At 46.3% G+C, this 243,793-nt stretch overlaps 1 long non-coding RNA gene across 1 annotated transcript; it reads right to left on the reverse strand.

Moving 5' to 3' along the window:
• Window positions 1-128,231: 128,231 nt before the first annotated feature.
• On the reverse strand, window positions 128,232-243,384 carry LOC119828051. Its single transcript, XR_005287744.1, has 5 exons — window positions 243,220-243,384; window positions 138,038-138,099; window positions 136,770-136,928; window positions 130,983-131,198; window positions 128,232-129,612 (listed from the first exon to the last, which is right to left on the reverse strand). It is a non-coding gene; the product is annotated as an uncharacterized LOC119828051 (long non-coding RNA).
• Between the last annotated feature and the right edge of the window lie 409 nt (window positions 243,385-243,793).

The following is a 243,793-nucleotide window of genomic DNA, read 5'->3' on the forward strand; positions in this document are numbered from 1 at the left end:
CTATCATCCCTGAATCTCACCCTAACCCCAGTGCTTCCTTCAGGATCCCAAACATCTGAGCATCTCTACTCTGAATAATGACCGCGTCACCACCGGAAACATTGTTTAGGCTTCGGAGAAACTCCTGTTTGATTCTCTCTATTTATTCTCAGTCCCTGGCCATATCTGTAATTTTTATTCGGTTTGCTGTGGCTTAACATTTTTCTATGTCACTTTGACACATCTTCAGAGAGAGAGCTCGAGGTATCTACAGCTTTTTGAGTTTATGAACTTTCTCCTTCTCTCTCATTGTTGCTGGCAGGTGGGCCCAGGTGACACCAGGACTGACCAAATGGCTACCCCTTCAAACATGACGTGGGGCAGAATGAGCGGGCACGCAATTAAAATGAAAAGTAACAGAGGCTGTAGGAACAACTACCACTCCGTAGTCTGACCTGGTTGCCAGAGTGGCACCTGTGAAGATATATTCCAACAATGCCTGCTTTCTTTTAATATCAAACGTGTTTTAGCACTTCCAGAGTTTGAGACATGCCACCCCCAACTACAGCACCATGGCAGTTACGGAGGCAAAAGCAAGAAGACACTTCACTTTCTCTGGCCTGCTTCCTCTGAATTGGTCCTTAAAATAATTCTCTGACCTTCCTCTAAAGTAATTCACGAGATTCTCACTGCAGAAGAGTCTCCTTTGGACAGAAGAAAGGAACAAAGATGAAGAGACACAGACCAGAAGGGGTGTGTGTGTGTGTGTGTGTGTGTGTGTGTGTGTGTGTGCCTCAGCTTTGTGAGAGAAATATTAAGGAGAGTTTTAAATGGAGGCTGAGCCCTGGGAACCAGAAGGGAAGACTATTTGTATGTGGTCCTTGAGGCAGAAAAGTAAGGAAGAGAGTACAATGTGGGAGGCCGTCCAAAGTCTTATAAAATTAGTATATGAAATAAACAGATTGGCAAAAAGGAGGGCCGGAGATCCCTGACCAAGAGGATCAAAATTAGCCTGCTTCAGTGGTCCGGGCACAGCAGGCACGGGTTGTTGCATGGGGTCTGAAGGTGATCTGTGGCTCGTCATGATACAAAACACACACTTGTAGGTAAAGATCTAAGAGGCTAATGACATTTGAAACACATGGACGTGTGTGCAGACATACGTGTAGCAGGGCATGTGAGGAACAGCTCACTATACAGACAGAAGACCAGGTTATGTGACATAAAAGTCCTACCTTTTTAGGCAATGGACTGTTTGAGCTACTGAGCTTTCTCTTTGATCCTGCCTATTTCCTTCCTGAAAAGTGTATCCATTCTTAATAGATCCTGTGTCTTTGTCCAGCTCCTTATCTGGGGACTCCTGCTGGGTGTCTATGGAGCCAGCACCTTGGTTTTAACTGGAGTTAATAATAACTTAGTGCTTGACTAAAATTGGCCTGTGTTCAAACTAACAGAATGCCTACCTAAATATCTGTTTTTGTGACTTGGCCAATCATAGCACTCAAACCAGAGACCAGTTGATGAGACCACTTAAGTCAAGCAATCTGTGAACAACACTTCGGCCCCCTCATCTCCATTTTCTATCTACAACACCTGCTGACCACTTTGCTGACCAGAGTTCTCTGAACCTGTCCCATTTGGGGGTGGGGTGGGTGCCCCATTTGTGAGTCATATTCTGTGCAATTAAAATGTGTTAAACTTCACTAAGTTTTTAATGTAGCTTTAGAAAGGAAAGACGGAGGTAGAATAGGTTCTCGGGTATCTGGAATTCCTTTCTCTCTGTTGGCAGTGGACTTGGTCTACATTACTAATCCACGCTGAAATATTTTTCTCAAAATATTAAATTAATTCTCCTCTGACTATTGGCATCCAGGGAGGCTGCTGAGAGACCTTGAGAGAGTAGGATTCTTTTCCTGTTAAAGACTGTTTCTTTTTTTTCCACACATTCACTTTTTGGTCTTTTACTCTCAGCATTCTGAAATTTAGTGTGACTAAGTTTGGGCTATTAAAGATTTTATACTAACTATTCAAGCTTTATTGATCCTTTGATACCTGAAACTTGGTTTTCAGTTCCATGAATTTTCTTTTTTTTTCTTTTGTTTTGTTTTGATTTTTGAGACAGGGTTTCTCTGTGTAGCTTTGGAGTCTGTCCTGGAACTGCTCTGTAGACCAGGCTGGCCTCAGACTCACAGAGATCTACCTGCCTCTGCCTCCCAAGTGCTGTGATTAAAGGCGTGCGCCACCACTGCCCAGCTGAATTTTCTTCTGGTACAATCATTTGTAAATTTTCTTCCTTGTGCTCTCTACTTTTCCTTTAAAAATTCTTTTTAGTTCTAGATTGATGTCATCTAAACTTTCCCAAATTTTCTCTTTCCCTAATTGTTCCAGATGTTGGGCTATTTCACCCTATCTTCTGCCCTTCTGTTGATTTTTTTTAAGTTAAATCTTGACAACTGTATTAGTTAGTCCAACGCTGTCTGCAGCTATAATAAGTAAACTTTAAAAAGTCTACATTTTACCACAATATGCATCTCATCTCCTTCATTTGTCTAAACGTGGTACCATGTTCATCTGACAGCTGCTTCCTACAGAGACTGAGAACATCCTTCTTACTTTTGGGCTCTGACATCATCCAAGACTTTACAATGTCTTTGGTTTGGTCAGAAAAAAATGGGGAGGGAGAAGAGGGTGCAATCTGCTCAGAAGCCTTGAATTCATTACCTTTCTCATTGTGCTAGCAAACTATTTAACATGTAACTTAAGGAAGAGTTTATTCTGGCTTACAGTCCAGTAGGCACTGCAGCAAAAGAAACCAACTGGTCCCACTGCCTCTGCAGTAAGGAAACAAAAGTAACAACGGGAAATGAAGCCGGCTACAGCCTCAAGGCCCACCCCGCTGGCACATCTCCCAAAGGTTCAGCAACCTTCTAGAACAGCACCACCAGCTGGGAACCAAGAATTCAAACACAGGATGAGTCACCTGTGGTGGCACTTCCATTCAAACCCCAAGCAACCTGGATTTCAGATGCCATGCCCTCTCAGCTCACATCCTATTCCTAAGAATAGTCAACTACTTCTACCTAGAAGAAAACGGGAGAGGGCAGAAGAACCCTAAAATGGCCTTCTTAGTAGAACAACTGTTTCCCTGTGATTTTTGGAAGAAGTAACACAACGTTCATGCTCAGGTGACAACAGTTAGGGTCTTTGTTGTAGTAATCGTGGTTTTTGTGTGACTTCTGTCATGTCCCCTCATGTTACTGAATGCAAGAAGAACGTTCTGTTTTGTTCACTGACAATCGCTCTTTCCTGGGGTAAGATTTTCTTCCTCTTGGAAACTCTGCTATCCACCCCCCTTTCCTTTGGCAATTTGAAGCCAGTTTTAATTTGAGCTGCCTCCAGTGAACCTTGTTTGTACTCTCATCCCTTCATGCTCTGGGGCCCTCTTCCATGTCCAAAACTGAGAAACTGATTATCTGGAGATGAGCGGGCTTCACTGCTTATGTGTCTGCAGGCCTCCAGAGTTCCTTTCTTAGTAGGAAGGCTAATGTCTTTGGTGCTTGTCTTGTTTAGTGTTATCATTGCTGTGATGAACACCATGACCAAAAGCAGCTTGGGGAGGAAAGGGTTTCTTTGGCTTACACTTCCACATCATAGTCCACCATTGAAGGGAGTCGGGGAAGGAAACCCTGCAGGGCAGGCACTCAAACACAGCAGGAATCTGGTGCTAATGCAGAGGTTATGGAGAGGTGCTGCTCACTGGCTTGCTCCTCGTGGCTTGCTCAGCCTTCTTTCTTACAGAACCCAGGACCACCAGCTTGGGGGAGGTCACAGAAAATGGACTGGACCCTCAAAAATAAGTCACTAAGACAGTGTCTTATAGGCCTGCCTACATCCTGGTCTATAGATGCTTTTTCTCAACTGAGGCACCCTCTCCTCCTGGGACTCTTTGGTTTATGTCCTGTTGACATAAAACTAATCAGCACAGAGGTGGGTGGATTTACCAACAGCGACTCACTCTAGGCTTTATGGAATTGGTAGGAGGCATCAGCAACCTTAGACTGCATGCTCCATGGACGCCAGAATAAGAAAGACTGTCTTCTGGGCCACCACTCCAGGGAGTTCTCAAGAGAAGAATGTCTGAGTGTTTCCCTGGCATCTGCCTGCCACTCTGGGGACAGGACCAGAAGGTAGAGGGTAGGTACAACTGTCAATTTTTTTCCACAGCTTGATCTTGAATGAATCTACTTTCTTCTAGTAGCATTCTCCCTCCTGACTTCCTTACCCTGCAACACCAAGCCGCAAGGATGTCCAGGCTTTCTTAGCAGGCCAGGTTCACATCTACTGCAGCATCACCCGACAACTAACCAAAGCTGGACTGCCCTCCCCCAGTCTTCTCTACCTAAATGTGCTCATCCTGGTTCATGAGTATCTGCTTACCTGCCTCTCTCTCTCTCTCTCTCTCTCTCTCTCTCTCTCTCTCTCGTGCGTGCTCTCTCTCTGTCTCTCTGTCTCTCTCTCTCACACACACACACTGTAACCACTTGGAGAGGCCAATTCTTTGCTCCCAAAGCATCATTTTGATGAGGTCCTGTGAAAGGGAAAGTCACTAGCTGCCATTTGAAGCAAAATTTAAAAATACTTTGGAGAACATCAAGTTTTATGAGAAATGAAAGCTATAAAACAAAAATGCTTTGGCTAATAGCATTCTAAAAGAACCCTGGTCAGCTTCAGAAGAAAATTATGTCTCGGTTTACATAGCCCGACTCTATACATTTATTTATTCATTCATTCTTTCAATAAATACGGAGAACTTATTATATTGCACAGACTGTGCCAGGTAGCAGAGCAATAACCATGAAGGAAATGCTCTTCTAGTCCCTGTCCTCAAGGAACTTAGAATTTATGGGTGAAATTAGCATTTAAAACTTGAAACTTGAATTTATGTTTGTACTGTTAGAAGAAATTCGGGACACTATGGAAGCCCATAAAAAGGCATCAAATGCAGACTTCATATGTCACAGAAGGACACTCAAAGAAGAAACTTGAGTTAAGATTACCTCCCCACTGTGAAGTACAAAATTAGGTGGCAATGAATGTCCCCAACAGAGAAAACAGAATGTCGGTGCTCATAAGTAGCCCCACCAACTATGTGACTAACTTCACCCATGATATTGACTGTGGGTGGATGGCCCTCCCACCTACTGCTCCAACAAGGGTAGCAGAGCCTTGATTCAGGCTTGCGCGTGCACCTGCTTGAGAACTATGGAATTCCCTAGAACTAATCTAATTCTTGCAGTTTCCTGATAATTTTTCATCTGTATAGATAAAATGTGTGCTTAAGCTTCTAAATCTTTATTTGATCACCAGCGTGGAACAAATATGAGAGAAATACACCTAGAAACAGTACCTATTATTACAGTGATCATGTGTTCTAGGTTCCTCGGACACTCCCAGTACGTGGTTCGGCTGCCTCTGTGTCTGCACTGCATAGTAGTCATCCCAGAACCATTTTTCAAAAACAAAACATTAAGATTAACAGATTTTGGTGACTTCTGCTTTATGACTCTAACGTCTGCCAGGTTCCTATTTAACCACACATAATGGACAGAATTCTGATTAACAAGTGATCAGACAGGACAGATGACCAGTGGTAGACCAACCTCTGTCAAGACACATGCAGACCATACCACTGTGAATCCACTGGTTATAAAAAGGGGCTCCAAGTAGATAGTATTGAAGCCTGATATCTCCCCTGGTCTAGGCTTGATGTGTGCTCAGCACTGCTGCCCCTGCTGGTCACTCTGTACACCAGCAGCCAGTGCACTGAGATCAGGACAAGGGAGCGGTGTTCAGCCTCCAGTCACACAACTGTCATGCGATGGACATGCCAGGCTTGATGTATGCAAACCATAAGGGTGTGACTGTCCTGTGCCAATTCCAGAAGATGTATTCTGAACACTACTTCAGGAGTTTATGGTATGAAGCTACAAGCATTGTGTAATATAAATCACAACTGATCTGTATCATGTGTGTGTCCCTCATTGCTCTGTGATGCCTTTTTACTATCCCTGTGAAACACATCACCCAAAAAGCATACCGTGAGATATCAAATATTGAAAGTCTACACCCTAAGAAGCATAGTGGGGGTGATGCCCATGACACACTTTTCTGGTGGGCGCTCAGCTGACACCCACTGTTGCCATCTGCTTCAGACAGTTGTCCTTTGAAGACTGCCCCCCAGTGAGGTGGAGTTAGCAAGTTCAGTTACAGAGGTCTCCTTCACAATGCTAGGAAACCTGACAGTTTGGTTAAACATATGAGTGTGCTTCTAAATTCTACTCCCCAGTCCAAGTTTTTCTAGAATATATGCAAAATATTCAATGATAGCTGTGAAAGTGTCTTAGCCACTTTTCTGTTGCTTTGATAAAACACCGTGACCAAGGCAATGTATAGGAGAAGTTTACTTGGGTTTACAGTATGAGGGAGAGAAGAGTCCATGATGGTGGGGAGGGCACAGAAGTAAGCAACGTGGTGACAGGAGCAGGCACAGAGAACTCACATCTGCTGCAAGTAGGACTCACAGAAAGAGAGCTGGAAACAGAATGAGCTATGTAATCTCAGAGCCCACCCCAGGTGATGTACTTCCTCCAGCAAAGCTGCACCTCCCAGACCTCCCCAAACAGCGCCACCAACTGGGGACCAAGTGTTTAAATGCCAGAGCCTATGGGGGACAAACCTCTTCACATCTTCAAAAGAGCCTTGCCTCAGTTAGCTGCAGAACTCCACTAAGAGTTACATTATGTTACTTTCATTTTCTGTGTCCTGAGAAACAGAAAGCCCATCCATTACAATAATGTCTCTTAAATGCAATTCATAAAAGCAAAGTGAAATTACAAGCTGCACGCTCAAGGTCACTCTGTCTGGGTAAAATAGTTGCTCTTGTGGTAAATGTTACAGATCTGAATAAAAAGTTGAAGTGTGAAAATTGTTACTTGTTCTTACAGTAATGACAGGATATAATTTTAGGTACATTGTATGATGGTGAATTTTGATTGCCAGCTTGATGAGACTTGGTTGGAATCACCATGGAAACAAATCTTTAGTCATGTCTTGAGGAAATCTATACACTGGACTAATCGAGGTGGGAAGATCCACTCTTAATGTGGGTAGGACCATCCCACAAGCTAGGTCCTGGGTTATATAAAAAAAAGATAAAGTCAGTTGAACATCATAATATATCACTATTTACTTCCTGACTGTAGATGCAATGTGGCCAGCTCCCTCACACTCCTGACTAACTGCAACAGACTATACTCTAGAACTGTGAGCCAAAATAAGTCTGTCTGTCTTTCCTTAAGTAGCTTTTGTCAGGTGTCTGGTCACTGCAGAGAAAATTAATACATACTGAAGTAAAAACAATGTACTAATTAATTTAAGACACCTGGGCTGGGGTTATAACTCAGTTGGTGGTATGTTTGCACCAAGACATGGGTTCCCAGAACCATGTGTAAACTGGGTGTGGTAGTATGTACACACCTGTAACCTCAGCTCTCGAGAGGTAAAGACAGGTAGATCAGAACTTCAAGGTCATCCTAGTCTGCACAGAAGTTTGAGGTTAGTCTGAGACACATGAGATCCTCTTTGAAAATAAAGTTAAATAAGACCATCATGTAAATTAAGAAACTAGTGGGAGGGATTAGAGAGATGGCTCAGTGGTTAAGAGCACCAGCTATTCTTTCAGAGGTCCTGAGTTCAATTCCCAGCAACCACATGGTTGCTCACAACCATCTATAACGGGATCTGAAGCCCTCTTCTGGCCTGCAGGCAGACATGCAAGACAGAGCACTCATACAAGAAAGAAAAGGAAGGAAGGAAGGAAGGAAGGAAGGAAGGAAGGAAGGAAGGAAGGAAGGAAGGAAGGAAGAAACCGGTGAGAGCTGGGTGGTGGTGGCACATACCTTTGATCTATGTGGATCTCTGTGAGTTCAAGACCAGCCTGGTCTACAGAGGGAATTCTAGAACAGTCAGGGATACACAAAGAAACTCTCTCTCAAAAAAACAAAAACAAAAAGAAAGGAAGGGAGGGAAGGAGGGAGGGAGGGAAAGAAAGAAAGAAAGAAAGAAAGAAAGAAAGAAAGAAAGAAAGAAAGGAAGGAAGGAAGGAAGGAAGGAAGGAAGGAAGGAAGGAAGGAAGGAAAGAAAAGAAAAGAAAAGAAAAGAAAAGAAAAGAAAAGAAAAGAAAAGAAAAGAAAAGAAGGAAACCAGTGGGGAAAGCATAGTCTTCACCCCTCATCAAGGAAACTTCTCTTAGCAACAGATGGAGAGCATTACAGAAAACCACAATCAACCAAGATGCAGAGTTGTGAAGCCCAGTCCCACTAATTCATCTACAACACAACTCCTGCACGGAAGGCTCAGGGATCATTGTGGAAGATGAGGAGAAAAGACTGCAAGAGCCAGAGGAACAGAGAGTTTTCTGTGTGCCTTGGGAATGTCAGAAGCCACACCTGTGAAGTCTCACTAACAGGACTACCTGAACAAGGACCACAGCAGACATGCTAATGTGGATAGGCAGGGAAAGCCTGAAGGCCTCCGTCCTACGCCGAGGACTACAGGCAACTATGGAATGCTGAGAGTGGGAGAAATCTTCCCCAGGGTTCGGTGATGAACAGGACCAGCATGCAGTGCAGGCTCTCTCTGACCTGTCTGCTGTGGACTGGGTATTTATGTCCCACTGACATCTGAGTTTGGAAATGCCAGCCTTCAGGCTGGTGGCCTTAGATGCTGAGGGTCTGTGGGATGAGAGCAGCAGGGCCCACAAGCTTAGGATCAGATCCCAGTGAAGGAGAGCCCAGAGAGATCCTGGTGTCGTCTGCCACCACATGAGGACATGGCAGAGCGAAAGCTGCCCAGCGGTCTTTGTCTAGAGCTATGAGAAATTAGCACTACTCTTGTAACCCACCCAGCCTGCAGATTAAACTATGGCAGATTCAGCACCACGAAAGGGTTATAATTGCCCTTGTTGTAGATGAATGCAAGCGTCACCCACTATAGTGCGTGGTGCTACTGTTCTCTAAAATGAGATTCGTTTTGTTTGAAAGAAGTCGCGAACCTTTAATCAAACCCCAGTCAACCAGTGTGGCACTGCCTCCAGCTTTTGAAACATAAAGCAAATTGTGAAAATCTTGAAAACAGAAAAATGATGAGATGTAACCCTATAAAAGCAAAGGAAGAACAAAGATGTTGAGAGATAAAATCGGTTTGATTTTGAAAATCTGCAAGTATACCCTAGACCTCTGAGAGCATCTTGCCATGAAGGCATGGAGGTGCCTATTGTTCTTCCAATAAACGTATTGTCTTGTGTTAGAACCACAAGGAGATAGCCTTCAAATTTTGAAGACAACTTGTTTTGATCTGTAAATCGTTGTTTCTCTGAGTCTTTTTTAAAAGAAATTGAGACAAAATATAAGACACGTGAGACTTATTAATCATAAACAATATCTTTGAAGAAGACTGCAATTTTATGGGAAAAATGAATAATAAAGCCATGGTGAAAAAATTCCTTCTTCAGAGAAATGATGGTGTCATAGTGTCTTAGATACTTTTCCACTGCTATAATAAAATACTCTGACAAAAGCAACTTGAGGAGGGAACGATCTACTTTGGTTCACAGTTCTCGGATCTAGTTCACCAAGTTGGGGAGGTATGGCTGCAGGAGAAAGCTGGTCACACGGCGTTCATACTCAAGAAGCAAAGGCAGATAAACTTTCGTGTTTGGTGAGCTTTACCCTTTTTGTGCAATCTAGGATCCTACAGCAGGGTATGATGCCACCCACATTTAGAGAAGGCTCGTCTTCTGAATGAGTCCAGATCCTGTCAAGGTGACAATCAATATAAATCATCACATGTAATGCCCAAGGTTGATACATAAGAAATTAAAGAATAATTGTTCGTTTGTGTCATTTTAAATGCTTACAAAGTCAACATAAAGACATTTTATTTTACTTTAATGTATTTGGTATGTTGCTTTTATCTTCTAGTTTTTAAAATAGTATTTCTTCATATCCTCCCACAGGTAAACTTATCTTAAGTGATTAAATACATCTTCAGAAAGTTAAATCTTGCTTCTTCAGAGCTCCCTCTCAACACAATGATTTTACCTCAGCTTCTGGGCAGGTGTTGTGTCCCATAGCTAAGTGGTGCACATTTCTCCCCAAGGCAACAGGGATGGTCTGTGTGTGCATGTCAGACTCCTGGGTCTGGGGCTGTCTTCTCAATTTGAGGACTGCCCTCAGATGAGAAACAGATTCCAGCAACAGCCTCCCCTTAGCCTGCGATGGGAGCCGTAGAAGCATGCACGCTTGGAGTTGTCACTGCTGCTGCCCCCGAGTGTCTTGGGAACTAGCAGAGAATCTTTCTAGACTAGAGTAAGAATATATTTCTTAGAGACTCTGGGCTTTCACTGCATTAGCAAGAACCCACCTGAAACAGTATGCATTCTAGCATGGTGATTCAGAAGGCTGAGGCAGGGGGATTGCAAATTAGAGGTCAGCCTAGGTTACATGAAACCCTTTCTCAGAACACACATATGTGTATATTCTGCAGCGAGGCTGATTTCTGTAAGGTGGATATATTTTTAAATGCATCCAGTTATAGAACAAAAATATGTTTGTAAGCAACTCTACGTGTGTTTTTTTTCCAATCAAACATATTCATTGTAGAAGTTAGAGTCTGCCACCATATGTACCTTTTATGAAAATCCATGTCCTCTATAGTTGAGTTTATAGGATGACTGGGATGGGTTGGCTCTCGGAAGGAGCTCTCGATTGAGAGGTTGAAAATGCTATCAAAATATTTCTTGAAATCCCTACTTAGAAACAATGACACTTTGAACTTGCTTGTAAGCTTTAGCGGTGAGTATAAAAATAAAGAATTAGCATTTCTAGTTTTTTGGCTCAGTATCTTAAACAGAAAAATCCTGTTATTCAACAGAGGCGTGCTTTGAAACACGCTGTTTTTGGATTGTTCTCACTGAAGCGTATCTTGTCCATGATGTGGGCTTCATATCTGGGCTTGACTGCAAGTTAATAAATGGACAACTACAGTCATATTTTCAGGAGCTATTAGAAAGCAGTTCTCCAATTTTCTGATTAAGGTTGAGTTAGTTGACTGTCTTCTAGTGATAGCAAAGTTCTAAATTTCTTGAAAAACAGTCATTTTCCCATGGTTATCAATACAACCTATTAAAAAAAGAAATACTTGTAAGGAAAAAATACTGCCTGCAAGGCACCAAATGATTTGCCTATTTCATATTACTGACTCCTACTGAAGACACCCATTTTATAAATGGGACTATCTCAGTTTACAACAACCGCATAGCTAGCTCAGACTCTCAGTCTAGATAGAAACAGAGCCAGGACCCCAGGCACACCCTCCTTCACCTCATCATGCTGCTTGTGTCTTCTAGCACACATCTTTGCACATATGAAAACCATTCACATTTCAGCTGGAATGTATGGAGTTAAGCAGAAATGGGTGCTCACGCTTGGTAGCCTTCACAAGACACAGCTGCCTGTCATTATCAGGTTGAAAGCTTGGGGAAAGGCTCTAAGTATTTCCAACAGCAAACTAAGCCCCTCTCACTATGCCTGCATCAATCAGAAGCCAGACATTTAAAATTATTTGTGCAATATTTCTGTTAAATGTTGAATTCATGAGATAAATATTAGCTGATGAGAGGACTGGAGAGAGAGAGACAGTATTTTGATCTTAACTACCACTAGGCTAACATTTTCACTGTTTTCTTAGCTCACTTCTTGTCTAATTGGTTTATTTAATACATAATCATTTTGCTGAGTTCTGGGCACAAGAGCCCTAATGGTGGATGTGTCTCCATTTTCTGAGAATGGAATCTCTCCATCATTCTTGAGTCTCTACAGCTGTTGAGAGTTGGCTGCGGTGGGTGCTGCCTATAACTTTACTGTCTCTTGTATATAATGCAAATGTGTCTGCTCCATTCAGTTCCACCTCATTCAGCACAGCACCACAAAGACAGAAACAGTGGCTGCCTCTCCCCAATATTTGCTTTCATTCTATATTCCCTTCTGTCCCCTGCATACTGTGTTAATTCTCCAACTTCCCCAGTGGCCTGTGGCCACCAGCACCCTCGCCTAATCTCTGTTCATGGCAGAACTTCTGAAGAACTGTCTCTGCAGGGACTGAGCACCTGGGCTTGATATATTATGTCTCATCTTTCCAGCATCCCCAGAGTGCTTTTGGGTATCCTGGACTTACAGATACTAAAACTGTTTCTCAAGAAACATACTAGAGCAGACAGTACAGCCAGTCAAAAGTCAGGTGAGTTCCTGCTACCTCAGGGCTCAGGGCAGGGTTTCCATTGTGACACCTCTCCTTGTTGCCTTTAATCCATTCACAAGTTTGATCCCAGAGTGACCTTGACAAACTGCAGAAAGGCGGGAAGCTGAGTGCGGAACTTGGGCCTCTGGCCTTGTCCCCAGTCTCCTTCCCTGGCCATTCTGGGGTTCTCCCCTCTCTCTGAGCACGTCTCCCCACAACACAGCAGGGCCTTTCATGGCTATTTGTGAAATTACTCCATCTCTGCCCTGTGCCATTTCTCCCTCTAGCAAACACCCGTTCTTTTCAGACCCACTTCAAAGCATTCTTCCTTTGAGTCGCCATCTCTGGCTTCTCCAGAGAGCAGCTCCCTCCTCCAGGCATCTGCGATGCTCTGTATAACTCTGTATAATCACATAGTCACCGGACTTGTCCGCCTGTCATCTAATCTTTGTTTATTCCTCTTCCTGCTCCTGAGGGCAGAGCCGAGTTCTTACTCAGCTGCCTTCTGGGAGCACAGCACTGAGCCTGCATGTAATGTGGTTGGGAAAGCTCTAACTGAATAGTAAATGGCTACTCGCTCTTGCACACTCCCTTCCCATTAACTCATACCCAATGAGGCAGGAAGATCCATCCACCCAGCTGCAGCATGGCAGGAAGGCTCCATTGCAGTGAAAAGCCAGTCACCAAGGTTGCAGTGACCATGGCCAATCCCCAGCAGAAATGCAATTTTCAGATTGTATCCATGTGGCTTGTTAATGCAATAATTAGCTGTCTGTGTAATGGAAGGCAATCTGACTACAAACAGGCCCCTTTTAGGGGTGAAATGAATGAAAGAGTGTCCACACAACTGATACACAAACACAACCAGGGTGTTAAACATCCCCCTTTATTCTTAAAAAGCAGTAATAAGAGCTCCCCCCACAGCAATCGTCTCTCTCTTCTCCCTTTTCCTACACCCCTACCAGTCTCTCTAAGCGCTTTAGAGAAAGGTAACGATGTTGCTCTCACAGATAAATAATAACCAAACCACAATAATGCTGACGTGATTATATCTCGATGACAAAAGGAAATAAAAGGTGGATTCTTTTTATTAGTTTACTGATCCAGGGCACCCGGCTCATAACTGCTCACTGTATCAAGCTGGTTAGTCATTCCCGTCATTATCTTTAATGTCTTATTAGCAGGCTTCATTCATCTGGTTTTTATCTGTCTCATTGGAAGCAGTTTTAATCTAATTTCGGTGGCACTGATAAGCCTGTTAGTTTGCACAAATTGGTTTTGGTGACAATGTGTAGATATCTCTAATGTGTAGTTTCCAAACAGAAAGGGGGAATCTATTTAGGTCCAAACAGACAGGTAGAGAGAGAGGAGCTGAGGCAAGTGAGACAGAGAAACGGAAAAGAGGAGGAAATGAAGCAGGAACAAAAAGCAGATTAACTACTACTGGCCCCCAGTGCCACCCCAGCTACCACTGCTTTCACTACCCACTCCCCCTCAGTAACTTCTCCCTCTACAACCTCCCTGACAACCCCTCTTCTTCCTGCCACCTCTCACTACTATTCCCTATCCCCCCACACACACACACACACACACACACACACACACACACACACACACACACACACACTACCATCTCCCCGCCACCCCCACTCCATGTTAACAACCCCCAGCCCCACAGCTCAGGAATGCCAGTTGTGAGAGGGGAGTCCTAGCACTAGGTGGCGCACCTGAGCCAACAGCATTCTTTACACACCTAGGCACAAGATCACAGAGCAGCAAATAATCTGTCCTGTGTGATTTGCGCCCCAGCCTGAGGAACCCAAGTCTGGGGTTTGTCAGTTCCCTTCCGAAGCTCTCCTGCTCCAGGGACTCACACAAGGACTGTCTCTGTGACCAACCCAGCTAACGCAGACGTGTGGTCCTCTCATGGTTAGATGGGCCTCTTTGCTCTCAGGACAGAGGTATCGAGCACAGATGTTAATGTAAATATATGTTCCTTGCTGCCCAGATTGCGAGTCCTCTTCGAGGAAATCGATACCCACCCGCATACACAGCACAGTGGAAACTGGAAAGGCTCCAAAGCCTTCTTCCTGGTTCTTCTCTGGGGCCGCAGCCAGACAATGAGGTTGTATCTCCCTGCAAGGGTCCCTTTCTCTGGAGCTTTTATCTTGCAACTATTTCAGAAATGATTTAAAACCAAAATCCCACCTCATATGGCCTGATCCCTATCTGATTTACTCTTCACAAAGGAAAATAAAACGTGTTCTTTTCGAAAGAAAGTAAAGACAGCACTTCTGGGGATGTGCGCTTCTGGGGGTCTCAGGGTCAGTTGTTTCAGAGGCAAGCAAACAGCAACTGCACACAGATCATCAGGTTCCCGTGGGGTTGGCGTGGCAGGGCACTAACAACATGCTGAAGTCCCAAGGGAGGAATACTTCACAGTTGGGTTCCCAATCCCCCTCCCTCCCACAAACGTTCCATCTCTGCCTCTGATTCATCTTCCCAACTTCAAGTGTTGCCAGGGAGTTGGCTTGTGGGGGCCTGAGTTAGAATTTTATTCTTTTTCAGAGAACAAGAAAGCTACACGGTCCCTTAAACTTAAGCAAGCGACAGCTACCCCCTATTTTAGAATTGGAAACTCTTCACCAGATAGATATTTCAAGTAAGCTAAGTTGAGAAATTCTCACACTCCCTCTTTAGACCCCACTCTCCTGTCCCAGATTAAAAAGCACACCCACCTTGTAAGTTCTCTGTGACTTGGGGTGAAGTCATTAAACCTCCTGAGAGACATGGAATCAAGCAGAGACATGGGTGTTCAGGTGTCAGTAGAGCAGACTCTATCCTTCTCAACTTAGATGCCATTGGGCAGTTTCTGTCAGTCCATGCCTTGGAGAGCCTCTCACCATCTAGAAATGTGTTGGTTGCTATGTAACTTTAGATTTCTCCTTCAGGTGCACATGAAAGCACAGAACGACTGAGAACTTGCCTCGGGTCCTATGAGTCTGGTCTCTATAATTGCACATCCCAAATGGGGACATGTTGGGTTCTCACACGGTCTGACAAAAACATGGCCTTTGTAAGACAGGTTTGCACTCCATAATCTAGGACCAAACATCACCATGAAAAAACCAAGTGCTAAGGGAGCCTGCTGTGAGACTATTCTGGAAGGTCTGATCGAGACTGAGCTTGTGCATGTGTGTCTGTTTGTGTAGAACCTGCCCCGGCCTTAAAACGTGCTATTAACACCTTGGGACAAAATGGACCTCCCACTGATGAGGTCCCCCATTACAGTCAGTGTGTGCCTTCTGACTTGGATTTCATGGTGTGTGGCTGGATGGATACGAGCTTGCGGTCTTGGTAATTATCCTCCTCTTGCCTTTAGCAGTCAGGGTAAAGACCTCTGACTTATTCTCTGGCTCCCAAATCTACCACAGAATTCCCTGCTAAAAGTCAGTTGATATGTCTGAAGCTCTGTGAGGAATTCATGCCAACAGCCTCAAGACAAAGCCACATCGCTTCAAAAAGACCACAGCCCATATCTGGCTGGTGAACAAAGACCCTTTCTCTACCTATCCTTACAATGGCAGCCCAAAAGCCACACAGATAAACATGCCTGTCTATGCACAGTGTCAGAGACACAGTCAGGTCCACTAATGACTTCATCCAAGTTATCCATGGCTGTTGAAAAACACGAGCCAGGAAAAGCAGGCACGTGGCACACAGTCTATCTGCTGCAGCCTGAATCCAAATGGGAGGACTGGAGAGTCGCTGGTGCAGCTGGGATGGTGCCGACTCCTGCCAACCTTCTTCAAGACTGGGCTGTGCAGCTGACACTTAACTTGTTTCTCTCTCATCTCAGGGAAATGACAGTTTTACCCGAACTGTGTGGAAAGGAAACCCAGAAATAGAATAAACTGTGTTGCCCAAACTTCATCAGCTCACACTCAGAGACTGCCACAAAGCGGTGCTTCTGCTCCTGTCCTCACATGACCGCGAGTGTCTCCCTGGTATCGGTGGCATCTACAGCGCTCTGCCAAGACCTGCATGCCGCAGAGTGCTGTAGGCGCCTGAAAGAGGCCCTGGTGTTGAAGGGCTCTCACCAGAGCTGACCACCTTCCTGCAGAATCCCTGAGTCTGCTTGGGCGACCTGAGCCACCTGCACCCAGATGATCATCCATTGACTTAGCTGTGAGTCTTTCCAGGGAGCCTCTTGTCCCAGCGTGTGTACTTTCCATAGAGGCTAGCTCTGAAAGACAGATATCAAATTCTTCCTTCCTGGATCGTTGGTTGCTGTCCTTGGCCAAACTTGGCTTCAGGTCTGGTCTATCTCTCAGCCAGGGATGTCTGTAGTATCACAAACTGGACACTAGAGGACCCAAATCCCAGAGAGGCTAGCAGGAAATCCTCAGGGTGGCGTAGAAATAGGTCTCTCAGGTCCCACAACGTCCGTGCATTAATGATCCCTGCAGCTGCACAGACACAGCCTCTACCCGCCCTAGGGTTGGGGGACACCGAAGAGAAATCCTTCTACTCCCATCAGATAACATCTACTGAGTCAAATTTAATGTTTGGGGAAAGACGTGTTTTGGTTTTATTTGAGACCATCACTCCCATGGTAACATGTCACATTCAAAGAAATCTAACCTCTGCCATGTTTCAGAGAAGTAAAATTCTCAACGGTCTGGTTCGTAGTCCCCCAGTAAACACGTCACAAAGCTGTCCTCTGTCCCTGTGACTCTCAATACGACTCACATACCCTAAGTGATTGAGATTGTTTTGCCGTGGGTTTTAGCCAGGTTTCCATCCCTATGACAAAACACCTGAGAAAAATGATGGAAAGGCACAAAGGTTTGTTTTATAGTGTCAGTGGTCTCTCTCTGTCCATGCTCAGTCCACTGCGTTGTTTGCAGGCATCCCTGGGTGGTGCGGAAGAAGAGAGAGCAAGACCAAGACGTAAGAGGCTGCGGAAAAAGCAGGGTCCCTTTAAAGCTACGCTCCTCGGTGACCTATTTCATCCAGCTATGTTCCCCCATTAGTAGCCGTTTGTAGCTATGAAGTCATCAGTGAAGCTGTCAATAGATTAAGGCATTGATGAACTTAGGCCCTTAGAATCTAATCACCTCTCATAACTGGGAACCATGCCTGACTTGTGTGAGTCTCAGGGATATTTCAGAGGGTTAGCCACCAGTTTGAACTGGTTTTCCAACCAGTTCTCCCATCCTCTTGCTCTGTGATTATCAGTCCTTTGATAGAGAACCTACATCCTTGCCCCTCTACCACACACTGCCAGAGGTCTACATGTAGAAATCCAACCGGGCCTCAGGGAGACCTAATAGTTTGGCCTGTCAGAGTAGAATTCTCCTGGAAATGAGAGGGGATGAGCTAAGTATGCTGAAGCTGTCTCTTAAGCATGTGGGAAGGGGGAAGAAGACCTTTCCTGTCTCAGGCACTTAGTGGTCAATGTTGAGTTTATAGGAGCAGGGTCTCAGGGAAAAGCATGCTTCAGTGCTGAGAAGCATGGAAGGGAAGAGGACACCTCTGCCTCTTGCCCTTCAAGTGTGGAATTCTCCTTTTAAGGTACAATACAAAAAGGGTACAGAGTCCCGTCTTGACACTTAAAAAGCTTTTGAAAAACCCAAGACTTTCTAAGCCAGGTCATAAATATGGAAATAGGCAGAAAATAATCTGGTATAATTAATAAGTCCCCATCTAGGCTTGCAATGACTCTGTCTAGACATTGGCCTTTCAAAAAGATTGCATTGTCTTTTCTCATTAGAAAGATGTGTGTGTGTGTGTGTGTGTGTGTGTGTGTGTGTGTGTGTGCGCGCGCGCGCGCGTACGCATGTGTACGTGCAAATGAAAATAGGAAGGAAAAGCCTGGAGAGGAATCAGAAAGAAGTCCTGATGCTGATTCTATTACCTACAGCGGGGGTTTTCATGTCAGCACTGACCCCAGAATCCTGAGTCTCACATGACTAATAGTCACAGTAACCAGCCCCCAATAGCCAGCCTGGGCTTAAGACTCTCTCCCCCATATGTAACAAAGAGGGGAGACCTCCTTCATAGGAATTGTCTGTAAATAACAGAGAGTATCCTGATGACCTACAGCGTAGAGCACCCGAATAGCGAAGGGTCTGCTGCGAAAAGCCCTTGAAGCACCAACTACATTGGTTCAAATCTCAGCCCTGTCACTCGGTCTCTGAGTGACCTCAACAATGACCAGTGTCTTCCCTGTAAGCAGGATTATCAATAGCACACGCCTCACACCGTGTAGAGAAACAAATGAGCTATGAATATACAGCGCTCCAATCAGTGTCTGACACACACGGGCTCTGGCGTTGGTGTGCGGATGCTGATGCCGTGGTGTAAAGCCGAGTACAGAAGCAAGCAGGATGTTATGCTGACGTCCCTATTGTTTTATGAACATTTTAAACCATGTGGAAATGCTTATGCTAAATTGTTATATTTAAAAGTGAGAATTAAATTGTTTGTATGCCATTCTGAACTGTGTTTCAAAATGACAACATAGAATTAGAGCAGCAAAGGCCTAATTGGTTCTCTTTGGTAGATTATGAAAGACTTCAATCATTCCTCATGCTTCTGTGTATGCATTTTCTGCCACAGTCTGTGTTTGCTGCAAGGAAATGATGTTCATCTTAATATGTTGAACAATTCTGGTGTCTGCCACGGATGTCTCAGTCAAACCATCTCCAACAGGACGCAGTCCACCAGTTGAGAAGCGGCATGCGTCAATAGAGAATCAGGTCAGTTTGAAGCCAAGTATCCATTTATCAGCAATGAGCTCCTCCCCCACACCTGCACAGGTTCCAAATACTGCCCCACTTTCCAGGTGTGTCTCTGGAACTGCGTTCTAAGGTGTGCTGCTTCTTTGAGGGTGCACCCCCCCCCCGAAAGCCAACGGCCACTTGGAGCATCGCCCACTCCCACAGTCAGTCAATATCCCATTCACCCAAGGTTTTAGTAATTATGATGACAGAATATGCCAAATGCCCAAAAGTACAGCCAGGCCCAGACTTCTGCTTCAGTTCCATCCACCCTCAACATAAAAGATGTTTGGAATACCAAGCCCCGAACTTTCTGACAAGCTTCCCGGTCCAGACCTTGTATTTTCTGGAATGTTTCCAAAGAAAAGGGCTTCCACCTTGATCCTCAGCTTTGAAGGTTATCATGAACTTCAGGGAATTAGAGCATTTCCCAAGATTTATGAGGCTGGATTTCTGTAAGCCAACAATCTTGGCAGCTTTGAGTAACTCGGGGTTCAATCTATAAACTTCAGGGCTCAGTTTCCACACTAAAGGAAAAGCAGCTGCCTGACAGCTATGTTAAGAGAGACGTAGATGTTTGGTCAGAGCGGAGTCATGAAGTCTCTGACAATCTGTACCTAACCAGAACCAAAACTGATGGACACGGTACAACAACCGAGGCCAACAAGCTCTAAATTACCTTGCTTCTCTGCCCTCCCTCACTTCTTTCTCCTTTGGATTATTCCCTTTAGAGCAGTGATTCTCAATCTTACTAATGCCGCAACCTATCGATACAGTTCCTCCTGTTGTGGTGACCCCCAACTATAAAATTATCCATTGCTACTCCAGAACTGTAATTTTACTACTGCTATGAATTGTAATATGAATATCTGGTATGCGGGATATCTGATATGTGAACCCCCAAATGGGTCATGTAGTGGAGAGCTGCGGGCTGCGTTCCCGCTGCCCGGCTTTCAGCCTCCTGGCTAGCTTATACCCCAAAATAACATCACACAAATTGTATTCTTTTAAACACTGCCTGGCCCATTATTTTCAGCCTCTTGCTTACATCTTGACTAACCCATATCTAATAATCTTTGTAACACCACGAATGGTGTCTTACCGGGAAAGATTCAGCACATCTGACCTGGTGGCTGGCTCCATCGCATCTCTCTCCCTGAGGAGAGGCACGGCAGTCTAACTTAGGAGAGGTGTGGCATCTGACTGAGCCATCTACCTCACTTCCTTCTTCCTGTTCTGTCTACTCCACCCACCTAAGGGCTGCCCAAGGCAGTTTATTAGCCAATGAGAATCCTCCATCAGGGTCATGACCCACAGGTTGAGAAACGCTGCCTTAGCTACATCAAATTCACCAAATATTATGGATAGAAGGTTTGTCTGGCCCAAGGAGCCCCATCATACAATCAGTTATAAACAGCAACAGCAGGAAAAGCAGTGAACACGGTCGCATTCCCTATGGCCAAGGACTATGTGAAGCTTTGAACACAGCAACACATTGGAGCTGCACTACTGCCCTATAAGGTAGATTCGTCTCCTCATCCTTGTCTTGTAGCTGAGCAACCGGAGGCTTGGAGAGGGATAATAACTTTCCCAAGTTCACACAGAGGCAGAGCTCAAGTTGGGATAGATAAGGCCAGGGCCTTTGGACTCTTTTTTTTTTTTTTTTTTTTTTTTTTTTTTTTTTTTTTGGTTTTTCAAGGCAGGGTTTCTCTGAGGACTCTTGATTTATCACTCAGTAGCTGTTGTGTTTACTGTTTGTTTTGTTTTGTTTTTCCAAAATATCAAGCTATAACCTAGAACCTAAAACTCAGTGTAAGTAGCCAATGGCCTACAAGCTGAGGTGTAATTAGATGGAATGGGGAAGGGACTGGGAGATGTTCCAATCATTGGCAGTCCCAAGTAGTCTAAGAATATTAAATTCACTTTAAGAAGTTAATCTGTGGGGACCCTGGGGAAGGGCTGAAGGTGGGGAGGGCAGGGAGGAAAGCAGAGAAAAATGTAGAGCTCAATAAAAATCAGTTTAAAAAAAGAAGTTAATCTGACCATACATGGCAGCACACACCTGGAACGGTCTACCCAACATACTAATGCAGGAAAACTGTGAGCCCTGAGTGTGCTCAAGTTTAGTTTCAATAACAGTGAGCTCCCATCTCAAAATGAAAGACAAAAGGGGTCTTGGAAAGGTGCTTCTATGGCAAAATGCATGCCTAGAATCTATAAGACCCTGTATTCAATGGCCTGTCACATGCACATGTGCATACATACACACACACACACACACATATGCATGCATGCACACACACCAAACTTAGAGAGGGACCACAGTTCTGCCCCACCCCCAAAACACATATCCTTCACACACAAGGCCCACGGGTTGACAAATGATGAGGATTTCTAAGTGCTCTGGTACCTCCTCCAGGCCCAGGCTGTCTGCTTTGTCACTCCAGAACAAACACATGTGATCCATGGGCACTTTCTTGCATGCCTCCTGCATGCCCTCTTCCTTGGTAGTGGGAGAGAGAGAGCATGATCAAAGGCAAAGGCGCCTTTTGAAGATAATCCGTACCTCAGCCGATAGACGCAGTCAAGTGACTGGTAACAGCACAAGCTGCCCACATGAAAAGCATCTGCACTTTCCGGACTAATCAGTGCTGTGGGTGGCACCTTGTGGCTGTGTTTTAGGTAGATGGCAGGTGTAGCGTGAACGATACAGAAATAGAAGACTTGGAATTATGGGAGACGCAATATCTCTCTGATAGGCCCCTTAGTTTTTCTCTTCTTCCCTGATTCCTCTCCCTGGAGGATCCCCCCATTACTCTTCTGCTTTCGCTACCCTCTGATGTGCCCTAAAGACAAACACTGAGTATCTCTGCCACCATCTTCTGAAGCGTCCTTTAGTACCCCTCCCCCACCCTCTGATGAGCCCTGCAATCTACCTCTGTCACCTTCTGAAGACCCCTGAGTACTTCTCAGATTATTCCATGACTTGTTGGGGATCTCAGGGAGCCCTTTTCCTAGGGAAATGCCAGCTGCAACTTAGAACCATGTGTGAGCCTGTGCCCGCTCTCAGTGATCTTCTAAGACAACAAAGAGCCAGAGCTGCAGCAGAGAGAAGGTAACAAAGTAAACTTCCCATGTGTGGCTTGCTGTGTGATCTCTAAGCATGCCATGTGCATTTTTCTGATATTGTAGCAGCCCATTGCTGGATGTGACATCATCTTCTTGTGGTGAGATGTATGTTGGGAATGGCTCATCCAATTGTAGAACTGGTTGACTCCAAAGCTAGTGAAAGGAAAAGCTAAAGTATGGGGTGTCTGCCTGGGTCTGTGAGGCTGGACGGGTCTAGCTCTACAGGTGTTACACTGCTCTCAATGGACTAGAGGAGGCTATAGAAAACAGGTTCACATGCAGAAGGTGGAATGTCATGGTGCTGCAAACTGTCAACCCATGAGGAAGTGGTAGAAATTCCTTACCTGGGGAATACCTGACTGTTGGGAGCAGTGAGACCCCACATCCTGAATTTCTTGTAATTCCCCTGATCTGAGTGCCTACAGCTGCTCTGTGCACAAGACCTTCAGGAGTTCCTGATGGCAGGAGAGTGGTTTCTGGTGGGTTTGGTTGGGGCATGGCTATCTCTATATAATCTGCCCCTGAACACAATAAAGGGGCATTCTTGGGGAATTCAAGGATGACCCATGTCGCTGTCTCTCTGTCTGTGTGTGTCTGTGTTTTTTAACCTCTAGCCCCTTGCCCGAAGCTCAGTAACTGTGTAAAAGCGCATCGAATGGGGCGTGGTGCGCGGCAGGCCACATACTAGGTAACAAAACAAACTTCAACAGATACAAAAAATGTAATAATCTCATGTATTTTATCGGATCACCATGGCTTAAAGTTAGAATTCAACAGCAACACTAATTTCAGAAAGCCCACAACACATGGAAATTCAACAATGGTCACCTGAATCACTAATGAGTCAAGGAAGATATAAAGAAAGAAATTAAAGACTTCCTAAAATTAAACGAAAATGACCACACAACATACCCAAACTATAGGACACAATAAAAGCAGTGTTAAGAGCAAAGTTCATAGCACTAAATCCCTACATAAAGAAGTTGGAAAACTCTCACATTAGAAAGTTAACAGAACACCTGAAAGCTCTAGAACAAAAAGAAGCAAATTCATTCAGGAGGACTAGACAACAGAAAATAATAAAACTGAGACTTGAAATCAACAAAATAGAAACAAAGAACAATACAAAGAATCAATGAGACAAAGAGTTGTTTCTTTGAGAAGATCAACAAAATAGACAAACATTTATCCAAACTAATCAAAAGGAAGAGAGAGAATATCCAAATTAACAACATCAGAAATGAAAAACATAACAACAAACACAGAGGAAATCCAGAGAATCACCAGGTCATACTTCAAAAACCTATATTCTGCCTTTAATCCCAGCACTCAGGAGGCAGAGGCAGGCGGATCTCTGTGAGTTCGAGACCAGCCTGATCTACAAGAGCTAGTTCCAGGACAAGCTCCAAAAGCTACAGAGAAACCCTGTCTCGAAAAAAAAAAAAAAAAAAAAAAAAAAAAAAAAAAACCTATGCTCCACAGAACTGGAAAACTTAAAGGAAATGGACAATTTTCTGGATAAATATCACTTACCAAAATTAAATCAAGACCAGATAAGCAAATTAAAAAGACCTATAACCACTAAGGAAATAGAAATAGTCATCAAAAGTCTCCCAACTGGGAAAAAAAAAAAACCAGTACCAGATGGTTTCAGTAAGGAATTCTCCAAGATTTTTGGAAAACAACTAATACCAATACTCCTCAAATTGTTTCAAACAATAGAAACAGAAGGAACATTGTCAGACTCTTTTTACAAGGCTATAGTTACCTTGATACCCAAACCATACAGACATTACTAAGAGACAATTACAGACCAATCTCACTCATGAACATTAATGCAAAAATAATAAGACTGGCAAACTGAATCCAGGAACACATTAGAAAAAACATCTACCATGACCAAGTAAGCTAGAGAACCAACCCTAGAAATTTAGGGTTGGTTCAACATACAAAAATCTGTCAAAGTAATCTATTATATAAATAAACTGAAAGGAAAAAAAAAACACAAGATCATTTCATGAGATGCTGAAAAATTCAATACCCATTTATGATAAAAATTCTTGGAGAGAGCAGGGATACAAGGAACATACCTAAACATAATAAAAGCAATAGCAATATACAGCATGCCAACAACCAACATCAAACTAAATGGAGAGAAACTCAAAGCAACCCCACTGAAATCAGTAACAAGACAAGGTTGTCCACTTTCTCAAATCTATTCAATATAGTTCTTGAAGTTCTAACTAGAGCGATAAGACAACAAAGGAGATCAAGGGAATACAAGTTGAAAAAAAGAAGTCAAACTTTTACTATTTGCTGATGATATAATCGAATACACAAATGACCTTTAAAATTCTACCAGGAAACTCCTACAACAACTTATAAACACCTTCAGTAATGTAGCACGATACAATGTTAACTCAAAGAAATCAGCAGCCCTCCTTTATACAGATGATAAACAGGCTAAGAAAGAAATCAGAGAAACATCACCCTTCACAATAGTCACAAATAACATAAAATACCTTGGGGTAACTCTAACCAAAGAAGTAAAAGACCTAAAATGACAAGAACTTTAAATCTTTGAAGAAAGAAATTGAAGAAGACACCAGAAATTGAAGAAGACACCCTTGGGTAGGTAGAATAAACAGTAAAAATGGCAATCTTACCAAAAGCAATCTACAGATTCAATGCAATGCCCATCAAAATCCCAGCAAAATTCTTCACAGATCTCAAAAGAACAATACTCAACTTCATATGGAAAAACAAAAAACTCAGGATAGACAAAGCAAGCCTGTACAATAAAGAAACTTCTGGAGGCATCGCCATTCCTGACTTCAAACTCTGCTACAGAGCTACAGTACTGAAACAGCCTGGTATTGGCATAAAAACAGACAGGAGGACCAACGGAATTGAATCAAAGACTTAGATATAAGTCCACACACCTATGAACACCTCATTTTTGACAAAGAAGCTAAAATACAAAATGGAAAAAATAAAGATCTTCAACAAATGGTGCTGGCATAACTAGATGTCAACATGTAGAGGAATGCAAATAGATCTTTTTCTATCACCATGCACAAAATTCAAGTCCAAATCCATCAAAGACTTCAACATAAAACCAACCACACTGTACCTGATAGAAGAGAAAGTGGGAAGTACACTTGAACAAATTGGCACAGGAGACCACTTCCTAAATATAACCCTAATATCACAGACATTGAAAGCAACAATTAATAAATGGAACCTCATGAAACTGAAAAGCTTCTGTAAAGCAAATAATACAGTCAACAAGACAAAGCAGCAGCCTAAAGAATGGGAAAAGAACTTCACCAAACCCACATCGGACAGAGGACTGATCTCCCAAATATACAAAGAACTCAAGAAACTTGATATCTAAAGAACAAATAATCCAAAAAAAGTTGAGTACAGACCTAAACAGAGAACTCTCAACAGAGGAATCTAAAATGGCTGAAAGACACTTAAGTAAATGCTCGACATCCTTAGCCATCAGGGAAATGCAAATCAAAATAACTCTGAGCTTCCTTCTTACACCTGTAAGAATGGCCAAGATCAAAAACACTGAGGACAATGTATGCTGGAGAGGTTGTGGGGAAAAGGGAACACTCCTGCATTGCTGGTGGGAGTGCAAGCTGGTACAACCCCTTTGGCTGTCAGTGTGGCGATTTCTCAGAAAATTAGGAAACAACCTTCCTCAAGACCCAGTAATACCACTTTTGGGTATATACCCAAGGGATGCTCAATCGTGCCATAATTACATGTGTTCAACTATGTTCATAGCAGCATTATTTGTAATAACCAGAACCTGGAAACAACCTAAATGCCCCTCAACAGAAGAATGGATAAGGAAACTGTGGTACATTTACAAAATGGAGTACTACTCAGCAGTAAAAAAATAATGACATCTTGAAATTCACAGCCAAATGGATAGATCTAGGGGGTAGAAAACATACTCTGTGAGGTAACCCAGACCCAGAAAGACAAATATCAAATGTACTCACTCATAAGTGGCTTTTAGACATAAAGCAAAATAAAAACAGCATACGGTCCACAACCCCAGAGAGCCTAGACAACAAAGAGGACTCTAAGAGAGACATACATGGATCTAAATAGGAAAGAGAAAACAACAAGACCTCCTGAGTAAATTGGAAGCATGGGGGTCGGGGGAGAGGGTAGAAGGAGAGAGGGGAGGAAGGAAGGAGAGTGGAAAAAAATATATAGTGCAATAAAAACAATTTTTAAAAAAGGAAAGAAAAACTCAGGAAAAAAAGATGTTTGAGAGAAGGTTCCTGTTACCTGTGCACTGGTATAGGCAGTGTGGTTTGAAAAGTGCCACAAACTCTGACCTTCGATTTGATCTGGAAACTGGAGACAATAACCACTAAATCTGAACTATTTGAGGAAAGTGTAAATTAAATGGTGTACGTACAATGCTTGATAAACACTGAAGTGCCCCCACGCATATGGGAACTCACTGTACATAAGACAACTCAGAGACGGAAGGATAGGATGGCATCGCTTCATCACCATAAGTAGATTATTCAAAGCTTGGGAGAGAAGTCCAGCTGCTTCCAGGGATCATTAGCTTTATGGGCTTCAGAAAAGCCTCAGCCTAATATAGAGTTCTGTCCCTCCTCGTCCCCAGAGGAAGGTTTCTGTGACACAGCTCCCTCTCCAGTAGTTTGATGGCCAGACAACAGGTCACAGCCAGCTCCCTGCTGTGGAGGAGGCAGTGAGGAGTGAAGGGGGCTCAGGATGTGGGTCTAGAAGAAGAAATTGTTCTTTTGACTCACAGACCAAAACTGCCATGAGGGTCCAGGGGTCCCTCTCTGAGGCCAGCTTAAGAATACTAAGCTTGTGTCTGTGGTTATTATAACAGATTGGTTACTCCACTCTTCTTCCCACACAGTTAATAGGGTACACACCCAATTGATCTTTTCATCAGTGTTGCCTATAGCTGTGCCCCTTTCATTAAATGAGAGAGATTGCATCAGTTCTTGCATGTGATTGTGTGTGTGTGTCTGTCTGTCTGTCTGTCTGTCTGGGGGGAGGAAGAAAGGAATGGAGGGTATAAAGTGTGTGGATGGAGGCCAGAGGACAAACCTGGGAGTCATTCTCAGTTGTCATCTTGTAGTTGGTGGGGTTTTTTGTTTTTGTTTGTTTGTTTGTTTTTGACCTTTTTACTCTTTACTCGTTTGGGGGGCTACCACCCAGCTCCCAGTAAATCCTCAGAGACACTCGCTATTTCTTATAATGCCTGGCCTTAGCTTGGCTTGTTTTTTTAGCCAGCTTTCCTTAAATTATCCTGTCCATCTTTTGCCTCTAGCCTTCCACCTTTCTCTGTTTCTGTATACCTTTCTTTACTTCTTACTCCATGGCTTACTGTGTAGGTGCATGGCTGGCCCCTGGAGTCCTCTCTCCTTGTCTTGTTCCCCAGTATTCTCTTTCCTGGTTTCTCCTCATATTTTTTTTTCTGTCTGCCAACCCCACCTATCCTTTCTCCCGCCTTGCTATTGACCATTCAGCTCTTTATTAGATGACCATTCAGGTGTTTTAGACAGGCAACGTAACACAGCTTCACAGAGTTAAACAAATGCAATGTGAAAGAATGCAGCACATCTTTGCACCATTAAATAAATACCCCACAGCATAAGCAAATGTAACACACCTTCAACTAATATTCCACAATGTCATCTACCTTGTGTCTCGCTGGCCAGGAGCTCCCCAGACAGACTAGAGTGTTTGGTCAGCAAGCTCCTGGTTCTACCTGTCTCCCTGTCCTCAACACCGGAATGACAAGCATTTGTCACCATGCCTGTTTTTTTTCCCAATGGATTTGGGGTATCAACCTCAGATCCTCATGTTTATAAAGCAAGCACTGTACTGAGACACCTTAGCCCCAGCACCAATGTTTAAGAAGCACATTCACTAATAGTCTCTGTAGCAAAGCCAGTGTGCTTGCTCCTTGTGACTGTAACAAATGCCTGGGGTGATCAGCTTAAAAAAAAATTTACTCTGGAGGTTTCTGTCCCGGATTTGTGCAAGCTCATTGCTTTCAGGTCTCTGCCAGGAAGCAGGAAGAAGAATACATCTCAACGGGGTCATTTGGCAAAGTTACTCAACAAATAGCCTGGAAACAAAATAGAAAAAAATTGGACATGCCCCCAAAATGACCACAATACCCCACTTCTAAAGATTCTAGCGCCTTCTTAAAAGCTCCCAGATAAGATCCAAGCTCTTAACACATGAACGTTTGAGGAACAATTCAGATCCAGAACTTTCTTACAGTGTTGTGAAAGCAGCAGACTGATTAGGCCACCCTGTAATACTGACACTCATTAGAGAAGTTGCCTAAGGCCAGAGCATGGTGCTTGCCAGGTGGGGCACACATCTGCTAGACCATTCATCCCTTCAAATAAGAAGGCAGGGTGCTGCTTCACAGCACAGATGTCACCCACATCTGCCCAACCTCAGTGACGTGTGAGTAGAACAGATCAGCTATGATAATTCAGAGGATGGGAAGTTCATTCAGATGCAGACATGATTCAGGAAGCTCTGAAGAGGCCAAGGAGAACTCACTTGGCCTCTTATGCTCCTTGACATTTTGAGCTGAGAGCAAATGGCCTGTGAACATTTTGATGTTTAAAGGAATTTCCCCATTTGCCCCTTGGACATGCTTACCCCAGACTCAGAAACAGGAAGTTTCAGTGCCTACAAAAGCACGTTGTTGAGTGCAGCCTTGGATTTTGGTCATAAGCATAGCTGTCTAAATGCAATATTGCCGTTCTTCCCATTGTGAAATAATTTCTGCTCTTAACAGAATGTTTCCATGTTGGCTCATCTTCATAACATCAGTTTACTGGAGTAATTTCCATCTGTAATTTATTAACCATGGTTTTCATATAAAGAATTGAGGTCCAGAAGAGCTGTTGAAGACCACACAAGAGTCCTGAACAGAGGCAGGCATGGGACCCCAGGTTTTCCAGACATGCCCAGGCAGGAGATCTATCTATCATGAGCCATGATGTGACATGAAGCTCTGAGGCTATTTGCCAAGTGTCTGTGGGCCTTACAACAGTATAGAATAACTAATTAGAGGTCCCTGGCTGGGGCATCTCCATCAGAGGCTCCTTTAAGAGCTTCTAGAACCTGTAGGGAGTTACACACAGGCAGCTTTCCCACGATACAGAAATTAGAACCACATGGCCATGCATACATCTCCTGCCCTGAACAAAGGCCTAAACATAACAAGGAGCTGCTTTCAAGAGTCAAGTGTGGTTGGCCCAAGTCTGTAATCCTAGAATTGGGCAGGATGAGGCAGGAGAATGATGAGTTCCAGGCTAGCCTGGGCTACATAGACAGTTCCAAACTCGCTCGGGCTATAGAGTAAGACCTTGTCTAAAAACAAAGGAACTCTTTCAACACATAAGACGTTGGGCTATAGGATGAACATTGGCCCTAATAATGTTTCACTGTAAATGTAACCAAGATTTAACTTCAGCTGGTCCACCTGTTAGGTAAGGAAGATAATGTAGAAAGAATTGGTGCTAATGTCCAAGAGGGATGGGTGCAGAAGTGAGCAGCCATGCTGAGTGCTTACAAAGTTCTGAACAGTGATGTGAGCATCTTGACCTTTAATAGTCACTGTCCTCCATGATATGGGGACAGCTTTGCTCTCCCAGTGAGGAGAAGAGTCCTCACGAAAGACACAAAGCACAATCCAAAAGCCCATCTGTCCAAAAGCCCATGCTTTGTGTAGCTTTGTTCTAAGATGCTGTGAGCTGAGATAGGGAAGAACAGTTAAGATTTTTATCAGAATTTACCTCTGACGCTCCGCAGTAGGGCTGACTGTATGATGTGTGGAGCCCAGTGACAATAGAAAATTGTTGAGTGAGTTCTCCTTAGGAGATGTGAACAAACATCTATTCACCCCAGATAGGGCAACGACAACAGATTCGAGAACCAGTCCCACCTAAGTCTGGCCTGATGAACCAGAGAGTTACTGAGCTTACTTTCAGGAGCACGAGTGACTCAAAAGCAGCTGCAGCCCCCACAGTACATGTTAGCATGGGCCACAACCTACAAAAGATGCAGCCCTGGAGCTCCCTCATGAACTTGGAGGTGGTTACAGGACCTGCGAACCTTGTTAGGTTTCAGAAGTTTTCTAAGACGTGGGTGATTCATTCACTTTCTGAGCTTTAGAGGAATGTTCCAACTTGGCCACAATGTATCTACACAAAATGTATCTACACAATGTATCTACACAAAATCCAAGACTTCTTATTGAAGTACCACTAAATGTTTCAAAACAGTGATATAGTCCAGCATTAAAAATAAAAATGGTGCCTCTTACTGCTTTGCTCTGGGAATTTATTCTGCACCAAGTGCTCTGCTACGAAATTGTCACTATGCAAAGAATCCAAGGGAATGAGCACAGATGAGAAGACAAGAGTCTTGAAGTTAGAATCCAGCCTGGAAATACAGATCTAATGGCAAAATCCACATAGTTTATAAGAACCTTAGATCACACCTTGAGCCTGTTCACTGCATATATAGACACAAAGACACGTGTGTGTGTGTGTGTGTGTGTGTGTGTGTGTGTGTGTGTGTGTGTGTGAATATGCACACACTGCCTGGGGGAACTCACAGATCAAGGCTGATAAAAATTACATAGCAAGGCCCTGGGGGCAATTGTAATCCTTTTTCTAATCTCAAGAAGATTCGAAATAGCATCCTGGTGACACAGCGAATGAGAGAACATCACCCCTATTGCAGCTGTCACTTGTATCTGCAATCGGGTGACTTACAAAGATTAGCCACGTCCCAGAATTACTGCTCCCATTTTGCATGGTTCTGTGCGTGGCCTTCTTAAGGGGAAATTGCTCAGGTTTGAGCTCTGCCTCTGCTGGAGGCTTAGGAAGTTCCGTGCTGCCACCTACTGTTCAGAATGCAGCTTCCAGCGCTAAAGGGCTGAACCACACTGCTCCTTGGAAGCTGGTGCTTCCCTTCCCCCTCCATGAAGCTTTCCCAGAATTCGGATCAGCTTGTAGTGGATGTCTATGAGAAAGAAGACTCTTTAGTATGTCCCTACATTAGAAGTATACGGCAAGCTCCTAGACTCTGGGCTCAGTGCTCTTTGGAGGAAGGCAAAACAGAATAAGCACGGAGCAAGAGAAATCACACATGCAGCTGGAGTCTGCTCCCTCTGACCGTCAGTGAGCCAAGTGTCAGTTCCTTTAGGAACGTCCATGTGCTTAATTTGTTTTGAAAAGCTGTAGGAAAACAGGGCCTTAGAATCAAGATTTCATTTTTAAATAACAAACTAAAATCTCCCAGTCCGACCGGCTGCCTGATGCCTTGCTCTGAAGAGTCCCGTTCTACAGCCATGGGCTGTAAATCTACAAACATCCAACACCAAGCTCCATGCCCCTTGTCCCCTGGGTCCCTCCTGGATCTGAAAAGAGGAACTCATAGCCAGTGACTGTTAAGTGCCTGCCACGCTTGTACCACACACCTCAGCAGAGATGCTACCTGAAAACAAAGTCCCTGCTTTTCTCACTGATGTGCCTGTGGTTGCCAGAGATAGCAGCTCCATCCCACCACTAAAGAAAACTAGGAAGGAGAAGTGGCCAACTATGAGAAGAGCCAAATCCAGGCTGGGAGAAATCCCAGAGGGCATTTAGTCCATCCTCTGGCATAAGAGGCAAACCTGTTTGAGCTCCCTTGCTACTTAGGGACCAATTCGTCTGTTCTGCACACTGTTGTCATGTTTTCTGTTGACTTAGAATACAGGAGATCTTTTCCTGCCTACTGGCCTTCCTTTTGCCCCTCTCTTCTATGATATTCCCCTTAGCACTTTAATTTTATCTGTTACTGGCCAGGACTCTACTTCTTCTATGGAGCATTTGTGACCACATTTCACCATAAGCCCCTGTGGTAACAGTTCTAAAAGAGGGATGCCGGGACGGTGCAGTGCAGAGCTGTGGTCCCTTTGTGAGCAGCCCAGCTCCTTGCCAAGCGCTTCTCCTCCTTGCCATGCCTTCAGATTGTTTCCATGCGCACGTCTGAACTCTCTGGGGGCAGCTTACATTCTCTCTGTAACACAGCATACCAACCAGAAAGGTTCTCTTTAAAGCCAGGGCAAGTGTGTAACATACTTGGGCCAGCAGTTGGAGTCCCACACAGCTGTTATGGTTTGAATATGAACTGGCTTCCACGGATGTGTCTGTTGAATGTTTGATCCCCAACTGCTGGTGCTATTTGGGTGGGGGGGGCGCTCTGGCAACTTTAGAAAGTAGGGTCTTGCTGGAGGAAGTAAGTCATTAGGGGTGTGCCCTGTAAGGTTGTGCCCGGTCCCTTCCTCAGTTTGGTTTCTGCTTGCCATGACACATACAGTCTCTTCTTCCACACACTTCTGCCGTGATGATGCCTCCATGCCTCATGGAAAGGCCCAGGAACACACAGACAAATGACTATGAACTGAAGCTTCTAGAAACCTGAGCCATAACAAAGCCACTACCCCACTAGATTGCTACTGTTTGGTGTTTGGTCATGGGGACTATCTGATATATTATGCAGAAAAAGTGCAAACAAAGCCAGCCTATGCTCTCCCCTTCAAAGTCTTCCAGGAATCCCACCCTTGATCAAACAATTATCTAAGGATAGTTGAGCTCAGAAAACACTGGGACAGCTCCTTCTTGCTCAGTCATGTCCTGAGACCCTAAATATCATTTTCGTAGACCACCCAACGGCATGATCAGAGCATGTGGAACTGGGGTCCTCCTGAGGCCCAAACAGGTATCTCCAGCACACCAAGTACCCCACTACCACTTCAGAGCAGGGCCTGTGGAGGCTTTGCACATTGCTTTGTGTGCAAATGCTGACATGCAGAACTGGGCTTCAGTATGAAGGCCAAGCTTGCTTTAAGCTGTGCATGCAGTAAACAGCAAGGAATCAGCCTTGAATCCCTAAAGTCGAGGAAAATTTCCTCGGAGATACATAGAAGCTTCAGGTCTCTAGGACTCTGTCCTTCTTCCATGCAAAGGCCAGGATGATCACACTAGGTCCACTCAGAGAACCCATGTCTTATCTGGGCACCCCTAATTTAACCATGTATATAAAGTCCTTATGTCATGTGACCTAAAATATTCTCAGATTCAAGAAATAGAATGTAGACAGAAACTAAATCCAGTCTGTGTCATTTCTTGGGTTTGTTTAAAAAAAAAAACAAATAATTTGTGCTTATTATAGTAAAAATGGGAAGCACCAAAAAGAATAAGGTACAAAAATTCTGTTTTCTTCTTTAAAATAGAAAACCTAGCTAAATATCCTCTGCTGAGTGCTCCTGACTTTGTGGTTGAAGCTGTTTATTCTTCCTGCACACAGATGCAGCTCAGCATTTGACGACTATGCTGTCATCCATCCTGCTATGGCTGCTGACCTCAGAGTCTCTTTCTAACACATACCAGTACTGCTATTGATATCTTTTTATGCATATTTATATATGTGTCTGTTATTTCCTGAGACTGGTTTCAATTTTGTAATAATCCTCCTGCCTCAGCTTCCTAGTACTGGAATTACAGGCCTGCATCACCATGTCTAGATTTCTGGTTAGGGTGATGAATCCATCTTGACAGTTGGGCTAACATATATGTCAGTGACATTTGATTAAGGCAGCTGTTCAAACGTGAGGATCATCCCATGTGGGGTTGATATCAGGGCTTAAATAGCAATGACTTCATGTGGTCGTGTCCAGAGCATTGGCAGTCGTCTGTCATTGGGGCTGTGAGTCAGGTCCTAATTCACTGGCTTTTTAACAGATGGAGGAGCCTTCAGAACAAGGCTCCTATTCTGTTGAGATGCCAGGACTTGCCTCCTGCTTCTCCTGGCAAAAACAGTTCAATTAAGTTTCCCCTGTCATGTCCCTTGTTCTTTGGAGCTAAGATCTGCTGGGGCATTTTAATGTATTTTAATAAATAAAGCTTGCCTGAGGATCAGAAAAGCAAGACAGCCACACTGACCAGCCTTACAGACTAGGTAGCACCTTTAATCCCAATAGTCACATTAGCTTGCCATAGAAACCAGGCAGTAGTGGTACATACCCCTAATCCCAGAACTAGAGAGGATTATAAACCTCAGAAGGAGAAAGCTCCCAGACTTGGTGTCATTCTGAGATCACCATTTTGGACTGAGGTAGAGTTAAGAGCCAGTAGCTGGATGCTTTGCTTTTCTGGTCTTCAAGTTTAGCCCCAATATTTGTCTCTGAGTTTTTATTAATCATGCTTCAGAGATTCTAGGCGATGGAGGCGGCCAGGCCCAGGGAGGTATTGGCTTAGAGGTTCACAGTAGCCTTATTCTATCCCAGGCAGATCTGGGAGTGAGGGCCAGGAACGTAAAACATAGAGTAGATGTTGACAAAGACCCCTGACACAATGCCTGCTTCCCAGGGAGATGCTGGTCCACTCTGACCCTGCCTTGAGAGGTAACTGTGCACTTGCACAAACAGGGCTGCCTACTGCGTCTGAGCAGGTGTGGGATAGCCAGGCTGCCCAGGAGAGGACTCTGCTTACAAGACAGAACACCTAAAGACTAGAGTTGAAAGTGGCTAAAATTCTGAATCCCATGGCTTTCCCTAGTGTAGAGAAGCCCTATGCTGAACAGCCTCCCTCTCCTCCCTTCAAATACAGGTAGGATGGAGGGACAGGGAGTTTCTCGCAAAAAGACACAGCTCAAGGCAGGAAAGGAGGGCAGCCCTGCCGTTTAGTCCACTGACTGCAGCATTCACTGAGGGTCCTCTGCTGGACTTTCATCTGTCTCCCTGCCCAGGGTTCCCTCCTCTGTACCTGCCTACGAGTGTCAAGTTATCACAGTCCAACTCGGCGTCTCCGTTTGCCCATCTTTCAACTGCCCTGTCTTTCTCTTTCAACTCCAGTCACCTACCAGTTTTCTGCGGCAGCTCTGGGACAAGATGGAACTGAGTTCACACTGATTCTTCTGCCTGATCCTTCTGCACATTGAGTAACTAACTTAACAGCTGTAAGCCCCAGTTCCTCATCTTGAACAGGCAGAGCATGTAAGCTCATGTAGAACACATAAGCATATAAGGGTGTCACTTTTTAAACTAATGAAGATAGCACAGCATGGTGTTAATTAGTTAAGCCTTAACACAGGGCAATATCATGACCATCAAAGGGGGGATATATACAAAGTTCTTCAGCATCCCAGAAAGAGATGGGGCTCTGTCCAACAGAGGTGACAGGGGAAAGGTGGTCAAAGAGCAAGCAGCAAGCCACCTGAGGGAGTAAAGATCCAATGGGTAAAGACGTGTGGAGGACCCATGAGGGGGAGGGAGCACTGAGAGCTGACAGCAAATGAAGGGGAGGTAGCTTGTGTCCAGAGAAGAGAAGAATGGTACACAAAATAGGCCCTTCCTCTTTTTTCACTTTTACAGCTCTTTGAGCATGAACTGTTAACGATAGAATTATCTTTTGAAAGTTCTGCATAAGACTGTGTGCAGTAGAATGACAAGGATGATTATTGACCAGTTAGAAAGGTGAGACAGTTGCCCGTGTTAAAAGAGCACCCTCAATTCTTTGGACAATAAAATGGACACAAGCTTTATGTTGACTGGACATGAGAAAGAAGATGGAAACATTGGAGGATAATCAATCCTCAAGACCTGGAGTGTGGTGCCATTGCCAGGGAAACGGGAAACTTTGGGGGATACTGGATGTAAACTGAAGCTCACAGACTGGGGAAAGCAACTGTACAGAGAGAATTAGAAGAGGACACTGGCGTTAGAAGAACCGTTGGTACCCCAAAACTTTAGAGTCTAGCCACATAACATAAACAGTCATATTATGTGGCTAGGTTAAATTTCCAAAGAGCTAAAGAAGACATCAATAATTAATCCTTAAATGATATCTACAGCTTAAGAGAATGGGAGTGGAAAGTGTGACCATATCTCATGTGCTGTATTCTCTGAGATTTCCATAATCATTGCAGTTAGCATCATTCTACAAGGTCTAACATGAGTCTAGCATGGACAGTTGTAAATGATGTAATGTTGGGTACCATGCTGAGAGCGTTCTGTGTTTTCTCCCTTCTGTATACCTTTGTGGATTGATCATTCCCATTTTACAGATGAGTGTTCCTGGGGAATACATGAACAAACATCTACTTATTCCAGATAAGAAACCAAAGAAATGATACCACCAATGTTTAATTTGCTAAACCAATGAGCTTATTAGGTTATTAGGAGTTTGAGTGAGGGTGCCATTAATTACAGGAGCAGGGAAAACGACAAAGTAGCTAGATGACTGAAACATCTACATGGGTGATGTCTCACCAAAGCGGAAACCCTGGGGTCCTCTAAGTGACTTGTAGGCAGCTTAACAGACTACCTACAAGTCTCAGCCTTCCTTACTGCCTTTGTAATCTTGCGGAAGGAGCCTTGTGCATCTGGTCAGTTTTAGGAACTTCCTGAGACTTAAGAGTTGCTTTGTTTACTTCACAAGTCTTAATGGCTTCCTTTACCCTCTCTCCTTTTCTCCCCATCTCCCTTCTCTTCCCTGCTCTCTCTCCTCCTACTGTCTCCCCTCCCACTCTCTCCATCTCCCTCTTCCCTCTTCCACCTCCTTCTCCTTCCTTTTCTCCCCCTCTCTCTCTTCCCTCTCACTTTGTCCTTATTTTCTCTCTCTCCCTCTTCCTCTCTCTAGAAGGAATAGTTTGTCATTCACATCTAATTGTTACCAAACCTTGACTGCTCAGACACCCTGTTCCTGAGATTTTTATTTTGCTGACAAGTGTACTTTCCATACAATGATTCTGAGGTATTTCCACTGAGATCCATTGATAGTTCTAGAACCTTCTTTACAAATGTGAAAGGAAATCCATGGTGATTTTGCTATTTCATTACTCACTGAATGAAATCTGAAAGTGTTTAATTAATAGATTTATGCCTCAAGATAAGTTCAGTGGTAATTACAGGATGTCTTTCTTTACACTAATTCCAAATAATTAAATCCCAAACACATTGGATCAATTATGATTATAATTCGAATAAAGGTGTCTTATATTTGAAACCTAAGTCTGGCTTCTCATTGAACTTTCTCCACCCCTTACCCAAGGACTATGCTGTAGAAAGAAATATATTTTAATTTTTATAATACTGCTTTAAAGAGAATTTTTTAAAGAAGAAAAAATGTCTGCCAGAAGGCTTTTCTATTGCAGTAATGGCCGAGAGAAGTGAGTCCCCAGCTCCAGGCTTGCTTGAGAATGCCAACGCGTACTGACTTCTCTGTTGTCACTTGCCATCCTGGGATACAGGGAGAACTGAAGAACCAACAAAAAAGGTGAAAGGTAGGACAGGCATGTGGAGAAGTCGGGGAGAAGACTGTGACATCACCCTTTGTCTATCCCGCCATCTGGGAGTGAAGCTGAGTTCCCCTGTACTGAAGGTTAATAATGAAAATGTGCTGGGGCCTCCCCTGAGCTGTGCAGAGAGGAGACAACTGGCACAGCCATAAAATAAGTCCTCTAACCATGGCTTGGAAGGACTTCGTGTTGGGGGGCTGGCAACAGGAATTAATTGAGAGGAAAAGTGCTGTCCTTTCAGTGTGCTGAACGGGCTGTTGGAGGCCCAGCCAGCATGGGTGGCTCCTCACGGCTCCTCATGGAGTGATTTAGCCTGTCCGGTGTCTGATGCCCATCACCCCACTTAGGGATTGGCAAGAGATAATGGTGGAATTTTGAGGTTGCCAGAAGGAATTGCAGGAGATGACACAGAAAGAATGGGAGACACACATCTTAAAATTAATAAATAACCCAAATCCACATGCCTTCCCTGCCCAGTCCACAGAGGATAGCCCTGGCTTATTGAAAAGCCTTTGAAGGTGAGGTTAGTGAGAGTTGAGGAGGAAGGCAGCAGAAAAGCTATAAAGAGAAGGGCAGGGAGCACTCTGGATGCCTGGAGAAATGTCACACATTAGCCTGGCTGCCTGCTGGAGGGAACGGGGATTCAGACAATAGCAGAGAGAACAAGCTGCATCTTGTGTTCATTCCTGTGGTTAAGACAAGTCTGTACAGCCACGGGGAAAATTCCATTCTCTTCAGACCTTAACTCCCTGCTTGCCTGAGCCTCGCAGCCCCTGAAGAGTTGGAACTGCAAAGCACAAAGGCTGGGTCCCTCCTGCTGTAGCCTCTCTCCTGTCTGCATCCTCATGCCTTAAGAATCCCCTCCCTTTCTTTGAGTGGCCTGGTTAGCACTTTGACTGGGGCACACAGAATAAAACAGAGGTCAGGGTGGGGGCGGGAGGGGCAAACCCCTCTGCATCCTGCAACCACAGGCCGCAACCAAGAATGTCATCGAAGACTCTCCCCCTAATCCAGGGACTGCTTATGAAATCCCTGACTTGTCCCAAGCTGTACACTGTATATTTCTGAGGACAGCTATTGTGAAGCCCTCCCAGCCCCAAGGGGAGAAAAACAGAACCTTGCATGTGTTGTATTGTGAGCAAATACGTGGAATGCTATAAGCCATGACCACCAAACATGGACTTTTTCTTTTCTGTAGGTTTTTTTATTTTTCAGAATCCAGCTGATAAGTGGGCAGCAGCTGGAGTTGGTCCAGGCAAGTGTTGTTCCTCCAAACCCATAGTTCCCAGGTCCACTCCTTTCATCCTTCCTAGACAAGCCTTGGGTCACCTGGCTCTGCTGACTCTCCTAGTGGAAGAGGCCAAATGTCAACAATTGTCCTGGGAAGCCAAAAAGCAAGCTCCTTCCCTAACAATTCCTATGACTCCCAATTCAGGCAAGTCTGGGGCTGGGATAGAGTACCTCTGAGCTGTGAGAATAAAAACAGCAGCTGTGCAAGATTACAGACAAGAAACAAGTGTGGAAATCTGTGATACTTGGCCAAGATTATAACTTTACAGGCAAACTGAGACACTCAGAACTGGCATGTACCCTGTGCTCAGGTACAGGGGTTACCAGTCTTAAACCCCATGTGCTCAATCATAAATATTTATAGTCACCCCGAGAGAGTTTGCAACCGTGCATGGCTGCTTTTCTTCTGTTTGTTTTGTTTGTTTGTGGGGAAGGGTCTGGCTTGAGGCAGGGTCTCTGCATATAACTCTAGCTAGATTTGAACTTCACAGTACTTCTGTTTCCACCTCTAGGGAAGGGGACTTGGCTTACAGGTGTGTTTCTCTATGCCCAGCTGTGCCGCTCAGTTTTGAAAATCAGTTCTCCAAAAGAAAACAACTTTGTTACCTTGTTTTCTGGCCTATTCCCCTGGTGTAAATGTTTCTCAATGGCTGGTTTTAAGGAATCCCTGAAAGAAGAGATGGGAAGAAATGCAGTCAGCTATTTCTGGATGAAAACATCTAAGAGATTAGTGGCTGACAAATCTTATCTAATATACCAGTGCAGACAAGTATAAAAACCACAAGCCTAGTCTCTTGTTCAATTGACCTAATGGTAGCAGGCAGAAAACATTAACCAAGACTGAGAAAGGAGTGCAATTTCATGGAGCAGGGAAATCAGCTGCACAGCTAAGTACAGAACCACACCAGGCATCCAGTCCTCCTGCTTGCTCTAGGGAGAGTCTGAAAATACTTTGAAGGTAACCAACATCTATCCTCTATCCTGCCCTGCAGTAAGGAGGAATCTGGGGCAGGCGAGAGTAGAGTAAGATTTGGGTCGTCTTGGCTTCAAGCTGCTACTTTCCATGGGGGAAATTTCTCATGCTGTTAGGCTGAGGTACTAATCAATAATCTTCCAATTATTGTTTTAATGGGGGCTGGAGAGATAGTGCAATCAATAGCTGCTTGTGTGGCAAGCATGAAGACCTGGGTTTGATCCCTAGAGCAAACATGAAAGAGTCAGCCATGGTGTGGGCTTGCAACCTTGACTTAGGGGAGGCAGCGCAGGTGAATAAATTCCTAGAATTTGCTGACTAGCCAGGTTAGCCTAATAGGGGAGCTCCAGGCCAATGAAAGACAGTCCCCAAAACCAAGGTAAAGAACTCCTGAAGAATGACATCCAAGGTTGACCACTAGATCTCTGTCTCTCCTCTCTCTCTCTCTGTCTCTCTCTGTCTCTCTCTCTCTCACACACACAGCACAATCAAGCACCAATAATAATAATAATAATAATAAATAATAAGTAATCAGACTTCCCTAGGGTCCTATCATCACCCATACGGGACATGTGACTTTGGACAGTAGGCAGAGGGGTACAAGCTTATTTTAGTTTACTATTAGGTGATTTACCAGGGATTCAAGATTTCTGCAGAACAAACCACAAGTCTGCAAGACTCCAGCTAGCTCAGCCTTTACTGGCTGGCAGGGTGTAAACTCTATCTGAGAAGGGGAAAAGTACATTCTCATGAGAAGAACCCCCACAGTAATTTTCTGGGCGGAAGGACTATGGATGCATCTCTTCGACAAATGTAATGGGATGGCAAAGACTTCAGAGCCAAGGGAGCTGCAGCTCCTGCCTGCAATTCATGATCCCTGAGACAATTATGAGCACTGAACAGGCATAAGTCGGGAACACCAAGAAGCCAGATTTGGGGAAATAACACATTACATTTAAATATCCATATATATTTAATCTGTGTTTAATAATGCAAGGAACGCATTAGTCAAGGCTTAGGCAGATTACACATTCACGTTAGTTACAGAGCAGCCTGGCCCTCTGAAGTTCCCCAGCCTGGGAGCTATATGAGGAAACTTCTGAAGGAAACTATGAGCATGTCATTGCAAACCCAGGCGCTGCAGAGATGTGAATGGGGGGACTGCAGAGGTCACCACAAAGTCAGCTTGCGGCAGAGAATTGAGCTGAACAGGAGCAAGGGATGCCTCTGCACAGACTCCCTCTCTTGGCCGCTCTGCCAGCTGGAGATGGAGGCAGGAGGTCACTTCAAGTAAAGGGACAGAGGACCAAAATAACCATTCCAGATGCTGCTTCATCTCAGTGCCTCCCCTCTGTCCTTGAGCGCTCTCTAGCTCAACAGATGGAGAATGGCTGCAGAGACCCCTGGGGAGCCTCGGGACACTTCTCCAGGGGGCAATGTCCATGCTCCAAGGCTCTTGCCACCATCCAGAGCCATGAAACAGGTGCATGCAGCTCAGGATGAAGGAGAGTAGAAGGGCCTACTGATACAACTGTGTTGCTCCATGGTTAGGCCCAGCATAGCAAGAGCCAAAGATATCAATGATCTAGAGAGAGGAACAAAAGATAGGACTGTTCGAAAGCCAGAAGAAAATTTCCTGGTTGATATTGTTACCCAATAGAATAATCACAAAACCCATGCACTTTGAGCTCATAATCCCTATACCCCTTCCTTAAATGACTACCACTCTGTGTCTGAGTAACTCCTAGGACTCCACTAGAGCAGTCTCAGGAACATTTATAGCAGGAAGTTATCACAGAAACGATCTAAGCCTGCACAGAAGACTGATGGCTAGAAAAGCTGAGGGGCTTTTTTAGGGTCTTCAGATAGCCTACATGGGAGATCCTCTTGGCTACTCTGTGCATGCAACCTAGCCTTGCCTTGAACCCTCTGTATCAGTTTGGAGACCCATCGTGAGAGGAAGGCAAGCATTTTCAATGCTAGGCTCTGTGCTGAGAGCTTGACTGTGTTATCATCTCCAAATGATGAAATATTAATCAGCTCCATAAACGCTTAGTCATGAAGGAAGTTTGGCCCATTTTTGTACACTCCTGAGCCAACCCTTCTGCTCTATACCAGCAGAGTGTCCCTGCTTCATCTACCCAGTGTGTGCCAATGTAGTTCAAAGTCCACCTGAAGAGGTGAGGAAAAGAACCAGGTAGGGAATGCCGGGATGTGCCTCTCGGCAACTCCTAGAGGTGCTCTGAAGTTCTCCCAGGTGGGACAGATCTGGCGGGACAGATCCAGACTCTTGAGTAGGGCCTGAAGCACACTGTGGGCCCAAGTGGGCTCCTCTCCTATGCAGCTCAACCTGTCAGTCAAATGTCCCGGGCTACTCAAATGAGAATTACAAGAACCATCTCCCCAGCTTGTCTTTCAAGAGCTGACTCCCTTGAGATTCCAATTGTCTGAAATCTCCCAGTCCCACCCAAGGCTCCTTCCTTGAAGGGAAGCTGAGTTACCTCTTGGATCTCCTTCAATAGAGCACACTTTGAGGAGCATGCTCATTCTAGCAGTTGAGTCTTGGGAAAAAAAAAAAAAAACATGAGCTTTGACTCATCCATCATTCTGAGTCAAGTGTTTGAATTTGCTCCAAGCAGCAAAATGGCCAAGAGGTGGGCTGGGAAGGGGGGTGGGGCAGGAGAGTTCACATAGAAGTTGGCATGGAGCTGTCTGACCCTGCTCTGAAAAAACAAGTACAGGAGAGAGACTCTCGAAGTATATGTACCCGTTCTTGCTGTCTCACTGCCAGGAGCCCCTAAATCACTGTGCAACGACTGCGTTCTGCCTGCCTCCATCATGTATTATGGGGCATTAATAAATAATGGGAGGTTGTAGGACCAAAAGGAGGGAAAACCCAAAGGGAAGGTGATGGAAAGACATAATTTAGCAAGTAAATGAAAGAAGCTATTAAATCACAGTTAAATTATGCTGGCACCAGCAAGGGAAAAAAAAGAGAAGGATTTCCTGCTGCAAAACACTTTCAATAAAATACTAAAATTTTTCTCCTGGCTGACAGATGCATCTCCAACTATAAAGACAGGTGTCTGTGGCCCGAGGTACCTTTAGCTATAAGGGGTCTTAAAGATGGGAGGCTACAAGATCCTTCTCAGTAACTAAGCTCATGAGGATGCCTCTACCCTCATGGCAATGCCTGACTATGGTTCAGCAGCTACTGCCACTGGCTACAGTAACCAGTTGACAAATGCCATGCCTGTTTCTCCACTGGCTTCTTATGGTATGTTTAGAGAAGGGAAAAAAGGATTACAATGTATGACTTAAAGATATTCCGTTAGTTATATGTATCTACCTTATGCTTTTAGACATTTTTATCCCATCCATTTACTGTAAACTCTCAGGGAGGTGGTAAACTGTCTAGCAGGGAAAGATGCATCTTGTTCATCTTTGTGTGCACAGAACCTGCAAACCTTCATGCTTAATAAATCTTGAACTGGATGAATGAAGGGTGGATAGATCAATGGATTCTCAGTGGGTAGATGGATGGTGAATAACTAGTAGAAGGATCAATGAATGATGGATAGATGTTGAATGGATAGTTGATGGGCAGATAGATAATAGGTGGATTATTGGTAAATGAATGATAGAGAGATAACATGATGGTGGATGGATGGGTAGATGGATGGGTGGATAGATGGATGATGGATGGGAGGATGGTAGATGGATGGATGATTAATGACTGGGTAGGTGGTAGATGTGTGAATGCTAGGTGGTAGATCAATGAATGATGGATGAATGACAGATAGATAATAAATGATGATATGATGGATGGTAGATGGGCAATGGATGAATGGATGATGTATGACTGATGGATGATGTATTGATGGTGGGTGGGTTGATATATGAATGAATGATGGCTGGATGGATAATGGGTGCACAATGGATAGGTAGTGAATGGATGGACAGTGATGGATGGATGGGTGGGTGGATGGATGGGTGGATGGATGGATGGGTGGATGGATGGATGGGTGGGTGGGTGGATGGGTGGGTGGATGGGTGGGTGGGTGGATGGATGGATGGATGGATGGATGGATGGATAGGTGGGTGGGTGGATGGGTGGGTGGATGGATGGATGGATGGGTGGGTGGATGGATGGATGGATGGGTGGGAGGGTGGGTGGGTGGATGGATGGATGGATGGATGGGTGGATGGATGGATGGGTGGGTGGATGGATGGATGGATGGATGGATGGGTGGGTGGGTGGATGGGTGGGTGGATGGGTGGGTGGGTGGATTGATGGATGGGTGGGTGGGTGGGTGGGTGGGTGGGTGGGTGGATGGATGGATGGATGGATGGGTGGGTGGATGGATGGATGGATGGATGGGTGGATGGGTGGATGGGTGGGTGGGTGGATGGATGGATGGATGGATGGATGGATGATGACAGGTGATAGATGGGTGGATGGTACATGGATGGGTGGATGGAGGGGTCGGTGGGTGGGTGGATGGATGGATGGATGGATGGGTGGATGGATGGATGGATGGGTGGGTGGATGGATGGATGGGTGGGTGGGTGGATGGATGGGTGGGTGGGTGGGTAGATGGATGGATGGATGGATGGATGATGACCGGTGATAGATGGGTGGATGGTACATGGATGGATGATGACAGGTGACAGAAGAATGGGTGGCACATAGATGGTGAATGGATAGATGATGAATAGTTGGGTCAACAATGGATTCAAAGCGGACAAGTGCTGAATTGGTAGATGTATGAATGAGAGATGTATGGATGGAGAGTGACTGAATACTCACAAAGCTCTGAGGAATAAAGTTTGACTTGTTGAAGCACATAGTATTGAACCTGTAACCAGCATTAAAGCTTTCAGAACATGAATCATTTGGTCTTTAGAGGGAGCACGGTGTTTTTCTTCCGAGACCACATTGTAAACTAGATCATACTTAGTACACAGAACCTAGTAAGTACACATAAGCAAAACCCAGGCACTGCTTCTCCCTGGTGGGATTGTGTCTGTCAGTACAGCATGGACTACTGTGCAGCATTTGAAGGGATTTGATCTCTCTGCACTGAAAGGAGTCTCTGAAATCACCTGATAGAAGATCTACACAGAAGCCAGAACACTCTACAGTGAGACTCGCACTGTCCTCATTCCCAGGACTGTTTGTTTTGCTGTGGGTAGAAAAATCTTGCTGCGTTCAATCTCTCCCACATGCTTGGGCCCTGAACTCTGGTGGGGGAGCATGTGTACCAACACGCCAGGGGAGAAAAGTCACATAGAGCTCTGTTTGAACAAGCAGGCTTAGCAGACTGACAGGGTGTGCAAGACATCCACCCTACCTTGCATTGTAAGAAGGAATTACATGGAAAACACGTTGGGTAATTGAGGGATATGTTTATCCATGTCCATGATTAGTCAAGGGTTCAGTTTTCTTGGAACAACTTTTATGGCAGTGACCAAACCTCTGCACTTCTCTCTCAGAAAAGCCTTTAAAGTTAAAGAATAAAACTAAGCTTGCTTCAAGTGTTTACAGAGCAATGTGTCCCTCTGGTAGATCATCAAGGGCTTAGGATCCTTTTGTTCCCTTGTTCCTTCTTCCCCTGCAGTGCACGTAAGCCATAGTCAGAGAAAACTCTGGGCATGTTGTCCCAGTCTTAGAGCCAACACTCAGGCTGACCTCACTCCCACTCCAACCTTTGCTTCCATACTGTACTCAGGAAATCTACATAACCTCTTCTCTTGTATTCTATTGGCCAGATTTTTTTTTTTCTGAATGATTACACTTCTATATAAGGAGAACTAGGAGAATCCCTTCTACTCAGGGCCCATATACCGAGCTGAACCTGTGTGGTTTCATCAAAGTGGGGAGATGCTATTTCAGACAATCAGTCTTCCTTAACTGACTGTAATGGTGGCCATGGTTATGGATGATTTATGCATATCCACCAAGAACACATGTCTTTCGGAAGCTTGGTAATGCCCAGTGCCTGACTTCATCCTGACACCGTAAAATCTATGAAACGTATCACTGGGCTTAAGGCCCAGAAAAGTTCAATAGTGAACTTGGAGAGACCTCAAAGGACAAGAAGTTTCATAATACACTGTAAACTAGGACTCAGGAGAAAGATTGAAGACTCTAGAAAGTGTTCAGTCAGTAGCGAGGTCTCTTCCAAACTGTGAGTATCTATTTATCAATGGTGCCAGTGAGTTGAGCTCTCTTCTACCAAAGGCCAAAAACAAGACAGGAAACAAGAAGGGTGTCCAGTGATATCAGAGCTGCTGAAGAGGTGAAAGAGATATCGGTGCACAGAGGTGCTGTGTCACTGGGATCCATCACCTAGGAGAGATTCAGTGAGTATTTATGGAATGGATTGTTTAAAGCTATCATCTTTCCAGAGAAAGAGAATGCAGACATGAAGACAACTAGCCACAGGTATGTAATTAATCATGGTTTTCCAGAAAAAGTGAAATAATGGGATGAGAGAGGGTGAGGAGGAGGCAGAGAGACATAAGGAACACTGATTCATGGAGTTCTGGCAATTGGCAAATCCAAACTCTTGAGGGTCTATGAGCAGACCATAGACAGGGTGAGCATGATCCAGCCTGCCCTACAGAATTCATCGGGGGGCAAGGTCTGTCTTCTAAAGGTTTTCAGCTAGTTGTTTAAGGCCCATCACACTATAGAGAACAATCTATTTATCTCAAAATGCCTTCCCAACAAACTAAAGACATATTTAACCAACTACCTAGATAAAAAATTAATCTTCAGAATTCTAGAATCACTGAGAAGACATACTCCGGGTATTTCTCTGAGGGATTACCTGGTTCAGGTTAACTGAGGTAAGACGATCCATCCTAAATAATGACAGCACCATTATCTGAGCCGAGGTCCTGGACTGAATATAATGGGGAAAGCAAGGTGGGCATTAGCATTCATCTTTCTCTGCTTCCTGACTGTGATCGCAGTATGCCCAGCCACCCCAGGCTCCTGTTGCCCTGATGGACTATACCCTTCGACTGTGAGCCAAAACAAGCCATCCCTTCCTTTAAGGTGTTTTTTTTTTCAGGCATTTTATCACAGCAACAAGAACCACAACCATCACAAAGCCCTCTGAGTTGTGTCCAGCAATCGTGCCAATGCCCCTGGGACATGCATCTTGCTCAAAATGTCTTTGTGAGTAAAATAATCATGTTATTCTAAGAAGTGTTTTGAAACATGAAAATGCATCAAAGAAGGACTTAGTCTCACAGAGCAAATGATGGATTTCCACTTCAGAATCAAAGGAAATTAAGAAAGAAAAAAAAAGCCAGAGCTGAGGACCTGACCATACAGAACAAAGCAGAAAGAGGGGAACTGATTAAAGCCACTAGAAGTGGTTCATAATGACAATGGCAGATGGGAAATCTGTTACTGGCTGAAGCAGTAGATGGGCATTTGGTTGAAATTGAGTTTTGGCCTTAATTTCACCCTAACAGATCAAAAGAAGCAGGGAGAAGGGCCCAGGCATACATTAAATGTGTAAGTGTGAATGTACACACTTATATTTGAGCATATTTAGATAGAAACATGAATTCAGGCAGGGCAGGGTGAGCTTTAAAAAAATGTAAAATAGGACATCTAATGTTCGCCTTGGGATTCCATGGCCAGCTAGAATCCTATGGGTGGTTTGAGATATGCTCAATTTTTTTCTGGTCCTGTCTCTTAGACGTTCCATCCTGAGTATTTCCTTAAGTCCAGCAGCAATGAGCTTTGAACAACTGCCTCCAAATGTGCCATAATCTTTTCTGAGCACCTGTCCTAGACTCTGGCTTGTTCAGAGCTGATACATTTAGGGAGCAGAGGTTATCCTTGGCTTAGGATCTCCCAGACATCGGACTCAGGAGCAGAGGTGAAGTATAGCTATCTCAGCCCCCACAGACTGGTTAGTGCCTTACACGTGTGACCAGAACCCGAGCAGGGCCTCACTGTCTCCTCTCAAGCATAGCCACGGTGGTGACTTCCTCAGTCAGTACAGAAGCCCGTTCAGGTACTCTAATGTTGCCACCACGTAAACGGACTGGTATTATCTTCATCTTCTAACATCATCGTTTTTCCTTAACTCTCTTGCTAGCTCCACCCACTGTTCTGTCCTTGACCACGTCCAGCAAGTCAGGTCCAGTCTTCTCAATTCCATTTCTCTGAACATTCAAGGCTGGCCAATCTCTATTCTGTGTCCTGTCTTTGGAATTTCTCTCCCTTCCCTTCAACTTGAAGGAACTGATTCATTCCATCCTGGAAGCTGGCAATTCCAAAATCTACAGGTGGATCGGCAGGCTAGAGTCAGAAGGAAGCTGTGCACAGCCACGTGTCTACAGCATTCTGCAGCTGGTTTTCCCATGAATCGTCTCTTTCTTCACTTCCTCCCTCCTCCTCCTCCTCCTCCTCCTCCTCCTCCTCCTCTTCCCTCTTTTCATTCCCCTCCTCTTTTTCCTCCTCCTCCCTCCCCTTCCACTTCTTTTCCTTATTCTATTTTAATTTTGTGAGGACCGAATAATTATAAAAACACTGTTGAACTAGAAAACAGTAAGGGAAAGCTGTCTCTGGTCTTACCTCCCACATGTTTTTGAGAACAGCAAGCACCTCCCAGGTGTTGTCATTGATTTGGTAGGTGCCTACAGCCATCAGATACCCCACTTGGATAACTGGATAGACTTACTCTGGACCACCCAGGCTCTTAGTATTTCTCCATAGCATCCTACCGTGTTCTGCACTGAGCTCTCTAAGCCCAAGATTCTCCTGTCTAAAATGAGATTCACTTACAGGGTGTGTATTTCCCTGTCACAGAGCTTAGGAGAACTGACTCCATATTTGGTTTTGTTCATTTGGCTTTTCTGAGCACTTGTCCTGAGCCCTCTTCAACCAAGGCGAAGGATGCGAAAACAAAACCTGGCCCAACCTGAAAGAAGCCTTAAGTGTAGGCAACTTTTCTCTACCACCCTCAAACAAACACCAAGTTGGCAGAATTCTTAGATGCCAAATACACAGAGACCCTAAATCCTGCGTGGCTGATACACACATGAACTGATATTTATCACAAATACACCTAGAGAAGTCGCAAAACAGCCGTCCACTAGAGGCAACTAAATCTAGGGGAGGGGTAGTATGGCTGGTTTTGAGAGGGTTAATTCTGAGGCCTTTGCAAAGCTCCCAGAGTAGGGTGAGCCCAGGGGTCCTCCAGAGCACCTGGGTGTTATTTATGGTGCATTGAAGGCTGTCAACAGCCTTCTTCTGGAGAATTTCGCCCGCAAGGGGAAGTCATTAAAAGGAGGCCCTGCCACACTGGAGCGGATAAAGCCTGCCAGCTTCTGGTTTAATCCCTCTGACCCTGGAGATGAATCTCATTTTCTGTTGCTTTTCCAGGCCTTCCGTCATCAGCTGTTATTTATCTTTTCGGCCCGTGTAGCATGTAGTGAAGAGGAAGAGACACTGATATCAGACCGGCCAGGATTCAGATGTTGGCTGGGGGTTCATCTGGGGGCTAAGGCAACTAGAAGCCCGTATTTCTCTCCTGAGGAAAACCTTAATGACAAAGGGAGGCTTCTATCGCTTAGGATTGTTGAGAAGGGAATTAATTGCATTTGGAAAAACTAATTTAAAAATTAAATTCGCTCAACAGGTGGCAAGAGTTCAAGGGTAGGAGATAGTGTAGAGTTAAGCTCGCGTGACAATGAGAAGACTAAACCAGCCTCCTTTGCTTAAAGACGACTGTGCTTGAAGGAATCTAACCAGGCAAACCCCTTGCTCCAGCTCAAAAGTGGATTCCATTGTAAGGAGTGGATGGAGAGCACCCCCTTAAGGCCTGACAGGTGCTTTTGGGGCTGGAATGAATGAGCTGGAGGGTGAAGGACCAAAGAATGTTTTTCCATTCAAGAAGGTTGGAGGTACAAGCCAAAATTCATTGTCTTCACTTTTTGCTTTGGTTGATGTTGTTTGTTTTTTGTTAAAGACTAAATAGGTAATAAGAACATTTATGTTTTATTCCAGCTGAAATAGAGATATCTATGCCAAATACAATGTAAGTACAATATCTTATCTCAGTGTGCAATGAGGTAGAGCCTTAGTCCTATGAAAACAGCCTCTGAAGCAATGACCTGAAGTCTTTTGAGAACTAAGCTCAAATCTTTACACAGATTCCCAAACATTTGAACATGCTGAGCAAGAGCTTCCCCCAAAGGAAGGATGAATATGGATGGTTTGCTCCGACTACCCTGGGCCTCACAGAAGCATATTTTCATAACCAAATCTCACTCCTGTCCTGTACACCACAAAGAAACTTCAAGAAGATGGGGTGAAGCTTGGAGCTCTGACTCAGATTCCATCTCAGCAAAAACCTCCATCGTTTCCTGGGGTGGGAACATGGCTAATCTCCATCTTTGAAATCGTCATTTTGGGGTTTTTGGTGGAGAGAACGAAATGAGTTGGATGGGCTGTGGTGTCATTAGAACACTCACCTTCACCACGGTGGGCAGACCTAGATACAACGTCTACACAGAAAAGCAGAGCAGAAAGTGCTTTCTCTCCAGCACACTGACCTCTGTGGGAGATCTGACAAGCAAGATTTATGTGACTTATGGCAGCGCGGTCAACAAGAAACTGCTTCTCCTAAGGTATTTGTATCAATCAACATTTTCTTTCTCCGAGCGAGAAAATAATGCCTCCCCAAAAGAGATCTTTTAAAATATTTATAGGCATATTTTCTACTGGAGTCTTTATTTGAATTTCACTATCATTTAGAATACAATTCCGACATCTTCATCATTAATGCCCACCATGACAACATTCACCAAGAAATAGCATTACCAGTACAAATCTAGATGTGAAAGGACTACGGCACCTTATTAAAAGATGGAGAAGGCAAATTCAAATAAGAGCCTTATCTGAAAATGATCAGAAATGAAATTTTCTATGGGATGAAAGCCTCCACCAGAACCTAGCCATCTAAAATAAGATTAAAGTGGTATTGTATAAGAACTAAGGCAGAGTCAAACTATCACTCCCTGAATGAAAATTTGCATTCAATGAGCAGGCACTGAAAAGAGACATTTTTTAGTCCATTTTGCTTGGAGGTTTCTCAAACCAAGCTCAGTAATAATGGAGACATGTTCATTTGTAGTCCCCAGACCCCTCACCTGATGGATTCCTGGGACTGCAGATGGGTCTCCCAAGCATACTCCACTCCCACCAGTTCCACTCAAGAGTTCTGAGTGGGAGCTATCCAACTGGATTTCATACAGGAGTGACCTTAGAAAGCTTAGTCCCTCGAGCCTCCGTTGTTTCTCTGGTTTCCTGGAGCAGTGGAGGAGTGGTAGGCTTTGGCTAAAGAGCTCCAAAATCAAAAGAGCTCCTTCTTGCCGCTGCTATTGCTTTGTGGCCATAACTGTGACTTAAAAAGGGAACCCTGATGGCAATGCTACCAGAGATCACAAACTAAGCAAGCCAGCAACCAAAACCACTACATTAGAGTTCTATATCTAAACACGGAGCTAGAGAACAGGAGGTGGCTGAGTCAGTAAAGTGCTTGCCTTGCAAGCAGAAGGACCCAAGTTACATCCCCAGAGCCCACACAGAAGGATGGATATGGCAGTGTGCTCCTGCAATCCTAGTCTGGCAAAGTGATTACTGGTGGATCCATGGGCCTCTGTGACCAGAAAGTCTAGCCTAATAAGATCCAGGTTCAGCATGAGACCCTGTCTCAAAACAAAACAAAAACAATATGGACAGCTCTTGAGGAACAGCAATGGAGGTTTCCTCCGAACTCTGTAACACACTCGAAATACAGTTCCAAATGTGGATCAAGAGCTATGGTAAGGGGGCTGTCGATGGACTATCATGATAGAGGAGTGTCACAAGTCCATTCTCTAAGAACTTATTTGTCCTTAATGGCTGCTTAGAGCAGAGGATGGTTTTCTTAAGTGTAGTCGTTAAGTTGCTATGGTCAGTAAACACCCCCAATACAATTTCTCTTTCTCTCCCTCTCCCTCTCCCTCTCCCTCTCCCTCTCCCTCTCCCTCTCCCTCTCCCTCTCCCTCTCCCTCTCCTTCTCCCTCTCCCTCTCTCTCTCTCTCTCTCTCTCTCTCTCTCTCTCTCTCTCTCTCCCTCAGTCATAAACAACCTTAATTAAAAGAACAGAAAAGAAAATGGAAGACAGGGTTTGGGGGGAGGAAAGAGGGTTTAGCAGGAGTGGAAGAGGAAAGAGAAAGGATAAAGGGAGTAAAAATGGCCAAAATATATTATTTGCATGCATGAAACTACAAATCAACAACGAAAAATCAGATGGTAGGAATAATTAAGGCTGAAATGAAAGGGAGTCTTGTGGGGACAGTGAGGTAGAATTGAGTTGAGACAAAGCCATCCCTCATGTCTGAATAACTGCTAGGAAATGTGTGTTTTTAAATCTCAAGGGAATCCTGATTAGGACTGGTGAGAAGGAATTCAGACCTGGGTCATTTTTCTAGAAGTTTTAGAGACCATCATCATCATAATCACCATCATCAACATCATCACCATCACCACCATCATCATCATCACCAGACAGGAAAAAGGAAGACACCAAAGAGTTGTGCCTGCAATGGAGAAGCATGTCTGCACAGGGGACATCAACTTGATGTGACATTTGTAGGTCACAGCAAACAGGCCTCCTGAGACTGAAGTTGATTTCTAACACCCAAGCAAGTTACCAGGGCAATGAGGACAATGACTCTAGAAACTCAGTGTCAGTAACTGGAAACCCAGACTGCCCTCTCCAGTCCACCACAGGTAGTGTGTGCTAATGGGAAGATGCTTTCCTACATGGGAGCTGGAAACCTCAGCATCCAAAGTGGCTACATTCCCAAGGGGCAGAGCTCTGGCCCTATATGCCAGGCTCTTGAAACTTCAGTTTGAACCTCTGTGGAGTCCTCCCCTTGGAGACCAGATATTACATTGCTCTTCCTAGAGTCTCTGTGATATGCCCAGCTTTTAATCATCACCTTTGCTTGATATTCCAATCATCCTAGGGATCAAGGGCTGATTCCAGATGTCAACTTGAATGCTACACTTCCCTCACCACATCCATTCTGCCTCTCTCTCGAGTATAGTACCTGGATATTAGAATAGGTATTTGCACATTGCACTACACTACCAGGGACTAGAAGGTTTTAGAGACCAAGGGCCATTCTATATCTATCTAGATGAGTTCTTTCTCTAGAGAGGATGCTCAAAACATAGATGAGTGACAGACCCTCATCCTATATGCAGGCCCAGAATCTGTTCCTCGATAGCTCAGACACACCTACCTAGAAATGATTTAAATAACACTCAATCCAGCACCCATATTTCAAGAAGAACCTGGAAATTTAATGTTAGACAGGATGAACATCCTATGGTACAGAACCTACTCCTGGCAAGGGAGTCCAAAGAACTGGAGTTTCTCAACCTGTTTAGCAAATTCTTCATTCTGAGGAGAGCAACATTTGCAGCTCTCTTGATGGAGCCTCACACACACATCCCTAACAAAAGACAACATCCCACTTGGTTTCCAAAGGGTCTATAAAATCCCTCCACAGAAATGTGAGGCCAAGAGATCTGCTCAGGTTGCACACCTCCCTCTCAGATGCTCACCTGGCTCTTCTGCCTGTAGCTCTCTTCCCCTACGTCACCCAGTCACCACCTGGCTGTTAACCCATCACCTGCACAGAAAACACATTTCTGATATTACAACCACACAGCATAGATTACCGTCACTGTTTTTTCAATCTCTATGATAATTACTGAGACTTAAAGAAACTTACTTGTTTTGTTATGTGCTATTTTTTTCACAGCAGAATGTGAACCACTGAACTATATGACCCCATCTGTCCCACCTGGAGGACTTGGCTATTCTTATTACATACATGAATGAATGATGAATGAATAAATGAACAGAAAAGCATTTGAATCTGTGCCGTATAACTTGACAGCAGTCATTTGCACAAAGGGGTTAGGCAGGGAGATGACCTTTGATACCAAAAGTAAAGGTCAGATGGCTAAGACTTGAAAGGTCAAACACCCTGTTTACAAAGTGAGGAGGGAGGAGTTGAGGTTGAGCCAATCCCTTCTATTACATCTGTATTATTTAGGGTGAGATACGGCTCAACCGTAGAACTTCTGTGTGGCATCCATTGAACACCCATCGAAAGAAGAGAGGAATGCTATTGGTATATCCCGTGTTCATAGTGAGAACATATGGTATATCCCATGTATATGGCGAGCACTCACACACATTCACCGACATCACCACACTTGCCTCATACCTATTAGAGAACCATAACAAATACTTCCAAATGGAACATGTCATGCTGTTGAGTTTCTCCATATACACAGATCACAAAGACTCTAAAGGCTTCCTCACCTGGAAAATATAAACCAAGTCAAACAAATAGTTATTTTGACATATCTTAACAGAAATATTAATTCGCGACAAGAACTAATGAAGTTGTGTTGTAAGAGACGTTAGCCTCACTTTCTTATTCTCACTCCGATGAATTTCTTCCTTAGAGGTCCATTCAACACCTTCCAACCTGAATTTTGTTTTATAGGTAAGGAAATACCAGCAATGAGGTTTGTTTCCCATTATGCTCTCCTACCCATACAGCTCTGGCTAAGAATTCCAGAAGGAAGCAAATAAAACCTTCTCGTGTGTGACTCTGAGCTCAGCTGGTGCCTCCTAAGTTGACAGGGTAACATTTCACCTATTAGCACTCCTCAACAGAAAGTAGATTGTTCCGGTTTCAAGAAATATTCTTTGAATTGGATTTGGGTTGGTGAGAAAATGAATTAAGTCAGAAATTCTTTGGGGCAAATTGCATATTGAAATGAACAGTTTGATGCAGAGCCCTTTGCCCCCTCCTAAGTTAAACATAAGAAAGGCAGAAAGGATGGAGAGGAGCAGCAAGCTTGCCTCTGCTGTGAGGATGTGTCACCTTCACAGCTCTGACTGCTTTGCAAGACAATGTCTACAGGTTGAGTTTTACAGTCATTATTTGATTGGCATTGCATGATGTTTATAGCTGTATTTTTGGAGAACTTTCAAAGCTAGTGATTTCCAGTTTTTAATGACGGGAGTATATATTTCCTACCTCAGCATCATTGTTCATGACTCCGCATTTATATTTTTATGGGAGACAATGCAAAATGAAAACCAGAGTGAGTTAGTAAGTTGATCTTGTATCTGTCGAAGCTTGATGATGCATACGTGATCTGGAGGCCAGAAGACAATGTGCTGACTTCACCATGTTGGAAAAACTGAACATGCCACTGTCGCCAAGGATCCAACACTCCTGTCCTAAGAACAAATGGAACCGAAAAGGTTAATGACAGAAGAGACCATATGAGCCTGGCAAGCACATAGCCTTTTGTTCCTTCTGATTGGGATCTGGGGTCATGTTGAGGCCACAGGTGTAGAAGGAAGCGGCGGGGCTGCGTCCCGCCACCCGGCCACCGGCTAGCTTTACACCCGAAATAATTACACGGAAACTGTATTCTTTTAAACACTGCCTGGCCCATTATCTGTAGCCTCTTATTGGCTAATTCTCACATCTTCCTTTAACCCATATTTAGTAATCCGGGTAGCACCAAGAGGTGTGGCTTACCAGGAGAGATCTTAACCTGCGTCCATCTCAGAGAGGAGAATCATGGCGACTCACTATGGCGACTGCCTGAAGCGTCTCCCCACTCCTGCTACCCAGCATTCTGTTCTGTCTACTCCGCCTACCTAATTTTCTGTTCTCTTAAAGGGCCAAGGCAGTTTTCTTTATTAATTAACCAATGAAAGTTACATAGACAGATAACTCTCCTCCATCACACAGGTGCCACGTGTGGAAGAGTAGAGTGTAGAGAAATGATTTTCACCCACTTCCCCTGAGAAAAAAACTAAGTGAGAAGTCTGCTCCTCCGGGAGCAAATAACCACTTGCTTTGTGAGTTAGCCAAACAGGGTGGTAGATGTGTATATACATCTAAGGAGAGAGCAGGGCCTGGTAGGGGATGTGTTTAGGGGCTAGCACATTGTTTTCATATGCTTTTGAGTAAAGCTGTTTACTCTCAAGAGAGAGAGCACCCAAAGCTGGGCATGGTGGCATGCACATATACCTCACCTCTTAGAGGAGGAGGTAGGAGGTTGAGGTTAGCCAGGACTGCACAGCAAGCTCAAGATCAGCTTGAGCTATATAGGAAGATCCTATCTCAAAAGCAAAAGATGAAACAACTGCAAAAAACCTGAGTCTCAGAAGGTGTGTGATCTGCCAGGTCATGGAGCTAGTTTGTAGATCAAGTCTTCATGAGATTTCTTTCCCTTAACTGAAGCACAGAGATGGGGCAGCAAGGACAAAAAGACAGATGCCCAAGGACTCTGGATGGGCTGGGGATGTGGCTCAGTGGTAGAGTCCGTGCCTAGCATTCAGGAGGCCCTAAATTCAGCCCTGCCATCTCAAAAAGAAAAGAAAAGCTCCCTGGAACGAAAGCAGGAAAAAAGCTGATAGGTGAGCTTGGAGCAGCCCTGCTTCCCCCTGCACCATCTGCAAGCTCTCCTCAACCCTCCTGGCTTTGCTCTGCCCAGACAAGTCCTGGGCTTCTGGAATGCATCTGTGCCTTCTTATCTGGGAGCTAATCACTAAATGGCAGGTGGCTTTGGGGATTCTGTTTTTCATCTCTTGCTCTGTCCTCTCCTCTCTTTAACTCCGTCCCTCAGGGCTATGAATTTGTGAATCTCAAACAGGAAACCTCCCTGATTTGTTCACACCTGGAATAGTGTGCTCTTTGTTTGGAGACTATAAAAAGGAGAGGGAAGAATGAAGAGAGGACGCTGCTGTCTAAGGGAGAAAGGAGATGTCAGCCAATGTTAATGTGGGCTATGCGAGGCAGCCACACATGTGCATGTTTTAAACTAAACATTCTTCCTTTCAACTTCCATTTCTCTCGCTTCATCTCCACTCCTGGCAAGTGTCAAACAAGACAAAGAGTCTTTGCTGTGTGTCACATTGGTTATCAACACTCTGCACAAATAGGCTGACAGAGGGAACCAACGAAGTACTTCTGCAAGCCTGTTTAGGGCTGAAATAACAACCCCATGGCCTGCGGGCTCTTAGAGATTGGCTCACATTTTGTTCCTACAAATGTTAGGTGCTGGCTCTTGAGAGAAGCTGTCATCAGCACTCCTGTCCCTGTAGGTGCCAGGAAGTCTCAGCATCTTGTAAAGGAAGGCATTCTGTGCCCTCTCTGGACTTCCCATTTTGGAAAGGACGTTATGGGGCCTTTAGATTAAAGACCAGTTTATGATCTACAGGGCTCAGTTCTCTGTGAGGGAAACAGAACACTGGATACCAGGATGTACATCTTCATCCTTGATTTTAGTTACTAATCTGTGGGCACGTGGATGAACCCCACGGGAGCATTGTATTAGCATAAGCCAGTGTTTATAGATTTAATAATGAGACGATTCATAACCATGTCATCCATAGTTCTGATATATTTATACTTGTTCATTATACACAAAGTGCCTGCCATGTACCAGGAGTCAGGCTAGGTGTTGAGTATCCAACAGACAGTGAGAAAGTCAAGCCAGCCCTGCCTATCCCCACAGTGAAGACAGCAAGGACAGCAGCAGAAGCAGAGTTGGAAAACCCATCCAGTCTAGAGTAGTGAGAAGGGAAGGCTGTGACTAGGCTGTGATAGTTTCTGGGGTGTGTGTGTGTGTGTGTGTGTGTGTGTGTGTCTGTGTGTGTGTGTGTGTGCATGCGTGTGTTTTCTAAAAATAGAGAGAGAGCAGAAAGGTTGTGTGTGCTCATTTGTGAAAGACTGTACAGGCATTCATAAGAGCTTTTATCTTAAATGTTTCTATCTATAAAATACTTAGATTCAAATGTGCTCTCCATTGTACAAGGCTTGGATGTCACCTCTCTAACTCATCCTGAAGAAATGCTTTTCCACCTCAGCTGAACTAGTTAGCAAGGGTAAGAACCACTACCCCCCCCAGGTGGGAAAGCCTTCCCTGGGTCTCAGCTGCCTTTGCCTCCTTGGAAGTTAACTCTTCGTTCCCTACCAGCCAGGAGTGTGGTCTCTCAGGGAACCTTAGAAGCACTGAGAAAGAACATTCCTATTGGTCCTCAATTCCATCTTTCCAGGTAGAGTTCTCTACCCTTAACATGAGTAAGGTTGAAGCAGCAGCTTAACTTGGTACACTGTGTGTGGAGGAGCAGGCCTGGAGCTATGGGATGGGGGTCTTGTTGCTCTACTGGATATCCAGGTAATCTTCTGATGCAAAGATGAGATAGGTGGATTTACCTGTAAAGAATTATGGATGCAAAATAACCCAGAAAATATAATGCATATGAACTGGTGCCAAGGAAGAAAGGTTGTTAACCATAAGTCCCATCTAATTAAAAGGAATATAACATCTCAGCTCTCAGTGGGGTCTCTGTTTGCATATTCTAGGATTAAAACACAGGGGCAATTCTTCTATTTATATTAATTCTGTATTGAACAATCTGATAGGGCCAAGCCTATGACTACTGATGGTATAGTCCTTCAACTATCTTCTGTCATTAAGATGTGACAATGGGCAGAATGGTAGCATGGAGAGGCCAGTGTGGATAAAGGCACCAGGTTTGGAGTCAAACCACGGCTCTGTCCTGGTTTGATGTCTAATTCAAGTCTTACCTTTGACAAATTACTTCCTTCTTATCTTCGGTTCAGTTTTCTGACCTGGAACATGAGCAAGGTTACTCCCAGCTTGTAGCTCTGTGATTCCAGGCCAGATACCAGCAAGGATTTCTTGTAGTTTGCCCTGCCGTGTCTGGTCACATGATTCTCCCCACAGAATCTTCTCCAAGGAGGACAGAAGCCACACCTGCGTGTGTTATTGCTCTGTTGTAAGGTAAGCTCTTTCCTCTTGGGCCTCAGCAGCCTCTACCCCCAAACTACTGCATGAGAAGAGCCTGGGACCCAGGTGGTTGCCCAGTTAATTCAGTGCTTACCAAGCCCAAGTGTGTACAAAGCCCTTGGTACTATCCCCAGCAGGAAACAGACCAGGTGTGGTGGTGCATGGCTGTACACCTGGCACTCAGGAGGACAGGCAGGGATTCAAGTTTGTCCTCAACTATACAGCAGTTCAACGCCAGCCCTAGTTACAGGAGACCCTGAAGCAATTGGTCCTGCCAATTTGGGGCACTTACCTTAAGAGGAGGAGCGGTTTACTTAGTAACTTGAAACCTAAATGTACCAATCATGTGCTCCTTCCCAGCCCCTACTGCCAGCAGGCCACAAAAGAAGAAGAAGAAGAAGAAGAAGAAGAAGGAGGAGGAGGAGGAGGAGGAGGAGGAGGAGGAGGAGGAGGGAGGAGGAGGAGGAGGAGAAGACGGAAGAAGAAGAAGAAGAAGAAGAAGAAGAAGAAGAAGAAGAAGAAGAAGAAGAAGAAGAAGAAGAAGAAGAAAGAACAGCAGATTTTTTTGATTCAGTGAGACCACACCCATTCCCAGCCCTGCTCTTTACTGAGGTAATATCTTTATGCACTGCCAGCAGGGCCTGTTGGTGTCTGTAACTGTTACTTCATTCTGACTCGTCATGCCTTGCCTATGGCAGTGAACCCAGAAGCCAATTGTTTCCTGCTGATCTCTGGCCCACTTTTCTCAGACACTGCAAGGCTTGTGGTGTTGGCGGGCTTTTCCCTGGTGAGAAGCCGCCCTCCAGAGTGCTGCGTCCTGGCCTCTTACAGGCCCCCTTCTAAGAAGCCACATCACAGAAGTTTCAGTAAAAGTCTCCCAGCTTCTCCAACGTAACAACAGGATCTTACAGAGTGAGCTCTGAGAGAGCCCCACCCATGCCATCCAAGACTGGGCAAGGAGAGAAGTGTGTTTGCACGCTAAAGTCAGATAAGAGCTCAGCACAGTAGCTTACCCCCATTCAGCTACACTTACAAGACTGAGGTCAGAGTTCAATGCCAGACTTAACTACATAGTGAGTTACAGGACTATCTAGGCTATAAGACCTGTCTGGGAAGAAAATCAAACTAAATAAAGCCAGATAAACCTCAGCCCAACCCAAGTACAAAACTTTTTTCTAGACTTTCACCATGTCTCCTCCACTCTGTGAAATGTCCTCTCCCACTCCACAGCCTCTCTTCGTGACATAACTTTATGTACTCCTTTATGTCCAGTTCACACACCACCTCTTCTAGAGAGCCTTGGCCAATCTTCACCATCTGCAGTAGATCATACCACTCTTGGGCAGTTCAAATCAGCTGGACGGAGGCAGTGCTAGCAAGGTTCTTTCTGTAAGAGAGTCTACAGTGGTGTTTGTTGTTGTTGCTGCTGCTGCTGCTGGCAATGGAATCTAGGCCTAGGTACAGTATACTAGGCGATACGCCGCTGAACTACACTCTGGATCTTTTTTGTTCTATATGACAAACCTAGGCAGGTCAGTCCCCAAGTGTTCACAGAAGCACAGCGTCTCTGGCTATGTTGTTAGATTACTAGCCCTATGAACCTGGTCTTCCCCTGTCATGAAGAAATCCTCTCCAGTGAGGTCAGGCTCACCCAGAGAGTTTCTGACAAGTTAGCCACAGCTGGAAAAGTTGCCTGACAGAGATTTTGTGGCATAAATTTGTGGGTGAGGCCATCAGCACAGCTAATGTGGTGACAACTGAGCCTTCCAAAATTCACCCCTTTTCTTCCCCAACACACTGTAAACTTCACCATGTGTACCCACAAACTTATGAGACAGGATCACCCTCACCAAGCCCAGCCCCACAGACGATGTAAGCCCAGAAGTGCACGTCCCTCACATACTGCCCCCAAAATCTGGAACATGCCGGATTCTTCAGTGGTCAACAGTCCCCGATCTTTCCTGAACAAGTCTACACCAGAGCCATGAGAGGTCCAGGACACAGACAACTCAGGGGTTAACTCATTTGACAGTTATTCACGGAGCAAGTACCCAGTGCCAGGCCCCGTGCTAGGCCAGCAAGCTAATGCCTTCTAGAACATGCTGCTGAGCCACCATTTCCCCCAAGTCATTCGTGGAGAAAAAAATTGCTTAAGGCAAGCATGGTGAGTCAAAGCTTGGCATGGAGGCCTTGCCATGAATGAGGACTGTTCTGAGCCTGGGTATTGGCCAGTAGTATCTAACTCATCCATCAAGAGTAGGGAAAGGAAAGCACCACAATACCCAGCCGCCCACAGAGCAGTCTCCAGAGCAGACTGTGGGCACAGCAGCGAGTCAGGGAGCTGGCGTAAGAGGCGGGAGGAGAAGAGAGTGAACAGAGATGGTTTCTCCAGAAGGCAACAGCCACTTTCGTTCTCTCATGACGGAGACAAAAACCTGTCCTCTCCTGTGTTAGGCAGCTGGGCAGTCACCGACCTGACACTTAGCACTTCAATGGTGGCCAAAGAAATAGCAATGCCTTCTCCACCTCCCTGTGGCCAATTCCAAAGAAGCTTCAGATCTGCGAGGTCAAGAGATCAGAAGACCTCGGGGGAAAAAGGAAGACATTCTGGAGCTGCATTTACCTGCAGTAGTGTTGAGGGATTTGTTCAGCCACTCGGCAGGGATAGCCCGTGGTGACTGCGGAGCTCAGAGAGGCAGCAACCTAAAGGCACCCATGAAAGCAGAACGGAACCTGCACAGATGGGAGAGTCACCGTAGCTCCCTGAAGGACAATAGTCAAAAAGAAAGAGAATGTGATCTCCTACCACTCATGATCTTAGGGCCCGGAGGTAGATGGGGGTGGGGTGGGGACCTGAGGTGGGGCTGCCACTTCATAGGGCCACTCTACAGAAGATAGAACTCTCCTGCCCTGAAAAAACCAACCCTCTGTGGTTGGAAACAAAAATGACTTCCCAGCAGGGATGTGTGCTCATTCTATTAAAACTCCCTGCAGAAATACAGCCCTGGGCTTCATCTGAAAGCTGGAATCCAGGAATTGGAGGTCAGGAGAGGGGGTTCAGCTAGGCAGGTGCTTCTGGAACCCCCCACCCCTCATTTCTGCCATCACCCCCTCATCTCCCAGAAGTTCCTTAAGAGATAACAGGGATGCACCTTCCCAAAAGGTCCTAGACATTTTCGTAAGACTGGTGACAACTGTCACTCTCTTTAAGACACAGGAGTCAGCCCTGGCCACTGGCATGTGATTCCAGGCAGCTTCAGAGAGTGTCTCACAAGGAGGGGCCTTCTTCACAAAGAGAGTTTTTTCCACTGCAGGGAAGAAAGGTCAGACCCTCCCAACAGGCCTCTAGGAATGTTCCTCTTCCAACAGCCCCTCCTTAGAGCTCAATGTTCCTTTAAGGTAGTTGGTCTCAACCTTCCTAATGCTGTGACCCATTAATACAGTTTCTCATGTTGTGGTGACCCACAACCATGAGAGTATTTTCTCTGCTATTTCATAACTGTAATTTTGCTACTACTATGAATCGCGATGTAAACATCTATGCTTTCCAATGGTCTTAGGTGACCCCTGTGGAAGGGTCATTCGACCCCAAAGGGGTCTTGACCCACAGGCTGAGAATTGCTGCTTTAAAGAAAGTGGGGACAAAGCAGGGAGCAGGCAGCTGGCACTGGCAAGGATCCCAGGAGCTCCCCCCAGTAGGTCACAGCTGGGACAGGGGACTTCAGAGATCCTGGGAACCGTCCCATGAGAGTATACACAGTGGAGAAGTGGAGTGAACTCCCTAACCTGTGAGGCTTACCCACTGCCCTCCAATTTGGTTTCCGAATCCAGTCAGTCCAATCATCCCAGGGACCTGTGCTTGCTGAAAGCTTGCTTCAGCTTTGGTTTGCTCTGGTTCTGCTCCTTCTTCAGCCTGGTGGGTGAACCAGACCTTAAATTACAGGACACTTGAATTAGAAAAGATCTCAGAAGCCTGGCATTGTGGAGCACACCTGTAATCCCAGAACTCAGAAGGCAGAGACAGCAAAGAGCTGAGTCTGAGGCCCACCTGGTCTAGAGTGAGACCCTCTCTGAAAGTGAGGGGTATGGGAGAAGCTCTTAAAGAGAACTTACAAATTACCAAGGTCAAGGAAGGGGAGGTGACTCTCCATCTATCCATGGCTTTGCAGACCTGGTAACCCCAAGATCTTGGCACGGTGTAGTTAGACTCCCCAGAAAGCTTGCTTCCAGGGGCAGACAGATTTGTTACAAAAACCTGCTAGAGACTCGACATCACAAAGCTTTTGGTGCTAGGGTCTCCTGCTCTCCCACAGCTGCCTCTTCTTCCAGCCGTGCTCCCGCATCCCAAACCTCTAGAATATTTCGATACAACACCCTGTTCTCCAGATACCTTTGGAATTAATGCTTGCAGTCAGTTCTGAAGTGAAGACCTCTCCCCACCTGTCTGCCTACCCCACTTCTTGCCCTTGCCCAACAATGGATTTGCATCCTTTCTGCATTTCTGCATCTTTGGAGCACTGCACTTGCTCAAACTACCAGGCAGCTTCCTATAAATAACAGTGTACTTAAACAAACCGGTAACGTGAGACTTTAGTCAATGTGCTGTTTGTGGGGAGGTCAATAACCCTGGAACACATTTTGAGGCATGCTAAGAAAAGAATGTGGCTATTTGCAGACAATGGAGAGACTAGTCCAACATAAATATTAGCCATATAGGAATTGGCTGTCCTGTATCAGCCTGTGCGCCTGCTCTTCCCACCATAAATGACCTAACCATTTATACAATCTCTGTTTTGACTCCAAATCTCTCACAAGCCCAAACAGTGGGTGCTTCTAATGTTTGAGGAACCTGCAGGACTCGTCAGAATGAACTGACTACCGTGAAGGCCTTTTCTAGGGAAGAGAGTATTGGGTGCTTCTGTTGCATTGCTTGTCAAAAACTCAATCCTATTGACAACCCCACAATCAGTTGCTGTCACAGTAATGCTTTACAAACCATCCTAAATATCAGGAACTAATGCAATCACCTTCTGCTATTTCATGTGGAGTCACAGGTTAAGACTGGGCTCCACTGACACACGAGGGTGTGGCCCCCAGAGTGGTCAGTTGGAGAGGAGGAAGAGACAAATCTAAGATAGCCTAACTCAGGGCAGCATATCCCACACCTCTTTTTGTTTTCTACCATCTGACAACTTTAACCTCACGGTGGAGACAATGGGGCTCCAAAGAGAGTGGAAACACCCATGACCTTTAGACAACTAGGCTCAGAACCTGCTAGACCTAACAGACGGTGCCTGACTGGTAAAAGTGAGTCACCATGCCAGCCCCAAGTTCAAGGGCCAGGAAAATCAATTCCAAATCTGTATGGGAGGACCTAGGGAGGTATGCAGGACTGTATTTAGTTTCGCAATCCATCTGCCAAATAATTCCAGTTTTAATATGAAGGAAGAAAATAGCTAAAATTGGGCTGTGGCAGTGGAGGAAGGGCTATAAATTTACTAAAAACCATTGAACTGTACTCTTACCATGTTGGAATTCTATGAGATGTAAATTATCGTAGCAAAGCTGTTGGGGGTAGAAATACAAATTTTAAAAAAAAATTATTGGAGAACATACAACTTAGAATTGTCCAAATCTGGATTGAAGCTCAGGTGTGCTCTCTCGTGAAAATCCATCTTTCTGTCAAGGTGAAACTGGAGTTTATATTCTCAGAGCCGGGGAACCCAAGAACTAGAAAGAATTTTTATAGGTTTTTCTGTTCACCATTCCTTCAAGCAGTTGAACATATTAGCTACGCCGTGCAGGAGAGTCATCTGCCTTAGGCTATGAAAAAGATGCAGAAGCTAGCTGGGCAAAAGTGTATTCATCTCATAATGTGCACAGGGGACTCCAGGGCTATCAGTTCCTTCTACCACGTTTCTTCCAGAACCAGAAGCTGTAGGGAGAGCGGAGCTCCTTTCCCCTTGCAGTGTTAGGAGCCTGGGTCTCTGAGACCTAACCACCAGGTTCTGAGACCAGAAAGCATCCTTACATTGCCATGCACAGATTCCAATCCGTATGTCTCCTCTGGGGATTCCAATCCCTGACACGGTGATTCTGGAAGAATTTCTTTTAAGAGGACAATAGTAGGATGTGACTTCCCTCTCACGGGCACCAAGGGGTCTATGAGCATGGTGAACAAATGAGAAAAGCCTGGTTTTATCCTGTAATTTGGATTTGTTTCTGATGGAAAAAAGAAGAGCGCAGCTCTAAGGAGGCTGTGTACCCCAGCTCTCCACCAGCTCAGCTTTGAAGAGCAGATGGAGTGGCTTTCATCAGCCACACACAGACCACATCAAACACCGCCTGAGAGCCCCTTGCTGCGTGCCAGGCAGGGTCAGGCAGGCGTTATCAGAAGCTCTTTCAAGATATTATAAACTAGAATCAGAGGCAGAAAAGGAGCCAAGGAGGAAGGCCGTGAATAAGATGGTGAGGAGAAGAGAGGCACCAAGGCCTAGAGGGAACACAGGACAGAGAGGGCACAGAGGAGGAGAAAGGAAGAAAGGAAAAACAGGGAAGGGGAGGGACACAGGAGGACAGGAAGAGACACCGCTCACAAGGAAGAGGCAGAACGCATAGTGTGATAAGACAGAAAACCATGGAGCAATGAAAGGCAGGCAGACATAGGAAGAGCAGGCCAGAAGCAGAACAGAGAAACAGCCTTATGGGTGGGAGCGGAAAATAGCCCATGGCTGCTAGCACCCTGAAGACATGGTCAGCAGGACCTTTCTTGGAATTCATCTAAAGCAGCTTAGCTTTGCACAGAGGGAAAAGGAGAGCCCAGGAGAAACAGGTACTGTAGCTTACACACTGGCTCCCCAAGGGATCTTTACCTCCCAGGAAGGACTGTCTAGTCATCCTCTGCTACCCCACTCAAGCTCGAGCAAAGGATATCATCGTCAGAAGCCAGTGACAGGTCCAAACCCTTCCGGAGAGCTTTCTCTTCCTGTTACAGAGGTCAGGCATTAATGTATCAGCTGAGGCCATATATCTGCCTTCTTGGTAGATCATGTTTTATTTTCCCACTGACTGGAGGAAAACAAACTCATTCGTGAATCAAACTGAGCAAATATCCCCATCTCTGTAAAGGACCTGGCTCTGTCCTAATCAAAAAGTAAAGGTCTGGGTGTCTGAGTTCCCCATGTGGAGCTTCTGGGAACCCAGTGCCAGCCAGATGCCATTATGTGCCGGAGAGAGTGCTTATGGGCACCTGGAGAATGCAAGGAGGGGAGAGGGACTTCCTCTGTAGAGTGGGAGGGGGAGGGACTTCCTCCAAATCAAGCAGTTCATTCACCCCAAGGAGAGGTACTGAAAAACTGAAAATAACCAAAGCTGGATGAGGTGACCCACACTGAAATGCCAGCGCTTACAGATAAGACGGAAGATGGAGAACGGCCTGGAAGCTCCAGGCCAGTTAGTGTGGAAACTGAAGCACAAGAGAGAGGAGAATCCTCTCCTGAAAGCTGTCCTCTGACCTCCACGCCAGCTCCTCGGCATGGGCACCCTGCTCTCTCACGGAAATATGTGCATATACACACAGATAAATCAGTAAACAAACAAATAAGTCAACACGTAAGATGTCTGAAAGTAACCCAACTGTCAGAAGCAGTGTTCCGGAGGCAGCCTGCACAGGGTTTACCTGGAAAACTGGAAAAATATTAGGAGCAACCAGTTTGATAGCAGCTCTCAATCAAAGCTAAGGGAATAATAATAACCAAACTCACTATTTTTACGTAGATCATTTTAATAATCCTCGGAATAAGTCTACTAGGCTACTACAGTTTTCTTACTTTATTTCCTACTCACTAATGAGGGGTCACAGGCTCAGAGAGGTTAGTTAAGTTACTGGCCTTAGAACCACAGAGCAGTCTGGTTGGCAGAGTAGACACCTGAGCTTCCACTGGCCAGGAACTGGTCTAAAATGGCCACATTCTCTCCCCACGCCTACCCCCCAATCCTCCAGTAGCAGGAGTCCCGGAGGAAGTCCTTCCCAGCCCTGTCTCCACTCGCCAACAGTATGCAGCTGGGTCCAGGCTGGGAAGGGATCAGTTTGGATAGGGTAGTAGCAGATCCCGGTGGTAGAACCAAGGCCCCTTAATTAAACAGTGAGTTCTGAACTCTGGGATAATGGGGCAAGAGTTTTTTTAAGGCAGCACTGTGAAAGGCATGACCTGCATTTTGCCGTTGCTCTTTATGTAAGAGAAAGGCCAGAAAATTGGGCATAGTTACTGCGCGCCATCGGCTCTTAATGGCTTCCCCCTCACATGGACCAACACTTGGCAAATGACTCACCAACATGAGTGACTACTCCTTTCTCCCAACTCTAGCTCTCCCGGGACAATCTGGCCTAAATGGCCTTCCCAGTCCACCCTGTAGAGAAGGGTTAGAACCCATTCAAGCCTCCCCACTACCAACTAACTACCTGCTAACTTCAGTCAGGAGCTTCTTTGCCTGAAAAATGGGAGCTATTAGGACTCAGGTAAAAGACACACGGGCTGGGGTCACAGCTAAAAGGCACACGGGCTGGGGTCACAGCTAAAAGGCACACGGGCTGGGGTCACAGGTAAAAGACACATGGGCTGGGGTCACAGCTAAAAGGCACACGGGCTGGGGTCACAGGTAAAAGACACACGGGCTGGGGTCACAGCTAAAAGGCACACGGGCTGGGGACACATCTAAAAGACACACAGGCTGGGGACACAGCTCAGTCAAAAGAGTGCCTACCCTGTAAGCATCAGGACCTGAGTTTAATCTTTAGAAGTCATGAAAACATGAAATAAAAAGTTGACATGGTGGTATGTGCTTGTAACCACAGTCTGTGCTGGGGGCGTGGAGAGAGGCAGAGCCCTGAGCCTTTATAACCAGCTAACCTAGCCTGCTTGGCAAGTTCCAAGCTAGGAAGAGACTCTGTGTCAAATAAATAAAAAACAAATAAAACAAAAGAACAAAAACAACAACAGCAAAAGATTGACAGGAAGTCATATCTAAGGAACTAAGGAAGAATATCTGAAGTTATCCTCTGGCCTACACATGGCTTTATAGGTCTACAAACACGTGTACACACACACACACACACACACACACACACACGTGCGCGCACGCACGCACGTGCGTGCGAGAGAGAGAGAGAGAGAGAGAGAGAGAGAGAGAGAGAGAGAGAGAGAAAATGCACACATAAATGCACACATAGCTTCTAGGACCATATGATACACTGAACAAAAGCTACCAGTAGGATTTTTTTTTTCACCCCCTCACCTTACTTATTTAAAGCTGAAAAGAGGAAATTGCTTACATAAACACCAGATAGAGCCTGGCTATCCCACTCACGGCAATAATTACAGAGCTGCCTCAGAGCACAGAGCCTTCCAAGAATGGAGTTCGCATCTGAAACAAGTTCATTAAAAATCTGCTTACTCATAAAAGCGACTACCATTGCAGCTTGACAAATGGAGAGCACAGCTCCGGTAAATAAGAAACAGGCTGTAAACAAGCCTGCTGCCCAACAATCCCCGCTGCCCCTCTTCCCACCCCCTATACTTTCTTAACCTTTTATGGGACCTGGCTGACAAGTCTAGGGGTTTTATGTGCCCATTTGCTCTGAGTTTTCCCTAAACTCCACATACAGAGAAGAGCCTTGGGCTTCTCTGCTGGGTCTCCCAGGGCAGAATGCAGCAAACATGGCACTCAGCAAGCCATGGGCCCATGTCTATGTCCACTGGGGGAATTGATAGCATCTTCTATCTTCACAGTCTATCTGGAGGGCCCCAAAACCTCAGCTCCTTGTCTACAGGGCCTCCACTTGCATCTCATGAGCCAGTGTGCACTTTATTGCTCCAGCCTGAACAGGTCATCTGTACAAATGTGAAAAGATCCCTGGATAGGAGGACAGGATGCTGGGATAACCGTGAAGTCAGATATTTCCTGGCTGGATATGGCCACTTAACTTCTCTGAGTCTACAAACGGCTATGACAGTGACCCCCTCATGGTGCTCCCATGGAGGATAAAAACATCTGTAGTCATGCATCTGCACCTGTGAGCAGGCAGGTGTGGTTTTTAGTCAGTGTCTTGATGATTCAATGCTGTGGTTGGGCTCTGGTCTGTGAGCTACGTCTGTGGGCTGCTCTCTCCATACAGAGTCTACCTTTAGAGTTCTGAGTCACAACGCAGTCCACATCACTGAGACCAGAATACTTTCAAGGCATTTCTGAGGGCAGACACAGCCTGAGGAACTAGAATGGGGAGGAACCAGGTGCTGGACCCTGTGCTGTCTCCACCCCCGCCCCATGCCCCCACCCTGCCTCACTCCCTTGCAAAAGCAAGGCGAACAGTTCAGAACAGTAGCAGTGTGGGGTTTTTCCAGAGCCTGGGGCCAAACAAACACATCAGAAACCATGGTAGCCTTACACATTCTTACATAACAAATGTGCATAATCTGAGTCTGCGCACTTCATTTTCACCTGAGGCTCACCTGCTTGATGGCTACCTTACCGGAAGGTAAAAACTGTGTATTACCTAGTTACATGAACCAACACTGTAGGCTTGGATGCTTTCCCCTGTCTTGTAAAAAGACGCTTAAAAGTAAGTCACAGACGTGGAGAATCAGATACTTCTAAAGCAAAATGTACTGGAGAGTCAGTTTTCTGGGTGTTATTATTGTACCCAGAGAGAGAAAAGGCCTGGCTTGAATTAAAATATGAAGAATGTAACATGTAGGCAACAACCCTTTGCTACTATTCTAGAAATAACCATTTCACACCCACTGTGTACAAACATCGCGTGAGGAGGCACTGAGGTGCAAAGGTCGTATGTCTCAAAGAGACTAGGGAGACATCCCCACCCAGGGCTCTGCAGTTCTTGATCGCTCCTTCAAACTTAGGCAAAGTCACCAACTGTAGCTTCAAACCAGCCCCTGAGTCAATTTCCCTGTCAACTGGGGGCTTCATGTGGGATGAGAACAAGTCCTTATCCATCATTTCTCTCTGGCTCCCATCTGCATCTGCCCCTAACAGGTGCTCCCAGCAGCCTGCAAGCCTGCAATACTGTAAGCAGATGCCAGCCCAGCTCAATGATCAGATTCCACCTGCCCAAGCTGCCTTTGCTCATCTGCCTGCCCCCACTTCACAGAGGAACGAGGGGTTTATGAGGAGTTGGGGTACCAGTGATGGTAACCTGTCACCCAGTAAGACAGCAGCACATCCTGGAGCCTGCATTCTTGTTTAGGAGCAGAGCAACCCAGCATGCCTTTCAGGAAAGCCTGGTGGTATCCCGGTGTTGCCAGAGGCCAGAGAATATGCACAGTCAGACTCTAGAGCTAAGAGAGGAATGAGAAGAAGGGGGGGGGCGCTCAAGTGAATTTTCTCCCCATTTCGATAAAACAATATGCTCTGAGCCCAAGACCTTTTCCCTCCTGTCTACTGCCCAAAACTCATTTCTCCAGCTGTGATCTAAGTCGCCATAAATCCTGTCGGGGTCAGAATGGCTGACACAATTTTAACTATGAGAGAGAACAGAGTAAATGGTGTCATTATTACCCCAGGAGCCGTGTGCTGCCTTCTCTAGGGGACAACAGAAAAGTCATATTTTTTGGCCTGAACATATACAATATTTTAGATTTTCTAGGGACAGGTTCAGGAACTCAAAAGCACAAAAAAATTGTCACCGGAGACAATTTAAAGTGAATGCTGTACGTTTGTTTGTTTTGATCTCCTGGCTGCCATGCTACCTCAAGCCTAAAGGCACTATTTCTAAATGAAGTCTCCTCTGTCCTAACCCCAGCTCATGGTCCTCTCTGTTCTTTGTGACCCTGGGATGAGCTTCCCAGAGTTAGTGCAGACTTCACAGATAAAGGGCACAATCTCTGACAAGATTGCCACTTTTCGTTACTAATTACAAGCCCAATGTCCCAGGCAACCTTGGTGGTCACTTGGCTTCAAATTCAAGGGTTCTTATGGTCCCTTCAGGTTCGGCAATTCACTGAAATGGTTCACAGAACTGAAAAACTGCTATGCTGAGAATTATTCATCCTAAAGGACGTAAGTCAGGGCCAGGACAATAAAAAGACACATAGGGCAGGGTCTGGGGACCATGCCATCTCCCTGTGGCCTCAGGAAGTGCCACCCCTCTCCAGCACATTATTAATGCACTCAGCACCAGGATGTGACCTAGTGTTTAGGGTCTTCCTTGGGTTTTGTTATGTAGACATCTGAGTCACTGACTGGGTGATCAGACTCAGCCTGCAGCCCCCTCTTCTGCTGGCACTTGAACTCCATCAAGTGTCTTGGCTCTAGTCTCTCACCACAGCATCCCGAAACTATCTATCTCCAGCTCCCGGTAATCACCTTATTAGCATAACTCAGGCGCCTGTCCCAAGGCTCACCCTGGATGGCAAAGGTGCTATCATCACTTGGGAGATTCCAAAGGCTTGTTTAACAGCTTCATCTCTGAGGATGTGACAAAATCAGTTGTCATCAGTGGGGGACCAGTTCTGGGGTCTCCCCTCTCACGGATAACAGAATCCGTTGATACTTGAATCCTTTATCTAAAATGTCAGGGCATTTTCTACCACCTGCTCCCACCTCCTGTATACTGAATCCCTCCTAAAGTATAGCACAATGCAAATGCAAAGCTGATGTCTAGGAAGGCCAGGCAAAGCACGCACATGTCCAGTTTTGATGATTTCATGTATATTTCTGACCCATAGCTGTTCCTGTGGATATAGAATCCAGTTATGGGGGCCTGTGCTTCATTCCATAGCAGAGAGGCCGAGACTTGGTGATGCTGACTCGGCAGTCCAGACCCGGTACTATTGGCCTTTGGTCGACTTGTCAGTTTCTGTCCCCTTCATTGCCATGGCTGGCCTACCTTACTTTCAACTGCTCCCCATGATGAACTCTGCCTCCTGCACATGCTCACTGTGGGCCTTTGCAGACTAGTAAGTCAAGGAATTCTAGCCTGAGGAGCATGCCCAGGTGAGACAGGACAGACAGAATCCAAAGAGTGAGCAGAGTTGGAGGTGCTACGTAGGAGTCTGAGGAGGAAGGAAGACCCAGCCTGTGGCCACAAAGATGCAAGAAAAAGGAGTTTTCAGTATGGCTTCCAAGTTCTCTTTGGAGCAGGGAAGTAGCCACTTCACTGATGGCCTGCTGAAGGCCATCTAGGTAGAGGAAGTAGAAGTCAGACCATAGGGGTAGAAACTAGGAGAAAGAAGCAGAGAGACTGGGGTAGATGTACCTGCCCTTAAAGAGAAAGTAGCAACTGAAAGGCATGAGAGAAGACAGAAGCCATAACATGGCCAAGTGCTGACAAGAAGAAGCTGAGAAGGAAAGTATAGTTCATAGAAAAGAACTCCTAAATCTCTCCCTGTGGTTTGCCCACAGCCACAGAATCTCGGCCTCAGGATGCCCAGATGCACCATGAACTGGGATCCATCAGTCTAGGAAACCCTTTCTCCTTGAGGGCCACAGAAGGTTGTGACAACCAGGGGAGAGACGCCTGTCAAGTTTCGGCAAGATTCGTGCCCCCTCTGAACTCCTGCCCTATCACACTGGAGCTGGCCATTAGTACTAACACAATGCCTAGTGGACTTTAAAAGGGGCATCTTTGGGGAAACTGTGCTCCTGAAAGCTGTTGCAAACTTGGGCACGGAGCTCATCGGTAGAGTAAGGACTGTTATATGTTAAATCAGACATCCCTCAAGTCAAGACACCGCTCTCCGCCCTTATTCATTGAGGCAGGATCTCTCAATCAAACCCAGAGATCACCAAGATCAAGCCTTACTACCAGGCTTACTCTGGAGATCCTGCTCTGAGACTGGAATTACAGGCATTGGAAGTGACTAGGCACTAGCCCTTACTGCAGTTATTGGGGTAAGTGGGTAAATTTGAGACCCAATGGGAAGAGACCAACACTAGGTCATTTGCTCCTTCTACAGCTTTATAAATATTCTCAAAACCTTACTAGCCAGTCTCAAACTCAAAAGGACCTGTGACCCTAATATGGCTTCCAACTCAGATCCCAAACTGTAGGATGCCATCACCTGCACTTTTCCAGCAGACCCTGTGAGACGTCCACAAGGACGGAGAGCCGGAAGGAAGGTGTGGTATGGCGAGAGCTTCAGTCTGCTCCATCTTCATCCTCTCCAATCTGAATTTGATGCGAACTTTCCTCACAATTTTTCTGTTCTTTCCTTGTCAAAAGACAACAAATAAGAGGAATCAGAAAACCCAGTCTCTGACCTTGTCTCACTTCAGCCTAAACAAGAACGTGTCTTATTAAAAAAAATAAAAAGAACGGGATGATATTTAATTTTATTGGGGAGAAGCAATCATTGCAGGAGAGCGCTTGAGGCTAAATGAGGCCATCAAGAGACCAGAGCATGCACAGATATGAAGTAATATCTCTCCACTCGGAGAGAAGCTGACACCCAATTTCCGAAGCTTCAGGCAGGCAGCTCCGGCGCTGGAGGGATCACAGTCTCCTTCTCCGAACCATTTCTAAGGCTTCAACTCTGCTATGAAAGCTTAAAAATGCAAATGAAATGGGGCCATTTACAGAAAAATATCCCTGCTAACTGTGCTCTGGGAGAGGAAAAAAACCCTACAGCTCGGAGGGCAATCTTAGTCAATGGGACTCGCAGGCGAGACAACACTTTACTCTGACAGATAATGCGTGTGGCACTTCTCTTGGGCGAGCTTAGAAGTATTTAAAGAAAAAGGAAAATCGCCCTATTAGATTCATTACTCTTCTGAAAAAAAAACATAGGTTTTGCTCCCACTTCTGGTCTGACGACAAGGTCTTCTTAGTGGGCGCTGCTGACTACAAGCAAGGGTGCCCGGGTGTTTGGGAGGGGATGAAGCTCTCTCCTAACTCCAGGGAAAGCCCTGCTTCTGTGGTCCTAGAAGACAGGCTGAAACTAGTTTTCAGGAAAGAGATGTCAACTGGGTGTGCAAGGTTTGCTGCCGACCCAATAACTGCCCATTTTCCAGGTGGGGCAACTAAAGGCAAACAACTTGTTAAAGCCTCCAGACCAGGAAAACATCAAAAGTGCCTTACTGACATTTACTCAGCTCAGTGCTGAGCAACCAGTAACATCCTCTTCGGAGATGCTCGCTCTGTTGGATCAGCCACACACGCCAGGCAGCTCAGCGCAACTGACAGAATCTCACTGCAAATATTTTTTTTCTTTGAAACAGTAAAATCCCTTCAAAACCACTACACTGCAAACACAGCCAGTGTCTGGTGGACAGGTATCATGATCCTGGGGGCTGAGGGACAAAAAGGGGCAGGATTTAGGCTGAAGGATTTAAGCTGAAGGATTCCTGGCACTATTCATCTCTTCCCAAACTGAGTGTCTGTCCCCACTCTCAGGATATGATTGGAAGCGCATTCTTATTAAGCCACTTAACTCAGAGACAACACATACATTGATTCAAGATATATATATAGATAGATAGATAGATAGATATCTATCTCTATATATATGTATAGTGTTATTCAAGGACGTTTCACCGCTTTCCGAAGGGAGGTCTGAGCTGGGTTACCAACCTCCTTCCCTCCTCCAGTTCCTCTGTGTAGACTGCGGTCTAGCCAGGACAACCTGAAAGCAGTGAGAACATCCACTGCTCATGCTGATGGAAACTGATGGAATCATTGGGACTATCTCAAAACCGTGGAGATATATACATCCTGCAACCCAGGACTTCCAATCCTGGTGCATTCCCCTGGAGACAGTTCTGTGTGGGGGTTTCAGAAATCAAACATTCCGAGCAGCCAGCAGCGTCTACAGAAACTAAAATCTGGCAACAGGCCAGATGTCCATCAACAGGAGAGATGAGGGATAAACAGTGGCATATGCTCACAAGGGAGCAGGCTGATCTTTTGGAAAGGAATGAGTTGCAGCTGCATGCACACATCTGCAAGAGTGAGTGTAAGAACCTAATGGGATAAAGGCAACAGCAGCAAATGAAAGCTCAACACAGGACACGCCTTGTGTCCAAAATGGGAAAAGTAAGTCGTGCAGTTTACACATGCATAATAGGTCATAATGATACTTTAAAAAAGCAAACAGTGGGCCGGGCGGTGGTGGCGCACGCCTTTAATCCCAGCACTCGGGAGGCAGAGGCAGGCGGATCTCTGAGTTCGAGGCCAGCCTGGTCTACAAGAGCTAGTTCCAGGACAGGCTCTAGAAACTACAGGGAAACCCTGTCTCGAAAAAAAAAAAAAAGCAAACAGTGGGCCCTCACAAAAGTCTGGAGAGTGGTTGTCACTGGAAGGCAGGCAGAGGTGTGAAGATGTGACAGACAAGGCCTGGGGCAGGAGTCAAGGACAAGAAGGGACTAGAGTGTCCTATCACTGAGCCTGGGAAGGCTAAAAGGGTAACACATACTGAACTGTGTTTGTTAGAAAGCAAGATCCTCTGTGTGCATGGCATATAATATATGAATACACTTTTGTGTTATGTCAATATCAAGAAGGCACAAGCCTGTTTGAACTGTGGCACAGACCAAATACATGTTTTCATGCAGAACTGATGTTCTGAAATCCATTCTCACCATGAAATTCCCTTTAAAGCACACCACAAGAAGCCAAGCATACACCTTTCAGCTAAGAGCCTGCACAAGATGCTCAGGGCCCATGGAGATAGTCCAGCCTTTTCTAGTTTAGGGCTTCTCCTACAGGCGATGGAATCCTTGATGGGTTTTTAACTGGTAAAATAGAAATGATTTAAAATTTTCCATTTTAGAAACTGTTGAGTATAGGGATCAGTGCCATGAAGTATATCTATAGTATTGTACTGCTCCCGTCCATCTCCAGACCATTTCCCCCTCCCCACACTGCATGTCACATATAACAATACCTCCCTGGTACTTTTGTGAGGCTGACAACCCCAGTACTCATATCTGTGTGTTACAGAATACTTACCCTTCCATGGCCAGCTTATCTTATTTCATATAGTGCCCATGCTTACCGCTGTAGCACATGTCAGGATCTCCATTCCCTGTAGGCTAATCTATTCCACTAGCACTGGATGGGATTTTTTTTCCATTTCTCTACTGATAGGCATTTGAGTTGCTCCTGTCTTCCAGATTCTACAAGGGATGCTACAGTGAGCATGCATGTGAGGTTATTTATTCTCGACCTACTACTAATTTTTTATACCCAGCTAAAAATCCCTTTCCTTAGCCTCTTCCAGACAGTCTTTATTCTACTACCTTAAGTCCATGCAATTAAGCTCTCTTCCTCTTCACCATAAGGAAATCTTTTAGCTGTTTTCTCTTCAGTCCAGGCATTACCAGGTGTTTGAGTCTTTCCATCAGACCTCATATAATTTTTTCCCAAGTACCTCAGAAGCCTAGCATGATTCTTTGGAGACATCTATTACATTAACTTCTGTGGAAACCACATACACAGTCCAGTGAGGAACCCTTCACTTTGTCAAAATTAACATCTTCGAAATAAGGTCTCCCCTACCTGTGGAAGTCTAACTGATCTATGAGCTTCAGTGCAGTAAGTTACCATTCATAGATGTGAAATGTCACCTTGACATTTGGCCCAATTTTTTAGTCCATAAAAGTGGTGGTGATGGTGGTGGTGGTGGTGGTGGCAGCGTGTGTGTGTGTGTGTGTGTGTGTGTGTGTGTGTAGTTTACATACATGTGATGTAGGTGGGTCTTCTATCTATCTGTTGCTTTCATTGGTTAATTAACAAAGAAAACTGCTTGGCCTGATAGGTCAGAACATAGGTAGGTGGGGAAGACAGGACAGAATGCTGGGAAGAAGGCAGTGAGGCAGATGCCTCAGGCAGATGCCATGGAGCCAGCAGCCAGGTCAGACATGCTTAATCTTTCCCGGTAAGCCACCACCTCGTGGTGCTACACAGATTATTAGAAATGGGTTAATCAAGATGTGAGAGCTAGCCAGTAAGAGGCTAGAGCTAATGGGCCAGGCAGTGTTTAAAAGAATACAATTTTGTGCGTTGTTATTTTGGGTGTAAAGCTAGCCGTGTGGGATCCAGGAGGGATGAAAAACAGGCCTGCCCGCTCCTCTCACTACATACGTGTTTGTACTTGTATGTATAGGTGTACATGCATATACATGCAGAGGCTAGAGGATATTAATGGTGTCTTCTCTGATCCTTCTTCATCCTATTTTTCAAATCAGGCTCTCTCACAGAGCCAGGAGCTTTATCTCTTAAGCTAGGATGGATGGCTAGTGAGCTCCAGGGATCTTTCTCTCCCCTGAGGCTCCTCAGCAATGGGATTACAGGAACATGCCACCGCCACTGTACTCAGCTCTCCTGGGAGAGCTGGAGGTCCAAACTCAGCTCCTCATGCTTCGGTGGTAGGCATTTTACTGACTGAGTCATCTTTCTAGGCCCTGGAGATTATTTTTAATATGATCTTGTAGGAGTCTGCAATACCAAACCTTAGAAACCCTGTCTGTTCTCTTCAGCATTGTACAGCATGTTGCCTGCCACACTACTTACTAGAACAACACAGATGAGTTCACTGGACACTGTGGAAATCATCGTCCTGTGGGTCTGTGTATCCTCAGATGTTTTTCTCATGAAGCCAGTCTGTGAAGGGTCAGCTTACAGTGCTGTATCAAAGCAGGTAGACATAGACGGTCTCATTCTTTTCTAAACATGCATAAAGTCGGTTTCAATCACTGTTGAAATCTTAATATGCCTACGTTTCCCTTACTTACAGTTAACCTCTGAAGATTCATCTTTCCTGCCTTTGAAACACATGCAGAATGGTTTTCTACTTCTTTTATCTGGGAACTTCTGCATTTTTTATCATTATGGAAAATAAGTGTTTTATGGTTTCCCTACCTCTGTCCTTAATATATGAGGATGAAGCACTTGAAGCTGCAAGTCTGTGTGAACATCTGAGATCACACTTGTACAGTCCTCATTTGATTGCCCGTCTTGATGGAAACTACTCGAAATCCCCTCAGCTTACAGATTCTCTAGCTCATTCATCAGCTTCCTCAAGACATCTTCCCACATTTGGTAATTTTTATTAATATTCTTGCTAGTTTAAGTATTGTTGTGGTAAATATTCGTGGTACCAAAAGGACAAGAAGGAAAAGATTCTAAGTTTCCAAGGCTTGATTGGTCTTTCTCTAGAGGACAGAGGTCTCTTCTCGCCAGGCGTAGAATACTGTGCAACACTAGCCTAAGGGAGCAGAGGAAACCAAGTCACTCGCTGCTGTTTCTTTGGCCTGGGGAATTTCAGGACCTCGGTGTTCTCATAGCTGAAGGGAGGGGTGGAATGTAACTGCTAACCAGAGGCAACACTGTCAGTTGGATGGGCAGTCCCCTGCTGTGTGTACATGACAGTCCAGCATTAAATGAAGCTGTGCCCCTTAGTCTCCTCACTACAAAATTCCAAATAACAGCATGTGTTCCCAGAAGCCCCGACTGAGACCCACTGGGAGACCACCGTTAGTCAGTCTCTCATCCCTGGATTTCTCAATCTACAGCCCCAGCAGACAGACGCTTTGAAATTTCTAATCATTAGTAACTTTACATTAAGTTTTAGTCAATAATGCGTTGCTTTGCTGGAGCTCATTTTCTAGATGAAATAGAGGCAGTCTGTTCAATTACAGCAGACAGGCAATGTTTTTTATCCAATTTTTTAAAATTAGCAGGAGTAACTAATTGTGAATCTAGACATCAAGAAAAACTGATACATAATTAATCATTTAAGTCAATCAGATGAAGAGCTGAGATGAATAAAAAGTGTTGACAAATTCCTATCAGATCACAACAAAGCCAGCCAGCTGAAAACCTGTGCCTTGCACCTCCGTTTTAAAGAGCAAATGTCTCTGCTGTGCCTTGAAATTCTCTTGCAGATCAAAAGACTGTCCTCAGTTCCAGAGAATTATCTACCTGCTCAGAACGGTGTATTGGCTTCTTTCAGAACAGATAACTTAGTCCATCGACGCTGATTCTTCTGAGAAAGCTTATTTTCTTATCCTTCCTCACTACAATACTGTCTTGCCCTCTACCCTCTAATCCTTAGCCCCTTTCCTCCCCTGCCCCCCACCCACCCAGGCAAGCCAGAACCAAGCAGCTAGCTCTCTTTTCCTCAACAGAAATAGTCTAACTATTCAAGTGCTGCACAAGGGTCTCTATGCTCACACATTCAGAAAAATATTTTCTTCTCAAGGCAGAAGGCCACCTCCTTCAAGGCTTGCGAGCAAGTCTAGACAGCAAGGGACGGTTGTGAAACTAAATGAGGCCTCCTCTTCCCCACCCCACCCCCACCCTTGGTAGTGAGTAAAGAAAATGGGAAGGAGTTCTCCTGGAACAATGAACCATGTCAGGCTTCCTTCCCTCCCCAACAGGTCTAAGATGGAGCATCGGCAAAACATGTCATGTCATGTTCTGATGCCAGGATGAGAAGTGAAAGCATTCACACTGACTTTGTAAAGGCTGCAGCCTTTAGCTGCTGGTCTCTTGCAGCTCTCGGCTTCCTCACTTTCCTCACTGGTCTTTGGGGAAAGGAAAGAGCCTGCCAAGGATTTGGAGTCTGCACATCGAAGGGTAATGGGACGAACAGGAAACCTGAAAGAGAGAAATCTGTGTAGTTAGATGAAGAAATTGGAAAGTTGAACCCAACCAAATCTCAAATTTGTTTTTGCTTTTCTCCTAATTACCTGGCACAGCCAGCCAGCTCTGGTCAGCTACTTTCCCAGGAAATGGATCTAGGTATCTAACCTCAACTGGTACCTAGCATTAGACAAAGGCTATATATTTTCATAGATTGACAGAGACCATAAACAGAAGAATTGGGAGCAGCTATTTTTTTCTTAAGGGAAAAGCCAGCAAAAGGAGCAGATACTGTATTTATTGGGACTCACACTAATGAAGTCACTAGAAGGCCTTCTACAGCAAAGACCACTACTTCCCAGCATCTCGGTCTGCCATCTTAGTGGCAGAGTCTAATGCAGTCGATTAAGTCAGCCGTCTAGGGGAAGCGTAATCAGAGCGGACAAAAACGATTAGACTCAAGTCACATTAAGATGCTATAACTGATGGGTTGTCATAGCAATTAGTGTGGAGAAGGCAAAACATCTAGAACAATGACAGGTAACTCCTGAAGACACGGCTTCAGCCCTGAGTGAAAGGAGTTGCCTCCTCGAGAGGAAGTGGGTTCAGCAGGAACCAAAAGAGCCCAAGTGTGGAGGGAAAAGAATGCAGTTTTAAACAGGTTGGGTTTGAATCCTGTGAACTATCCAGGTAAAGATGATGAGACTCTTGGAGGGACGTATCTGAGGTTTAGACAAAGACTTGGAGTGTAGGTGTTGTTATGGTTTTGGTCCCTGTCCCTTTAAGAGACAAGCCACGCCCATTCCCTCCCCATCCGCTGAGGCAGGCTGATCTTCAGCTTCTGGCCTGAGCTCACTCTCTTTTCCATCTTCCTCTCTGAGAGGCAGCTTCGCTTCTGCCTCTCTCTCCACTTCTCTGCTTCCCCTTCTCTGTCTCTCTCTGTCTCTCTCTGTCTCTGTCTCTCTCTCTCACTCTCTCTCCCCCTCCCCCTTCCCCCTTCATAACTCCCCTGAATAAATATTCAACCTCACCATGTCTCTGTCTTCTGCCCGCCCGCCATGTGTCTCCCTGCCTGGGACCAGCCACTGCTCAGGGACCGGCAGCCATCTCTGCCTGGGACTGGCTGCTCCCAGAGCCCACTGCCTGCCACCACATGGGATGCCACCACTGCTCAGGCCACTGCTCTAAGACCGGCAGCCTTCTCTGCCTGGGACTGGCTGCTCGCAGGGCCCACTGTCTGCCGCCACATGGCCTGCTACCACCATTTGGGACTTCATAGCATTTGCTGCTTGCCTACAGCTGCCGCCTGGGACTCCGTAGCATTTTTAAAAGAACACAATAGATGTGGCCCTGGGGAACACTGGGTATGGGAAATTCCTTATTCAGATACACAGGATGCAGTGGAGAAGGCTACATCCCTCCATACCCTTGTAAGAGAATTCCCAAGTCCAACTCCCAACATGCTTTTATAACTGACCATCATGGAGATCCAAAACTGATCATCATGGAGATCCAAAACGATGCTGCATTAGTATGTCTGTGGCAGGGTAGGGGAGTGGAGGTGGCTATCAAGTCACAAAGGCTGCCTCGGTTGACCCAGAGAGCAGCACCTTTCAGTAATAGGTAAGCAGATCTGGCTGGGGCTATCTGCTCAGCCTATCCTGGCCATCAAGCAGAACCTTCCAGACAGCTCTTCACCCAAAGAATGGAGAAGGCTTTAGAAGCAAAAGTCTTAGACTCTGGAATTTGGCGGAACAGCACAGCCAAACCCAGCCAGAGGTCAACTTCCGTTGTCATTCACTTAGGCTTTTGAGTTAGACTCTCTCACCAGGTTGAGTGTCTCCAATTAGACTAGGCTGGCTGGCCAGTGAGCCACAGGGATCCTCCTGCTTCTACCTCCCCAGAACTGGGATTGTCAGCATGCCCCACCATGTGGGGAAGGTCCTTAAAGGGTTTAAGAGAAATTCTGGGCTCTATCCCAACAGCTCCAACCTCCTCTCAAAACCTCCTCAGATTTACCCCAGCCAAATCAAAGTCCGTGTGTTCAGCAATGAGCAAAGAACATCTCCCTCAGTGCAGCCCAGCATTCCCCAAGAATGCAGAACCTGGCTAGGAGCTGCTTAAATGACTATTAGTGAGTGAGACAAAATGCAAAGGTAAAGTTTGGCTGAACAGAGAAGAGAGAGAAGGGTCAACACCGGTATGGACAGCCAAGTCACGGCAAGGAGAAGTCGTGCCTCTAGTTACAAAGCTACTTAAGTCCCAGACATTTAGATGTCAAATCAGGCCCACTATTAGTGGCTAAAACTTGTTTTTAAACCAGATGTGGTGTTATTCACCCACAATTACAGCACTCAGGAGGCTGAGGCAAGAAAATTTTAAGTTTAAGGTAGAAGGAAGAGAAGGAAAAAGTGGGAAAGGGGGAGGGAAGAAAGGAGTAGGGCAGAAGGAGAAGGAAAGAGGGGGAAAGAGGAGAAAGCTGGTTAAAAAGTGGTTTTGGCTGAGGAAGCTTTCAAACTTTTAAAGGGAAAAATTAATAATAAATCAGAAAAAAATCCCCCAAATCTGACTTTTAAATGACTTTTTTCTCTATCATATAAAAGCATCAAAAATACAAATTTTCCCTGAACATTCTCCCCCTTTCAGATTGTCAGGAAGTACTGTTCCCAGAAACAGTCATGAAGACATTAACTAATTGGAAAGAAATATCAAGTCCATCTTCAGAGCTGACTCAAGGCCACTTCCCCCAACTTCTGGCCAAATAGAAAAGTCCAGCCAAGAAGACACTCCAAGAATTTCCTAAGCACGGGGACACAATACTAATAAGCTACTTTTCCACTCATGTTTTAATTTTGAAGAATAGCTTTAGATTTCCCTTTTTCTTCTCTCCAGTTTCCCAATTAATCTAGCACTTGATCAATCAAGTTCTGGTATAGAAGCCCTTACACCAGAAAAAAAATTATAGGCTAAGTCACTTAAAAACTGGTTGTCAGCCTCAAACAAGTATTAGATGCTCTAAGTCCAGTGGAAGCTAAACTCTGGCAGTCTTTAAAGACTAGAATATATACAAACCATCCTGACTTTAGAGCTATTTTGTTTGCAGAGAGCTCTTGTTACTGCTCCCTCACCCTGTGTCTTCTCTTCCCTCCCTCCCCTCCTTGAAGGAAAGAATTCAATCAGTAGATGCAGTTTAAGCAGAAGTTTATTTAGCAAAGTTAAACAAAGCAAATATTGTAGAAATCTTGGAGTGGGATGCTTCAAGGTAGGGAGCAGCTGAGGCAAGTCTACATTGAGAATTTTAAAGAGGCTTTTGAAACTATCTATGAAGTACATAGCATATTTATGCTGAAAGATGACCCCTTTCCTTTCCTAAATTGGAGTGGATCAAGTCTCCCTTTTAGAGTACTTCCTATGATCCTCCACGAAATCCCACCAAAGGAGTGTGTCAAAACCCCAATACAAGTGATATCGTAGTGATGTCATGTCTTCTGAGGATGTAGATCCTGGGTGAGCACATGTGTTGGAACCTGCCTTCATGCTTTAGTTCCTTACACAGTAGAAAAAACCTGACTGCAGCTTCAAGGATGTCTAATTTTTTTTTTTTTTTGGTTTTTCGAGACAGGGTTTCCCTGTAGTTTCTAGAGCCTGTCCTGGAACTAGCTCTTGTAGACCAGGCTGGCCTCGAACTCAGAGATCCGCCTGCCTCTGCCTCCCGAGTGCTGGGATTAAAGGCGTGCACCACCGCCGCCCGGCAAGGATGTCTAATTTTAAGGGACATTCTGGTGGGTGGAAAACACAGCTACAGTGACCCTCAGTCAACTGTGTCCACCTCACTTGCTTGATATCATTTCCATGTATTTCAGCTCAGCTTCAAAGTTCTGCTGCATCACAGAGAAAGTAAGGTCCGACAAAGGAAAGGAAACACACAGTAGCAACAGAGGCTACCATACTTAAGATCATAATTCAGGGTCCTGACAGACCAAGGCAGCGCCACTGCCCTAGTGCTAAAGTGACAATGGAGATGCTGCAAGAGGCACAGGGCCCAGCAGAGTCACTACGACGACATCTCTGGAACCCCACCCTGTTCCACACATGCTGTGTCTCCAACATGTCACAATTTTCATTCCTCAGAGCAGCTGGAACAACCTATTGCTCCTGTGCCTGGTTCCCTCCAGAAAACAAGAAACACCAAAACATCAGAAATGGAATAAAAGAGATGTTTCCCACACTTCCAGCCTCAGGTGTACAAATCCACGAGCTTCAATCAAAGGCACAGTGACCCCTGGTCACCTAGTCTGTGGTCATTTGAAGGAATCACCTGTGTGGCCTGTTAAAATAGAGATTCTGAATCAGTAGGTCCCAAATGGGCCCTGGTATGATGGTACCTAGAGAGCTCCCCATGTCTGTAGCTGGGAGAGCCCACTCTGAAGAGCAACAGTGTAGCCACTGCACACATTTGAATGAGCAGCAACAATGTAGCCACTGCACACATTAGAGCAACAATGTAGCCACTGCACACATTTGAATGAGCAGCAACAATGTAGCCACTGCACACATTAGAGCAACAATGTAGCCACTGCACACATTAGAGCAACAATGTAGCCACTGCACACATTAGAATGGGCTACAGAAAGCTTCATTCACTCCTCCTGCTTTCAAACTGTGTTCCTAGCCAGATCTGGCAAGATTTCAGCGGGAAATATGAAAGAAGATGAGAACAAAGACACTTCTGCTCCCTGCTTCAGCTAGAACAGCCATTTCTTCCTTAGAAATTAGAATCCATCACAGTTCATGCAACAAAGCGTGCTTTGTTCTCAAGTTTGAGAGCTACCACTTACATCTAACCACTTCTAGAAGAGCTTGGGGGTGAGTCACAGGTGGTGGCAAAGTAGTTAGAGGCCAGGCCATGACACAGCTATGGTCTCCCTGATCTCCCCTCAGGAAAACTGAGAATAAGTCATGATTTCCCTTCCTATGCATTTACCAAAATAAGCCTGCCAGAGTCCAGCAACACCCCAGCTCCCTATAGTGACATCTTGTCCTGCCCCTACCCCTAGGGCTGACTCTATGAACTGCACTGCCATCTCCTTCTGACAAGTCTGGGCAATTAGAAGAATGATGGAAGAAGCTACTCAAATGAGGTAAAAAATGAGGACCCTTCCTAGCCAGAGACAGGACTGGGGGTAGCTCTGGAATAGTTCCTCTGATGGGCAGGTGTGTGCTTGCAAGATCTCGGAATTCCTGTGTCTGAGGAGGGGCCCCGCTGACTCACCTGTGCACTTACAGACAGCTTTCTTCAAGCCGATGTGGATAACGTGCCAGGGCAGCTGCGGGGCCCCTGCTTTACAAGAAGGTTCATCCTCTCAGCCTCAAAGCAGGAGCTAGGGAAGAGTGCAGAAGCAAGGGAAACTCACCATAAGAAACATATCTAAGGAAAAGACAGTGAACATGAGAGATTATGTTGTATGTGAAGTCAGAAGACAACGCCTGGGGCTACTTGAAAAAAGACAGAAGATATTATCCATGACCCTGAGGATTCTATAATGTGCAGAGGTTGTAAAGAGGCAACCAATGCACAGGAAACAATTAGTGGTCAATATAAAACAATGTGTAGGGGGCTGGGGAGATGGCTCAATGGGGATAGGATTCTTCATGCAAGCAAGAAAACCTGAGTTCAGACCCAGCACCCACATAAAAATCTTTTTAACAGGGGTGCCCACCTATAATTACAGCACTGGAGAGACAGACATTGGGGCTCATAGGCAAGCCAGCTAGACAATCAGTCAGCCTCATCTAAATGGCAAACTCTAAGTTTTGTGAGAGACACTGTCTCAAAAAAAAATACAGTGGAAAGCAATTGTAGAAGATACCAAATCACCTCTGGCTTCCACGTGCAAACACACACACACACACACACACACACACACACTACCCACCACTACAGACAAGCATATTTGTAGTTAAAAACAAGACTGAGGGGTTCCAACTGCAAGAGGCACAAATGGGGCCTAAGAGATCATCACGGGCTAAAGCATATGGGAAAGACAACACAAAGAAGATCACATGGAATATGCCAACTCAAGACAAGAAAACAATAGATGACTCATGTATCCTAAGGATCCATGGGCTGCATCAGGAGTTAAATCTTCAAGAAAGCAAGACAGGTGGGGCTGATCAGTTCAGAGTCCTCCTAAAAGAGCTATGACCAATACAGTCCAGCTTAGCCCAATCCCCAATTGTTTCTGCTTTCCAAAGGGCTTTGCTCAGTTCTTGAGTTTTCTATCCAGCAGTTCTAAGAATGCTGCTAGGATATAAGCAAGGTCAACTCTGATTTCTACCCTGTCATAGCCCTGAGCAACATGATGTTTAAATGTCTAAATATTAGCATCTATTCATTGTCCTTGCATCTGCACCTTCCCCTCTAAAAACCTGTAATGACCCAAGAATAGAACATGACCGGCCCAGAGATAGACACCAGATGCACATCTTCAAAAGGGAAAAGGGCTTTGGTAGAAATCATTCAGTGGATTTTGAAGGAGAAATATACAACCATAGTCACATTCCACCTCTGGTCTGGCCCCAACTACAGGGTGAGAATGAACATCTTTAAAATCTCATACTGCCTGATATACACTCTTCCCACACATAAGTCTCTGGGGTAGGGAAATCTGAGTGCCTCACTTGACTGACAGACCTCAGAATGGCATATCCATTTCCACCATGGCCTACCACCTGGAAACATCACCTGACTCCTAAACTACACTCAAACCAATGGAGAAGACAGGCACTCTTCAAGTCCATTGGGAATCCCAAAAGTTGTCACCACATGCCATACATAACCTGACTTCTGCCTCTGCGTGACTCATGCCAGCATCAACAACTTTCCTTTCATCCCTCGGCAGCTAGATCTGGGTCTTGCCCAAAGTCTATTGCCAACAGAACTCAAGTCCTACTTGTAAAAACATCTAAAGTGGTACATGTCTTAATTTCAGTACTAAGGCAATGAAGCAGGAAGACAAGTTTAAGGGTAACGTGGGATAGACCATATCCCCAAATACCAAAGTGCCATTTAAGACTTCAGAGTGGAAAGAACCTTTGCACGCATATTTTCCAGCCCTGTCACAAAAACAGAAGAAGCACAGATTTCATGAAGTGACTTATCCAAGGTCATGCAAGGTCCTTGGATAGCAGACACAGTCTAAAGCCCAGGTCTTCCAAGTCATCTTTGGAGAAAATGTAACCATTGCCTAAGACCTTACATGGCCTCTATTTCACCATATCCCTTGGGCCATTGCAAGTAAAGACATGTGCCTGCTGACCACATGTGTTTCCACAAAGGACCATGGTGGTAGGAATGAAATGAGTCCCAGTCTGGTCAGCTGTTGCTTCATTTTGAAGCATCAGAACAAGATGAATACAGCGGCAATGTGGATGACACACCCATAAAACACAGTCACCTCAGAAAGGAAGGTGAGGTCCGTGAAAGGGAAGCCTGTATAAACCACCTCATTAAAGAGGGAAGCAGTAAGCAGAGCTTGTTAACTCCCTGGTCCTGTCTTACAATAACTGTACAAGTAATTCAGTTCCTCCCCAGTGCTTCATTTTAGACATTCAAATGACTTGGAAAGGGTGTGTAACCCTTTCCAAGCTCAAAGCAATAGAAATCCCACACTCACTCCATCTTCAGTCCAGCTAAGGAGTCTGGGTCTAGATGTGTATTCAGAGTGAAATGAACCTAGGGCTGAGAGCCCAGGGCACCGGGCTCACTTTTATTCATGGCGTGGTCTTTAGTAAGTAAGTTCACATCTCTGCAATTGCCTATGTGGGAGAGTTGAGAGAAAGAAGTCAACAAATAAACTCTCCAGGTACCTTTTTCATGCAAGAAATCTCTGTCTTCAATTGATGCCAAAATAATTTTTCAGTTTCACTTAGAGCTGAACAAGAGAATGGAAAACCAAAGCCGGGCGGTGGTGGTGCACGCCTTTAATCCCAGCACTCGGGAGGCAGAGGCAGGCGGATCTCTGAGTTCGAGACCAGCCTGGTCTACGAGAGCTAGTTCCAGGACAGGCTCCAAAGCCACAGAGAAACCCTGTCTCTAAAAACCAAAAAAAAAAAAAAAAAGAGAGAGAGAGAGAGAATGGAAAACCAACAATTATAGAATGTTTACTATGTGAGACACATTAGCCCATGACAAAGGACTGTGTGACCCACTAGGTTTGGAAACCATTATCAGAGTGTTTGGTTGCTTATCCGAAGTTTATGACTGGCGAAGGATGCCATCTGTACACTGTGTGTCACACCACACAGTAAAGATGAGTTCTTAGTTCTGAAACGTAAGAGATGAGGAAGAAAAATGAAGAGACAAATTCAAAGCCCTTGAGTAAAGAAATTTAAGTGAGCTGGGCAGTGGTGGCTCACGCCTTTAATCCCAGCACTCGGGAGGCAGAGGCCAGCCTGGTCTACAAGGGCTAGTTTCAGGACAGGCTCCAAAGCTACAGAAAAATCCTGCCTTGGAAGAAAAGGAAGAAATTTAAGTGAATGAGTGACAAGGACCAGAAGACATGTGGCCTCTTCTGAAAGAGTAACTTCAGCATAGTGCTGTGATGAAGGAATTCAGGCCTTGGAGTGTTAGGTTTGAGTTTTGTTTTGCTTCTCCTTTTTGAGAGGAGACTGAAATCCAAAGTTTTGTATAAAGTGACCTAACTTGGGAATTTCATACATAACTCTAAACATCACAGAAGGCAAAAACATAAATCCAGTACCAGACTGAGTTCTGCCCCTGTTTATTCAACCTCTAGACTAATGGTTCTCAACCTTCCTAATGCTACTGCCCTTTGATACAATTCCTCATGTTGTGGTGACCCCCCAACCATAAAATTACTTCACTGTCACTTTGTAACTGTAATGCTGTCACTATTATGAATCATAATGTAAATATCTGATATGCAGGATATCTGCTATGTGACTTCCAAAGGGGTCATGACACGGGTTGAGAATTGGTGCTCTAGATGTTTAAGAAGCCTTCCTGACTATGGAATGAGAGAATCTGGAGCACTTCCTATGGAACCCTAGAAAGCCTCGTCTCATCTCCTTTTATAGGAAGAATGAATTTTCTAATGTGGGGGGGAGGGGCACTATGAGTCAACCAACCCTACCAACAGGCTAGTGTTTGTTCTGGCAACCCTTCTGTCTTGGGACAAAAAAGTGAGGGGCCAGCTATGTGTCCCCCTAGAAGCATCAAGAGTGTCCTTTTATTTTCTAGCAAGGAACAAATTATTTGAGGGAACTGTGTTGAAAACTGGTTCTACCCCAATAGTTAGATCCAATTATACCATAATTACAGGGAGTCTGCATACATCAGAGCTTTGCTGGAAGAGGAGTACCGTAGCTCTTCAAAACACTGGCCAGAGGGAAACCTGTCATTTATCTATGTTGTCCTGGCAGAACTTCCATGGGAAAAGAAGGTACAAGGGGCTCTTGATGGCCACATGCCGAAAATGCATACTTCCTGGTCACTGCACCAGAAAACACAGGACCAGAGGGTGTCTTCCTTTCAAAATGGCCAGAAATTAGGAGTACGATGCTGTGAAGGGAAGTATTGGATTTGTTGAGAAAAACTCAACCTAAAAATCTCATTATTCCCAGGCTGGAGAGATGGCTTAGTGGTTAAGAGCACTTGACTGTTCTTCCAGAGGCCCTGAGTTCAGTCCCAAGCGACCACCTGGTAGCTCCAACCATCTGTAATGGTATCAGATTCCTCCTCCTTGTGTGCATGAAGACAGTGTACTCATATCCACAAATATATGAATAAATAAATCTTTAAAAGTTGACCATTATCAATTATTTATAATTTCCCCTCCTCTCACCATGGAGGGAAGACAGGAAAATTTCAGTGTTTTAGCTAGGTTGGTGACCAGAAGAGGAACTTTTAGAGGTGGTCCTCAAGTTGGGGAAGCATCAAATGATTGTTTCTGGATAGAAACAAGAGGTGGAAGACGCTTTCCTCAAGTCGGGGAAAGGCTCCCCCAGCCTGAAGGGTGTGCTATGCTCCATGGACCCTATCATCACTACAGATCTTATTAGTGGACATTCTTTCCTGTTCATCGAAGGCAGGACTCTCTCTCCTGTCTGCTGAAACCTCAGTGGTCCTCCTGATGACACCCCTGGGCCGAGTCGGGCTCTGGGTTAGACACTCTCGGGGTTTTACCGAGGGCACGTTGCCTTTAAGGCAGTAATATCACACTCTAATTCCTTCTTAATTCCCATCACATTTTTGAGACAGAATATGTGACTGGAAGGAAGGGAAGTTTGAGTCAATTCATCAAACAGGTATTAACTTGACATTGGGCAGGGCCTAGTGCAACATTCTTGGAGGAGGGGTAGCCAGGAATGAGGCTTAGGGAAGCCTGGGTCTAAGAAACTAGAAAATGTCCTCAAGTGGAGATTAACACATCCTAGTTCCATTATCCACACAAGCTAACTAAATTCCATTTGTTTCTCTGTGTAAACTCCATGCCATGAGAATTACAGGACAAGGAAAGAAGAGACCCCAGGGGCAGGATTGTCAAAGAGCCCCAAGCCAGTCAGAGGACACCACCCCATCTCCTGAGGCAGCTCTGCTTGGTGGCAGGACAGTGAGAGAGTGACCCATTTGCCCACGCATAGGAAAGAAGTTCCATAGTGAGAGAATGGGCAGAGATCAAGGAGAAACAACTGGACCCAAGGTGTGGTCTGGCTGAAGAAAACCCTGGATGCAGAGAGTAAGCAAGAGTGGAATAAAAAGCCACATAAACTGTATCTCTGGGGATTAGAAGGCAGCTATGAGAGCCTTGGGATGTGAGACCAGTCTCCAGAGGCCTTCCGGGGACCTCAGCAATTCCTGCTGCAGTGCACCAAGTGAGCAGAAGAGTTGGCCGCATCAGGGAGGCCTGGGTACCTCGCACAACATGCAGAACTAACACAGAGGCAAAGGAGAGGCAGCTGTGTCAGTAAATGCTCGACAACAAGGTCTGCTTTATAGCTGGCAGAACAGGTCCCATCAGGGCCAAGTTTAAGCCCCAAACTGTTTCCTTACATGTTAACAATTGGGTCTTATCAGCACAAAGTAGCCAGCTGCCATTTATCTCAGGAGTGGGGCTGAGGAAAACCAGGAATACCAGCTGAGTCCTCAGACCCAACACGGAGACCAGAAACCAGGCACCAGGCAGCTCTTACATCCAAAACATCGTGATCAAAATGAAGAGCAAGTGTGAAGCTCCGCATATTGTTCCTTGCAGGTGAGAAGCCCAAACGTCACGAGTCCATAGAATGCTGGACGTGATGACACAGATGTTGTGGGCACAATCAGGAAGGGAGCCTAGTCGCTGAAAGCGGAGCCACAAGCCAGAGAGCGAGCGGAGGGCAGTTGCTGCTTTTTTAAAGAAGGAGAGACCACACCTCAATGGGCTGGTATCTCGGCAGCTATTGGCTAAAGGAGTGGAAGGAGCTCCCGCAACACACAGACAACTTCAACACTCTGCAGGCTGAGGCGGGGGAGTCTCCAGTCTGAGGACAGTCCAAACCCCACAGCTAAACAGTGCCTCAAAATAAAACAAACAAAATGAAAAAACAGCCCACAATGTTCATGTGGTTGTGACGACCAGTCATCAAGTAGTGGAACCCCATCTCTAGTCTAATCTCACTGATCCACCCATGACATTAGAAGGTTTACCTCCTAGTCCAATCCTGTTCAGGAAACGTGATGAGGTTTTCCCTGGCTTTCCACATTCTGGGTTGCAAATGATACCACAGACACTCAATGTCCCCCCATCTTGGGAAATCTCATCCTAGAACTAAGGCCCTCCTCTTTCCCTGTTCCAGCTCATGACGTGTGCCAAACCCCAGACGCCTTCTGAGCCTCTGCCAGCCTGGCTATCTCCTTCCTTGCTCACTGTCCACCCCGTCCATTATTAAATTGTAGGATCACCGTGCGCCGCTGCAGGGACAGACCTCCCCCACTGTCTATTGCTCTGCTGCTCAGAACTGCTGACCTCAGCACCGAAGCTGGGATGGATGAGCTGGCAGCCACAAGTGTGGTCTAAGACGAGAAACCAGAGCTCAGAGCCTAAGAAGATGAATCCTTTCAGTAAAGATTTGGATTCTTTTTTTTTTCCCCTCTGTCTAAAGGATGCAGGTATGATGAGAAGACGCACCAAAACTTTGCTTCCTTTCCCCCTGAATCATCTTAATGTTTGGTTAGAACCTTCACACAGAAGTGTCGTGGAAATCTCCCCCTTCTCTACCTCATCCATTTTGCACAGCTAGGTTCCCCTCTCTCAGCCAGTTGGCTGGATACTGGCTCTGCACACTCACAGAGAGACAAGTGAGCTCACAGGAGGAGCACATTCATTTGTACACGCTGCACAGTGGCCCCTGGGTACTGAGCCAGGCAGCGTCATGGCTTTACAGCCTGCCTGCCTCCCTTTACAGACTCCCTGGTCATTTTCTCCCCGTTAAAACTTGCCCCTCTCTTGCCAACCTTCCTCTTTATTTAGCAAATTTTAACTGGCGTCTCTTGAAACACACAGAAGAACGCAGTGGGGCAGCCAACAGAGATTGCCAAACTCGATTACCTGATTACCTGTGCAGTTCCATCCTGCAGCAATGCCTGGGAGGGCATACCTAGCTTAGCTAGTATCCTCCCTTCCTTCCCTCCACTCTAGACCCCCTGGGTGGCAATCAGAGGCTGGAGTGGGAAGCATATCTTCTTACGATTTACCTGGGTCCACCTGCCCAGCCCTCCTCAGCTCTTCTACACACACCCTTTTTCTTTCTTTCTTTTTCTTTAGTAATATCTTTTATTCTTTGAAACTTCTGTACATTTATCCCACATCTATTGATCGTGTCCATGTACTGCTACCTCCCTCCAGCTCCCCCGATGTCCCATCTCCCTCCTAGCTACATGTTTTCTTTTTCTTTTTAATTCATTTATTTGTTGCTACTATTAAGACCAAAAATAACTTGGGGCAGAAAGGATTCATTTGATCTTAGAGTCCATCACAAAGGGAAGTCAGGGCAGAAACATGAGGCAAGAACTGAAGTAGAAACCAGAAAGGAGGGCTGCTTACTGGCGCACACTCCATAGTTGCTCAGCTTATTTCCTTTTTTGTCTGTCTGTTTGTTTGGTTGGTTGGTTTTGTTTTGGTTACATCTTGGTTTTTAAGACAGGGTTTCTCTGTGTAGATCAGGCTGCCCTTGAACTCAGAGATCCACCTGTTTCTGCCTTGGAAGTGCTGGGAGTAAAGGTGTGCACCACCACCACCCTACTCAGCTCACTTTCTTGCACAATCCAGGACCACCTGCCGGGGGGGGGGGGTGGTAGCAGCAACACTCTCAATGGCGTAGGCCCTCCCACATCAATCATTACACAAGAAACTGTCCCAAAGATTTGCCTACAGGCCCATATCATTCTCACTTGCTTCCTGTGGAGCAACTGAGGGACTGCTGGATTCATCCTCATTTCTGGCGGCATGTGTCGACATGGTGCCTTCCTCACTGTGTCCTCAGTGAAGTTCTTGTGCTCAGGGATTGGGACTTAGCCACTGACCATCCCCTGCACTTTGCATCTGGCACATAGAAGTTGCTCAATAAATGTTAGGTGACCCTAGAAATACACAAACAATGCTAGTCATCCTCTCATTCCTTATAGCTTCTGATCTTCCAAATCCTGAGAAACATGGGTCAAGGCCAGAGGTGCAAATGTGTCTCCTGCATGGTGTCTCGGCACATGAATAGGCTCAGTTAGGATATTCCCCACCCTTAGTGTTCCTGTAATATTCTCATATTAATTTAGAAAAATAAAATCCTAAACAAACATTCTGCATGAAGTTGGAACCCTCTGACTTCCAGGAGGCTGGTAGCCAACTGAAGACATTGGCGTTTTGTAGGAGTTTATAATTGTTGGACAAAGAGCTGTTGTGGGGGTGCAGATCTGTAATCCAAGCACTTGTGACTGCACAGGCAAGAGAAGCACAAGTTCAAGGCCAGCCTGAGCATCTTAGCCTGTCCCTGTCTCGAAATGAGAAGTACCAAGGAGAGCTAGGAACGCAGCTCCACGGTGCAGCTCCATGGTGCAGCTCCACGGTGGCAGAGCAGCCTAGCAAGGACACCTGCACACGATCTGCAATGCTGTAGATGGGGAAACAATAAAAAGCAGAGGGCATCCAGAATAGAGTAATCCCAACTGGCTCTACCTTGAAGGGCTCCGAGGCCTGCTAGGCCCCTCTCTGTCATCAGCAAGGGTGGGTGGTCTTACTGGGTCCTTCTAAGCTGCAAAGCCAGGATGGCTTGTAAGGAAAGGACCAGAAAAGAAAGTGTAAACAGGGCAGGCTCCAGCCTGTCTCCCTCCTCCTGTACTCTGCAGGGAACAAGCCCATCTCAGGAAATGAGGGCCTGCAGTCTCACCCTGGAGGCAGTGAGTTCCTCTTAGCAGGAAAGCATCAGCCCATACCTCCAAAGAATCCTGGCCTCTGGTACACGCTGGACTAGAGGGAGCAGGGGCATGAAGGGCAGGAAGAGTAAGGGAGACTGCAGGTGCCCTGGTGAGCTTCATCCAAACTTCTTATTCTACAAATGTTTCTCTCCTGTCCTGCACCTCAAAGGTCCTGGGAGTGTGGAGCCTTCCTTTGAAAGGAGCCGCTCTCATGCAGTAAAGAGAGCCCTGCTGACTGTAGTCTGCTGTGTAACGCTGGCTCTCAGACCTCACAGAGGTCAATATGTGGTGATGGCACAGCCTCTGGAACCAGCGCAGGCTTGACTACTGGAGACTCACCCCTTCTCCATTTCTGTTTGCACCGCTTTCCCCAGGCTCAGTAGCTAAAGTCCTGCAGGGAAGTTTCTTCAAGGAGGACTGAAGAGGAGATGCAGGCCCTCGGCCACGGTTCAGACAGGTGTCCTGCAGTCCTAATGGGAGTCCACACGGGCAGGGTGGGTACTCATGACACTGCTTGTCCTTCTGCTGGCTCCATAGATAGAGTCCGCCCTAAGATGAATGGACTTCAGCCTCATCTGTTGCTATGGTTGCCTTGGTGCCTACCTCTGAGCATCTGGTAACACATGATGAACTGCCCTTTTGTTTCCCGAGAGGCCATAAAGAACAAAGCAACCTTTTCTATGTGACACGTGGTTATGATTTTTAAAAGTACATCATCTTCTACCCCCATTTCTCCCCAATCACTACTCCTGTCGACTGAGTGCCCAGCTTCCTAATCTACCCCCCAAGGTAGCCTGTTCCCAGACTACTCACCAGCTACCACTTGAATCTCTCTGGTTTGATTGATTCTGCTCCTAAACGTGAAGGTCATAACTGAAGGTGGTAGACTCGAGACGACCCTGCCCAGGTGAGCAGGGCTGCCATCACTTTTATTATTTGGTCTCATCTTCCTTCCTTCCTACACACTCAGCTACATCCCTGGAGGTGGTGTGCATGTGTGCATGCCTGTGTGTGTCTGGTTTGAACTAAAGACTTTGAACATGTAAGCCGACCAATTGAACTACATCCCGAGCCCTCCTTTTATCCTTCCTTCCCTTCTGCTTTTCCTCCTTTCCTCCTCCTTCCTTCCTTCCTTCCATCCTTCCTTCCTTTCTTTTGTCTCTGTTTCCACAGTACTGGGAATAGAACTCAGGCTATGTGAGCGCAAGGCAAGCACTCTATCACCAAGCTATGCCCCATCCCCATCTCAGATTTCTAAGAGTGCAGTCAAAGAAAGCCCTTGCTCTTCTCACAGCCACGTTGCAATCCTGAGCTCTATGAAGTTTGGTGCAAGCTTAGAACCCCGTTTGGGCTGTTGTTTTGTCTTCCTGCCTTCATATGTTATAGATAACCCACATCTTCTCAGCTTTACACCTAATGTTTCCTTTCTGGGTCCCAGGACAGAACACAGTCGGGGTTGAAGGAAGCAGCATGAGCATGCCTGCCTGCAGACTCTTTGTTCCCAGGAGCCATCTGAGAGACAGGTCTCCCAGTACCTGCCCTGCAAGGCCATGACCTGCTATCTACAACAGTTCCCTGAGAACATGTCATGTCACACTAACCCTTCCGTACTCTCCCAATGTAGCATAGTGTTGGGGTTCCTTGAACCCCAACAGCCTCTCCTTTAGGCCACCAACTACCATGGATTTAGCAGAACTTCAAAATGCCAGGTGCAAGCAGACCAGGGAAGTGGCACATTTAGATGGACTTCTAAGCAGCATTCACTTATTCAGAAAGGCCTGATAAAGACTCTCCTATGAGCAAGGCACAGAACTGGAAGAACCAGCAGAGAAATGCAATAGGTTCCCAGGAACCAGGCACACAGGGACCAAAGATTTCTAACTGTAGAGAACCTCTGGCTTGGGCGTGTTCAGGAAAAAGAGAAATGAGGGCCAAGGGACAGAAAGCACATGGGAAAAAGAAAGTGAAGTACAAGACTATAGACTGGGGTGAAGAAGAGGGAACAAATCACTATTACTATGGAAACACTAAAGTGGAGAAAGGAGGAAGCCCTGGACCTCTTCCACCCACCCCCAAATTCCTTTCCGTTCTCATCCTACCTAGCATGGCCCTAAAATGCCTGGGAACTGAATGCCTCTTAGAGACCTGGGTCTGGTACTAGCAGAGGAAAACACTCAGGGCTTCTGGGGAAAAAGCTAGACTGGGGAGCAGAAGACAGGTGATTTCTAGCAGAATTACCCCTGGGTGTTTCCCACCTGTCTAGACGCTAGAACAAACCAGTGTCAGCCAGTCCACAGGCCAGCCTTACTACTGTAGTGAGTGAAGCAGAGGAAAAGAACAAGGAAGAGTGGAGAGCCCAGCCAAGTGCAGATTTAGTTTACTTTCTCAACACATTAAGGGGTCAGAGATGACACCCGGAAAGACGGGAGACCAGCAGGGCTTGTGTTTGGTTTGTGCCTTCCTACCCCCTTTCCCCATGTTCTGAGGCCAGTCACATTATGCCTGAGTCTAAGAAACAGCCCTGGCCATTCACTCCTTGCTTCAAGACACTCCACCTCCTACAGAAAACACCCACAGGCCCTGCCCAGAAGGGCTGTGTTCCTCCACCGGTTTCTGTCCCATGGCTGCCTCACCATACGTCAGAGTGGCTCTAGACCCTTGGGAGGTCTCCTGCCTCAGAGATTTAATTCAAACAGCTCCTGCCCTCTCCTGTCTACCTTCTCAGACTCAGCTCAAAGGAACTTTCTCTGTGCAGATCCTTCCCCAGCCCTGATTATTCCCTTTGGTGGATACTCAGTGCATTTTATTGCTCTGTCTCTATGACTGTTCATGAAGGGAGTATGTAGTTGGGAGAGCCTAGAAGATAAACCCAAAGGATGCAGAGTTCCCACCTCTGGAATAAAGCCATGAGTGAGTGAGTGAGTAAGAAGGGAGAAGAAAGGCCTGGGGGAGAAGGAATAGAGAGAAGGGGTTTAGACCCTCCCATATACAATCTGCAGGAATTGAAAAAAAAAAGGCTGTGAGGTACATTCTGGGAGCCCTCACACGGGTCAGTGAAGTCAAGCAGACGTGGTAGACATGCATCTTGACAGCACTGGCTATGGAAGTGTGCCTTGTAAGCCTTATCAGCTTCTTCCCCAGCTGTTGAGAGGCTGGGGTTAGCAGATGGCAAAGACGATTTGGAACAGGTTCTGTGAGGGGCTCTGAAACAGGGAAGGGACAACTTGCTCTGCATGTTGTATTCTGTTTTCCCTTACCCTCCTGAGAGAGGAGGTCTGTTTTTGCCTGGCAAGGGTCTATCTTGAGAACAAATAGAAGACACGTGGCTTCTAGGATTCATTTAGAGAGACTTCCATATCCCTTGCCCTAGGAGAGAAGGGAGCAGGAGAGGTGGCGAGGGAGGGAGGGAGAGGAGAAGGAAGTAAAGAGGGAGAAGGGGTGGGGTAGGTGAGGGGAAGTAAAATAAGGTGGGGAGGTAGAACCAACAATGGCTTACAAATCAGCTTGATTAGTTTGCTAGGTCTTTCCTCAGTTCCTCCTCAGTTCCTCTGGTCTTCCCAACTCCCTCTCACACAGCACAGAGGTCCTCAGCAGACTGGGAGACCTCATGGGTTATAAAACCAGGACAAGCCCCGAGGTCACAAGAGCTCTGACCCTCAGACCTCATCCTTCACCACCACCTGGATGGATGGCAGGGTGCTCTGCTAAAAATGCAAAAACGACTTTGATTCCTGCTGCCTACAACACCACGTGGGTGTAGGCACATGGGCACACACACATGCACGGCCTCCACAAACCAGGTAAGATTTAAACAGGCACTTTCCCTCTAATCTGGGGGGTGGAGTGGGGCTGAAGCTTTCGGTCCAAGGCTGAGATAACCTACAGGCTCTCTCTAGGCAGACAGAGACCCCTGCCAGCCTTTTCTGGTGTTTACAGAACAATGAGAGGTTAAGGTTAGGTGCAGAAAGGCCTCAGCAAGCCTGCCCACCCCTGCCCCAGGTGTGGCTCTGGGAGGTGGAGCCAACAGCTGGTCCTCTCTCCATTGGCTGGGCTCAGCAGGTAACTGGAAGCTTGGCTGAGAGGTGCATAAATAGTGAGCCATTACCGCCTCCTCACCCCTGCCTTGGAAAAACCAGTTTCTCCTTTATTGTCTGTGGCCAGGCTCCTTCCCAGCTTCCTTCAGCCCCCGCACCTCCCCGCGCCTCACTTTCTCCTACTCTACTATTGTCTTTGACTGAGGGGAGGACCACGTGTCCGCTTCTCCAGGAGCAGCTTCTGCTCGGCCCAGGCTGCTGAGATGGGCACCCCGCAGAGTATGTGCTTCTTTCTTCTCCCACCTCTCAATTCTTAGGAGCAAAAGACCTTTTCCCAAGATTTAAAATTCTTTTTTTTTTTACACCCAGGATTCTTCAATGATCTTTCAACTTGGTACTCTCCTAAGACAGAAAAAAAAAAATAAGAAAATGTCTTATTTTGCATCAGGAGAAAAGCTGAGCCTGACGTCCGGAGGTATAGGTCCTCCTGGGTACTTACAGGTGAGTCTGAAACCTCTGGACTTGGCTGGTGAGTGCTTAGATCCTAGGAATCTGAGGGTGAAAAGGGTAGAGCGGAGAAGGCGGTCTCCACTGGGAGTCAATCATTAACTTCCTTCTTTGTTTTCCTGAAGATTTCTTAGCTGCTGGGTCATAAATATTGGAGATAGTGGAAGTAGGTTCCAAGCAGCTGAACCGCAGCCCTGCCGTTCTGTCTAGCTGCCTGGGATTGGCTCCACTAGAGGAATGTGTGACTGGCCGCCTGGTCATGGGGTGCTGCAAGATCTGCTTCCTTTCTGTGGTTCTCAAGTCTGAGTTGATTTTTTAAGACCTATATGGGCCAGTCCTGAAGGCAGCTGGAGGAGTAGTCACTAGCTAAAACTTACTCCATAGCCCCAACATGATTCTTGTTGGGTCTCTGACCCAACCCAATGCTGTAACTGGCTAAGACAGAAGTCACTCGGGGATTACATAGGTAGAGGGCTGCTGAGTAGGAGAGCTTGGATACTAGATGATACTAGATGCTTGTGGCTCAGGGTGGATGGTATCTGAGGATCCAGGTTCTAGACCAGCTCTTCTTACAGTAGCTGCAGGTTTACAGGACCAGAGGGACAGATGAGGAAGGGCAAGCCTTTCCTGAGTGTCTTCACCCCCACCCTCTTCATAGGGCCTTTTCTTCTCTGGGTCAGGATCTCAAATGCGGATGAGTCTCATTGTGGACTAAGAATCAGGTAAGGAGAGTCCGGATAGCGTACTGACAATGTCCCCCTTTGCTTTCAGAACTAAGCTGAAATCCAAACAGAAGCCAAGACTCCTTCCATCTCAGAATACCTCCCATGGTGTCCTGCCTATCTTGGACAAAGCCTGCAGACTGCTGTCTTTCTCCCCTTTGACTATGAAGTGGATCAAAGGCTGTGTGGGCCTTGAGTGGTCTAGGTAAGCAAAGCACACTACGTACACTTGAGAAGTAAGTATTCACCAGAAGGAAGAGCAGGAGAAGATTCATGGAACCTTTTGCCCTCACCACACAGCATCTGGCATTCTAGTGAGCCCTGTGCACACCCTAGTTTGGACCTAGGAAAGTGGGATTCTTCCCTATCTGTAGCTAGAAACCCCTGCTTTTGTGTGAGAGCCTGTCTCAGAGGCCTGACGCCCTGGGGGCTGAGAGGTGGAGCCTCTCTGTCAGGTCAGAACAGGCCCAGGAAGAAGAAAGTATTCCAAACAAGGCAGATCAGTTCTCCCCACCCAGTCTGCAAGTCTCTGCTTAGACCAGCCTTTTATGAGGCTTATGCTGAGCGGTAGACGAGTCTGAACACAGCAAAGATGAGGCCAGTGCAGTCCCTGTAGGCTAGTGCAGTCCCTGTGAATTTCCTGCTTGGTGGGCATTTTCTTTTGTGCAGGGGCAGAAAAGCCCACAGGTACTACGCCATCTTCTGGTGTAGCTCAGTCTCTGAAAGCCAGCTGTATGCCCGCCTCGCCCTCCCAACCCTTACCCTAGGCTCACTGATTGTGTGCAGACCTGGGGAAAGACGCGTGGCTGTCGCAGGCTGGCTTTCCAAGACTGGCTTTCCAAGACAAGTCTATGGGAAGAAGACCAAGAATTCTTCTTTCTACCATCCACCCGCGCCTTTAAACGAGCCAGCTCCTGCAGAGTCCTTATCCTCCCACAGCTCCTCCTTAGCTTATCTTGATTTCACATTGGCACACAGGCCTGAACTGGGCCTTTCATGCCCTCACAAGGCGGCTTTTCCGGAATGCCTGTGCCCCTGCATCCCACCCCTTGGTGAGGAATGGCAGAGTACATGTCTCTCTGGACATCACCAAACATACCCAGCTCTGGTATGATCTATACATCAAAAAGGACAGCCGGCATCCTACTAGGGAAACAAAGAGGGTAACCCCGCAGCACGAGCTGTACCCCCCACCACAATCTAGCTCTGCCGTGGGATACTTGGGAGGGGGTGTTGGATATTCAGGTCCTCACCATCCTCTAGGAGTGCAGTTGCAGGAGCCTGAAAGTCTTACCCGGGCCACACACAGCATGACAAGAAAAGGCCCTGGTAGACAAAGAGCCCCAGACAATCCATGGATCCTCTTGTCCTTCATTCCACCGGAGTCTGTCTGATGCCAACCAGATTTCAGTGGAGTGAAGCCCAAGAGGCATGGAGCTGCCGGCGGTGAACCAGAGGATGGTATCAGAGCAGAGGCATTCTACGAAAAATGCGATCACTTCACCAAAGGCGTCTGCCGTGTGCATCCTCTTGGAGACGGCTGACAGCAGCAGACAAGACGACGCTGCCAGTGTGAGCTGTGTGGCCTTTCTTCCTAAAATGGATGCTTCAGGAATGTGTGTCTTCTGCAACTTAAAAGTTGCCTGTCTGCTGAGGAGCCTTCCTGACTGCCCTGTGCTGTCAATCTCCTGAGCCTGCTCCCCTTGTGGTTAAATCTCAGACAGAAACTCAAGGAGGCCTTGACTCCTAGACTCCCTCTCTCCCCAGGGACTCCAGGGACATAGCTGGGGCATCATTTGCAACCAGCCAGGAACCCTATTGCCTGCAGACTCCCCACAATGCCAACAAGATCTGCAGAATTGGGGAATGAACCCCCATTAAGATTATTTAAGTCTATTTATATCATAATAAAATAAATGTAAATAAGAGTTAAAAGAAGGCAGATTCAGATCTCTCCAACACTGCGCACTATAACTCACCACGCAGTGTAAATTCTGTAAAGGTTAATGCATTTAAACATATTTGACACATAAAGCTGCCAGATCCGACTTTAATCACTCACCAAAGGTAATTGCCTTTCCATGGGTTCCTCCGCACCAGAACGTGTGCTTAGAACATGAGACTGTGTAGAAATCTGGGATGTGATGGGGACAAACGCCCTTGGCTGTCAGGGTTTATGATTTGCTTTGATAGATTTGGCACTGATTTCATTGACTGTGCACCTTGAGCAACTGTTATTTTGTGCTTTTGTTTTTTGTTTTAAACAGCGCATCTCTCCTTCAGAGAAGGACCTATAGGATTGGGGGTGGGGTGGGGCATAGTCCAGAGGAAGTCCACTTAGTATGAAGGACCTGCCCAGAGAAGTTCTCTACAAAATTGACCTTTTTTCAATGGAGGGGTCTTCTTGAGGAGCCACCTGGCTAAAAAGGCAGGCCCTACACAAAGTCCCACCAAAGGAAACCCAGCTTTCACCTATGTGAAAGGAGCCCTGTGTGGCCAGGCTCAACAGAGCCTATAGCTGTCTTTTCTCTTAGTAATTGAGTGTAAAGACCACTTTGGTAACCAAGACCCTGTGACCTGAATGGCCCCCAGTGGCCTCTTCATCTCCCCAGGCCACCTACCCCAGCGGAATCATGAGTTCCTCATACTGAACCAGAGGAAAAAGCATTTACCTTAAACGTCTTACCCTCTTCTAGTTATGAATGTCAAACTCAGCCCACTACTGACACTATACTAAGTCCCACAAAGGGTGAGAAGACCAAGTCACAGGTATTTTCAAAAAGAAACCTATTTACTCATAAAAATTATGAAGTGGATTGACTGGGGGGACCATGGCAGTCTGAGTATTGAGCTAGCTAACTGCCAAATGCCTTCTGTTCTGGTCTCAGCAAGAAATCCAAAGGCTAGAAGAAAGCACCAGACAGACACGATATATTTCCATGGTGGAGCCGCTTGAAGTCCACAGCCTGAGTTCTTTTCTAAAGAACAAAACATGCTTCTGTGTTTCTGTGTAACCCGGCTCAGGAAGGACAAGGACCAGAGTGGCTAGTAATGATTACAGAAGAAAAGTCTACAATCTAGTGCATGAGGCTGTAACCAAGGGCTCTGCCCCACACCCTGAATCCACCTCCAGCGAGACTGAGCCTTCGCATATCTGGCAATGAAGTCTGAATGGTCCATGTCCTCCCTCTGGCAGTACAGATTGCTGATACCTCATATAGAAACAAAAGTCCCTGTGCTTGGCCAGAGTAGCCTGTAACGGAAAGTGTGTGAGCTGAGAACTGCCCATCCATCTTCCCCTTTGAGCTCCCTGTCTTCTATGTTTCCTGTCCTGGCTGCAAAGTATGGTTTAGCACAAACATAGTGTTGAGGAAATAGTTTAATCAAAAACACCCTTGCAACAGCAACAAAAAATAATATTACCCGCTTTCTGTATTCACAGTCTTTTATTGAAGAGAAAAGCAAATATCATTGAGCTGAAGCCAAGTAGACAAATATATACAACCACTGGTAATTTAATATTTTGTGCTAATGGTATACACTGTAGATACAACCCAAGAGAAGTAAATTACGATCCTATCAATAATACATTGTGTCTGGGCTCTGAGTTCCCAGTACACATGAAAATGTGTATTGGCAAAAAGTCTCCGAATATTAAAAGCTATACATATAATGAGGTGCAGGACGCAGAAGCTAGGGACTCTCTTAGCACTGTGTTCTGGACATAGGGTCGTCAGTGGGGGAAACAGCCCATGCTGCCATTTTTTAAGCTGACCTTAAATGACGATAACCCACCACACCCTTAGCAGATCTCCAGGTAAGGAACAACCTGCTAGCTTGCAAGACTGCAGCCATGTAGTTCAAGTCATAAGAGGTGTCCAGTGTCCACCACAAGGCTAGAGGAGCTCCAGAGAGCCCCAGGATAGATGGTCATACCCAAGACAAAGACTGTGACACTTTCCTCCTGCCTCTCCAAGGTGTGCAGAATCTTCTAAAAGGAAGGGAGCCAGGCCGGCTAAGGACAGGTAGGAGTCACCTGTCTGGGACGAGCAGGACTTTTAGAACTGCGAATGTCCCAGCCACGACAGTTTTCCGTTTGTCTAAATTTGCCCTTTGCTGCCTGCAGGAGATGCGTGTGACAGTCTTGCTTCAGAATGGGGAAGTATTTCTGCCATACTAACATGAAAAATGAGGATGAATTAGGTTAATGTGTGCAGGAACGCTAGTTAGTGCCGCCGTCACATACTGGTCTTTGACCTTCCCTGATTCAAAGAATATTGAGGGCAGGTGGGGCCAGGACTTCTTGTCTTGTTTTTAATCAGAGCCTGAAAGGAGAGTTTGAGGAGGGAGGGGAAGCTGTGAGGGCTCAGAAGAAGAATGCGGTGACTGGAGCTTGCAGACTCCAGCTCAGAGATGAAAGGGACTGGTCAGACAGACACCAGTTCCTTAACAGAAATAGAAGCTTCCTGAATTGTGGTGACTTCTCTAGGCTTTCTGGAGAGATCCGACTACGCATCAAAGAAGAACAAGGCGAACAGTTCCTTTTGTCTAGAGATAAGAAGCAGCATCTGGAAGACTCTTCCCACACACCCTGCACCCCTTCCCCCTCTATCCTTCCTACACCCCACACCTCCGAGTCTGCCTTTCCCAGGGAAGGGTGGGACACCTGGTGGGAAGTAGGGGAATTACATGACGGTGACCCCTCTGAGATGAGGGAATTAGCATAGACAGGTGCCTGCACACCCTGCAGGAAAGCAACTCCAAAGAAAACCTTTGGCAGAAAGTGACTTCAATTTTGGCTGAGTTCAATTACATCACCTCATTTTTATGTTGAAAGTAGATGCCTGCCCAAAGGACTCACCAAGCTAAAGATCTGGGAGGGGCCCCTGCCAGGGGAATTCACAGGTGAGAAGTGCTCACTGGGTAGACATTACAAACGCTGCACCCAGTGCTTCCTAGTGAGCAGCCCAGAGCTTCTGAGTCAGCATGCGAGTGGTTAAGAGGGGTCAGATTAGATCTGGTGCCAATTTGATCTGGCCACCAGACTCCAGGCCAGCCACTTAACCTCTTTGAGACCCAATTTCCTTATCTGTCAAGTAGGAATAACGACAATAATGTCAAGGGCTCGTGAAGAGTCAAACACTGCGTACTTCATGTCTATAGCATAATTTAATGCCCCCAGCCATTAGCAGACGCAGTTGACATTTCAGGTTTATGGGTGACAGAGGGTGAGGGACTGACCTGAAGACACAAGGCTTGTAAACAGCAGAACTGGGAATCAGGCCTAGACTCTCTGTTCCAGAGTTGACACTGAGACCATCGCTCCATCCCTCACCTCATGCTGGGTTTGGATGTGGAGTCCCCAGCCCCCAAGCCAGTGCATAGGGTGGGGCCTCAGCCTCTGGCCTGTTGAGAGATACCAGAACTTCCCATTGTAGGGCCTAATAGCAGAAGTTTGGATAACCAGAGGCCAGACCTTGCTATCCATTTCTCTATTTCCCAGCTCCTCTGAAGTAAGTGGCTTTTCCTACCACACCCTCCTCACCATGAGGTTCTCCTCATTATAACCTACGGAACAATGGAGTGAAAGCCTCTGAAACAATAAGTCAAAATAAATCTTTCCCCATGTGACGCTGATTTTTCTCCAGCATTTAATCATGTTGGAAAGCATCTGGGCTGCCCACTGAGGATAGCACACACAGAAGAGCCAGCAAGTGTCTGGAGAGTCTGTGTATTCAAGAACTCTACCCATTATTTTCATCTCAGTATCAAGCAAAAATCCTTTGACAAGTTGGTCTCACCCCTCTCTCCCGCCTGGAACAGGTAACCAGAGGCGCTCCACTGGGAAGCCAACTGCTGTGAGCACCATCTTCTCAGCATGATGGGTCCACTGCTCCCTGAACCATCGGCACCTGTGACTATCTGACCGACAGAAACCACACAAAACTGGGTGCGTTAACTTTCCATTAAGAATTATAGGTACTTAATGGTTGCTAGAGTTAGGGGCTCAAGAATGTATAGACAGGTAAATACCACCAGTTAAACTCACTGGTCACCACGCTGCACCTGGGTAGAATCATTTCTGGATTTCAGTCACTGGTGCCCTATCTAGGGTAAACATGCCGCTTCTTTTTTTTCCACATCTCCCCAGAAAAAAGTTCACATGACACCAGCACTAGATTTACTATGCATTTAGTCAAGATTCCCATCACCCTTGGCATCTGCAACCGTTATCTCCCTCCCCTTCCCCTTGCCTTCCCTTTTAGGCATCTCATTTGGTCTGTGTGTCCTATGGTACAAGGTTTGAGGGCTTTTCTAAAGTTTTTCTTTTTCCAAAATAAGCATTATACAAATAAAACAATTAACTGTCATTGCAGGGTGAGCACTAATTCAATTTTCCTACCATTTCTTTGGAAACCAAGTGTTCAAAACAACGTGACAGCTTACAGCCATTTGTAGTTTCATTTCCTGGGGATGCAATGCCCTCTTTTGACTTCCACAAGAATCAAGCATTTATATGATGCATGCACCCATGTGTATGCACACACACAGGTAAAATATTCGTATACATAAAATAAAAACAAATAAGTATTTTTTAAAATAAAGCTTTCCTAATCATTATTCATAATGACTTGTAACCAACATTCTAAACAAAGACAAACATCCATATAAGTTTTGAACACACAAGAAAAGCAGAATAATCAAAATGATGGAGTAAAAGACATCAACTGAAACATCAGGGGAGCATGGGACTGATGCTCAGGGGTGCTGGTGCTGAGTGGTGCTGATGCTGAGGGATGCTGGATGCTGAGGGTGTTCTTAGGTCAGCATTTTTTGTTAAGATAGTATATAGGGCCTAGAATGTAATCTCCTACCTGAGTCATGCGTGTGTTTGTTTGTTCAGTGAATTCCTGTGTGAAGCTATTATATTAAATCTGTTCCTTCCTCCCAATTAGCAGTGTGCTCAGCAGATCTGTGACAGAGGATCAGCTTCACTGAAGAGACATCCTTTAAAAAGATGCCCAGTGGTTGGTGGCTCTGGCAGCAGGAGCTCATATCTCAGCTGTGGCTTGCCCCAAATATCTCAGAGGGGCTGGCAGAACAGCACTTGGTTTCCACAATCTCTGTTCCAGCACCATAAGTAGGAGCTAAGGCTAGTAAGAGCTCAGTACTAGGACATACTCACCTGAAGAACAAAAAGGAGTCGACCAAAGACGAACTGAAGCCTTTACAGCAGAACTCCTCCTCCATCTCCTGACTGCGTGTCACTGCCTATGAAGAAGGATGGATGTTTGAATGAAGAATGCCCCCTTTATAGCAGAATTGTATCAACTGCATTTCATTACTGCTCCATTACAGCACATTGTGTTATAATCCAACTGCTAATGGCCTCACCTCAGGTGCCCACATGGCTCCCCTTTGTCCTCCGGAAGGCCTGGCTTTAACCCAAGTTGCTCTATCTATTGCAATTAGATACGGACTTCTGTTCTGAGTCAAACCTGTGCCAGCAACGCTGGCAACTTCCCTACACCACAATTGCCACCCAAAAGCTGATTTTGAACCATGTACTTGAGCATCTTGGAGAATGCAGACTCCCAATTCAGAAGAAGCAGAACAGGGCCTGGGGACCAGCATTTTAACAAGCTCCCAACTGATGCCTCTCAGCCAGGGTCAGGGAGATGGCTGAGGGTAAAGGCATATGCCACCAAGCCTGGTGACCTGACATGGCCACACACAGCTGAAAGAGAGAACCGACTCCTGAAAGTTATTCTCTGGTCTCCTCGTGTGCATCCAAATAAATTAAACAAATGTAATTCTTAAATGTTTTGAAGACTTAGAGCCAGTTCTCGTCCCCACTTCTCTCAGAGCAGTGGAAGACAGCAGTGCATCACCCCAATGGGCCAATCTGGCTGAGGGGTCATTTTGAGTTGAAGGCACCTAAGAAAGACAGGAGTGGGAGCAGCTCTTTCCTTGCCTATGATTTTCTAAAAGCTGGACCTAGGTTTTTCTTTCTGAGTCAAGAGAAATTCCTATTTGTAAACTCCTGTCCCAGAAGGAGGGTCATTCCAGAGACGTCCTTCAGCCAAGATGGCCCCTTGTGTGCAAATGAAGCTTAGGGAATAGAATTTACTAATCACATGCACACTCATGACCTCCTATAAAGCTTCCCACTGCAGGAACCTCAAACCCTGGGAAGCAATGCCTTCACCTGGTCTTCTCTACACTTCAGCTCCCTCTGTTAAGAAGATACACACAGGCCTGGGATCTAATTTCTGCCCCAGTCATGTGTTCCTTCAGTGAACTCCTATGTGGATCCATTTTATAGATCTGGGTTTTTTTTTTTTTTTTTCACCTCTTGATTATTTTCCTTTTATCATTCCTGTTTGCAGGGCTGATCCACTGACCCTGTGTGGGTGGTGGAGGAGTATTTACTTCTTCCCATGATACAAGGAAAGGAAGAAGAACAGCACCAGGGGATCTGAAACAAGGTTGTGAGATTATGTCCCTGGGATAGCAAAAGGCAAAGTACCAGGCCTCAGTAGGATAGAGGTCCCCAGCCAAATGTCCATGGTGTGGGAATCCCCTCTCTATGCTGTGAATGTCAATGGTTAATAAAGAAACTGTCTTGAGCCCATGATAGGGCAGAACTTAGGTGGGTGGGGAAACTAAACTGAATGCTGGGAGAAAGGAGGCAGAGTCAATGAGAAGCCATAGAGCCACCACCGGAGACAGATGTGCTGAAACTTTGCTGGTAGGCCACGGCCCTGTGGTGATGCACAGACTACTGGAGATGGATTAAATTAAGATGTAAGACTTAGATGATAAGAAGTTAGAGCTAATAGGCCAAGCAGTGATTTAATTAATACAGTTTCTGTGTAATTATTATGGGAGGTTGGGTGGCCAAGAAACAAACAAGCTGCCCTATTCCAGCATGTCCATGAGGCATCTGTGCAGCCAGAACCATAGGTCAGAGTCCTCAGTAGATCCCAATACAGTGTGGGTACAAAGAAGGAAGACATATTGTGACCACAAGTTAAAACACATGAGGTCGACAGCTACATACAGAGAATGAAGAGCAAGAAGATGCACTCCCCAGAAGTACTGGGACCACAGCTCAGGAAGCCAGGCAGTTGGTGGGCAAAAATGTCATCAGTGACAAACACACCATAGGAGCCTATGAGATGACCTAGCTAATGGAAAACATCTGCCCCAGTCAAGAGGCCCTCAGTTCCCTCATCAGGACGTGGGGAATCTCAGTGGGTTCTGAGGGCGCTGCAGGGCAGGTACTAACAGCTGACTCTCAGCTAGAACCATAGTATACTCCTGACCCACATTCCTTTTGTCAAAAGATTCATCTCAGTATTAGTCATTACTGAGAGGATATGGACCTAACCTTGCTTTGAACAGGAGATATAGCCACACCCAAAATAAGAGGGCAAAGAGCACCCAGTCCTACGCCATCCTTCTCCATCCATAAGCCGAATGCCCTGCTTCACATTCACATTCCATGTTCTGACAAACTGTCAGCTCCTCTGCCAGATTTTTATGGTTAATTAGACGGTTGCAAGAAGCAGATGTTATGAAGCTATCTGTGACTATACCTTAATGGTGGGTGACAAGAACTCACCACCATTCCTTAATTACAGGAGACATGGTAAGAGGCATAGCAAGAAAGAAAGAAGTGGGGGGTGGGAGGAAACAAAGAGAGACAGGAAAGAATGTTCTGTACCCACTGTTCAAGGAGGGGCTTTCCTAACTGCTTTGTTTTGTTTCTGTAATCACAATTTGCTTGAAAAGATCCCCATCCTATTGTTTTGCCTGTGGGATTAACATTAGGAGTCTCAGTTGGTCTGGATGTAAGTTAGGAGCTGAATGTGTTGCCCCTACCCCCAAACTCCCATGCTGTTACTCTCCAGTACCTCAGAAAATGACTGTACTGCTGGTTTGGAAGATTGGGCCTGTAAAGAGGTAATTAAATTTAATGTGGTCAGAACTGGGAGATGGCTATGGATCAAGTGCTTAGCATGCAAGTGTGAGGACCAGAGTTCAGATCCCCAGCACCCAGGAAAAAGCTGAGCTGGCATGGTAGCCTGCCAATAATCCCAGTTCTGAAAAGACAGAGACAGGATCCCTGGGGCAAACTGGGTAGCTAGGCTAGCCAAATTTGTTAGCAAGAGACTCTTCTGTGGAAAATGAAGAGGAAAATAACCAAGGAAACACTGGTAGCAACCTCTGTAGTGAGGAGCTGCGGGCAGGCCTGTTTCTCATCCCACCTGGCTCCAGCATGGCTAGCTTTACACCCGAAATAACAACACACAAATTGTATTCTGTTATACTGCCTGGCCCATTATTTTCAGCCTCTTGTTCACATCTTGACTAACCCATATCGAATAATCTGTGTAACACCACAAAGTGGTGTCTTACCAGGAAAGATTCAGCATGTCTGTCCTGGTGGCTGGCTTCATGGCGATCAGTTCAGAGAGCAGAGGCAGGGCAATTGTCTGAGCCATCTACCTCACTTCCTTCTTCCTGTTCTCTCTACTCCACCCACCTAAGGGCTGGCCAAGGCAGTTTCTTTATTAAAACAGAAGACCTTCCCACATCAAACCTCTCTAACCTACACATACATACACACACTTACCCTACACATGCCGCACACACATACACCACCACACATAGTACGCACAGCATACACACACATACCACACACACACACCACACACACACGTTTAATGAAGCCTAAGTCACCAATAATTGGCATTTATTTAAGAAAGGGATCAATACACAAATACAGAAGAGAAAGCGACATAAAAACAAAGGGAGCCATCGAAAGCCAAGAAGACAGGTCTCTAAAGAACCAACCCTGACAACACCTGGATATTAAACTTCTAGTCCTTGGAGTGAGAGAATGCATTTCTGTACTTCAGTAGCTTGAGCCGCACAGTGTCTGAGCCTTCCCCAGGTGCTGTCCAGGACTGGTGCTTGCTATCGCTAACATTCTTCCCAGTAAAGGTCTGCAGCAGGCTGCTTGCTAGGGCTCTCCCCACTCCTCATGGAGTAACCCTCCAGTCTGTCTCACCCTTTCCCCTGTCCAATCAGAAACAGGGATGCAGCCTGGAGCAGACTTAAGGTGAGAAGATAGTCCTCTCACCCCTAGGACACACTTCCAATCCTCCAAGGATTATTTACAAGCTGATTTATGTTTGCACATTTGATGAGGTATAATCGTGTATTCATCACTGTTGATAAATTGAAGGACTCGGTGCTGGGTGTAAAGATGCCGCACAAAGAACAAAAGCCAAAACTGTACTCTCCTTATGTATAAAATACAGAGTGAAGAGCAATCAAGAAATTATTAAATATGTAATTTAAAATGAAAATAGTCTCTAAGATAGATTCGTTGGACCTTCTCTAGAATCTTCTATTCTCTTTAATTAAAATGAGGCTTAAAAAAAAGCAACAACACTCCAGGAAGACACACACTGTGACCACATCAGCTTTCCCCCAGGAAGACACACACTGTGACATCAGCTTTTCCCAGGAAGATACACACTGTGGCCACATTAGCTTTTCCCCCAGGAAGACACACACTGTGGCCACATCAGCTTTTCTCCAGGAAGACACACACTGTGGCCACATCAGCTTTTCTCCAGGAAGACATACACTGTGGCCACATCAGCCTTTTTCCCAGAGCTGTCTTTGTGAGGAAATGAGGCACCAGTGTGGTCAAACTCCTGGGACTTATCTGAAGGACTCCAAGCTGACACGTCACAGAGACACCTGCACATCAATGATTACCGCAACACCGTTTACAGCAGCTGAGTTATAGAGCAGGCATGCATGACCAGCAACAGAGGGATGGTCGTAGCTGCCAAAGTGAAGTTCAATCCCTTTGTGACTTCTGACCGAAGCAAGAACCACAAACAGCATTTCAATGCGCCTTCTCACATTAGGAGGAAGATCATGTCTTCCCCCTTTCCAAAGAGCTGAGACGGAAGTACAATGTTCGATTGATGCCCATTCAAAAGATGACGAAGTTCAGGTTGTCAGAGGACACTACAAAGGCCAGCAGGTTGGCAAGTGGTCCAAGTGTACAGGAAGAAATACATCATCTACATTTAAATGGGTGCAATGAGAAAAAGCTAATGGCACAGCTGTCCATGTGGGCATCCACCCCAGCAAGGTGGTCATCACCAGACTAAAGCTGGACAAAGACCGCAAGAAGATCCTGGAAAGCCAAGTCTCGACAAGTAGGAAAGGAGAAGGGTGAATACAAGGAAGAAATAATTGAGAAGATGCAGGAGTAGGGGCGTCTCATACCGTTTTCGTTAAAGACAGCTTCTGGCTGATTTTGTGGACGTCGGAGAGTTGAGGGGCTTGACCACATCCTGGGGTGGCTGATTACTTCCGTGTTTTGGGGGCTCTGTGGAACTGGCTGGTTGGCAGCTTGGATATCGCAAGATTCTGGAAAGGCAGAAGAGTATGTCTGGAAAAAAATTTTAGATCCTGGTGATTGAGGGAGAGAGTCCCAAGGTGGGAGATGGAGGATTTTTGGGGGGTAGAGGACGGAGTTTCCCAGGGGTTCCGGAGACTAGGAATGATAAGGAAGAATTAAATGATACTTATTCTGGGTGAGTCTGGTCCATTTAGATAGGTCCAATTTGGCTCCCTGGAACTTACGATAAGTGTTTAAAAAGAAATAAATTTTAGACATATTAAAAGCTTATGGTTACAATAGTATAGTGTTGGAATAGAAGATGGTGGGGAGGAGGGAAGAAAAGAAGGGGGAATTATTAGAAAGGGGAATTATTAGGCCCCTCAATGTTTTACCTGAAGCAAATTGTAAAGCACTTTTTCTCTTTAGCATCATGGTATTGCCTTAATAACCAGGAGATACTGCTGCAGTCAGTGATAAACCTGTTATGTTAAAGTCTTTTTTGTAAGTTTTTTGGAGTCTTGAGCTATGAATGTCCCCAAACTCATTATTGTTTCTTACCACCTGGGCTTTTGGCAATCCTTGTACCTCTGGCTCTATATTTGATGATGGTCCCTGTAATAACAGCTGAGTGGTTAACTGGAAATTTAAGTACGACACTGGAGATATAGAGAAGTTGGTAAGGAAAATGTGGCATAGACACAATGGAATTGTTCTCATCCATTAAAAATTAAGTCATGTCATGTGTAGAAAAATGGATACACCTGAAGGTAATTGTAGTAAATTAATTAAGCCAGTCTCCAAAAAACCAAATATCAGCTGTTTTCTCTCATCTGTGGCTCCTAGATTTTATATAGACACATAGAAGCAAAACTGTCTAAGGATACTAACAGGAGCAACATGGAGGGAAGGCAAAGTAGAGAAGCATTGGGCAGATACCCTTAACGTGTACTTGTACTGAAACTTGAAAGCTAAATACATGTTTAAAAAATTAAAGAAAAGTGGTCATAAAGGAGCAAGGACAAGTGTCAGCTGTGGTTGCCTTTCCCCAGGACCATGCTGGGCTCTCCCTCAGTCCTGTGCGGTGAGAGCTGCAGGGCTCTCCTGGGGAGACACTACCCAGGTCTACTCCCTCCAGCTGAGGAACTCACGACAGGCCAAAGTACAGACACCACCAAGGTCCAGCTAGGTGAGCCGATGAGTTTAGTGTGGTTGCTTACAGGAGCAGAAATGGCTCACAGACGGCTGCATCACCAAATCCTGCCCCAACATGGGTGGCAGATCACAGAGCAGGAAACCTGGAGCACACTGCACAGCCTACAGGCAGCACCCCAGGTTGGAGAGTGTCCTTTCTAGGTGCCCTAGCTGGTCTAAGCTGCTTCCAGGCAGTTCAGCCCATTTCTGCTGCTTCCAGGCTGCTGGTTTGGTCTCAGAGCCTTTTTTCAGCTTTGGTAATTTACCCAAGAGTCTTTCAGCTTTTGTCCTCTGAAAAGGACCCTCAGTTTTTTTATTGTTTACTCCGGCAGGGAGAAGCTCAGTGAATCTGATTAGTTTTAGGGACTTCCTGAAGCTATTTTGAGTTGTTTACCTTCCTGTTTAAGGAGCTTCTTATAGGATTGAATATTTTAATGCTGAAGGAAACTGTTATACCACACTTACCACAAAATGCCTTCAGAGAGAATAAATAGAACATTAGGCTCTATAGAAATATAGAAACATAAACTATAAATGAAAGAATGTCTGATCTTCAATATTAAGACGTTTTTTCTTAAATGGGATAACCAGGTACAGCACCCAGGAATAATTAGGCAATGATGACATCGCAGGTCAGATTACCTATCTATGTTTCCCCAGCAGTAAAAGCAAATGTATTTCATTCCTCAACAGGGAAGGATTGAGAGCTGAAGATGAATCAGGAGTGGTATTGAGAAGTACAGTTAGAAAAAGTGATTATAGGACCTTATCCCCAACATCTAGGTGCTCATCACAGAGGGGGAAATTTAAGCCCACTGACAGTCACTGAGATATGAGACCAACACAGGGACCTAGAGCAGAATGGTAAAGGAGGGGTCAGGGGCCCACAATAAAACAGATGGGAATCATGAAAGCACCAGTATTGGTACAAGATACCCCAAGACCAAATTCTCAGCACTAAGGAGATTTATTTGCCCCAGAGGGACAAAGGACAGGGAGTAAGAGATAAAGACAGGAGGTAGAGGATGAGGGAGAAGGAGAAAGGAGAAAGGGAGAGGGGAAGAGGTATTTGCCCCAGATAAACAAAGGACTGCCTCTGGAAAGAGGGGAGATAGATGTGGCCCATAGGAAAGCAGAGGTTTACAAACTTAAAAAGAGGAAACACTGTGTTAGAATGAGCTGTTTAATTTTAATTAGACAGGTTAGTTATGGTAGTCACAAGGGAGCTTTTGGTTGCTGGACTTCAATACTTTGATAGCTGGACCTTGGTAGTCAGCCTCGGGGGTGGGTCAGGGAAGAAGTAGCCAGATAACGGAATAGACTTTGGTGGCTAGCTTTAGGAATGTAATATGTTTTTAGCAAGGAAGAGGGAATAAGGAAAGGTCTACTAAACTTCCTTTAAATGAGAAAGTGTCCCAGGTAATGGCATTTTGAGGAAAGTCTGAATGCATAGGGTAAGCCATACAACAGACTGGGAGACTGAAGTGTTTGTCCACTATGGTTACATTAGTGTAATTGAGAAAGGGAGGAGCAGTCTCATCATGGTAACAATGGGAAGAATTATCACAGAATAGAATTTCCCAGCAAGCTAACCACAATACCGAGATATCAGCAAAGGATTGCTCACTTGTAGAAGAGAGAGGGAGAAGGTAGATTTGGGTGGAAGGAGGAACAGAAATGAGATACAGATATAATGAAAGTCTCATTGGACCCAGAGAACATTCTGGAGCTCTGATTACCCTTCAGAGATATTGTGAGATGGGGGTGAATAGGTGAGGCCTTCATCCCCCCGGTGGTACATGCATTATGAGACACCATTAGAAGGGGAATGGTCCATGCCTTGAGTGGTTTGAATAAAAGTAGCTACCATAGGCTCATAGAGAGTGGCATTGTTTGGAGGTATGGCCTTCTTGGAGGAGGTGTGTCACTGGGCAGTGGGTTTTGGGGTCTCAGGGATGCAGGCCAGACCTAGTGTCACTCTCTCCTCCTGCCCATCCAAGTGTAGAACTCTCAGCTACCTCTCCAGCACATTGTCTGTCTGAGTGCCACATGTTCCCACCATGGTGACAACAGACTAAACCTCTGAACTTTAAACAAGTCCCAGTTAAATGCTTTTCTTTATAAGAGCTGCCATGGTCATAGCGTCTCTTCACAGCAATAGAATGCACAACGAAAACAGAAGTTGGTACCAAGGACTGGGGTGTTGCTGTGATAGGCCTGACCATGCCTTTTCTTAAAGGAATATGGATGCTGGAGAACCTCCTTCAGCCAATAGCCTTTGCGATGCTGGACCAGGTCAGGATTGGCCTTAGGTACCAAAAACATGTGCACTCTCATGCCTACTCTCTCTTGACCACTGGATTCAGTTCCTGTTTCCTGCTCATGCAGGGGACTGTGATCTGTGAGTCTTCCCCCTTAAATAACAAACCCTTTATTATACTCAATTCTGAGCTAGTATGGGAATACTTTATTCACATTCCCCTACATTTGGTGCCCAATGTGGGGACTGTGGATTAGAAAAGTGGTTGAACACTTTAAGTGCTGTTTAATGGGCGTTCCTAGTAGAAACATGGAAGACAGGGGTGCTGAGAATGATTTCACCTGTGGGGGCCTGGCTCTAGCAGTTTCAGAGGAGAAGAATTTTAGTACGTGGCATAGAGACCATTCTTGTGATATTTTGGCGAAGAATGTGGCTAATCCCCACCCTTGTCCAAATAAATCTACCTGAAACTAAATTGAAGAGTTTTGGATTATCTGCTTTGGCAGAGCGGATTTCTAGAAAGCTTACTATTGACTGTGTTGCTTGGTTACTAGTGGCCATTCAAATGCAAATCTATAATGAGAAGGAGAAAGCTGAGCAAGGAAAAATACAAAATGTACAGTCTGAGGAGAAAAAGGGCACCAGGAAGTATAAACAGATTTCTGAAAAAAGCCTGATTCTAAGTGGAATAAAGGGAGTGGTGATCTCAGGGCAAAATCACAGCCAACTAAGCTTCCAACTTGTGAAAAGGAATTAAAGAAAATCTTAGAGCATGATATAGGGGTATATGCCTAGAATCCCACCACTCTGGAGGAAGAGGCAGGTGGATCTCTGAGTTTGAGGCCAGTCTGGTCTACAAATAGAGTTTCAGGACAGCCAAGCTTAGGCAGTGAAGGAAACCATTGAAAACAGAAAGTTGGTGAAGATGTAATTGAATGAGGGGCCCATGTTTCAGCCCTAGCAATCAGTAGAACTTGGCAGCTTTAGCCATGTGATTCTGGCTTTAGAATCAAGAATAGAAGAAAGGGGTTATTGACTCTCCTTCCTCGACTTAGGAAAACCTCTGAGGCCAGGCACATGTCAGAGGTATTCCTGCATGGAGGCCTAGAGAGACCATTGCATGAAGCTATAAAGGTGAAGCCTGGATTGCCTTGGAGACCCCAAGATGTTGGAGATGCTAGAGTTGTGGGATGCCTGCTGAGGAGAATTAACAGGGAGTGGAATCAGCCCAAGAGAGAGAAATGTGTTGCAGTCAACAAAGCTGAAAGGAGTTAGAGACCTGAAGACACCAGACAGGAGGTGCAGAGTTTTGAGTTTGCCCAGCTGGTTCCAGGTCTTGCCTTGGTTCAGGATTTCCTGACCATGCTCCCTTTCCTCCCTCTTGGAACAATTATGTATATTGTGTACCACTATATGTTGGAACCATGTGATCTGCTTTTCATTCTGATTTTACAGGAGATTATAGTTAAGAGATTGCATGAATCTCAGAAGATACTTTTAATTTTGGATTTTTAAGCAGGCTTGAGACTGACAAACTATGGAGACTTTTGAAGTTTGATTAAATGCATTTTTCATTGTAATATGACTACAAGTCTATGGGAACCAGGGAGTTGAATAAAAATAACCCCCATAGGTTCACAGGGAGTGGCACTATTAGGAGGTGTGTCCTTGTTGGAGTAGGTGTGGCCTTGTTGGAGGAAGTGTATCACTGTGGTGGGCTTTGGGGTCTCAGAAGCTTGAGTCAAGCCTAGTGGCTCACTTGCTCTTTCTGCTGCCTGCAGATCCAGATGTAGAACTCTCAGCTACCTCTCCAGCACCATGTCTATCCACATTCCACCACGCTTCCCACCGTGATGACAATTGACTAAACCTCTGTGAGCCAGGTCCAATTAAATGCTTTCCTTTATAAAAGTTGCTGTGGTCATGGTGTATCTTCAGAGCAATAGAGATAATAACTAGACAGTCCTCAGTTCAGGACAATTTCTCCAGTGAGCAGACAAATTCCCCTGAGAAAATTTATCTTTCATTCCTGGAAGAACCCAGGGGAGGTACATCAGAGACTATTCATATATTCTCTCTTGGGCCACTTTGATTTACTCTTCTCCCAAGTTCTAGGAGTAGGTTCTCCATATTTCTAGGGACGCTTTTTTTGGGGGGGGGGCAGACTTGGTAAAATGATGATAGTTGGTCTGTCGCTCCCCACTTTCCTCAACTGACTTTTAAATGACCACTGATACCAGTAGCTCCTTCCTCTGGTACCCCTGATGCTCCTGGTATCTTTCTTACTTGGTGATATGTGCCAAACCCTATAGTGTGAGGCGGCGGGGCTGCGTCCCGCGCCACCCAGCCGCCGGCTAGCTTTACACCCGAAATAATTACACGGAAACTGTATTCTTTTAAATACTGCCTGGCCCATTATTTTCAGCCTCTTTTTGTCTAATTCTCACATCTCTTGCTTTAACCCATATCTAATAATCTGTGTAACACCACAAAGTGGTGTCTTACCAGGAAAGATTCAGCATGTCTGACCTGATGGCTGGCTTCATCGCATCTGGCATCTCTCTGAGGAGAGGCACGGCGGTCTGTCTAACTTAGGAGAGGCATAGCATCTTACTGATCCTTCTACCTCACTTCCTCTTCCTGTTCTGACTACTCCACCCACCTAAGGGGTGGTCTATCAAATGGGCCAGGCAGTTTCTTTATTAGCCAATGAAATCAACTCAAACAGAAGACTCTCCCACATCAAAACCCCTACATTTGAAAGTTTGAGTTACTATTCACCATGCAAGGTTGCTACACTCATCCACTTCCTATTAAAACCAGTCCAGAAAGCATCCAGGGAAGCAGTGTGAATCGCATGAGTGTCAAACATGCAACAATCCTGAGCAGCCAAAATGACAGCTCTGTTTCTTGCCTGTTAGTCCTCAGCTCAAATAATCTTAAGTATACAGAGAAGTCATAGCTTATCCTTCACAAGATTCCTACTGGGTCCTTTGGTGGTAATATTTCCTTTTAGGGAAGTAAGGTCTCTGGATGTGGGGAGCCCTAAGTTGTGGGTGTAATAAACATATATTCCCTGTGTGGTGTGCTGAGAGCAAAGCTCTAGTTCCCACCATTTGGTTCCTATACTTATGAATTCTACCTACTAGGTACACAGCCATATAAACATTTTTTAAAATTTAAAGTATGAACTGTTTTCTGAGCAATAATGCTTCATCCTTTGAGAGAACTACTGCCCTGTCTTTAGCAGGTCATCCCACTCATTCTACAAGATCAACATCTCTCAGGCCGGAGCAGTGTGTAGGATGACCAGAATGCCTGTAGCCAAAGACTCACCAGCTCACCTCTTCCTTAAAGCATGACCCTTGAATGGATGCCATGTTATGTGGACTCTGTACCAGAGGACTAGGTACTTGATAAACTCCTCCAGCAAGTGAGGTTGGTAGCAGTTCTGTGTACAAGAAAGGCAAATCCATACCTGGAGTATGAGTCTATGTTGGTTAAAATACAAAGTGTTGTCTTCTCCAAAATGGAAGCCAACTTGCCAGCAAGTGTTCAATTGCTCTCCTTGAGAAATATATTTAATTATGAGCCCAGATGTTAGCAGCTGGTTATTTGAAAGAGGTAATAGACAGATCCACCTTGGAGGTCCATGTTCTGTGCTTATTCACAGCCTTTATCACCACCAGTGTGCCAACATGCATTTATCCATTGTACCAACACACAGACATCCAATAAGAGATGCTGAACAAACCTTTCTGACCTGCTTCTGGAGTGCCTGCACTCCACCAGGATAAATGAGATACAAAGATCTTCACATCATAAACCATCCTCTCCAATGTCCCTTCTCATGATGCTAGCCCACACCCACTTCTCCTCAAACCTTCCTATCTTTCTCTATTCAGGCTCCTCTTTAGCCAACTGACCCATTTATTCTCCGTGGCCCATGACTTACACATATCCCAACCTCATGCCATTATTTTTATATACTAAGTAAGTGTCTAGGTAGAATTCCATGGCTAGCTTTTCCCACTGACGATTCTCCCTCATCGCTAGCTTGCAAGTCTACCCCTGAGTAGAGATGCGGCTCTGCTGACACACACCCCAAGTCCCCAACCCTAAACCTTTTCCTTTGCATGTCATAGGGAGTCCATATGCAAGCCAAGGAAAACTTCTGATGCCATGGTGTCAGAGACCAGGAGTCTAGGCAGCTTACTTGACTAGAGTGTACTCTCTAGTCTACCTGGTTCTAGATCTTTCCCCTTCATCATAAGAAATTGAGGTTTCTTGACTGAGTGAATGCAATAGACCATGCTCCCATGGGCAGTCCAGGTGCATGGTAACAAAATGGCTGGTGGCCAGGCTTTCTACCCCATGTGAGAACATCCCATGCATAGGCTTCTGTTGAAAATGCACACGAGGAAGTCTGCTGCCTTTAGACCCTTCTGCAGAACATGGTCATGTGATCCTTTTCCCAGCATCACTATGATATCCATTTAAATATGCTCACTTCTCAAAGCCTTTCAACTTTCCTCTCCACTTCCCGCAAGCAATTCTGCAATCTCTCCTCCCACAAAACAGTTCCCTTTCTCAGTTTATTTTGTTTATTTATTAAATATTGAGTCTTAAACATGTTCCAGGAACTGTGTAAGGTGTTAGAAGCACAAAGGAAAAAAAGAAAATGAAAAGTTAGGGAAAAAAAGAGAGAGAGAAAACCAGGATTCTATCCCCATTGCCAGAGGGTGTTGTATTGGTCACTTTTCTATTATGGTGATAAAATACCATGACCAAGACCACTCAGAGAAGGAAGGGCTTACCTGGTGTCTTAATTAGGGTTTCTACTGCAGTGCTGAAACACCATGACCAAAAAGCAAGTTGGGGAGGAAGAGGGTTTATCCTTTCCATAACGCTGTTCATCCCCAAAGGAAGTCAGGACAGGAACTCAAACAGGGAGTCTGGAGGTGATACAGAAGCCATGGGGGGTTTGCTGCTTACTGGATTGCTCCTCATGGCTTGCTCAGCTTGATTTCCTATAGAGCCCAGGACCACCAGGCCAGATGTGGTCCCACCTACAGTGGGCTGGCCCCCCCCCCCATCAATCCCTAATTTTTAAAAAAAATGCCCATCTGCAACTGGATCTTACAGAGGCATTTCCCCTGAGAGGGGTTCCCCCTCTCAGATGACTTTAACTTATGTTGAGTTGACATAAAACCACCCAGCATACTTGGGCTCACAGTCCCAGAGGGATAAGAGTCTATTATGACAGAGAGAAAGACATCAGGCAGCAAACCTGAAAACAGGAATATCAGAGTGTTCACAATTTGAACCACATGCATGAAGCTGAAGTAGCCAACACAAAATGTCCTGAGTCTTTAAACTCTCAAAGCCAACCCTCCTCCCCCATCTACTTCTTCCAGCAAGGCCACACCCACTAAGCCTCCCCAAGCAGCTCAACCAATGGGGAACCAAATATTCAAGTGGCAGAGCCTATGGTGAATGTCCTCATTCAAACCACCACAGGCTCGCAGTCCTGTTTAGCTGAGGTGGAAGAGGAAGTCGTGGTATTCTGTGCAGAGCATGTAAACGAGCAGACAGATAATGGGAAATCAAAGAAGGTACGCAGATTTTAGCTGACCTGAGACCCCAGTCCTGCAGCTGAGCTTCCTGGCAGCTCATTGGCTGCCCTCTTGAAAGAATCTCACCAAGGCACTCAGGCATGGTGGCTCTCCCTCTGCTGTGACACCAGATGGGTGACAAGGTAGAACATGGTTTCATACAGTTTCATATGTAAACATAACACTATCCCCCCTTTTCTGGGTTGTTCAAAGGTAATAATTGTCTTTTCCTTTTCACGTTCTCAATACTTTTCACATTGCTACGAAGCTCAGAGAGGCAGCAGCTAAAACCAATCCTAGCCACAGTCAACACTTAGGAACTGAAATGGAAGGCTGGAGCGATAGATTAAAGGTGCCTGCTGCCCCGTCTAACAGCCGAGCTCCATCTCTGGCACACTTATGGTAGAAGGACTTCCACATGCACACTAGGGCACATGTGCTTGTACACGCATGCACACACACAAAATAAGGGAAGGGGAATGGGGAAAGAAGAAAGACAAAAGAGATTTGTTTAAAGCAGAAATGGGCCCAGGGTAGGGCCCGAGTGACAGCATAGTCAGACAAGCAAGAACCCCACCCCCTAGAAGAGTAACAATTATTTCCACCTCATGAGCACTGAGCACCACCCCCACCACGCACCTGGCTTCTTCTCATTAATTTACCTGTGACATGTTGCCACACTTAATTGCATTTGGCAATTAGTAACATCTCAACACCTCTTTTAATGGAACAATTAAGAGTGTGCACCTCCTGGTTGCAAAAATATATAGAAGCTGATTTTTCAGGAGAAGAAGAAAAAAGATCAAACATAAACATAAACCCCCAACGGTAACTTGGGTACAGACAACTTGAAGGGAAGCCGCTGTCTTCTTTCATTTTGCAAGAATTATGTGCACACAGGCTTTTATTTTCCCCCTCTTGTTTGTTTGTTGCTTGCTTTCCCTGAATGAGCATCTCTCCAGCAGACAGCTTGGGTTGTCTGCAGAGCCACGTGGTATTAATTACAAGGAAGAATGGATGCTAAGCAGTTGCTGTTACTCATTTCTCACTTGTGTGGTTGCATTGATTGCTTGGGAAAGCAGGTGCCCCAGAGGCAGTTCTCGCAGAAAGCCCCGGGGAAAGCTGCAAAGGAGCCTCCCAGCCTTAGCCCTGGTTCCTGCTCTTCCCCAGTAATAGATCAGTGGGGAAGCATGGACACCCCATTCCCTGGGGGATCCTAAAGAAAACTTAAATCACTGCTATTTTCATTTTCCTCCCCTCCCCTGTTAGCAACTGAGAAAAATCACACTGTTCTATTCTTACAAAATTTACCTTACAGCAATAGCTTGCAAGTCTTGGGGCTCAGGGATAATTCAACATTGTTACTGTAGATAAGACTGTGCAGGATATGCTCATAGTCCCATCTATCAAGAGCCATGAGGGGCACAGGATAAAATAGGTTATTGAAAGGGGTTGATCCATTTCATTTTCCAGAGCAATCACTTAGCGTACCAGAGGGCAGAGTCAAGAAGGTGGTCTGTATGAAAACACACCACACGGGCATGGGGGTGACTAAGTAGGCAAAGTGCCTGCTGCACATGCATGGGGACCTGAATTCAGATCCCCAGCATACATATAAAAGCTCTGATAATTACTGGGGAGGTAGAGACAGGAGGATACCATATAAACAGACAACATGACCACTCCAAGGTACGGTTGAGGGGAGAGTTTTAATTGTAGATATGAGAGAGAACAGCCAGAGCCATCTGGAAGAGTCCAAAGTAGAGAAAGTAACACCCTGAACATGCGCAGCAGACTGTACTGGGCCATGAAGTGGGGAGTGGGGGAAGAAGACAGAGGCAAAGGAGACCAAGAGAGAAGGGACCAAGAGAACAAACAGCCAAAATATCAGGGTTATACAAAATGAAAAACTGGCACGGGGCCGGGGAGCCCATGATCTGGAGAAGTTTAGGGTAGGGGTCAAGGTGAGAAGAGCTGAGACAGGACACCAGCGTGGACTCTGTAACAGGTACCTGGGATACTGGGAGAGCCTGGAGGCCAGTGTGCACTTTGGTATGCTAATAGCACCACAGAAAACCATTCCTCCCAATTGGACCTGACAGACAGCCTGGAGATCTCTGGCCAGCGAGTCTAGACAAACAATGAGATCCAGGTGCAGTGAGAGACCCTGTCTCAGAAATTAATTAGTAATTTGATTTCACCTGACATTGACCTCTGGCCTCCACATATGCACACCCTGCTGACTGGGGTTTATGATGCTGCCATGTATTTACCAGACCACGGATAGGTCCCAAGGTGCCTGTGCTCTGGGCCAACTTCACAGTCCACTGCTGCAGTGAGACCAAAGGAACGGGAGACCCCACTTTTCCACTCACTGCCTCAGACGCCCTGCCCTTGCTGTTGCCCACCATGCCTGCGTCTATGTTTGTCCCCAGTCCACCAGCCTTCAGCACATAGCTCACACATGTGTTCTGGACAAAGGTCCTTCTGATTCCCTTATCCGGTCTGTCTTCCAGTTAGAACCCCTGCTTAGGCACAGGTAGAGTGTAACTGTGGGTCATTCTGAAGTAAATTCATACACGCAGGTACAAGGTATGCTTGTTTGGACAACAATATCTGTAACTATTAGGGATCTGGTAATAAATATTTCTCAAATTCAATTTTATTGAATTTTCTGACAGTGAGCCTAATTTTAAAATTCTGTTGGTTTGATCAGCAAACTCTTTTTCACAGCCCCTCTACGTCTGCCTACCACAGAGTAGCTCAGAAGGACAGCGGCAGCTGCTGTATAATTTCAGCTTTAGCCTTCACATCCCTCGATCACTGGAGACCGACACATCATCCACCCCGAGTGGCTGGCTGTTTATAACCCGCGTTGTCACAGTGTCCCCCGAGGAACAGATACAATCAGAAGAGCAATAATCGCATCCTGTGAGCTGGGATGAATAGCCTCATCTTCCAGGTCACAGGGTCAGGATCTTCTAACACCCACCCCGGGTTTGTGGCGATCCTTTTCTCACAGTGACTCTTCTCCCTGCCCTTTGCTCCCCACACCGCAGCCTGCATCGGAGAGGCCCTGATTGGACTCTCTCAGCAGAGAACCTGCTGATTCAGGTGAGAAGGGAGTTGCTAGTCCCCAAAGAGCACCAGTTATCTCCTGCATGTTGTGTCCTCACGACTACCCTGTTCTCAGCATGCACACGCACGCACGCACGCACATGCACACACACCAAAGGGCTGACTGAACACAGTAATGCCACTTTCTCACTAATTGTATTACCCTTGCTCGTTATTATTAAGGTCTCGCTTCCAGGACATGAAGAAAGCCAACCACATAATGATCCAAGAAACAAATGGAGCGTATCGCCGCAGTGACCGTGCAATGATAATGAGTTACATAAATCAAAAGTTCAGTAACTCACCTCTCAGACTGAGCGGTGAAGAGGGGTTTTCAGTCACTGTAATTGTTTGGTGATAGATTTTTAAAGGATAATTCCCATGTGCAGATGTCCCAGAGCTAGAGATGTGTTTCCCCAAAGACGGTTGCCAGATGTTGTGCGAAGAAGATGGTGGGGGTGTGTTAAGAGAGCCTAGAGCTGATTTCAGCACTGCCACCTTGAGCTTCCTTCTCCATATCTGGAAGGGAAACTTCCTCTCAGACTCTTGCTATCTGTAGCCCTTAGACAAGACGAAATGGGGCTCATCTGCCTTCTGCTCTGCAAGAGAGGTGAACTACAGGCTTCACCAGCCAGCCAGCCCCTTGCCCACTCCTGGGGCTTCCTTGTTCTACATCAAAGGACACAGGACACCTTATGCATGGTCATCACAGGTCCTAAGCCAGCCTAAGGCCCGAGATAACCCTCATGTCACTGGATGATGTCATACACAGTAATTTTCAGTTTACAGCACAAACATTTGACCCTTTTTGTTTTCTTGACTTGTGGATTAATACTTTTAAAGTTGCCATGATACGTTGTTATTTTTGGAAACCATGAAGCTAATAGTTCATTTGATTACAATTTCTCAATTAAATAAGCTCAAGGGTAGGAATATCCCTGGTGTCACCCTCAGGCTTGGGCAAGAGAAGATGTGGTGGGATTGGCAGACAGAAATTGGGAGCCTGGACATAGTACTTCCTGGAGATGTAGCAAACAGATTGTGCATGCATGTATGTACATTTATGTGCATGTTTGTGTAAGGATGTACATGTATGTCTGTGTCTGGATATGCATTCATTTATGTGCATGTCTTTACACATGAAAGTGTGTTTGTGCAAAATAAAACATTCAAGTCTCCTGGTCTAAGTCTCTGGATCAAGTCGTAGAAACATTTACAAAGAAGAAGGGAAATGACCGAACCTCATCCTTTCCCCAGACCAGCGGTGTCCCCTTCCCTCCTCAAGCACAGATCCCTCCATTTCAACGACAGGGAGAAAACAATAACTCCAATCTTCACACAGCAAGAGATCGGCCAAGCATGAAGCAAGTTGGCACCAAATTCCTTCAAAATGAGCAGATAAACAAACAAATGGGAGCTTGAAAGGAGGAGACAGTTTGTGCATAAAACAATGTTTTATTAAGTCGCTATTAAATTTCAATTGAACAGTGCTTGGGATACATAGGCAGGGACATATTCCTGAAACTAATTGGTTTTCCACATCTGCCTTGCTTCCTAATTGGACTAATTACTGCACCGTAGGATCATGTTTGCCATACTACAGAAAGCAAGAAACCTTGATTTACAGCAAGGGGAGCAACAATTAGAAGGAATTAATTCATAAAGCAACATCTAAATAAATCATATTATGAAAAGACAGCAATGTAATTATTGTGACTGGTGGATCCCTAGTGGAGGAACATTGAACTGAACCTCAAACCAGGCTGCCGAGCTCTCCCTGCCACCACACGGCTGTTTCGTGGAGCATGTACTACCTATGCTTGAGGCCTAATTGAGGTGCTGTGTCAGAAACAATATGGACCAACACTCCTCTCCAGTGGTGCGGGGAAAAAATAGCAAGTTCTCACTGCCTCTTATTTGTTCTTTGTCAGAATTAAATGAGCTCAGCACAACGTGGGTAATGTGTGGTGACTGCAGTCTCAAAATAGGACCTTTGCAAACCTAAGTGTCATTATGAATCTCCTCTTGACATCTGGTGGCATTTAGGGAGGTGTAGCTAAGAGAGCTTATTAGTGAGAAGCACATGCTAAACTTCAGTGCTTCAGTAATTCATCTCCTGTTGCTGTGTGGTGACAGAGGCCCTGATGGCTGTCAGGGTTCTAAAGGTCCCATAGTGTTCACTGTAAAAAACCTCCCTTTATCTCAAGCACCTGTAACCCCAGTGTGCAGAACACACCTGTAATCACAATACATGAAGTACACACCTGTAATCCCAGTGCAGTGTCATCCCAGTGCATGCAGTGCACACCTGTCATCCTAGTGTCATCAGCACACACCTGTAATCCTAGTGTGTGCAGTACATACCTGTAATCCCAGTGCATGCAGTACACACCTGTGATCCCAGTGCATGCAGTACACATCCATAATTCCAGTGTGTGCAATACATACCTGTAATCCCAGTTGATGCAGTACACACCCGACATCCCAGTGTGTGTAGTACACACCCGTAATCCCAGTGCGTGCAGTACACACCTGTAAACCCAGTGCGTGCAGCACACACCTGTAACCCCAGTGTGTGGGAGGCAGGAAGATCATGAGTTTGACGCAGCCTGGGTTACAGAGTAAGACTTTAATTAAAAAAGAAGAAATAAAGGATGAAGAAGGAAAGAAGTGGGAACCAGGAGTGGGGGGAAGAAGAAGAAAAGGAGAAAAGAGAAGGAAAAGAAACAAGTCCTATCCGCTTCAGTTTCTTTGTGTGCTATGGTCTAATGTTTATGGTTCCCATGCCCCCAAATTTATACATTAAAAATCCACTCAAAATGCAGATATCAATCTATGCTACTCAGAGAACCCAGGAGGATGAGGGAATAGACTCTGTAAAGTGCCAAGCGCTGTCCTGGCCCCACACCGACATCTCAAAAGGGACAATCCTGTTGCTTTGATGTCGCCCCATCTAATTCTCCTGGTATGCTATCATTGCCTCCCCCAAATACTCATGCGCTTGATCAGATGAAAAAATTGTTTGCCGCCCCAGGCAGCACATTCAATTTTAAACAAATTGCAGATCCCCTGGATAAACTCTATTAGGGGTTTCATGTCTGTTGGATATGATTCCTCTGCTCAAACAGGTAAGGACAGCAATATCCCTCTTCCCTGTGCAGCTCGTCCACCCTCAGCACCAGGGATTTCGACCCAGAGAAGCAGCTCAGCAGGGTTGTCTGAGAAGGCACATTTTGGATCCTACTACTCTGTGAAGACTCCCCAAATGCAAGCAATCTCTGCTCTGATCTTGTAAACATCTATTCCACACAGGTTTACTTTTTAAAGAAGGTATCAGTAGAGAATAGCTTGTTTTTTTTTTTTAAATACTGAATTAATTTTACCTGCAGGCACTTCCTCAGGATGATGTAGACTAGCAAGAGCCATCTCATGTGATACGAATTATTAGATGCTTCATTCCTGTATCTCCCTGGGAGCTGCAAGATTGTCTCACTCATTAACTAATATAAATTGAAGTTGAATAAATGTGAGCTTGGCTACAAAATTTTCAGTGGCCTCACACAAAACAAAGAACGAAGGGTCTGAGTTTGCTTTCATGGAGCCAAGGGACCTCAGACTCTAGAAATCTCTGAGTGACACATTGCTCGACCCACATGCCTGTGGTGTTAGAAGTAACTGAGCTGTGTGGTGGTGAACACTTGTAATCTCAGCACTGGGGATACAGGGACAGGAGGACTGCCTGTGGGTTTGAATTTGAGGCCAACCTAGTCTACAGAGTCAGATCCAGGTCAGATAGGATTACATAGTAAGACCCTGTCTCCAGGAAAGATGCGGGAGTGGAGGGAAGGATGAAAGGGAAGAAGAAAGGAGAGAGACACAGACAGACAGACAAAGCAACAGAAATGATTCCATAGAGTCTAGGGACTACCCATGTAACTAGAGTTTTCTCTCCTGCCCCCCAGTTTTCCAATAGCCACTCTGAGGCTTAATATTAATTACAAATTGTTTAGCTGATGGCTCAGGCTTATTACTAACTAGCTTTTACTTCTTAAATTAACCTATTTCTATTAATTTATTTATTGTCATATGGCCATGGCATTAAACTCACATCTTGCTTCTCCAGTGACTGCTGTGTCTCTGACTCTGCCTTCTTTTTCTTTTTATCATTGCTTAGATTTTTCCATCTGACTCTATTCTGCCTGACTATTGACCAAATTAGCTTTTGTTTTGAGACAGGGGGTTTCTTTGTGTAACAGCCCTAGATGTCCTGGAGCTATAGACCAAGCTGGCTTTGAACTCACAGAGATCCACCACCTGTCTCTGCCTCCCAAGTGCTGGGATTAAAGGCATGCACCCACCACTCAGCTTCCAAATAAGTTTCTTTATCAACCAATGATAATAAAACATATTCACAGCATATAGAGGGGCATCCTGCATCAAATCCATTTGTTACACATCCTTGCATGAACACCTCCCATCCCCACTTGGTGTCCCTTTGATGCTCTGTGGTCCCACACCACTGAGGTGGGCTACATCACCTTGTTATGGTGGAGAACAAGGAGGAAGAGCTTGCTTCTTCCAGCACGACATAGATTCTTCTATTCAGAAACAAAACTTCAGGTAATTGCTATATGAGTGAGAGATGAGGGACCATTTCAGACAGGAATACAGGGATCCCTCCTGACTTACGATGTTATATGATGGCAAAGATACATTGTATCTGCTTCCCTGAGTGCCTGAGAGATAATGTCACTCCAGACAGACACAAGCCAGGAAGGACAAATATTTGCTCAACACCATTTATCTGCCTGTTCTCTCTTCCAAAGACAACAAAAGTTCTTCTTTCCTTCATGTTGAGTGATTCCCCCCTTGGGGATAACTTCTTATTCACAGTAGGTATACCTATCCATACTGATTCTCGTTGTCATAAACACCCAAGGAAACTCTCGTGCAATAATCACCTCATACTTTGACAACTCAACATCTTCAACTTTTGTCTGCAAAACGCTTGTCTGCACCACAGGAAGGTGAGCTAATAAAGGAAATTGTATAAACTATGAAAAAGAAAGAGGATTAAAAATTAAGGAAGTGCAGAGATGAAATAAAACTTAATGAAGTGCAATTTTCTAAAGGGCAGTAATCAAATTCTGACTTGAAAATTTCTTGAACTTACAGTAGATCTAGCTGTCACATTTCTTCAATTATATGAAAAACAAGTACAAAATAATACAAACGTTTTGCAAAGAAGCCAGTGACCTCTACAGGCATATAAATTACATCATTCTAGGCGCTGGAAAGATGGCTAAACATTTAAGAGTCCTTGGCCCTCATGCAGCACCCATACCAGGCAGCTTAAAACTGCCTGTAAGTCAAGCTCCAATCTATACATGATGGAAATCTCTGATTATCCAAAACAGGAGACGTTAAAAGGTCATACATAACCACATGCTGTAGAGAGCCCGGGAAGGCGGAGAGTTGGTTCAAACAAACATCCAGCTGTGTGAATAAGAGACATTTTATGTTCAGCTTAGTGGCTACACTCAGGAATGTTATCTAACAAGCCAGGGTGAAAATTCACAAACATGGAAAACGAGGCTTTGTCACCAGAACTTCCATACGAGAGACCGAGGACGAGGGTCTTCACAGTCACTGACAGCATTTAGGGTCATCTGGAAGGTTCATCTTTGTACGTATCTGTGAGGGAATTTCCAGGGAACTTCAACCGAGAAGGGAAGACGCCTGGGCTGGAATCCTGGCCCACATAAAAATCAGAGCATGGCAGCATCCGTCTCTCTCAGCTTTCTGACTGTGGAGGTAATGTAAGCAACTACCTTAGGTGCCTGTCGCCACAGCTAGGTCCCTCTCACCTTCCCCTCCCCTCAAATGATGACTGTGCCCCAAAATTGTGATTAAATCAACTCTCCCTTCCTAAGTTGTCTTTCTCAGGTATTTTCTCATAACGACAAGGAAATGCATACAACCGAGTTGGACGCGGGAGGAAGGAAGGCTATGAGCAACAGTTGGTGGTAGGAGGCGAAGCAGACCGAGAAAACTTCAGGAGAGGGTCAGGTCTTTTCCCTGCTCATCTCAGGTTGTCCAGCAGAGGCCTCAGGAACGAGGCTAGCAAAAGACAATCAACACTAGAACAATGTAATACAAGGAAAATACAAGTGGCTCTTGGTTTACCGTGGGCTTCCATCCTGATAAATCCATCACAACTCAAAAATATCATTAAGCACAGACAGAACTTTAATACATCTAATTTACCAAATGCCAGCACTTAACCTGGTCTGCCTTGAATGTGGTCAGAGCATTGATACGATGCTCAGTTGGGCAAAAGCATCTCACACGAAACCTGCTTTATAATACGATGTTTCACGGTGTGTGACATTGACCGAGCACTGCACAGAAATGAAAACAAATCCGCATGCTGCACTTTGCACAATGGCAGCATTGAAAGCATGGAAGCCCAACTAATAAACCAGAGCTCTTCGTTTCCTTCCTGCCCTTCCTAAATCCTACTTGATCCAGACTCTGGTAACAAATGACAGATCAGCCAGGAAAAAACAAGTTTAAAAACAGGCGTGTATGGGAAATACCTAGAGAATAAAGTAAATCTCTGAGTTTGCTTTGAATTTATGGTTAAATGCCACAGTCTGATGAAGCAAACATGGAAGGGGTTGGGGGGGGCAGGGAGACTGCTTCTGGGCAAGTGCCCAGGCAAGGAGCTGGAGCAAGGGGAAGGGCTGCAAGGGAAGGAGACTCAAGTCTGATGCTTACTTTACTAACAGGGAAGTTAGAGATTAGAGGGTCAGAGGCAGCTTGAGGTAGAGTGTGCATCCAATGTGTGTAAAGCCCCAATATCTCCCATCCCCAACACCGTAGGGGAAGTGTATAGTGATTTAGATTTACCTTCTTTCCTACAAAGAAGAGGCCACCTCGCAAACGGAATACCTTACAGAGTCAACTTCTCTCACAAAATGGGTTGTTTTTCCCTCTCTCTCTCTCTCTCTCTCTCTCTCTCTCTCTCTCTCTCTCTCTCTCTCTCTTTGTCTGTCTCTCTTCCTTCCTACCACAAAAGTATGAGGACCCCAAGCCACATGCGGTGACTGCACACCCATCTCGGTCCTCAGCTCTGGCTAGGTTCTTAGCCCACAACCAGCAACAGCCCCATACCATGAGTGGGAGGGTCTTTCGATAACTCTGCCTGTTGCTGTGATGGACAGGTCTTTGACTCAATGCCTCATTGTGGGTAGGCAGATCTTCAGATGATTCTGTCCCTTACTGTGAGTTGACCTTCTGATGATGCCTTCTGCTCCCAGTTCACCAAGTTTTCTAGCTGATACCCCACACCTTGTAAACTGTAGGAGATGTCCGGCTGAGATTCTTGGCCTGTGGATTTTAGGAGCACAGCAAATGATTCTCTTATTTCCATACATTTTAGACTAATGTATTAGGTATCCATAGTAACTGGAATATCATCTTAATGAAAACAGACTTAATAATAACAGGCCTAGATTTTTGCATTCATGACTCTGCCTCCAGAGGGCTCATGGTGCTACTCTAACCTTATGGAAAGAAGAAGTTCCCTGATGAAGAGGCAGAGCCAGCTGCCTTGAAACCAAAACCTTTTCCGTTTTTCTTCCTTTTTACCCCCTTCGCTGCTGCACTGTATGTGGTGTCTAGGAGACAGGCCAGTCACACATATGTGGAGACATGAGAGTCAGTGTGTACAGTTTTTCTACAATCCAGCTGCCTGGGTTCCTTCCCTGCTGTGTCTCCTATGAGATGAGAGACCTGGCTAATTTGAGAAATGATTCCGGGTCTCTGAATTAGTGAGGAATTTATAACAATGCCAGGTATAGCAATCCCCATTAGTGAGTATTCACCATGATTCATTATGCCCTGGGCCCCCACTTTAGAAAGACCTAATCTTGATCAGTTATGCCTCTACCCAGAAGGGGAAAATACATGAGACCACAAGTAGATAGAGGCATGAAACCTGTACTCTTCCCTTCAGAGCATGTCCAGGAACTCATCTGAATGATGTCCCTAACCCAAGGGACAGAAATATGTACAGCCACATCAAGACAGGCACCATGCCTGTGCCCTTACCTCTAGAGGATGCTCAGGGTGTCAGGATCCTGGGACTACCTCAACACATGGTACCAAATATGTCTGAGTGGTACAAATGGTTACCAACCCTGGTCCTTCATCCTAAGAGTGAACTGTGCCATTGGCATTCTCGTCCAGAGGTCCAGGGGCAGCAAACACTTGGGTTCTTGTATGAGGTGTGGCTACTTCTAGCCCTGCAAGCTCAGGTGCTCACTAGTATTTGTAGAGACTTTTTTGCCATGGGATGGAGCTGGGGGTGGGAAGAGAGGGGGCTATGATCATGGAAAGGGAGCAGGGACGGTTAACCACAGTGGGTTAATTTTGCCATAGTTTGTGGATATGGGCAACTTAACGGGTCCTTGACTCACATAGACGACAAATCTCTGGGAACATCTTTGAAGGATTTTCTAGATCAGATTGAGGTGGAGAGACCAACCCTAAATGTGTGCCTCTAGACTATGGGCTGTGGTTCCATAGAATACAAAGCAAAGAAAGACAAGAACCACATTCATCTCTCTGCTTCTGAATGCAGACGCAGTGTGGCCAACTGCCTCACATACCTGCCACCAAGCCTTTCCCAGGAGGATTTTGTGGAGGTGATTACATCCTTATGAATAAGGGACTCAGAGAACCCTTACTCCTTCCTCCACATGAGGACATAGCAGCAAGGTGCTGTCTGTACAGATGGGAACGCCAAACTGCCAATCTGACTGCACTCTGGTCTTGGACTTCCCAGCTTCAAGTACTGTTGTTTGAATGCCACCCAGTGTGGTAATGTCTTGTCTGAACTCTAACAAATAAAGCTTGCCTGAAGATCAGAGGATGGAGCTAACCACACTACTTAGCCATAGAGATCAGGCAGTGGTGGCACATACCTTTTAATTCCAGTACTGGGGAGACAGAGGCAGATGGATCACTGTGAAATCAAGGCCACCCTGGGCTACACAAGATTAAATAAGTCTAAAAGAGAAACAGAGCTCAAACAAAGATGATCCCAGCACTTGGGATCACATGCCTTTAATCCCAGCACTAGGGAGGTAGAGACAGGAGTGATATAGCTGGGCGGAGAGATGAATATAAGGGGAAGGAGACGGGAGCTCAAATGCGGTCTGAGGTTTCTTTGGGATGGCATGCAGTCTGAGGACCTGTAGAGATGGGATTCCCCATTCAGTCTGAGGATTTCATAGAGGCAAGAACTAGTACCTGGCAGCTCTGTTTCTCTAGTCTTTCAGCTTTAACCCCTAAAATCTTAAGACTCAGGGATTTTATTATTAAGGCCAACTAGAATTCGCACTACAACCCAGTGAGCTGTTCTTGCCGCAGCAGCCACAGGGCTCACACTTGCTGCTCCCAAGCCATTGGGCAAGGCATGTCATCCAGTCTATGAAGTAGGGAGGGACAGCCTTTCCCAGAGAAAGGCGGTTATTATTCTTAATATTCCAGATAAACAAACCTTTTCATCCTTCTCATCCCTCCTTTCCCTGTTCTGTCACAGGAGCTCTCTAACCTGGGGGTGGCACTTGGGAATGCATTTTTTTTAATAATGGGTAAGCAGGTTATTTGGGAGAAGAGAGAAATTGGGTGGCAATGTTTGGTGGTGACAAATGCAATATAAGCGAAAGGAGGAAGTCTCACTACTTATCATGGACTAAGGTCCAAATAATAAAAAAAGACTTTCCACAAGCTCATGAAATAACAATGGGAGGATCGGCCCCTAAGCTCTTCTATTCAGCACCTGAGCCCACAAAAAGAACTGACGAAGAAAGAAAGCTTAATGGGAGAGGATAACGTACATCTGATGTGAAACTAAAGGTGTTATTTATTACAGGCTACACGTCCTGCGTGGTCTTGTGTCCTCTTGACACAAGCGAGAGCCATCGCAGGAGAGGAGCCTCGGTTGAGAAAATGCCTCCTGTGGTCTGGCTGTAGGCAAGCCTGCAGAGCATTGCCTTGTAAAGACAAGTTGGTACCAGGAATGGGGTATTGCTGTTGACAGACATGACTATGTTGTTTTGGGGAGGATTGGGGAAGGACTTTGGAACTTTAAGAAATAAAACCACTGAGTGTTCAATGCCTGGTGAACTGTTTTGTAGGCGTATTGAAGATAAGAACGTTGAGGACGATACAGATGACAGAGGCCTGGCTTGTGAAGTTCCAGAGGGAAATTTAAAGACTCTACGGGACCATTTGCTATTTTGAATAAGGAGTCTATGGTTTGGATAGCTGGGCCTGAAGAATCAGCTATGATTAACAAGATACCAGAACTGCTAAAGTGAAGTCTTTCCTTTGCTGTATTTGATGCTGGTCAGCTGGAGCTGAGAAATTAATAATTAAGAAGTGACCAGCATCATTGAGGTGAACTCTTCTGGGAAGCGTTTCCTGGGAGTCAGCACACAGAGTCTGTGTTGCAGAGGCAGCCAAGGTTGTGCATCACACTGGCAGTCAAACTTCAGTGTAAGTCACCCAGGTGGTGCTGGTTTTGAAGGCATGAATGGGGTCATAGAGAGCAGCTGAGGCTTGGCACCGTGTGAGGCCAGGAGAGGCCACTGGTGAATCTACAGCCTCAGTGGCAGTTGAAGGCCCAAGTTTGGAAGGTCAGTGCAGAGAAGTTGAGGCTTGACACCATAAAGAAAGCCTAGGAGAGGTTTCTGGTGTAAGTGTAGTCCAGTTGCAGCAGAAGACACCAGCGTTTTGGAGATGCCAGTACTACAGGATGACCACCAAGAACAGCAGCAGCAGTGGAGTGGAGCCAGCCGGAGCCTGGAAGACAAGCTTTGTGTGCCGCAGAGGGCAGGGCTGGAGAAGTGACCCAAGCCCTTTGGAGGAGTCCAAAAGATCATGAATGGATCCAGACATTGGACACTGAGTTATTCATGCAGCTGGAATTTGGTTTTGCTCCATTTGTGATGGTGCCCTGGTTCTTCCCTCTTGAAGTAAGGAGGTTATTTAACCTAATTTTTATTTTTTTTACAGGAGCTCACACTTGAGAGATTTTAAACTTTTAAAAAAAAGAGATCTTGGATTTTTAAAGAGACTGGATGTGTCAAATGTACTGAACTTTTGTTTGAATTAAAGTTATTTATGTTTTTAATGTGAGATCTCGAGGATGAATGAGAACAGAATGGCCTAATGGGGATGTGTTTGTGGGTTGAGTTGACAAGAGGTCAGTTGTACTGGCTAGCTCTACATCAACTTGACACCAGCTAGAGAGGACGAAGCCTCAGCTGAGAAGAAGTCTCCATAAGATCAGGCTGTAGGCAAGCCTGTAGGGCATTTTCTTAGTTAGTGATCAATGGGGGAGGGCCCAGGCCATTGTGGGTGGTGCCATCCTTGGACTAGTGGTCCTGGACTTTATAAGAAAGCAGGCTAAGTAAGCCCTGAGGAGCAAGTCAGTAAGAAGCACTCCTCCAAGGCTCTGCATCAGCTCCTGCTTCCAGGTTCCTGCCCTGCTTGAGTTCCTATTCCTACCTCCTTTGATGATGAGCAACAATATGGAAGTGTAAGCCAAATAAACCTTTCCTCCCCAGTTTGCTTTTTGGACATGATGTTTCATTACAAGAACTTTATAAAAAGCAAACAAACAAACAAAACACTAGTTCTTTTCCTATATACTGCCCCCCCCTCACAAAAAAAACTCTAGCTAGGCTTTTATACTATCAGAAAAACATGAGAAATATGTGGAGAAATGTCAAGAGAAAGGAAAGACAGCAAGAAAACCACTAGGAGAATGTTAAGCTGTTAATAGTGTATCTACATAGACTCCTTTCTACAATAGGGAGTACAGATGTGCCCTTTCAAGATGGAATATAAAAGCATTCACAAGGTGTTGACATGTCTCAGTGGGTAAAGGCATCTCAAGTTTAGATGAGACTTGTGTTTGATCCCTGGGACCCACATAACGGTAGGAAGAGAGAACAAACACTGCATGAGAGTGCCCCTCCATCCTGTCTCCCATGGAAAGGATCAAGAGGTCTTTCTCTGGCCTCTTTTACAAATGGCATTTATTTTAAGAAGGTAGAACCGTCATGACTTCTTTAAACCTCCGAACTCCCGTATGTTTTGGGGAGCAGGGGCTACAAACCTTCAGAGCAGAGCCCTGACACTTTACAGATGACAAGTGTGAAGTTCAGAGAGTTTACTGGCCTTCCTACCGTCGCACAGTGTGACAGCGACTGAGCTTATATTTCAATCCATCCCAAGTTGTAACCTTGTATTGAAGCATCTATCCTTAGCATCCAGTGAGAAGCAGAAGGAGAGAGAACACAGCTAATAAGTGCTAGAAGAGGGGAGTTGTAATGTGATGAGTTAGCTCTAGAAGACACCTAGAGGGAGCACGTAGCTACTTCAAATGATATTTTTAGGTTTTCTGCCTTTCTCTGGTCTCCTGCATCCCTGTGATCTCTGCCAAAAGAGGCCAAATGAGACACCAGACTGTAGTGTAGAAAACACAGTTCATTACAGGGCCAACTGGGACATCATCAATGGAAGAGAGTGGACAGTGGTCAAAGGGGTCATTGGGTCATCCTATATGCTTGGGTAGACCTTATGCTATTTCGTGAAGTTTCTGGAACAGACAGTTTTCTGCTTGGATGACTGACAGTCCCATTTGGATTAACTCTGACAATGTTATGTCTTTGTTCTTTCCTAGAAAGCCCCTGGCTGGAGAGTAATCTTAAGATCTTTGGATAAGAATGTCATATCTCCCTCCAAGGCACAGAAATGACTCAGAGCCCATTCTCTGACCAGCAATCAGAGTTCTTATTGTTCCAGTTCCTAGTAGATAAGCCGCAGGATGAAGGAGGGCTCTATCCCAGTGACCTTCAAACCCCCTGATACCTCACTACCTACCCAGCCAGCAATCTAGGATGTGAGCAGAAAGCAGGAGCCAGACTGTGGGATGGAGTGAGGAACGGTGGAGATGTCCTGGTGAGGAGGTCGTATCAACCTGCGAGGTCTTCTCTCCACATCTCTCCTCACCTTCCAATTACATTGAAATCAGGTTGTACCCTGTATTGGACAAAAGGGTGGTGTCTTAGTCTGTGTCTAGCCTAGGAGACTCCATTTCACAAGTAGCTTTTGATTCCATCCTGAGGGAGAAAAGTAAACCTATCCTGTGAGTGGATCCACAAACTGCACCATCTGCCACATGCAGAGAGTAATAAATCCAGCACCGAGTAATAAATGACTAATTCATGAGACTAGAAAGGAAGCCACCCTGTGTGTTTATTGTGGGGAACTGAAACTGTAGAGGCACATGGGTGTATTAAAATCATATCAAGGAAATGAGGTGCAGGAACTTATCAGGCACATCAGACCCCATAAAGTGATAGACACCTAACACTGTGATAGTGTGGCCCATACCAGAATGTCACCACATCTGGTGTGTGTGTGAGGACCAACTTGCTTCTGCCCTCGGATGAGGTGCAGACTACTCAGCTGCCTGCCTGTCCGCCGCTCACCTGTCTGGATCTAAACCACCGTCTCTTGCTCCTGAACCGTCTCCTGCCCTAGACTTGGCTTGGCCACTCATCTCTCAAAGGAACTGTGCCACTTCACTCTCAGGCCTGTCTCCGGCAACTCCACCCGGAGTCCCCGCAGCAGGTCTGGTTGTTTACCTTATCGATAGGACTTCTTCACAGCCCACACTGAAACCTCTTGATCTCTCTGCAGGAGCTGATTTAACTTGTATCCATCCTATAATCCACATACACATATGCTCACCGTATGCTGTGTGGTATGAGAATTGATACCAGTAATTGAGATTAGGATAAGGAACTTGCAGTTGCCTTGGACAGGCTACTGAAACAGGCAGATTTTGTGTGTGTGTGTGTGTGTGTGTGTGTGTGTGTGTGTGTGTGACATTTTGCTATCATTGAAACAGCTAAGCCCTGTGAATTGATCATTATTCAATAGCTTCTGACACAATGAGAAGATGCAGACTTGCTCCTCTGTGCTTCTGGCCTAGCGTGCTCATATCAAGCGGGTGCAGACTGCAGGTTGTGAAGACCTTTGTAGCTTTGTTAAAACACCCTTGTCTGTCTTCTGCTACACGTGATAGCTTTGCCTTCCTTCCAAATGAGTGAACTTCCTCACGGCCAGGACGGGGTCAAACTCACCAGTTTCTCTGGCAGCACCACTACCATCTGTCAGATGAGAATTCTTCCTCGAACACTTCCCCCTGCAGGCAAGGAGAGCCTCCATTTACTAGAGAAACCTTTTATGGTCATATTTGAAGAGGGGTGGAGCGGGGCTCCTCCTGGAAGGCTTGCAGTTATTTGTAGACTGGAAGATGGTCCTCTCTCAACTCAGGATGTTCCTTGGTGCTTAAAAGCAATGCCATTTACTTACACATTACAGTGGATGCAAATGAGCCACTCCAGGACGGTTTCCTATTTCCAAGATTAGCTAAGAAGCAGTGGGGAGATTGACCAAGGATGCAGAATGCTCAGCCTGACCTGAGGTCTATAAAAATCAAGCTCCTGGTTTAATTATTCCCATTTCTGAAGTAAGAGGCAATTAGAACCCAGCAAGCTGGCAGGAGGAGGATTTTGCTTTGATTTATGTGGCTTCAAAGCCAGCACAACAGGAGAGGGCTTTTGACCCAGCAGTTTGATCAAGTTACTGAGAGCAGAGACAGCATCCCAGGCTGGACTCGACCCCAGACACCCAGGGGAATTGGGGTGAACCACTGAGTCCCTTTGCCCTGAGCTCCTCTGTGAGACAGAGAGAGCTATCCTTCGCCCTATATATGAGACGTCTGGGAGGGAATATTAACCCAGCGACGGGTCTTCAACAATTCAAAATTTTAAAAGTGCTTCTGCGAGCATCATTTCATCTCATCTCCACAAGAGCGTTCAGTGGGAGCGATTATCATCTGCATTTTCAGGAGGGAAGCTGAAGCTTGGAGAGGTTAAGTTGCCGAGCCACACAACCAATTAGTAATGGTGGCGTCCTGCTTCCAGCTCCAAATCCCATTAGGCCTCCTTCCCCCACAGATAGCATAGGATGTGAAGATTAGACAGCCATGAATAGAGAAGCAAACCCGCGGTACTCCTTCAGGGCCCTGCATGGTTTAAAGAGCTGTCTCTATGCCAGTTCAGTTTATTTTGCCCACCGCACAATAAAATCATTATTAGTCTACTTTCCAGTGAGGAAACTGAGTCATGACGGTCAGGAAGACTGGGTCTAGAACACATGTCTTGAAGTTCCACAATTACTTTACTGATTTCATATGACTGGGCAAGAGATGGGACTTAGTACTGTCAGGTACTGTAGAAACTGTTGAAATCCTGACCTAAGTTACTCCATATTGCATAAAATTGTGTTTTCTCAAACCATGGCTTGACTAAGAAACTCCATTTTATCAGGTTTTTATGACATTTTGAGTATAGAGAATGACTTTGCATCTAAGTGGACATGTAGACAATACTATCTGTCTGGTCTCACTTGCAAAGCAGACTATCAGAAAGGGTACCACCCTGTAAGGCATTGGGAACTAAAGGAGCTCATGAACATATGCCAAGTCAGAAACCCTTCCTGATAACTCCCAGGGTCACCAGACTGAGAAAATATGTGTGTGTGACCCCCAAGTCCATCTCTAGAGTGAGGAGGGGGGCAATCTGATTCCAACAAGCCTGTAACATAGATAACAGCCCCTATTTAGGGGTGACCTGTCAGCTCCCCCGTGCTAGGGAGTAGTTTCAGTCCTTGTCAAAAAGGTTTCCGATCAGCACCATTGATCCTGGAATCCAAGGTAACTCAGGTTTAGGTGTCTTAGGGGGATCTGAACAGAACACTGTAGAAGCTGTTAGTCAAACGTCTAAAGGAGAGAGAAATAGAATGAAAGCAGAGATGACAGACTTCACTCTGCTTTGAGTTGTCTGTGGGTCCAAGCAAGGAGTTGGAGCTTTCTGTAGTGGTTGATAATAACCTGCCTTAGAAGAGCTAGCACTGAGACTACACGGCTGAAACTCTCACCTGTGTGACGGACCCTGGATGCTCTTTGACCTTGGTGGGCAGGACATCCCAAGTGTGGAGAAATGCAAGGTTATGGATGAGTTGAGACTCACACTGATCTTGCGCCTGTAACAGCTGCTGGGGGACAATGCTCTTGTACCCTATAAAGATTTGTCAGTTTTATTGGTTTAATAAAACACTGATTGGCCAGTAGCCAGGCAGGAAGAAGTATAGGTAGGGCAACCAGAATAGGAGAATCCTGGGAAGAGAAAAGGCTCAGTCTGCAGTCGTCACCCAGACACAGAGGACACAAGATGAGAATGCCTCGCTGATAAAAGGTACCAAGCCATGTGGCTAACACAGACAAGAATTATGGGTTAAGATGTAAGAGTTAATTAATAAGAAGCCTGAGATAATATGCCAACCAGTTAATAATTAATGTAGGCCTCTGTGTGTTTCTTTGGGACTAAATGGCTGCAGGACTGGGCAGGACAGAAATCTCTGTCAACAAACAGCCACTTACTTTCAACCTCTGGACATGACCTAACGTTCTTGTGACTGTTGGGAAATTAGGGAGAAATATCACTAGTCTGCATGGGCTTTTCATTTCCATCTACTTACTCTAAACCTAAGAATGACAGATGGTAACAACATCCGCATCCTCTGGGAAAGAGTCCCCTACTTCCTGCAGCCAATCTACACAGTTCCCAGTAATGTGCTCTTGGTGAATGTGTGTTTATGGTCTTCTCTGTCCTGTGTCCTTGAAGGTTGATATAACCTCTTTCATATCACAGGTCCATTGGAGTAACTTGAATCCGTGCCCTTCTTCCCCAGCTTCTTCCCATTTCCTGCTTCCCAGCCACCCAGACCTTGAAGTTTCTTAAAGGAGCTGCAGCCTTGCCCACATCCACACACCCCCACACACATTTAGCTGTTTCTTCCTCTGTTGAGCACCTTGGGTTTTTAAGGTCAGAACCTAGAGTCCTAACAAGCTCCGTTCAACCATTTTGACTCAATTAAAGAAACAGTTAATGATAAAAGGCAAAGAAAAGAAATAGCTTAGTCATGAGGTACAGGAAGCCTGGAAGCAGGAGACCTGAGTTCAATCTTGTAAATGCAGGGAAAATAAAAAACAAACAAATGTCAGTGGTGCATGCTTACATTCCTACTGAAAGGCTGAGATAGTCAGATACCTGGGATCACTGACCAGCTAGCCTAAGCCACTTGGAAAGTTTTAGGAGGGGGATCCTGATTCAAAAATAAAAAAAATAAAAAACAGTAGAAAAAAGTAAACAGTACCTCAGAAACATCTGACATCCTCTGGTGTACACACACACACACACACACACACACACACACAGACACACATACAGATAGAGAGAGAGAAAGAGAGAAAGAGGGAGAGAAAGAGAGAGAAGAATGCCCAAGAATGCCCTAGCACACACTCTTGTCCCTATATATACATGAACATGCATACACAGACAGACATACACACACATGAGAAATGCACCAGCACACACACCTGTACCTATATACCTATGAACACACACACACACGCACACACACACACACACACAGAGAGAGAGAGAGAGAGAGAGAGAGAGAGAGAGAGAGAGAGAGAGAGAGAGAGAGAGAGAGAGAGAAACACACACAAAGAAAGGCTTACTTCAGTTTATGGCTGGTCACTGTTCCTCTGGGGACTGTTATAAGGTAGAACATCATGGTGGGGTGTATATATGGGAGCCAGCTATTCACCTCAAGACAGATTGGAAGCAAAGGAAAACAGAAAGGACCAGGACCCCGTGTCCCCTCCAAGAGCACACTCCGTGATTAACTTCCCTCCACTAGACTCCAACTCCCATCACACCCCAGTAGCACCACAGTCCGGCGACCGATCCTTTACCATACGGCCATTGAGGCACGCTTAAGACTCAGGGCGAAACAGGCTTCTACGGTTGGCTGGTTGAGGAGTTTGTTGTGGTCTTGGGGATTAAAACCTGGGTTCACATATATAAAAAACAAGTGTTTCATTATTCAGCCATACTCAAAAACCTTTGCAGCTTTTTACTTAAGCTAAACCATGGGCAAATTATAGCTCATGACCAACGAATTATCTAATAAAGCAACCTGTAATTAGCTTCTTCCAACTTGCAAGCTTTTTTTAATGCCTTTACAGTAGTGTGTGAAACTAATTCCATCTACTGTGAGGCAGACAGAATTGAGAAGTTAGAACACATATTCCTAACTGCCTAGACCTCAATTGGATCAGCTCAGTCCTTTCAACTCCTGGCACACACTCCTTAACTAACTATGAACATTTAGTCCACGGTAAGTGACATGATCCAGTCCATTTTCTGGAATCTTAAGTTATATCACATATTTGTTGCCCCTTCGCCATAGCACAGACCCTGGGTACTGTTTACTTCAGCCATGTGCCAGGCCTAGTAGAATTTCTGGTCCCAAGATTACCTCTCTTGGAACCATCAAGATGGCTTGACAGGTAAAGAGACTTACTACCCAGTGCAACAAACTGAATTGGATCGCATGATGGTATGTATGTATGTATGCATGTATGTACATATACACACATACTTTAAAAATTAATTACCTGTCTTTCTCATCTTTTCCACAATTGCAACACATTTGGTACTTCTATTCCAAGTGTTCTTTCCTTTCATAAGATATCTGAGTGCAATTCCGATGCTTCCTCAACATGTATACACACACGGGGGCACATGCATGCACACGTGCACAGACACAGGATTTTCCTTCTTGCTTTAGGGTAAGAAGAGCTTAGTTATCAGAAACACAATGGCTAGCAAGAAAAAAAAAGAAATGTTCCTATTTCATCTCAGGGAAGGTCACCTTGCTGTCTATAAAGGAAATTGATTTCTCCTAATGCAGCAAAGAAAAAGCCAAAAAAATACGTTGGATTGTTGACATTTAAAAAAAAAAACCTAACAGGTTGGGCATAAATATTCTTCTGCACGTTTTCAGGGGCTCTAGCCAAAGCATCTTAATGAAGGCTGGCTCAGAGAGGGCTGGGGTGATCCAAACCTGGACAAGAAGACAGCAGGAATGCTGGGAAGGTCATAAAAGGTACCAGCACACCTGGTGCTGGAGGCTGACCCCAGGGTCCCAGCTCCCTGACCTGTCCATCCCACAGAGATTCTTCGAGAAGCCCAGACAACTGTGTAAGGGCTGTGGAGGGGAGGGGAGAAGAGAGAGACTCATGGGCAACCTTTGTGCTGCTGAAGTTTGGAAGCTATATGACAATGTGTGTATTGCTCTCTGCAGAAATGACATGTAGACTCGGATAAACTGAAGCTTGGATTGCAAGGCTCCCATAGGGCTGCACGTCTCCCGAACAAGCCTCTTGAAAATGCTGGACGAACTGACAATGTCTGACCACACTGACGATGGTGCTGTCCCCGACGCTCTGTAGCCTGCCCCACAGGAGGGTTGGTCCAGCATTGTTGTCAACACAAAACTGTTGCCAACCCTGTCCTGCAGACAGTCCTGCTCGAGACTGAGGGCAGCAAGGGAGGCAGAGTTCCCTGGCAGCTTAATGCCCAGGTGTATCACTGGGAAGACACCTGCACTTGCTGGGATCCTTTAGTTGTTTTGGTTTTGTTTTCTCTTTTGAGACAGGGATCCACACAACACAAGCTACCATTCAATTTTCTCGATAGCTAAGGATGAATTAAAATTTCTGGTACTTCTGTCTTCACCACCCAAGTGCTGAGACTACGGGCATGTGCCACCTTGCCCAGTTAATGTGCCTGTGAAGGAAGGAACATGGGGCCTCGTGTGTGTTAGACGGGCACTGTATCAGCGAATCTACCTCCCCCACCAAGGCTTTGATTTCACTCCTAAAAATGAAGTTCACCGCACTCCTACTACTTTGAAGACTGGAGCACGATAAAAACTCAGAGAGAGAAATTGGGGTTCAACCTGAAGATCTGAAAAGCCAAGTAGCCAGCCATTGTCTCTTACCTCCACCTCAGTCTGAAATGGCGAACCTGCCTCCAGGAATCTCAGAATGAGACTGTGTCTGAGAGCTGTCTCCTCCTGTTTTATATTCCTCTCTAGTTCTGGGATTAAGGGCATGCACCTCTGCCACCTGGTTTCTATGGCAAACTAGTGTGGCTACTGGGATTAAAGGTGTGTGTCATTGTTGCCTGGTCTGTAAGGCTGGCCAGTGTGGCTCTTTTGCTTTTCTGGTCCTCAGGCAAGTTTTATTTATTAAAATACAGGTGAAATGCCACTACAGAAAGAAGGCTTTGACAATGTGAGCAGAGTCTCTGTCTCTCTGTCTTAGTGTTAGACACCTGATAGCTGGGCTAGAGAGAACCCGGAGGCAAGAATGGGATGAACCTCTGCCCATATCCTATCTTCAGGCAGGCGAGGGCTCAGGGATGTGTAGTGTCCTTATGCTTTTTATTTTCTTATATAATGCCAGAGGGCTCATGGGGATGGCCCAGGGCCATCCTGTTTTTCTGTGGCATCCTTCTGTGAAGGGAAGAGGAGAGAAAATGCTTACTAGAACACGTTCAAATGCTCATCTGTCACCACTGCTCCTGTTCAGGCCTCTGGAGAGCTTGTGGGGATGTATGACATGTCCTAGCAGACACTAGCTTGGATGCTGCATCACCATAAAAATGCAGTAGGTCCCTTTGCCTTTCAGCCCAGCACCCCTAGCAGACTGAGGCCTTCATGAGGTCCTCGTGTCAACCTCTGTCTGTCAGCCACGCTCTGGCTGGTCTCCAGTTGGGAGCCCTAGGTTACAGATGTAGGCACCCACCACGCATCAGAGCCTCCAATTTGTGGCTCAGAAAAAGAAGCCCTATTAACGTGGCACCCTTTATACCACTGCAAATCCCAGCTACATTTAACTCAGCCGTGATCAAGGTTCCCTCTATCTGCCAACTGCAGCCCCTTAATATCAGGCCTGGTGATTCAAGGGGAAGCTCAGATCCTGCTTAGTATTCAAAGGCTAGTCCCTTCCACCGGCTTCTTTTTAGAAGTGCCCTCCAGGCCCATGTAGGCATGGCCCAGCATCTGTGCCCTGGCTCAGAGAAGCCTTCCAGCCACATGGCTGAGAGAAGTCTGGCTTCCCTCCAAAGAGGAGCAAGCTGGGGCAGAATCATCTAGGCAAGTTACCTGGTGGCAGCACCTGACTTTTATGAAGCCCAGAGAAATGAAAAACATTCTGCAAGGCCAAGGGGTGAGGTAGTCCCGAGACAAGGAAGAGGTAGTAGGTGTAGGTATAGGCGTATAGGTGTGTGTGTCTGTCTGTCTATGTGCTCATTGGTGTGGAAGTGGCTATAGCATATGAATGTGAAAGCCAGAGGCCAACCCTGGATGTCATTCCTCAATAGCTGTCCACCTTGGGTTTCTAGACAGGATTTCCCACGGTTCTGGAGCTTGCTCACCCAGCTAGGCTGGCCAGCTAGTTACGTCCCAGAGGTCTTTTTCTTCCCCATAAGCACGGAGCACCATGCATTATTCTTAAGTATGTTGGTTCCAGAGACCGGAGACAGGTCCTCGTGCTTGTGTGGCAAGGACTTTACCAGCTGAGCTATCTCCCCATCCCTAAAAGAAGCTTATTTATTTTTTTTTTTTTTTTTTTTTTTTTTTTTTTTTTGGTTTTTTCGAGACAGGGTTTCTCTGTAGCTTTTTTTTAAAGTCTGTCCTGGAACTAGCTCTTGTAGACCAGGCTGGCCTCGAACTCACAGAGATCCACCTGCCTCTGCCTCCCGAGTGCTGGGATTAAAGGCGTGCGCCACCACCGCCCGGCAAAAGAAGCTTATTTAGTACCAGCAAGGGAGCTGAGCATATAATCCTAGGCTAAACAAAAGGATCACCAAGAGTCTGAGGCCAGCCTAGACCTGTCTCAAACAAAACAAACCAATAACCCAGCAAGTCTTCTTGCACACTCCCTTGGCACAGTGCCAAGCAGGAACTGCAGAAGCAGAAGAAACTTGTTTTCTACTCTACAGGAGAAAAGATGAGGAACAAAAGAAGGGAAACATTTCAGGATGATGAGCACTGTACAGAGAACAGACTAAGGATTCAGTGATAGAGTGAGCTGGTGTGTCAGGGATGGTGAGGTGGTGTGTCAGGGATGGTGAGGTGGTGTGTCAGGGATGGTGAGGTGGTGTGTCAGGGATGGTGAGGTGGTGTGTCAGGGATGGTGAGGTGGTGTGTCAGGGATGGTGAGGTGGTGTGTCAGGGATGGTGAGGTGGTGTGTCAGGGATGGTGAGGTGGTGTGTCAGGGATGGTGAGGTGGTGTGTCAGGGATGGTGAGGTACTGTGATGTGTCAGGGATGGTGAGGTGGTGTGTCAGGGATGGTGAGGTGGTGTGTCAGGGATGGTGAGGTGGTGTGTCAGGGATGGTGAGGTGGTGTGTCAGGGATGGTGAGGTGGTGTGTCAGGGATGGTGAGGTACTGTGATGTGTCAGGGATGGTGAGGTGGTGTGTCAGGGATGGTGAGGTGGTGTTTCAGGGATGGTGAGGTGGTGTGTCAGGGATGGTGAGCTGGTGTGTCAGAGATAGTGAGGTACTGTGATGTGTCAGGGATGGTGAGGTGGTGTGTCAGGGAAGCCACAAGGAAGCCTTTTTGGAGGAAGGGTACAGGAGGGTTCTAAGGTTAAGAAGGAGCTTAACAGAGAGCAGGGAAACACAGAAGTTACAGTAGACAGTAAACAGGTCTTGCTGCTCCCTCTGACTGACAGAGAGATGACCAATGTTAGGGAGAAAGGGGCTGGATGGGTGTTAGGTGAGCACAGGGTAGGAGTCACCCCGAGAAATGAGTTCAGCTTCTGTTTCAGGCCTGATGAGAAACTGATGGAAGGCTTTAAGTGGCAGAAAGACACGAGCTTTAAACTGAACAGGGTTCACTGGCCCATAGAGCTTCGGAGGGAGCAGGCAGAGTGAAATCTTCAGGTTAATAGTTCAGAAAGGTCTCTTGGGCTCCTTAGTTCTTGCCAGTCAGCCTTTTCTCAACAAAGAGAACAAAAAGCTCCTTAAAAATGCAAGCGTGAGGGGTAAGATCCTCTATGCCAGGGTCAGCCCTGCTACCTCAAAGCAGTTAACCAAAGAGCTTGGTCATTCCCAGGTCGTGGACCCTGGACCAAAGACAGGTAGGGCTGATGAAGAAGACCCAATGGAGAACAGCCTGAGTCGAGGCCAGAGCCGGGATTGCCTGCCTAGCTCCAAACACAACTCTGGTGTGCTCCAAAAGTCAAGAAGTAGAGAAGCAATGTTTATCTTGATGCAAACTTAACTGGTGAGTTCAAAGTCCATAGCTCCAGCTCTGGAGAGGGGGCTTCTTCTCCATCTCTCTCAGAAGCATCCACATCCAGCCATCATCCCCCGCCACACCTGCTTGGAAATGATGCCTGGGTTCTTGGGCTATGCCCAGTGGAATCATGAAGATATTCCTGGGTCTCTGCAGAAGCCAGCAGATGTGTGTCTGTGGGCATGGTGGCACTCTGCCCTCAGCCATCTCTGCAGGGGCAGGAGGCCCACCAGTGTTCTGTCAGCTGCAGGTGGAGTCCCTGCTGAAGACCACGTTGAGATAATGCTTGGGTCTACTCCCCCGCCCTTACCACTACAGTTCACAGCGATGACCTTCTCAAAATGAGAATCTGTGGTCCTCAAAGCCTCCAGGGGCGGTGAGAATGAGTAGAGCCCTCTCACTTTGGACACAAAGAAATGGACAGAGGGGCTGTAGGTAGCACTTACCTCACCAGCATGAGAACTACATTTGAGCCTGAGAACCCATGTTTTAGAAGCAAGATATGAGAACATACAGTTGTAATCTCAGAGTCGGGGAGGCAGAGACAGGTGGATCCTTGGGGCTGGCTAGCCAGCTAGATTAGCCTACTTGGCAATGTCCAAGCCAATGAGAGCCCCTGCCTCAAAAAAAAACCAAAAAACAAATAAACAAAAAAATCTGTGGACAGCACCCAAGAAATGACATGTGAGCTGTCCTCTAGCCTCCACATACATGTGTACCATACATGTGTACATACATGTATACATACATGTGTATATACACCTGCAAATATACATGAATGAATGAGTGAATAAATCAGTGAGAGAATGAACAAAAGATCTGATGACTTGAGGGAAATATCTCAGGAAGGGAGGAGCTTGGGTTTGAGTTAGGTTTTCCTATGATATTTCAAACAATAGCAACCAGTTTTCCCCAATACCAGCAGCAAATATCTCTCTGCAGCCCTGATAGGAAGTCACAGAGACCCTGGTGGCAGAGAAGGGGACTGGGGTGCACCAAGCAGAGAAAGCAAATGTGTGCTCCAAGGGGATCATAACTGATCTGACTTATCTCCACGTGAGTAGGAGCTACCAGTTCCCCTGGGTAAAAGGAATCTCTGTTCACCATGCTGTCCCTGAGGCAGGTTTTAGAAGTTAAAAAAGACTGCATTTTTGTCTCCTGACGCCTGCTCTGTAGATTAATCAGTTTTCTGATGGCTCTGACTTCTCCAACAGCCCCTGGGAGGAGAAGAGGGAGGGAGAGAGGGAGGGCCTGGTGTCATTTCTCCGGGGATTTAGTACAAAGTTTCTGTTTGCTCCTGAGCCAAGCATGCTTGTCCCACTCTGGGCCCTTTAGGGAAGGAGGGGTTTCTAAGAGGCTTCAAAGAAAACTCATAGCTGATTGACAAGGTTGTGCTCCATCCAAGTCGGGGTGAGTCACGGGGTGGGTGTGGGAAGTGATAGCGATGTTTAACTCCTTGTAGAGGAGACATAGCTGGCTTGCCAAAAGCGTTGACCCTTGAGCCTTGATGTAGATAAAAATTATTCAGAATTTTATTTCAAATTCAGGTTCCTAGGTCCATCTCCAAAGAATGGAGCAGGGCATGAGACTCTTTATCAAGGATGTTCGCGTTATGCAAATAAGATGGTGGGCAAATATACATGATCTATGGAGCAACTTAACTCCTGGACCAACCCAGGGCCTGGGCGTCTAGACCCCCTTCCTGAAGCGTTTCACCTGGACAGAGGAAGACTAGGACCCTACTATGTACAGAACTCACCTCTTATCCTGAACCGGGAATACCCGTCAGTAGTGTGGAGCCAAGGAGTCTTCCTCTCTGCCTCTTATCAACTCCAAAGTCTCTGGAGCCCGGCAACAGTGTCTAACCTTGCCCTTCTGGTGTCCTTATGAGACGGTTTCCTGAGGGCAAAGCCTTCAGAGGAAGGGAAGTGAGGTGAAGAAGAAACAAACGCCTAGGCAAGTGGGGTCATGCTCTCCAAAGTCTGCAGGGGGTTTCTGGTATAGACACCGATGGAAGGAGAAAGTGGTCCCTATTGACGGTAGGACCCAAATTTCTCCACTGAGAGAACCCACGCCAAGTCGAGAGGAAAGCAGAGACTCTGGGCCACGGAGCTGACCCTATCGGGAACACGGGCACGGCTGCTGTCTTTATGCTGTAGACACAGCTCCCTGAAGACGCCATGGCCAGATGCTACATACTGCAGTACAGGGATGGCTGCAGCCAGCAGGTCAGCAGATGGTGCCAAGCTGTGGGTGTCAAGGCTGGTGAAGAAATAAAGATGAACCCCACAGATGGGAAGTGAAGTGATTATCTGGAGGTCAGCCTGGTCTCTAGGCTGGAGCTGGAGAAGAGCTACAGGGAAATGGTAGGGAGATAAACAAGGAAAGTGAGGGGCCTCCCAGCTGAGGGTTGCAAAGATGGCAGTCCTAGCCAGGGGCCAAGGCTAATTAGCATAGTGATGTTCAGTAGCACAGGGCCGATTTCTAGCTCCGCAACCAGGACCAACCTCCTCTCTCTCCCTGTTCCACTTTTCTACTTGCCTCGGAGTGCAAAATGCAGATAAAAGATGTGTCTACTTTACAAAATTATTGAAAATCATTGTAAAGGGTTAGTAAAACATAGTGATTGGCATAATGCCTTACACAAAATGAGCACTTAGTAAATGTTAGCTACCATTGCTGATACCAACTTTAAAAATGAATGCACACATGGCATAGTTTAGCAAGAGTTGGGGTACGAGGAAAATTTGCTTGGTCACCTTAACAGAGACAGGCTGGATGTCCGTCTGTGCTAGTCAGATTTTTGTTACTATGACAAGATATCCGATTTAAAAAAAAAAAAAACTTGGAGGAAGAAAGATTCCTTTTGTGCTCAGAATTTCAGTTTGTGGTTGCTTGGCTCCATTGGGTCTAGGCCTGAGGTGAAGCAAGAGAATATCCCAGCAGGAAACATATGAAGGAGGAAGGTTGCTCACCTCACAGAAGCCAGGAAGCAGAGAACAAAAATGCCCTTGGAAGACACGCCCCCAAGGACACTTCCTCATACAAGATTACACCCCCTCAGGTTTCCTCTGCCTCCCAACAGCCCCCATGTTTTGAAGCCATACAGATCAAGCACTCACGAGGTCAGAGCCCTCAGGATCCAGTCCTCTTCCAAAGTCTCACCTCTGAGCAGCCCTCCAACCCGGCTTCCAGGGCACACTAGAATTAAGCTATGAAATGATCCACACTGTTTCCTTCACAGGCTTCCTAGTCTCTTACACAATTTGACAGACTATTCTGTGAAGTAACTTTGAAGGCTTTCTGAGGGCCACACATCTGGCATGAGACAGCAGATGAAGGAAGGGTAAGATCTGAGCAGCTGCAAGAGATCTAGTTCAGATGGATAGGCAGCATGACCTCTGGAGAGAGGAGAGGCAGCTCATCTTCATGAGGTATCCAAGATGACACAGGGCCAAAGCATCCCTGACAGAGAGAGACACAGTGACATGTTTACAGTGTCCTCACAGGTGAAGATGCCCTTGTCCAGGGCAGTTTCCCAGCTCAGACAGCCACGTTCTCACCGCCCCATCTTCACAAAGGTCCAAAGCGTGCTGAGATGTCTGAGTGGCCCATGGGGTGAACCTGCAGCTCCTGGACATCAGGACCAAGCACACATTGACCTCTTGGTGCTGCACTGAAATCCATTGAACGTGAGCCCAGGGATGAAGTTCTATTTATTTACCTAAGTGATACTCAGGATGTGCCTTCTAGACACAAGCCAACTCGTTAGGTACTAAAGGCTTGATTGCAGACAACTTGGGTGCCATTAGTACTAGCTACAGCCACAGCAGATAGGAAACTACCATACAGAGATGGCATCTGCTGCTTGCTAGATGCAGAGCATGAGACCCCAGTCAGAATCCACAGAATCAAGTCCTTAAGTGTTTGAGCACCATTCCTGGGTGATGCGGTGTCCAGTATTTGAGGCACATTGGCTTAGAACATAAACATTTCTATCTAGTTGCATACACACCTTTGTTCTAAAAATAATGATTACTGTTTACTGACACCATGGTAGGTACAGGAGCTGCTCTGTAGAGCCCTTGGGATACAGGAGCCAGAGCTGCCTGACATCTCCTGGAAAAGAGGCAGGCTACATACAGCAGAACATGAGACCCACTCCAATGTGGATGTCAAAGGGCTGTGGGAGCAGGAAAGAGTTAAGCTGGCATGAGCTCTTGAACGACACTGTACAAAGCAGAGAATGCTCACACTAAATGTTGAACGATTAGAAGGAAGAGAATTAGTGGGTGGAGCCGCAAGAGGGTAAGATTTCTGGCTGAGGGTTAAGAATGACAGACAGAAAAGCAAGAGGAAGCCTGTCTTCTCCTGGCTGGGGGCCAAAATTCTGCCTTCCCCACGGGAAAGCTGTACACCTCTGGGAACACAGCCAACAATCCCTGTGGGCCTTGGGCAAGAGGTTGCTCCTCCTCACTGGGCATCTTCATCTTGAGCATGGCTTGGATCAGAACCAAAATGGAAAGAGTTCTCAGTCTTCGGCAAAGGCCAGGAGAAAAGGGAACCAGGGTAGACTCTGGGCCTACTGTTTATAGAGGATCCACCAGGTGTATTGCCATTCCATGTCTGGATTCTGCTTCAATTTAAAGGGAGAAGGAGAGAGAGTTTGGAGAAAATTCCACAAGCTTGTATTGAAGACTACACCGTTCTACTCCAAAGAAGAGCCGTGAAGGCTCTCATGGCTCTAACCCAAAGACACAACTTTAGAAGAGCAGTTATTTTGAGCCTAAGACATGGAAAACAGCAAGGGCAGGGAGAGACTATCTATGAACTCACCATCTGCATGGTGACAGCTTTTCCAAACGGGATTCAATTGTCACAGATCCTATCCGAGAGTTCCACCAACAGGGAGGCCTCCAGTCATCACAAGATGGAATACTAAGGGCTGGGGGTGTGGCTTAGGTAGTAGAGTACCTGCCTTGAATACTCAAGGCTCTGGGTTCGATCCCCAGCACCATAAATGGGGCTTGACGATGCATGCCTGTATTCCAGCACTCAGCAGGTAGAGGCAGAAAAGTCAGAAATTCAAGGTCACCTTCACTCAGCGGGAAGCATGAGTTACATAAGTCCCTGTTTCAAAAACACAAGATGGGGGACTAGAAATAACTTGTGCATACCTGCTATATTGTATGACCCATTCGTTCTTAGGGCCTTATCACCTTTCATAAAAATGATTGTATCTCCTATAAGAGCCTAAATCCCCACTCCTTATCTGGTTAAGATGGTATATAAGCCAGGTATGGTGACACATACCTATACTGTCAACATTCAGTAGGCTGAAGCAGAAGGATGTTTTTACTTTAAGGCTGGTATAAACTATATGTTGAGAACTTGTTTCAAACAATTATAGGGCTGTCAAATCTTTGTGCATATTCATTTTCTCCCGTGGTGCTTCCAGGAATGGATTGTTCAACGTAATTGATGTTACTTTTTTTTGTCAACCTGCTTGCTGCCTGTTTGCTTCATGGATAAACTGTGGAAGCTGAAGGTTTCTCTCCATCTATAGCTCCCAAGTGTTGAAGGACTGAGTGGGTGGGTGATGGTAAAGCTCAGACCAGGTTGACACTGACTGTTCAATCAGATCCTCAATGGTGACTCTTCAGGCTGACTTCTCTGTGTCCAAATTCTAACTCAGACTTTTTACCAATTAGTGGAAGTCCTTTCCCACATGAAATCACACAGGACAAACCCACATGGATGAAATCGGCTGGTTTCTGTGTGGGTAGACTCTTCCCTATGTGGTAAAACTTGAGGTGGAGACCCTGGCTTGTCACCACACCCCTTCCTTCCCAGCCCTTGCACGGATCCCCAGGGTAGAGAATGGAAAGGAAGTGACTCCTGGCCAGTTGATGGGGCTAAGGTGATAGCTAGGCGGAGATCTGGGGGGAAAAAGGCTTCCCGACAGGAAGTGGGCAGGCAGGGTGCCCAGTATTCTGAAAGGAGTGAGGCATGGAAAAATAAACTGAGATGATCAAATCCAAAAAAGTAAATGAGATCAGAGACAATTAAATGACTTTTCTAAGGAAAAGAGCTCCCCCAAAGACCAGTACTGTTAGAGGAAGAAAGACTTGGGAGCATTGGTTCCTACAGCATACACAACCATCGTCTAAAAACAGGGCAAGACTCTGGGTTCTAACCCATAGGAAAGAAGAGGAGGGGAGAGGAGGGGAGAGGAGGGGAGAGGAGAGGAGAGGAGACGAGGGAAGAGGAGGGGAGAGGAGGGGAGAGGAGAGGAGAGGAGAGGAGAGGAGAGGAGAGGAGAGGAGAAGAGAGGAAACTTTCTGCTTGTTATGAGTTGAATTGTGTTTGTCCCCCACCCAAAGAGACATCAGAATCAGGCACCTGGGAACAAGGCCTTAAGTGGAACCTGGGCCACCGCAGATAAGATCAGTAGAGGAGGGGGTCGTGTTAGAGTCAGGGCTTTCCCTGACAGTTGTCCCTATAGAAAGAAAAGATGCTCGGGGAGATAGCCTTGATGGCAGCAGCAGAGCTGGAGTCTCACCGGCCTTGATTTGGATGCTAACCTGTGAGAGAAGGTGCTGTGAGGGAATAAATTCCTCTCATTTAAGCCACCAGGCTGTGGGACTGTGTTAAGGTGGCCAATATCAGGCAGTGGTACTCAATCTGTCTGCAGAAACCACATGTTGGGGGGTGGGCATGGCAAAGCAGACTGATGGACAGAGTTTTACCCTCATCTCACCAAAAATACCTCTGCTTGCTACAAAGAGAAAAGACAGGGAGGCAGCGCCTGTCAAGAAACATGGAAGTCAGGAAAAACCAAAAAATTCCTGGCCATTGCAGCTTGGCCCGGACAGGGCAGTCTCAGGACTCAAGAGTTTCCATTTTAACACCAGAATGGTCTTGGGCAAACCAGGATAAACGGCTCCCCCGATTAGAAAGTAAAAGAGAAAAAACAATGAAGAAAGTTTGCATAGTGTGAGAGGCTGCCCGTTGCCAGCACTTGTTCTGCCAAAGGGCCCTAGACCAATCTAGACCTTCCCAAACCTGACTTCTTAAATCCTGGCAAGATGAACTATGAGTCAACGCTAGGGAACTGGTGGTCAAGATTCTCTCAGAATCTCCACTAAGGACCTTCGGGACAGGAACACACAGTAAGAGGCTGTGTCATATGGAAGGCTTGCTCCATTGAGCCTCTCTCACTGAGTCTGCACACATCACCCTGTCTGATAGGGCTGGGCCCTCACATTGCTTAGCTGCAGGAGCTCTGTGAGGAAGTATGCCCAGGGTGTGCCTACAGAGAGGTTTCCTCACCTTGTCTTTCAAACCATTCTGTCCCTAACCCCACAGGGGTTCTCTCAGACATGCCCAGGAAATGTCATCTGCCATCTCATTCCCACCAGGTGAGAAAATCTCCCTTTATCTTCCCACCAGAGCCCTCTCCAGGGTGTACCAGGGCCATTGATTTTATCTTCGACCTTCTCGGCTTGAAACCTTACCTGAAACAGATTTCCTTCATAGCAGAGCCCCCACCATGCTCATCACTGAAACCCTCATGCCCAGGAAAATACCCGGTGTGTCGGAGTTCCTCTTGCAAGGTCTGGCAAACAAGCTGATTAATTAATTGATGAGTTCACCAGTGTTGATCATTATGGGCTTTCGGAGTCAAGTGTTGAGCGCTTACTGAATCCTGTGACCTAGCACGGTCCAGATTTGTAGTACATATGCCATTAGCCACCTGCATATAGGAGGGAGGAAAATAGGGGAGGAGACAATGGACTTCAGAGCCCCCTTGGCCCCAGGTGGTCACCTAGAGTGCAGTCATTGTGGAGAGGCTTCAGATCTTATGTCAGAGGGGCACAAAAGCCTGGGAGGAAATGATGCATCAGGTTCTTCCATGCTTACCCTGTGGCTATGGTTCTAAATGAAGGAAAAAGTGAGCTGGAGAGAGAGAGAGAAAGAGAGAGAGAGAGAGAGAGAGAGAGAGAGCCTTTGAGTTCCAAACACAGTGTAATAAGTGACAAGTGGGGTGGCATGAACTGGCTCGAAGAATAGTTGGAGTAACCAGCCTGTTGTGAAGCCTGTTCTGTAGAGATGGCCCTGAGCAATGAGGTCATTGGCAGGGTCCACCCCTGTTCTAACGCTTTGTGTCTTCAGTGAGGTACTGAAGCCCTTTAGAGCCTCCACCAGGTATCTCAAAGCCTCCCCAGGCCCTCAGGTGGCTGTCCAGCTACTAGAACTCCTCTAAAGAGACGCCTTCAGGGCACAGAAGGCTGGGGATTTTCTGTCTTACAGTGACTCCCGCAGTCCTTGGGACAGTTATTTTAGAAAAGGTTGAAAGTTTTCGGACCTGCGGGCTAACGCACTTCCCTCCGCAAGACTGATGCTTAGAGGCTCTCAGAAGCCAGGAAGCTGGCAGTAAATAAGGCTCATCTGAGCACGCTAGTCCAGTCCTATGTTGCCAGAATTCTTTTGTTCTGAAATTTAAACAGACAGGTCTAATGTTTCACTGACCCCTGGTGGACGTAAGGAAGAAATGCATCCTCCAGTAGACTGCATCTTTTTTTGGGGTGGGGGGAGGATTAAGGAACCCTGGGCCTTCAACCTCACCTGCCTGATGGAAGTCCTCTGTGGTGTTCCATCATCACCCAGGACCCCCAACTCCTGCTCCTGGCCCGGCAGCCATCTCCACTGACACTAACTGGTGCTTCAGTCTATCTGGAGAGCCACACAACAGCAGAGCGCTAGACGCTGCAGGCATTGGTATGGTTCCAGGAAGCCATCGCAGCACAGATTGAAGTTCCTCCCCTGCCAGAGATTCTGACTGGGGTAGGGAGCACCTGGGAATGTGCATCTTACCAAGCAGCAATTCTGCAGAACCATCCTGAAAATGCCAGCATGTTCAAGCCCCTCATCTTAGCAATGAGGAAATAAAGAGACAGGAGGGGTGTTTAGTCAGGACTGGGGTGATGGCTCTGCCAGTAAAGCCACACAAATGTGAAGGCATGGGTTTGCTCTCCAATGCCAAGTAAATACTGAGCGCTGCCCTAGTCTGCTTCCCGTTGCTACGACATCTGCTTCCCGTTGCTACGACAGCCACCTGCCCTACAGACATATCCACAAGCCAAAGTGACGGAGGTATTTCCTGAGGCTCCTCTCCCCAGACAGGACTAGGTTTGTGTGAGGTTGACAAAGCTAAGCAGTAAGGTTTTATGTAGATCTAAGTTCCCAGCACTGGGGACTGCAGTGGGGTGACTGGAGTATCCCAAAGGCTTACTGGACAGCTAACTTAGCCTAATTGGTGAGTTCCTGGTTTGGCGAGAGAGCTTGTCTCAAAAGAAGAAAAAAGAGGAAGGCACATGAGGAACCACACCCAATGTTGACCTCTGTCATATGAATACATACACACACATAAACACAGCTATGCATGTGTGTACCCACAACCCCACTCATTTGGACCCAAATTCATACAGTCAACAGGGGTGCATCTAGAATCTGGTTCTAGTTTCTAAGTTTTTTTTTTGTCTCTTGCAAGAAAAATAGTCACTTCTGGGCCATTTATTAATCAATGGGCTCAGAGCTAAACATCTTATATTTGAGCAAGTTGCAGTATGGGTAGAATCATGTCACCCCATTCAGAAGACAGGCTGTGTGTGCGTGCGTGCGTGCGTGCGTGCATGTGTGTGTGTGTGTGTATACACGTGAACACAGGTATCCAAGGAGGCCAGAGGCATTGGGTGGATCCTAGGAATCTGGAGTTACAGGCAGCTTTAAGTTGCTCACTTTGGGTGCTGGAAATTGAATTCAGGACCTCTGGAAGATCAGCAAAGGTTCTTGATCCCTGAGCCATCTTTCTAGCCCCTATTCTGCATCCTCTTTATTCTATAGTGTAAGAGGCCAGCCTGGAGGCTACTACCCACCCCGACCTGATAGGTGAGAAAACAGATGTTTAGAAAAGAAAAATCAAATGAGCATATGTCACTTTAAACCCAAGTGTTCCCCCACTGCCCTGATCCAGCCCTATGCCACCCAGTCCTGATGTAACTTCAAAGCTGTTGCATTCCATGTTATACGAGCCTATAGTTTTGACTTTGCTCTGTGGAATGAGCTCTCCAAGGCAGAGGCCATGGCTATGCTTTATACCCTGTGCATATATTACAACACACAACACATAGCACCTGCTTGCTGTGCTGCAATAAATTCCCATGGAACCCCGTGAAACCGTAGCATTGGGGTCTGCAGGCACTCTTGCACATGCACATGGCTGCAGTGTCTCAAATGTATGCATGTGCGCACACGCACACACACACACACACACACACACACACACACACATCTATCTTCAAAGCAGGCTCTGAAAAGTACAGATGGTAGAGGAATGACTAAAGCCTGCTATGATTAGATCGTCCTGGGTGGTTTTAATCCAAAGGAAGAGAATAAAGAATTCTAAATAAGGAACGATCAAACACACACTGTTACATTTGCTTGTTCTCACAGCCTTGTTAATAGTACGGCAAAGGGGGTTTTCAAAGCACAGAGTCTCAAAGACAAAGAAAACAAAATGATACAAAAAGCAACAAAATGTTACACGCTGCAAAGCAAAACAGAGATGTTCCTTAGTGACTTAGCAAACAAAATGTTAACCCAAAGCCAGCAGCAGAGAGACCAACCTAGTGAGTGAGTATACATTTTATATGAACATGGCTACAAAGCCTTGGGAAGCTGACAGAGAGGAGGAGGTTGGCACCGAAGACAGGAGGTCCTGGCTGACTGAGGTCTCCTGTACTGGTGTCTTTTCTCACCCTGACAAGAGGCTGGAAGAAGCAGTGGAGATGGAGGAAAGTGTCTGGCTCACATCTTCATGTCAGAGAGGCATGGTGGTATGTACAGCAGCAGGGGAATGCCACTGGGACACTTTACATCTTAGCACCTTAGAAGGAAAAATGGGAGGGAAGGAGGAAGAGAGAGGGGCAGGCGTGTGTGTGTGTGTGTGTGTGTGTGTGTGTGTGAAGTCGAGCCCACCATACAGCAACCCCCACTTCCTCTCACTAAGACCCACCTCTTAAGACAGTGCCACCATCTGGGACTCAGTGTTCAAATACAGAAGTCAGCAGGAGACCATAACGCCTCCCTGGAAGCAAGTTGTTGTCAAAAGCACACTTGAGTGGGAAGGGAAAATCATATGCCTGTATCAACTGTACGATAGCATCCTTATAAATGTCAATCAAAATCAAAACAATCGTTGGTTATGGGTGTGTGCCTATGTGATTGAGCTATCTTTTTAACAGGGAAATTATGAACATAAAATAGACGATGAAAATTATCTGTAGTTAAGATGGCATTGGAGGCAGTGAAATGGGAAAGAGCAGCAAAAACTGACTCAAAGGACATTTAGAGATGCTTGGTCCTTTACTGACACTCGCGTCATGAATATACTACAAAATTATATGAGTTGCTGTATGTTTTGGATGTAATAATTGTATATGGCACTTTTTGTCAAAATTATTGCTATAGTTTGGGTCTTCAATGTTCCCCAAAGGCGCATGTAATAAAAGCCTTAGTCCCCAGCTAGGTGTTTGTCAGAGATGGCCTAGTTTTCTTCTCTATTACTGTGATAAAGTCCTGAACAAAATTAACTTGGAGAGCAAAGGGTTTATTTGGCTTACAGGCTGTAGTTTGTCACAGAGGAAATCCAAGGCAGGAGCCCAAAGAGCAACTGAAGCAGAGAACACAGAGGAGCGCTGCTTTCCAGCTTGCTCTCCATGGCTTGCTCAGCTTGCTTTCTTCCACAACTGTGCCTACCCTACCAGGAGTGGCACCGCCCACAATGGGTGGGGCCTTCTTCCATCAATTAGCAATCAAGAAGATGCCCTCTACAGACTTGTCCACAGGGCAACCGATAGAGCAATTGTCAGTTGAGGTCCCCTCCTCCCCATGACTCTAGTTTGCTTCAAGCTGATCCAAACTGATAAGCGCAGGAGGTAACAAAATTCAAGAAGCGGAACCTAAGAACATGGTCTACTGTCATTAGGGTGTTCCCTTGGAAGGCACAGAGACCTGCAGATCTTACCTCTGAAGGGAGTAAAACAAAGTCATCTTTGGAGTGATAACACTAGCCAGAGTTGAAGATGGCCATGCTATAAATAGCAAGAAATGAAGGTTTATTTCTAGCATATTGTGACCTTCAGCTAATCGGTTTGCAGACACCTATAGCCTGGCTTATAAGGTAGATGCTTGAGATGTTTCTTTGGAAAAGCTAGGCAGCTCAAAGGACAGAGTTAAGGATTTCCCCATTGACCCCATCAAGCACATTCCAAAGCTAGGGAAAGTCCACAGCTCCACCAGTATGCTCAAACCCCAGTGTTCATTTGTAACTATGAGCAAACCCCTGGGGACTCCTGAGCAGGAACGCGCTCCTCCAATAGTAAACACAAACACCAGAATTAAAGGATAAATAAAGGAACACACAGGCAAGGAGAACTAGAAGTTTAAAGCTTGCATTTCAGACTCACGGGAGAGGTGTTATGTGTGAGATGGAAACAGCATAATTAAGGGGAAATTAAGACACCCAAAAATGCCCTTGGAAATTAAAAGATGATTGCAGAAATAAAATATTCAACAGGAGTGTTCAAGGTTAATTTGAGGACTGTGGATGTGGCTCAGCTGGTAGAAGGCTCGCCTAGCGTGTGCAAAGCCCTGGGTTACATCCCAAGCACCACATAAATAGAACCTCGTGGAACCCCCTTGTGATTTCAACACTCAGGAGGGGGAGGCAGGAGGATCAGGAGTTCAAGGTTATTCTTGGCTATATTGCATGCTCAAAGCCAGCCTGGACTGGGCAAATGGAACATTATCTGGGGCGTGGGGGGTAATTTAAGGAAATTTCCTAAGCACAGGGGAAGAGAGAGAAAGGAAACACAAGAACTTTGAGAGGATTTGAGGAAAGAAGAAGGAACACAGAAGAGAGAGCCATTTTCCCTTGGGCTTCCGCAGCAGAATACTGTGGACGAGGTAGTTCATCCCCAGCTGAAGTTTACAACTTACGTTCAGGGGGCTGAGAAGACCAGAAGCTGGTTAATTTATTGCCGGGTTTACTGAAGGCTGTCCTTCCACTGTAACCTCTTCAGGGCAGAAGTGGAAGAAGCTCTCCAGGGCGCTTTAAAAATATAGTCCTCCCCGTGTGAGCGTGAGTGTGTGTGTGTGTGTGTGTGTGTGTGTGTGAGAGAGAGAGAGAGAGAGAGAGAGAGAGAGAGAGAGTGCATGCGTGTTAGTGTGTGCGCGCGTGCGTGTGAGTGTGTGAGTGCGTGTGTGTGTGTGTGTGTGTGAGTGTGTGCATGTGTGTGAGTGTGGGGGGGTTCTTAGACACCTCCATGTTGATCATTGTCTTACAGACTGAGAAAGAATCTCTCATTCACCTTTGTAAACTCCAGGTTACCTGGCCACAGGGGATTCTCCTGTCCCTGCCTCCCATCTCCCAGGCCGAGCACTGCGATCACAGATGTTCATTATTGCATCCAGCTTTATGTGAGGTCCAGGGATCAGTGTTAGAATTCAGGCATCTGTACTGGCCTGTGCTTAGGGTCCTGACAGGATAGTCCTCAGCTGCAGCCACTGAGAGATCCTGCTGTGCACGTTCGCTATGTTCCCTTATGAAAGGCGGGCCTTACCCTCCTCCTGTCTTTCTCTTCTGCCACTCTTGTCCTCAGGGACCAGTCTCTGCCCCCCCCCCTCTCTCTCTCTGCCCCTTCTTTCTCCTCTCCCAATAAACCTCTCTTGTGAGGTTTTGTACCTTTTGTACACTGTGACTCCTTCTTGCCGTCTTTTAAGCTATAACAATCAGAACTTGGGTCTTTCTTTATACCCACAAGACAAGCACTTTACCTACTGACTCATCTGTCTCCCCAGCACCAAGGTCATTTTTATCTGGGTACTAACCCCACTCCTGAGGGCTCCACCCTCTTGACCTGATTATATCTCAACCTTGACCCTGATACTATCACATTGGAAATTCAGTTTCAACGAGTCAGTTTAGGGAGGACACAAACATTTAGTCCATATCCAGAAAGGATAAGAAAATTAAACTAGCCACAAAACTCCAACATTCAAATAAAAGAAATTGTAGAGAGACAACTGAGGGCATAAAAGCATTTGTTAAGTGAATCAGGGACTTTCAATAATTGAAACACAGGAGTTTCCTGGGCTGTAATGTCCCATGGAATACCCATAAAAAGGGGAGTGGTATTATATTTCATATACTTCTCACAGACATGAAATGTCAGAAAGGAGAAAAAAATGAGAGTATTCTAGAATCCTTTTGGAGTGGTGGGGTCAGAGGGACATGAAGAGACTCATGAAGATGTACTGACTTGAGTGAGAAGTGTCCCTCATAGACTCATGTGTCCGAACACTTGGTCCCCAGTTGGTGGTGCTGTCACAGAGGTAGGGCCCTTCGGGAGGTGCATTTGCCAGAGGAAGTCCTGCAAACAGAAACTGTACTTTCATTTACCAGCTGCCCAGACCCAAATAATCACACAGAAACTTTATTAGTTACAACACTGTTTGGACAGTGAGTTAGGAATATTCCTAACTAGCTCTTACTTTTTTTAGATTTTTCTTTTATTTTCTCTTGCAACTTTATTTTCCCCTTTTTATTAAGAATTTTAAATACAATCTTTTCTCATTTTATATAGCTATCCCCATTCCCACACCCTCCTCTCCCACCAGACCCTTCCCCCACCCAATCCCCCATTTACTTCTCAGAAAGGGTAAGGCTTCCTACAAAAAAAAAATCAACAAAGTCTGACACTTCATATTGAGGCAAGATCAAAGCCCTTCCCTCTATAACTAGACTGAGCAAGGTAACCCTACAAAGAGATGGGCTCCTAGTTCCAGCCCTAGAGATAAATCCTGGCCCCACTGCCAGTGGCCCCACAGACTTCCCAAGCCTCACATTCAGTGGGCCTAATTTGATCCTTCACTATCAGTCCAGAGTCAGTGAGCTTCCACTAGCTCAAGTCAGCTGTTTGTGTGGGTATCCTCATCATGGTCTTGGCCCCTTTGCTCATATTATCGCTCCTCCCTCTCCTGAACTTGTCCCCTTTAGCTTGATCCAGTGCTTCGCTATAGATCTCTGATTCTGTTTCCATCAGTTGCTGGATGAAGGTTCTATGATGACAATTAAGGTACTCACCAATCTGATTACAGGGGAAGGCCAACTTAGGCATCCTCTCCACTGTTGCTTGGAGTCTTAGCTGGGGTCATCCTTATGGAATCCTGCGAATTTCCCTAGTTTTATGTTTCTTGCTAGCTCTTTTTTAATGGCTCCCTCAATCAAAATATCTCTTTCCTTTCTCTCCCTCTCTGTCCTTTCCCTTCTTGAGCATCCTGTTCCCTCATGTCCCCCTCCTCCCTCCCCTTCTCACTTGCCCCTTCCCTTCCATTCTCCCCTCCTCTGCCCCCAACTCCCAATTTTCTTAGATCTTGTATGTTTCCCCTTCCAAGGGGGACCCATATATCTCTCTCTTAGGTTTCTCCATGTTACCTAGTTTCTCTGGGATCATGGACTATAAGCTGGTTATTCTTTGCCTTACATCTAATATCCACTTATTAGTGAGTATATACCATGTTTGTCTATCTGGGTCAGGGTTACCTCACTCAGGATGTTTTTTTTCTAGTTCCATCCATTTGCATGCAAATTTCAAGATGCTGTTTTTTACTGCTAGGTAGTACTCCATTGTGCAAATGTACCACATATTTTTTATCCATTCTTCAGTTGAGGGGCACCTCAGTTGTTTCCACGTTCTGACTATCATGGATAATTCTGCTATGAACACTGTTGAGCAAATATCCTTGTGGCATGAGTGTACATCTTTTGGGTATATGCCCAAGAGTGGTATTGCTGGGTCTTGATGTAGACTGATTCCCAATTTTCTGAGAAACCACCACACTGATTTCCAAAGTGACTGTACAAGTTTGCATTCCCACCAGCAATGGATTAGTGTTCCCCTTACTCTGCATCCTCTCCAGCATAAGCTGTCATTGGTGTTTTTGAACTTAGTCATTCTGACTGGTGGAAGATAGTACCTCAGAGTTGTTTTGATTTGCATTTCCCTGATGGCTAAGGATGTTGATCAATTCCTTAAGTGTCTTTTGGCCATTTACAGTTCTTCTGTGGAGAATCCTCTGTTTAGATCTGTACCCCATTTTTGATTGGATTATTTTATATTTTGATGTCTAGTTTCTTGAGTTCTTTGTATATTTTGGAGATCAATCTTCTGTCCATTGTGGGGTTAGTGAAGACTAACTCATTCTGTAGGCTGCCATTTTGTCTTAGTGACTGTGTCCTTTGCTTTACAGAAGCTTCTCAGTTTCATTTATTAATTGTTGTTCTCAGTGTCTGTGCTACTGGTGTTATATTCAGTAAGTGGTTTCCTGTGCCCATGCGTTCAAGGCTACTTCCCACTTTCTCTTCAATGATGTTCAGTGTGTCTGGATTTATGTTGAGGTCTTTGATCCATTTGGACTTTAGTTTTAGACTAGATAGATGTGGTGTAAAGAACTTGTAAAGCACTACCTGCTCTATTCGCTATTTATGATGTGGTCCTGTAGCACCTGCACTATGGGAAGGTTCACGCTATACTACAAGCTATGCACTACAGTATGCAAGCTGGGCAAGGGACTAGAGATTGAAATACACACATATACAAAGAGGCAGAGGCATGGGTCATCCTTGAATTCCCCAAAAACGTCCCCTTTATTGTGTTCCAGGGCAACTTATATAGTGCCTTCCCTGACCAATGGCCATGCTCTAGCTTTCAGGATTTCCAGCTGCAAGCCACCAGAAACCACTCCCCTGTCTCGTGCTCAGAGCAGCTGCAAACACAGTAAAAACAAGTTGTTTTGCTTAGAGAAGCTGCAAGCATAGGAAAAACAAGCTGTTTACAGGAAATTCAGGGTCTGGGTGTCCACAGTCCCCAACAATATGGATCTATTTGCATTCTTTTACATGCTGACATCCAGTTATGCCAGCACCATTTCTTGAAGATTCTTTCTTTTTTCCATTGTATAATTTTAGCTTTTTTGTCAAAAATCAGGTGTTCATAGGTGTGTGGATTAATATCAGGGTCTTCAATTCAATTCCATTGGTGCTCTTACATCTTAAATTAACCAATTTCTATTACTCTGTGTATTGCCATTAGACTGTGACTTACTGGTGCTGGCATGTTACTCCTTTGGCAGCTACATGGCATCTCTCTGACTCCACCATCTTTCCTCCTCTATCTCTGCTTGGATTTCCTGCCTTGCTATATTCTGCCCTGCCACAGGTTAAAGTAGCTTCTTTATTAACCAATGGTAATAAAACCTATTCACAGCACACAGAGGGGAGTCCCACATCAAAGTCCCTCGCTGGTGACAGGCTTTGAGAGTTTGTAGCTGACACATGCTTCCCAGCTTGCTCTCAGCTTTGTGTTTGCAGTTTTGTTTATTGAAACTCAACGTATTTTTATAAAACTAATTTTTCTTCAGGGCTGAAGAAATGACTCACTGGCTAAGAGCACTTGCTGCTTCCCAGAGGATCCAGGTTTGGGTCCCAGCACCCACTTTTGGTGGCTCATGTCTACTCATAACTGCAGGTCGAGGGGCCCCAACACTCTGTTGTCTGCTTCCATGTAGTGCACATGCATTTATGCAGGCACACATACATATACATAAATAAAAATAAAGCTCAAAATTGTTTTTATTTTTTTAAAACGACTGAGAAGCCAGGCCTAGCAGCATATGCTTAAAACATCCCAGCACCCAGGACACAGAGGTGGGAGGCTCCTTCCCTTCATTCCAGCCCAGTGTGGGCCACAGATCAAGATCCTACCTCAAGCAAAAAAGAAAGGACTTCAAGAGTTCTTCAGAACATTCTTTGATGTCTTTTTTGTACCAAAAGACAACAAGCACTTACCTGTTCATAAAGGTTATTGTGGAATCTGAGACTCATCAATGGACCAGTATTTTCCTCAAAAGATTCTTTGAAGAATTAGGAACTGTCAGGCTCACAGTAGTAGAAAGTTTTTGGAAAAAGCTTTCCAAAATTCTTGGGATGGAGAGACAGTTCAGTGGTTAGGAACACTCCCTGCGCTTAGAGGACCTTACAGCCAGCACCCAGGTGTTGGCTGACTGCCATCTGTGACTCCAGTTCCAGAGGACCCACACCCTTTTCTGGCCTCTGTGAGCATGCACCTATGTGGTGCACTTTGCACACATGCAAGCAAAACAGTCATGCACATAAAATAAATAATAATAAATCTAAAAAGGTCTTGTAAAAATCCAATTTTCAATTGAAATACAATTTTATGACAGACAAGAATATTGCTGGTGGTTTATCACACCAATTAGACCATGTGGTACATTTATTAACTATACCAGCCAATTGGTCACCCCCAAAGGATGACAGTTTACTAGAAAATCCTTCCTGGAAATAGTGTGCAAACTGACCCACAACACAAGCCACCATAGACCTGTGTCTGAAGCTGCCTGTGGCACTTTGATGAGTAGCTGAGGAGCCTTCAGAACCATTCTTATATTGCTACACAGAATAGTTTTTAATCATAAAAGCAAGTCTTAAGGGAAATTAACTTTTTATTTTTGCTGTTGTCTGTGGTTATGCTATTGTTGTTTTATTTGTTTATTTGTTTGGGGGCTAGGATCCCATGGAACCTAGCTTTATGATGGAAGACGATTCTGAATTTTGATTGTTCTGCCTCTGTCTCCCAAGCTCTGGGGTTACAGGCATGAGCCACCACCTTGGCTGGTTTTATGAAATGCTAGGGGTTGAGCCAGGGCTTAGTGCATGTTGAGTTAGTACCCTATCAACTAAGCTACATTCCCAGATCAATCTTAAAACAACAACCACAATAAGCCAGCAGATGCCTGGGGAACAAAATTGTGAGTCCTTTATTTGGGTGTTGCTGAGTTCACACGAAGCTGCCAACAATTTTTCACTTTTTCACACCTTAAACTGCACCCAGAATGCAAATGTCATCATATATAAAAACATGTCTTAGATTTAGTGCTTCCAACTCACATATATCCTGAAAGAGTCCGGAGATATCCAGAGATCTGAGCACCACTGTCCTAGCATACCCACCGAATAAAACCAGTCTGTTTCCCTTATATGTGGCAGGAAGGAAACCAGGTAATCGCTATCTTCAGAAGAAATGAGGAAACGGTCACAAAAGCACTCAGGATTCTGTGGCTCAAATGAGGAATTCCCTTTTGAAATGACTGTTCCTACATTCATAAATACTTTATTATGAAATAAAAATCAAAATCAATCTCACAAGCTAAACTGAAGCTATCAGGCAGTCATCCCAGATTCAAGTACAGAAGTTCTCAGCTGCACTTTCTAGATTCCTTGCACACTCTCCTCTGCCTTACACCATGACTGAGATGGCATGCACACTCTCCTCTGCTCTTACGCCAAGACTGAGATGGTCTTGCACACTCTCCTCTGCCTTACACCATGACTGAGATGGTCTTGCTCACGGTCCTCTGCCCTTACACCATGATTGAGATGACCTTGCACATGGTCTTCTGCCCTTACACCATGACTGAGATGGTCTTGCACACTCTCCTCTGCCATACACCATGACTGAGATGGTCTTGCACACGGTCCTCTGCCCTTACACCATGATTGAGATGGTCTTGCACACCCTCCTCTGCCCTTACACCATGACTGAGATGGTCTTGCACACCCTCCTCTGCCCTTACACCATGACTGAGATGGTCTTGCACACCCTCCTCTGCCCTTACACCATGACTGTGATGACCTTGCACACCCTCCTCTGCCCTTACACCATGACTGAGATGGTCTTGCACACCCTCCTCTGCCCTTACACCATGACTGAGATGGTCTTGCACACCCTCCTCTGCCCTTACACCACTACTGAGATGACCTTGCACACGGTCCTCTGCCCTTACACCATGACTGAGATGGTCTTGCACACCCTCCTCTGCCCTTACACCATGACTGTGATGACCTTGCACACCCTCCTCTGCCCTTACACCATGACTGAGATGACCTTGCACACCCTCCTCTGCCCTTACACCATGACTGAGATGGTCTTGCACACCCTCCTCTGCCCTTACACCATGACTGAGATGACCTTGCACACCCTCCTCTGCCCTTACACCATGACTGAGATGGTCTTGCACACCCTCCTCTGCCCTTACACCATGACTGACATGGTCTTGCACACTCTCCTCTGCCCTTACACCATGACTGACATGGTCTTGCACACCTTCCTCTGCCCTTACACCATGACTGAGATGGTCTTGCACACCCTCCTCTGCCCTTACACCATGACTGAGATGACCTTGCACACTCTCCTCTGCCCTTACACTATGACTGAAATGAGGAAACAGGTGAAGTCAGCAAGCTCAGGGACAAAAACGTGACCTGGCCTCACTCAGTCAGCAGGCAGCCTGGACGTCTGCAGGAGAAGCCAGGTCTGTATCAGTTATGTGGTTACACGGTTACACGGTTGGATCATTAGTTTTGACAAGCTGGATTTAGGCTTACCTTTGGCCATTTACTAGCCATGGGACCCTGGCCAGTGCACTTTGACCTTTCTCATTTCCTTATCTGTAAAACACCAATTACATCTACTCTCAGAAAGCACAAAATAATGACAACCAAAATAATGATTCTGGCTTTGTAATTACCTACTAATAATATTGCCACTGAAAGCCTACACGATAGGTTAATTTGTAGCAAAAGTCAAGCCTGTAGTAATGAACATGCAGTGACACAGTCTGGCTGTGTCTACAACATGATACAATGTGATACAATATAAAGCTTTTTTTAAAAAAGTGTATGAGGAAAGCTTAGGCACAGAGTGTGTCCTCAGGGATCTGTGAAGAGTCAGCCCAGCACCCAGGGAAGACGGGCAGATAATAATGGAGGACTGCATTACAGCACCGTGGAAGAGGGAGGCCCCTTATCTATCCAGCTATGTCCATCTTAAGACTTGGAGTGCCTCATTCTTCTGCTAAGGGATCATGCTCAGGAAAGCCAGAGAGATGCCAGCTGCAGGGCCCCATCAGCCACCTTCCTGTCTGTCTGATCATGCTCTCCTCACTACCAAGGCTCTCTGTGAAAGCCTTGCACACCTCACTTTAAATGACACAAAGAACAAGCTGGCGTGGGAGAACATCCTACAAAGTAGACTTCCTGAGTCTCCTGAGGGCAGGATGCTGTCATTCACCTGTTCCGTGTAACCCCTGGGGTTCTGGAAGCTTGAAGTCAACATCCAAGACCTGACACTAGCTGACTTTATCTCGTTTCCATGTTATCATAAGGAAGGTGAATTCCTGAGAGAAAAATTCTGCCAGTGACGGGGCTTGCTGCTTCCTGTGGGTATTCCTGCACTCTGGGGATGGGACTGTGGCATCCCTAACTTATGCTGAGGAAGAAAACTGGGATCCTTGCGAATGTCACACCAACAATGTGACTTTTACTTACAGAGGTGGCAGGAAAGACAAACAACCACTTAGGCATAGGAGATATGGTTGTGAAGTTAGCTGTCCCTTGATTCCCACATCTGCCAAGAGGGAATAATTAAGGTGGAGGAGAAACCTGCTGACAAGTTAATAGCGGTGTTAAAATCGTTAAAAAGGGAAGAGTGTCAGGCCGTCCATCATTTAGGCAGACCAGCAAGGGAACCTCAGGAAATGTCTAAGAACCCACCTGATACTTCTCAACTCTGGCCTACGGGGGCACTTGCTTGCCCCACCCCTCACCCCCACCCCGGACTTTCTCTCCAGGGAAGCTCTGGGATAGGATTGCCCTTATCAACCCTTTTATACTGACCATAGGGATGCTGCCCCACCTAGAAGTCTCTGGAAGCCAAACATTTCAGAACCTTGCCGAGGTCATAGCTTTGTTCCTGCTGTATCGGGGGGATGAACGCAGGTGCTGAGCAGGGCTGGCAGTTAGGCAGGGCATGTTGCACTGTCTGCCCAGACTCAACAGTCCAACTTCAAAGTCAGTTTCAGCATTATTGGCTACAGTGGAGCGGGCAACTGTGGTGAGGTGAGGGACTCAGAGATGCCTGCAGCAAGAAGTGGAAACCTGGTCTCCATCTCAGAGAATTTGCCCTTAGAAATCCGGGATTCACCAATGCCGGTTTCTTCAGAGACAATCTCTGGGTGTCTCAAGAGAGTCTTGGATCACCTTCCCAAAGTTTCCAGCCTCACAATGCTATGCCTTCGCCAGTTGTTACTCCCAGCCACACACAACACTTCCCTCTGTATTCTAGCCAGTGTTCCCTAGAAACACGGAACCAATGGAATGAATGGATTTATTAGGTAGACTTATGCTAAGATCTGAATCAACCCAGACAGGCCGAGAACATCATGGCTGATTTGTCCTTGAGGCTGGGAGCCTCAGCAGTAAGAGCAGCACCAAAACCTGTACACTTTCCTGATAGCTGCTGGTCCTTAGTCCACAACTGAAGCCTGGAAACAGTGGTTCTGCCATCAGGCGAAATGCAGCAGCAACAGGTGAATCAATTTGGTGGCTGGAGGGAAGGCCAAATGCCCAAAAGTCCCTTTGAATCTGGGCTGCTACCAGAAGGTGCCGCCCACAATCAGGGGCGGGTCTTCTTGCATCAATTAAGGCAATCAGAACAGTTTTTTAAGTGATGCTCCCTCCTCGACTGATTGTACCTTGTGGCAAGTTGAGATTGACACCAACCAACAGCTTTGTCTCCTCCCCCTGCCCAGTCCTCCCTTTATAAATTCTGTGGCGCTAGGAACCCAGCCCAGGGCCTCCTCATGCGTGCTTAGCACACTCCACACAGCTGATCCACATCTGCAGCCTCTTTTCCTCGTATGCAAAGCAGCTTCAACAGAGCCATCAAGGAGTAACTCTGTGAACCTGTTCCTCTGGGCTCCTTAGATTACTTACTCTCTAACATGCTCACACTGTGCTGAAAAGATCTTTAGGAACGGTCTGCTTCCGAGAACTAATAGCCTCCTTATTAATTGGATGCTGAGCTCTGGGGACTGGGATAAACTTTTACATATGTAATGATACCTTGCAGAGCTCTTTAGGGCAGACATCTTTATCCTCATTTTAAGAAGTTCAGAAACACCGAGAACAGCTCAAATATCCATTTACATTACAGTCAGGATCCAAGCTCCAACAGTGGTCCACAGGCCAGCGATCCTCCACAGCCGGAATGTGGCCAAGCTCACTCCTGACCCTTGGGTTCCATTATGTCCTTATATAAATACTCACAATCTAAGGACGTGAGGGTGTGTACAACTGCCAGGGAAATGTCTCTCGCTCACCGGGCATGCTCCTTGGTGACCCACCTGCCCTTGTTTCATTTAAGTTTTGCCCAAATTCCCACGAGGTAGGCATCATTCATATCAGCCCCTAACACAGCCCCTGAGACGTGATCAATGCTCTAGCTACTCCGTGTATTGAATGGCTTAGCCCCCATGGAACAGGTGCAGTAACTGAAACCAAATAACACTAAGTACATGGACCCGTGGAGAAGGAAACAGCATTGGGAATGGGGTTCAGGTGCAGCATTCTCCATGACCAGGGCAGGAAGGCTGGCGAAAACCACCTCTTCCTTCTTCTTAGGGTGAGAAGAGCGCCTAGCATCTCCTCACAGAACAGGACACTTCTGAGTTGAGCTTTCTTGATCACAGAGTACTGAAATAGTGTTTGATAGAATTCATGCATGGACTACTTAGAAATCTTAAGTTCTGGTCTTGACTGTTTTTTTTTTTTTTTTTCATTTTTTAAAAACCAGACAGTAGAATAGCCTGGTCACCTAATCGGCCTGAGTGTCGTTCCTGCCTGGATAAAGCAAGGTGTCACCAGGCGCAAGCCAGTGACAGAGAGCAAGAGAGAATGCAGATGTGACACTCCTGGAAAGACAATCCCATCAGTCCTTACGATTTGCATGGCCAGGAGCTTCCTGACTCTCAGCTAAAACAGTGTAAGGAGTCACCCCCAAAGTGGGCAGCTTCCACAGTCTAATCAGCAGTTGCACACTGCCTGATTCCGGTGTCTTTGGACCCCCGGAGAAGTTGCCACTATCTCGCTTCCTATGACTTGAGGACCATATTGTAGCTTTCTCTGCTCACCCGTGGTGATGGAAGAGCATTCATGTTTCCACGATGTATGAGCCCAGCACGGGCATGCATCACACTTCTCGCTGCAATGGCAGCTTCAGAAAGCCATCTTTCATCCCCCGGGAAATGCCAACAGCAGCATCCCCATTTGGAACAGCCTCAAAATAGTCACATGATAAATCAAATGCTTCCTGACCTGCGAAGGCCACCCCCACCCATCCCATTTCACCTTATAGATCCTGGAATCGCCTTATAAACTCCCACCATGAGAACAGAACCCCAGGACTCAGTGGGTAAGCCCAAAGGGTAAGCCAATGGCAAGGACCTCTCCAAGGATTTAGGACCCTGAGGTCAGAGCTAGTTGATGGGGAACCAGAAGTTCAGAGTGGCTGAGTATGTTAGAAGCCTCTTTGAATTCCTACCACATGTGCTATCCCCAAAACTTTGGTGTTTTTGTTTTCTGTTAGTTATTCAACTGTCCTGGGGGAGATGCAGGTGGCGGTCCCTACTTAGTTCCAAGAAAGAAAGGAGTATTCAATTCAAATCCTTCTACTAGGCACCCAGCAGACCTTGTGAGGTGGACACTCAGACATGCGTTGATGGTCTCTGCCCTTGCCCCTCAAAGCCCAGCTTATCCTGTGACTAAAGAAATAAGATTTTAAAAGGAAAATAAATAAAATAAAAAACCTGCAGCTAAACTGACAAGTCCAACGTTCACCATCCTCCCCGCACACAGAACTTTTTCTCACCCTAAAATACGCAGTCATCACATGGAATTCATTCCGGAACCTTCTGAAGACATCCAAATCCCACCCACGGATAATCAAATTGCTCATCTATATAGCCCTTATATATAACTTATGCTTACCCTCCCAAGTATATTAAATTTGCTACAGATGACTGATAGTATCGAATGCTATGCAAATAATTGTTGCCGTTTTTGTTTAGAGACCAATAGTGAAGGACTCTGTACACGTTTAGTACAGATGTGATTTTTATACACATAGCTTCAATCCACAGTTGTCTAAGTCCATTCTGAAGATACAGAACCTGTAGGTACAGAGCTGGACCCTTGTATTTGCCCATGTGAGGAAGCCTTCCAACAGCTCCTACCCCACAACTGGCCATTGCTCTCCAATCACATCTTCCACCTGCGCTGAGCTACCCCGCACTGCCAGGCTTATGTCGCGGGCCAGAAGCCTTCACACCCTGTCTTCGGCCTCTCTCTGCACTATGTCTGTGCCACTGACAAGCTCTGTGTTTGGTGACCACACGGCATCTCCTCCCGGTAACATACTGGTGAGCATTCAACCCATCCCAACATGTTCTGTTCTCCATTTGCTAACTTTCATTGTGCATTATCCTGCTCTGCCCAGTTATGAGGTGCCAGCATGATATTATTAAACCTAGGAGAAACATGTTTGAGTGTGTACCAACCACACTGTTTCTGCCTTGCAGATGGAACTTAAAAACAACCCAGGAACATAGACAATAGACAAACATGGTCAAATAATTAGAAAGCACTTTTAAATACATGCTACCCTTTTCATTATCACAATTCTTAAATTTTGGACTTACATAATTTAATTAATACTAAGTGTCATGTTTAAATACTGGCCTCCCCAAGCACTGCATACATGTGGTACATGTACTTGATACTCACTTTTTCATTGAGAAATGAATAAATGTAAAGAAGAAGTGGGCAAAGCTTTGATTAGTCTTTTGTTGTCAAACAACAACCAGGTAGCCAATAAAGAGATTCATCATTAGTCACCAGGGACATAGAAACCACAATCTAATTTTACCTCCACCAGGAAGGCGCAGAGATGCAGGAAATGGGGATGCCATTCACAGCTGGCAGGAATACGATACTCCACAGCCACACTGGAAGGCCTGACACAGAGCTATCACAACATAGCAACTCCATTCCTACCCTGTACCTGAAAGAAAAGAAACCTCCATTCAGACAGAAATGCACACAGGAATGCACAGGGATGTCCACTGTGCTGTCACTCAGAATGGGCAGCTGTGAAAGCGTGTATGTTGGCTGGCAGTGAATAAACTAGGAATATCTATAAATGCAGTATCTAGGACCATAGAAAGAAATAAAATGTCCAAAGCAGGACATCTCTATAGATAGGAAGAAGAGCTTGCAAAGCTGGGGGTGATGACACATTCCTTGAGTCCCAGCACTCAGGACTTAGAGGCAGGCAGATCTCTATGAGTTTGAGACCAGCCTGGTCTATAGAGTGAGTTTCCAGGACAACCAGGTCTACACAGAGAAACTCTGTATCAAAAGGAAGAAAGAAAGAAAGAAAGAAAGAAAGAAAGAAAGAAAGAAAGAAAGAAAGAAAGAAAGAAAGGAAAAGGAAAAAAGAAAAGAAAAAAAAAGAAAGAAAGAGCGAGGTAGGGGGACCAGAGAGATGAATCAATGGATAAGAGCACTGGTCTTGCAGAGGACCCAAGTTCAGTTCCCAGCACCTATTGGCAGAGGTTTCTGTCCCACTCAGTCCAGCAGCCATTCAGTCCCCCCCAAAAAAACACAGAGTTCTACCTTAATTATAAACTGGTTGTCCTATTATCTCAGGCTTCTTATTAACTCTTATAACTTACATCAACCCATTATTCTTGTTTGTGTTAGCCATGTGGCTTGGTACCTTTATCAGTGAGGATTTTCATCTTGCTTCCTCTTGGTCTGGGTGATGACTACAGGCTGGGCCTTTCCTCTTCCCAGAATTCTCCTGTTCTGATTGCCACGCCTAGACTTCCTGCCTGGCTATTGGCCAATCAGCATTTATTAAAACAATAAACATGACAAATCCCACAGCAAGCACCCATGTCAGGATGCTCATGGCCCAGAGAAGGAACTGAAGGGGGAGAGAGCCCCACTGAGTCCAGAAATACAAAACGGACACAGGAGGAGCGCAGTCTATCCGTGTGAAGGGCCAGGAAGACCCTTCCCCGGGGAACCCTGCTTGTGCTATGGAAATACGATCTTTGGGGATGCACAGGGAGCCCCTTGACATTTCAGTGTGGACCCGAGAGGTCAACTGTTGCCAGCAAATCCATGATGCCTGCTTTGCTGGTCACTGAACTAGAATGAAACATGCATCAGTGTGCACATGTAAAGGTACGAATGACCCACAAGTTCTTGCATGTGCACACATGCACAGTCACTAAAGCTGCCGTGTAGATGCAGGGAACCTGGATGAGCTGGCTAACAAACCTAGCATAAAGCGTTTAGAACTGGGGGAAAGGTATTTGTATTTCACCACCTAATGGTGCTTGTGCCTCATTGTAGGCTTGGATCCGTTCAAGATAAACAGAGAGGTGGATCCTAAAAAGGCTCAGAGGTCCAGCTGCACCTCATGGTCACTTCTCAGTGTCAATGGCCCACAACTCACCTGTGTACTGCTCTAAGAAATACCAACTCCTGTATCTTTTTGTTGCTCCCACTTATCACTCATATACTTCAGGGGCCCCCTGGCACCCTTAGCACAAAGTTTTTCATCTCTTTTGATTTTCATATGGACAATCTCCAGCTGCAATTGCCCACTCTTCTGCATGGACTATTGGTTGTCACACACAAATCTCATCCTAAGTGATCTGTGAAGTCTCATTCCAGAAGATGAGACTGGAAATGGTGGGCACTGTGGTCTGTCAGTTTTCCCTGCAGCACTCAGCATTCTCCATTAAGAGGTGGAATCAAATAATACCCAGCTGTCACCGAGAGGAGCCAGGATTGGACAAGGTGAAGACACCCGTGTGCTCTGGGCAGAGCAGAGATCAGCTGCCTGCTTGGTAGCTGACTGGAGCCCTGTCTAGGGGCAGCTCTCCCAGTCAGTGGCAACAAGTCACTGTCCCTTGCTTATGATTCCAACTGTCACCTCGGGGAAGGGAAGCTGATGCTCTAAGTAGGAAAACTAACCAGGCCTTTCCAGGGCTGGCCCAACTTTTAAGTGGAAAGCCGTGTGTCCTCAGAAACTTCGTGAGCTAGTCTAGACCATCTGTCCAGACGCAAACACTGGGTCACAGCTGCCGAACTCCTCATGGTTCTCTTCTTACATTTCCACTGCAGGGAGTTACCAGTTGCATCTCTTCTGCTACCCACGAGACACCTGCTCTGCCAGATGGACTTTTCCTCAGGACTGAACTCTGCTCCAGCCTGGCTCAACTTCTCATTCCCATCAATGCAACCCTACCTTAATATATCCATTTGCAATGTCTGTGACTTTGCCACAACAATTGATGGTCTTTGTAAAATTAACCACTGAATCCTACTGGTTTTTATCCTGTAAAGTCTCTGGAACCTGCCTTTTCCATCACAATGATAATTACAGTAGAAGCCAACACTGTGGACTAACTTCAAGAAAGTGAGGATGTGCAGCAATAGGAACCGACAAGTACACAGAACTCAGATTCCTCCAAAATGACTTGATAGTATGGGGGTGGATATTATTTTAAGGTGTGTGACTTTTGTTTATGCTGCATTTATTTAACTCTGTGAAGCTGTGACTCTTTGCCTGTCTAAACACCCGAAGGTCTGATAAAGAACTGAATGGTCAATAGTGAGGCAGGAGCAAGGATAGGCAGACTGGCAGGCAGAGGGTAAATAAAAGGAGGAGAGAGAGAACACAGAGAAGAAGACATCAGGGGCCAGCCACCCTGCTACACAGCAAGCCACAGAGAAAGAAGTAAAGAAAGATATACAGAAATAGAGAAAGATAAAAGCCCAGAGGCAAAATGTAGTCACGATAATTTAAGTTAAAAAAAAAAAAAAAGCTGACAAGAAATAAGCCAAGCTAAGGCCAGGCATTTATAAGTAAGAAAAATCCTGTGTGTGTTTACTTGGGAGCTGGGTGGTAGGTCCCCAAAAAGCCAAAAGAGTAAAACATTGAACAACAATAATGAAGTTTACTTTTCAGAAAATGTATCATAGAGCCATCATACAAGCTGGTGAGTACAAGCTGGTAACAGTTCTTCTAAGCCACAGATGTGCTGTTTTACAGAACCGGAACGAACGCTGTAAAATATCAAGACAAGCTCATGATTTCTGACATGAAATCTCTCAGGCCATAAAAGAGTAGCCTGGCCACACTGTCTGGGAGGCCCTGTCTCTGAGTCAGACTCAGAGCTTCTTACACCATCTATTTCTTAACCACTGCCAAGCGTTCTAGAAAAAATCTCCCCTTCCCTCTGAGGTCCACTCCAGGGTTCCAGGTCAAGCTCGCCATTCAGCTAACCTGTACTGACCAAGCCGATATGCTTGATTAGTATTAAATTATTAATTTATTATAATTATTAAATTAGTACTAAATTGCCAATAGCCATCTTTGTTGTTCACTTTGTAACTCAGGGGCAGGCACTGTGACTATGTGTCCCCATCAGTCAGGCTTGTGACTGACCTCATTGTTAATCCACCACAGGATCCTTTCCAAGCCCAGGGAGGCTTCAGGAACCTTGTGAGCACAGCACTCCAGATGGACACAGCAAGCAGCCCTGGTTAGGGTGTGAGATGCCGTATCTCTGAGAGCCTGGCTGTATCCCTAAGCAGTTCCATTGTGCGTCTTAGCTGTCCAGTTCTACTGAATAAGTGAATTCATGGCGTTCAAAGTAAAATCAACAACACCAGCTTCTTTAAACTTTTCTTTGTAGAAGCTGCTAGCTCCAGGTATAGTCCTTTGCCCTGGTAAGTGCCAAATAATTGTTTGAATGACTGAATAGAAAACATTAATATGATAATAAGCAGCATTTACATAATGCCCCACTACAGGGTACCACAGTTACTTAATTCTCTCCACAGCCTGAGGAGTAGGTATGGCTTAGCTGCTTAGCCCCCTTAGGAGATTCTGAGGGGCAGGGAGATGGTTCCTCAGTCAGAGCAGACTGTCAGTCTTCAGAACTGCAGTGGGGACTCTGATGACGGCTGAGAGAGTGTGCAGTTTGCATCACATCCCCCACTCTCATCGTACCACCAAGCCTGGTGACTAAATCGCAGAAACGCTAAGAGACGCTGGTCCTGCATCCTACACTGCACCAGTTTGGGCTCCACCATCACTGCTTCCCTTCTTCCTGGTGGGTTAATTAATCCTCCTCAACACTGGGCAGCAGTAATAGGATCAAGAAGAAAGCCTCTCCTTCTGAGCTCCCAAGGGTGGCTGGCAGGAGCCCAGGAGGAGATGGAGCACAGCCTTCAGTCTGTTAATTGTTCAAGAGCAAATCATCTGTCAGCGGGAAGTGGAAAGAAGACACTGCTGAATTCAGAGCCGGAACAATAAATAACACTCAGAGCTGCGCCCCTGAGGAAAATAAAGCTGCCCACGTTCGCTTCTTAGGGAAAACAAAGAATGTTCTGAGTTCTGCAGACCCGAGGATGTAACACAAGTCAGTAGAAAAATACCACCTTGTTTAGACCGGCTGGCTTTTGGAACAACTCAGGGCCCCCTACCCCTCACTCTGCAGACAACTCAGAAAACCACTTCATAACAAGAAGGTCTCCTGGGCTGGAGTAGAGGAGCCCCTGGCTCATCTCCTTGCTTCCACATACTTAGCCCTAAATCTATCCTAAGCAGCCACCATGGACTGAGACAAAATGGGAGCCACTGGCCACTGGTCCTTCTCTACTCGGCAGCCTCATTCTCCAGTTCCTCCATACACCACCTTGCTCCTGGAAGCAGGCTCCTCCTGACAATACTTCCAACTTTGTCTTGGAGGCTTCTTTCCTCCACACCAGGAAGGGTTTCTCTTTCATCTGTCTAAATCCTCCTCAAGGATGAACTCCTGTAACCATTTCCCCACCCCCACAGACAACAGGGACTCAGCTACACCCAGAGGGACTGTGGACTCCTTTGTCAGTGGAAGGAAAGAAGTCAGACTCCCGGGCCAGGTAACAGGCTGGATAATGAACTCTGCTGCTTGCAACTGCTGTGGTCTCAGCTATAACCCACCCACCCCCTCCTGGGCCAGGGGGCTGTTACAGGTCTCCTTCCCTTCCTGTGGAATGAGTGGAGATTGACAGCTCCTACTTCATAGAGCTGTGTGAGGATTAAACTGCTTAATACACATCAGCTACTGAGAACAAGGCTCAGGGAGAGCTAGGGAGGCCACTAATCACACCTCGCAGCAATTGGCACAGTTAGCGCCCATCTTTCTTGGAGAACCAGTACATCTCATCACTGTATGCCCATCTCCAAGCACTGTATTCTCAAATACCCAGATAAGAGGGTTAGTCATTCTTCTTGTGGTTTGAGACTTGCAGTGTGCCCTGCTGCCATGTCCGTTATGACAGGGCATCACAGTAAGGTTTGTTTTGGCCAGTGACATATGAGAAGGTACAAGCTCTCAGCTCCAGAAGGAAGGTCCTGGAGACGTTAGAGGACTTTACCAGATCCCTTCCCCCTCCACTAAGAGTAGAGCATTTATCAGATATGGGTTGTTCCTTCTTCTTGCACCCAAGAAGCCAAAACACAGCTTAGAACAGAGTCAGACACTGCCAACCATCAACTAGCACACATTATCAACAGAGATAGGCATTTGATTTTAAGGCCTGGGCCATTGGGCTTATTCCTTCCTACAACATAACTTGGTGAACGTCGTTTAAACAGAGATTGGCACCTGGACCAGCAGTGAATGAATGGGTACCACAGGATTTTTCCATCTTCCAGCCCAGATCAAGGCTCTGGATGCACTGGCAAACCAACTAATTTAAGCAAGTGCTCTTTCTATTGTACTTTTGGGGACTTAGTTTGAATAAGCACTTTATAAATAAAAGAGAGGCAGCGGTTCTATCACCAGACACATCAGATTAGCCCACCCTAGACATACCACAGGAAGTGTCAGGGTGAGAGAACACTGTGTTCTGCATACTTCCACAGAAAGGCAAATGGCAGTAGAGAATTACAAGAAGGGAGATTCAACAGGACAAAGCCACTTCCTTAACAGCTGCTGTTTTCCCCCAAGGTTACAAATACGTCAGCCAGGCAGTGAACCTCTACAATCTAAGGAGCAAAGCATGTTCTCCAAACATGAATACTGAGGCTTAAACAGTATGCGAAGGTCCCAGAGACAACACATGGTGATCCAGATGTGAATTTCATTCACCTAAGTGCAATGGCCACACTGTGGCCCCTAAAGAACACTGTCATCGTGAATGTCTTTGGGGACGCCTGACCATCCAAACATACTCCCATTCTGACTGACACACACGTCATGCCTTGGCACATGACTTAACACGTCAGCAGCTGAAGGTTTAAGTAGACTTACCCCCAAAGTGCAATATCCAGATGGAGATTAGGCAGACTGTCAATCATTTAGTCTAAGTAAATGGATTTATTTAACCAGATTGTTTTCTTACCACAAGATTAAAGTATGCACAGGAAAGAGGTGCCAGTTTGGTTCATGGGAAAGGGGAGAGAAGAAGGACTAGTTCCCACCCAGGGTGCTTCATGGAGTTTCTCTTGCTGTGATAAAATATTCTGATACAAAGTAACGCAAGGAACAAAGTTACTTGGCTCACAGCTCCAGGTTAGAGCCCACTGTTGCGAGAAATTGAGGCAGAAACTTGAAACATTGTATCAGAGTCAAGAGCAGAGGGAGAATAAATTCAGGGATCCTTGCTTGCTTGCCTGCCCAAAAGTAGGGAGTGGTATCACTCAGGGTGGGCTGTGTCTTCCTATGTTGATCAATAATAAAGACAGTCTCTCAAACACATGCCCACAGGTCAATCTAATAGATAATTCTTCATTAAAACTGTCTTCCCAGGTGACTGTAGGGTGTGTCTGCATTGACAGTTAAATGTAACTAGCACTGGCCTTCAAGCCTACAAGAGGGACCTAATGAGAGAAGAGGAAGGGGTAAATATTGGCAACCGAGGCCACAGAGGACAACTGGCTACTCCAGGGGCTTGCCACCCCACAAGGATGCAAAGCTACTAGAAAACGAACATTTGAACCAAAGAAAGCCCGCAAAGGTTCCAGTGCTGTCAACAAAGCCAAGTCATGTCTTGATGCTGTACTCCAGTCTTGCCCTGAAAGATTCATTGTGTGGGTTCTGACCAGTGCGTCAGACATTCATTTCTCACGGACACTGCAGAAGAATGCTTGGAAGAATCCCTATTTGGAAGACAAAGAGGGACAGGATGCCAGCACATACCATGAGAAGGGTGTGCTTAGGAGGAAAGGACAAGGGGAGGCGGGGCCAGCTGGAGGTAAGGGGTGCCCAGAAGCACCCTCCTTTGTGCTGCCTAGGCTGCCTTCCCTCTTTCCAGTTAAGCAAGAGTCGAAGTCAAAAGCAAACTCTGATAAGGAAAAGCCATTTGTTCCCGAATAAACTTCATTACTCTGCTAAATATCTTGACTGGATTTCATTTGATTCTACTCAGTCTCAATTCAATATTGTGCTTGGCCAGCTTAACCTTTTAAAAGGAGTTTTATTGATGGCAAGTTATGGGGACATTAGCATTTCTCAAAAAAATTAAAGAAATAGAAAGAATTAAATTGCTTTGCTTAGCGATCTTAATTATCTGGAATAATTAGCTCCAGTCAATTCCCCCACAAGAGCTCTCCTGAGAAATCAGTGTTTAGGGAAACAGAAAGAAAGGAGGGTGCCAAGCTCAGGACAAAAGCAAGCATTTGGCAAGTTATTTGGGAATATCTAATTAACCTCGGGAGTGAAGTTGACAGTCACATCCACTTTCTTAGTGCTTAATTATTAAAAGCAAATAAAGAAAGTAAATACTCAGGGAGCCAGTCTATTGGATCTGGAAAATAGGAGTCACTTTGTGCCAACAGACATAATAATCCCCAAATACACAGGCGTGGGGACTGGAGGCTTCTGAGACAGTCTCCCATACCTCTTGCTGAAAAGCTCCTCCCCATCAGAGAATACCATTCCCAGCTCTAGGCTTCCAAGAGGCCCTTACAACTCCACTGTGCATTCCATCGCCTGCCCTCTCCATCCCTAGAACACAAGCACTAAAAGGTTGGTTTAGCAAACACTGATATCTGTGGTCATAGCATCCTGACCATACTGCTAGGTGCTGGTGAGTGTGGTGGAATGGTTTGCAAAATAAGGCTTTTTATATTCCTGTACATAGTTGATATTCAACAAATCCTTCCCTTTTCTTTGTCCATTTTCTGTGTCTGTAGGTGTGTGTTGTACGTATGTAAATTTTTTGCATGTATTTGACACATGTGTAATACATAGGTGTGCAAGCGCATGTGTGCGTGTGCATGTAGAAGCCACAGGTTGGCACCAGGAATCATCCTCCCTCTGTCTTCCACCATATACTGAGGCTGGGTCTTTCAATCAAACGCAGAGGCTGGAGTTGGAGCTGGGAGTCCATACCATGGGTATTTACATGAGCTCTGGGGATCTGAGCTCAGGTCTTAACCACTGAGTCATCTCCCTAGTCCCTTCCTCTCTGCCCCTCTTCTTTCTCCTCTGCCTCTTCCTCTCCCTCACTCTCTCCCTCCATTTCCCTTTTCCCTTCCTTTTCGCAATAACATTTCTTGCTTAGGTTCCACCATTAAAGACACTGATTCCAGAGATGAGGATCCCTAATAAGTGTTCTCCACATAAGTTCGTCATGTTGACTTGTGACTGTATTTCAATAACACAATGCAAGCAGCACATCAAGGCTGAGAAGACCTAGGACAGGGCCCAATGGGAGGGAGGAGATTTGGGTTGAAAGGTCTGTTCCTGGCTTTGAAAGCCCCAGAAGATTTTTCTTAAAGCCTAGGAAGGGTCAGAAGAAGGAAGGGAGGAAGAAAACTAAGACTCACAGAGGGGCTGCTGGTGCGACCTCAGAGAGCTAGCTGTCAAGCCAGCATGTGTATCTTCCCTGAGGTCAGGGGGCTTTAGGGGACTTTGTGGAATGTTAGCCTCCCAGTACTGAGCTGCATCTCCGATGAGGAACGTATGAAGTTTAGCATGGGTGAGGGCACAGACCATGGGAGCCAATGAGGGGACTGGAATACAGACCTGTTTGGTGTTCTATGCCACAGCATCTTCAGCTATGGGTTAAGATCCTGTAGGGCCTGATAACTAAATGTAGAGATGAAAAAAATTGGCAAGAAGCTGGGCAATGGTGGTGCACGACTTTAGACCCAGCACTCAGGAGACAGGGGCAAGTGGATCTCTGTGATTACGAGGCCAGCCTGGTCTACAGAGCTAATTTTTCTGAAAAATCAAAACAAAATGTTAAGATAACACATCTGAGGTATTTCTGATATATTCTGTGTCCACTCATATAACATCATGTGACTTATGGCGGCCTTGCTTCTGACACACACATGTACTCCGCGCTACACATGTTAACAATATCAATGCCAAGGAGTACCACCCAAGCACCCTGAGACTGAGACCCTGTGCAGTGAACAGCAGTGCTTCTATTCTGCTTACAAAGATGCCTGTTCTTAGGGAAAGCTGTGGTTTGCTTGTACAAATCAAAAGGCCAGATATTCCCCTACCGTGGTTCCCCAGCCTGTATCGAGAATGCCTGTGAATTTATTGTGTTAGAATGTTTGGTTTCAAAACTTGCTGTTTGAGTTTCTTTTTTAAAAAAGTTTTTAAAAAGTGACTGAATGAATTCTGACTTGGGATGAGGACAATTTCCAGCAGTTCCTGAAATGGCCTTTGACGTAGCCCTGGCACTTTGTACTGTTTATGCAAAGCGACATTCTCAGTATTGATGGTCATAAAGTAAAAAAGTATCGATCAATGCTGAAAAATGTTGATTATGCTCTACATCCTTTAGTAGTAAATGTCCTGCCAGGATTTAATTCTTCATGTAAAATTAAATAAGCACATCAACATCATTAATATGAAATTTGCTTTCATTGTTAGTAATTGATAAAATATATAAATTATATCCAAAAATTGTTTTAAGAGAAATCTTTTTTCTAAAAAAAAAAAAAGAGACACAATTATTTCTTCTTTTCTGGTATGTATCATTTTTATTTTTTTGTCTTACTGTATTAGCTAGAATTTCTTTTTTGGATAAAAATCTCTTTATGAAATCACAGATGTTTGGTTTGTATATTTACTTTATATATTAATACACTCAGGGTCACCTTGAAATTTCTCAGGTGGAAAGGGGTCAGTGTGGAAAGGTTTAAGAAGTGCTGCTTTGGAGCCAGGAGCTGGTGGCGCACGCCTTTAATCCCAGCACTCAGGAGGCAGAGGCAGGCGGATCTCTGTGAGTTTGAGGCCAGCCAGGTCTACAGAGCTAGTTCCAGGACAGGTCCCAAAGCTACAAAGAAACCCTGTCTCAAAAAACAAAAGGAAAAAAAATGAACTGCTACTCTGTACAATAATGGCACTCATGATATTCCATGTTAGCCTTCCATGACTGTAACAAGATTCCTGAGGAAAACTAACTTACAATGACAGAAGTCTACAACCCCTTCAGAAGCATGCCCACAATGACCACAGGGCCCCAACCAGGCCCTGCCTCCTAAAGAGAAGAAGCCTTTCACACCTGGTCCATTGGGGGACACTTACAATTCAGCACACACAAGTGGAGGGTTAGGGTCAGGGTGGGAAGATGCTTGCAGGCTTGAGTGTGCCTGTGAGAGAGTCAGTTCCAGCCTGACGTCCTCCTGGGTGTCAATGCAGTCCTCCCTTGATGTCCCACCAGCACCCACATTCCCCGTGCACAGTAGTTCCCTGAACCTTCTCGCCACCAGTCTCCCTTCCCTCTGAATGTTTTGTTTATTTCACCATCGTGGTCCTAGCTGTCTAAGGGAAAACTTCCAAGGGCTGCCTCCCATCCTCTCTCCCACCCTCCCACATCTTCATCCCAAAGGCCCAGCATTCTAACAGCTCCTCATCCTCACCACGGCTACCACCGCCATTACCTTACCCCCCTCAGACGGCGACCCCCCAGCAGGCCTCCTCACCTCACTCCAGCCTCAGCAGGAGAGAGTCTAAGCTCACACACATGTAGTCAAGGACTCCTGAGCCCTGGCCCTACCCTCCATTTAATACCTGCCCATTTCTGTGTGTACTTCGTGTCCCTCTTAGTGACTCCTAACAGCCCACGGTTGTAGTGAGGAGCAGGCGGGCTGCATTCCCGCCCGGCTCCCGTCCACCGGCTAGCTTATGCCCCAAAATAACACACAAATTGTATTCTTTTAAACACTGCCTGGCCCATTATTTTCAGCCTCTTACTCACATCTTGACTAACCCATATCGAATAATTTGTGTAACACCACAAAGTGGTGTCTTACCAGGAAAGATTCAGCATGTCTGTCCTGGTGGCTGGCTTCATGGCGACCTGTTCAGAGAGTAGAGGCAGGGCAATTGTCTGAGCCATCTACCTCACTTCCTTCTTCCTGTTGTCTACTCCACCCACCTATGTTCTAACCTATGAGGCCAAGCAGTTTATTTATTAATTAACCAATGAAATTATCTGATACATAGAAGACACACCTACATCACACGGTTCCCTCAGCATTCTACATAGCCCCTTTCTGCCCCCCCCCATCTTCCTGAACCCTCTTCCCACCTTCCTCAGCATCTCGGCCGAGAATCTTCTTTCCCTTTCAGGTCTTGGGTCCCCTAGCTCCCTCCTGTACTCCCATACTCTGTCCCTATGCACTGCCTGGCTTTAGCCCTCCTTATGCTAACAGCCACCTTCCTTTATAGCTAGAGCCACCTTCAGGACAGTTGTCATCACCCTGTCCATGCTGTAAGCCACAGCACCTGTGGTACTTGGCACTCTGCAGTCACACATGGGCCTGCTGAAATGCCCCCAGGTCATACTCCCTGAGGTGACTCTCAAGAGAAAAACTCAACCTGAGCCAAGACATGCTGCCTCCAGATAAACCAGGGAGGGCCAGAGCAGCCAGGCTTCCTAGAGCCTGCCCGTGTCCCCTTTGTTGTTTAGTGGTGGATTCTGAAAAGCAGAATGCTGGCTGTGGGATCCTGGATTATCTAGGCTAAATCTTTGTTCCCCGTGGCTACCTCAAGTGACCACTGGAGAGATACACAGTCTCTCTGGACTTCGGGTGACTTGTCTGCAAGATTAGAGTTCTTTGCTTAAGGGAAAAGTCTAGAAGGTCCCGCCACAGTAACTAATGTGATGTCCATACCCACCAGCCCTACACTCCCTGTTGCCTCTTCAAGTACACATGGCTCTGACAGATCTCCTTTTATACAGAACTTAGTTTTCCCATATGTCATTTCTCATTGTTAATATTGCTAACAATCAGTTTTCTCTTTTGTTCCCTCTGAGGCAACGTTTCACACAGCCCAGGCTGGCCCTGAGTTCACTGTGGTACCAATGATGTCCCTGAACTTCTCACCTTCCTGCCCCCATCTTGTGGGTTCTGGAATCATAGGCATGTGCTACCTCATTTGACTTATGTGTGATGTTGGTCAAGTCCAGGGCTTTGTGCATGCTGGGTGAGTACAAACATTCCCATCCCGGGCATTTCCTTTTAAGTGCATATTCTATGCCAAGTACATGCAAGGTCCCCAAGGTACCTTCCTTAAGTCTTCATGGTGGAGATGCTTGTGACGGGGATGTCGGCTGCTCTCCCTGTGCCCTTGCTACATGCTAGGCCTGTGTCTCCTCTAAGTGTCCACTCCTGGGTCCTCACAGTAGACAGTGTATCTTCATTTTACAGATGAAGACGCCAGGTCTCAGAACTTACGAAGTTTGCATAAGATGCATACTATGAAGAAATGCTGAGATGGAGACTCAAGCCTGCCCCAGCACCAAGGACTTCGGTTCCTTTACTTCATGTCACAATCTTCCCAGCATGGCCACCCATAGTTTTAGGAAAAGTTAGTTGTTTTTTGCTTAAAAATAATAATTGTTTCACAAATCGTATGTAAAGATGAGAGGTAGGGAGTAGAGCTGGGGAAGTCTGGACTTGAAAGTCTGGTCATTCTGAGCAGAAGCCTGTGGTGGTTTGGACAAAAAATGTCCTCCAAACACTGAGACATTTGATCACCTAGTCCCCAGGTGGTGGTAATGTTGGGGGGCGGGGTGGTTAGAGGTGTGGCTTTGCTGTAGGTGAGTTTTAAGAGTTTAAAGTCTCTCATCTCTTCCAATCTGCTTGCTCTGCTCTCTGCTTGTGGTTGAGGATGAGAGCTCTCAGCTACTGCTTGGGCTGCCATCCCTGCCTGCTTTCCTGCCGTGATGGAACTCATACCCTCTGGATTTGTAGACCAAAATAAACTTCATCTAGGAGACCTTTTTAACCCTGGTGCCTTTAGTCACCGCAACAGAAAAATAACAAATACGAAGTCACCGGTACGGTTCTTTCTGTTTATTTTTGAAGGGGTTTTGTTTGCTTGTTTATTTTGTTTTTAAATGCCTTATTTTTATTTCTTGGGTACCGGTATTTTTGCCTGAATGTTTGTCAATGAATCACACGCATGCCTGTACCCAGGAAGGCCAGAGAGGGTGTCAGATCTCCTGGATCTGTGAGCTACCACGTGGGTGCTGGGAATCGAACCTAAATCCTTTGCAAGAGCAGGCAGTGCTTGTTACTGCTGAGCCATCTCTCCATCCCCATGGTCCTATTTTCAGACTCTCCTGGGAGAAACTCATGAAGGGACCAACTGTGCACACGGAACAAATCAAGACTCCATCTATTGGCAACCCCACATCTTGAAGTTGTTCCCAGTCCCTGGTCTGGAAATCCTGCTTAGTTCTGTCCCCCAAAGTGCCTGAAGATCATCTTCCTGGCAGCCTGGTGGTCATAGCCATCGAGTGACAGGCACTCTGCCACGGCCAGCCTCCCTGTCTCAGCTGAGAAAGAACGGGCTGAACTGCTGCTGCTTCGGGCCAGACCCTGACTGCAGGACCAGAAACATTTGGGGTCCACCCCCAGGCAAGAAACAACAAGGGCCCTTCTCTCCCAGCCCAGTTCCTGTGCCACCTTCTATTCCCAACCAGTGCTCCAGATGGGCTGGAAGGAAGGCCCTGGGCAAATATTGGCTCTTGAAAGGTTAATAATTTACAAATGAACTACAGCTGATAAGAAGTCGTAGCTTCTGCTGCCAGGATACCAGGGGACGTGCTATGCATGCAGTCAGCTTCCAGAGGCAGGAACAAAGCCGCAGGAGCCAGGGGGCCCTTTATAAAAGCCTTGGAGATGTGGCTAAGATGCTTGTTCCCTCATATAACCGTGGCATCTGTGAGATAGGGGATTTGGTCAAACCACACCAACGAGAGTGCAGTCCCAGCAGCCCCCTCTCCTGCCTATGCCACCTCGGTAGCATCCACACTTCAAGACAGGAGGCAGAACCCCGTTTTTTATTCAACTGTACACACCTGGCACTCCACCTCCCAGCCTCCCACACAACTCCCCTCCTGAGACTTAGGTGTCCCTGGAAAGGCAGATGCTTCTATTTGCTCCTCCACAGGGGGAAAAAACAAAGTTCGTTTACATAAGCTATTTGGGAATGCATAGGACTTGAGAAGACTTCTAAAAATGCAGGGATAGCCCACACATTCGGGAGCTGGGAAGGAGCACAGGGGACGGATGGGAGAGGTAGAAGGAAATGAGAAAGAGGGGGAGGACTGTTTGCATGAGGGATTATCACAGTGCAATCCGCAAAGACGGTGAGGAGGGGCCGTGAAGTGCTCCTGAAGGGCAGAGATGACAGAACCGGAGCCTAAAAGATCAGGCTGTTTCAGGACAAGCATTTTTCTCTCCTGCTGTGATCCATTATCTGGACTGACACACAGGAAGATATATTCAAAAGAGAGAGTGTTTAATCATCTCAGGGTCTCGTTTCTTGTGAAGGACAAGAGATTCCGCTCACGAAGCTAGGCTAAGAGGTCTTCCATGAGGCAGTAGGAGGCTGAAGCCTGCATGGGTGTACACTGACCTCACCCTACAGCCCAGAGGAGCCAAGATCACAAATCTCCTACACGTTCGCTGTCTCCACTTCTCTCCCTGCCCCTGTGATAAAACACTCTGGCCAAAGCAGTTTAACAGATAAGGGGCTCGGTTTTTTTTGCCCATGGTGCCACATTAAAGTAGTTAAAGCAGGAACTGATCACACAGCTTCCTCAGTCAAGGAATAGACGCAGATAAACAAAGGTGTTCAATTCCCTTTCCCAGTATATAAAGTCCTGGATCCCTGCCTGGATATAAAGACAAACAGAGGTACTCAGTCCCCTTTCTCCATGTGTATAGTCCTGGATCCCTGCCTGAATCCCTATCCAGATCCCTTCCTCTATGTGTACAATCCTGGATCCCTGCTCAGGGAATGGTGTTACCCATGGTGGATGGGCTACTCTGCCTCAATAAGTACAATCAGGATCATCCCCCACAGACACAAACATGCTCAGAGACCCATCTCCCAGGTGATTCTAGACTCAGCAACATTGATAATCAGCACTAACCATCAGACTCACACTGTGCACATATGCATGCACACACTCGCACACATGTGCTCAGACACTCAAGAGCAATACTACATATATGGTCACGTTTACATATAGATTGCATGATCACACTTGCAGTCACACACATGTGGACAGGTGCAGTCATACACACATGCACAGGTGCAAACATACCTAAGCCTGTCTGGAGTGGAGCCAGTGATTGTACCAGAGGTTTAGAGAACAGATGGGACCCAAGACGAGAGCTCTAATGAGAAGTCTTTCAGCCTGTGCTCCCCTCTTCTGAAATGTCCCTCTTGATCACACCCACATACCTCCTGTGTTTGTCCATCCATCTGCCCAGGGGTTCCTGGCCAGAGAAACTGCCCTCCCTGTGTCCTGGGTAACTGTTTCCACTGGCCAGAGGGGTCTTAGCGGCTGTGATGCTGGCTAGGGAGTGCTCCCTGGTTACAGCTACTCAGCTCAGAGGCTGGGTTTCTGACATATAGCTTGGTGTATGACATCATAACTTCTCTAAGTTGAAGGTTTGCCCAGAAAAGCAAAGAGTCATGAACAGGCCTGGAGCCGCCTGGTCAGGGAGCTATGAAGGAAGGGCTCCAGGTTCTGTGATGGGCCCTAGGATCCCTGCTTCCCACTCTGCCTGAGACTTTTCTGTTGGGTTTTCCCAGAAATTCTGTGGAACAGTACAGGATGCTTAAATCTAGATTAGCTTTGATTTAATTTACTTGCAAACTAATAATACCAATTAGCACTATTCACATTAATGCTAATGAATATTAACTACACCGTTGATGGACATAGATCATATTCAACCTTCCTCAGCCATCCCCTTCCTGCTCACACCTCTGACTAGAAGCAAGCGCCTGGTCCTCAGATCCCACAGCCCTGGCTTCACGTCTTCATTTTCCCCTCTGGGCCAGTTATTTCCCTCTTACCTCCAAAGGAGGATCCTATGCTCTACCTGCGGAAGCCGCATCTTGTCTCTCATTTCAGCTCACACACCCCGGTACAGCTCCTTGCACGTAACCATTCTTGACAAACAGTATTTGTGGAGTGGATTTAAAAAAAAATGCATGACAGGACCCAGGTTGAGATGAGTAAATTGTCTCAGGTGATGGTACCTGATATATTTCTGAGGAATATGTTGGGTTCTTGTCCTTGACAAACTAGGTCTCCTCAAGGGTGACTCACTCCACTGTTTCAGCCATGCCAGGCCACTCAGCAAACAAGAAAGTGAGTCAGAAATGACTCTGGCCTTGCAGTCTCCTTGGACTGAGGTCAGGGGTGTAAGAGGGGCAGGGGATGGTGGTGTTTCCACCAGGGGATGCACCCAGCACAATTCCCACCCCCAGAACAGTAGAGGTAAGAAAATCACGCAAGACGGATCTGCCCTAATCTTGCAACAAGATCATGTTAAAAGCGATTTTTCAAGCCCGAGTAAGATGTTTATGGCCCTGATAGACGATGGCTGGCAAACTCATTTTATCATAAATATCACAGCAGATAATACACTTCAGTATAAATGATGCATCTGCCTTTGCCAGGATCTTGCCATGAGTAATGTCCCTCCAATACCAGCTTCTAAAAGATAAACAAATTATGGGCGGTAATTACCCGAAGTTTGATTTTCCTTTTTATGAGCGCTCCTTCACCCTAATCACACTCAGGATGGGAAGACGTCGGAAACATGAATGGGACTTAAAGTGGGGACGCAAAGGGCCTACTTCCCCCAGTGGGGAGGGGGAAGAGGGAGCGTTTCCATGGCTCCAGGATAAAAGGAAAGACCCAGGAAGTAGGAAAATGTACAAGAGGCAAAGAATTGGGCTAGGGAGAAGGCAGCAACTCCTCCAGCATATGCTTGCTTAGAACATGCTTAAGCCATAGACAAATCCTCTCTCCAATCTGCATGCATATGAACACTGGAACATGGGCTGTGCATACTACTACCCTACCCCCACCACAGCTCAGGTTTCTCTCTGCAAACCCTGAAGCCCACTGAGGCTCCTGACCTTGACTCCTCATTCTGAATGCTGATGTCTGAGCTATTACTGCTGGTATAACAGAACACCTGTAAAACCTGTAAAAGATTGGCTTTTTTTTTAACTCATGCTCGTTGAGTCTGACAAGTCCAAGAGAATAGTCCTGGGAGCCCAGTGGGAATGAACTTGGCTGTGAGAATGAATCGCCCAGGGGACTAATGCCAGAGCAGCTCTAGTGAGGTCTCTGGACTGGGAAGAGAAGGATGCATGTAACAAATTAGGTCCACAAAGCAAACGACTGGAAATCCAGACCAGAGTATTGGCTGAGTTCCCTCCAAAGACTCCGGGGCTGAGACCTCCCTGGTCACTCCCTAGGACACTGTTATAAGCAACAGTCCTTGGTGTTCTCATGCTTTTAGCCTCTGCCTCCGTGGTCACATGTTGTCCCTGAGCAGTCTCCTAGGATAGCATCAAATTGATTAAGCCCATAGCTTGCTGTAGCATGATGTCAGCTAAATAAATCTGCCTGATTCCATTTCTAAGTATGAGCTCGTCATGTGGTTCCTCGTGGAACATGAATTTTTGAGGGGGCACCATAAGGAAATGAGGAGCCAGGCTGAGAAGGAAGACTGAGACACCTAAGCAGAGACAACTAGGGGAAGAGAGAGATTGACATGAGGAGAAACAGAAAGAGAAGCACTGGGGGAGACGAAGAAAAAGAACAAGAGATGTGTGAAAGGATGAAGGGGAGAGGAGGAATGAGAAGAGGAAAGGGAGAAAAAGGAGGCAGGCAGGATGGAGCGGTAGGGGGTGAAGAGAAGAAACAGGCAATAGAGCAGCTGCTTGGGAAGCAAACACACGCACACTGAGTCCTGAACACACCTCAGTGTTCAGTGAATTCCCCGGCCAAGTGCACACCCCTCACTGACTAGGTCCAATGTCAGCCTAGCAGTGTTTGCTGGAGTCAACTACGTTATAAGTAGTCTATGAGTATCTTCAGGTAGTAATTGGCTGCAGCAAAAAAGAGCAGCCTGCGAGTTGGGATCCCTGAGACCTCGGGCACCTGACATCCCACCTCCTGCCCTGACTCCTGGGGCTTCCGGTCTTAAAGCTGAGAGCTTGAGTGGTGGGAAGAACAAAATCTTGTTCACAAGCAGTGTTGGAGCGGCCATGTGGTCATGTGCTTTTATGCCTCCTCTAGAGAAGAAAGCAGGTCACCTAGGAGATGTGGTGACAGTTTCTCCTAAGGAGAATGTTCTGAGGGCTGCAAGTCCGCCTCTGTCATTCATCCAAGATGTCATCGATTGTTACTTTCCAGCTTCCATGCTCTGGTCTAGTACGGCTTCCTAGAATTTCCTAAACTCTCTAAAGGGAGACTGTTATATTAGCATCGGTCAAAATAGACCCCAGGCATGAAAAATCTAAATTAACAGGAGGAAGGAGACCTTGGGGTTGGCAAGAGAATACCCTTGGGGATAAGAGAGGTGTGAACAGATATCTATGTCCATGTGTTTGCAGGTGTGCATTTCGTGTTTGTGTTTGTGGTTTGTGTGTGTGTGTGTGTGTGTGTGTGTGTGAGGAGTATGTCTGTGTGTGTTTGTATATATGCATGCGTCTGTGTGTGCCTTTGTTTGTGAAAGCCGCAGATAGAGGCAGAAGAAAGGCCCTTGAAATATACTCATTCATTTCTGAGTCTCCAGCCTCTGGAATACTCTTTGTCATTGCAATAGTCGCTCACTCACTTGGCAGAAGGTCATAGAACAGGCATAATTTATGAATGAGACCACCCTTGCTTCTATTTTCCTTTACCATATTAGAAATGAATAGGTTTGGCTTTCGGGTATTGTTCCCCACTCCCCTTTCGTCCTTGAAACCATCACTGGAAACAGAAAGGCCTCTCTCTCCAGGGGATTTTGTCGTGCTGGCCTTGACCAGGGCTGTGACTGGAAGATGAGGTTGAAGGGGCAGAAGGGCTCACACAACACCATCCCCAGCCCCTGGGCCTCGCCAGAAGGAAGAGAGCATCTACAGTCAGAGCCTCTGTAGCTAGGACTCCCAGGCTTCCTTCTCCACAGCCATGCCCCTAAGGCTCAACCATACAACCAGCAGTAAGTTAATGGGCTAATTGAACACATTGCTCTACATGGCCACACAAAGGAGTGTGTGTCCTAGCACTGTTAGTTGCCATGGTAACCTTTATTCTTCCTTCCATTACCTTATTTACTCATTCATTCTTGTCTTCTTCTGCGTACTGAGAGTAGATTATGCTAAGTACCAGAGGCATCAAAAAGGAAAACAGAAACCCAGTCTGTAAGATCAATTCTTAATAAAATCAAGAAGGAAAAGGAATTGGGAACGCTGAGGGCTCAGGATCACAAACCATGGAGTTGGATTCTTCTACCATGGATAGGGTATTTATATGTCTCTTACAGGGTGCAGGTGGCTCTAGACTTACAAGTATGTGTCTGGGCCTCTTCCTATTTGTAGGTTTCTTCCTCTGCTAGTGTCTGGCACCCCTCACTGGCCTTTTGATCAAAACTCCTCATAGTTCATCCCACAATAAAGTAGGTGGTACTAAAACCTCAAGGTCAAGGCCCCAAGAGAAGTCTCAAAAGGACTGTCAGTTTGGAAGTTTGCAAAGGAGGCAGTTGTTGCTGGTACCCCAACACAAAGGAGAATGACTCCCCCAGGTCCCAGGCTGAAAGAGGAAGGCTACATGAGTGTGAATACACTCTGAGATTCCACACTGAGCCCTAAGTCTGAGGCTTTTCATCACAGACCCACCCCCAGGATCCTCCCATGGGAATGGACCAGACGTGCAGTTCACCAACATTCTACCCATGTCTCTTACTTGGGTTCCGGGTTCAAAATCCCTGTATTGCTGATTCCAGTCAAGGGGACTTGGCGTTTGTCCCTTCCCACCATCCCTCCACATAAACTCCCTTTCCCTTAACTACCTGCACGCAGCCTTTCTTTAAAACTGACGCCTTCTCTTGATGGATTCCGTTTCTAACTCCCCGTCAAATAGGCGGCTTTCTCTCTTCATTTTCCAAGACTCTGTCCACATCCATTAGACCGGAGAGAGTGGATTTCATTATGATCATTACCAATATGGACAGGCAGCCAAGATTTAATATCTGTTGGTCAATAACTGCTTTCCTATCTAATAGCTCTAATGGCCATTTAGAGAGGACTGTGACCTTCCTGTCCTGCTGGTTTCCAAGGCTGCATGCTGACGCTAACAGAGCATAGGAGTTCAGGATCTTTGGACCCGTTTCTCCTGAGTAAGCACAGGGTATGTGAGGCCGGGGTAGGGAACCAGAAGCCTGACACCTCATCTTCCAAGTCTAATCTATGTCCAGCACCCAGTGGGTCCCTTCCTCCCATTGCTCGTTCTTCTCTGGGTGGTCCACACCCACATTTTGTTCATATCCTTTCTTACCTAGGAAGATTGCAGACTCTCTAAGAGCAGAGCTTTCCTTAATGAATCAGAGATATAGATAGGGGAGTTCCAGGGAAGGGGTGAAAACCTTGTGCTGGAGTAAACAGGGGTTCAGGATACTGCTCGGCCTAAGGAGGAAGTCTGGGGTGTATTCCCTCTGAGGTGAGTTAGGGTTCAACAGCAATGTCTGTCCTGACCCTGGGCGTGACTTGTGTGGTAGTAGCTACAGGAAGAGCCAGTGGTGGGGAAGGAGAAGGAGAAAGGAGTGAGCCCAGGACAAAGACTGATGGAGGAGGGTTATCTGTCTATGTTACTTTTATTGGTTAATTAATAAAGAAACTGTCTTGGCCCTTTAAGAGACAGAAAATTAGGTAGGCAGAGTAAACAGATCAGAATGCTGGGTAGAAGGCAGTGGGACAGACATTTCAGGCAGTCACCATAGTGAGTCGCCATGCTTCTCCTCTCTGAGATGGATACAGGTTAAGACCTCTCCTGGTAAGCCACCCCTCATGGTGCTATATAAATTACTAAATATGGGTTAAAACAAGATATAAAAATCAACCAATAAAAAGCTACAGATAACAGGCCAGGGGCCAGACAGTATTTAAATAAATACAGTTTCCGTGTAATTATTTTGGGTAAAGCTAGCCGGGTGGCAGGATACAACCTGCAGCTCCACTCTACAGATTGGTGCCCAAAAGATCACATGTAACCACTGTTATTTAGGACTCTGGCAGCAGGGAGCAGCCACCATCCAAGACCATCCACTCCCAGGGAGTCCCTATGTGGCAGGCCTACTATGAGCCACCAGATCAGCATCGTTGAACTCAAAATCAGAGAAAAGACAATACTGAATGAAGATCCCTCCTTGGAGATGACTCTGAACCCTTAGCTGTTTTCAACCCATAGCACACAGTAGCTTCTCCGGGCTTCATAGAGGGTGCTGCCATGGGGGCTTCTCCAGGCTTCAGAGCTCCAGGACACTTGAACAATTTCTTAGTCCCCAAGCTGCTAAGACTCCCTCTGTGGCCCCGCCTTGACTCAAGTCTGCAGAGTCAGAGGCTGCCAAGTGAGGTCCTGGCTGACACTTCCTAACCCACAGCATCTGTGGTCAGGCCACATCTGTAACCATCACCAAGTAAACCGGGGTCACTCAAGCAAGTGCACCCTGGAAAGACGATGGGATCCCTGCTGAGGACAGCAGGCTACCCCTACTGTCAGAGTTCATCTAAATGTCCCCGCTATCCTCCCTAACACTCTTTACCTTTGTCCTCTCCAGAAAGAAGAAACCAGGATTCAAGTCAGAGCTCATTAATCTAGAGCCTTAAGTAAATTACTCTCTCAGAGAAGGGGGTCTGATAAAGCAAGGCTTACGACGTCTGTGCCCACTCCCTGGGTGCCACCTAACTATCTCATTACTCAGCCAGCCTCACGCACCACATGGTAGGACCCGACAGTCAGTGCTATTGACTTTATTTCTTCACTAATTTATGACTAAGGATATCAAGCTGTAAAATATCTATTTATGGCTGGTGGGAAGAACACTCAGGGCCCTGGGCACTATGACTTGGCTCAGTATTTTTGGGAAGGCAGTCTGTTTGCAGACGAGGCACAAACTCTCTTCAAAAGACAGATCACCATATAAATATTTTAGCATCGTAGATCACTAACTCTTGAGTCATTCAAAAGACGGATGAAAGGATCAGGAAAGGGGACCCCAAAGAGGGGGACAACGAAGGAGCTTTCTCCTTCTGGCTCCTTCCCCCAGTCTGTGTTTCGGGATTTAGGGAACTTTTTAAAAACACTTCACTATTTCTTATGAAAACTAGCAGCAAGTTCCTAGTGGAAGAAGAAAATAATGATCCAAGCATGAGAGCCATTTTCCAATTGATTTCCTTTCTCTCCGGTTCCTCCTGACCTCATGGGGGGAAGGCAGAGCCTCGCCCTTCAAGATGCCATAACTTAGTCCTCACTCATGGACTTTGTGTAAGAAAGGGCTTGGTGTTTTTCTTTTTATGTCCCAGGGAGCTACATTTTCAGGTGGTTAATCATCTTTACAGCCCTAAAATATTTGGGATTTATGGAAAGCGTTTAAACCCAGGTGGAAAAAAAAAAACTTCCCCAAATTCAGGGTAAATGTTCACTCTCATTATGGGTGCTAATTTATGGTCGGACAATGATTACAAAGCTTTACATCAAACCCTTGGGGGCTTTATTTTCTTGTTATTCAGCCAGGTTGTGTTCTCCATGTCAAATGAATCATACACCGAGTGCCGTGGAACAAACAGCATGTTCTCCTTCCCCGCACGTATGATCCAGAATCTTCGTCTCCAAATATATGAACCCCTGGGGGAAAGGCCTAGATAGTTCTTGTGGTGTCTCATTCCCCCGTGATAGAAATGTCTAATCCTTCAAAGACTGGGGTTTTTTCAGGAAGCTGGTCCCACTTCCTCCAAGATGACCTGTGTTCTGTCTCACTCCACCTCCCCCCACTACATGTGACCTCCCTGCATCCCCAGGACCTGCTGGGTCAGAGAGATGCTAATGTCTGCTCGGGCAGAAGCAGAAGTAATAAAGGCATATCTAAGGGGACTGTCTGTGAAAACCCTGAATTTCAGGATGGAAGAATCTAACAGGGAAAGTCTCTCTGCCTATGGTTCATATCACAGTAAGTTGGAAAAAGACCCCATAAGAAAAGAAGAGGCTCACACTCACTTGACACCTGCCCTGTGCCAGACCCTAGCTCCTCACACAACAAGTTATCTTCACCCCCAACTGCTCACAGACTATCACCTCACTTACAAAACGGAAGTTGAAATCTAAAGAGACTGGAAGAATCAACACACACTGCCCAGCTAGGAAACGGCAGATGAGAGCTCTGACCAAGGCCTCTATTTTTTTTTTTTTTTGAACTCAGTTTTCTGCTTCAACATTTTCATAGTGGTGGGCATTTAGCTTCAGGCGATGCCTGCACTGAAGCCAGCATTCCAGCCTGAACTCACTGGCTGAGGGTGTGGGGGGCTTCACCCTAGTTCTCTGCTGTCTCCACAGCCACTTGCCAACCCAATAAAAGGCTGGCTACCCCTGTCATAGACTGCCCCACCACAGGCCACCTTGGGCAAGTCCTCCCTCTTTTCAGGGCCCCAGGAGCTCTGCCCTGGCACTCTTGACTCTGTGGAGCTGTTCCTCAAGGCATGGGTGCAGAAGGAGAGGCCCTGGGTATGAGCCCCTAAGAAAACTTCTACAAGACCACTGCTCAGTCAACTTACCTGGAAAGGAAACTTGCATGAGGGGTAAGGGAAACTAAGGAGTCTTCCTGGTGTTGATCACACCATCATAAGGCAAAAGGACCTTTAAGTTCTGGACGAAAAGTTTATTGCAGTGCCCAAGTGTCTGAGACACTTTTAAAAGATGCTTATGAGGGCTAAGGATGTGGTTTGGTCAATAAAGCACTCATCTGGTGTGCCTAGGGACCTGGTTCAGTCCCCAATACTGCATGCTGGTACATGCTAATAGTCACAGAGGCTGGAGGACTGGGAGTTCAAGGTTATCCTCAGCTACCTACCAACTTTGAGGCCAGTGTAAGCTCTAAGAGACATGGTTAAAAATGTCTCTTAGAAGGAGGAGGAGGAGGAGAGCAGGAAGTGGAAGAGGAAGAGGAAGAGGAAGAGGAAGAGGAAGAAGAAGAAGAAGAAGAAGAAGAAGAAGAAGAAGAAGAAGAAGAAGAAGAAGAAGAAGAAGAAGAAGAAGAAGAAGGGGAGAGAAGAAATGAGTACTTAAAATGTCCTTATATGAGCTCAGACAGTTCCAATGGGCTTAGAACTCCGCTTTGTAACCAAAGAGATCATCCATTTAACCTTTTCTTTTTTCAGCCCTAGAGATTAAACCCAGGGCCTCTATTTACCTGGCTGCAAGTCATCCATGGTCCTTGTGGGCACAGCCTCTCCTATCCTGATAAGTCATTCACCTCACTCTCAGATCTCCCAGGAAAGCTGCCAGCTGCCCTCAGCAGACAGCATCCCTTCCCCCCCCCCCCCCCCCCCGTTCTTCACTTCCTCCAAGAACAAAGGGCAGTACAGGGGTGATGAGACCCACATGCCTCAAGGCTCACATCACTGCTGTACCTTCCCTGGACGTTCCTGGCCCCACAGAGGGGCAGGTATGAACCAAACGCTCCAACGACAAGTGAAGTGAACTCTAACTGGTAAGACAGCACACTAGAGGGAGCTGAATTGTGTCCCCAGGAAAGATGCTGAAATCTAGCACCCTAGGACCTGCGACTGAGGCCTTACTTGGAATATCATTGCCAAATCACCAAGCTAAAATAAGTCAGTGACTAGAATGCATCCTAAATAAAGTAGGTACCTGTTCTTACCCAAAGCACTCAGACAAGCGTGGGGAAGGTAGCCTTATGAAGACAGAGGGTGACGTCACACGGAGACAGCAGGGCATTCTGGAGCTGAGAAGAAGCAAGACAGAGTTGCCTTCAGCAACTTCAGAGAGAGCGACTGGCCTCCAGAACCAGGAGAGAACACAGCTCTGCTGTTTAAGATCATGCCGGGGTTTTTTTTAGTAAATTTGTTATGGAGACTGTAAGAAACTAATATATACACCACGGGGGTAAAAACGGCAAAACAAGACACAAAAGCAAACCACGAGAGAAGAAATGCAGATGGCAGCAGTGTTCAATTTCAGCAGTGATGAAATAAATCTGACTGAAGCCACAGTGGAGATTTACAGGACTTCTGATGCCTGGCATTGGCAGCAGGGAAAGCACGGGAACACGGAAGAACAGGTATTCAGGAGAGCCATGGGGTAACACCCGTTAGAAGCTGTAAAAATCTTCACATTCAAGGAAATGCTTAAGGAAGTAGGCAAAGATCTGTGTCAAATGCTACCACAGAAGAAAGCAGAGAAATATAACGTTCAAACCAGTAGGGAGTTGTTATGCTGTGTTCACGTGGTGAGATTATCGTGAAGCCATTAAAGATGATGACGTCGACCCATACTCATCAGAAAGGAGGGAGCTCAATGCATCACCGGGAGAGAATGACGCAGCTCAGTCTCGTCTAACATGGTGCTGTGTAGCTAGGAAAGGCAGCGGCACACAGAAGCCAGATCACGGCTGCTGACCTCACACATCATTTCCTTTTCAATTTTCTAATTTTTCTATAATGAAAATCAATACCCCAAGAAACAAATACTCAAAGACACAAGATGGATTTGAGCACTTCTGCTGCTGAGCCAGTGTGAGTAATGTCCATGGAGGAGTCAGACCTGGGTCCACACCTATTCACAATCCAAAGGGCAGAATGGGCCAAGGAAAAGATATGTCCCTCCCCCTGTGGTGTACCTCCTGAGGCCTGGCTTTCTCAGCCTGCAGTGTGCTCTGAACCATGCCATCTCTAGCACCCAAAGGAGCGTGTCCATAGTGGTCAACAGTTACAGACAAAGGGACGAGCAGGAAGGCTCAGAAGGCTGTCATGGCTGCCAGTGGCCAAGTTAAGCAGGAGGTCAGGCCTCTTGCTCTTGAACCAAGCAGTTCCCACCATGTCCGCCAACTCTCAAAAGAAGCTGCAACCTTGAGGCCTGGGCTGCAGACCCTTCTAAAGCTGTAAAGGAGCCGAAGAAGTTCTTAGAGCCTCCTGGAAGTCTAGGTTTACCAGCACACTCCTCGGACCCTGTCATCCTGTTCCCAGGTCCTCACACAGACCCCCGCCTGACGTCACTTCTAGCCCACCACACTCATCCTGTCCTGAGCCTCTGACCAACACCCCCGCAAGCTCTGCAACTCCGTCTCAAGCCTGTGCCAGCTCCAAGGCAACTCCCAACCTAAGTCACTCCCTGTGCGTTCCAGTAAAGTGACCTGGACCCTGCTGCCTCTCCAGACCTCACACATCAATCACCCCTGGAACGTCCATTTGCCATCTGACTCCTCCCAACCTGGGCAGCACAGCCTTCCTTGCAGGTGACAGCTTCTAGACCTTTCTTCCACCAGATGCCGGGACTCATGGACCCTCTGCTGAGTGTACTCTTGCAGTGGCAAGGAAGACTGCAACCAGCTCATTCTATCCTCTCTCCAAAGGGTACCCATTCCTCTAACCCCAGGGGTCTCCTGCTGCCTACAGGAGAGAAGGGAATGTGGTCAGGGGATGCTCTGTGTCAAATACCTAACTGAAACAACTTAGAGGAGGAAGGGTTCTCTTCAATGTACAATGTAGTCCATACAGCAGGAAAACCATGGTGGTGAAATCAGCCGGCGGTCATGCAAGTTGAAGCTCGGTGTGAAAATTCTTCATATTCTGTGGCTCAGGAAGCAGACAGAGATCAGGCTGAATCAGGGCTCTGTGATAACCCTGGAGGCTGCACCCAGAAGTCCACTTCCTCCAACAGGGCCCAACCTCCTGAAGTCCCATAACCTCCCCCACAACACTATCGGCTGAGGATCAAGTGCTCAAATACATGGGGACAGTTCACAGCCAAAGCACAAGTCTAAGTTGCGATGGTTAATAATTGACAGGTTCAAGAACAAAATGAGGAGTCGGGGCTCTGGCCATGCCTATTAGGGAGTGTTTAGGTTGCTTTGCCTAAGGTGGGAAGACCCACTCTAGATCTGGGTGATAGCATCATCCCTTTCTGCTTCCTGACATGGACAGAGTCCTGGCCAAGAACAGTGTGGCCGGTAGCCACATGTGCCTGCCAATTTGATTTCCCCATCACGATGGGCTGTATCTGTTGCAGAATATTCCGTTATGCTGTGTGAAGATGTGTCACTGTGGTTGCTTTAATAAAGAGTAGAATGACCAATAGCTAGGCAGGAAGAGGTTAGGCAGGACTTTAGGGTTCAGAAGGCCTCAGTGAAGAAGAAAGGTGGAGTCGCCAACCCGACACAGAGGGAGCAAGACACACAGAAGGAGAGGTAAAAGCTACAAGCCACATAGCAGTGCGTAGACTAGAAATGGGTTAATTTAAGTTATAAGAGCTAGTTAGAAACAAACCAAGTTGTGTCGTGATTTGGGGACTGGAGGTCCAAAAAAGCCTGCTACATAATATCATTGAACTGTGAACCACAATGAAGCCCTCCTTTCCTTTTGTCAGATATTTTGGGAGGGGGTAAAACACAAAACTCAAAAGCAAAAGCCATGTTCAGCTAAGGGTCAGCGGACAGGTATGAACCATGTGCACCCCCCCCCCCACACACACACACGTCCACAGGAAACAAGTCCTTCAGGACTCCTGTGATGTGGTGAAGGAGCTGTGTTGCCAGCACTGGGCATTCTCAGCTCCCTCAGAACTCACCCCACTTGGAATTCTTTCACAGATTTTGAAATTCCTAACTGTACTAGAAAAATGGACACTATTGTTAACAAAATCAAACTTTATAAAAAACATTAGAGTATCAGAGGAAAGTGGGCTCTCAGGACAAAGGCAGAATTCTTACCATCCTGACTGGAATCTGCACTCATTCATCCCCAAACACCCTAAGTTGCTCTGTGCTCTGGGAAGTGAGTTGAGGCCTTGCTTCCTGGCTGCTACCACAGAGTGAGACCCTGGAGTTAGGACGGATTCTGAGGCCTGAGAGCCTGCCTTGGGCTGAGCTTCAGTGTCTGGCTAACCACACAAAGCAGGTCTGGAGTCAGCAGCCAGCATCGACTTTGTTTATCTTTGCCATGTGGTCAGGGTCAGTGGGGGAATCCCATCTCTGCTCTGAGAGGGCGACTGAAGGCTTGCCTGTGTGTCTGGCAGTTGCCATTGGCAGCTGACTTGCACTCAGCTGGAGCTGTCAGTGCCCCCCATGCCTGCTTCCTGCCCATGGTGTGGTGGTTGGGTTTCAAGAGGGAGCCCCTAGAGAGAAGTGGCAGCTGCTGGCTTCTTTAGGCCCAGAGTGGATGGCAGAACACTGTTACTTCCCCTGCCATCTAATGGTGAAGTAGCTACAGGGCACATACGACAGAAGGGATACAAGACGCCATGGAGCCGTATGGTGGTACACACCTGTAACCTCAGCATGGAGGAGGCTGAGGCAGGAGGATCACAAGTTTGAGGCAGAGCATGGGTTGCAGAATGAGACCCTGTCTGAAAACAAAAAGAAATAAAATCAAAGGAACACGGTGACCCAGGAGTTGGGATGGAATGAGCCACGAGGGTGAAAGGAATGCTTAGAACCACAGACCTCTCTGATCGGCCCTCCCTCCATAAAGAGCCATACTCAGCAGTGTGAGTTCGAGCCCCAGGCCCTGCGATGCGTTGCACAGCACCACGTAGCCCATACCCTCATGTGGGGTCTTAGAGCAGCTCGAATATGACAATGGCTCCTAAGCACCACTCCAAGACATACCCAGGCCCCAGAAAGCACTCATAATGTCCCAGCAGTCCCTTCCTTTACCGCTCTCGTTTCTAGGTACCCTCCTCAAGCTGGCCAGTATCCCTGGGCCTCTGTGTATCCTAGGAAGGGCTGCATTGAGCTCTGGGCTCTGTCACGGCAATCCAAGCGTCCCGGAATCACGTCTATCAGTGCCTACTCATCAACCCTAAGGTCCAGTGTCTGCAGCAGCCTCTCCCTTCTGTCCACTCATGCTGAGTTTGCAGGACCCAAAGCTGGTCCGCCAAGGTCCTTCATCCCTAACAAAGTTAGCTCTGCAGTTACCAAGGGTGACTAAAGAATGGGCTGTCAGGTGACCTGCAGAAGGGAGAAGCCACAGTGCACATTTAGGTTTTCCTCCCTGACAGGCATCTTAGCTAAGAGATCCTGTTGCCAACGTACAGACAACACACATCCAGCAAGTTAAATATTACCCACCAGGGAATTTCCGCCGGGCTTCAACTACTCGGCAGGACCACAGAATGATCTAGGGATGTGCCAATCCCAACCTGACGCATCCTGAAGCTCCCGGCTCCCAAGGAACAGGGGGCACATCCAAGAAAAGTCTTGGCTCCTAACCTGACAGGTGGTGGCATGGAGCTGGAATTATTGAGAAATAGCTAATTAAGCTCCCGAGGAAGCTAGTCATCAAGGTGTTTAATTGGCAGCATGTGACCATTAGAAGCTAATGAAGTCATTCCCTTGCACTTTAATTAATGTCTGTCGCTCAGGCTGCTGCACAGAGGGTCCAAGGGTAAGGGAAACAGAAGGGCCTGCTGCCCAGGCCTGGACAGTCCCACTCACTGTCCTCAGCACCAAGGCAGAGCAGAACAGATGGGCTGGTGGGCTGGGTGGCTCCCTCCCCCAGCCAAGCCCCAGCCAAACCCCAGCCAAACCCCTGAAGTTACTTTGGATTCACTTAGTGGAAAATTGCTGAGGCTCTGTGCCCCTGTGATGTCTGCCAGGAAGGCCAAGAAGGCAGGTGATAGGGGAGCCTTGTCAAGACTCAGATGCATCCCTCCTCAGCTCACACCATACACACAGCCCTGAGACACCGGCCTCTCTGACAGTTCTCTACCTTGCTTTGGCTGGCTTTCTTTCAAACACAAGGAAGACCCTGAACTACTGATTCTCTTGCTTCTGCCTCTGAGTTATAGATACACACTAATGGGACAGGTTAGTGCAGTGCCAGGGATGGACCTTGATGTTTCCTGCACACTAAGCAAACTTTCTACCAGCAGGCTCGATCACCAGCCCATTTTTTGTTTGTTTGTTTTTTGTTTGTTTGTTTGAATGTTTGGGATGAGATCTAGCTGTGAAGTTCATCCCTCTCCCCCTCCCCACCACACCCCTACCCCCATCATCACAGTCTCCATCCCTCTCCCCTCCCCACCACACCCCTACCCCCATCATCACAGCCTTCATCCCTCTCCCCTCCTCACCTCCATCATCACAGCCTCCATCCCTCTCCCCCTCCCCACCACTCTCTCACCTCCTACCCCACTTCCTCTATCCCTCTCTCCTCTCCCCACCTCCCACCCCACAGCCTCCATCCCTCTCTCCCTCCCACCTCCCACCCCACAGCCTCCATCCCTCTCTCCCTCCCACGACTCCCCCAGCCCCATCATCACAGCCCACAGCATTTGCCACGGGGCCTTTGCTCTTGCCGTCTCTGCTCTCATTAAATTCTTTATTCTTCAAACACAGCTCATACACCACACACCCTCAGACTTTGCTCAAGTAACCTCAGAGAAGCTTCTAGCGTACCAAATCAAGGTCCCAAATTCCAAAACACCCAAGGAACCTGGCATGTAGTGTTTCTTATCCCTATTTTTTGTAACATTTGGTCCTATTTAAATATAATTTATTTCAACATTCTGTGCTTACTGGAGATTTTGGAATGCTTGCCCCACCTCCACACAGACAGGGAGCTCACAGGTGACAGAGGAGCTTCTGCTTGCTTAGCTCACTGCTGCGTTCATTTCCAAAGCAGGCCACAGGTCAGGTGCAAGGCCTGTACTGACAACACCTGAACAAACAAACCATTACGATGTGAGATGAAGCTGACATAGGACAGAGCTTGGAGCCTCCTCACTCCCCTCTTCCCCTTCTCTCTAGTTCTAATCCTCGAGACCCTGTGACTGGCAGAGTCCTACACTGACCTGGAAACCAGGAAAGGACCACAGACAAGAGCCCCCTAGTGGTGAGACTGAGCATCAGCAATCACCCACTTAGGTCAGCAGGACTTGAGTGAATTTGTCCCACACATTCAGGGGCTGGAAACTGTGGTGGAACCTTTCAGAGGTGGAGCTCCGTGGACGGTGGCTGTGTCCTGGAGTGGGCTGGGTCTCACAGGACTTAGTTCTTACGAGAGTGGATTGGTGTGGGGTGAGGCCCCAGCACTTCCTGGCCTCTCCACACAGAGCCAACTCCCTCCATGCTGTGATGCAGCCAAGGAGCCTTACTAGCATGCTGGTGCCAAGTCAGTTGGGGACCCCACTCATCAGAATCAGAAACCAGATGAACCTCTTGCTCCATAAGGTCCTCATCCCATCAACCCAGATCCAGCAACACAAAACAGACTAAGCTCTCTGCTAGATTGTAAGCTCTCTGGGTGCTGTGGAAATTCTGACAAGAAAGGCACACAGCACCTGACTGGAAGTACAGAATCAGGACCAGTGCACTTCGCTGTAAAGATCAGGATACTAACTACCTTTGCCTTGGAGGTCACATAGTCTGCCCCTGCCATTCCACACTGAAGCATCAGGCACCTGCGGAGAAGAGACTAGGAAACGGAGGCTACACCTGCAGTCCACTAGGATAGTGTGGACACCGGAGTTTGAATTTCATGTAAGTGGAACCACCTAAGCAGACCACTCGATGGGTAGATAAAGTTTATTGGGGCTTCACTGGTTTATTGCTCTGGAAGAGCAGAGTTGGTTTTATGGGGCAGGCAACAGCATGATACACTTGTAGGCTACAATAGCCTGGGAGTTAGTGTGGGGACTTTGACCTGTTGTCAGCTGTTTGGGTTAATTGGGAAGTGGTTCCCTTTACCTGAGGTAACTGATCATAGGGAGCAAAGAAGGGAAGTAGTGACTTTCCTGACAGAGGCCTTCTTAGGTTTCTGAGGAATGCTGAGTTTAGGGTTCTGTCTACCCGATAAGATTCCTCCTGTTTACACGGAAAGAATGCAGCCTGGCCACCATCTTTAGGACATGGTCAGTGCACTGCCATTTGTGGGGGCCACTTTTCAACCTAGTAGTTAGATTATATCACAAAATATTCTTTTGAGTTTTCTCAATAATTTAAAACTATCAAAGTGATTCTTAATTTACAGACTATATAAGTAGCAGTGGGCCAGGTTTAACCTGTGGGCCGTATGTAATTGACTGATTCCTGATCTACAATGGGAATAAGGAGGGCTAAAACTCAGTGGCTTATAACTAAGGGTTAAAACACAGCACTACTCTCTCCGTTCATCAGAGAGGCTTCGCTTTGCAGCGGACAGAGATCATTACATAAAACTCCATCTGGTCAAAATTCAGAGAGCAGACTATGTGGTACCCTGCCCCAGTAGATAGATCTATAATACAACTCTTGCATCTAAAATCCAGGGAACGTAGCAGAAGAGGGTATGGGAAGACTGCAAGAGCCAAGATGACCTGGAAATTCGCTGAGATGGTGTCTCTTAGATATGGCAGGGAACTTAAACCCATGACATCACAAGGTGTGGCTGCTTACAGCACTAATAGACAAACATGGAAAGGGGAAATCTCATGGTACCCCCCAGACAAAGAACTATAGGCAACTGGCTGCTGAGAGAGGGAGAATTAATCCTCCCCAGTGCCGAGTCCCCTAACTGGTTATCAAATCCTGTGGTCATCTTGAAATCATAGACATGTAAGCAATGCTAAGCAGACTCGGAGAGTTGTATTTGTATATGTAGGCTTATATATGTAACGAAAACTAAAGAAAACGAGGCTGTGAATTTGAGAGAAGGGTTGGAGGGAGGAAATGCAATCATGTTCTACTTTGGGAAAAATTGTAAGGTCTGGAGCTGAAGATCATCCTCAAAGTTGTTCTGGGAAGGTGACAGTGGCTGGAGAAAGACAGGAACTCATAGAGGTGACTTTGGGAAAGAGGTGGGACTTAGCTAAAGCAGGGGAGAGCCTTGGAGAGTAGCAGGCAAGCTCTCCCAGTGTGGACAGTCCTGGCAGTGATAACGGTCATGAAATCAAGGGTCTAGCAACTCTGCAGTGCACCTGGCTCGGTGGTCAGAACCTTCCCAGCGCTGTTTAAAGGGAACACTGCTCACCTTTAAAATGAGGCCAGGGTTTGAAGGGTTAAAGATTTGCCCAGAATCTCATCCAGGTTATAGAGGCCTAGAAGCCTACCCATCCTGCTCTCTCCTCTCCTGCCCTTTGATCTAGGCTTCTCCCTTCTGCTACAAGGATGCGGCTGTCCCTGGTGGGCCTGCACTCATGTAAATAACCTCTCCTAAATACACTCAATGAAAAATCAATTACATAGCAAAGTGGCTGAGGTTTGGATAAACAACCTAATTGTTCCCTCTGGGGCTGCAACTGAGAGATCCCAGTTGAGAGAAGAAAGAGAGCTAACATTCATTAAAGTCCCACCTTGGGCTCTGATAGCAACTTGAGCCTCATGGCCATGCTCCTATGGGACCTCAGGGGAGATACTGGCCTCCTGTATTCCTGCAGAGAGAGCTGAGACCTCAGAGAGTTCAGAGTTGACCTCTGGCCCAGGCCTACTTAAGATGCAGGTGCCCCCCTACACACACACACACACACACACACACACACACACACACACACACACCAGAAACCCTCTGAGCTGACCACACTTCCTCTTGGAAGACCATCCTATCCATGCCCTTGGCCGCTCACAAGTTCTCTTCAAACTTGGACTCCCCACCCCTTTTCAGAGGCAGGGTTTCTCTGTGTACTTCTGGATATTCTAGAACTAACTCTGTAGACCAAGCTGGCCTTGAACTTACAGAGCTTCTCCTGCCCCTGCCTCCCAAGTGCTGGCATTAAAGGCATATGCCACCACCACCTGGCTAGGACTTCCCTTTTCTTAAGTCGGCACACATGTCTTAGAAAGATATCACATGATTTTTCTCGGGGAAATGTAAACAAATGTCTACTGGGCTGAGATAGGGTACCAGTCAGAGACCAAAGAAAGGATTCCACTCACGTCTAACTTGGTGAACCAATGAGCTGAGTTGTGGTTGCTTAGAGGGGCATCATCAACTCATGGGTGCTGCACCATGAAGGAAATACTCTTTCCCAGAAGCTGTTAACTGTCTATCAATCCCTTGGGAAGGGAGGGGCCTCTGGAGCCCTTTCTCTGCTCCATGATGGAGAGTTAGTGGGTCTCCTTTGTGTAATCACAGGGGCTGAGCACCCAAGAGGAAAGAACGAGGCCACATCTGGAGGACAACATCCCACAACAGAAGTCATATAAACCTAAGCCCTGGGCTGGAGTTTAGGGAAGAAGGAGAAGGCTAGAAAAGTTGCCTTCACCTGAGAGGAAGCTCCGAAATCCAGAGTCCACAGTTCACACTCCAGCTGGCTCCCAGCTGGAATCATCTATGTGCCAAGGTTAAATAAACAAGATACAGTTCCTAGCTTGACCTTTGAGGGAACACAAGGGCACATCTGCCAGTTCTAGTGTCCTCAGGCCATAGGAGACAAAGGATAATTGGGTGGTCCCTGAGCTGACTAAAAAAAGCAACAATGTTCTAATGTAATTTTGTGTGTGTTTGTCCTTACACGAGTGTGTTTTCTCAAATCTCCCTATCCAAATAAATTTGCAAAATGTTGCAAGCACTATATATATATATATCTTTTCTGTCAGCAACACCCTTATTAATGACACCTAGCAGAGAAGGATGCCCTCACCCATTTCTAGCCTGGTGCTTCAAGACCCCCATTCCCCCATGGGCCACAGCACATGAATGTTGACGCACAGACACAGAAGAAAGCATTTTCACACCTCATGAAACCATATTCTTCAGGGCGTTTCTGAGCACGTCTGACATAAACTCATAAGCCTCCGTTTATTGAAACTCCAGAGTGCCAGCACCTGAACCGCTCAGTCCAAACCATCAATCCTGTGTTTAATATCACGGGTGACACAACGATTGTGCTTTCTGTTTAGTTGTTGGTGCTCAAGAAAGATAAAGGCACATGCAGAGAGGCACCCACACTCCTCAAGGTGAGTGTGTGCTGTCCAGCTGCCCACCACTTCGTATTGCCTATCTCTTCTGCAACACCCACGACCATGCCCTGTGCTAAATTATTTCTCCTCTAGCCCTCCTGGAAGGCTCCTAGGAACAAAAACAAAAGCCGAAATAAACACGCTTTAAGTGACAGAAGAGGCCCTGTTGAATATGGAAGCCCAGCAGCTTTTAGCATCTCCTGTAGTGAGTCTGCAGCCCAACACACCTGAGACCACACTGGAGTACAGCCATCAGAGAGGGCCTTCCCCACTAAAAATCCCGCTAACACTGGTCAAGTGCTTTCATTGAATGAAAAGCTATACTGCCAAGAGAAACACTGATACATTCATGAAGGTATCAATGGCTGCTACTTTCTATGCAGGATAATTGTGTCAGAGTGCCCTTCCTCTCCTATACTCTCAGCTCATCGTCAGATATAACGTCTAGCTTTGTAACCAATTGTTGCACTGTGGAGATATGATCAGCAGTCAGCTTACCCCAGATAAAGCATAAACACAGATCAAAGAACAATTCTACCACGGTGTAGACTGGTGAACCCATGACCTTATTAGGGTTACTTACAGGAGCATGTGTCACATCAGCAAAACGCCCACCCCCATTGGTTGGAAGCTAAGTACCTGCAATTTCCTGTGTGACTCGGAGGAGGCAGCTGCTGCATGTAAGTAGCCGGGGAGGGCCCTGGTAAGTCACATGACTTTCCTGTGCTACGCATGAGCCTCTAAGAGGGTATGTTTCAACACATTTTTATCTAGTCTGACATCCTCTGTCCTCTGTTTCACTTTCTTCACACACTGTAGCGTTGTGATTTATAACAATACGTTGTTGCCATTAATATCATTGTTATTCATTTATGTAGTTACTTAGTTTGAGACAGGAGGTCTCATGTATCCCAGGATGGCCTCAAACTTTCTATATAGCTGATCAAAGCTGATCCTTCTGCCTCCCCCTCCTGACCACTGGGATTACAAAAGTATATGCCACCATGCCGAGTGTAATTGGGCTGGGTGCCAAGGGCTTTGTACCTGCTAGGCAAGCGTTCCACAATTTGAGCTACATCCTCTGCCTAACCCACAGCATCACACATACCAGCAGTAGGTGAGAACTCTGCCATGGACCTGCACCTCTACCCGCATTACTGTGCCCTTCGAACACTTGTCTGTGAGATCAATTAAGAATAAGAAAACAGAGAGCCTTGTGTTGCCTCCAGTGATTCCTGCCTGGCACTCCTCCTCTCGTTACGCAGAGCTGAGTTCCAGAGCTGTCATTTTCTTCTCCCTGAAGAATTTCCAACATTCTGTCAAGAGCAATGGGCTCTCTTACCCCATGTCTGCCTGAGACAGTCTCTCTCCTCTTCTGTGGGATTATTCCCTACTACACATTCTTAGCTGGTGGCTACCTTCTCAACACTGTAAATACTTGACCCTTCTCTCCTCGGCTCCCATGGTTTCCACAATGATCCTGCCACGACTTCTACCTTTGCTCTTTGCTAAATAAGTAAACCTTCTCCTTTGGCATCTTTGAACATTTTCTTGTCTTTGGTCCTCAGCATTTTTTTTTCTCATGGTTTTTTTTTTTATATTTAAAAATTTCCATCTCCTTCCCTCCTCCTCCCCCCTCCCTCCCTTCCTTCTCCCCCTTCCCTCCCCTCCTTCTCCCCCTTCCCTCCCCTCCCCTCCACCCATACCTCCCCTCCCTCCCTCTCAAGGCCAAGGAGCCATCAGGGTTCCCCACTCTATGCTAAGACCAAGGTCCTCCCAACTCCCCCCAGGTCCAGGAAGGTGATCGACCAAGCTGAGAAGGCTCCCACAGAGTCTGATGCAATATATATACACTTTGGGGGGATTTACACTATCTGGTATTCTCTGAGCTTTCTAGATCTGGGATTTGGTATCTGTCATTAATTTTAGGAAGTTCTGGGCCATGCTGGATCCAGATAATCATTCTTGTTCTTTCTCCTTTCTCTTTTTCCTGGTTTCTGGACACATGCAGGTTCTATCTTTTGCCCATGGTCCTCACAGTGAGGTCCCCGTGCTCAAGGCATCTTCACCTGAGAAGCAGGAAATTACAGATGATCTGGTTGTACCCCAGCCCAGACCCTGACTCTGACTCTGGATGGGATTCAGCAGTGTGTGTTCAGCGACCAGTGACCACTCTCTAGGCCTATTGTGCATGAAGAAGTCAGAAAGTTACTAGCTGAAGTGTGACTGTGACCCTGAACTATATAGCATGCCACAGGGGTGACAGAGGAAATGGAAGCTTTGGCGCCGGGAACATTTGTGGGTCTGGACATTTTCCCCTTGGCTTCTGCCTGCATGTCAGTGACACTTTGTACTGAGCCTCGCATGCCTTCAGCGAGGTCTAAAACACAATATGACATGAAGTCCAAGTGAGCTGTCATTCTTCTGCCCTCCCTTAACTCTTCCCCCAGACAGTGGCCCCCATGCCAGACTGCAGGATACTATGGGAGCTGATTGAAGATGACTTTAGACCTGCTAAGCCAGACTCCCCACTAAGTCATTCTTAGCAAATCCCCTGAGTTTTCTGACTCAGCCAGTGCATGACCTTGTGGATGACATCACTTACGGAGTCTGAAAGTCTAGCCTGTGGGTTACAGCTCAACACTACCCCATCCCCAAACCCAAATGATATGCCCCAGCCATGCTTAAACAGCCTCTGCTATAGCCTTCTCCCCTTCTTCCTTGTATGAACCAGGAAGGAGCATTTCATGCCCTCTGAGGCATTCTCCAGGGCCTCAGAGATGGGTATCAGATTCTATGCAACTTCCTTGATGGTCTATGAGGTTATCAGACACAGTATATAATGTCCCTGGATTTGGTGACATTGGCTAATAGATACACTGTCTCTGACATACAGCCATTCCTATTCTTCCTATCCTATGAGGCCAACTATGGAGATGTGATCTCTTGCAGAAGTTCCAGTTAGCTGCCTCTGTACCCCAGGTCCCCATAGGACCAATGCCATTGTGGTCTGCAGCCGCACCCTGCTTGTATCCGTACTTCCACTAACTGAACATGCTGGCTTCTGGACCTCAGCTAGCATGGTACTGACATGCATGCATCCTTACAAAGAAATCATGTGAGGGTTAGCCTTTTGTCTGTCTGCAGAACGTCCCCAAACCAGCCATTTCAGAATCCCCAGCCTTCCTGGTGTTTAGGGTCCTGGAATCATGCTGAGGAGGTTTGCGCGTGCAAGGCTCATCCAAAAATCCATCAGTGTTTTAGTGTGAAAGAGTACTCCATTGGTCCTGTAAGTTCCCAGGGTAGTCTCATTTCCAACTGCTTGCTCCTACTAGTGGAGGGGTGCCCCAGACTAGACATATGGGGTGCCCTGGGAACACTTGCTGTCAAGTCGGCACAGGGTCAGAACTCTCCAGAGAGTTAATGTCTTCTGAAGTTCTGTCACAGAGACACCTTGCGCACCACACCCTCCAACTTTACTCCTGTCCCGGGCTGCCATGAGCACCTGGTCCCCAAACAAAATGAGGACACCCTCAATCCCAAAGGCTCCATGGATCCTACTTACTGTCTATCCCCAGGTGGCAAAACACTAAGCCAATGAAACCCTCAATAACACAGAAGGGAAGCTACACCTATCAGCAAGAACTAGAAACACCAGACTGTTTAGAGCTGGGACAGAGGCTCATTAAAAGACTAAAGAGCCTGGGACTCGCTGCAGGGAGGGACAGTAGGAGAATAATTTAGGAAGAAAGTGGCAGTTTTACCTAGGCTGTGAGAAACTCATGGGTGATGCACAGAGAGAGAGAACAGGAAGCAGGCAGCAGGCAGACATCAGCCTGAGTCAACAGAAGGTGATTACGCAGGAGTGCAGGCTTGAAGACCTGTAAAGACTGACAGACCCTGGGAAAGAGAAGGAGCAGGTAGGGAGAGCTTTGACGCCATGTTAGGCAGTGATAGGCTTCTGCCAGTGTGACACCTGAGGAGACTCTGAGGGCGGTAAGGAAATCCACTTCATTTCATACCCTAAGCGAAGAATCCAAAGTAGAAAAGTGAACAAGCTCAACTAAAGGAAGGGGTTGGAAGACCGAGCAACACTATTCCCCAGTTGTGTCTGAGTTTGAAACCACAAGGCTGGGAGTGGGTAGCAGAAAGGCCCGAGCATGACAAGCACCTTCCCATCGCACACATATCTGCTAAAGTGCCAACCAGCCTCTGCAGAATGTAAACCCACAGGCCAGAAATTTAACAGGCCACAGCCTCCAAGGCTACCATCAGGACTGCACCCAGACAGTCACAAGGACTGCATGACCGCCTGCCAGAGCACACTAACACTTTGACAAGCTCCTGTCACTCAAGAGATCTCTCTTGACCCATAGAGCACTGGTCTTTTGATCTTCAGAGATTCCGAGGATGAGTATCCAGACAGGATAGCTTCCTTCCTGCCCTTCTACCGGGGTTCCATAAGCTTCAGAGGCAAATAACTCTATCCTGGCGGTTTCCTGGTTGAGAATCTCCTGAATGTCTAAAGAAGTACCTCTATCTTCCCTGTCCTTGTCTCTTCACCCACGCTGACAGCAGCCAGGATGAGTCACGGTGCCCTCACCTAGATAACTGGAACCTTCTGCCTGCTCTTTCTGCTTTAGCCTTGCTCATGTTTCTCATTCTGTTTTTCCAGAAAGATCAAGAGTAGAACATCTACAGCACAATCCCACCAGGTCAAACCCTTTCCCAAGACTTTAGGATACATTGTATTCCATTAAAGGATTGATGGAGGAGAGTCATCTGTCTATGTGTTACTTTCATTGGTTAATAAAGAAACTGCCTTGGCCCTTTAATAGGACCAAAAATTAGGTAGGCGGAGTAGACAGAACAGAATTCTGGGAGAAAGAAAGCAGATTCAGGCAGAAGCTTCAGGCAGTCGCCATGCCTCTCTTCTCTGAGTCGGACGCAGATTAAGATCTCTCCTGGTAAGCCACCACCTCGTGGTGCTACACAGATTACTAAATATGGGTTAGTCAAGATGTGAGAATTAGCCAATAAGAGGCTGAAACTAACAGGCCAAGCAGTGTTTAAATGAATACAGTTTTCGTGTAATTATTTCGGGTGTAAGCTAGCCAGGTGGCGGGACATAGCCCCGCTGCTCCATCTACACAGGATACTCTGAGACACACCATAATGTAACCTGTAGTCTCTCCAGTCTTGGCCCTTACCAGCCGCCTCCAAGCCGCACACTCAGCCATAAAATACCCCTTCATTTCACCATACCTGGGGAGCCCCCACCTACCGGAGCTCTGCATAAATTATTCTCATCACCCTGGATGGTGCTGGCCAATGAGAAGAGAACATGAGCCTTGGGTACAGCTAAATTCTCTAGGAGCTACCACCTTTTTAAAAAAAGAAAAAGAAATGGGTGGGCTTCTGATTAATAATACCTTTTACAACTCCATCTCTCCCAGATGTTCCCGTTTGATCATCTGACCCTTACCAAATGCACTTGCACTTTCTCTATGCCATGCTCAAACACTAGTGTATATTATACAAACCCAGCACACAAACTCCGCAGCCAGACATACATGACTGTGGCTTCAGTGCTGAACAGCGAAAGTCAGGACCCCACACTCTCCTGCAGCCAGTGTTTCTCATTGTTCAGGCCTCGGCAGCAAGTGCTCAGTTCTCTCTTCTTTCTGCTCTTGTGGCTACATCCTGGACCATGCAGACAGCTCCACCCTAGACCATGAGGACAGCTCCATCCTAGGCCATGCAGACAGCCCCATCCTAGGCCATACAGACAGCCCCATCCTAGACGATGCAGAAAGCTCCATCCTAGACCATGCAGACAGCCCCATCCTAGACCATGCAGACAGCCCCAACCCTAGACCATGCAGACAGCTCCATCCTAGACCATGCAGGCAGCTCCACCCTAGACCATGCAGACAGCTCCATCCTAGACCATGCAGACAGCCCCATCCTAGACCATGCAGACAGCTCCATCCTAGCCCATGCAGGCAGCTCCATCCTAGCCCATGCAGGCAGCTCCACCCTAGACCATGCAGACAGCTTCATCCTAGACCATGCAGACAGCTCCATCCTAGACCATGCAGACAGCCCCATCCTAGACCATGCAGGCAGCTCCACCCTAGACCATGCAGGCAGCTCCATCCTAGACCATGCAGACAGCTCCATCCTAGACCATGCAGACAGCCCCATCCTAGACCATGCAGGCAGCTCCACCCTAGACCATGCAGGCAGCTCCATCCTAGACCATGCAGACAGCCCCATCCTAGACCATGCAGACAGCTCCATCCTAGACCATGCAGACAGCCCCATCCTAGACCATGCAGGCAGCTCCACCCTAGACCATGCAGGCAGCTCCATCCTAGACCATGCAGACAGCCCCACCCTAGACCATGCAGACAGCTCCATCCTAGACCATGCAGTCAGCCCCATCCTAGACCATGCAGACAGCTCCATCCTAGACCATGCAGGCAGCTCCATCCTAGACCATGCAGACAGCCCCATCCTAGCCCATGCAGGCAGCTCCATCCTAGACCATGAAGACAGCCCCATCCTAGACCATGCAGACAGCCCCATCCTAGACCATGCAGATAGCTTTTTGGTCATTCACCACAGCAGTAGGAATTCTAACTATGACAGTCCCCATCCCAGCTTACAGACTGCCAATTCTGCTCTATCCTCACATGGTAGGCAGGGCAAAGGGCTCCCTCAGCCTTCTTTCATGGGAGTATGTCTCATTAGCGATGGGTCTAGCCTTATCGAATCGCCTCATGAAGGCTCCACCTTCTGATGCCATTGCTTGAGGGGTGAGACCTTTAGTGTGTGAATACTGTGAGCACCACTGTCCAGACCACAGCTCCCTGGACCACAGAGCCTCTCCTGGATTGCAGAAGTCCATGTCGTTAGTGGAACTCCAGACTGTTAGCTCCACAAAGGCAAGAAATACATTTGCCTCGTGTCCTAAGAAAGCCAAATGCTGAGCCCAGCAGCCAGCGCACTGTGTGTTCCAGATCTATTGAGACAAGAAAAGCAGTCTCCTGGTCCCATAGAACTCTGCAAAGTATGGGAGCTAGTTAAATTCCTGTGGAGTTCTGTTTCTGATCATCCTCCCACTCACTGTGTCTACGTGCAACACACTCCACTTACACCATGCTCACTATACATCTGCACATCCAGACACGCTTCCACTTAAACGCCACTGCACACACACACACACACACACACACACTGTGCTTCCCAACCTCCAGTCCCACACTAACGCTCAGTAATAGACTCATGCGTGTATTACACACCTTGCAGAGCTTGGAGGGAGGGAGGGAGGCCCAGAGAGATTGCTCTTTGTTCAGGTCACAGAGTGTATCTGAAGCTATACTCCCAAAGGGACTGCAGCTGAGGGAGGAAGGGAGGGAGGGAGGAAGGGAGGGAGGGAGGGAGGAAGGGAGGGAGGGAGGGAGGGAAAATAGGAAGGATTTTTGAGCAGCTGGAACAGCACAATTTTCTTTCATAACACTAATTCTCGTAGGCTCAGGGGCTTGCAGGAACACTGGTCCACAAGTTATACTAAGACGGAGATAAAAAATTTATATGGTTTCTCTCAAATGCTCTGTGCATTATTCAATAAGTAATTAAAATCTATTTTATCAAATAATATAATAAGGCATGTTCTCCGATTGCAATGAATTCTGAGACATTTAAGCTTATAAAATGTTTAAAATGTGTCCTTCTACACCTCCTATTAATCAAAGGGTAAAATTAAATGCTAGTGTCTGGATACACTCATTCCTAGCAACGTATACCTTTCTGTTTCATTAAATTAGTTGAAGAGTTTATCTTGATGTCTAATCATATTAAAGGAATGATTTTTGTTTCTTTTTACAAATGACTCTTATTCCCAGAAGCTAACTCTGAAGTTCAGAGCACACGTATCCCTGCATCGCTTTGAAAATGTGCACATTTTTGATTATGATTTGTTTATTGTAAATAACTGTCATTGCAGATGCATGGGCCATTTAATTGTGGCCAGCTGAGTCATGAGAAAAGGCTGTAAACTTTTCCTTGCTTGTATAATTGATATTAAAATGAACTATTTTCACCATGTCATACCTGATTTTGGATTTCACTTTCAGTAATCTTTTTTACAAGATTAGAAGTAATCCCTCTTACAACGGTTTTTATAATAGTCCTGAAAACATATATTGTAATGTTGGCATGAATTAAAAATTTAAGTCGGGCTTTCTGTCACAGAAAATAAGGCAGATCTCAGACTGGCTTAGAAAGAAGACAAGTTCTGCTGAAGGGATGGCTGTGTGCATGGCATTTCCCACAAATCCGATGAGCTAAATCTGAGCTTGGAGGTTTTGACACTTAAAGTGTGTAATAAAATAAATGCATTTGCTTTTTTTAAAAAAATGCATTGAGTAAAGTGTATTGAAATTTACAATATTTTAATTCCCCAATCTTTTCTTAATGAATTGAATGAGACACATGGCTTCTAAGTGGTGTAATTAATAACTTTTGAATACATTTTGAAAATGGCTTTTTGTATATCCCAGAAATCAAGAGAATGAGTGTTTCTAATTATGGGCAACAAGTCCCTTAGGAAGCCTTTTCTCTTTTAACAAAATTGAAGGAGAAAGAAATCTTCAACGGCAGGTTATTGTATGGCATGGGCACTTGAACTGAGAAATGAAGTAAATGATTAGTCCCCATAATAAAATATCCTGCTCCTACTAGCTCATTATGCAAGCTTTGTGAGTAGGCACATCTGTAAAAAAATAAAATTTGATTAAGAATAGAGTTTGGAAGTTTGTACACACTAACACTTTAGCAACAAGTAACACTAACTAGGGGGATAGTAGTAACATCATTTAAAGCTATTGTGGATTGTAAAATATCTATCACAGGCTCACACATCTGGAAACCTGCTCCCAGCTGGTGGCACTCTTTGGGAAGGTTGTGGAACCTTTTTTAGGAGGTGGGGCCTCACCGGGGGAAGTGGACCTCAGTGGGGTGGGCCTTGATGTTTTATAAGCCAGCCCTGCTTCTAGTTCCACTAAGATGTGAAGAAATGGGAGTCCCAGCTCTTCACCCTCCCATCATGATGGGCTGTATTATCTCAAACCACAAACCCAAACGAACCCTTCTTTCCTCAAGCCACTTTGTCAGGAGTTTGGTCACAGCAATGAGTAAAATAACAAGAGTGACAGTCCCAAATACAATTTTAGTGTTTAATCTAAAACTGACAAAATTCATACTAAATGCTATTTTGATCATTTGTACATGGATTCTTGTTGACATGATCATTCACTCAAGACGTAAGTTCAGCATTTAGAACCTTAAGAAACCATATGTTATTAAAGTGTGTGATTATATATGACAGTGAACTATGTGCTCACCAGTGCCAAAATGTCAACTTCTATGTTTGTTACTAAAAGTAATTTTATGCAGCTTTATTTGTTTGCCAAAAATAACGTTTAAAAGTTGTCTAGGAATGAAGAGATGGCTCAGCACTTAAGAGCACTGGTTGCTTTTGCAGAAGACATGAATTCAATTCACAGCACCCACTGGGATCCAATGTCCTCTTCTGGCCTCCATGGATACTATGTGCACACAGGGCACAGACATATATGGCATGCAAATTACCTATACTCATAAAATGCATAAATCTTTAAAAGAATTTCTGGTTAACATACATAATGTTATTTAAGAAAAACACATTGGTTGGTCAGTAAAACGTAATTAAACATGAAAACATGGAGATAGAATACAAAGACAAGCTTGGAAGGTTAGAAAATAAAATAATAATTTTTTGAGATAGGATATTACTCTGGAGCCCAGGCTGGCCTAGAAATCACTTTGTATCCCAGGAGAGTTTCAGACTTGTGGTGATCCTCCTGCCATAAGGTTCTGTGTTCTGGGACAGCTGAAATTTCCCAGTGTTAAAGAAACTCTGTGCTCATAGAGTCTGGTGTAGGTGACGCTGTACTGTTGCAGATCAACCGAACACTCCCTAATGAGGGATCACGGCTCCATCCTCCGGAGTCCATGGTTGTAGAACCCTGAAAATGTTTTCTCTGGGATAGCTTCAAGTCCCTGAGATGTCTGAGAAGGTGAGGGATTGTAGGATGTCCAGGGGTGTGTGAACAAGGATGGATGGGTGTGTGAGCAGGGATGGGTGTGTGAGCAGGGATGGATAGGTGTGTGAGCAGGGATGGGTGTATGGGCAGGGATGGGTGTGTGAGCAGGGATGGGTGTGTGAGCAGGGATGGGTGTGTGAGCAGGGATGGGTGTGTGAGCAGAAATGGCTGTGTGAGCCAGGATGGATGGGTGTGTGAGCAGGGATGGATGGGCTATGAGCAGGGATGGACGTGTGTATGTGAACAGGAATGAGTGTTTGAGCAAGTGGGTGTGTGAGCAGGGATGGTGTGAGCAAGGATGGATGTATGTGTGAGCAGGGATGGGTGTGTGAGCAGGGATGGATAGGTGTGTGAGCAGGGATGGATGGGTGTGTGAGCAGGGATGGATGTGTGAGCAGGGGTGGATGAGTGTGTGAGCAGGGATGGACATGTGTGTGTGTGAACAGGAATGAGTGTGTGAGCAGAGATGGGTTGTGAGCAGGAATGGTGTGTGAGCAGGGATGGGTGTGTGAGCAGGGATGGGTGTGTGAGCAGGGATGGGTGTGTGAGCAGGGATGGGTGTGTGAGCAGGGATGGATGGGTGTGTGAGCAGGGATGGACGTGTGTGTGTGAACAGGAATGAGTATGTGAGCAGAGATGGGTGTGTGAGCAGGGATGGACATGTGTGTGTGAACAGGAATGAGTGTGTGAGCAGGGATGGGTGTGTGAGCAGGGATGGATGGGTGTGTGAGCAGGGATGGACATGTGTGTGTGAACAGGAATGAGTGTGTGAGCAGGGATGGGTGTGTGAGCAGGGATGGATGGGTGTGTGAGCAGGGATGGACATGTGTGTGTGAACAGGAATGAGTGTGTGAGCAGGGATGGATGTGTGAGCAGGGATGATGGTACTGCCTGTGCCTGGCCCAACCCCCCCTGGGGGGGGGAGCCTCCTGAACTTGCTCCCTTACCTTACTCCACATTGTATAATTTTCTCTTGGAAAGCAGTGACCCCGTGGAACAGCATCCTCAAAGCCCTGTGGTCTTCACAGGCTCTGCCCACACCACATAGTAGACAAGCTTGGATTTTACATACATGCTGTGTGACAATAGTCTGTACCCTGTCAATTACATTTTAAATAAATGCTGATTGGCCAGTAGCCAGGCAGGATGTATAGGCAGGGCAACCAGGCAGGAAGTAGAGGCTGGGCAATGAGAACAGGAGAATTCTGGGAAGAGGACGCAGTCCGCAGTCATGACCCAGCTGCAGAAGAAGCCAGATGTGAATGCCTTCCTGAAAAAGGTACCAAGCCAGCCACGTGGCTAACATAGACAAGAATAATGGGCTAGTTTAAGATGTAAGAATTAACTAATAATAAAAGCCTGATCTACTAGGCCGATCAGTTTATGATTAATGTAGAGTTCTGTGTGTTTATTTGGGGGCTAAACGGCTGTGGGACTGGGCAGGACAGAAACCTCTGTCAACACATACAGACTGACTGGATTCTTTGGGAAGAAGAGGCAGAGGAGACCATCTGCCTTGGTAGGACTAATACCCATGCTGTTGGAAGGCTGAAGATGCCACTGCCACTAGCTTGCTGCGGGCCAGCAAGGGCTTTATGTGAGCTGTTCATGTCTTAACAGTCCTGTGAGGTGGACACGATATCATCCGCACTTTACAGACGAGAAATAAAGCACAAAAGATGTCCAGGTTTCAACAGCTGGGAGGGGACCAAGTTTACAGAACATTGAAGACTTCTGAACTCAAGTGCTGCCCTGCCCTCTGAAGAGGTCCTGATACTTGCTACAAGTTGCCAAGACCAGCACCTATAGAACCACTGTAGTCTGAGCCATCCGTTCTCTCTTCTTCCAGACAGGAAGTAGGGCATTTGTCTCACAACTCCTACATGTACATTTATCTAAAACTCTCCATGTAATATCATTCCCATTGATTCTCTGACAAGTTTATGAAGCAGAAGTGGCTTTATTACTATCTCCTCTGTTGCTTTGTCTTTTTCTCCAAATGAGAAAAGATCTCCAGAACCTCTACGTGAAGTTGGCAGGCACCTGGGTATTCATCTATCTATAAGGAAGCAATCTGACCGCTTCTCAGACCAAGACAGGGCCGATGATACAACCCCAGCATCCTGAGCTCCCGGGGCTCACCATGCTGAGTGAGGGTAAGGAGGACATGCCAGTTAACTTTCTGTCAGTGAAACAAAATGCCAAGATAACAGCACAGAGGGGGGGATGATAAATTCGGATCACGACGTGACAGCCGTCAGCCCATGTTCACTGGATCCTGTTGTTTGCGGCCTGCAGTGAGGCCCGAGCACAGCAAGAGTGTCCAGGAAACAGGAGAGAAATGAACTCCAATAATCCCTCAAGGGCGTGACCCATGACCTACTTCCTCTGGAAATTTCCACCACTTCTCAATAGCACCTCCAGGGACTAAGCCCTCGCATACAAACTTTTGGGAAACAGTTGAAGTCCAAACCACAGGAAGCCCTAACTAGCACACACCAATGTCTCAGGGAGTGGGGGTTCCTGCAGGGAACCGTGGGTGTCTTTCTACCGTGGCACCATTGGTTCTGAGCAGACAGGGTCTCACTCCCCTCTGCCGCTGCCTGGGCTTGTGTTGTGGTTTTAGCGAGATCAGGGAGAGAATCCACTAACCGTGCCCTAAACAACCAACCAGGAGGGACAAACATACAAACAGTGGGCTCATCACGGACTCCACTCACTATGACACGGACATTTTGGCTCCTGAAAGCTCTGCCATGGTGTTCTTTCCGTGGAGGAACTTCTAAGGGGAGTCGGCAAAGAGTGTGGCCAGGGCTGGTATATTCTCAGCTCTACAGAGTACATCATCACAGGAACACCAACAGGAAGAAGGAATTCCATTCCGGGAGAAGCAGAGTGGGCATTAGCCTTGATGAAAGGAGAACGAGAGGCACCAGCAACCTGTCGATCTATAGAAACCAGGTATTCCATGGAGGCCCTTGTGCAGTTTTCTGAGCTCCTAGAATTCCCTGCCTTACCTCCTCCATAGCGGTGGGAATGGAGTGCCCCCAAAAAGATAAACTGACTCACATGGGTGCTTTTTTATTGTTTTTGTTTTTGATGAGACGGGGAAGAAATCGCTTTTGCTTTCTTTCCTTCCCAGTTGACTAAACATGACATCCAACTCTCAGGCTCAGCAAACAACTTCACTAGCCATGTGAGAGATTAGACAGGACAAGAGCCTGGGGTATTCTCTCCCTGAATGAGGAAAGCCCAGGCTGTCTGTGCCTCCGACACGTGTGGCAATCATCAGGAAGGAGCAGCTGTCAAAGCTGCCTCCTGCTCCTGTGGGGCCACCAAGCCACCGAAGTCTTTATTTAATTGGTTTATTAATCTTACAGTACAGTGCCGGCTTCTGTCTCTCTGTCCCTCACTGGCTAACTGGGCCTGAACTTTGTAAATACGTTTAATTAAGCTCTGAAAGCCACAGCCCTTCTCAAGGCTGCCTTCTCCCACCAGGAGGGATGACGGCTGGAGAAGAATTAAACCAACAGCCCTGTTTCCCGGCCCATCTGCTGCCACCTCGGGTGGGATGCCAAGGAAGGGCTCCCTGAGGGCAGAGGTACACCACCCCTCCTTACGTGGGCATGGCTGGTCTCCCATGCCGTGGGGAGGGATAGTGTTCTGGAAAGAGACACGTATTTAGAAGATTCCAGAAGATTAGGAAAGGGCACCTACCAGTGTCTATGTACAAAGCTCTCCTTTTCCAGACTCACACCTTAGTTTGACAAGGAGATCCACTTGTAGGAACGACCTTTCCTGGTGATTCCTGAGCCCCAGGAGGCACCAATTCCACTCCGGGAAGGCAGGGGAGAGAATAAGAAGCCAGGTAGAGAAGGTGAGATTTTCCAGAGATGATTCCATAAACACACACACACACACACACACACACACACACAAACACACACAAACATGGTCTATACAGCTCTCAGAAGAAACACAAATGAGCATGGTCTATACAGCAGCAGTTTTACATCAGGTGTCTGCCTGACTTGCCCAGCTAAGTCACAGCAGTTGAAGACAAGGGTCACATAATGCAGGGTACGTGGGAGTTAGGAGATGGGAGGATGGAGGGAAAGAGAGATGAGGAGTGAGAGAAGCTGGGAGGGGAGGAAGGGATGGAGGGAGGGAGGGAAGAGGGGGGAATGAAGGGAGGAGGGGAGAGTGGGTTGGTGTGTGGCTGAACAGATGTGAAGGGGATTGGGACAACAGACTCTGCTCACTATGACACAGACACCGAGTCAAGAAAACCATGCCATGGTATTGTTTCCGCAGAAAAACCTCCAGCGTGAGCGGGCAAAGAATGTGGTCAGTGTTGGTTTGAAGCAACTCCACAGAGCATACCATCAGAATAATGCCAACAGGAAGGAAGAAAGAACAAAAGAAAGCCCGTCCGTGTGTTACAAAGAAAATACGCTCAATAACTCACGCAGGCTTTATTTCTTTGTGTTTCGTTTTCACTAAAGCATGTCCACAGGCACCCAGAACAAACAACTGTAGACATTAAATCCTCCATCCGGATGCTCAACATCCCTCACGGCTGCAGAACTACAGCCCAAAAACAGACTAAGGACCAGGAATCTGCCTGTGGACAGGCAGAAAAAGTTCACATGTCCAGAGGACCCTCAACCCATCTACACGTGTTTGGGAATGTTCCAGTTTCTGTTTCGGAAATACAACCTCTGATCATGCTAGACGCAGGAGTAGCAGTAAAAAGATGGCAAAAGGAAGTGAGGACAGGCTTGTAAGGGCAGCAAATATAAGAAGGAGCCAGTCGGGGACCAGCTCTGAGCACCAGGGAAGGAGCACTGTGAACATCAGGTTCCATGGCCTTCCCCACAGCTGCTACTTGGGACAACGTTAGACCATCTTCGCTCTAGCCCAGGATCTAGGAAGCTGTCCTGCCCTAGGTTCTCGGGTGTCCACCCTTCGCTGATCTCACCCATCCTGTCCTATCTTCTCTCCATCCGTGTCAGACAGAAGGAAAAGTGGACATCCCTATTCTACAGAGAAAGAAGGCCCCGCTTGGGAAAGGAAAGATGCTGGCTAGTGAAGAGCACACAGGCAGAGCTGCAGGGAAGCTCCTTACCTCCAGGGTGTCCCTTCCTGCAGGGAGGATTCTAGAGAAACTGCCCTTTTCTGTCCTGGAAATGATGGAGGAGGCTGGATAGGGTTAGAAACAGGGGACTGGCAGTACTTAAGTAGAACCCCTGACATGGATCATCCAACACACACTCACACACACACAAACACACACACAAACACACACACACACACGTGCTTATACACACATATACATATGCAAACACACTCATCCACTCACATTCATATATACATACACACACATACACACTCATACACACTCACGTACACACTCACAATACACTCACAATGATTCTACCTTCGCTCTTTCTCTCCCTCTTCCTCTTCTCTCTTCCATCTTTCTCCCTCCCTACCCTCTCCGCACTAGAGTCCTTGCTATTCAAAATGGTCCCCGCATCAACAGCGCCAACCATGAATCTTCTAGGAGGTCTGGGAGCAAAGTCTCAAAGTGATCTGCGAGCACAGGAACCTTCTAGAAGCTTTGTTGTGGCCCCAAGTGGAGGCAGAAGGTCAACAAGATGGCCTCTGATTTTCCTCTAAGCCAGGAAGTCAGACTGGTGGTTCTGAGAAGCCTTAGTCAAGGCCACTGCAGACAGAAGTTGCTGCCCGGAGGCGAGGACTGAGCTCTGGTTCCCTCCCTTCCGTGCCAGCTCATGGCTGAGGTGTTCCTCTCCAGGACCCAGCTGACAGACCAGAACACACAGGCTCCGCTCTGACTAATTGCCAGCACTCGGCTGAAGAGACATTCCTCATCCAAACAGCCTCATTAATCTCCCAATGCCAGCACAGCGAAGCTGGCAACAGTCCTCTCGTCTTCCACACCTACGTGCTGGCTCCTAGAAACTCAGCAGTGGGAAACGGCCTCCTTCCTACAAGGGAGCCAGAGTGAGGGCCTGACTGAGCCCTCCATCAGGTTAGTCCACGTGGTCCCCAACCTCATCCTGAAGTCCCAGAGCCTTGGTGTCCCCAAGTGGAGGACTTCATCCAGCATCACAGGTGTATTGTGGAAGGCCCAAGGAATATCACGCGGAGAAACCAAGGAAGTGACCTTTGGAAATACTTGCAGGATGTTGGGGAGGAGATGTTTTCTAGAAAGTTCTAAGAAAACCCTGGAGAATGCAGAGCTTTTGCCAAGCTTTGAGTCTGTGACTCAAGCTGCCTTCACCCTCTGGCTGATGAGTGTGTCCAAGGTTCTACTGCCCTGCTTCTCTGGGGGCTGCTACTGTGAGTCTGCCCCCCCCCAAAGATGGGAAAATCTTATGGGACCCATCTTTTCTGTGTCTCAAAGCATCCTTGTCTTCTACTTGGTTCTGCCAACTAACAAGCCAGACACCCCCACTCTCAGCCAATGGAGGCAAACCAGATATGGAGGCAGAATAGAGAACTAAGTAGAAGGGAGAAGAAGGAAGGCCAGGAAGGAAAGGGCCAGGAGATATAAGGACATAGCTTCACAGCAAGAATATAATGATCATCCAGAAAGATGCTGCCAGGTGATGAGGTACCCCATGATCCCAGTATTTGAGGGAGAAGCAGGAGGGCCACAAGTTCCTGGCCAGCCTTGGCTACAAAGCAAGAACCGGTCTCAGAAGCTAAGATCAAAACAGCACAAATATGAAAGAGATGCTTGCAGAACAAGAATGTCATCGCTTACAGTGGCTGCAGGTCTGACCCCAGGTGGGAGGGCTCCCCAGCAGCTGGGCTGATGTAGACAGAAGAACCCTAGCTTTATACAGGAAATATGGGATGTAGACGGTAAGTACACAAGTGTCCATCTTCTTTATTGCTTTTGTTCAAATGGACAGAACGGCTGGCCTCTGTCCATTCCAGCAATCCTGCCAAAGCTCTGGAGAGCCAGCCAGAGCCTGGCCAAGTGGTTGTTAAAATATTTGCTGAGGCAACACTGCCCTCTGCTGACCGCAGGTTCTCAGGTCCCTGGACATCTCTGCCCAGGAAAAGGCTTGAGTTAACCAGTTTCACCCAACCCTGCACTTTCTGTCTCCCTGTGACCCTGCTTTGTTCTCAGGGTCTGCTCAGATTTGCTGCGACCCTACAGACACAGCAAAGGGCACCGGTCTGAGATCCAGCAGAGCCCAGACAGTGTGCCAGCCCAGCCAGAGTCTTTGCAGCTCCGTAGTTTCTGCTGGGGAAGCACAGACCTGGGGAATGTGTGTGGAGCAGAGCTCCAGGCTGCCTTTGTGGAATAGGGAAGTTCTTTCCTCGGGGTTGAGGTGTGACAAAGCAAGGAGTGAACTGACGTGCAAAGAAACAACGGCTCAGATACAAACACCCCAGCAACTAAAAGGATCCCCCTCGTGTGTGTGTGTGTGTGTGTGTGTGTGTAAAACCAATGGCTCAGACACACCAAACACACCAGCAACTAGAAATATTTCCCTTGTACATGTGTGTGTGTATGACTCAGACACACCAAACACAGCAGCAACTAGAAACATCCCCCTGTACATATGTGTGTCACACACACACGCCCATGCACCCGTACACACACTACAGCCAGAGGACGATGTATGTGTCCTATCCTCCCATTTCTCTGCCTTACTCCTTTGAGACAGGGTCTCTCATTGAATTTAGAGCTTGTGCATTGTTTGTTGCTTTTGTTGTTCAAGTGGGGTTTTTTTTTTTGTTGGTTTTGTTTCTTGTCTAGGCTGGTGGCCAGTGAGCCAGACTAATCCTCCTACCTCAGGGTTACAAGCACACAGGGGGCCTTGATCAGCTTTTTCTCTGGGTTCTGGGATCTGAATGCGGGTCCTCACTGTGGCACCACACACACTCACACACTCACAGACAATCACACACTCACAGACAATCACACACACTCACACACTCACAGACAATCACACACACTCACATATACTCTCAAACACAGTCACATACTCACACACACACTCTCACAGACACACACACATACACACACTCATTCACGGAGCCATCTCTTCCCGTTACATGATCCATTTTTCAAAGCAGTAACTGGTCACATTTCCAGGTGGTACATTCACTTTCAGGAAATGGTTATTAATTAGTCCAAGCACACTGATACTGGAGTCTACCAATGGGAAGACGCACAGAAGAATACAGGGTCTTCAACAGCACTGGCCTGTGTGCAGGGCTCGGTTCCCATGGAAGCCGAGAGGACATTTCTCCCTCCCAGCCTGCAGATTTCTCTTTCATTCTCAAACTTGGGGTAATGTTTAAAAAATGTGATTGCTGACTTGTGTGATTTTTTTTACTCTTTTGGCTTTTGGGGGTCCCACTATCCAGCTCCCACATAAATCATTCTCGCAGAGGCTTATTCTTATTTATGCCTGGCCTTAGCTTGGCTTGTTTCTTGCCAGCTTTTCTTAAATTAAATTATCCCTAATACCTTTTCCTCTGAGTTTTCCCCCTTTTTTTTACTTCTCTATATCTTACTTTCTTTCTTTTTAGGGGGGGGCAGTTTGAGACAGGGTTTCTCTGTGTGGCAGCTCTGACTATTCTGGAACTTGCTCTGTAGATCAGGCTGGCCTTGAACTCACAGAGATCCACCTGCCTCTGCCTCCCGAGTGCTGGGATTAAAGGTGTGCACCACCACCTTTCTCTCTTACTTCGTGACTTCTTGGGCCACTGGCCCCGACGTCCCCTGGCCTGTTATCTTGCTAGCTCCTCCCTTTTCTTCTCAATTCCTTCTGTTTATTCTGTCTGTCAGCCCCGTCCATCCTGGCTCCTGCCTCGTTATTGGCTGTTCAGCTCTTTGCCGAGCCAGCAGAGCTTGGATGGCTAGACTGCCTGGGGGTGAGGGGGGAAACTAAAGCCTTTTATACCTCTACTGCTTCTGTGGAGAACACAAACATCCTTGTCAATTACAGACCCCAAGGAAGTTCCGCTGTCGGTCAGGGGCGGGTGAGGGCAGCTAGATCACAACAGGGCTTTATTAGGACCGACAGGTGTTTCAGAGAAAGAATCACAGCAAATATAGCTTGAACAAAAGTGACCCACGTTAAAATTACATTCTGCAACCCTGACCCCACTCAACAGTTACCCCCTGCTCCACACAGGCATGGGAGGACCCAGGCCAGCAGATGCCCTGTTTCCTACAGTGCCAGCTTCTGGCAATCACTGGGACCAGGGAAAAGGAGGTAAAAGTTCTGCTTGGACATTGAATGCTTCAGTCACACCGCTGACCACAGTGAGTACTGTCCACAGTGGTGATGGTGGTGACTGTGTTCATTGTGGTGACAGAAATGGTTTTTATAGGTGATAAACTATTGCTTATTCTTTACTAATAACTGTTTGGTATTTTTTTTTAATGCCCAGAACAACCTTTTATGGTAAGTACCATTTACATCCCTGCTTTGATTTTTATTTTGTTATCATTATTGTATGTGTGATATGAAAGGCGCATGTGTGGCAGTCAGAGGACACCATGGAATCCGTCCTCTCCTCCACCTCCACATGGGTCTCAGGAATTAGATTCAGTTTGCCCAGCTTGCACTGCCAACGCCTTTGTCTAGTGAGCTTTATTGCTGACCCCTACACCCACAGTTTAGACATGGGGAAACTGAGGTACAGCACAAGTGTGTCGCTTGCCTAGATCACAGAGTGATGGAGGAGGGTCATCTGTCTATATGTTACTTTCATTGGTTAATAAAGAAACTGCCTTGGCCCTTTAATAGGACAGAAAATTAGGTAGGCAGAGTAGACAGAACAGAATTGTGGGAGAAAGATAGCAGAGTCAGGCAGATGCCATAGCTCTCCTCTCAGAGATGAATGCAGGCTAAGATCCTTCCCTGTAAGACACCACCTCGTGGTACTTCACAGATTACTAAATATGGGTTAAAGCAAGATATGAGAATTAGCCAATAAGAGGCTGAAACTAATGGGCCAGGCAGTATTTAAATGAATATAGTTTCCATGTAATTATTTTGGGTAAAGCTAGCCGGGTGGCAGGAAGCGGCCTGCAGCTCCATCAACAGAGTAGCACCCAACATGGGGCTAAATCCACTTAAAAACCTGAGAGGGCTTTTAAAAAAAGGGAGAGAGAGTTTAACTAAGATTTTTGCTGTTTGTTGCTGGCATGCCGCAGAGAAATTTCCCTGATTTAGCAGCCATAGCAGGAAAAAACCTGCGCGGTTTTAAAATGCAGCTTCCTGTGCTTTGCCGCCAGCACGAACTCTGGCTATAAGGCATTTTATGAGACTGGATGTTTGTGTGCCCACTCGGTATTGGGAAGAAAGTACTCTGAGACCATGCCAATGGCTCAGTGCTCACCGCCTGCACCTGGGCAGACAGCTGGATCAGGTTTACTAGGTGAGCACAAGCAGGAGAGCATGGAGGACTCCTGCCGCCATACACAGAGATGTTTCCAGGCTGTGCAGTGAGTGGTCTGCCTGGCAGATTAGGCTGTGATTGAGATAAAAAAAAAAAAAAGCTCATTCTCAAGAGTTAAAGTGCTGAATGTGACACCTACCCGGCGGTCCCAGAGCCAGTGGAAAATGGTATGTCCTCCATTTTGAAATTGGAGAGAGGTAGAGCCAACATCCACCAGAGCCGCAACTGATTCAGTCACAAGCGGCTCCAGCTCTGCTCCACCATGCTGAACTGTGCTGACCTCAGGTAGGAACTATCATAATTACCATAATAACAGTGCAGTTAAGGTTTAGACTGGGCAGGACACAGGCAGTACCATATTACTTCTACATGGTGTAACTTAAGTTTTTAAGAAGTGTTTAGCATTTTAAGAAGTGCTCCTGGATAGTAAAAAATTACAGATTCACAATAGGACAGATTCAGACATAAAAGACCTCTAAATGGGTCACAATGTTGGATGAGTGTATGTAGACTTGGGAGAGAAAAGAAAAAATATAGACAATAAAGTTAATGCCTTAAAAAAGGGTAAAGTCTTTAAAGAGACAGAATAAAGTAAAGTGATAGAGTAAAAATAAGCCACATAAAAGTGGAAAATTCACAGAGGGTCTGGATTATGTATTTTATTGTGTTTTCTTTGAATATTTTGACTGTGAAGGAGCTAAATACAGAGAGACATTTCATTGTATGGTCTGCTAAGCAAGTATATCCTAAAGGTATCATGACTTCCAAATTTGGGTCTAAGGATATGATGCTTTGGAGAGGATCTTCTTTTGTTTTCACAGAGGATGAGACTCTGTGGATTACTTCTATCCCAGTATGATATGACAGACCACGCCCTCCTGAAAGGTTGCTGTGAACACCCTCAAAAAATTACTTCACTCAACTGCCGACTGAGATGACACTGGCACACAGGTTACACCATAAAAGATCTGATTAACAGCACCCCCATTCAGCAGGAAGCAGTTTGGAGAGAAAAAACTGTGCCCATTTTCCCAAATATTGTTTATAAATGTTCTTTTACATTTAAAGGGGGATATAATATATATATATATGAATAATTTACATTGGTATGGATTTTAAGGTCAATTTTGATATATGTATATGTATTTCTGATATTGATTAAGGTATTGTGATTGTGTAGTTCATTTAAAAATGTAATGTGTAATTGGGAAATATAGGTTGTTAACAGATAATCATTAATAATAGTCAAGCTTGTAGTCATGTTAGTTAGATTTTCTAGATATATAGAGATATATTTCAGTTAGATAGGCATTCTTCATATCTTTCAAAGACTGAAGAATATGGCATTTAATGTTTTAATAACTTAGGGCTTTTCATGACAATGAGACACATCTGCTCCTGGCAGCACCAATATACTTCAAGAGGAAGATGGGCATCAAAGAGGCTCCTTATGGAGTTGGTTAGCCATTTGGGCAAGAAACTGCTCTTGCCTGGACTGTTGCATAAACTGGACACAGAGAACCCGCAGAGAGAGGACTGCTGAACTTGCCTAAAGGTGAGATGGTCTTTCAGGGTTCCTGATTCATGAAAGAGTCTACGGGACATTCTGCAGGACACAACAAAAAGTGACTGAACTGTCTTTAAATTTTCCTGCTTCATGGAAATGTCTGCTGGATACTATGGGCCTGTAGGCCAAAGATGGATGCCCCAAAGGTACAAAAGAACTTTGGGTGACTGTCCAGGCAGTGAGATGTCTCTGTCATTTCTAGAGTTTGGAAGTTGCTTATTTCTTGTTTGCTTAGGCAATATTATATCCTTCTGGAGTCTTTGATGGAGTTGAAGAATAAATAGATATAGTTTTCCTTAGTTATGATAGAAGATAAAGTAGATATAAATATTGTAACTGTAATTTTTGCTTGATAACTGTTTTGTTACATGTAATTTTACTATGTTAAAGTTAAAGCTCTTCTTTTTTGTTTGAACAGAAAAAGGGGAAATGATGGAGGAGGTCATCTGTCTATGTGTTACTTTCATTGGTTAATAAAGAAACTGTGCCTTGGCCCTTTAATAGGACAGAAAATTAGGTAGGCAGAGTAGACAGAACAGAATTGTGGGAGAAAGATAGCAGAGTCAGGCAGATGCCATAGCTCTCCTCTCAGAGATGAATGCAGGCTAAGATCCTTCCCTGTAAGACACCACCTCGTGGTACTTCACAGATTACTAAATATGGGTTAAAGCAAGATATGAGAATTAGCCCAATAAGAGTCTGAAACTAATGGGCCAGGCAGTGTTTAAATGAGTATAGTTTCTGTGTAATTATTTTGGGTAAAGCTAGCCAAGTGGCGGGAAGTGGCTTGCAGCTCCATCTACAACAGAGCTGGTGAGTGAGAGAGGGATTGAAACCCGATCAGTCTGGTAGTGGAGAGCACCCACATTTTTAGCCACTGTTTGGCTTCATCCCTATGAAGTAAATTCTAATTTTGCAAAGGAGGCAGGCCTGCTTCCTAGGTAAGCTAACGATTCAAGCCAAGCACCATAATTACCAACAGGTCCACAGAGAAACTGTCTGTGCGCAGTTAGCTATGGAAATGCAGAGGTGGTCTACATCAAACTGTTTAACGTGAGACTCAGTTTCAAGAGATGGTCTCCAAGGGCCCTTACTCATGCCAAAGCCTTGCCAGGTAGTGTGAGAACCTCCCCACGAAATATATAATGTTCTCAGCCATGTTCCCAGACAGAAAGAGGCAAGCACGAAACATTGATGGATGCTCCCAGAGTGACCTCCCTGGTCACACTGGTCACCTAGGCTGTCCTTCTCATTCTCCATCTGCTCCTTCTTCTCCTTTTCCCTTCCCTGGGGATTCTAGCTGGGGAGGTTTCCATCCCAGGATCTGACATCTCTTCCACTCTGCCCTAGAGAGGGCGGTGGGGTACTTCCCACACATCATCGTAAGGATAGCATTAAGGCTACACACATACGCAGAGCGAGAGAGACAGACAGACAGACAGACACACAGAGAGACACACACAGAGAGAGATGGAGAGACAGAGAGACACAGAGAGAGACAGAGAGACACAGAGACACAGAGAGAGACACAGAGAGACAGAGAGACAGGAGGGGGGACCCCTCTTGACCATAGCCGCCTTCTGTAACAACAATGAAAATGCAAACAGAAACCCAGCTCCTCTGGTCTGTCTTACCAATGACCCAACCCCACCAAAAGATGCTGAATAATGGAACTGGGAAACATAAATGAGGGGTGGGAGAAAAACGCTCCTGGCCCCTGGATTAAGTGAGCTTTGTCCTCAATGGTGGAATGGTGAAGCTACAGGCAGAGCTCTGACTGAGCCCTAGATGGCCAGCAGGGGGCTCTGGCCCAGCACTGCAAACCTAACCCACAGCTCAGCCTTGTTCCCCTCCCCCCTGAGATCTCTGAGGGCCTCTCATCTCATCATGAGGGGTCTACTAACTCAAACACAGAATGCCTCATCGTCAGTGTTAGAACACCTCAGGGGGAGAGCCACTGGCTTCTGAATATCAAGCTTTGCCCCTCGGGATTCAGCCTTCCCATTTCCTGGTTATCTGCTGAAAGTCCAAAGTCTCCTCACAAACTAGTTTTCATTTGTTCCAGTAGAAAGTCTGTTTGTTTGATTTTGTCAATTTGACATAAGCTAGGGTTATCTAAAAAGAGGGGATCCCAACAGACCTCAAATGCCTCTATAAGATTGACCTGTTTAAAAAAAATGGGGCACAGACCTAAACAGAGAACCCTCAACAGATGAATCCAAATAACTAAGAGACACTTAAGGAAATGCTCAACATTTTTAGACATTAGAGAAATGCAAACCAAAATAACTCTGGGATTCCATCTCACACCTGTCAGAATATCCAATATCAAAAACACTTATAACAGTTTATGCTGGAGAGAATGTGGTGTAAGGGGAACACTCCTCTGCTCCTGGTGGGAATGCAAACTTGTACAGTTGCTTTGGAAACCAGTATGGCGGTTTCCATACCTCAAGACCCGGCAATACCACTTTTGGGTATATACCCAAAGGATGCTCAATCATACCAAAAGGACATGTGCTCAACAATGTTCATAGTAGCATTATTCAAAATAGCCAGAATCTGGAAATAACCTAGATAACCCTCAACTGAAGAATGGATAAAGAAAATGTGGTACATTATTCAATGGAGTACTACACGGTGGTAAAAAATAATGACCTCTTGAAATTTTCAGGCAAATAGATGGATCTAGAAACAATCATATTGAGTGAGGTAACCCAGACCCAGAAAGATAAATATAATATGTGCTCACTCATAAGTGGTTTTTAAACATAAAGCAAAGAAAACTCAGCCAACAGTACACAACCTTAGAGAACCTAGACAACACAGAGGACCCTAAGAGACATACATAGATCTAATCTACACAGAAAGGTGAAAAGACAAGATCTTCTGAGTAAATTGGGAGCATGTGGGTCATGGGAGAAAGTGGAAGGGGAGAGGGGAGGAAGGAAGGGTAGCAGAGAAAAATGTATAGTGCAATAAAAAACATTTTTAAAAAAGATTGATCTGTTAGGCAATTTCTTGATGGGTGATTGATGGGGAAGGGTCCAGCTCACTGTGGGTGGTGTCATCCCTGGGCTGGTGGTCCTGAGACTATAGAAATCAGACTGAACAAGCCATGAGGAACAAGTCAGTATCACTCCTACCTTCAGGTTCCTGCCTTCACTTTCTCCGTGGTGAACTGTGATGTGCAGTGATGTGGAATTAAAAGAAGCTGTTCCTTTCAAGTTGCTTTGGGTCGTGGCAATAGAAACCCCAACTAAGACACATGGAAATTTGTGCTAGCTATTGTATTTAAACAGCCATGAAAGATACATAGTCAGGCCCCCTCTACCCCCACATTCCACTCACATTTTCTGTCGAGAAACCACAGCCACCTCTACCACTAGGGATTCTGCTGAGAGAAATGTCTGGGAATTAATTGCAGGCTCTAGCTAGTCACTCTCTGTAGAAGGTCTGGACCGTGAAGGGTCTCCAGACAGCTTAGGAGCGTGGTTGGCATTCCTGAAAGCATCGTCCTATGGAGTTCTTATGAACATGTCTCTAGGTGCTTAAAAGCACAGAACAAATCTTTCCTGTCTTGCAAGTAGACCTGTCAGTCGGACCCGAAGTGGGAATTGTGCAAAACATATAGTAACAGCTGGCCTCCTGGCGAATTCTGACACACTGCTTGCTGGCGCAGCTCATGGTGGGGGTGAGGGAAGGCTCCAGAGGAAGAACAAAACAAGAGGATTGAGGATTCCACACTATCAGCACCCCTTTGTAGGAGAGGGCAACACGAGCAGGAGCAAGGTCTCCCATGATTCCCTTCCAGGGCTGCCGGCTCACCTTGTTTCCTTGCTACACCCACCCAAGCTCAGTCTTAGCCTCCTGCAGGGTGGCGGGAAGTTAGAGTTGACGTGATCAAGCACCACAGACTGAGATCAAGGAGCTAGCAGAGTTGCATCCCTCGGGCGATTTAAGAGAGAATTTGCTCTGCTTTCTCCCCTAGTTTCTGGTGGGTTTGCTTGCAGTCTTTGGTGTCTTTGGCTCGCAGAAGCAGCACCAGTGTCTCTATTATCTGCACAAGCAACCTCCTCCTCTGTGTATGACCACATCCAAATACCAACCTTTCTCCAGGGTGATGTCATCTGAATTCAACTCACTACCTGTTCCATGGCCCTGCTTCTAAACAAGGTCCCCTCTTACCAGGAATATCTTCTCCAGAATTAAGATGACTGTACCTCAGAGGATTTCTCCAAAAAAAAAACTGTTTGGCTGCCTTGCATGTTGGTAGGACCTCTCCAGCTTACCATAGGGACCTGATGCTTTTATCCAAACCTAAGAGTGAGCACACACTGAGGTTCTTTCCCAGGCTCTGCTCAGAGTTTCCTGCAGGTCCTCTTCACCAGCCTCCCAGGAGAGTTAGGTATATTGGGATCTTTCTAATATTTACTATGTGCCAAGCATCTACTTAGTTACAGTCATATTCTGAGAATGAAGGCAACAAAGGTGAGCGTACTTAAGTCCCCTGCTGTGGGAATTCATTCAGCCAATAGCCTTGGATTTGATCCCCACGTTGGGCACCAGATGTAGCCAAAGGTATTCTCCACCCCACTGTTTCCCCTGGACCAGTTTTTCTCTGCCAACCTGTTCCTGAAACCACTCATGAAATAACCACTCTGAGGCTTATCAGTTACAACTGTTTGGCCAATGTCTTAGGCTTCTTACTGGCTAGCTCTAACTATTAAATTAACCCATTTCTATTAATCTGTGCATTACCATGAGGCTGTGGCTTATCGGTGCAGCATGTGACTCCTTCAGCGGCTGCATGGCAGCTCCTCTGACTTTGCCTATTCTCTCTTCCTATCTCTGTTCAGATTTCCTGCCTGGTTTTACTCTGCTAAGCAATTGGCTGAAATAGCTTTATTCATCAACCAATAAGAGTAGCACATATACAGAAGGACATCCCACATCAGTCCCTGTTGTTAAAAAAAAATTGACATTGAAAGCTGGGCATGGAGCCTGGAGGCATGACTTTGCTGGTGGGGTGACTATTCATAATGAAGATCTGGGATCCACCCCAGGCACTGCACAGGGCTAGGTGTGGTGGCACATGCCCGTAAGCCCAGCACACAGAAGGACGGGGCACAAGCCTTTTCTCATCACTGCGATAAAATAGACAAAAGCAACTTAAGAGGGAAGTCTAATACAGCTCATAATTCAAGGGTGCAATCCATAAGGGCAAGGCAGTCAGGCAGCAGGAGCTTGAGGTAGCAGATCATGTCACATCCACAATCAGGACAAAGAGAGGAATGCATGCATGCTCACTTTCTCCTTCTTTATACAGTCCAAGACCTCAGCCCACAATGGCCATGTCTTTCTACCTCCACCTAAACAAGGTAATCCCCACACACATGTACAGAGACTCTTCTCCCAGATGGTTGTAGGTATTATCAGATTAACAACCCAGAAGTACTATCAACAGGCAGAAGGATCAGAAGTTCAGAGTCATCCTCAGACACTTAGAGAGTATATCTTTATGAGTTCACTCTGAAGAGATGATGTTGGGTTTTGTGCGATACTAGGTTTCACTGTGAAACCCGAGACTGTGTTAATAAATTCAACCTTGGATTAGGGGGGCAAAGCTAGCAACTAGCAACTAGTTGAAAGGAATTGGTTAATAGGGTGTCAAAGCCCTGTGTGGCTCCAACATAAAAGATTATCTTTCCCTAACTAGACTGGAACAGAGTCACGAGGAATAACCAAACACAGCTTGCATGGTCATCCTTGAAGAGCCAGATCTCTTGTTGATTCTCCAAACAGTTTATATATCATCACATCAATTGAGTGGGAAAATACATTCAGCTGTCTCCTAGGTAATCAGGTGAATGGCTTTTTGTCACGTTCACATCCACCTGTTTGCGAATATGCTAGCTGTCACATAGGCCTGAATTAGCATCTCTATAAGATATCCTTCAAGTTACAAAGGAAAGGAGCACCAAACATCCTGATCTTTGTTAGGCAGACAGCTTGTCTGCAGAGCTACCTGACCACCTCAGATCGGGCCTATGGCTCTTGTGTCATACCGAAATATGGGCCTACAACAGGGAATGTGGAGGAGCCAGGAAGACAGATAGAGAGACACTCAGTGAGGAATAGGGAGGGACTTGGAGGGATTTAGAGGTATTTTTGGTTTCGAATGGCTGGAGAGACACTCTCTTGCTCTGTCTCCAGCCAAAAAGGAAGGTCAGCTGGTCCTTCTTGGTCTGAGCTAGCAGGTTTTCACCCCAACATCCAATTCATAAGTCTTTATTGGTAAATAGAATGATAGAGACTTAGTTAAGAAATATATTTGGCATCATCCACAGATCTAGTGCCAGAAAGACTGGAAATCCCACCAGGCTGTAGCCTAAGGGGCAGGGTGCTGACTGCAGGGTCACAGGGCTGCACATATCAGTTAAAACAGCAGTAGATTTAGGTGCAGTCACTCTGTGAAGAGAAAACAACAATCAGAGGTCTGGCTGACTGACGTGTGGGCTCATGCACTTTCAGTCCTCCAGTCGCACTAAGGTCCCAAGCCTGCTCACCAGAACAGTTCTCCACCAAGGAATCTAGAAACCCCTTTAGTTAGGTACCCATGGCTGAACATTAGGTTCCTCTTGACCCCACCTCTGTTCTTGATCTTCACAGCATCCCTACAACCAGATGTCTCATTCCCAACACAGTCCCTGGGTCACGGTCCTGGCACTAGAACTCTTACCCTGTTCTCGACAGGGGGAAGACAAGGGCACTGCCTCACCTCTGGCATGTGTAGAATATTACCTCGACAGTCCTCAGCCCGAATTCTCCCACCACACCACACCCTCAAGCTACAGGCCTGACCCTTACTTGACTTTTAATATTCCTTTGTTCAGAGAGATGATAAAGAATTAGTTTTTATATGCTAGGCACTTAAATACATATATTGTATGTACTCTGGAGGCTCAGATTTTAATAAAAGTTTTGAATATGGAAACAATATCAAACATTGCCCGGGGTGCAGAGAAAGTAGATAATTCTGCTATGAAGGTTTTCAGAATAAAGCCTGAACTGTCCTTGATACAGAACCAGGAGTGCTCTGGACAATGCCACGGCACATGTTTGGTGTTTTCTTGTGGCCTTGTCCGAAACAAAGCAGAAGTGTCCCCATCTCCCTCTCTCTCCTGATCAATGCCTCTTGCAGACCTGCTGCTTGAACACAGCGATGAGTCAATAGCTGGGCTGGGTGTGTTTCAGGCCCTGCCATCAATGGATGGTTTCCTGGTGTTGTTCAACAGTGGCCTTGCCCCTCCCGGGAGCCTATAACCTGTCCTTCACAGTCCTTTCTGTGCTGTTGTTTTTCCTCCAAGGTTTTACAAAGCTGTACAGAACATTCATTCTGTTTCCTCCCACCTGTTAAGGGTGGGGGTGATTCTGAGAGCTCAGAAAAAAACAGTCTGTGAGAAGGGGTAGTGACGTCCGCTGTCCCCGCGCTGCTGTGGCCCAGCCTCGGCTGGAGAGGGATGGTGCAAGAACACCTCGGATTTGGAGTGCCCACAGTGCCTGGTTTCCATGCACCAAGGAACAAAGCCATTGTTCTCTGCCTATAGATCTGATGCAGCATGCCTGTCCCTCTCCCCCTCCTCTGGGCTCCTTCAATTCATCTCTGAAGGTCATATTTGGATCAAAGAGCTGAGAACACAGAGGTCTGGTGTCTAAATCAAACAATTGTTTCTTCCTAGATTGTTTCTTTGGTTTCCTACTTACCCTCTGTTCTGTTATGTAAATGCCTATCTCAGGAGCACTGGCCAGCAGACAGCAGGCTCTGGTGGCCACAGAACCTGGTATCTCCTGGGAGCTAGAAATGGGGAAGGGAAGGGAGGATAGAGTAAGCAAATGGGGGTCAACTCTCTGTAGTGAGTCTTGGCAGAAGACAATTGGAATGGGGGTTAGATAGTTGTGTCTTCCCCCAGGGCCACTTGGTGGGGCAAGTGTCCCTAAAAGGCTGGCTGGCTTCCAGGAATCAGGACTATTCAAGGAGATTCAGGTTCTAGTCCTCCCGTTTGCTACTCTGCCTCTGAACTGAACAGGGCGTGACTTAGACTTCCTGGAGCATCAGAGGGCTCAGAACACGGGATTTCTCTATCTTGAAGAAGATGGCAGCCTAAGTCACCATTCTATTGCTGTGAAGAGACAGTGTGACCAAGGCAACTATTATAAGAGAAATCTTTTAACAGGGAGCTTGCTTACAGTTTCAGAGGTTTAGGCCATGGCAGGAAGCATGCTGGCATGCAGGCAGGCATGAAAGTAGTAGTTGAGAGCTACATTCCTGATCCATAAGCAGAGAGGGAGAGAGACTCTGGGCCTGGCATGGAAACCTCCAAGCCCACCCCCAGTGACACACCTCCTCCAACAAGGCCACGCCTCCTAACCCCTCTCAAGTAGTTCCACTCCCTGATGACTAAGCATTCAAATCTATGAGCCTATGGGGGTCCTTCTCACAACAGCCACCCCAGGATGGGAGACAGCCCATCATCCTACATCAGAGAGTCATGTGCCCAGGCCTTGCTGTCTGTGAGCCCCAGCCTTCAGACCTGTACACACCTCTTCCTAGCTTAGCTGTAGTTCACCCACTCTCTTAGGCCACTTGGCTGGCTGTGTGGATGGATCCTGGAGCGCTTCACATTGATCCTTGCCCACAAATGCCCTCTTCCTCTGTGCCTTTCATCCCCAGCGTTTCATACTTTTTAATCTCATTAAACTGCTAGGGCCGTCTTGTTGAAGAACATGTCCCTTATATAGATTTTATATCCAAGAAACACCAAGACACTCACTGAGGGGCTCAAGACATTCCTCAGCACCGAAGAGTGCACATTGCTCTTCCAGGGGACCCAAATTTCATTCCCAGCACTCATGTTGGGTAACTCCAGCTCCTGGAGATCTGATGCCCCCTTCTGGCCTCTGTGAGAATCTGCACTCATGAGTATATACCTACACAGAGACACATCCACATCGTTTTAAATGATACAAAGGTTCTTAAAGAGAAACACTGAGGGTCTCCTTGCCATAACAAACCAGTCCAAAGTCAACCTCTCTGTGATTCTTAATGTCTTCACTGTGGTGGTTTTCATCTGGGGTTTATCTAGAGAAGGTACCCACAAAGGCTGGCTATTAAACTCGCCAAACTTCCCAGACTATCTACTCTGTTGTGGGTACTGTAGAAGACATAGAAGATACCAGGAAGTCCTTGTGGTCCTGCTGGGTTCCTTTTACAGGTGTGGGGGAGGAGGAAAGTCTTAGGCTCAGTCCCCTGGAGTTTCCAGAAGGCAGAAAGTGGGGCAGGGAAACCTGTGCATGTCACATTGTCACACCCCTAGAAGACACCAACACACATTCACTGGTCTTCCAAGCAAAATAAGGGAGTTGCTGTCATGTTACAGCTCAGAAATATGGAGACCTTGAAAGAAGGCCAGAAACAGCCCTGCCAAGAAAATGATATGCCTCTCCAGTACCACTAGAGGGCAGTGCAGCTCGCTGGAAGGGGAGAAGCCAGTTTTCCTGGAGCAGCAGGTTCCATTGCTGATGTCTTTGTACATAACCTTCTGTCTAATGTGACCCTGACAACATACTGCTGGGGCAGGTTGAGAACCTGCTGCCCAGTTTCACACACAAGGAAAGGAAGGTTCGTGAGATTTAGACTTGTCCCAGGCAGCCCAGCTGAGAACATTGCTCAGGGGGCAGACTCTTGGATCCTCCAGAACCAAACCCAGGTTGAATCTATAGCTGTCTACAAAGTTGGCACTAAAACTCCACCCACTGTCATTCTCCTCCCCTCCCCCAGCCATTCCCTTTGCTGTCTGTCCATTCCTGAGAGAATTAGGGAAAAATCTAAAAGAGCTGGAAGCTCGGTGGCTGGATTGGACTCTGTGAGCATCTGTGATAAAATCTCAATGAGGGAAGTTAGCTCCCCAGCCACGGGATGCCAGCCCACTCCCACCCCCTCCACCCTCACTACCCCCACCAGCACAACACACACACACACACTCACACGCATGTGTACGCATGCACATGTGCACATGTGCGCACACACACACCTGGTGTTTCAAGGTCACTCACCAGAGAGTCATCACTCCTTCTTCCAGCACCAGCCCTTCAGAGTGTCCATGTGAACATTGACATCAGAACTGCTAGAGGAAGCTAGCCCCTCAGACCTAAGAAGGACCAGGAGCAGGTCCTTACATAGGAACGAGCCAGATCAGAGCAAAGTTTAGAAACCCAGGGTGATGGAATTTATGCCCCTCCCACATGCACACGTCTGTTCCTGGACATAGCATCTACTAAAGCCAGGGGTGTTGGGAATTACACTCGGGCCACAGAGGCAGCAGATTCTAGGGCAGGGCCATGTGGCAACAACAACTGAGAATGGAGGGGTGCCCTCCACCTTGTGGGTGCTCCTCTGGGTGCCCTCCACCTTGTGGGTGCTCCTCTGGCCAAGGGCCATCAGCTCACCAAGTGTGGCACGTGATCTATGAACCCTGGCGGAAGTCGGAAAGGGTGGAGGGGGAAATTAGATGAAGAAGCCATGGTGAGGAGAAAGGAAAGCATGACTCGAGCTGCATCAATGGCCCCACTAGGCGCTCGGTTCTCTGCAGACTGTGGAGCAATCTGGGAGGCTGGCAAGAAGGACAAGCGTGTTTTCCTGGGCACTGTCGTAGGCAGCCCTGGCAATGCCATGCATCCCTCCTCCTTCCTAGGGTTAAATAAAGAACACTCTAGAAAGCTTTCATGCTTGGTTTTCATCTGATCCTTCAGATTTGAGGATCATGTGGAAATTCTTTCACCTGTGAGGTGATGGCATCCAGGCCACAGACACAGTTTCTACCCTTCAGAGCTCTGTTGGGTAAGGAAACGCCCTGTTGTGTTAGACCAGTGGCGTATCTGCTGATACAGAGAGGCCAGAGCCCCCATCAGAGGGTCCCTCTCATGCCTGTTGTAAGCAGGGTACTTGGGGGAGGAGATGTTTAAGGGTCTGGTCAAATTAAAACTGTGTCTCTCTCAGGGCATAGCAACAGTGTGGACCCTGACATTGTGTGAAAATCCCATTGCAAGTCCCCATAAAGAAGCTTCATTGTTTAAGACAGATCAATACCGAAGTGGCTTGTCTGTATTGATTTACTCCAGTGTGCCAGCCTGTCCTACCTGTCCTGTCATCTCTGTTTCTCCCTGATCAGACATGCTATTCTCCATCCTCCTGCCTCAGGTTAGGAATGTCTCCCTCTCTCATCCTCTCTGTTACAATGCTCTCCCGTCTGCCCTTCCTGTGCACGGCTCCTTCCCACCCTGGGACCTTGGCGTGTGCCGTGGCTTTGTTTCTCTAACTCTGACTTTACCTGCAGCTGATTCTTCTGGGTCACTACCATGTCCCCTTTCCTCCTTGGCGGGTCATCGTGCCCTTCACTGTCCTGCCTCCTGTTCCCCTTCCTCAGAGAAAACTGTACAGGGGGCCCCTTAGTCAGGAGGCTTGAAAGATAAGCGCAAAGAGCTGGAGCTGTGGAAGGGAAGCCAGTTCCACAGGGCAGTGTCTAGCTCTGCTTGCGTCCACTGAGAGCCAAACAGCTCGGGCCTGCCATTGCTTTGGATGCAGGGGAGTTCCTTGGTGTTCACAGTCCTTCCTTCAGGTCCTGCGTTTTCCTCTTTTCTCCTACTACCCCCTTAGTCCAGACTCTAAAACCTCGAAAATTTCACTGATCCTCATGCTAGGGCAATAGGAATTCTGTGAGGATGGGACCGAGTCCATTTTCATATCCCCAGTGCCGGTTCATAGTCAGCATGTAATGAATGTTTTATGGGATGAGTTTATGTGTGTGTCCTGGGGAAGACTTCAGAGGGGCCGCTTCAGCTCCCGTGGAGACAAACTCTGTGACATATGTTAATGCCTGCAGGTACTGCTCAGCTCTCCCCAGCTCCAAAGGCCCCAACGGGTTTGTTTGTTAGGTACCTCATTTAGAGAATTAGGTGTTGAGTGGGACACTAGGCCACCAGCAGTGACAGCTGCTGTCCTTGGCAAATTCACAGTTTACCTTTGAATATATCTTACTTCATTAACTACCCAGAAGCTCTAGTTACTTGAATGAGAATGTACCCCATAGGTACAGGTATTTGAACCCTTGGTTCCGGGCTGTTGGCTCTGTTTGAGGAGGTTTAGGAGGTGTGACCTTGCTGGGGGAAGTGTGGCCCGGGAGCTGAGCTCTGAGACCTTATAGTCTCCCCTACTTCTAGCTCACTCATTCTGCTTGGTACCTGTGGCTGAGTCAATGGGTTCTCAGCTTCCCAATTCAGTTGCCATGCCTGTGACTTGCTGTCCCTGCTGTGATGGACTCATCCCTCTGAAACTGCAAGCCCGAATAAATCCCTTCTCCCATGCATCACGGTCAGTCATGATGTTTTAGCACAGCCACAGACAAGTAACTGCGGGTCCCAGAAACATTCCCAGAGCCAGGTATCGTGAGGTATCTGGAAGAGAACAGAAAATCCAGGCCAAGTCTCGGCCCTCATCAAGCACTGGGTTCAAAATGGGGAACAGGAGTGGGAATGAAGCTGTCTAGACAGGAGAAAGGATGGATAAAAGGGTGTGGAAGACAGAGTTTGGGGAATGGCTTACAGTTGAGAGAAATGTATTCAGGGAAGGAGACTGCAGCCGTCTAGATGAGGTGGTGTTTCCTATGTGTGACGGCCACATCTCCACTGTCAACTTGATAAAGTCTAGAATCACCGCTATCCTGGTGGGCCTCTGTGCATGGGGCCTCTCTGCACGCATGAGGGGGAATATCTTGATTACGCTAAGGTGGGAAGACCCATTCACTGTGGGCGGCAC

This window comes from Arvicola amphibius, chromosome 12 (assembly GCF_903992535.2).
Source record: "Arvicola amphibius chromosome 12, mArvAmp1.2, whole genome shotgun sequence".
NCBI lineage: Eukaryota > Metazoa > Chordata > Mammalia > Rodentia > Cricetidae > Arvicola > Arvicola amphibius.